The sequence below is a fragment of the Melospiza georgiana genome, chromosome 1, assembly GCF_028018845.1.
Source record: "Melospiza georgiana isolate bMelGeo1 chromosome 1, bMelGeo1.pri, whole genome shotgun sequence".
Lineage (NCBI taxonomy): Eukaryota > Metazoa > Chordata > Aves > Passeriformes > Passerellidae > Melospiza > Melospiza georgiana.
In genome coordinates, this window is record NC_080430.1 from 21604235 (window position 1) to 21854293 (window position 250059).

General features: G+C 38.0%; 2 protein-coding genes across 2 annotated transcripts; both read left to right on the plus strand.

Annotated features, from left to right (window-relative positions):
* The first annotated feature begins 69536 nt into the window (after positions 1-69536).
* On the plus strand, positions 69537-115706 carry MINDY3 (MINDY lysine 48 deubiquitinase 3). Its single transcript, XM_058028523.1, has 15 exons — positions 69537-69675; positions 76254-76333; positions 77429-77486; positions 77922-78095; positions 81670-81721; positions 83598-83712; positions 84127-84200; positions 84660-84739; positions 89737-89807; positions 90349-90429; positions 104239-104311; positions 105116-105188; positions 110124-110211; positions 113407-113478; positions 114694-115706. The coding sequence occupies exons 1-15, from the start codon at positions 69579-69581 to the stop codon at positions 114841-114843; spliced, it is 1338 nt and encodes a 445-aa protein (XP_057884506.1). The 5' UTR covers positions 69537-69578; the 3' UTR covers positions 114844-115706.
* Positions 115707-121488: 5782 nt separating this feature from the next.
* On the plus strand, positions 121489-231273 carry ITGA8 (integrin subunit alpha 8). The gene is made up of 30 exons (XM_058028536.1): positions 121489-121673; positions 121816-121940; positions 133031-133131; positions 135652-135775; positions 137213-137274; positions 138592-138637; positions 139598-139723; positions 140864-140908; positions 142310-142353; positions 143323-143379; positions 143505-143557; positions 149021-149226; positions 151270-151461; positions 163732-163777; positions 165646-165753; positions 172849-172904; positions 173508-173662; positions 174819-174956; positions 175411-175478; positions 176420-176567; positions 182839-182931; positions 188393-188472; positions 191452-191532; positions 196455-196560; positions 198347-198505; positions 204189-204314; positions 207117-207230; positions 219928-220029; positions 228918-229040; positions 230256-231273. The coding sequence occupies exons 1-30, from the start codon at positions 121489-121491 to the stop codon at positions 230340-230342; spliced, it is 3156 nt and encodes a 1051-aa protein (XP_057884519.1). The 3' UTR covers positions 230343-231273.
* Positions 231274-250059: the final 18786 nt, after the last annotated feature.

Consider the following 250059-nt stretch of genomic DNA (forward strand, 5'->3'; position numbering starts at 1 on the left):
CTGTGAAGAAAATGTATCTGTTCTGGTCCACTTTTTTAGCAGTGGGGAGGCGAAGCTGCAATTTCCTTGTCCTTTTTGGGTGGGATGAGCAGGATGACACTGGTAGGACCTCTCCAGCCTCATCCCACTGCAGCCTGCAGCCTAGAAAGTGGCTGCTGCAAGTTGGTGAACTGGTAATGGTAAAATTAATGGCAGACAGAGATTAAAAACCATCTGATGGCTCTAATTCTAGAAATGGGTTATGGAGTTTAAATATAAAAGGCTTTCATACAAACTCCTATGTATGATAGTCATATGCAATTAGATATTGTAGAAGACCTAGATGAATAGTAATGAAGGCCATTTTAGAAGGGCCAGCTAAAATTACCAAGAAAATGAATTGACAGAGGAAGAATAGAGGCATTGATGGGGAATTTATCAGGGAAAAAAAAAAGTCTTGTCTTTTATCTGAATAATACTGAGGGAGGGGAAGCAGGGAGCAAAATCAAAATGGTAACCTGCCAATATAAAGATAGTAAGTCCTGTAGATTTTAGGAAACAAAATGATCTCCAACTGGTAGCACACATAGTGAAAAAGAATTATTTATGCCACTATGTTCAACAAGGAGTTGCTCCTGCAACTTTATTTTGGCCTTCACTAAGCTGTGTTTTCTCATCAAAGCAGAAGATATCAAGACCTCAACTGTTGCATTTGCTAAAGTTAAATTTATTTCACTTACATACTTCCATGGCAAAGAGTCTGTATCTAGAGAAAGGATGAATGAGCAAATACAACAAAGAGCAGACCTTCCTAGATTTCCCAGTTTTGCCATGGGGTCATAGGTCTGGAAGGTTCCCTGGGGCTCATATAGTCTGTTTATCATTCTCAAGCCAAAATCAATGACAATCACAACTCTCCTGAGAAGAGCTATTTAAATCTATTTAATCTGTTTTTAAAGAACTCCAATAGCGGATGTGTTGCAGATTTCCTTGCCAATCAATTCTTACCCATTTTTTAGTATATATATATGAAAGATATATTTTAACATGTTTTAAAACTGTCTTGGAGCAATTCAAGTGCATTATTTCTTTACCTTTTTATTCCTGCATTTCTTTCCTGTTTATTCCTGTTTCTCCCATCTTCACTACAGTTGTGAAAAGGACTGTTACCATTAATTCTCTCATTGTCTGGTTTAGACAATCTTTGTTCATTTGTTCTTGCCTCATACATCACTTTTACTGGAGCTTGATCATGCTTGACACTCAGCTTGTGATCCATGTCTAACATTAGCTTGATCCTGTTGTTCTCAGGGATGCATTTATCTGAAGTGCAAGGCGTTATGGTGAGGCTGGTTCAGTCAGGGCTTTTGTCTCCAAAAACCTGAGGTATGTTTAACATCATGGTAAACCAAATCCCTTCTCTGCAGAAAATTGCTTCTCTTCTAAATTCCTCATTTCCTTAAAAATTCAGAACATTATTTGTCTTTGTTTCTACATGGTAAGCTAAGAAGAAAACCATTAATAAACACAAAATTTACCACTGTGGTGTTTTTTCTTGTTTGAGGGAAAAGGGGAATTCAGGGGTGGACAGTGGCAGACCTGAGTCAGGGCACTGCATCAGCTTTGCTTTCCCTCTCTTCCATGGGGTTTGCAGCTAATTAGTGTCACCTCCCAAACCAACATCATTTACTGCAATATTTCAAGTTCAGCACTCCACTTTAGAAGTGTCGATAGTGAAAACCTTCCGTATTTAAGATTTGCAATTTCAAAAGGGATTATTTTAACTGAGGGAACTAGCTAAAGATGACAGACTCTGTATCTCAGAGGCAGAAATGTTCAAAACTTATATACCAGCCAGAGGGAAAAACCTTGGAAAGATCAGCTGCAGGCCTGAAGGGAAATAGTAGGGCTAAGAAATAAGGCTATAGGCAAAGGAAGAAAGGGGTGATCAATACAGAAAACTAAAATGTTGCAAAGTATTGAAATAGAAGAAGACTCTCCAAAAAATGAGTGTTGCATAAAAGATATAGAAATTAGCAGAAAATAAACCACCTTTGGTTGCAGCTGGTCCTCAAAAATCAAAGGTGTGACTGGGTTTAACTTCTGATGGTAGTTAAGTCAGCATGCTATGTCTAGTTAAGTTCAATAAGAGCTTTCACAAGTACAGGTTCACAAAAAATGCAGTTTACCAGTTCAGGCCTGGTTGTGTTCAATAAGGACTTGCAGAAGCTGGGTTCATGAATAGTACAGCTCATTGAAGCAACAGGAAAGAAGGTTCAGCATTGCTGGTGACAAATGAACCAAAGACAAGAGTGTTAATACATGTCACAACAGAAAGTATGGCAAAAAACATCTATCAGTACATGTGTGTATACACACACACACACACACACACACAATTAATATTCCCAGCTCTGGTCCAACAAAGTTGGAGGTGCAAAGCTCACCTAAAGGCATCCTTGCAGGAGAGCAGGAGAGGCACAGCAGAGCTGGTTTCCCCCTGTGACCCTTTGTGCTCTGAAGCCACCCTTTTATACTACACATTTTTGTCCCTTCTCAGAGGGATGGAACAATGGTGTACTACAGGCAGCAGTGAAGACTGTCTGACCTTGGCCAGAGAGTCTTTGCACACTGACATCCCTTAATGGACACATTTTACATCAAGGCTCATTTTTCAGGATGAAGGAGTAGTACAGATCTGTGGGTGCTCTTCTGTGCCTCTTCTTGGCTGTGAGACTTCCACCTCACTCCAGTCATCCCTCTGTTGTTAAGCCTTGCTTGAGCCAGGGAATCAAGAGCCTAGCTCTTGCTTTCCCCAGCTAGTATCATCAATTCTTCAATGACTTAAAACAACACTGTACTGTTCTGACCATCTCCCACATTGAGTCAGATCTCTCAAAGAAAATAGGGGGAAAACAAAAAAAATAAGGATTCATATAACAAAAAAAAAAATTAAGGATTTGTATAACAAAAAATTAGAAGGAATTTGCTGCTATGCATTCAGAGTGGAGAAAATTATTAAAGACAGACTGGGTATGGCCTAAAGATTGATGAATACAAGTCCTTCATTCTCTATAATGACATACTAGAAGCCTTTCTAACATTTCAGAAAAATAAATTGTAGAAAAAGGCTTTTTGGAAGTTCATAAAATCAAAGGTTATATTAGAGGACTGCAGACCAGCAAATACAGTATCTATTTTTAAAAGGAGGACAGAAGAAATGTAATCCCAGCAACTATGCTATGTTGGTGGCCATCCCAGAACATGATGTCTGGGGGTTTTGAGAATAAGTGTGAAAACGGTGTTGTCAAAGACTCAGAGGTAAACAGATGAGGATTCATCAGGCCAGGAAAGAGAAATTCAGGGGTTCTGTGTCTCCCCACCCTGCAGCCCTGGCTGGTGTTCCATAGGTGGGCAGTGGTGGAAGGGCTCTCATGCAGCTGTGAAATGGCACCAGCCAGAGCACTGCTGTTTCCAGACCTGTAGGAAGAAGACAGGATAAATTCAGCATAAGAGTCCAATGTTTTTTCAAATATCCTAGAAGAAGATACCATTGGAATAAAGGTGGCTTCCCCTGACAACTTGTTTATCCACACAGCAGAATTTAGCTCTAAATTTAAGAAAACTTTTTTACAAAACCCAGACATGAAGACTAGATTACCTATGTAAGATCACTAAAGTTTACATTATTCTGACTCTGCCCAGGCTGATAACAACTCCGTGTTATCCTTCAGTTCTGCCAGAAGCATTTGACTAAAATGTTCTCAGAAAAGGAGTATCTCTCCAACTTTTTGTGGAGAAAATAAAAGCAGGTTCCAAAACTTTAGAAATTCAGTGTTAAGTCCTTGGAAGTTCCTTGTCCTTTCCTGTTGGTTTCACATGTTTATGAGCAGCTGCTGCAGTGTGAGCCTTGGTGGACTGGGAGCATTGGAAAGCTGCGGGGCATCACTGAAAATAGGTTTAGGCAGCTCTGTAGAGAGCCCTGGAGCTGGAGAGTGAGGGCTGATTGCTTTACTGGCATAGCCTCCCTAAATAAACAGGTTTTTTGCTCTCCATCTCCTGGTCCTCAATTTGCTCCCGGGAGTCCCCCAGGATGCTCAGTGGTGACAGACAGGCACGTCCACCCTGAACGTGCTGCCCCAGGGCACAGGCACAGCCCCGAGTCCTTGGGCAAACCCAGCTCTGCTGCTCACAGTTGTTTTCCTCTCCTGCAAAGGTTTCCTGTGAATCTTAATAACTAGCCGGAGACAGAGAAGGATTCTCAGTCTTTCTTCCCCAAGTTAATGTCAGCATGCCTGTTAATATAGGATAAGCTCAGCTACAAATCAAGTGTTTTTTCCAAGCTAAAACAAACCAAAAGATTTCAAAGGCATTTCATGCAGGTTTATAGGAGAAAATCCTTTCTCTACTTGCCTCTCAGTGTTTAAATCCTTCAACCGTTCCCTAACCCATCTTCTTATTTTATGATCTGAAACAAAAGGCACTAGAGCAGCTCTTTCCTCATCTCTCATTTCACCTCCCTTTTCTTCAACCCATAGCAAAACAACAAGGATAGTGCAAAAAAAGTATTTTTCATTCATTTTGTAATTTTGCTTTAAACACATAGCACACTTTCCTGAGAGCACAAGATATCTCTGACATGAATGGTTAAGATGAGGGAAAGAAAGAAATCAAATGCTGAGTTAGCATGAGGGAAAGAGAGACATGAAGTGTAACTGAAAGGAAAGCATGGCTGACAAAAGCATGTTACTTGTTAACCACCAGATTTGATAAAGATTTGTCTTTCTGGTAGTTGCAAAAATCAGGTTCTGCGTTTGTTAATCTGCCTCAGTGACTCAGTCACCATCAGCTCCATAGAGTACTGGTAGTGGCCTTATCAAGCTGTACTGACTTTTTCTGAGATTTTAAGTTTTCTTGTGCTGTTTCAGGAGGCAGATATTTCAGATGGGCCCACAAAGCCAAAAATGCAACAAACCCCTAAAATATTCATTTTTAAATGGTTAAAACAGCATTCTAGTAGTAGAGCACATTTAACACAGTTTTTAGGATTGATCTAAAATGCTTGGGCATGGGTTGCTAGCCATAGTGACTGCGTTGTGCTTCTACAAGAACTTCCTCATGGATCATTGCTTAGTTACTACTTAATGATTTCATCCATGATTACACACAAAACCATTGCTAAAAACACTGGAATTGACATAAATGCCTGTGGAATGGTAAATAGGAATGAAGCAGAACCGACAGATATTTTAATTAGTGAAAAAACATACAGAGCCTTGTGTGTGAAACAAAGCCAGCTGTTGAAGGAGACATGGGAACATGAGAATTCCCAGTAAGGCCATAACTTGCTGTGCTGCCCAGGCTCTCATCCAAGCACCTTTCTGCACCCTCCAGTCTCTGTTTCCTGCAAGCCAGGGGGACAGCTGCAGAGGACCACCAATAGTACTAGCACTGCTGTGAAATATTCATGCCTGTTCTTCTCTACAACACTTTTCTGAGCAACACTATTAATTTCTTGTTTACCATTTGGGTGGGTTTGAACGTGGTAGTTGAAGCTTTTCAACTTAGAATTGAGGAAGGACTTGTTGAAGAGGCTGGTGGTGCCCTATAACTTACTCTCAAGAACATTTCATGGTAATACGAGCTGATGTATATGTACTGCTTTCAGAGGTATTCCTGATGTGTGCCACAGAAGCACAGAGAACATTTTTTAGATGGCAAAGTGTGGCCACTTTGCCTTAGACCAGCACTCTGCTAGCCCTAAATAACCCTCATGAAACCTTTTGTCTTTTCTTCTGACACAAGCATGCTGTTGTTTTTATCCACATTTTCTGCCAAATTGCGTTCAGGAAATATGAGCATCTGTATCTTGTGACACCCTCTAGTTTCACACAAACTGAATCATACTGTACAGTTCAGCTGAGTAATAAAATATAATCTGATTGGCAGGAGGTATTAAGGAAGGCCACATCATTACAGATCCTCTTTTAACCCAGTTTAACAAGTTGCTCCTGAGAAGTTATTTATTCTAGCTGTCAACATCTTGTTGTTGAGATGACAGCGATCAAATCTCTGTTAGATCCTAATCTTGTTCTTCTTACTCCACCTTCAAGTATCTGAGAGCCTCATATAAGCAATATCACTTTTTGTCAGCAAAATGATTTGTTTGACTCTGATCATTTGCTGGAAGTTACAACAATGTATTTTTTTAATACTTACAACAATAATTAGTATTAAATGGAGATGGAATAAATAGCAGGCAATAGTGAATTGGGGAGCATTGGAAGTCTGAATAGTTGCTGTGTTGTGCATTCTGATCAATATACAAAACAAGAATTTCACAATTACAGAAACTTAGCAATGCATTCCCAGGTGCACAGATGTCACAGCAGCAAATTCTTAGTCAGAGACTGATGTTCTTCTAGTGTCCTGGGGACATCTCACTGGCTAGCCAGACCCATCTCTGTTATGAAGTTATAAAAGTTATTTTATTATGACTTTCATGATGCTAGGACTGAGAAGGAAAAGCTATATATTATGTGTCAGGCAGACTCTACCTCAACTTGAACAGTCCTTGGAGTTGGAAAATTCTACCCCCTAACGATGCATTCTATCCTAATTTTAACTTCTCTAGTCCCTCAGTCTTAAAAACTGCAACTCTATCATGCCATGCATTATACTGAAAAGTGAGATGTTTCAAAACTAGAATTTTCCTGAAAGTAAAGTTTAGAATGTTAATTGGAATATGGGAATATTTTTTTAATTGTTGGAAGCTTAGTATTTTAGGTTTATGACACTTTTAAAGTAAAACCACCTACTGAGTTCAAAACTATTCATTTAATATGTTACCTGTGTCTTGGGCCATTTGTGAATGCTAGAAGATCTTATTCCTTCAAAGGAATCTGAAAACAAGTTCACTTTCAAATGTGGAAATATTAAAGGTAATACTCCTGATTTTCATCTGAAATCATTAAGGAATGTTCTTCTAGTGGAAAATTTTTAAAATCAAATGCACAGTATATTTGTGCCAGAATGGATCCAGCTGATGTTGTTGGTCTTCACAAAAGTATGAAACTATTATACCTGATGGAAAGACAGCCTAACCAACCCTGCATCCACTTGGCCAGGCAGGAGTGTTGATCTGCTGGAGGCCAGGAAAACTCTGCAGAGGCATCTGGACAGGCTGGATCAATGGGCCAAGGCCAGTGGTATGAAATTCAACACAACCAAGTGCTAGGTCCTGCCCTTGGGTCACAACTAACCCAGGCAGCACTACAGGCTGGGGGAAATGTGAAAAGATGCCAGGTAGAAAAGGATCTGGAGGTGCTGGTCACCAGCAGCTGAACAGGAGCCAGCTCTGCCCACACAGCCGAGAAGGTCATTCATACCCTGGTCATACATTGGTCATACCAATCCTGGTCTCTATGAGAACTAGTGTGGCCAGCAGGACCAGAGAAGTGATCATCCCCCTGTACTGGGCACTGCTGAGGCCACACCTCGAGGGCTGTGTCCAGTTCTGGGTCCCTCAGAGAGACAAGAAAGACACTGAGGGTCTGCAGTGAGTCCAGAGAAGGGCAGTGGAGCTGGTGAAGGGTCTGGAGCACAAGTCTTGTGAGGAGCAGCTGAAGGAGGTGAGGGTGCTTAGTCTGGGAAAAATGAGTCTCAGGGGGAACCTTATGGCTCTCTACAGCTACAACCTACTACAGCCCTGAAAGGACCTTACAGCCAGCTGGGGGTTGGTCTCTTCTCATGGGTAACAAGAGACAGGCCCAGAGGAAATAACCTTAACTTGCACCAGGGGAGGTTCAGATTGGATATTTCTGGAAAATATTTTCACAGCAGGGGTTGCCAAGCCCTGGAACAGGCTTCCCAGAGGCACATTTGAGTTACCACCCCTGGAGGTATTTAAAGGACATGTACATGTGGCACTGAGGGACATGGTTTAGTGGAGGGCCTGGCAGTGCTGGGTTAACAGGTGGAGACAATGATTTTAAAGGTCTCTTCCAACCTAAACAATTCTGTAATTCTCTTCGTATTATGCTGATTCATTGCTCGTATTTTGGGATCTTATATTTTGGAGACCAGCATTTTTGTGCATAAAAGGAAGATATGTTATTTTCTGACTCCCTTTGCATGGGTTGGCTTTCTGCAGTGATTTTAATGAAGTATGCATTTCATATGTATGTATGGAAAAAAAGCTCTATAGCACCTCGTCATCCCTCATCTCCTCCTCAATACAGCAGAGAATCTTATGTTTTTAACATTATTTTTTTCCTTCACATCAATGAATCAGTTTGGCTTCATATTTTGACATAGTTATTTATGAAAGCAAATACCCTTGAAATTCCTACTAAAACATTGATCTCTACATTTAGTTTGCTGACTTTCTTTTCAATTTCACTGCATGTTTTACATAATTTAACAAAATAGTACTTCTACATTGGTTTATACACAAAATAAGAGGAAATCCTTCCTTTTTCTCCCATAGGAATATTTTTGAGAAATATATTGATTTCTCTCATTGTTGGAACTATGGATGTAAGTGTTGTGGAGGTTTTCATGACATGTATCTATTTCTGGCATTTCTGTGGGAATTTCTGCATTTCAGAGCAACATGTTTCTGCATATATGGGTGAAGGAGACATTAAGATAGAAAGCTGGTTGTAAAATGCTGTAGAAGGAAAAGAAAATTCTCTAGAAGCAAAATACTAATAGAGGTTATTTCCCATGGATTTGTCTTACATTTGAATTCTGCAGTATCCAGCAATGCTCAAATCTAGATACACTACTTTGCAGAAGTCTTCCCTGAAAGCAAGCTGGAATTATGCACAATGGGAACTGCCCAGTTGCTCCTACTGGGATGAGTCACTGTGCTCCAGAAATTTATGCCCCAGGGAGGAAACTGGAAATTCTGGACCCCTCAGTGAGATAATGGGCTGCTTTGAGACTGGTTTGAAATGGGTGTTCAACATTATCCCTCCACAGCAAAGTGTTTGACTGATTGTGACAGGAGCCCTCCAGATGGGAATTTCAGGCAGTGATGGAGATTCTCCCCAGGCAACGATTTGTATGCTCAAATGTGTTGATTAGTGTCCTGATTGGAATGTCCTGGAGATGCACAGTCTGCTTCTGCTGTAGAACTCATATGTGTGCACAGATAAGACACTTGTTAATAGTTGAAACTGTTACTGCAGCTACAGAGACGTTCACATAACCCATTTTTGATATGCTGTTAAGATATTTAAGAGTTGTTTTGTGTGTTGTTAATTACATGCTGGAGGTGGTCCTGTAGGACCATGAGCCAACCAGGTTAGAACTGAGCAGAGCAGCAGCTCTGGAATCTCAGCCCAGCCAAAGGCAAAGATCCTCTGCAAAGGATCTGCAAAGATTCCTCCAGCAGAGATTCCTGTCACCACCAGACAGCCACTGCCAGTCCTGTTTGAGGGATCTGATTCCCTGTGCAAGTGTCTTGTATGCCAACAAACTTGCTGTTCATGCCTGTGCAAAAGCCAGAAAGTCAAGGTGTCTAACTGACCTTGTGAATTTTCCTTCTTTTTTGTTTACTGTCATTTGACTTTAACACATTGCAAAATACTCTGCTAGGTTATATGGTAGTCATTCAAATACTTTTATGGTGAGCAGGGACTAGAGCTTTGAACCTGTCTTTCTTCCACACTCTGGATGAATGCTCTGGTGGATAGGTTCTTCTATAAGCTGAGTACTTTCTTTTTCTCTGATCATATTTCCAAGCAAAAGTAATCCTTTGTAAGTTGTGACCTCAGAAAATTTATTTTAACTCCCAAATATGATTAGATGGAAATAGGTGCCAAGTGCTTAGGCAGAGCAAACCCCCTTTTTGGATTAAGCATCATAAATTCAAAGGTATGATTTATTGGTTCAGTGTTTTATTTGGTGTTATACTTCTAATCTGAGAAATTTAAATTCCTTTCACTATAAATACCAAGACACAATTCAAGGGTATTACTTCCAATAAAGAATCCTATTTCTTTCCATTGATTACAAAGACATCTTTGGGTAGCTAGGTCAGATGCTAGTATTTGCTTTGCAGATATTGAAAGCTAGGCAAAATTTACTCACAGGGTCCCAGGCTGGTTCAGGAAAAGCAATGCAAGCAAGCAAAGGAAGATGCTCCTCCGTCCCTGCTCAGCCCTAGTGAGACAGCTCTGCAGGGCTGTGTCTAGTCCTGAGCTCCCCAGGGCAAAAAGGACAGGGACACACTGCAGGGAGACCAGAGAAGGGCCACAGAGATGTTGGAGAGGTTGAAGCATCTGACACATGAAGAGAGTCTGAGAGAGCTGGGGCATGCAGCTTGGAGAGGACAAGGGTCTGGAGGATTAATATTAAGAGTTTAAATAGCTGAAGAGAAGGAGTAAAGGAGTTAAGACTGAGTTACAGTCCTCCCAGCCTCCCTCAGTGACAAGACAAGAGGCAATTGGCAAAAGAGAAATACAAGAAATTCTGCTTAAACATCATAAAAAATTAATTTTTATTCTGCAGGTGGTCAAACACTGGAACAGGCTGCTCAGACTGATGTGTCATCTTCATCATCAGAGATACTCAAAATCTACCTGAACACAGATAGCACAGAGCTACCTGCTGTAACTGACCCTACTCTGAGCAGGAGGTTGGACTCATCTCCAGAGGTGCCTTCCCATAATTCTGTGATTCTGTGGGAATTATTCCAATTCATTCCACCTACGTTTAGTCTAGTCAACTTTCTTATACCGTATCTTGTTTCTTTTTAAAGTTTTTCCTTAATTTTAAGAAATGGGCCACATCTCTAGCATAACATTTCAAGAAAATTTTCAAATTTCAAAGATTTTGTGATATTCTTAAACTGATCTTCCCATAAAAATACTCATAAATAATGAATCTGAGAAAATTGCCTAATATTTAGGAAATTTACCATGCCACAGAAAAAAGGATATGTAAAAGAAGCTTGGACTTTTGTTCGCAAATATAAATGTATCTAAATATAAGCATCTCATATCTGAATATAAAAGTTAATCTTTTATGGTCTTTGTACAGGACTTTATCTTGAAACCCTTGCTCAGGTAACAGAAATTGTCTCTAACTAAAGATCAAGAGGAAATTACTTTGAAGATATATTGCTGCATTATGTAAATTTGAAAAATTTACTGTGCATTTGGAGCATGAATTTCATCCTGTGACCTAATTCTTGCCTACAACTATACCATGAACATACTGAAAAAAAGTAAAGATTATCTTTTGATCTCCAACTCTGTCTAATTAGGACAAAAAACTTGTTTTCAATAATACCAAAACATTTCATAGGAGAAAACTGAGGTTTGTTTTATTTTCATATGCAAAATTAAACCTCTAGAATACTCCTGCACGAAAGTTAAAATCATAGAAGCATAGAATGATTTGGGTTGGGAGGGACCATCTAGTTCCAGAACCCTGTTGTGGGCAGGGACACTAGACCACATTACTCAAATCCCCATCCAGCCGGGCCTACAGCACTTCCAGGGATGGGATAACCACTCTCTAGACAACCTATTCCAGTGTCTCACCACCCTCACAGTAAAGACTTTGTTCCTAATAATGGGGTGATTGAAGACCCCCATGAGGACCAAGACTTCTGAATGCAAGGCTGCTCCAATCTGTCTCATCTCCTCAGTCTCACCTGCTTGGCCTTCCTGGCCAGGTGGCCTGTAGGAGACTCCCACTATAATGTCACCAGTCCCTGCCCTCCCTTTAATCCTGGCCCACTTCCCTGCATCCCCAGGCAGAGCTCCATGCACCCCATGACACTCCCTCCTTTCTTCCTGCCTGTCCATCCTAAAGAGCGTGTGTCCACCTATTCCAACACTGTGGTCACAGGAGCCATCACACCACGTCTGCACAATGCCAGTAAGACTATAGCACCCATGTGCATGGCTCTAACTCCTCGTGGTTATGGTGTCTGCATTTGCACAGAGGCATTTAAGTTGCCCCTGCCCATGCTCTCCCCTTCCCCCCTCCCTTCTTCCTCAGATGAAGCTGACTGGAGTGGCTGCAATTCCTTGTGCTGCTTTTCAGGTGCTCTCCTGCTGATGTGTGATCCCTCTGCAGGCTCTGGGCTTCTTTTGAGGGCACTGGCACCCACACTTGTGGGAGTGGGATGGATGGACATTCCCTAGTGTAAAGCTCATGGCTGAAGATGCTCTTCACCTTCTCTGACAGATGGACCTGAGCAGCCCCCAGCTGAACACGTTTCTCAAGGACAGTCCCATGGTCTGAAGTACTTAAATCCTGTGGCATCAGTCCTGTAACCACTTGTTGATTTGCCACATTTAACTGGCTCTTTTAGACCCCTTCCCTTTGAACAGGAGGACTGATGAAAAATTACCTGTTCTCCAGAATCCCTTGGCACTCCTGCCAGTGCTTTGCAATCCTTAATATTTCAGGCTGCTCCTGGCTGTACCACTGGTGTCCACATGAAACAACAGGCAACAGTAGCAGGTAACAGTCAGTGGGCTCTGAGAGCCTTGCTAGTCCCTTGGTGGCATCCCTGATACAAACACCTGGTATTGAAAGTGAAGGGAGATGACCCATCCTTTGATCAGCATCGAACTCCAATTTATTGATCTTACTTACACACTTTTATAGTGGTGTTAATTAAGCTTATACATATTACAAAACCCGAGCTCATCATAGGCTACAGACCACACATTAACCCCTCCTTTTGTTTTCAATACCTGTGGTTTGTTATTGAAACCAAGATTTGTTTTCTCACCCTGTTATGAAAGTTCTCAAGGCCTCCATGTTAGTCAACTTTTGCTTTCCCATACTAGCCAAGGACAAGATATTTACTTGTTATGAAAAAACAGCCTGAGAACTTAGCTGTTTATAGAAACAGGCTTGGGAACTGCTGCTTACAGCTGCCTTTTATTTTTCCATCAGCTGTATATGATTATGGCATGTCTGAACAAAACTCTATAAGCTATTTCTGAGCAAAATTCTCCAACAACCTGGTAAGCATCACATCTCTCTGGAGCATGCATCAGGTCAGCATATTGGTGCTCCATAACCCTCAGAAGAGAGTCACCTCCTTCTACCGCTCTGCACCTCTTAAGAGTTGCTCTGGTTCTAATACAGGGAGCAAATTGGGCTGCCTTACTCAGCTCCAGCATCCCTCTGATGTGTGGTAAATTAAATTTAGATTTGCTATGTCAAAAGGCTCTCAGAACAGCATCTTTGTTATATTATACTAAACAGAAGATGAAAAAGCAATATTCCTAGTACTAGAAAAATAGGGCTTAGAACTTCTGTCTTTGAACCACAGCAAAGTATTTGGCTGAAATTCCAGTGAAGCAAATAATGCATCAATAATGTTTGCAATACTTAGGTTACATATGCAAAACAAACAAGAGGTTTACTTAACGTCGGCATAACTATTCCCCCTATTAGTTTTGATCAATTGCTCTGTGGTCATGTTCATTAGACAGCCTAATCTGAACTGCAATTAGATTTTATCCTTTTAAAAGACAAAGCAGAATCCCAAGTCATTAATTAAAGGGTCTGACTACAGTTGGTTACAAGATGGATGTTGCATACCCTTTAGTGATGACTCAACTCAGCAAAACAGAGCACTTTAGTTTTAAGTGGCAAATACACCAGCACTAATTGAATGCAAGCTTTTGCTCTAGTACAGCTGGAGAAAAGGAAATAATTTCATGTGCAGATTCTTGAAGACATGAAATGCTAATGAGAACCATGTGAATAAGCTAGATTTACATAGGGCAAACTGCAAGTATGAGGAAGACATTTGAAATAGAGAAGAGTGATTAATACACAACCCTGCACCACTTATAGGTTGTTTTATTTCCCCCAAAAACTGAAAAACATTTCATATTTAGTTTTCAGAACCTCTGTATCTAATGCTGCAGTATCTCATGGCAGAAACTGATTTATGGTAGCTAAGAAATAAAAAAGCTCATTGCTTTCTTACTGATTGCACTCCATGGATGTTCCCCAGTCCTGGCTTTGGGGTAGGCTGCTCCCTCATGCTATCCAAAGTGTAGGATACTCTCCTTCCAGACATGAATAAGTCCATACTCTTGGTCCCTCTCCTCCTAAAACCAGAAAAAGCCTCACAGGAGTTGCTGATCTTTAAGATCAGAAGTTTTCTGGCCAGACAATGAGCTGCACTCAGCCACTCACAAGACCATGTTACACCAAATGCTCCAGGTTTATGTCTCTGCTTCTCCAAAGATTTCATGTATAACCACGAATAAATCAGAGTAATTTATACCAATTTTGAAGGCAGGTAAAGCATGGTATTTTTAATGTATGAGACTCAGGCTTTTGTGGATAAAACGGCCATATTTCTCAAACTCCCAGGGGTTTTGCAAGGCTCTGAGTACCTGTGGTAACTGAGGAGAAGCACAAAATGTGAGGTTGGAGGTAAAAGTGAAATTTGGATGCAGTAACTAAAGTTTCAAAAGAATTTTAAATGGATTTTTTTAATTGAAGAGAAGAAAAAGTGGAATTTTTTAAAATGCAGGATTCACTGAGCTATCATCTGGTGTCTATTTGAATGTCTTTCCCTTTCCATGAGTTTGGAATAACAAGACTATTACCTGGAAGCTTTAAAAGGAGAAGGAAAAGCTGATCACTGCTATTGATGGAAAAAAATATAATGCAGAGCTTGGCAGTAAGGGCCTGCAGCTTTACCAGTCATCTCAGCATGTAGCCAGAGTTGCTAACTCAGCTAGAAGGGAGCCAAAGCACACAGAGAGGTGCTTTTTTTGTTTTAATTAGTTTATTGTCCATTATTAATAGAAAACCCACAGAAAACAAAAATACAAATTGTAGGCAAACACAAAAGGCTATTTTTAGTCTGTGAGATATGGGAAGAAGGTACATTGCAGCCACAGGGATGTTATCTTCCATTTCTCTGAAGTTTTCATCACAAGTTTACCTCCACAGCTGTCTGGTGCATGCTACTAGCCAGAACTGCTCTCAGATAATAGCAAGTGCCCTTGCACCAGGCTGGGGGATAGCAAAGGGAAACCTTGCAGTGAGCTTGAGGAAGGCTGTTTAGCATACACAGCCTCTAGGATGAGACTGAAAATGAAGAAAGAGCTGAGTTCTCCCACGATAACCAAAGCAAGCACAAAACCAGGAAAATATTGGAACACCATCAAGAAAAGCAACAAAACCAAGCACAAAATTGAAAGAAGAATTAGCCTTTACCTCAGAGCAGCATTGCTAGCACAGGGAGTCAGAATTTATTAAATAATATTTTTTCTGCTTTTAATGATTTTCATGCAGGTATTCATAGACCTTGGGAAAAACCCCTACATATCAAACCTCTGGTTTGACTCTTTCTGATAGTGAACAAAATGCTGAGCTGAAAGCACTGAGGTAAACCATCATCTTCCTCAAGTTGTCTTCAGCAGACAACCAGCAGAATAAATTATGCCCCAAATTGTATGTGATACATCATTCAATATTAGAGACACTTTGAGTAAATTCATCCATGGATAGGAAGAAAAAGGAGAAAATTCTGCTATTTTTCCTGGCTGTGGGGAAATTACTACAGAGTAAGTAGCTAATTTAATGATAAAGAGCTTAAATGTTTAAAGCAAAATATGAGAAAAGGTCTATATTTTAACATACTAAAAGAAAGGAATATTTACATAAACAGCACAAAACTTCCAATGTTACTATTCTATGAAAAGAACATGTTGGATTTTTAGTTCAAAATTACTTCTATACTGACATTTAAGTTACTTAAAACATAAAAGTTGGAAGCAAAATGAAATATTTGAAACTATAGAAATGACAATTTCACCCATGTTATTGCTTCATGAAAATTCTCAAAATTTTGATTTCTTACATATGTAAGGTTTAAATTTTCAACATTTCGGAACCTTTTTAGTACAAAAATATAATATCTCCTCTTTATTCATTGACTCTTTTTGAATGGAATAATGAAGACACTTAAATGTGTACTTTGCATGTGGTTAAATATATTCCTTAGAGCAATTGCATCCAACCTCAAAAGTAAGAAAATTATGCCGTTGATTGAATATTCACAGAATAAAATGAGCATTTCCCCATTGACCTAACTGACTTATATTTCTAGTTCAACATGAAGGGCTTCACTTTCAGAAACGCAGATGTATTGTTGCATGTTTAAACACTCATAGGCAAGTAACTGCAAACTCCTCCACTGATCCTGAGTGGAGATTGTCCTCCCAGCCTTGCAGACTTTTACACACATTGGAAAATGACATGCATATTTATGAGCCTTTCATGTATCTATATGGAAAATCATATAAAATATTTGTAAGTTTTTGGCTGCAGCTTCAGAATAAACATGTTTTTCCCTCCTAAAAGGAATACAAAAAAACCCCAGACATGGGTAGAAGCCTAGAATTGTTTGGGGTTTTTTGATATATTGCTGCCTACTTGCTCATTAGACAACCTCCCTCTTTCTAATTTATCACTTTAACATCAGATTCAGTACAAAGAAGCAGCCTCTCTGAAAGGTAAAAAAAATAATTATAAATTCTACTGACCAGTTCACATTAGTGTGAGTGCTGGCAACACTAAGGTGTTTCTATTTATCACCATTTGCTTTGATGGGGCACCATTCATTTCATTTATCATTTGATTCTTTTCAATTATTTCTTCTTGGGAAGAAGTAGGATCAGCATTATTTAGTTAGGATTGTGTTTGCCCAACAGGTTTTGTAAAGTCCACTAAAAGAAAACAATTGCTGGATACTTGTGCATTGGGTCTAGAGTTTTCATTCGGTATCTGCCTATTTTGCGATTTAAAAACCTATGTGTGTTTTTTAGTATTGCAAGAAGCCAACATAGACTTAGGCATTTAAGCTTGAAAGACTGTAGCAAAATTATGTAACTAATTTTTTTTCCAACTTCAGGGTAACACAGTTTTGTCTGGAATAACAGCCAATTTGAAAATATACCAAGGAACATTGCTGCATACCTTACTGTTTGGGTTGAGGTTATGGGGGGTTGAGGATTGTGTTGTTTACAGTGTTTTTCCTCAGTTTTGGAAGCATTGGAAATCTTCAGTAAATATATGGAACACATGATTCCAAAAATTAAATTAAAAAGCCAAAATTAGCTCTAGTGTAGCACAAGCTTCTTAGGTGCACTGAGTCATTACGGGTAATAAGTCTGGGCCACCTCTCACATCTCTTCTTCCCCTACCATCATCTTTCCCAAGAAAATACTGAAAGCTGCATATATCCAATGGGCAGCTTAGTTCAGGGAGGGCTCCTGGACTGTAAATCCCAAAGCAGTTCTCTCAGCATTTCTGCATAACTCCCTACCAACCAACTGGATATGACTTTAATCATAAAGTCATATGACTTTAATCATGACTTTAATCCTAAGCTCCAGTTTGCTCTGGGAATTGCAGATATGTTGGATCCCAATATCTTGGGCAATAACAACTGTCTCTTGTATCAGCATCCATCCCTCAGCCCCTTTGAATTTGCTCTTTAAGTACCAGAAGATGTCATATGGCGAATAAATACAGAAGTAGTGCCCAGGAGAGCAAGGTGACAGTCAAATGTCAGATGTGAATTTACAAGTGTGAGTTAATACATTGCAACCAACTACTCTTACTTTCAGTGAAAAATTTCTTTCCTACTTCTGGGGGTTTTTTTTTGTGACTCTGGGCTTCTCTTGCCACAATCCTGGACACTTGGATGTTTGAAAACATTGAAAAGGAGGAGATCCTCCCCTGAGAGTTGGTGCAGACACCAAGCAAACAGTACACATGAGGGTCCAGAAAAACTTTGGCTAAAGCAACAGGGACAAAATTGTCTCACAGTGTTTGAATTATTTCACTTGGAGGAAAAGGATTCTAACTTCTGTGAAATGTTAACTGTTCTTTCAAATTTTAATTTCTCCCTTTACAGGAAGTGGTCAAGGCCCTTCTGGGAGCCATCTTCAGATTGCCAGTTAATCTCTTGGCAATACCTACAATTAAAGACTTCCCTGTGTTTCACATACAAAAATGATTACAAGAACACTGAGAGGTCTAGTGGGGGCATTGGGAGCCACAGAAGAGGAGCACAGTATTTAACACTACCTTGTGGGACACATGCCAGGCCTTAAGCCCTTAAGAAAACCTCTGGTTTTCTATGGGTAGTAAAGGGAGATGGAAAAAGAAAATAATTTAATTGTCAGAAATAAAAGCAATCTTCAACAGCTTTTTAGAGCAGGAATTGCACAAAGATATCCCTATTGTAAGAAGCCCAAAAATATTTTGTGCATCATCACAACAGTCACAGAGTCCCATCAAAAACTTCTGTGTCAGAAATCCTCTGGAAGCTAAGGGTGGTCCTGTTGGACTCTAGGACTCTTGCCTTTGACAAAGCACCAACCAAACTCATGGACAATAGCATCACCTGCATCCTCAACCTCTCCAAATTGTAGAAAAGTGTTGTGATTAGAGGTCAGGAACGTATCTGCCTCTGTTTTGTTTGTTTGCAAAACAGGGACTCATGGGGGCACAGCAGGGCAACTGGCCCTCCATCTGTTGTGCAGAGCTATGGGTTTTTTCTGCAAGGTATACAAGAAACAACCAACACTTCATTAGGAGAGCACAATTTGACCTTCACTTTAAATATGCCTTAGTTTGCCTAAGAAGCTACAGCTTGAGATTCTCAACCTCACCAACCAGTAGTGGTGAAAAGACAAAATAGTCACAAAAAATCCCCTGATTTGTGCACCACCAGAAACTTCTTGAAAGATCACATGGAACCTACAGGCTCTGAGTTTTATCCCCATCTACTCCATAGTGTTTCTATAGGAGTGATGTCATAGCCAAAGTCGCTGACATATTCTGAGTTTTGCAGTGCATGAAGATCAGGGATGATTTATATAAAAAAATAGGATACAGTATCACGTTGCCCTTTGAATATTGGTTTGAAGGCTTGGAAAGGCAGATTCAAGTGCTTTTATGTTCAGAACATGTTCAGATGTTCAATGACTTTTACAGAAGTCTCTAATAATTTATAATCAAATTTAGGTGTTCCCCCCTTATACACTGCCCAGTCTTTATCTGCAAATTCCTATAAGAATTTGCAGACTTTTAGGACAGCTTCCTTCCCAGGGAGGCACCAGCTCTGCCCCAGTCTCACCCTTACACTGCCCCTGGACAGCCTCCAGGACAGCACTCAGCTCACTTCAGCACACCTTCTCTGCCTCAAACCTTCAATGTGATGTTTCCAACATAAAAGAATACAACCCAATTGTTTGGTCAAAACCCCCATGCTCTTGGCAGTGAGGAGGAGGTTAATGAAAGCTGGGAGGAAGAGGCAGATGGGTGTGGAGAAAAGGTATAGGGACTTTTGTTGATTGTGCCTGTTAGACTTTCTGAGGTACCTGGATAGAATTGTTGTACAAGCTATGATTGTGTTAGACAAACAGATTCTATACATTGAGTCTGTGAAAGGGCACAATCTGCCAGACATTCCCCATCACAAGAACTGAACATGGTTCTGACTAAACTTTTCTTCATAAATACTTTGCTTCTCAAAAGGGCAGCATCTGGACTTTAGAGTGCTATCATAAAGCCTATCTTTTGGGGTACAAGATGTACAGCATAGGAGTAGTTTAGACAGTAAACCTGGAAGGCTATTAGACATCAGGAAAAATACCAAAGGAAAGAACAAGTGCAATTAATAAAACATAAAACATTTGCTCCATAAAAATCTAGAATATCATCATTACTGCTTCAAATTAGTTGAAGAGTAATTATCCCCAAGATGCTCCAGTACCTTCTACATCTTGCTTTCAAAAGTTTAACAAAACAGGAAGGAACTGATAAAGCTAAGGATGTAAAACTCTGTTTGATTAATTAGGAGAAAAGAAAGAAAATAAATTATTTTAAGTAGAATGACAATATAAACAAAATTGGACAGCTCTAGTTATCTGTGTTGCGAGTGTGCACATGCAAGTATCTGAACTGCAGTGAAGGTGACCTTGCATAGTCTCATCTCATAGAAAAGCAGATTAAAATTCCTATTTATCTCAACTATTGTCATTACTACTTTCAATAAACAATACAAACCTAGTGGAAGAATGCAGCTGATTGTTTACGTGAGTAAATGCTTGATTTGCTGAAATTGAGCAGCCTTTTTGCTGAGGTGATTTAGAAAAAGAATTTATTGAACATTTTTAGGGGCATAGGAATGCTTTGTGAACAGTGTGGAAAAAGTCCTTATGAAGCTTTACTTTAAGGAAGGTCTTCTCACGAGACTTGTAACATGTGAATCAATATCATAAATATTTCCACTGTTTACCTGTGATGAGGAAAAAGGAACTTCTCTATATCCCAGTGGTGTAAAGGCAGCAGAAAATTCAAGGTTAAGATTGTCATTGAGGCATATTCCCCCCCTGGTGAGACCAGGTGAGACTCAGTGAGGACAGCAAGCGTGTGCCCTGCAGAGGGGCATAGGTGGTGAGCTCCACAAGCCTTGGGTGCACCAAGCGAGGGCAGGTCAGCCACAGCAGAGGAGCAGACATCTCTTCCTTGCAAGAAAAAAAGGAGTTGGGGGGGAAAATGTGCTGGGAGTGTATGGAGAAAGTGAAAGGAAAGAAAGATGGGCTGCTCAATGCCCTTCCTTCCCACCAGATCCTGAGAAGAACAATACTGTGCTCTATACTGTGCTAAAACATGACATTTAGACTTAAGCACTTTAAACAGTCCCCTGGGCTATGTTGAGGGTGCAGAACAGCTGTATGTATAATTAAGTAAAGCTAATTACAATAAATTAAGTTAACTAGAAAATCAGTCACAGCTTTCATTCCTAATAGTTCTGTTGTTGTCAGACTTGAAACTGCTGCAGGGCAAGATGCTGGGCCACTACAGATTGTCAGAGACCTAGTCACTCTGTTTTATTTTTAAGACTTAATTTGTAACTGGAAAATGTTGGAGTAATGGGAAGGTTGTTAATGTGTTCCAAATTTAGCATCCAGACAAGGCTGCTGAACTCTCTGGGATAATTGTAGCAGTGAGGTATATGCCTTCTCTTTCTCTTGGCTACAGAAGACTGCTGAATGTTCAAATTGGCACCAGAATAGGGTGTGAATGTTTCCTTTGCCCATCTACCCAGCCATGCCTGCACAGCTCTACTCTAAAACTGTCACAGGTGCAAAAGGTTTTGTTCTACCACAGCTTTTAAACATAACACAGAGTCCACTGAAAATGTTATCCAGCCCCAGGAAAGCCAGCAGAGTTGTATAAATATGCTGTTGGTGAGTCCTCTCAGAGAAAAGGGTTTGCCTACCCATTGAGATTCCTGCTTCAAGCTGTGCCAGGGAAAAAGAGGCAACCTGCCAGGAGCAAGCCTTATTCTGTTGCAACTGGTGGAGAATGTAATGCAACAGATGAATTTGTTTGGATTTACGATGGAATCACTGTCTTGAGGATCAACTGCAGGGAGAATTGTTTGCAAAAGTTTTCTGAAGAAAACATTGGGTAGAATTTGGCTCTAGCTGAGAAAATGTGTGAAGCAGAAAACCCTGAAATCAAGGTAAAGTCACCATGAAAGTGTCACTGCAGCTTGCTTTTATCTTATTGCTCCCAGAACATCTGCTGTCCACTCCCAGAAACAGGATAGTGGGCTGGACAGATCTTTAAACTCACCTGATATGAATATGATGATTGCATAGTTTGCTTTTTCAGTTGCAGGATGTATTCAGGAAGGAACAAATTGTGGTTCAGCTGGCACACAGCAAAGAGAAGCCAAAGGCTGTGAAAATTCCTCCTGTGCCTGCGTACTGGATGCTGGAGTTGCAGACCAGATTGTGAGAGGGAGAACGATCTTTCTTTGCAGAGTAATGACTTTACTTTGTGCAAGGAGAAAGGAATTACGTTGGCAGAAGCTTTGATTTTGCCTTCTCCCCACAACAAGGCAGCTCCCTGTGCTAGCAGATATAGACTGCTCCATGCATCACTGCCTCAAAGTGATCCCTTTTCTTCAAGCCTCTCCTGGAAAAGTGCAAAAAATTCCCTTCCATTGCCCCAAAATAGGGCAAAACCTGGAGTGAGCCTCCTAGCAGCAAAAGTGCCATTGAAAACTACATTTAATTCATCTGCATTTACCTTATTGGATAAGAAGGGATGTCACCACAGTAAAGATTTTTGGAATAAAAATGAGTCAGTAACTATCTTTAAAGGACTCAGTTTAAGAGTAGGCGTAATGCAATCCACACAGGCTGTGAAGTTATTCTCATCAGGAGGCTTAAAGGAATGTTTCTGGGAACCAAGGTGAATTAAAGTTTGACCTTCTTTATAAAATTGTCTTTCTCAACACTTTCTCTTATATATACACTTGTTTTTGGGTTTCAGGAATGAGCTGCATTGATCCTGTTTTTGGAGATCAGTCATAGTGGTAAACAGCAAGTCTCTGTGATTTATGACTGGGCCTGCTGATAGTACCTTAGAGATGTCTGAGCACCTGCAACTGGAGATGCAGCTTTAGGAAGCACCAATTGAAGCCTTTCAGGTATAGCTTTTCCAGCTGTGCTCATTTGTGAGATGCAAACAAATCAGATGAGACAACAGTGATTATCACCAGTGATACTGATCACTGTTCAGGCCAGGAAAAACAGATCATTCTGCTGTTATAATATTCTTCAACATCCCCTTCCCCCATGCCATCCTTGATCAGTCCTTCATTAAACACTACACATGCGGAATTTCTCATAACAGTAATAATAATGAAGAGACAGTATCAGGAACTATAGTGCATAGCATGGATTTGACAAAATTAGTAGAGAACTTTTTAGTTGGTAAAGTATTCAGGGCAGTCAAAAGTGTTTTTGATGTTGTATTGACTCACAACATGATTTCACACCAGCCAACCCAAGAACACAGCCACTGTGTGCAAGTCCTAGTTAGTCATCATAAATGTCAGCAATGCAAAATAAAACAGTATTTGTGAAGACTGAGATTAATTAACGTGTTTGCTTGCCATTGTACTTAATGAAAACAGGGGCAGCATAGAGCACACTCATGCATAGCCATGCTCACACCATTATCTTTTCTTTCTGTCTGACATTGATGGATATAAAGGCATCCTGCACTACAGATAAACCTGTCAGGGACAGGAAAGACTGGCTAGGGAAAGACCCTCCTTAAACTGCCAGCTTCAAATTCAGCCATTTTCACTGCAAACTAAACAATACAAGAATAAACTTGGCTGCATGGGACTGGATGTTGTCATGATATCGGCAGACAAGGCTGTGGTACACTTCTGGCTGCACAGCATGGAGCTTAGGGGGAAGTCTACCACTCTCTGAGCCACTGCTAAATCTGCCCCTTGGTGTTGATAGGAAAATGTCAGAATGCCTGAGATTAATCAGCTGGTTTGTAACATTACATCTTTTGACACCAACACAGCAGCAGCAGCAAACAATAGTGGGGAAAACCCTGCAGGTAAATGGCACATCTGTATTGATCCAGACCTACTTAGAAAGGAATTGAAAACATGCCACACTGTATTAGCAGTGATTGAAAGCACAGATTTTTAAGACTCATTATGATTTGATTGTCTGATCTTCTGTACAACACAGGTCAGAGGAGCTCTCTGGCACAAGGCCAAAAGTCAGATTTCCAGGCTGTATTTTCTAGGAAATTAAGTATAGCTTTATTTCTTAAAAAGTCTGTGAAAGAACCATCTCAGTCCTTCATAATGTATTCCAGTTGCTAATCACTGAGCACTACTATACTACTCTTCCTAATCTCCACCAATCAATTCACAGACATTAGGAATAAAACTTCACCAACTTTAAGCAACTTCAGTAGTGGTCTGCAGCTGTGGCAGTCACGCTAGGTGCCTTTCACAGACAGTAGAACAAATAGAAACTTTAAGGGAGTGATTCATCTAACCTGTTTTAGACATCTCCTTCAGACTGAGATGAATTGTGCTTTACAATCTACTGAGAGTATTGCTTAGATCTGTATTGACACACAGAGCTTCTAGATGGACTGGCTCGGGCACAGCCATCTATATTTAGCCAGATGAATCCTACCATCATGCATGACTTCTTTCTGTTGAAGAGTTTGGCCCTACTCAGTGAAATACTTTTGGACTACAAGTAAAATGTCCCTTAGCCCTGATCTTGTTAAAAGGAATAAAGAGGGTCCCTTAGTATTTTACTTGTTTCCTAATACTAAAAAAAGTATATTTACAGTCTTCAAATTTTCAGTTTCATTATTGAACTGTGAACATCAGAACTAGAGATGTGATCATATAGTAGATATATCAGTAATAGGAACAACAACACTAGCTGCACTAGGTCAGTCCCAAGGTCCATCTAGATAAATGTCCTGTCTTTGACAGAGGTGTGCAGTGGATAATTCAGGGAAAGTTTAAAAAAGAAAAGAAGTGAGTGATATTTTCTGAACTTTTCCACCAGCCTCCAGCTTTATGACAAATACAGGCACCTCTGTGCTCAAGAGTGCTCTGTGAAAGGTACTTAAAAGAATTTGTTTCATTAGCACAAGCTTTTGGTCTCCAAATCATGGAATCATAGAAAATTTGGGTTGGAAGGGACCCTAAAGATCACCTAGTTCCAACACTCCTGTCCTGGGCAGGGACACATCCACAAGACCAGGTTGCTCAGACCCCATGCAACTCAGCCTTGACCACTTGCACACATCCACAGCTTCTCTGGTCAACCTATTTCAGTGTCTCACCATCCCCACAGGTAAAGTATATATTCCTAACATCTCATCCTAACTTATCTTCTTTAAAGTCACTATCCCTTGTCCTACCACTACATACTCCTGTAAAACATAGTATTGTATGCCAATGAGTTTAGCAGTTTACATACAGAGCATTAAAAAAAATAATACTTGTTTTGGTTTGGTTTGAATTTGCTATTCTCTTTTCCCATCCTTACTTGAGATCATCCTGTTTATCTTCATTAGTGGTTATGTGCTTCAGCACTGAGCATCAGATCAGCTGTTTCAAACCCCAAGAATTTTTCAGAATTTCAGTTTCTGGAGGTGTGTTTTTTTAAAGCAGTAGTCTTTGTCCCTGACATCTGTGCTTGTACTAAGTTGTTTAGCATCACCTACCAAAGCTGCAGCCTCAAAAAGAAGCACCAAGTGACAGGAGGTGCTCTCTTCACATTTGCTTTGGGGGAGGAAGAAAACTCCTTAGTGCAGTTTACAGTTTTGTAAACAGAAGTATAGTGAAGTGCTCTGATAAAAACTGTTGTGAATGAGTAAAATCTTTCTAAGATATTATTGACCATTATTGTTTGCCATATTCTTCCTTCTCAACTGAGACCCTGAGTGCCCAAGAGGAAATTCAGAGGATATAAGTAATGAAGCACAGTCTACAGTTCACATCGCACTCAAACAAATCTGGTTTTACTGTTTGTGTGCCTAGGTTTTTTACCAGGAACAGAGGGTGGCATGGTACAAGCCAAGACATCAGTGCAGCAGTGCTACTCAGCAGGCAGGGCTTAACTGGAGAGAACATGCAGGAGCAATTGGAATCTGTGAGTGGAAAGCTTATTTTGAAACCAGAGGCACCAGCCAGGTGAGATACAGTTACTTAAAAACCCCACAAACACTGAAGTATCTGTAATTGGGAGTGTGCAAAGATAAGAACCATGAACAGCCATGGCCCAAAAATCACTGGTCTGTGACTTAGTGTATTTTGTGTTCTTTCCCTGACTTGCTTCAGTCAGATCACACAAAACAAATTTCTGAAGGAGAAAATAGGACTTTCAGCCTATGCAACATAGCCAAAAATAGTTAACTCCAAAATGTTATTTACAATTTTTATCTTCTTCCTCCTGGAGGTAGAGATGCTGCTGACATCCTCCATAGGAAAGATGCCTGCCAGAGGGTGGAATGCATGAAAAAGGATAATTTCCTGAATCATCCTACGAAGGCGGCCACACTATGGAGGAGGAACAGAGCGACCTCTTTGCTTCTTCCCAGTTTAACTCCATCTGCAGATGGATGTTGAACGTAGGGAGTAGGAGGTAGAGGGGAGGCACACAGGGAGTTTTGTACCTCCCACTCATCACATTTGAAGACACCAGCCCACTCACCCAGGCTTGCCCTCTCTGCTTTAGGCTGCTCTTTCATATATTAAAGAAGACCAGGGAGCCATACTGAAACAGACATTCTACATTCAAGTTAAAACAGTTATTTTATAGTTTTATATTTTCAAACACATTGTGGCTTGCTCTGTGTGCAAAACTTAAGCACAAACCCTGAATCCTGCTCAAAGCTTTGGACGTGAGGGGTCAGTCTTTATATAGATCCCTCATAAAAGGCAATTTTTGTTGCCTGTGAGGATGAAAAGAAGGAAAGGTAAAGGTTTCAGGACATTTGAGGTAGAAAGGGACATGCCTGGCTTTGCAGAAGCAGTAACTGCAAGAAAGATATATCAGTCCTTTTGCATCTACTGAAAAATTTTTAAATGTCCATTAAAAAAATTCCATACAAAAAATAATTGAGTCACTCATGCTCAGGCAGCAATTAGTATCTCTTACACTACCAGAAATAAGGGTTTATAGTGATGAAGAAGTCAGCACACAGTTAAAGAACAGAACCTGCCACCACCACCATGAATAAAAGGAGTTTCTAGGGGTAATCAGACAACCATGAATTCTCATTGTAATATCTTCTTTCATGCACTAAAAGGTTATATTAAAGTGCCCTCGGATTATACAATCTGCATGTATCAATTGACAAAAGAGTACCTGTGCTTGTATATATGTATAGGAATAAAAAGAAGAAAAGGAGGGGAAAAGGATAGAATGAATGCAAAGATTTGTCATTAAAAATTGGTTTAGGATGTAAACGGAACAGATAAATGAAATTAAATGTGAGGTATGTAATTTCAAGTTTAGTAAGGATTTTGCAATCTAATTGTGTCATTGATGTAAGAGATCTGTTTCTACTGACACCAATATCCCCTGGAGACTGTATGATTGTGGCCAAGGGTGACATTTTCCCTGGCTCCAGCTGTTCACAAGCAGAAATACAACTTAATCCACTGCATTTGAATTGCCATAGTCTTTTGAATCTATAAGATCTGTAGGATCTATACTTTTCTTAAAATATAGTAGCTCTGTGTCAGAGGAAAATTTTCTATTGGAACTGCAACATCAAAAACCAAGACAAAAAATGCTGTGGAAGAGTAGGTCCATGGTGTAATTACTGCCCCCAAATCAGCTGGCTGTAGTACAGTACAGAGTGAAATGTTTTGAGACAAAGAGCTCCTGAGCTGACCAATAACTCAACATCCACTTTGCTTGATCTTTGTATCACCACTGAGAAAGAATAAAGCTTCATGTCTGCCTATGCAGGGTAAATATAAATTATCACAGTATTTGCTATCGATACAGTATCACAAACCTCAAGACAAAGCTGAGCAGATCTGCATCTCTAAGGAATATGAGATCATACACATGACTGACACAACTGCTTCTGCAGGATTTGCAATAGCATAAATATAAAAATTGACTTTGAATCAGAACCATCTTATTAAATAAGCATTCATGTCAATGGCATGGACAACACAATGTTTATTTTATCAGACACATCCACTTACTCCCCTAGTTCAACAAAGCATTGTACATCGATTTGACAAAGATACTGTCAAATCATGTTGAGTGACTGCTTGTGGTACCAGTACAAATCTTAATTTATATTCTGGAACTGTGCCCTCTCTGCCATCTTGGATCTCCCTACAAAATCTTCTAAGATGCATGGAAAAAAATCTATTCCGCATTTTTCAGATTTATGACTCTCAAATGAAAGAAGGAACAGAAATAATCTTTCCATTTGTCAGCCTGTCACCTACATGGAACAGACAGAGCTGCTGCTGATGCAAGAAAATTCTATTACAGGTGCAAAATGGACATTTTCTTCACAATTTTTTTTATTAATTTAGCATAGAAATCTAGGAAATTTTAGGGCAGTAGAATACTCATTTCATTTTATGAACAAAAAGACAAATCATAATTCACTTCAGGTTTTGACTTTGTTATTTTGTGCAGCTGAAAAGCCAGCAAATTCTGTGTAGTGCTCAGAGGTGCATGTGCCTGGTTTGGGGAGATGCAATAGCGGAGCTGCACTTTCACTTCAGTCTTCCACCCAGGAGACAACAGTGGGAGTCCCTCCCAGCTCCCTTGAAATTATGAGGGAATGAAGATCACCCACTCCAGCAATCTTGCTCACTGATTTCCTCAGTCACTTATGGATTAAGACTCTCTCCAGACTGCACATAACTAAGAATGAGTTAACTTTTTTAAACACAGAACATGTTGCTTAGGAAATGCATGCAAGTGTGACATTTTATCAGTAAGCATTACTTTGATGGTAATATGGAAAACTATCTGAAACATGAAATAAGGAATAAAATTTAAACAAGAATGAAATCAATATCAACTAAAAATCTTAGAAAAAAGGGTAAAAGCCCTCACCTGACTCATCATATTGGCATGCAATATCCCTGTATTCCATCCCAAAAGCTTCCACAGGAGACAGACGGGAACCTGGAGAGTGGAATGTGACAGGGAATGTGCCAGGTGCAGAGTGCTTTGCTTTGTGCTTCCCTTTCAACCATTCACTTCCTGGGAGAAAGCAGCCATCTCATCCTCACACAGCAGCTCATCCTGAACCCCATCTCACAAAGGACTTGACCACTGCTTCCTGCCCTGACCTGGTGTATGTAGGCAGACCCTACTCTACTCTATGTTATTTTCCTGAGTCCACACAAGCCATTTATTTTCCTCAAATTCGCTTGGGTCCCTTTCTCCCCCTGCTTTCACCCTTTCCCCTCACATTCCATCTGTACCCTGAAGCCCCCTGGGACAGGGGGATGTGCTGCACCTTGCAGAGGGATGCCTTGCTGCCCCCACCTTTCTTCCTCCTCCCTCTCTTCTTCCTCTCCAAAGGATGGCAGGGGATAGAGAATTGGAAGCTGCTAAATACCAACAGGAAAGAGAATCAAAGTGCAAAATGTAACTAAGCTGGGAAAACAAGTTGTTTCCAATCCCAGACGTTAATGCCAAGTGTTTTTGCTAATTTGTTAATGCAGATGCAGCATCGTATGACTTGAAAAATAATGAAATTAATATTTGTGAGCTTCTTTCTCTTAAGAAAAGAATGAAGACTTGACATTACAGAATGAGCTTTATACCTGTGTGTCTGATCCATCTGTGTGCAAGACTTCAGTGAGAACTTCAAATGAAAGAAAAATCAGATTTAAGCTATAAATGGGTAGGGAGTTAAAATGCAAAGTGAGATTACTGAACCAGACTAACCATATATTTTGAGAAGATTAACTGATTTTTAAAGTGTAGAATAACTAGCCTGTCTGGGTTTCAGCAAGGAATTTAGCATGATGCTGCAATAATATTTCTGGGTAGCATGAAACTAAGTTCGGAGAGAGGATCTCTGGGAAAAAAGTTTCCATTTTAGTTCTTATAGCAGACTGTGTTTCAAAAACAGAGATCCATTAAAACAAACAGATTCCACCATGGAAACTTGATTTTTGCCTCATTTTGAAAAGTTCTAGATTTTTTTGCTTTTAATAGACTTTATATTTGCAATTACAGGATACTTAAAACTGCTGGGATAGTTTTAAAATCTGCTGCATCCAGAATATAGAAATGCTCTGCAGCTCACATATATAATGATGTATTATAGACTGGAAAGAAATTTTTTTCATATTCTATCCTTACAAATGGAATATCTATTATTTTCTTATATTCAAAAGGATTAAAGTAACAGAAAAAAAAGGGACAAAAAACCCCAGAGCCTGCACTTCTTTGCTTCTGCCATGATGACATAAGTAAACCTCTAATTTTCTGAAAAAGTTGTTTTAAAGTTCTGAGGCCAGAGCACTAGATAATTCACCATTTTTATTATAAGACTACTATGTTTATCCTTTGGTTTTAGTGGAGTTGGCATACTCATAAATCCCACCTTCCTCTGGCTGTTATTTCTGTCTGGTAAATTATTTTTTTATTCACAAGGCAATAAAAGGTCACTGGAAAGAGGAATATAATATTCACTCCCATAAAATAAAGTTAAAGAGTATTTAGCATTTATATCTTTCCAGGGCGGTAAACAAAATATGGTTTATTTGACTCAATGAAGACCTACGATACTGAAAGAGATAAATCTAATGACTTGTTTTAACAAAATAAAATAAATCTTTCAAGACAAACCTTCAACAATGCCATGGTGTTCCTGTGAAGGTCCACTGCACAATTATACATAGGTGCACATAGAAAGAGCAGCACTTTGGCTCTTACCTGCCAGAATTACTTATTAGATGCACAAGTAGATTTCTTAACCACTTCTGGAAGTAGAGCACACTTCTAAATTGTTACTGTATTAAATTATAAAAGCAAAACATTTCTTAATAAAGTTTAATAGTAAATTTGATCATAAAATTACAGGACTAAAAGAGGTTTTTCATTTTTCATGAAGCTCTGTTTTGACTGAAGCCTGGTTCCTGCAGTGTGTTTTCAAGAAGGGAAGTAAATTAATTCCTTTTGAAAGGAAAATTTAATCCTACTTAGTAGGAAAAATTAATTCTCTAGCTTGGTTTAAAAAAATATGTAACAGCTAACCAGTAAATGCACCTAAGTGTATACTACAGACAGGATAAGCCAGAATTTTTTAGAACACAATTGTATGTGAAAACACAGTGAAAGAATGCCTAATAAAATATACTTTTCATTTTGCAACTACAATATTCATTTAAATTTTCTTTTTTTCTGTGACTTCTTCATATTGTCATTCTTTAAATGCAGCCTGCATGAATGGGAACTCTGCCAGAGAATCATTCTGGCCCCAAATAGTTCTTTAGCAAAAAGTAGATTTTTATATTCACAGCCCAGATTTTTCCTGGTTGAACTCATGTATTAATTGTGATCTCTTACGTGGACATCCAACAGATTTAAAAAAATCAGGGGTTATTCTGCCAACAGAGAGTTGAAATTAGGTTTTCTCCTAAATGTGGACTCAGTTTTGGAGTTTAAAAGGGAACATTTCTGCATCTCCCCTATGGCTTCTGATCAGTCTCATCCTATCCAGCTCTTTGCAAACCAGAGCTCACTTCATTAATCTACATTTAGCACAAGTAACAGCAATGGAAGCCCTCATTTCTCAAGAGCTATTTATTCTTACACTTGCTGGCAAGCAGATGCCCCACCATGGGAGGGGACTGTTGTCGGGGAAGTCCTTTGTGGCAACAGCACCAGGCAGAGTGAGGCCAGTGACCCAGCGAGGAGAGGGGTGCTGTGGGTGTGAGTTCCTTGCCCAGCAAGCAGGATTTGGGCACCCACTCAGCATATTCCAGTAAGGCAGAATTTGATAGAAAATGCTGTTGATGGCCTAAAAAATTATCTTGCAAAGTTCAAATTTCTGTTATCTGGGAAGCTTAGATTGAAATAACTGGCCCATGCTAACACATGGTAGACTTTTCCATTTCAAGCTTTTACAGAAGGATTACAGTGAAGAAGCCCCATAAGTAGCTTTTTATATTTCTTTATTTCTATTATTGTTCTCTGAAGTAAGAGAAATATTTTTATTGAAAAGGAAAGAAAGAAGGAAAGAAAACAAATCTGCTGATGGGAGGAAGAAAAATATAGAAGGAAAGAAATGAAGGAAAGACAAAATGTTTTGAGGGAAATTATGGCACCTGCCATAGGTGCCATAGTTTGACTAAGAACTGGAGTTTTAGAGTAATTGAAACTGTAAGTTCTTACTGATGAGAAAGAACTTGAAATAGAGCTATTATCAATAGCTCTGCATAAATTATTCACATTTCCTGTCAAAGACTCTCAAAGTATTTCAGTCCTAGGAGGTGGGAAAATGGAAAAAGGAAAATAACAAGTCCTGTTTCCTAAAGCTAGGAATCTAAACAGAACTGACTGTGTTCTCCCTTACTGAGTTACTTACTCCCTTTCCAGCATTCCCCTCGGAGTTAAGGCACAAAATGTCTCCTACAACTCAGGTTCCTAAGTTCAAGCAGACTATCATGTTTTTTCTTCCTGGTAAATAAGCCTGAATCCTTACATAGTTTTCCTCTCAACCAGTGATACACCAGGCAAGTCTGTCTTGAAAAGAGACTGACAGATTCAGCAGAACCAAGCTGTACTTCCAGTACTCTTCTAACCACAGAAGACAATACTTTCAGAGACCCTCCACTCCATTCCCTGCCCTAAGGCATGAGCACCTACACCTAGACCATCTACAAGATGAAATTCTTGCTACTTCATGCTACTGGTATCTTAATAATGGGAAGAAAGTGGGAAAACAGTACCAAAAAACCAAAAGGGAAATAAGAAAAGTGCTCAGCTTTTGGACACTGTCATTTTGATAAGCAACTTACTTGCACTGACTATCATTTCCATTCTATTCCATTAAATAGATCCTAGAACTATTTTCAAGTGTAATACAAGCAGGATTTGGTCAAATCTGAAATAGTTCTCTAACAGTCCCATGTACCCACACTCAAAATCTTAAAAACGAATTCTTCCCTTGTTCAGCTGCCCAACTGTGCATTTGGAGAGTTTGCTCTTATATGAGGATCTAAACATTCCATTCTTGCAGAGGAAAAAATCTCCCCTAACTGCCTGCATGAAAATCCACATCCCCACTAAGCATTTGGTTTTTGGCTATTTCTCCTTTTTCAGTGAAGGACCACTCTGATGTGATACTGGAAGCTGCTCAAATGCTGTTGCATCTGGTAGAAAGATGTTTCCAGAACAAGATCTCAAAGAGTGATTGAGCCTTGATGGAACTTTTTCTCCCTTTCTACCTCAGTATTGAAAATCAAGTATAATCACTATTTATACTTCCACCTGAACAGCTCCCTGCCTTGGGCTTCTCAAGTGGCACCATGTAACTTCATAACTCCCATAAATCAGGTAATCCTGTGTACTCAGTCCTAGAGGTGCCAGGAACTCATTTTTTAACCCAACAAGATTTATTGGGTGGTGATTTTTCATGCCTTCTGGCACTTCAAGACAGTGGATATTTATATTTTTCTTCCCAACTTATTCTCTAACATTTCAAAGCAATGACTGTATATCACAGTTTGTGTTCTAAAAGTATCACCTCATGACGAACTCCCTACGCATTGATACGCACAAGATCTAAGAGTTCTGCCATTTTTTTTCCATGGCTGACTGTGCTGTGGGTTTTTACAACCAGAGAACAGATATATCTGGTACAGTGTGTTTTGCACTGCTGTTTTGAAAGACCTTGTGATGTACCAGCATAATGGATCTCCCCACTTTGATGTTTGTGAAAACTTGCAAGCTACAGATTATATATTATGCTCAGCATGACAATCTGTTACCAAATTTTGTCACCAATTTTTCAAAAGAATATTAAGAAGACAAATCACCTGTAAATAGGATACTGCAGGGAGTTTCTCTCGTAATACTGAAGTGCCCTGATACTCGAATGATTGAAGATGGAATGATTGTCATCTTTGTCAGAGAAACTGGATCTGTGGTAGGAATCAGTTATACTACAATTTCACAGATGTAGTACTGTCAGCTGAACTTTCCTATGCCCCTACTGAAACAGTGAGAGTTGAATGTTTCCAAACAGCTAAACATCCAATGCAAAAGAAACAGCAGGAAAACTGCACATTGAGTCAGGCTTAAAATACTTACCCTGGAAAAATGCTCATGCTATAAAGCCTGGCAAGAAAATCAAACACACTGGAGCAATGAAGCACAAAATGGTCTAGACCAATTTTTTTCTATATTACTCTCAATAATGTGATTTTTTTTCTTAAGATACATAATACAAGATTGCCTGTTCTGCCTTGTGCTGTATTTGTCTTTTCGGCTAGACTACTAAGGAGTGTAGAGATGACTGCAGCCACGCACATCCCACTGCAGTCACATATCCACTAATTGTCAGCTCAATGGTTCACAAAGACAGGTCTCTTCATTATAAACATGACACTGCAATACAAATATTACTGGGTGCCATCATTATGAATTTCACAGTACTAGAATGTTAATAATATTTTGTTTTTATTTATTTATGCTTTACCTGACAGTATTTTGTTTCTAGGAGTTTCTAACTGAGGCGTTTTACAGTTTAGACTTTCCTTGGCTACATTTATCTGTAATCTTACTCTTGCTGCTAGACAAGCTATTGCCCTACTATATGTAACATCACCTAAGATCACATATGTGTGCTCCTTAATAATGTGAAGCAATGCCCTATTAGAGTTTCTTATTATGCACTATTTGAGAACTAGTGCCTAGAATTGAATGAAACACAGAAAAAAAGCAACCTGAATTTTAAAAGGACTATGACTAAAGCATGACAGTTAGTGCCTGAGAGTTTATTAAAGTTGCAGAGACTGCTTTGATCTGCATTGTACTTTAACAGTAAAGGTAAAATTGCTACAATTAATCTTGAGTTTGGGGGTGTGATTACAAAAGAACAATCTGAATTGCTCCTTCAAGATTCACAGAACCAGGAGAAACGCTGACATTTGGAGGAAAACAAACAGTTTGTAGTGGAGGTGTCCCAGACTGTTTTTAAGTTAAGTGATTAGGGGTCATGGTCACAGAAAGATGCTAATTTATACAGCTTGATATTCAAATCAATTGCAGTTTGGGAACAATTTCTGCTCCCATTAACTGTGTCTAGATAATGGTTAATGCTAGTAAGTGTTCTGAATAGAATTACAAAATGTAGATAAACAATTACTTTTGCTACATGATCTTGGAAAAAAGAGGACACAGAAACAGGAGACTGGGCCAGAGCAAGAAGTATTTTTTTTATTCTTTGCTTCTATTGGCTCTAAAGATGAAGTCTGATTAGTGCCATAGACACCTGGAACTTACTTTTTTCTCATTGCTACTGTATGAAATTTAACACCTGAAAACCAGGCTGACAATTGGTGTGAAATGGGAAATCAGTTATGTTTGATTTTGGCAGGGGAAAGGTGTCTAAACTACTATTAAGGATTATTGTTAACAGTAGAACAAAGGCTGGCAAAAACATATTAGAGAGAGCAGTGCCTGAAGTGCTTGGTTTATTTCTCTACCTTGCCAAATCCCTGACCTAGTCAGTGTAGCTCTCCCAGCTTGCAGTTTTCCATCAGTCATTTTCATAGATGGAAAAAAATGTTTATCATCTACCACGAGGACCTTCAAGTACTGAGCAATAAAATCAACATGTGCTGGTCCTCTGCCAGCCTGTGATCTAACTCCACTTAGCCTCTGATACATATCTCAGAACAGAATAGAATAAAAACCATTTTGAAATTTTCTTGTAAGTCCTCAGCTAGGTCTGTGTGCAGTATCAGTATCACTAGCAGTATCAAGCCACTTATCTAACACATAAGAGTAAACTCAAGTGCTCTTTTGTGGATAGAATCCACACCATGCCTCAGTCAGACTGGCTTTCATGTGGCCCAACAGAGCCATGAGCCATTCACTGTCTTTTCAGCATTGTGCCTAAATTTGAGAAGCAATTCATGCCTGAGGCTCCTTTGCAGACCTTCCTGGAAGGACCCTTCAATGACATTGGTGGCATAGTCTCCTACTGGGCCTGGAGCACCGGCAGCTTGAACTGCAACCTGCTGACCCTTGGAACAGAATGAATTTGTGATGAATTGTAAAAAATCCACAAAAATAAGGAAGATTGTCAGACTTACATGAGTAGGTAATGATAGGACAAAAAGGAACAGTTTTAAGACAGATTTAGATTAGATATTAGGAAGAGATCCTTTACTCAGAGGGTGGTGAAACACTGGAAGAGGTTGCCCTGAGAAGCTGTGGGTGCCCCATCCCTAGAAGTGTTCAAGGGCAGGTCAGATGGGACTCTGAGCAATCTGATCTACTGTGTGGCATCCCTGCCCATGGCAGGGGTGCTGGAAATAGATGATCTTTAAGGTCCCTTCCATCTCAAACCATTCTATGATTCTGTGATTCTATGACTCTATGATTTGCATACTCTACATGCCCAAACTAACTCTAGTTCCAATGATTTTCCATAACTAACCCAAAACCAACCCCACCTTTAGCATTATGGCAAAACCCCACCCTCAACAGGCACATAAAGTGTAGGACCTGTGTGTCCCAGATCTCATTCTCACTGCAGAAGATAAATAGAATCCAAACATTAAGCAAATTTAACAAACTTAGAGCCCTATCCACAACCCTTAGATGCTGCTAAACCAGCAGCACTCACAAAGCTCTTAAACCAACATGGACAAGGTGTCAGAGGATTAAGGTGTAAAACTATCAACACAAGCCTCAGACCCACTCTCAACCCTAATTCAAACTATAACCTTGAGTCTAATCCTTTTTGCCCCTTGTTCATTCGAGTTTTGTCCTAAGCTTTTACAACGAAGAAATTTGAACATTTAGACCCTGACTTCAGCCTTTTCCCACACACAACAATGGATCAAGAAGAAATTACCCATTAATCTTTTGTCATAAATCAGTTTCAATTCAATTGTTGCAGAAAGCCCCAATACCTGGCTTGGTTAAACTAATATCAATAAATCAATGTATTTCATATTTTGAATTTTGAAGACTAAAATGAAAAGCAAACTTTCCTCCCTTGGGATTTTAATGAAGAGTAAGCCAAAACACTAACACACATAAAGCGATCTGTTTCAAAAGTTTAAGATATTCTATAAGCTACATTTATTCTTCTGAATGCCCAGTTGTTTTGGAAACTTATAGAAGAAATTTTTCCAAGAAATGCCTGATCTAAATAAAGAAGACCATTTTATTGCCTCTCAAAAACATGAACACACTAAAGTCAGGACCTGAAAAACAACAACACTGAAGCAACCTGTAAAACAGAAGCTATTGGAGAGAACATAAGGAGCACTTAGCAGGATTGCCTGAACCAGAGGACTGCAGAGAGAATTTATGAATTAAAAATTTACAATAGTTCAGTTTGAACAAGTTTTAAGCATGTAGCCTGCTCCCTCTGAAGGGAAGCCACAGCATCTCTCAACATCTCTCAAGTGAGGAACAGCCCATATTTTCAGCCTATCAGTTCAAAATTTCCTTCCTAAGGTTTTTCAAGTATACATGTAGAAAATGTAGGGAATAACGATTCTTGGGAAATATCTAAAGAAAAAGAGTTAAAATATGGGTGATTTGGATGCATACTAATTTCACATATCCTATGGATGTATAATTTAATGGATGATACCAGAAAATGTAATATAGATTATGTTAATAGGTTATGGATTATGCTAACAGAGTGAGTGCTTGTGGACTCTAAAGAACAGGAGAGAAAATTCCTTCCTTTAAAAAAAGTTTTGTCTATGGCAAACACAGAACTGTTTGCTCAATTAAAGAATTTAAAAAGAATTTAGAAGATCTTTCCCTATAGTTTCCAGTGTGAGCAATAATGACAAAATCTGAAAAGCATATTTAGGCTCAGCCCTGCCATCTTTCTTGATGAAGAAGTAAACCATGTCACCTTATTGCCCTCAACACCAAAAGAGGGGGTGACATGTCAGCAGTGGTGACACTCCAGCTTAGCCTGCAGGGCTGGGGGAAAGGACTCCACTTTGTCCAGGCAGAGGTGCTGGAGCTGCAGCCCACCCTGCCAGTGGGGTTGCCAGGGTTACCACAAGGATCTGAGTGTGGAGATTCAGGATTGTAATAGAGAAGCTCTGCTTCACTAAACAAAAAAACAAAAAAAAAAAAAAAAAAAAAAAAAAAAAAAAAAAAAAAAAAAAAAGAAAGAAAAAATAGAGAGAGATGATTAAATACTAGAGGATTGCTGCAGAAATAAATAAAACTGAAGAAAACATTAACAGCTATATACAGGCAAAATGCCAGAGCTGGCAAAATGATTGCTAAATCCTGAACTACATGTTAATTTTAAAGTGTTTGATAAACCTGGGGAAACTTTTTGCACGATTACATTAACATCTTCTACCACTCACACAGTATGCTCACATTTATCCCAGCTATATCACCAGGAGACAGATGTGCCTTGTACCTGGTGCAGGGTAAGATGAAGCCTCAGCTCCAGCCACCTATGCTGGTCCAGCACAGCTCCTCCTGCCTTTGGCTGCGATGAGTCTCATCCAGGGATGCTCTAACTGAGGTTAATTCAGTGTTCAGTTGTAAGGCAGCAATTGAACCAGGACAGCTGCTGTGCATTGTCCCTTTTTGGCACAGCAGGTCTGTGTGAGGCAGGGCTGCAGACCAGAGCAAGGCATGAAGCCATGCTGCTGAGTGTGCCAGGGGCAAATGGGCAGCCTGTATGAGCACAGCAAGAGTCTGGCTAATTTTATTACAAAACCCCTCATTATTACAAAATTACTCAGCTTGTATCTGACTACAGAATTGAGCTCCTGGTATAAACACGGCTTTAAAATATCAGTTCAGAAGATACCAGTGGTTGCTGTGAAATGCACTAATACTTCAAAAGCCTCCTAAATTTTTTGAGAAAATTCCATCAGAGACTTAAAACTGCTCATGCCTTTCATCATTTTGTTTTGGCTTGGTTTTTGGGGTTTTTTTTCTGCTTCTGTATTATACTCTGCATTGAGGAAATTGCTTTTCTTGCTTTCAAAGAATGAATTAAATAGAATTCATTCTTGACATGGAAACATATACATTTTCATGGTAACCATGCAAAATCTTAGGTTATCAGGATAAGATCAGGAAGAGGTGACATGTAATAGAAGAGTTTGAGAGAAACCTTAAGAGTAATGTCCCATCACTTGTATAATTATTTGCAATACAATATCATACTGAGAAAATACTTTGAACAACATTTACACTATGTTTGGAGGAATGGGATTTTGTATCTGAAGTTCAAACATCTACTAAAAAATAAAATTAAGAGGCAAATATAAGAATGAAAAATAAAAATTAGTAAGTCCAAAAGGGTACTTTACCCAGGGAAAAAAAATTTCTGACCTTGGCTTGTATTTAGCCTTGTATCTTTACATATTGTGCAGGTTGCCAAGCAGTATAATTTAATTAGAAAATAGTGGTTCATCATCTTTAAGTTAAGCCCACATGGTGAAGAATCCCACAAAGAAGCATGAACGCTCATTGTAGTTATTTCTGCTTTTGCCACTTTATACTGGTGAACATACTGTGATTTTAGGAGATGAGAGAAAGTGACACAGGCCGGAGGCCCAAGATATTTCTATTCATAGATCTTAAATCCATGTAAATGAATAATCTGTTCATTATCTGCAGTAGTGATTGGTTCAAACTACTCCAGATGAAGGAATCCCTTCATCTGGAGTGATGTGTCTTGTTTCCCCTGCACATTCACAGGGGTTTGGCCTTTATTGGTTATTTAGGCACCTCAGTGGCCATTTCTGTATTTCTTAATGCTTGGCTTTCTCATAGGAGGAACTGTGAAAGTCCAAGGCTTCTGGAGGTTGTACTCATATCAGAAAGCTTTGCATTTCTGTATTTCCTTTAGACACATTCTTTAAGCTGTTGTGTGCAGGGGAGTGCAGGACCTGACTCCTCCGTCACCCCAGGAAAGGTGTGATACCTCCACAGCCTCTGCTTGCCACACTCCAGGGGTCAGTGCCTTCTTCTGCTGCTTTTCGCAGGAGATTTTAAGCTTCTTTTTACTCTTTTCATATCTCCAACAGGAGGAGATTCAAACTGGAAGAGAATGTAGGCAGGACACAAAATACTGCATATGGTGCATCAAAATCCCATGGCAGTAGCCCTTTTATGTCACAAACAGATTTGGGGTTTCATTGTGGCATGAAGCTGAAGAAGAAGCTGACAAAGATAAGAAAAACAATCTCCTAGAAAGTATAGAAAATGTAGGAAAAAAATGTAGCCATATTAATTGTTTGTGCTAATGGTGTGAAAGCCTGTCTTCAAAATATTCAATGTATACATGGATTTATTCACAGTTTTTCTGTCTTTCTACCCATCACCACATTTCTGCAGCTTTGACTTGATGGATCAGATAACTGAATTAAAAAAAAAAATAAGTGTTTAGCAGTAACAAATGGATATAATATAATTTCAGTAATACAATTATCACATTCTTCTGGGGGTTTCACAAAATTAAAGGGATTAAATGCTTCTCTAAAGGTTTATAGTTTGATGTGAATCTATAACTCAAAAAGCCTGCCTGCAATTCAGCTGTCCAAGAAAGATATATTTAAGATACACACAGAGCTTTTGATCTAAATGAGAAACGTGAAGAAAGAAGTCACCATGTTAAAAATGTGAGGGTACATTGAGGCTGACTTTTTGGATTTTTTATTTTTCAGATAAGTTTAGAGGCAACTAAAAGGATTTTTCCACCATATCTAGAATAAATGAGAGGACAAAGGGAGGACTGTCCAGAGAACAAACGATGACCTACGAGATTAAAACGAAGTCTCTTTGTTGCAATTTTTTCATCACTTGTAAGTGACAAAGTGCCAAAAGACAGGTTTGTGGCAGCAGCAATATATTTTCTTCAGGGCAGGAAAATCATCAACAAGGTGTCTGTATATGTGTAGCACTGCTTGAATATGAAAGCAATTTTCTGAAGCCCTGTGGCCTAATTCTATTGTTTTCATCAAGAATGAATATTCTGGATCACAATCTTCAGCAACTGATAATACTGGACATATTGTGAAAAATGGATGAGTAAGTTCCTCAGATGACTGCTGGACAGGGCTCCAGTATCATTGTCAGCAATATTTGCATTTATCTAAAAAGAGATTAAATGCTAACAAGGTTTCAGTACATTTATCTGCCTGCCTTCTGTGTATGGTTCCCATTAAATTAAAGGGGGAAAGAAAATACGCAAAGGGAATAAAATATAGAGAAAAAAGAAACAAAAAGCATGCTGCATGTAGAGAATAATCTTCCATTTTCTAAAATACATTTATTCTAGAAAAATATTGCCTAGAGATGCAGAAATACCAGCAGCAATACAATTGTTCAGTCAAAGTATAGGTAATGTGGGATAATAGAAATTATTGAATATTCTACCTCTAATGTACTAATACACCTTCAAGAAAAGTAATTATGCATCTAATATTCATTCTTAATATCTTCTGAAAAATGCCTCAGACATATGAGAGCCAGCTCTTTTGCAGCAGGATCATATCCTCCAGCAATTGCTGGCAACATAATTTACAAGCTTCTTTAATTATTCATCTCCATCTAGCCTAGCTGGCACCTTCATTATCTTCCCATTCACAGCATCCTCCAACTTGGAGTAAAGGCTGTGCAAGGAACAAGTGCTATAGACAGCTTCAAGGGATTCTCTTTTCATTGCCAAGCCAAGATAGTTGTTGACTTGTCCATCCACTCAAAATCCACACAAAAACCCACTGCGGTTGTTGCAGTTATAAAATTGAATTAATGCTTTTTGTAAAAAGTTTCTACACTTTCTACATTTCTACACTGCCTTGAAAGTTATTTCAAAGCAGTGTCAAATATTTGCATTTGATTATACTCCTCCCAAAATCAAAGGTAAATCATATCTTAGGTAGGAACAACATCAGAGATGGAAAACATCTGACTTCATGTAAAACTTCTAGATTCTGATCCTGATGCAGGCATGAATATAATCTAGGTACCGGCTTTACCTTACCTGTGTAAGTAATCTCATTTCAGGCACAGCAAGATTAAAGCAGATGGAGGTAAACATAGGCAAAACTGTCTGTTCAGTTCTTTCCATGCTTAAACAAAGGCACATATTCCCAACATTTCAAAGCCCATTTGGACACCTTAATATCTCTGAGAAGCTGAGCAGTACTTGGGAGCTGTGAAACCATGTTTCTCCAGTAAACAAAGCTGCAATAAAATTGCATTTTAAAAAAAGATTACATGATTAATCTGATAAGAAAAATATTAATATTTTGTATTTAAACTTATTGAGTCTTGATTTTGATTATTTGTAATTCTTTTCCTTTAAAATACTTATATATGAATTTTAAACCAGACTGTCCCATTAGTGCAAAAATTAAGACAGTAAAATAACATTGGGAAAATAGTTTTTGGAAATATTGATTATTTGTTATTTACAAACAGAAACATTCCACCTCTAATCACACAGAAAGGTTCACTGGCTCTCTGCTGCAGGAGTAACACAGTTCTGCTGAAGACACATTAGTAATTTGTGTTAAAGTTCATAAAGATAGTTTCCTGGGGCCAAAGCACTGCACATCCACAAAATTCAATGGAAGCTAGCAGTGTTTAGTCAAGGACAGCCCCTGCCCATAGCTTTATTTATTTCTGCATTTCTGGGGCAACAAAATTGTACAGTCATTATGGGACATGACCTCCAAAGTGATAGAGCTGGGTATGCATATGCTGCTACCTGCCTCTCCAGCTGCCAGAGCACTTCCCAAGTTGCAATGAAGCACCAAGGGCTGTCTGCTCACAGGACCCATGCCTTACAAGGTGATGGCATCTCCTGTAGTGGGACTCTTTGTTACACTAGGAAGTATTTTTTGCTTAACTTCCAGGAAAAATGTAAAGACAGCAATCTGTCTTCAACTCCCACTCTGATAAGCTGTGAATAATAAATGTCTGAACAGAACTATGACAAGTGGGGCTGCTATTTAGGATAAATATAATAGCAGGCACTGACTACATGGAATGCCATAAGGACAAAGGGGAACTATCGGTGTTGGTAAACACTACCTGCCTAACTAGAGAAAAGAATGTTCTTTATACCTCCAGTATGAAAAGGGAATCATGGATGCATTTCTATCTAATTCTTTTCAATGACAGTATTTTTTGACACTTTTTCCTATAACACTGGATTTCAAAACACATTTAAATAGACATTTTGCATGTGTATTATTTCTGTACATATAAAACTGATGTAAAACCAGTATTGTGAATGTCTGTGGAGTCTGCTATTGTCTATTTGAAAACTGAATTGAATTCGCTATTGAATGAGTTTATCTTGCAGCTATAAAGATAACTTTCGTTTCTTAAAGGAAAATTGTAAAAGTATACACTAGTATAGTATAAGATAATATTAAAAGTGTTTTGCCATGAATGCAATATAACCAGCACCAGATCCTCCACTTTGATTCCTTAAATTTCTTCAAAATTAAAAATATAGCTAGTCACAACAAAATTCCATTACTGGACTGTGGAGACCAGTCTGATTAGAGCCTGGGACTCTGGGAGGGAGCTCCAGAAAGATCAGACTATCAGCAAGAAAAATAAGTCTATTATTTACCAAGATATTGACGTTCTGTCTCTTCATTCAACTACTTCTAACACCACACATGAGAACTACAGTACTGAAAATATACTGTATCAGGAATGGCACACAAGATCTATGAACAATTTGTCCCTCCTGTCATTGCCAGAACAAGCCTCACTGCAGATCAGAAATGAAGCAAAAGAAAAGAATAACCTTAAAAAACTGCAAGTAGCAGATACTGCATTCAAACAATCCACATATGAAGGCCTAAATTTTCAAAGTTCAAATTTGGGCAAAAAAAAAATGGTATAATTTGCAAAATTCAAATTGCGCGACACAGTATTTCTATGAAATCATGCAATGCATACATACAATAGTGAAGCATTTCTGAGTGTGTGCATCTAATTTCTCAGTTAAGGTACAGGTATCTCAAGTTTGTAATCTACTTGATGCAGCTAGACGTGGAAATCACATAGGTATTTTGCTCAATGTAAATATAAAAAATAATTTCAAGAATGAAAATTACTTCAATTCTTACATGTTAAAAGAGCAACTAAGGAACTATAATACTGGAAAGCTTTGTATGCACAATATTTCTACAGTATTTGGGATACATAAAATAAATAGTCATGCAGTGATCTCTGGACCATCAGTCACATAATTCCTTTCCTACATTCATTAGGCTCCATCTGAAAATCTAAGTGTCTTGTGTCCACAGCCCACTGTGCTGGTTTTGGCTGAGGTACTGTTAATTTTCTCCACAGTGGCTGGTATGGGCTGTGTTTTGGACTTGTGCTGAACACAGGGTTGATAATATAGAGATGCTTTTGTTGTTGAGCAGAGCTCACACAGGGCCAAGGCCTTTTCTGCTTTTCATACTGCCCCAAAGGCAATGGAGCTGGGAGTGCATGGGAGGCTGGGACGAGACACAGATGGGACAGGTGACCCAAAGTGACCAAAGGGGTGTTCCAGAGCATGTGGCGTCGTGCTCAGTATACAGAGGGCAGGAAGAAGGAGGAACGGGAGGACATTTGGAGTGATGGTGTTTGTCTTCCCTGCTTTCCTGGGGATGGCTGAACACTTGCCTGCCCTTGGGAAGCAGCAAATTAAATCCTTGTTTTGTTTTGTTTGCATGCAAAGCTGTTGCTTTCCCTATCAAACTGTCTTTACCCCAACCCACGAGTTTTCCTGCTTTTATTGTTCTGATTCTCTCCCCATCCTCACTGGTGGGCAAGAGACCCAGTGTTGGCGTGGGGCTTGGCTGCTGGCTAGGGTTCAACCACAATACACACACACACTACGTTTTCACAAGTTCTCTCTCTTAAAGGTTGTAATATTTCTTTATATTTTAGCCTAAATTTATTTATTCATGTTTACTCAGCTGTGCTCATTTGAGTCAACAATGCCCTTGAGTTTAAGCAATTCTCAATTCCTTTTGTCCCCCTTCCTGATGTGATTAAAGCAATCACATCCTCATCCAGCTTACTCTTTGCAAGACTAATAGAACCCTGCTGTAATCTCTATCTCCTTGATCATCCAGGAAACTTTTCTTTGTGATTGTTTCAACTTGATCTCAGCTTTATTGCATATAAGTGAGCAGAATTTCATCAGTACTCCTGATGAGATCTCACTAAGGCCTTATAAAATGGTATTCATATTTCCTTCTCTCTTAGAAATATTTCACCTGATAACATCCTGTTTACTTTTCACAGTCCTCTATCCAACCAGCTTCAGTCATCCTTTGGCCAGCTCAGACTGTGTCCACATTGCTTATATCACCTTCTACAGGCAACAGCAGAGGTCCCATCCACAAATGAAGCCAAATGCCTCCTACCCACACTGCTTGGGACATGCAGTCCTTTTCTAGTGAGCACCATCCATGTCCAAATTACACAGCACAGGATCTGGGTGCCCTGTGGTGTCTGCATGATACTCCTGTGGTCCTAAGATTTCATAGTGGTTCTCTTGTGGCTTTCCAGTTAGAACCACAAAAATGAAATGGAAATTGAGTATGGCAGAGAAATGCCAGACCAGGGACCCTTTTTGGATGTGGGCGATATATGAGAGGTACTGGGTTGGCTTGAACAGGTTTGGATGGCTACACACAGGAAGGAATTAATGGTGAGGTACAAGATACATGCAGAGCAGGAGAAGAGCAAGAAACGAGCTGAGAATTTCCATCATTTCACCAACACACTTGTGTGTATTCCTTTTTCCCTCTGTTATTTCCAAAAGATTGTGATCCCTCTCTTGACAGAAAATGTTCCTACTGCTCTCCATTGACCAGACAACTGCACATTATTTTCAAGTTTTCTTTATAGTTAATAAAAAAAATTACAATCTCCTTTTGATTATTTTGATTATTTTCTGCAGCCATTGCATCCTTAAAATCTCTGCTGTTCCCCAACACTGAGTATCAAACACTAATTTGTATTGATTCAACGATTGTTTACTGAAGAAATAAGACTGTTCCCTACAGACACACCATTAAACAAAACAGCAACAGTGAACAATAAAACTCCTCCATCATGCAATTATTAGAAAAGTCCATGGTGTAATTTTCCCCTATTTCAACTAGCTGTCTCAGGCCAAGCAGCACTCAGGATTTACCACAAGCTGGCAAAGAGTCTCAATCAGAAGCATGCATAGAGGCAATGTCTTTGAAGATTAAAGGCAATTAATAATATGGACATGGGTTATGCCATGCTGTTGGCTTCTTCATCAGAAAATAGTCCCAGGCCCTCTTAATTTTCTGGTGTAGACTTGGCTGAAAACATTATTAGCTTCACCTAAAAATACTCATCTGGTTTTACTGCAAACTCTTAAGTACATTTAAATCTGAATTTGAATGCATTTCTTCAATGTGTGCCATGGTTTGCCATTTTGTCAGATCTTTAGAAGTGAGACATTCAGGTAGAGTCATCTAAACTTTCAGAATACTCAAATTTCTGAATTTGAATATTCTGAAATCTAATTGTAAATATCTCAATTGACTTCATCTCTGTGATGAACAGAACCAGTCTCTGCATTCATACACCTCTAGCCTTGGCACCTTTTGCCCAGCTTCATTACTGGCATGGAAAACCTTGTATTTTAGTATTATGGAGCATTTTTCCTCTAACACTAAATTAATTCCTTATTTATTTATATTCCATTTAATTCCTTATTTATATACAGAAGATATTTTCTGTCCATAGAAAAGTGGGACTGTGAAAAGAACATAGACCTACAAAGGTGGTCAGAGATTGTGATCATACAGAGTTCGTGCAGATCACAGAGAGTTTCAGAGGAAAAACCTTATCAATACAGATACAGCAGCTCCAGCCATTATCCAGCAGAGACACACACATCTGTATCGCTCCCTTACATGCACCCCCAACTCCAGAGTGACACCACACACACCTGCAGAACTCAGCAAGATCAGGGACTGCACGTTTCAGACTTCTATGACCCTGACCGGCTCCTCTGGGTTCTCAGTAATTATTAAGTGGTCACCATAATGTATTATGCATGCAAAAATCTATTTTTTATATGGATATTTCTTCATTCTCCCAAGTAACATACATGTTGAATTCTTACTAAATGCATTGCTCTAGGTCACTGTTTCATACCTGGGCTGTGTCTGTGTGCCCTTGCTTTCTCAGCTGCTCTCACCAATGTTCAAGAAATGCCCAGGCTGATTTTGTTAGCATTTTTATAGTACTGGGAGCAAAGAGGGAGGGGATAATGAAAAGGAAAAGAATCATTTATCAAGACAGAATTAAAAGCAAAACTTTAACAAAAATATATTTGGGTTAAGATTTTAAATGGCATTTGCCTGAATTGTCTGGGAACCAATTTCCACTCGCTCTATCCTCCTGTGGCCAGAAGGCTTATACAATGCATTTTACACTGTGATTTTCCCCATATTATAAGAGGTGAGTTATTTCAGATTCTACTGTGCTTTCAGAGTTTCAAAGCTGAGTCTTAACCTTTAAATCTGCTTATTAATACTCATGTCATGGCTCCTATTGAGAAAGAGGTTTAGTGTCACTGTCCTCAATCAGTGTCCTTTCATTCACTTTCATTAAAGAACCATGTTTTCCTGACAAAGGATAACAAATGGACGCTGTGGGTCCCTAATGTGCTTTTTGACTACAGAGCCTGTACCATTTCTCTGAAGCAATTGCAATTATTTGTCATTTTAATATGACTTGGCAAGGAGATCCAAAAACATATGACCATTATTCATCAATATGTATATCTTGTGCTTGCATTAATATTAGAATATCATTATTATTACCCTGACATTGTATGAGCTAGACAAAATTACATCATGTAAAAAATGTATTAAACTATGTTCGGCAGTATCCATGCAGCAAGGCAAAAGTAATTTAAAGACCTGTAGCGGCTCTTTGTTGAATGCAGCAATTCATTCTGATTAGTGGTAAAGTCCTCTTACCTGTGTATTAATGAAATATATTTCAATACTGCTCCACTGTTAATTGAAATAGCATAGTTCTGTGTTACTCTTGTTACCAAACATACCCAATGATCACATTAATTTTCTTTGTTCTTAAAATCTCATGGTATTCCATACTCCTGACATTCCTGGTAAGTAGAAGGAAAAAAAAAAAAAAAAAAAAAAAAAAGTCAATTTCTGTTAATTTGGACACCGGCATAGCCATGTTTTCCCCATTTTTTCTAGTTGTTTTTTGCTGTCACTGTTTTTATTCAAGGTATTGCACATCTTGAGCTTATATACAATGTTTGAGTCCAGAACTAAGTTCATTAACAGAGTTTCCTGTAGAGGAATAAAAGCGCTATGCTTATGTCAGTGTCTGTTGTTTTAAATCCAAAACCACTGACTAAAGCCAGGGGGATACTCCTATTGTTTCTTGGGTTTGTTGAACATGAAACTAAAAGTGGATGAAGGAAACATCCTAATAAAATTTAATACTTTTCTTCTCATTCCCCTCCGCCTCATAAATAACACTGCTCTACAAAATATATATAAAAAAAATAAAAAAAAATAAAAAAAAAAGCAGGTAGAAAAATCTCAGAATAAAAGCTCTGTAATAAAATGCAGGGACTTCAGGTTCTATCCAAGAAGGCTATTCAGGATATTTCTCTCAGCTAAGTATGACTTGAGGGACAAAGACTCCACCATGAAATAACATTTGAGGACACTTTCCTGGCAAATTGTTGGAAAACACAATTCATAACTAAACAGCAATGGCAAAAATAAAAGAGGTGATGGCAGAGGCAAGTGGCTTCAAAACGCTCAAAAAAATTGTTTGCATTAGAAAGTCTGGAACTAGCGTGATATAGTAATTAATTTATTAGCTGAGTAATTGTATAAACTTGATTTTTAACCTATTTCCATCTCAGCTGAATGAAGATACAAGAAATTGATGCTCTGCTTACAAACTTAGGTCTGTGGGAGTTTTTCAGGTCACCTAACCCCAAGTGTCTCAGTCCCTCCATTTAGTAGGCCTGGACTAATATCCACTGTGATCTCCAAGGGGCATAGGACTCTTCTCTTCATTTATTCTACTTAACTTTCACTTAAAAACAAAAGCTACATTATTCTACTAATTTTACATATTTTGTCCATTATTTCCTATTTTCTCCAACTGTAGCACTCTCAATTTTGTATCAGAAATTTCAGTTAAAATTAGCTTACTCTAAAACATTCAAGCCCATTACACTAACCATGAACCTCACTGTGTGCTATGTACTTAGATCATTGTCCATTTTAGGAAGGACTGCTCTTTGGCCTTAGTAGGCAGAAAAAGTGAGTTGTAATATGCCATTGAACTCCTCCATGGAACAACATAATGGGAAGTAACAGCTGAATCAAGCATGTATGACAGCCAAACAAAGGCATTATGCAGGTGGAGGGATTTTTGCAGAACACCATTTTGTGCAATTCAAAGACATGAAGAGAAAGAATCAATAAATCAACAATATGCACAGAACAGAACTGGGATTATAGCCCTAAAAAAGCCCTGTAAGGGTTATGACAAGTGCTGCCTGAAAGAGGCTTATAATTCCTGTCATTTTGAGCACTCTTTGTAAATAAAGAGGATGATACCAAGATGCCTAACTCCTTCACAGAACTTTTCCTAGAAGAAATATCTCATTGACCAATTGCCCAAGTCAACAAAAAAGATATAGGAGTGTTGTTCCCAGTACTTTCACATCATCTTCACTTACATGCCAAATAAGCAGCCCAGGCAGAAGGAGATAAGTGGGTCTAGTCAGAGCAAAGCCAAAAACAGCAGCAGAATGGGGAGTAAAACGGGGAGTGAAGATGTCAGCTGCATAAAAATCACATAATGCAGTGAAGAACATGCAAAGAGACATCTGGACTGCTTTTAAATATAGGCATCTGTAAAGGTGATTGCAAAGAGATTCCTATGTGAAACTTCACGGTCATTTTCTATTCTTCATTAAGCATAAGAAAGTTTTAGATATGTCAAATTCGAAATATATTTTTTCAGAAGTCAAACTCACAAAGGGACTCAGCAGCTCTAAAACTGCTACAGACTTGACAAATACTGGAAAAGACTGGAAACAGGAAGAGTAGTGTTCCCATCTCAGAACTTGGGTGTATCAAGTTCTGCAAAACAGAAGGGCATCCTGCTCTGTAAAACATATGAATCAAGTGAACAAGTTGTGTTTAATATCTTTGTCAATGGCACAGACACTGGGATCAAGTGCACCCTCAAAAAATTTGCAGGTGACATCAAGCTGTGTGGTGCAGCTGACACACCTGAAGGACAGGATGCCATCCAGAGGGACCCAGACAAGCTCAGGAAGTGGGTCTCTGAACTTCATTAAGTTCACCACAATTAAATACAAGGTGCTGCACCTGGGTTAGGACAACTTCCAATCTCAATACAGGCTGGGAGATGAAAGAATTGAGAGCAGCCTTGACAAGAAGGATTTGGGGGTGCTGGTGGATGAGAGGCTGGACATAACCTGACAGTGTGCCCTTGCAGTCCAGAAAGCCAATTGTGCTTGGGTTGTGTCACAGGCACTGCAGATAGAAGGTTAAGGAAGGTGATTCAGCCTCTCTACTCCAGTCTGGTGAGGCCCACCCAGAGTGCTGCATCCAGCTCTGGGGTGCCCAGCACAGGAAGGACATGGATCTACTGAAGCAGGTCCAGAGAAGGGCCACAGGAATGATCAGAGGGCTGGAACAGGTCAGCTGTAAAGACAGACCAAGAAAGCTGGGATAATTCATCCTGGAGAAAAGACTCTAGGGGAGACCTTAGAGCAGTCTTCCAGTATCTAAAGGGGAACTTATAAAAAAATGGAGAAAAATATTTTAATAAGACCCTTGCAATTGGACATAAGGTAATGGTTTTAAACTAGAAGAGTTTAAACTTTTCACAATGACGGTGGAGAAACGCTGCAACATGATGACAAGAGGGGTGGTAAATGCTCTATCCCTGGAAACATCCAAGGTCAGGTTGGACTGAGTTCTGAGCAAAATTATTTAGTTGAAAATGTCCCTTCACAATGAAGGGAGGGTGGACTAGGTGCCACTTCCAACCCAAACTATCCTATGATTCTATGTACAACAAAATAATGAAACAAATTCAGAGCATGATCAAAGAGGAAGAATCTAAAGCTTAGCTACATAGGATGGCTCTCTGAGAAACAATGAGCTCTGGAGGGAGTGAACTCTGGTTAGGTGTTTAATATCTTCTCAGAGTTCACTCACCAGGGTGTGTTTTTAACTCCACTTTGCAATTGACTTCCTGTTTTCTACCTTTTGATGCAAAATCAATGAGCATGTGGGATGGCCAAAATAGTTGCATCAATGATCAGTTATTGCCTGGAGTGCTTAAAAGCATGCCTCTTTGGTGTTTTCTCAAGAGTATATATTATAGTAGGAGCAGCAATATTTCTTCAGTCTTCTGAGAGCATTACTAGGAACAAAGAAAAATGGAAAACACAGCACAATTAAGATCATCATCCTTAAAAAAGAATAGCTATAGTGCAAAGCACAGAAAGAAATCACAATTATTAAATATTTTTAATATGTAACTGTATTTGGCACTTTAGTTGTGGATCTTTAAGATTTGTGTTGTTTATCTTTCCAGGTTCTATTAAACAAAATAGAGTTGGAATGAGCTGAAAGAACCACTTTGTGCAAAATGGTTCAAGAAAGACCTGAACTGCATTTGAAATAGCAAATTACCAGATCCTAAAAATAACCTAAAAATTTTTAAAACTGCAGCCTTTATTAGTTTCCTGACCTGGCTTACCAGTGGGAAGCCACTACTGGACCCATTGGCATAGCAGTGGGGAGGCACATGTCAGAGCAAATGGCTTGAAGTGACCAGTGGCGACAGAGAAGCTGAGAGCGCTACTGAAAGAAATACACATTAAATATGGCACAGTAATATAAATCTCATGTAAGTTTTGTGTCTTTTCAGGACTGCACATTTGTGTAACTGCTCTGAACACAGCACCATCTTTTCCTTACACTTCATTGGAGAGGACCCACAGGAAAACACCGTGCATGTGCTTGGTGGCCACTAGTTGCGGTCTAAGAAATCAAACTTTGCTTGAAGTTACAAAGAATGGGCATAAAGAGTTTTCCAGGATGATCTAGAACAAAGCTGTTTAAAGTCTGGAAAAATATGGAACCAATACGAGAAATCCCTTCGTGATCTTAAGGATTTGAAATAAACACAAAAGGCAGTTATGGCTTTGATGACATGCAGCTCCTTTAGAAGGAGACCAGAGCACTGGAGAATAACAATGATGAAACAAGACCTCTAATTTCTATCATTTGGACATTTTCTTTCACCACTTGATCACATTCTATATTGTCTTTAGATGAAACAGAGATGTAAAAAGAAAAAAATACACAAGGCAGCACGGCTTATGCTAAAATGAAGATATAATGTAATAGATTTAAGTCTTTTAGCTTCAAGCAAAATTTTTTTCACCTTACTGGTTTTTGGGTCTATCACATTGGTTGTTTTTTGCCATATTTTGCATGATGTAGCAATTTTCTGATAAACTCTCTGGGACAAGGCTTGTCTTCTACAGTTATTAATAAAATGCACAGAATACCAAAACTTTTGTCCCTTTTTAGATTTCTGAGAAGTGACACTGAGAAAAAAAGCCAAAGAGGAAAGAAAATAAATAAGGATATTATCTTGCACATTTTAAAGCCACAGATGATATATATTATACATTTGTTGCTGTTCTTTTCTTTCTGTGAAGGCAAATATTTATCTTGAGAGGTTAACTAATGCAGACTGGCAGCAGGTATCCCAAACACTAAAGTGCTACACCAAGAATATCTTCAAACTTCCCATTTCCAGGTTATTTACTGTCCTTGACCTTGACTGTCCTTTGAGAAGGAAAGAAAATTTGATTTGGTCTTAGCTTTGATATGCAGTAGGAAAAACTAATTAAACTCACTTGCACTTCTGTTTCCAGCATCTGTGTTGCCTTTTGATGAGGAAGCTGCAAAGTGAGAGCTTAACCCAAACCAAAGACTCCTCTCTCAGGATCTCAGGCTATCCTGAAACAGTAAAGAAACTCTGTGTCAACTTCAACATGCTTTTAGCTAATGTGGCATCCTGCAGAATTTACTCTCAGCATCCCAGTTGTATTTTGATCTGGACAGCCTGTCATTTTACAGTAAACTTTTGATACTAAAGAGCAATCAAATTGCTTTAGACCAAAGGGAAATATTCCAACAGGAGAGTTTTATCCCATTCTAGCTTCCTTCTAAATAGAAACACTGTATGGCACTGCCTTTACTTCCACAGTGACATTCTTATGAATGGACAAAAATTTTTCTCATAATAGATAAGCCTTTCTTTTAGTGAATCAGTTCTATAAAGGTAAAGATGGTACAGCAACAACACATTGGCTTGACTGATATAACTGGGTTGAACACATTTCACATCTATGAGATAAAGATATTTAATGTATAAAAATCAGGACAGTGTTCTTAAATATGGAACATTACAGCCACATGATCTTATGAAGAAAAAACCTTTCAATAAAACATATTTACATCTAACTGACCAATACCCAAAAGTATTCTCATAAACATTTTGCAGTCAAGCAAGCTAAAGCTACTTTTAAAAGAAACTGTCAATAATTTCTAAAATAAAGCATAAAAATAACTAAAGTGTCCTTTTGATCCTTGTGAGTATACTCTATTTGTCCTTGAAAAAAATATATCCAATGTACCTTTCAAAATGATTTATTATGTGTTATTGTTACAGTGTTCAATATTGTTCAATACTGAACTACTGTACTGATTACCACTCTCCCAGTCTGCTTTAGTTCTATCATGTGCTTTTATTTACCACCTGAGGCAAGAACATTTTAATTGGTTTAGGGAAGCTTGAACTCTCTTTTATCAATGACACATTTCATCAAAATAGAACAAAGCCAGGAGCTGTACGTACTCTTGCAGTGTTGCAAAACAATGGATTTGTTTGAGGGCTTAAGTTTGGAAATGGATCTTTGCAGTGTAAATTACTTAATCACTTGAATAACAACATCAGAACATCTTGACTTTTTCTACCATTTTTTAAATAGTAACAAAATTTATCAACAAATTGCCATAACTTTCCATATTTTAACTTCATTCTAGACCAATATATTCTGCAAACTGACCCTAAATCTCTACTTTACAAAGATCTAGAATATAGTATAACATGGTTTATAGCACTGTGAGTGACAGAACTAAATAACGTACACATCGATTTTAAAAGTTTCTGTTAAAATAATCCTAACATGAAAGAGAGAGAGAGAATTGTAGTCATGTTTGAAGTAAGTTTCATTGTTTGCAGTGACTAGAAAAAAAAAATCAAATTTTTCCAGATCAGTACTGTCCCTTTAAGAAAGCATATGTGACTTAAGGAGGCTATCACATGACTTGTAAATAGCAAAACTAAACTTTCTATTTTATTAAAAGTGCTTAGCTGAAACAGACACAATCCCATTGTAAGCATTGCATTTTTAAAACTATTTTTACAAGAAAAATATATGTATCAATAAACTATATTCGTTAAAATTAATTAGAAAGCAAGGAATAAATTTATTAGTCTGTTTCTATCAATATTTTCAACTGTGATCATAAATATTTTACTTTGAAATACAGCAAGAATTAGACAAAATAAATATTTTTTCATGAACGACAGAGCTAATGAACCCTTTTCTCCTAACAGGTTACAGACTACATCCTTCACAGAAGTTGCTGCCATAGCTCCTGCTTTTATCCCAGCTTTCCATCTGGGCAAAGGTGAAATAGCTGGCTGGTATCACACACATGGTGACCCACCAGCTGTTTCAGTACATGCACTGGCTCCACATGTACTGACTCATATAAGTTGTTTTGTCTTTTCCTCAATGACATAGATATTAGCTATCCAAACACCAACTTTCACAAAACTTCTCAAAATTCATTACTTTTAAAATCTCAGATCCCTGTCCATCTTAGTTTTAGGATTCAAAAGTTTTGATGGATAGCTGGAAGGAAAGATGTACAGTATTGTATTTGCTGGGAATGCCTGACGAAGGCAGCAATGATGAATCTGACTCCATGTTCTCAGAAGGCTAATTTGTTACTTTATAATAGTGTTTATATTAAAGAATATGATACCTACTATACTATACTAAAGAATACAGAAAGGCTACTTGTTAAATGCTAAAAGATAATAATGAAAACTCATGACTCTTTCCAAAGTCTCGACACAGCTTGGCACCAATTGGCCAATGCATCAAAACAACTCACAGTGGAGACCAACGAAACAATCAGCTGTGGGTAAACAATCTCCACACACATTCCACATGTGAGCACAACACAGGAGAAGCAAATGAGATAGGGATTGTTTTCCTTTCTCTGAGGCTTCTCAGCTTCCCAGGAGAAAAATCCTGGGTGAAGGAATTGAATGCAATAGAATGTGAGAATGTGAATGCCATAGTACAGAGAGAATTGCTTCTTTAGGAATTCAAGCTTTAAAAATGCAATAGAAATACACAATGATTATGTTCTTTACCTTTTGGATTTCCACAGTATTACTTTATTGCATGTCAGAGACCCTTCAGTGTCACTGGAAAAGACTTCAGCTTCCCCCAGCATTTGTGGTGCTTGATTTCTGCCTCTTTGCTGCAGGAGGAACAAGTCTGCAAACTTCAGACTCTGCAGAGGATGTGCTAGGCCTCCATGGCACTTGTTAAGGTGTCCAATGGCCCTGCTTCACAGATTCTTTACAGACTGAGATGAGGAATGCCTTATCAACCCTAAATCACATGAGATAGGTTGAGAAAAAAAGGAAAAAAAGCATGATCTCCAGAACAAATCATACATCTTAAAACATTTACAGAATACATTGACATAACTATTTGTGTTGGGTTTGTGTGATGAGGTTTAGGGAGTGGGGGGCTTAAAATCACAGCAGTAACACCTCTGGGATAACAGATTTAAAAGGGGGGAAAACTGCTGTGAAACAACAGCAGCCAGAAGAGACAAGTGAAAATATGAGAGGACAGCAACTCTGCAGACACCAAGGTCAGTAAGTGGCAGGAGGAGGTGCTCCAGGTGCTGGAGCAGAGATTCCCCTGCAGCCCATGGTGCAGCCCATGGTGAGCCAGCTGTGCCCCTGTAGTCTGTGCTTGACCCTTTGGCAAAGCAGAGAGCCACCTGCAGCCCACGCTGCACCTCCCAGCAGAGCAGGTGGATGTTTGAAGGAATCACCCTTTGGGAAGACCACACTGGAGCAGGCTCCTGACAGGACCTGTGGCCCTGAGAAGGCAGGAGCACACACTGGAGCAGGTTTGCTGGCAGGACTTTTGACCCCATGAGGGACCAACACAGCAGCAGCCTGTTCCTGAAGGACTGCACCTTGTGGAAGGGACCCACACTGGAGCAGTTCTTCTGGGAACAACTCACATTTTAATATAGATTTTTTCATTTTACAGTTACGTAACTGCTTCTCTAACACCTAGGAAGGAACTTGGAAAAATGGGATTTAATGAGCATTGTATTTTACAGTGGACCTTATACTCTTTATCCACTTTTGCATTAGAAACATACATTATACAATTATGTAATAAGGTAACATAGTGTTGCTTATTGTTTTCTCCAGCTTGAAAACAGATATTGGCATTTATTAACCACTTTAGGGTGAGTATTGTTTTGGGGTCACTGACCTTTAAGCTTTTCCTTTTAGGCCTACCATAACAATATGCCTAGGGAAGTTTTTAAACATGCCAACTGGAGCTAAATATATTCATTATTTTGGCAAAGTTTCTCAGTTAGCTTTAGAAGAGAAATGAAACAGATCTCTCTCCCATTTTTCAACTGTTCATGATTCTGAACAAGCATTTTATTCAAAACCTCTGCAGATGAAAACAGCATTCAATACTGGGAATCCATACTGAGATACAGAGAATGGGATTTATATTTCAGAAGACCAAATAGACTTTCTATTCCCTTCAGTGTTCCAGGTGAATGGCTGGAAAAGCATCTGGCAAATCTCTGCCAGACTCTTAAGCTGACACAAGGTTGAAGGTCTGGCACCAGCATTTGTGCCAAGTTTCATACTAACAGAAATATGGCCAGGTATTAAAGATGACTTTTATGATGCATTTGGCAACCAACATCAAAATATTTCCAACGTTATCCTAACCAAGATTTTTATATCATTTATTCTGAAAAAGGAAAGAGACTGTCATCTAGAGAACTACTACCAGCATTTGTGGGATTGCTACAAAAAGTGGATATATAGGACCTAATTTTAAATAGCTTCCCCTATTCTGTTCTGCTTGTTTCTGGAAAGATGCTTTATAAGACAGCTTTGTTGATGAGCCATAGGTAAGCACAGAAAAATGGCAACACTTCCAAACAATTTGTTAAAAATCCATCCAAATTTGGACTTCCTTGGACTTAAGATTCTGACCACATAAGTTGGCATTACTGTATTTCTTTACCATATATAAGAGGATGCTCAGAATTATATATAAGAGGATGGTATATTTTTTGTCCTTATGAAAGCCTCACTGGCAAAAGTATTTATTGAAAATTTATTTTCAGTTTTACTTTAAAAATGCTTCAAAAGCATACTGCAGGAGACACCTGACCTATTTTACAACAAGTCAATAACAAATTTTTGCACTGAATCCTAATTCCATTCAGTAATCTAAAATATTAATGTTGACATACTAAAATTTAAGAGTCAAGAAGAGAAATCAAATACTGCAGACCATGCCTATTAAGAAGTTCAAAGGCAGCAAAAGACCCAGTTCTAGCAGGATCTCTAGGCAAAAAGAAAGGTTGCTATAACACTTGGTAACACAGGAAACATTTGGTACATTATTATTTCACAATCTTTACATACTCACACCCAGTATAAAGGAGTGTACTGTAAAATTATGCTCTACAGTTTCCTGTAAGGCCTGGTTGATATGACATAAAACAAAATGTGTGGAAACTAAACTAGGTTTATGATTTACAATGTTCTTTCCACTGAATTACTTTATATATTTACCATATATACATAATATTAATCTCTGGATTGTTTCAAGTTAACACATTATTCCTTAAATTCTATTCCATTTCTTTCCTTTTGTTTATGAGCTGCAATAAATTCTTATTGTTTCTCTTTCTTCATTTTACAAAGTAAAAACTATTCTTAATGCCTCATCTTATGGGTATAAAAATGGAAGTTGATGGAGCACACTGTTATGATTTATACAGCTTCACCCAGAAATGCCTGTGTATTTAATCCCATAGTGAGACTATAATGTCTGTATAGCTACCATTTATTTCTGAATAACATTATTTAATACTCAAAATACATAACTTGGTGGGGGGAGGGGGCAGGGGGGAAGCATTACAAGAGACAAAACCAAGAAAGGCTAGAAACAGATTCATTATCAATGTACAATAGCCAAGCTATCTGAAGTCTGACTTTAGATCTGAGCATACATTGCACAGTGGTTTTGTCTTGGTGCTTTTCCTCTCCAGAGAGCAAAGCCTTTAGAGAGAGCAAAAATTATCCGTAACTAGTTACTAGCTTGCACGCAAACATTTCTCTTGTAAGCTTTCAAGTACTGGACTTTCAGCAGGGGAAATCTCAATTTCCTGGTAAATTTTCTGGTTAGTAACATAGTGAGAAAGCACCAAGATACTTCAAGTAGGAAACTGCTAAACTGTTAATCAAAGCACTCAGTATACAATTTATAGTAACTATGTTGTTGCTTCAATAAAATGACTTCACCTCTCCATTGAAGATGAGACTTCAAAATTACTAATAAACTTCTGCCATCAGAAGGAATACACATTATCATCATCATCACAATTAGCCTGGGAATCAGAAATTACAGGAAAAAAGAAAACAGAACCACAGGAAAAGCAAAAAGTCTAGGTTTCAGCTGGATCACAATTGATGAATGCAATTACTATGATGTTCTTACGAGAGAAGTTATCAAATGAAATATCAAAATGACATAAAGAAAGTGAAATACATATAATATGGTTCATGCACTTCTAAGACTCAAGCAACACACTATACAAATGAAAATTCACTACTGATTTCTTCTTCTTTCATTTTAGTTGCCTTATTTTTTTATATTTCCCTGCAAAACAAAACTCCATTGACCTGTACCTGTCACTTCAAAAATATGAATGAAGAGAGAGAAATTTCTCTTACTAGCATCAGTTCATGTGCATTCAATGACTACCTTAGGCAGAAGCAGTTGAAAAGCACCACTGGAAAATACACCAACACCCTACCCAGTGTTAAGTCTATTCAGACCGAAATGCTGAAGGCAGTGGCTACTCCAAAGTGGCTTGTTTCCTTGGGTGAAGATACCACAACCTATACAGGCAATCTGTTGCAGCATTTCACCACTCAGGGCAAAGGTTTCCCCCTTGCACTGGGATGGGCTTCCAACATTCCAGTGCTCTAACTTCTGGTCACAGGCTCTTGTCCTCCCACTGTGCTGCTCTGAGAAGAGCCTAGATCTGTCTTCCCAACACTCTCCAGTTGAGGGAGTCATACAGAGCATTAGCCTTCTCCACTTAGGACAGAAAAAACACATCTCTCCTTGTACATCATATCCTATAGCCCCCTAAATATCAAAATGGCTCTCTGATGCACTTGCTCCACTATGTCAATATCTCTTCTGCGTTGGGGAGCCCAAAACTGGACACAGCTAGAAATGTGGTCCCACAAATGCTAGATAAAGGGAAAGAACCATCGTTTCTCTTCTTCTGCTGGCTACTTTCCTCCTAGCACAGCCCATGCATGATGCACCTGCCCTTCTTTGCCAGGAATGCAGCTCACTGGTGACTGAGTGCAACTCGCTGCCCACAGGGGCCTCGGGTGCTTTTCTACCAGTCTGCTTCCCGGCCAGCCCTGTGCTGTTCCATGGGTTTATTCCATACTGGCACTTGGTATTCTCCTTTGGTAATTTTCCTGAGGTTCCTGACAGCCCATTTCTGGAGCCTGACAGAGGTCCTTTAAACAGCAGCCCTGCACCCCAATGTACTGAACACCCTTCCCAATCATGTATCTGCAAACCAGCAAAGGATGCACTCAGTCCAGTCATCCAAGCTGTAACTGAGAACAAGCATGGTTGGAATCAATCCCTGAGGCAAGCAACTCATACCTCACTGCCAGGTGAGCTTTGTAACAGTAATTGCGACCTTAGAGTTCAGTGATTGAGCTAATTTTCTACCCATCATACTGTCTATTTATTCAGCTCACCAGTTTGGCTGTGGGAGCACTATGTGCATTCTTAAAAGCCTTGTAATACAACATCCATTCCTCTTAATGGCTTAGCTGGTAATCTTATCACAGACTAGAAGATAGATGGTCCTCCCAGACCACATGGCATAGAGGAAATATAGGCAAAGAAAGATTATCAGAGATGAGACATGGCCAGAGTACATAAGCAGCAGTTCCATGGCAACTGTTTCCAACTGGCACAAACTCAAAAATCCAGAAATCTGGGAAGCAAGAACCAGTTAGTTGCCTGCTAGCCCTGCATTTTCTTCTGAAATTTTGTTGGGTAACTTCTCTTTCCCCAAGGTTTCTGCTCATTGTAAAGATGATGCCCTCTACAATTCAAAAGAAGGAACTGGGATTTTTGTTTTCTCTATCAGTTGTAGCAAGTTCTCATGCAAATGCATCAACACTGGAAGCTCAGACATGCAAGACTTAGAGTATATGTCCTTCTCACTCATTGCCTGAAATTAACAGATTTCTCCAGTAAAATACACAAAGCTTGTTAAAAATTTTGCCATGCTAAGCCACACATGGATTTTTCTTTACAATGTCATATGAAAAATGTTCCAAGCCAAAAACGTTTCTCTGTCGTCATGTGAGTCATCATAGCACTGACTTACATTCATATCTCCTGATGAGCTCCTCAGTTTTGCTTTCAGTTGCACTGCTACACAATGAAGTATTCATAAAAAGAGGAGAGGAAAGCTGCACTAGGATTTCACTGTACATAGGTGATGCTGCTGAAAATATACTAATGCTGACTGCTTATGAAGATTTTTAAAGCAAAAATAAATTAGTGAGGCAATAGGAGAGGCAAATGGCTTTTGAAACTCATCCATATGCACTTCATGTAATGCTAAGTTTTGTAAAACACTATGCAAGGATGTACCATATGTCAAATTGCAGAACAGGCTCTGACACTACCAGTTTCATATATTTAATAACAAGTATTTAAACTTCAACCATTTCTAGTGACTGTGACAAGATGCTTGAATATCAGACCGTCTCCTCTGTTTTCCACAGACAGCCATCTTAAGATGAGAGTTGCCATAATACTTTAAATTTAACTGTTGATTATTTTTATAAAAGCAGTGTTAGCAGCAGCAGTCCCAATGTTGTGCTGAATAAGCAGTTTCCTTTTTAGCAATAATTTCCAGGTTTCTAAGAACACGTAATACCCAAAGCTACTTAGTATATTTCAAAGAGGCAGCAGGGAAGCAAAAAGAAAAGAAGAAAACACCTCTTAATAGGCTCAAGGCTTTCTGGAATTGTTAGTTTCACAAAACACAAAGAGAATTGAATTTTTACAAAACAAGGAAACTTGTTTATTTCCATGTAACAGCAAAATTAAAATAAAACAGAACATTTCTAATACTTGCACTTATGGTCTGTAGGGACTATGAATCATTCCAAAGAATCATTCCAAGTGTTTTATTTGAGGAAAAGATGGTTTTAAGTAACAATCAAATGTAGTGTTGACAAAATGCTCCTATTCATCTACACAGTTTTTAACTGAAAGAGGAATGTGGTATTGAGGATATGTTCCTAATTAATCTAGACAGTTCTAGATCACAATCTCCTCTTGAAATTTTGATGTCTATCAATTGCTGCTTAGAATGACAGGAGAGAGGTTATTAGATTTTACTAGTATTTATTCTGGTTTTTTTTTTAATAAAAGAATGGGAAGAAAACAAAAATATAAGCATAATTTTGTTTGGGGAGAAATTTAAAAGGAAAAAAACCCAACAACCCAAATCCTAATGCGGTTTATATGTTCAAGAATAAAAGTTGTCAGTAAAAATGACAACAATATGTAAAATGGAGACAAGTCATGGTTGTTGTGGGAAACTGTAAATTTGAATCCTTCACTTTGTGTATTCCAAAGCAGATGTTCAGCTGCTATAAATCAGCAAAACTCCCTGACCCTTAATTTCTTAACCACACGAATGCGCTGAGGATTTTTTTTCACTGAATTTAGTTAAGGTAAGTAGCAGTACTCTAGTTATTCTAAGAACTACAACACCCTCTATTGGGCAAAGAATTTTCATTCAAATATGGAAAACCAGTAATTTCAATGATCCAAAGCAACCACTGGTTGCATTCTTCCAAATGTCAAGCTTGAGCGCATGATGCACATACACAGTCTATACAAATAGGCTATATCTAAATATAATGATGTATAAAATCCTATGATTTATTTTGGTGTGATGATAACATTTTATAAAGAAAAAGTAAGAATTCATCTTTTGATGAAAAAAGATTTTAACTTAATAATGAGGTTACTCTTGAACCCCCCTTTCCATGAATTTTCTCATTTGATGGGTGCTTTTCTCAGTACTGTCCAACATCTCCTCTGGACAAATCAGTGTTCCCAATATGGGTGCTCCTTCTTAATTTGATCCTTGCATTCTCCCTTATGTATCCTTAAAATGTCCTAAGTATGTAATACTTTTTAACGTTGCATTGTCACAGGCCCAAAGAACTTACAGATTCTTGCAGAGAGAGTATCAGTATGAAAGCAGATGGGATTTTCAGCTGCCTCTGTGAAAAGACATGAAATAATGAATTTTCATCACAAATCAGAAGGATACAACAGGAAGAAATAGATTGTCACAAAAATAAAAGATCAGTAACATTTAGATTAATACTCAAGAGAGAAAACAATGGTTTGGGATGGAAAATGTATGAAAAAGGCAAGCATTATTAAAGAGAAGTATTGTAGATGAAATGGAGATGAGAACCAGTGTGTCAGGGTTTTAAAAAAGAGGAGTTTGAAACATAAAATCTGTAAAAGTAAGAAAAATAATTTAGAGAGCAAGACACTTAAATGGGCAAATGGTTTTGATTGCCACACTTGGAGAAGGAGGTGCCTATCCCTTTAGTAGAGACCACTTTCTGAGCATCTGTTTTCTCCTATCAGCCCTCTGAACGACCTCTTCTGCAGTCTCCCAACACATCACCTGCTTGGAAACAAAACCGCCCCAGTCAAACCACCTTTCCAAGATAAAAAGTAAAGTTATTCTAAACACATTAATGGCATCTTCTGCTGAAAACCAGTCCTTTTAGAAGACTTTAAGTTTAGAAGAACTGGAACTTTCCTGTTTAATTTTGACTAAATAAGGCATATTTAAATTTTTTAACATTTATTGCAATTAATATATTTCAATTCAGCTTTTTTTTTTTTTTAATCAAAAATTTAGTTCCTTGTATCCAAAAACTTTTTAGCTTGAAATGCAGTTCACATTACTAAATTTGATGAATCTACATGCCTTTTATCTTTCCTTTTGTGTATTGTCACTGCCAGGTAAACTCTGTAATTAACCAGAGGATACTGACTGCACAGCAAGTTATTAGCCCACTGAATAATTTGGCTTTAAGCTTGCCTGAGCCACTTCTAACTAATAATGCCAGAGGTATAGTATTAGTATTACTGTGTTGGAAGTTGTCATCCTTAATTTAATTATACTACTAATAGTCTTAATAATTACAGACTTTTTTCCTTGCCAATTACAATGTCATTTTTTTCTCTTTTTCTCATACAAAATTGAAGCCCATAATCCAAAGCATGTGCTGAGAGCTACACACTGAGTGACCATGTAAGGATAATGGATGTTTAAATTTACCTGTCTTTGTAAGATCATTTTACCTGGAAATAATAGAGAACATCAGGATGCTTTGGGAGGGAAAAGATGACTCTTGTCTTTATACAACATGAAAATGCCATGGTAACTTGCAAAAAATGAATAAATGACTGTTTCTTAAATAGTCCATTTTCCTCTTCCATACACTTATGAATCCTAAATGAAATGCAACAGTGAGTAGAATGGTTAAGTTCTGATGTAGATTGTACTAGGAGTACAGGGATATTCACCCACTGGTGTTTCTGCAAATGGAGTTTTAGCTCCAACAGTTTTAAACAGCTTACCTAAAACTAAGCTATTGTCTATAGCATTAAGACACTATTTATATATATGTTATATATATATAAGAAATAATATATGATATATACACAAGAAAAATCTCTTTTTTACCTTGCTATCAGAGAAAGTTGTGACTCTCCTGAAACTCCTTCTCATTCCACAAAGATTTCAGTCCCAAGCATTCACATGCACAGGACAATCACTGGCTTATTTAGTCTCATCAACAGATCCTGAGGGCAAATACCTAGTATGAAACTGCCCTTTTGCTCTCTTCTGTATCTTCAGTAGGAGCCAGTAAACTAAGAAATTTTTCCACCTAACACTAATTCATCATTTCAAAAGAGGAAATAAGAAATACAAGAGCTTTCTGTTTCTTAAACTTGGACTCATCTTCTCAGAATTGGTCCTGATACATTGCTCAAAATAAAAGTTTTACCCTCTTCTCAAAACAAGGAAGCCTAAGGAGAGACAAAAGGGGCCATGAAAGTGTTGGGGCCATGAAAGTGTCAGAGCCATAGGATGTCTCTTGACACCTGAAGAATTGAAATTTTGGGTCCCAATTTTCCTCCCAGTCTTTATCCTGGCAGAAAGCACCTTAATCTGCTCTAGATTGGAGGACCTTTTCCTTTGCCAGACAAAACCCCAATTAGGCCACCCCAATTCAGGATGGGTAATGGAGCAGATAAGCATGACCATGTTCTTGTCTCTTCCATATAGTGTCCCACTGTCTGACCTCAGCACAAAACAGAGATCGGCATCTCTTGCCACCACCACATTGCCATCACCGCTACTACAATGACCTTAACCTCTTCAGTGAGAAACAGCTGGAACAAGGAATGTCAGCCACAGTACAAACCTTGCCTCTGCTACAAGGGACGGAGTCATCAGCATTCTGTAAGCTGGTGACATTCATCATTCCTCAAACACAGATGTGTACACAATGGAATTTTGAGCATGACTTCTGATATTAAAATTTCCCCTCAGTGATCACCCTGAGAGTAAATACTCACTAGTACTTCATGTCGCACTTTAAACAAAGTTCACAACTAGGAAGTAGGCATCCAACCCAAGAGGTAGACAGCTGAACATTTTTGTGATTTGGTTCAACAACATTTTCTAGCCTACCACAATTTTCAACTTCCTAATAACATTTTTATACAGTTCTGATTGATAGACTGATTTTTGTTTTGCTGGATTGAGAGGGCAGAAGGACAGGGTGAGGTAACTAAAAGAGGGGAGTAAACAAAAAAGGGAACTGTAGAAAACTTAAATACACATTTTTACCTCTTCAGAACAATTTAGTAATACAACACCATTGCAATTCCCTATGGATCTATATGAACTAAGTAGCTTGCCATTAATTAATATATTTGTTTTTCCTATCACCCAAGCCAGCTTTTTTAAAGACAAGTAGAGCAAAAGTATCTCAGTGTAGATGAACTTTACTGAGATATGTCTGGCAAAAATCTACAATGTTTCTAACTTGTACTGCTGACTGTCAGCAATTCATAGCAGTTAATCCATAAAATCTCAATTAAAAGTTTCACTAAGAGATTTAATTCTTTAAAAATATATATTAAGTAAACCAAATAGGACTGCACACTTAGTGACTATATGCTTATGTTCTTTACCTACTCCTTCTGTCTAGCAGAGAACTGTTCTAAAATGTGACATACTGCAACCAACAGAATCAAGCAAATCTAAGTGAGTTTGGATTAGAGATTAGAAGGGAGAGAACAGTATCTGCTATGTTTTCCTAAAACCTCAAACCCACCACACTAGTCTGCAGAGAGAATCAGCTGTGCAAAGAAGAAAAAGCTGCACCTTAAGTCACCAAACCAACCACATGATGGCAGTCCAACATTAAAAAAAGAAAAAAAAAAACCTGCTTTAAGAGAAACTATTTGAAAAAGTAATACAAAATGTATACATATTATTTATAATATAATCAAAGAGTGTTGCAGAGCAGTAATTTTCTGTTTGCACACCTCTAAATTCTTGAAGGAACTAAAGACCCAAAATGCAGATAAATATGCTGTTTATCTTCCATGAAGCCTTCATAGACGAGTTTTTACATCCAGAGTCCACAGAAAAAGGATTTAAATAGCAGTTTCATAATTTTAGAAAATACTATTTTGAAGTAGTACTATGCAGATTTGCACTGTTTTTGTTAAGAGTTCTGACTTCAATTCACTTATATTTATTTCTGAAATCCAGCATAGCTGTCAATGTGCTATTGTACAACTGAGCTTGTAGTTTCTTCTAATCATGCTTTTTAGTTTCCTCCTCACTAACTGAAACTCAACTATCTATACAAATTCACACACAAAGCTTCCTGTCCAAATCTTTGATAGGCATATGCAACACATCATTATCTTATGAATGCCCAAACCTATAAGAAACTGATGACATCCAGAGTCTCACTTGCTTGGATTCAGTATTTGCTACAGTTGATATATAGTTTTATTTTTACCATTTTTATTAGTGAGGCTAATGATTTCAGTGATATTTCATGGTATTTCCAAAATAATTTCCCAATGCTTTTCCTAACCAGCATGACAGATTGTTCCAGTTGGCACATATCCCCAGAATTGCTCCCTTGTTCCTAGATGAATTAATTTTTATTTGTCTATATTGAATTGCATGTTCTGTATGCCAACCAAATCAAGATGGGTGAAATCATTTAACATCTTGTGTCTCTCATTACCATCTTTGCTTTTGCCAGTATTGTGAGTAACTCTGAAAATGTGTTTTCTCATACCAAATTATATGGATCAAATTAGCAATATCAGAGTTCAAATCAGAGAGTTGCTGGTGAGAGCATTTTTACACAACACAAGGCATTAGCTGCAAACCAGTCACTGCTACACAAAAATACTGCTACTGCCCCAAAATGTGGCAATTTGTCATTCTAACTCAGGTTGGAAATACAGATTTAAATTTATATTGTGATGTTACAGGAGATATGAGCTGCTAGGTCACCTGCAGGTCTGTAATCACAGATCTGAAGTTGATAAGCGTTCTTGGTACTCTATGGTAACAAAGTAAATTTGTTGAACTTTAATTTAGAACACATTACATTGTGGAATCTCTTCTGGCTCACAACTCTTGTGACTGAGCTTTTCCTTACATGTGGAAAAGTTTCACTGTGAATACCTCTTTGTACCTATGAAATCAAAGGGCATGCTCATGAACTTCATTTCCACATTCACCACAGAGTTATAGACTCATTTAGGCTGGAAAAGACCTACAAGATCAAACCCAACCTTTGATCACCACCCTGTGACCCAGACCATGGCCCTGAGTGACACATCCAGCCACTTCTTGAATACCCCCAGAGATGGTGACTCCACCACCTCTCTGGGCAGTCCACTCCAACGCTTGATGACCTTCTCCATAAAAAAATCTTTCTTATATCGAATCCTAACCTATCCAGGTGCAGCTTGAGACTGTGTCCTCTCATCCTGTCGCTGGTTGTCTGGGAGAAGAGCCCACTCCTCACCTGGCTACCATCTCCTTTCAGGTAGCTGTAGAGAGTGATAAGGCCCATCCTGAGCCTCCTCTTCTCCAGGCTAAACAACCTCAGCTCCCTCAGCCACTCTTCATTCCTCACTCTCAAAACCCTTCCCTGGCCTCATTGCCCTTCTGTGGAGACAATGTTTTTCTTGAAGTGATGATCCACGACACCAGAGATGGAAGAGGAGGAGAAGCTTTTCCAGCCTTTTGGTGCTTCTGGGTGGTGCCATACAACTCCTCTGCTGCACAGCAGTGGCCATCACCCCATGGCAGGTTCAGCATCATTGTTTTACAGCGCCTTCTGCCCTCTCTCTACTGAATTGTTTTTCAGGTTGCACCCTGAGCAACCATGACAATACAACTTTTTTTCCCAACGACAAGCCCAGGAATGTGAAAAGCTGGCCTAAAACTTGCACTTCTTTCCTCTGCCTTGCAAAGCCTTCCTATCAATGGATACAGTCTGAAATTTGTTGAGCTGACTTAGACTTGCACCATGGCACAGTTTTGATGATTCATTTTCTGAAAAACTTCACATGTATATACAACAACATACTTTAAAATAAATGTACTTGGGTATTTTCCTCCTGCTCATGGGATGTTTACAATTTCAAGTCTGGTATACCTTGTATTAAACTCAAAGTACTACAAAAAAATTTTGCTTTTTACTGCACTATTGATCTGAAAGACACAAAACCTAGCAACATAATGGCCTTTGTTAAAGTATGTACAGAACTCAATTTTGTTGTCATGATGCCTTTAATTCTAATTAGATTCTTTCTCATTGTTTGAAGTTCTTTCTTTATGCTAAAAATCAAGAAGTTTCAATTATAATTGCATTGTTTATTCACAGAATCCATTCTGATAATCAATATTGAAGGAAATTGATGAGTTGCCAGTAATTATTCAGAAAATGCTTAACTGTGCATATACTTGAAAACGTTTGAAAATCAGAAGTACAACCACCCCATCTTCTGATCAATTTGTGCTATGACATGTCAGAAAACTCAGAAACATGTTTGATATTGTGATTTTCATATTTAATTCAGAATGATTGCACATGTAAAAGCCTCAATATGCACTCAATATAAAAGCACCAAGTGTATGATGAAAGACAAGGAACTACTGGAGAGAGTCCAGTGTTGGGCCACACAAATGATAAATGGATTGAAGCATCTCTTGTACAAGGAGGGACTGCTGGAACTGGGCCTACTCAGTCTAGAGAAGAGTGAAAGGGAATTTAATCAATGCATATAAATGAGGTATAAATACCTCAAAAGTGGGTGCCAAGAGGGTGGTGCCAGGCTCTTTTCAGTGGTGCCCAGCGACAAGATGAGGAGCATTAGCCATAAACTAAAACACAAAAAGTTCCACCTTAACATGAATTAGAATTTTTTTACAATGGGGGTGGCAGAGCACTGGCACAGGCTGCCCAGGAAGGTCATGAATTCTTCCACTGAAGACATTCAAAACCCACATGGAAATGTTCCTATCACAGGCTCCAGGTGACTCTGCCTTAGAAAGGGCTTGGGGAAGTTGATGTGGAGATTGTCAAAGGGGATTTTCAGATTAGATTATTAGAAAAATCTTTTTCACCATTACGGTGCTCAGGCATTGGAATAGATTGCCCAGGGCGGTGGTGGAATCAGCATGCCCTTAGCGTTTAACAGGGGTGTGGGTCTGGCGCTTGGTGATGTGGTTTAGGGGTGACAGGGGCACTGCGGGTGATGGCTGGACTTGATCTCGTAAAGGTCTCTTCCAACGCCGACGATTCTATGATTCTCTAATTCTATCTCCAGAGCTCCCTTCCAACCCTACCGATACAGCAATTGTTTAAGAAAGTGGGCACAACACAGCAGCTCCATTTCGGCTGCACACCGCAGGAAGGATTCCAAGTGCGAACAACAACAGTTTCATCTCGGGAACGCTCCAGTCGCAAGGCTGCTGCCTGCAGCAGCAGTAGCTCCATCCCGGATTTGTCACAGCATTGCCCAGCCCCACACGCCCGCGGGCCCGCGGAAGCACCAGGGCCTGCTGGGGAAGCGGAAGGGCCGCCCCGCCCCGCCTCGCCTCGCCCCGCCCGGCCCGGCCCGGCCCGGCCCGGCCCGGCCCCGCCCCGCCCGCGCGGCCCCGCCCCCGCCTCGCCTGCGCAGGGGCCGCCGGAGCCGCCGGAGCCGCCGCGCCCTCCCGGCGCCGGGGCCGCCGTCGCCCCGCCATGTCCGAGGCGGGCCAGGAGCTCGTCCACCTGGTGTGGGGCAAGAAGGCCGGGCCCCGCGGGCTGGCCGACACCATCTTCTGCCGCTGGGCGCAAGGTACCTGCGTGCGCCGTGCCCCGCCGCCCTTCCCGCCCCGCTGCCCGCCGGGCTCACCGCAGCCCCGGCCGCCCCCCGCGCTGGGGCCCGGCTGCCTGAGGGGCGCCGTGCCCTGGGCGCTGCTCCTGTGCCTGTGCCCGCGCTGGCCCACGCGGGAAAATGATGCAGCAGCTTCCCTTGCTAAATCATTATTTTGGTTTTTTGCAGCATAATCGTCCTTATCCTCACATCTCCACAGGAACTTAGAATTGTGTAGGAAAGGATCTGAATTTATTAAATATAACAACAGCGTCTCCTGTCGTGATTTTGCATAGCTCGTGGAAACGAACATAAGTTGTGCTGTGGTTTTGGTTTTTTTGTGAATATATGAGTCACAAATAGCAGAAGCGGGGCCAAACTTGGGACAGAGACCCACAGATTTGTTTTTTGAATTGGTTATTTGGCCGTGGAAGCAGGTGCATGCCAGTACTAGGACATGCCAGAGATAAAGCACCGGTAACGCTGGAATATGTGGTATTTTTAAAGGTGTTTTTTTGGTGTTTAGGTTGTACAGCCAATGCAGGGTTTCTGCTTGATGGAAGCTTGTTGGTGATCCTTAAAAGTGCAATTGCAATGCTTACCTGTAAGAATTATATGCAAGGATTCAGTGTGTGTACCTGTCCTGGCTGAAAGAAGGGAATAGTAGCCTTCTCTATAACTTTCTGGGGACTTTGAGGAATTCTAGTAATGATTCATGTTCATGATAAAACTGTTGATTCCTGGACAAAATTCGTAAGCGATAGTGGAATTTATAGATTAAAAAATGTGTCCAGGTCTCAGGTTAAGGTTGCTTGAAACTTAGTTTCTTAGTGTTCTCTGTTTGTTTTTATTTTTTTAGCAAGGGTGTTGTCATTTACATAGTTTCAGTAGATTTGGGAGCTGCGTAGCTGCTCCCCACTGCTGGACACAGTGTATTACCAGGCTCATATTTTTTTCCCTATCTTTATCTGTCTTCAGATAAGTCAGTGATAAACATTAGGGAAAAAAGCCAAATTCTGATCTAGAATTTAAGCAGGCACAGCAAAGCCATTGCTTCTCCTAACAAAATTGCTTACTGAAATGTCATGACTTTCTGAAATATCTGTTAAGTTTTGGTAATGTTGCGGTTTCAGTACAAGGTGTGTACAAAGTCAGAAAAGAAGAATTGGTGTTAGAAAGTTTAATTATTTCTTTCACTGGTAATGTTGGATTGCCACAATTGAAGTTTTTAAGATAGTTTGTGTGACAAATTTCAGCAGTTTCAAAATTTACTGAAATGTGTGTTATAATGCATTGTGCCTGTGGTGGACCGAGAGTTTAATGGAAAAGGTCTCTGGAGTTCTTGGTGGCTTCTGCAATGGAGCTATTTCCAGTCTGTCTGTAGGGTAAGTCCTGTGACTGGAATGTGTAGTGCATCTGTCCCCTTCTCTATATCCCTCTCAGTATAATCAATTTTGTGTAGCAAAACCCCGTGACATTAAGTTAGACTGTTTGGAGGTCTTGTGCTGAGAATCAAAACAGCCAATTCCAGTTCACTTACCTTCTGTAGCTGCATAATACTTTCACCCAGCTTTCAGTTTCTGTTTTGTTGATAAAGTTCTGCAGCATTTACTTGCTGCAAAGGAGGCCCATCAACACTGACTCATCAAGATTTAAAAGAAAAAAAACTACAAACAAATATATGAAGCTTTATTGTTTCCAAAGACTTTAAAGTTTAAAAGATAGATCCTGTTCCACACAAAAAGTGCTGAAAGCATCAAACAACTAATTTGGTGTTGGATTTTTTGTTTTTATTTATTTTGATTGTAGTGCCAGCATGGCATTTATTTTGGATACTTGCTAAGCATCATCTGATCCTTTCTCAAACCCTTTGGAAGCTGAGAGCTATGATTTTCATTTGGAAAGAAAAGTAGGCAGCTGGGAGGGTGTTGAGGAACCTAAGACTGATAGCTGTCAGTTTTTGAGTGAAGGCAGCACATCCCAGGAATCCTGTTATGCACCAGACTCCTTGACCATCATACTCATTTGGAGATGGGCTGGTTTGCCAGCAGTGGAGAACTGACCCAGCTCATGTGGATGTGCTGCTGGAAGTTGGTGGCAGTAATTCCCTCAGGCTTCTGCATTGGCAACTTGAAGTGTATTGGTTTTATTCTGGACTTAAAGGCATGGCTGTAAAATTGTTGCGAGGGTTTTCATGTGGAGTTCTTTACAGAATTTTTGTCTTTATGATTGCAACAGAATTTGCAGTTTGAACCTTGTGGATTCCATTTACCAGAATCTTCAAAGCAGACACAGGAATGTAGTGCAAAGCTTCAGTCTGCTCTTTGGTGTTTCCTGGCATGGATGTGAGGACTTGGGAAGGAGCTGAGAAGATGACTGAACCCTAAAGGAGTATACCTATGTTATGAGTAAATTCCTCCATTGACCCAAGGGACAAATTTCATGCATAGAACTGTTCTTCAGATCATCCCCCAGGCATGAGACATCATGGCTATCCAGTATAAGTGTCTGGCAGGCTTGCACAGAGCATCCTTTCTGAATTACATAAGCTGTGTTCTCACTGGTCTTCAGAAAGAAAGATCTAGAATGGTCTTCTATACAAGAAGCATTTAACTGCAGAAGCATAGTGGGAAGTACAGTTTGTGTATTTGGCTAACATACAGTGTAGAAAGGTCAATTTTGTCTGAATTCTTTTCTAGCTTCCTGTGGCCCAGTTTAGTGGCAGCCTACCAGGTAGTTTGTATACATTCCTCAGTCCCTTACAGGACTTCCTATCTCTTTATTCACAACCCATTCAGTGGAGTTTTGTTGTGGTATTGCTGTAGTAAATTCTTCTTTGTTTATGTGGGCAGAAAAATGTTTTTTGTTTGTTGAGGGTTTTTCTCCCCACATAAAATTTCAGAAGTTTCATTTTACTGCAAAGATACACTTGCAAAACCCAAAGCCACAAACAAAATATGTATCATTCTATTCCCAGTGCTAAAGAAAGCGTGCAACATTAAGATGTGTTGTAAACCTCATGTTTGGGTGATAATGTGTTATTCCAGTGTTTCTGTCAGGCTGTTCTTGTATCCCTAAAGAGAAAAAGAAATGCACTTCCATGATGAGAGGTGGCTGAAGTCACTTGGTTTGTTCAGCTTGGAGGAGAGGAGACTGAGAGGAAACTTATTGTGGCCTTCAACATGCACACAAGGGGAACTGAAGGGACAGGTACTATCTCTTCACTGTTGTGACCAGTGACAGGACTTGAGAAAACAGTGTGCAGTTGATTCAGAGGAGGTTTAGGTTGGGTGTCAGGAAAAGGTTTCAATAACCAGAGGGTGGCTGAGCCCTGGAAGGGGCTCCGCAGGTCAGTGCTCACAGCAGCAAGCCTGACAGAGTTAAGGAGCCTTTGGGCAGCACTGCCAGGCACACGGTGTGACTCTTGGGGTGACATGTGCAGGAACAGGAGTTGGACTTGATGATCCTTGTGGTTCCCTTCCAACTCAACATATGCTGTGATTCTAGGACAAAAAGTGGATAGTGCAGTGTCTTTACAGGTAGATTGGATCAGCAAGGGTTTTTCTGACCTGGTTACTGTTGCATGCTCTTTGCTAATTCCCTTGTCTCTTTCATTTAGGTAAAACTGGGTTTTGTACAGAGTGAAAATACTGAAGAGACACAGCATCCTTTGTGAAATGATAGTTATATCTATGGTGTCTTGGGTGGAAAAAAAGATTTTTTAGAAATAGGCTGGTAATAAAAAGATACAGGAAAGTGGTGGAGTAGTCATGGTAGAAGAATGGATGGGTTTTGTAGTACTTTGGACCATGATGTGGCATATTAGATGAAGGTCAGGAGTGGTTAAGTAAGTCATAGACTAATTTTGGTAAACTGTACATAGAAGAGAATTAGATACAACAAAGAAATATGGACCTTCATAAATGCCAAATGGGGAAATAAGGAGAGTAAAACTTTGTGTTGTGTGATTGTGGTGGACAAAGGATATAAAGACAGATTTCTCAGTGTCATTACTCAAAATATTGGGCGATGCACTGGCTACCAACAGGAGTCTAGTTCCACTTCATCTCTCTGCCACACTGCCTCAAAAGGTTAAAGCAGCAGAGCAGTAGTAATGTTGAAAAAATTGGGTCAATGCAGCCTTTAATAGGGTTTTAAATGACATGGAAGATATATGGTAATGGCATTATTTTATGTTTCTTGCAGGGAAATGATGCTAATTATACTAATGGATGAAAGCAGACAGATAATTTTAAAAAATATTTTGGCTGCATTACATCTTTTTTCTTTTTGAAATTTTATCTTGAGTGAAAAGAGCTGTATGATAGATATGAAAATTTGAGAGAAAGCAGAAGTTACTCTGGATTGGAGATGCTCATCTTGGTACCTTAAAGGGTGGCCAGGCCATTCTTACAAATCATAAGGAAGAGTGTAGGGTTGATGAGTGCTTGCAGATTGCCCAAAATGTGACTGTTGTGGAGGGTTAAAAAGGTGAGTGGGTGTGGTTTCAGGCTGAGGTTGAACCCAGCTGGAGTTTGAAATTCTGATTTCTGAAATTTTACCTGAGCTGACTTCCAATTCTGTAGAACTTTTTTAAAAGAGCAAGACCATACTGACTGAAGCTCATTTTTTTGCTTAACAGCTTTTAGAATCTTAGTATTTATTAAGCATTAAGCAGCATTTAAGTAATAAGAAGTGTTTCCTTGGGTGTTTATGTGTTTTGCCTGTGGTTGTATTCTGTGAAATTCTGTGTGATACCGACTTTACATTGTCTGTCTCAGATTTGTATTCATTCTGGTGGGTCACTTGATGTTCTTTATTTTTAGGAGGCAGTTTTGAAAAACAGGGCAGGGTTAAGCTGAGACAGTTCATGCCTTCTATAAGAAGCCTGAAGAATGTGAAGCAAATTCAAGATTTCTTAAGTGTGGTTTAGTGGCACCACACCCAAGTATGTTGTTTTTCTGCAGAAATAAATCATTAAAACAACTAAAAAAGCTCTCTTGTTGAAGAGTGCTTAGATAGCATGCAGTAATGCTTCAAAGCAGAGGAGGACTCACCTTTTAATATTCTAAGCCTGCACAAACCAATTCAGAAAGTTGAAAGGACTGATGATATTTCTTGGTAGGGCATGTTAACAGGGCAGTCAAATGGCATCACTGCAAGCTTTGCTCCAAGTAGGAATTAATGGAGCTTCATTGCTACATCAGGTGATGCCAGATCTAAGTATGTAGGCTTGACATAGGCCCCTAGGTGTTGGAAATAAAATACATCTTTGTAATGCACATGTGATTAAAAATAACCTGGTCCCTTTGATCAGATGCAGCAGAATCCCCATGGCTACCCTGATCCTTTTTAAAACAAACAATTCACACTGTTGTGGAACATCTACTATTCTGTGATGAAGTATGGCATACAAAATATGCAGTTGTTCTCTCTCTTACTGCTTGACAGGATGTACTTGCCATGCTGTACTGTGGGGGGGATGCATTTCCTCAGTTCAAATTCACATCCAGAGCTTAGAATGCTTTGTAATGGCAGCATGTAATCCTGCAGAATTGGGAAGAGGAGAAGTTGTGGGGAAGTAGCATTGAACTTCCTTTCTGCTGAGACTGACACTGTCAGTCCATGACAAGATGCATGTGTGTCCCCTTTCTGCCTGCCCCCACTTGCTGACTGCAGTTGCATGGTTTCTAGATTGCAGTGAACTCGAATGACTTTGGCACAATCTTATCATTCCTTAAAAGGATAATGCAAAACACCTCTTGCTCTAAATTGCCGTGTGTCAGCTTCATCAAGGTAATTGCATGTGCATTTATCAATGAGTAATGAAAGATATGAATCACCTCTCTTAAAGACAAGTTTAAGGGCAAGGTGGTAGTGAAACAATTTTGCTCTAATTGCTCCAGTATTTGCTTTATTATCTGACTTTAAGATAATTCTGAAATACAAATTATTAATACAAAGCATTAAAGCTGGAGGAGGAAAATTGGTGATGTTGCATCTCAGTAAAGGGAGTGTATCTTCTGTAAAAGAACACCATTAAGAGGTCTGATTCAGGGGTTGCAAGTGAATATTTGAACTGCTCAGCATATTTCACTCTTAATAGGATGTGCTGATAGGTCAAAAATGAGATCAGTGGGAGGCATACTGTGCCATTCATCAGGAATAGAAGTGTATTATATATGTTCAGTGAAGGTTCCAAGATATAGTTTCATTACATATGTAGACAAAATAATACACAAATTTCAATTTATTGATAAGAAATAAACTATAATAAAATAAAAACCATGGTTTAAGTTAGAAATTCTTTTGTTTAAAACCTCAGCTGGCGGACCTTTGTGGTCATGATTTAATTGCAGATATAAATAATTAATGTCTCTCCTTTCAGCTGTACTTGTGACTTTTTTGCTTCAGATAGTTTAACCATATGCAGTTACATTATCAAGGAAACAAAAACCCAATTTTGAAAGGTGAATAAATCAGGTGTCATTTCTGTTAGGGAAGGAGTATACATACTTGTTTATATATTTCATTAAATAAAATCTTTTTTCATTTGACAGGATTTGTTTTTAGTGACTCTGAATCAACTGCATTAGAACAATTTGAAGGTGGCCCTTGTGCAGTGATAGCACCTGTACAGGTAAGATGCCTTTACTGGTTTAAAATCAGTGAGCCCAAAATTTGTTCTTTATATATTTGGAACTAAAATAAATATGAAAAATAAGTTGCAGATCAGTTGTATTTTGATTTCATAATTAAAGTATGAAGGAGGCAAAATTTCTGTAAAAAGGCAGGGATGAGCATGGGCTGATTTTGAACTATAATTTTGCAGAAGGACATTTGTTTGAGGAAATGTAGCAGGCTGATCCAAGCAGAAGTAACTTCAAAATCAGGAATGCATTGTAAAGGGGAGGAGAAAAAGATCAGATACAAATATAATCCTAATCCTGTCACATCTCTTGAATTCCCTGCCTTTAAGGGTAATGTCTGTGTCACAGTGTCTGCTTTTTTTGTAATTCTATATTAGAAATACTTGAAGTGGTTGATTTTCCCATCTAACAATGTTTGCTTAAAAAAAAAATCTGTTAAAAAATATCTGTAGTGGGAGAACAAGGTGAGCATGTCAGGAAAGCAGTGAAAGTTGAACCAGCTGTTTCTGAGGTGCTACAAATACCTGAAATGGCAAGACTCTGCTTCATGAAATTTCTTCTTTCATTGTTCCTTCTCTGTAACTCAGAGCTTTTTTTTTTTTTTTTTAATTGTATTACATTAGCATTGATGGTAAAACAAAGCAGGGATATGGAGGTGCACAGGATTGCTTTAACCTGATCTGGAGGTTATTATTTGCAATGGGTAAAAGAGGTGGGCTTGTTAACTACTAAAGGGATTTGTGTTAGTGACTAGAGATGTCTTGTACTACTGACCAGTTATACTGGAAAATATTTGTGCCTCCATTCCTGTGAGTCAGGAGGTGTCTGTGCCAATATGCACTTTGTCTATTTGAAGTGTACTTGAGGTTCAAACCCAGTGGTGTTGGATGTAGTTATGAGGCCACCTTTGTAGCTGGTTTGATGGGGAAAAGTCAGTAAATAGGGCAGGCTCAGAGTCTTGTTCTGAATGGTAAGCAGCTTGAAACTCTTTTAAAAACATGCAAAAATGCTTTGGTGCTTGTGACAAAATGCAAAAGGCAATGTTGTCTTGTATTTTAATAATATTTCATTCTTTGGTAACAAAGGCATTCCTTTTGAAGAGGCTTTTTACCAGTGAAAAGTCTACTTGGAGAGACTGTCCAGGTACTGAGACCCTTTTTTATCCCCCCTCATTATTCTTCATTTTATTTATTTGTAAAGCATGTATTAGTTAAAAACCTTAAAATATTTCACACTTTGTTGTTTGTTTGTGTTCCTCCATATTTTATGTATGCTACGTGCTTCAGAACTCCTATTTGTGAGGTCTATGCTGGTGCTTAATACTTCTGTGTTTTAAAAATATTTAATTGAAATTTGTTATTAAGAAAGGGAATGAGTTACAAATTCTATAAAACTACATTTTTCCAAAGACAGCCTTATAATCTTTGATCCAGTGTAGTCAAAGAGCAATTAACATTAGTAATTAATGAGATAAAAGTAATAATTATTTAGGTAGCATTAATGTATAAAAAATACTAGTAGGTTATATATGGCACTTGTTCTCAGCAATCAGACTCATGTAGGTTTCTGATCTTTCAGAAGAGGAGCAGAAGAACCTTCTCTGCCATACATTATGTGATATTTTGGAAATGGCTTGCTCTGATAATTCTGAGTCATACTGTCTGGCAACATGGATAAGAGGAAAAACAACTGAAGAAACTGCTAGTATTTCTGAAAGTCCTGCAGAATCTAGTCATCAAGAGGAGCAACCTTGTAAGATGTATTTCTATGCTAAATTACCCATCTTTTAGTGAAGTATTACATGGTTTTAAGGACCACTGCTATTTTATTAATTCACAGATTGTGGGTTTGCCTTTGTGATTCCATAAGCAAAAGACAAGATTTTTGTCTGTTGTAATTAGAGGCGTTCATCCTTTTTGTTGAAAGCAATGTGGTGTCTGATCACTGCAGTTCTAACATACATGTTTCTTTAGAATTTCAGCAATTTCCATAATCTTCAGTTTTATTTTGTAATTTACTGGGACCTGATACATCTTTAATTTTGAAACATCTACATGCTTCTTAACACTGGAAGAATACTTGTCACTTGTTGCTTTAGAAGAATTTTGTAGAAAATTCTCCAATGCTCTATTGATTCTAAATTATTCTGGATCCTCTGTTATGGAGAAGTAGCCTTTTTCCATTTGTCTGTGCAGTACCAAACAATTTAAATCACCTTCTGGTAAATTACCTAAATTTTTTTGTAGTTTGGAATTTTTCAGTTACCTGCTTTTTGCAAATGTCTTCACTCCTTCATGAGTTACTGACATCAAGGGTCCAGGAGACATCATCTGTTGCACTAGGATGAGGCATCCAGTCATATCTAACTACTGCAGAGTCAGTGACATGGAGAGTTTGTCTGTGCACATATGATCAGAGAGTTGTATTTATTAATCTTTAAACAGGAAAGATCTAATGTGTTAAAAGATAAGCTGCTTTTTCTTTGTTTTTGTTCACAATTTGTGCCTTAAGAAGTATGAAAATCCCTTCACATGAGAACATATTGCTTATAGAGGTGCTATCTTTTGATGGAAGAAATTGAGCTTTTTGTGTGTTACTCATCAGGATAAACTTGGATTTCAAGTTTTGGCATACTTTGTGGCATACCTACAAAGTAGGAATTGTACAAATAGATTTATTGTGCACAGCTAGTTATAGCAATTTGTGGTGCTGGAGCTCTTTATGAGTTGTCTTCATCTGCTTCTAGCAAGTGCTCCCTGTGCTTTAGAAGGCTCAAGCAATAATAATTAAAATGATATTTAATTGGAAAAACAGATGGTCAGTGCACAAGAGCTCCAAGGTGAGCATTTCTTAAAGTAATAAAAAATATTATACAGAAGGTTTTATCTGCAACTTTTCTATTTTATCCTTTGCAAGATAAGGCAGTTGCAAGTCTGAAATTCTGGGGGTTTTTTTCTTTTTTGTTAGCTGTCTCTGAAGCTCTTGCCAGTGATAGGAAGTTTGTTTTCTACATAAAGTGAAGCAGAGACTAGTTATCTATAGGATCTTACTGTCCTGGTTTTTAATGTATTGCTTGATTCCAAAGAACTTTTAACTGTAGTTGATGTTCAACAGTGTTTTTAAACACACACTCAAGTTAATAATTACTCTCAACACTGACACTTATGAACTAATCCATTCTATTACATAACTACATTTTTCATGTTTCTGTGCAAATCTTCAAGTTCTGCCTGACTTGTCCTTAATAACATGGAATGTGCTCAAGGAAGACCAGGATACATTTCCCATGTACAGCCTGCTTATGTCATGGGCCATGTTGGTCTCTTTCATTGTTTCTATTCTAAATTCTCTGCTACACACTGAATGCACCTCTCCTCTGTAGAGCATTTTGCCTTCTATGTGTGATGCTGTATTCCTACCAATTTAAGATATGTTAGGTTAGAGCTTTTTTCCCTTCCTCTGTCCTGCTATTTACCTGTAAACCATCTTCTTAACCTGGTTAAGGGTGGGACAAAGATGATGAGGAGAGGATATTATGAGTAATGCAAAGTTGTGTAACTCCTAGTGCAAAGGAATACATTTATTTCTTGCTTGGCTGGTGTACTCAATAAAAATAGAAATTGGCATTGTCATAGTTGATTGGAGTTAAGGGATGAGTTGGGTGAGCAGGGACTATTACAGACAGTTCCATATGGCAGGCTGTTTGAGAATTGGATATGGGATATGTTTATAATAAAGCCATGAAATATGCTTAGACACAGCATGATAGAGTATCATTTTAAAGAATTTCTAAACAATTGTATTTCTCATACATCTCATGTTCTCTTGCTGTTTGTTCTGTTTCGTTCCACTAAGCCTTGTCTTTATTTAGCATTGTTTGGGTTATGTATAGCTCTACTTCTCTTTAGAATTTCTACTTATTTCCCTTTATTTCAAATAGTAATTATCTTAGCATTTTACTCTGTTCTTTAGTAACAGAATGAAACTGCCTGTCATCCTGCTCTGTGAACAAAAGGTGGATTCGAGCACACTTACTGAATGCAATAGCATTTTTCATCTGCTTTTGTGGTGTATAGCAGTCACTTGTTGGCCATGTGTTGGCTTTAGTAGTGCAAGTTCCCAGGTTCAAAGATTGCTTTATATGAGTTAGTCCCTCTAACCTTGTGCTTACAAAAACATGTGTTCTTCAAGCAAGGTTAGTTTTCTGCAATTTAGCATTTTCTGCAGTTTAGATTCGTTGTTTCATATTTTATAAAAATGTCTTTAAAATACATTCTTTTAAGTCCAGTTTTACTCTTGGTAATCTAAGCAATTCCTTGTAGTTATTCAAATGACACAAACTAAAATTCTTAAGACTGCTGCTGTTCTATTTCTTAAGCAGAAAATGAAAGTATTCTGTTGCTTGAGAATCAGTTGTATTTGCATGTAGGGCAAATTAAGTACATCTTTCAAAATACAATCAGAATAGGCATAAAATGCCTTTTGGGGAATTCTGGTGTGGAAAATTGATCAGTGGTACTAGCCCTAATGGCTTCACATCTGAACTGAGTTGTATGCAGCCACATTCTGTAGCTCAGTGATCAGGCATTGTTTCAATACTCAGCATCAAGTGGTATCTATCAGAAAGCAGATCTGTTTTGTGTATTGCTCTACTAGCAGAAAGATAAAGAAAAGTAAAGGTATAAAGCCTGTGTTGAACTTGGGAAGACACTAATGCTGTATTTTTTTATGTCCTGGATGCACACTAATTTGAAAGGCTGTTTATCAATTATTGAAAGAAAACAACAAGAACTTACTTAAAAACAGATTATGTAACACTGTTTAGAATAATTCTACTTTTTTGTTTGTAATAAATAAGCATTAAAGGGAAAAAAATAACTAAATTTCAGTAACAGAAGTGTCTATTCAAAGAAAAAAATACAGCTACCTACACTGATAAAATGATCCAAATAATCATGCTTGCTTTTCTAGGAAATAGTACATCTTGTTGACCTGCAAAATTATATCTATAGTATGCATATGCCTGGTGACTTTGTAACAGCCACATTTTGTACAAAATCAACAGCTCAGTATATGACAAATATTTCCAGCATGCCAGTGGCTTTGTGCTTTTAATAAATTGATTAGTCCAAATAGAAATGTTCTCACTAATTTGTATGGTGGAATCTTAATGTTGCAGTAAATTAGTTTATACTAATCAGTTAAATTTAAAAGTCAGGAGAGGATTAAAAATTTAATTAGAGCTTGAAAGTATTCTAGCTTGCTGTGTGTATCTTGTGTCATTTTTTTGCCATGTGTAGTGCTGAAAAGTGTCTCTTGTGTATAGCTGCCTTGGCTGTCGAAGAGCTTGGCTTTGAGCGATTTCATGCATTAATTCAGTAAGTAATATGTTGGAACATTTAAAATGCAATATTTTGAAGTTACACTAATACTCACAGGCCTGAAAGGGGTATGCTGAGGAGCTTTTTGTGTGTTACTCATCAGGATAAACTTGGATTTCAAGTTTTGGTTTGGGGGGTTTTGTGTTTTTTCTTTCATTTTATGTGGTATATTTTAAATGGACATTTAAATGGAACATTTTAAGTGGAATATCATTTTGAGCATAAGTATTAGGCTTTAAAATAAAACTGGAGCAATGTAATGTGATAAATTGGCTAGATAGTTTATGCATTTCAAGTTTATAAACATAGGGTTCTGGGGATCTAATCAAGATTACTATTTAAGTTAAAGATGTTATTCCTCAATAATTATATAATGTCATCAGTACTTTTTCCTGATTTGAGATGTCATAAGAAGTATTTTTTTTTAAATGTTTCATACTTTAAACATAGTTCTTTTTTTGGGGTCTAAACCCAGAGCTCACAGTTCTAGTGAGTTTATATTTAAAGGTAACTGCCTTTTATTTTCATAGCGAACAGTTGGGTGAATATTATGCAAATCAATCCCCAAAGAGTAGATAAGGAGCAGCAGAATTCCAAAAAACACCTGAGATGGAAAATGTGGCTAATTAGAACTGAAATAACCACAGCTCATTTTACCAGTAGTAATTATAGTTTATTTTTTAAACCCATTGTCATATAAGGAAATAAGAAAAAGGAAAATATAAAATTTGTATAACCTTAGCTGATCAAAACACTAATTTCTTGCCCTTCCTCCTCCCCTCCTGCTCAGCCTTTCAGTCTTTGGACTTGTGGTACCAAATTAAATTTTTTCTGTCATTCTCCTTGGAATCAGTGCTCTGGCATTTGCCTTTAGACATCAGGTGGATTTCAGAACTGGCTTTACCTTGCATACCTTGTATGCCATGTGTACTCTACTGATGAAGAAAGGATGTTTAGAAATCAAGTATTAGCCAGAGTAAACCCATCTGTGGATGTATTTTTGTAGATCTTTGTTTCTTTTTTAAACAAAGCTTACTAAAAGTGTGCGAGAAATCAGAAAAAAAATAATGTACTGTTTGTGTAAGCTAAGCAAAGACTATGATCTAGTTTGAATTATTCAAACTAATGTTTGTGTTCTGAAATGTAATATTTAGCTCTAACTACCCAAGGAATTGCAAGTGTGTTGTTTCACTGGGATATTGGTGAATTTTTTCCTTTCCTCAGTTTTTATTTCAGTTTTTTTCCTTTTTAAACATATGATCACATGGTGTTACCTTATCATCCAGGCAGTCACCATATTATGCAATAAGATAATATCCCAAATGTCAGTGTACCACTGTTCAATGTTTTGAACTATTTACGTTTTCCAGAGCTAGTATCTAACAAAGTCAAATTCTTATGGGAAATGAAATAATTGCTTCAAAATCCTGGAAGATAGTCTCACCTGGTTAAGTAGAAGGTTTTTCTCCATTGTTTCTGGGCTGAATGTTGTTCAGAACCCTACATAGTGCCAGTGTTTTTTGGTGACATACAGTCTATTTTCAATTTCAGTAACATTGCTTTATAGAATTACAGTGGTGGTGCAAGCCACTCAGGCTTTTCACACATATTTGTAACTTCATGCTTAATGTTTGCATATAAAAATGGCTCATTTTTGCGTTTTGCTCCAGAATTATTTCTCATCTGCAGATGGCAGTTACTGTAACTCCAGAGGAGCTGCTGTGTCATTCTGTGTATAACACCAGATCTGCTCTACTTTGACATTTTCATGTTAGGTGTTAGTAATTCTTGGTAGTGCTTTGTGACACTATTCTAATGCTTCATCTCAATACATGCTTCTTTTCTGTTGTTTGTTATTGTTTTTTGTCTTTAGCAAACGAGCATTCAAAAGCTTCCCTGAACTGAAGGCTGCAGTTTGGGATCAATATTCAGCATGGACAAACAGATTTGGAGTATTGCTCTTTCTGTATTCTGTAATACTGACAAAGGTTTGTGGGTTGCTTGATGTATTTTTTGGGTGGGTTTTATTTCTTTCTTAAGAGAAAGTTTGATCATGTAACCCTTTTTCTGTAAAAGGTGAACAAGTAAACTGATGAACTAAGTCAAGTCCAGATAAATTGTTGCAGTACAGGTCCAGCCTAAAAATTTGAAAGGCTCAGTCCTTTGGGTTTTTTGGGTTTTGGTTTGTCTTTTTCTCTTTTGATCTGGGAGACTTGGACTTACAGATTTTGAAAACATCCTTCCTTGCAAGATGTTTGAAAATATCTTCCTTTGAAAAGAAAGCAGCCTTTATCAGTTCATGTAAAAACATCAGCCTCCCAGTGTTTCACTGTTGCATTCTGTTGTATAAATGTTGCAGCTCATTCCTTAAGATGGCAAAAATGTTTATAATTTTTCTACAGGGTATAGAAAACATAAAAAATGAAATTGAAGATGCAACTGAGCCATTGATAGATCCTGTTTATGGTCATGGAAGGTAAGCTGCAAAAAAAGTTTGCTACCACTTAAAATAGATTTTTGAGCTAATTTTTTTGTCTTATGTAACTGATCATTCTTTTAGGAAGTTACTGACATTGAAAGAGAGACTCAATTGTAACTTAAAAATAACTAAAAGCAACACTGAAAAGTGTGTTTATTTCCCTTCTAACTCCTTTTAGTACATCAGTTCTGAGGAAATGCTTCTGTTCTCGTTGAATTTTCAGATGGAAAATTTTCAAATTCAGGACTGCATTTCAAGTTCATGTTTGAAAGAGTGTAAATGATAACTAGGGTTCCTGAATTAAAATACATACTTGTTAGTGGAAAAGAGTTGCAAAATGTCTGCTTGGGTAATTCAATAATTTTTCAATTTGTTACAGATAACCACATTTTTTGAAATAAATTTCATGTCCCTTTTAATATCTTACATCTTACATAATTTCTTTCTGTTGTGTAGCCAAAGTTTGATTAATCTGCTGTTGACTGGACATGCTGTTTCTAACGTGTGGGATGGAGACAGAGAATGTTCAGGAATGAGTAAGTTGGTTCTAGTTTATGCTTGTTATTTTTTACATAATCTGAGATGCTGACCTATAGATTGGGAATACATTCCATTTCTGTTTTGATAGTCTCCTTGTTTACTGCCCTTTGAATTAAGTAGACTTCAGATGGAAGTAAAACATACTTGCACAAAATTGCTGATGTGAATATCAGTGAATACAGGATTGTCAGCTACAAGTTGAATGTAGATGTTACATGGATGATGGAAGGGAGTGCAGTCTCTGCAGTTTGGGAAGTTTGAAGACAAGGCCACTGTTCAAAACAGCCACACCAAACTGGAGAAATGGACTGACAGTAATGTCCTGAGGTGCAGCCAAGTCCTCCTTCCAGGATGGAATAAACCTGTGGAAGAGCACAGGGCAGCACTGGCTGGCAGAGAAGCAGCCTGGCAGGAAAGGACCTGAGTCCCTTGTGGGCAGTGAGCTGCACTCACTCCCTGGTGTGTCCTCCTGGCCAAGCAGGGCTGTGCAGGAGGGTGGCCAGCAGCTGAAGAGAAATGGTGGTTCTTTCCCTCTCTCTGGCACTTGTGGGACCAACTCTGGGGTGGGGTGTCCAGTTTTGGTCTCCCCAGTGCAGGAAAAACATTGACATAGTGGAGTGATTCAGTGGAGGCTCATGATTAGAGAGCTTTTGTGGTTTTTGGGTTTCATTTTGCAAATAGAGATTATATGAAAACAGGAACAGTTTGACTTGTTCACATCTCCTCTTTAACTGCTGCAAAGTCTGTCTCTGGTTCATAAGCATGTTTCTTACCATGATTTTCCATCATCTAAGTCGGCACAGAAAATACTTACTTGAAATGAGGTTCAGGACAGATCCATGCAAGACCTGAATCAAAATGTTCTGGTTTGATGATGAACAAGTAATATAATCTCCCTTGAGACATCTTAGACTTGCTCTTGGTTATGATTTCATGCAGCCTGTGCTTTCAGACTTACAGAAGGTCATTTGGATATTCTAACGTTTCTCTATTTGACATTGTTATTATTTATCCTCCCTATTTCTAATAGAAATTTGTTTCAATTAGCCTTCTGGCTTTTATCTGTATGTTTTCTTCAGTATTTTTAATTTTCCCTTTTTGATTATGATAGATCTTTCTGGATTTTTAGATTATGATCGATCAATCTGAATTTTCTAGGAGCTTTCCTTTACATTAGGCTAAGTTGCTGTTCTGCAATTTAATATATTAGTTTTGAAAATTGTGAGTTCATTCCCTCATTTGCCTTTCAGATTATCTTTCTGGTATGCTTTTTCTTAGTTATCCAGATTGGAATTTTTTTCTTTTCTGAAAATGCTGAACTTGCTTTGGACACAGTATAAGTCAGCATTTAGGTTCTCAGTCAGTTCTGCCCCAAAAACCTAGAGTGAGAGCTCCCATAGATCTGTCTTTTTGTGGAGAGCGGAGGAATAGAAAATGATCTTTAGTACTTCTGAAGATTCTGGTGTTATGTGTCCTGTTAGTTTTTCTGAGCAGTCCAGTAATTGGACTTTTTGTTGGGAGCCCTCCATTTTCTTGAAGCTATTGGATAATTACAGCCAGAACCTGCTTATGCACAGTCCTAAGTCTATAAACATATTTGTTACCAAGTGATTTGTTATAGTCTATCAAAAAGAAAGATAAAGAGCAGCTGGTACTGTTCACAGCTTCTTAGGCTAGGCTGAATTTTGGATACATTGTCACATTTCCTTTATTTAGAAATCCTTTTTGTCATCTTTTCTTCTTTGAGCATTTCTCTTGGATTTTGTTTCTCTTTGTGTGTAAAACCTTCAGCTTCTTTCACGTCGACGCTTATGAGCTTTTCACGTAGAAGGGCTGAAGGTATCAAAATAACAATGACTGAATACTGTTTTAATCAGAAGTTATCTGAAGTCACTTTACCTCTTTTTCAACTATTTAGATAAGCAGTTTTTAATTAATAAATAATTAAAATTATTTATAAGCCATTGTAAAGGTACTGCCAGTAATTTTAGCAGTGACAAAAGAACAGACTGGGTTGCAAACTTGAGGAATCACCATCTCTTTGCAGATTATTCTCAGAGCACTTGCATATTTTCCAAACAGGGTAGGAGTTATGAACTGGAATTGTTCTTGGCCAGTGGTGGTAAAAATGCCAGTGATATCTCTTCTTTGACTATCTACATGTTCTCCTTTAAACCTTTCTTCTTATCCTGATCTCTTCTGTTGCCACAGCTGTCCACGGTGGGAAGATACGGGGAGGTAGTTGGTATTTTTTATTGCTTTTTTAGGGCCGTTGTTCCTCCATGCACTGTAGCAGTTCCCTATGAATGCAGCCGGGGCTGGAACTGCTTTTCCCGGGAGGTGCCAGGGATTTGTGGGGTTGGTGTGGCCGCTGGGTGGCGCTGTGCTGATGCGGATGGAAACAAATGGGTTCAGAAATTTAGTCCTTTTCAAAAGTGCTTTTCCAAGCGAGAGAAACTAACTTTGTGACAAGAGGCATAAATATTCATTTTCTTAGTTGATCTTTGGTGTTATCAGATGTCTTCCAGTCATCTTCTCTCTTTGTGGGGTGAGGATATTCACAGAATAAACTTTGATTTAGTTCAGCTAATCTCCTTTTGTTTCTTTGTAAATCAACTGAGAGTAGTTTTTGCTTTTGTGTCTCTCCTCTCTGTTGGCTCATTCTGAAGGAGGCATAGGTAGGTCAGTGACTACAAGCTGAAGTTAACCTAGGAGCTTCCTGCACAGATACACAGTCTTTGGAGCTTGACTACTAAAAACTCAGAATATTCACAGTGTGGCTATTGTTCTATCCAGAATCACAGCACTCTCTAGTTATCAGTGAGAGTTCTCATATAGTTATCTTTCAGGGGAACAAACTACTTAAGCATTGAATTCTTTTTAATAAATAAATAATTATTTATTTAATAAATTTATTTTTTTAATACATTTATTTATTCAAAATAATAAATTATTTTGAATAAATAAATTTCCAAATAGTAAGTATTATTTACATGTGACTTAGTTGTTCTGTGCCCAGGTATTGGCACGTACATCTGAAGCCCCTGTTTAGCAGACTGGACTTCTCATTGATTTTTGTTACTGGTTTTTAAGAAATATATGTGATGCATAAAATTACTTCTCTAATGTACTGTTGCTTACTTCTGCCACTCATTTCCTTCATTGCATGTATAAATGTGCTATTTCTGTATTTTAGCTGTTCCCTGGTTTGCAGGATTCTTCACTAGTTTTTTTAATTGGGCTATAGCTCTCTTTCCCCCAGCTCAAAGAAAGGATGAATTGTCTCAGCATATGGCAATTTATAGCCACTCAGCTATTTGCCAGGAGATAATGAGGTTTTGCAAAGGATAATCTATGCACTCTGAATATTTTAATTCCAAGCAAGTTTGAAGGTAATCTGTAAAAGCGCAGCTTTCAGATCAAAGAATTCTACACTGCAAAGATCATTTTAATATGTATAGCTCACACTGTAAGGAAGGAGTTGTACTTCCAGACACAAAGGTAGTGAATCAGCTTATGTTTGTAAGTTTTTTGGGTTTTGATTTTCAGAGTTGTATATATGGAGAGTTTTGCTTAATAGTAGAGGGAAAAATGAAACCATTACTATAACAACTGTTCTGCACTGTTGCAAAATACAGTGAGGTAAACTTGAAGATGGTGAAGGGAATATAACAAGCCTGGTGCTGCTGCAGAGTTCACTTCTGCAAATCCAGGAATCTTTTAAATTCAGAATGGCTTCTTTCACTTGCTATGGTCCTGAGGCTTTGGCCCATTGGTAAAGATGTCAGTTTTGTGCTGTTGTACACAGATGACTTGTTTTATACAACAAGAGTCCTGTTATCATTATACTGCAAGGATTCCATATTGCAGAGTTTCATACCGCCTCGATGTTTCTTGTAGGCAGTTCCTCTAAGCATTGACTCTTCCTGGTCCTTGCAGTAACCATCTGAGTCCTGATGCCACCAATCCACTCTTTCATACCACTTGTTCTTATTTGCTACAGGTGTGGCCTGTTAACATTAGACCTGTTCCTAATCTTTAGTTATTGGTTCAGCTGCAACTCTTTCGGGGATAAGATTACATTCTATACCACCTTCTGTATCTGTATTTGGTTGAGGCTTAGTGTTTTAGAGGGAACTTTCAAATATGGAAATCAATGTTCAACAAAATAAAGGAAATCCAGATATTCTTAAATTGATCATAGTGTATGCTTCCAGTATGTGCTGCTCTAGTTAGACAGTGTTTGGGCATCCAGCAGAGCTGCTCTAAGCAGACAGTACTTGGAGCTCCTTAGAAGATGTATATGAAAGCCCAGAGCTTCTTCCAAATCTGTATAATTAGGTTTGAAGCTTGAATTTTGAAGTACTTTCTCTTTATTTATATTAGAGGACCTCAAGTAAGGCTCTGTAAGTGCTCTTCCAGTCAGTAGTACATAAATATTTCAGCTATTTCTGGCAGCTGTTTGTGTTTGAGAGCTTTAAATGGAAGTCAGTATTGAAAATTAAATTAGTTTTTCTACTTAAAAAATTGTTATTTCAAAAATTGTGTTTTATTATTCAGAATGTGAAATGCTTAAGATAAATATGACCAAGGAACTTTAAGAAAAAAGAGGGAGAGAGGAAAAGGCATTCATTTATGCATGTATATGGGATTTTCTTTTCTTGAAAATAGCTATTCTTCTTAGATTTTTCTAAGAATAATTGTGATGTAAATTGTAAATATTCCCCTCCTACAAAGTCCAACAAGTTTTTAAAAGAGACTATCAACAGGAACCTCTTAAAACCTTGAGTCTGGATCTTATTTTATAGAGAGATCTTATTTATAGAGATCTTGTTTTGTAGAGAGACAAATTACCATTTTTGACTATATTTTGATGATTTGCTGTTGTTTCTAAATTGTTATTATTTGACCAATTTTGAAAGTGAGGAAAAAATGGCTTAAAACAGAATTTGCAGATTTTTCTTGAATAGATTTTGTGTTTTCTTTTGAACAGAACTTCTTGGCATACACAAACAGGCAACAGTAGGCTTTTTGACATTGATGGAATCACTGAGATATTGTAAGGTAAGCTGTTTTCTACATAACTTAATTTTTCTTTCATTAAGGTGTTGTGGGCTTTTTTAACAGTATTACTGAAAGCTTTACTGTGTACTATTAGAAATCTTAAAGAACTTCCAAATAATGTTGAAATTCATATATTGAGACATATATTAAGACAAATATATGATAAAATGCTTTCTTCATAGTCTATATTAAATTCCTTTAGCTTTACGCAGAGTTAAAGAAAATAATGTAGTTGGCAGAATATTGGTGTATTGACTGCAACTGGCTGTCCTTTAATTTATTAAATAAATGTAGATTCTAAATTAATTAATCCAAAGCCAGTTAATAAATCAAGTGGACTTCTACCTTTCATTAGTATCCGATTATAGTATTGTTAAGTATAGTACTTGTCTGCAAGCTAAACACATCATTTTATTAAACATTTTGTATCAGTGGAGTACTAATGGTTCTGAAAACTAACTAAATTTTCATTAATTTAGTCACTAACTACATGACATTTCTGGGTTTGCTTTGTATTTCTGATTTTGCTGTACCTTTTTAGGTTGGCTCCTATTTGAAATCTCCAAAATTTCCCATTTGGATACTTGGCAGTGAAACACACCTCACAGTCTTCTTTGCCAAGGTATGTTAGATGTGGTTTTGGTAACCTCAGGCAGATAAACATCATTTAAATTCAAAGTACAGATCTTGCTACAAGGTGACTTTTATGTGGCTTTGATGTAAAAACATAGTGACTAAAACTGTTAATTAAGCCTTTCCTTGGAGGCAGAGTTGTTCCCATACTTAAGCAATATTTCATAACTTGCAGTGTGAAGTCTTCCGGTTTTAGTTTAATTTATTGGGCTGGGGGTAGTTTATGCTTTGGAACACCATGCTTGGGGTAAGTACTGTCTTAAATTTCTATAGTGTAAGAGAGATTTATGTAGCAGTTTCATTTCCCTGACAGTATTTCACAACTTTTAATCTGTAGTTGGTTGTTCTAGATTTAAAATAGATATCGGGACTGTTACAATAATTCTTTATATATATTCTGTTAGATATCTACTGTAGGCTGTAAAACATAAAATGCTTTCAGGAGGACTCTCAGTTTAGAATCTTAGACCAGATTTTCCAAGGAGACAGTTTCTGTTTCTTTAGTTGAAGACTGTAAGTTGCTTACCTTAAATTTTATTTTTATAGAACACCTGTTTCTGATTAAAAATTTTATTGAAATTTTGAATGGTACCTACTAGTATTATTGGTACTTATTAGAAGTTAACTTCCCTATACCTTATATCTTAAAAAGTTAATTAAAACTTTAACTATAAATCTTGAAAATAATTACTGGAACATACAACAAAGATAAAACTGTAAATTCTGAAACAGTTGAATTTCCGTAAGTAAAACTTTTGCCTAATCTTTAGGAAGACAACACAAATGCCTAGATTTTTCTTACTAAGAAACAAACCTCCACAATATATTGAAAGTTTGTGAAGTAGTAGTTTTTAATCTTCAAAGTTAAAATTTAAAAAATCCTTGAAATTAATTAGCCAGTTTTACACATTGAAATATTTTATTTGCAAACTTTTAATCCCTGATGTCAGATAAATATTCTTTCTTCCTTACTCCATGGAAAAGTCCTTCTTCACCTTTGGATATTTGTTTTCTGCTTTACTCTCTCCCCAGTTTTTCCTAGTAAAGCTTTTTTATTTCAATTTTGAAATTTTATTCCCAGTTTTTCTGAATGATATCATCAAAGTCAGTACCATGTAGACAGCAGTGTGATGCAAATAGGTATAATTGCTCTGTTAATGCCAGTCCAGTGTTCCTGTCACAGTTATCAGAGCTAATGCTCAGTGTCTGCAGAGGCCATTTCCTGACAAAAATCCACTTCTAATGCTCTTTCTTTTAGGATGCTGAAGGGTTTCCTGGGTTTAGACTAACTGGGTGTCAATTGGTCTCCAATTGGTTCTCCTTTCTTCACTGAACTCCACTTAGGCTGTGTAGAACTTCAGCTTGTGATTATTAAAAAACAGAACAAAGAATTGACATGGTCTTGGCAAAGAATTTCTTAGATTTTTTTTTTTTGTTATTATTATTAGGCAAAGCAGGAACTGAAGGTGTATAAAAGCTCTTCGTTTTTGAATTTAAGTGTCTAACCTCACCCTTTCTAAAGTAGCAGTTGTTGAGCTTTTCAGGTGGAGCAGAGATGTCAGCTACAATGGAAATACAAATTGTGTTGACAGTCATTTGAAGCTACATGTCAAAAACTGCAGGAAGAAACTTGAATTTGTTGCCGAGGGTTAATCAGCACGTTGTTAAAGTAGCATGTGTAGTTGTGTAAATGTGTTTGATACCGAGGATGTAGCTTCTAGTTTGGTGGTGAGTTTGATTACATGAGAAAGAAATGTTCAGAATGGAAAGAGAAAAATGAACTGTGGAGGCAAAACCAGTGCTGATTAAATTTAAAAAAAAACAATTGAGTTTTCATTCTTTCAAGCTGCATATATTTTACAGGAGCATAAGGCCTTATTTTTGAATAGAATAATGTTAGGCAATTAGTAATTATTCTTTAAAGCAGAACTGTAGTCAGTTTTGTCATTAGCTGAGTAATTTGGTCTAGAAATCTAGAAACAGCAATCTTCCTATAGACAACTAGCATGGGAAAATTAGGGAGCAGAATAGAATCTTCATTTCCTTCAGCTTGGAGGTTTAACAAGCAAAAGGTTTTACTCAAATTCTGCATACTGCTCTACTTAAAGAAAGAAAGCTGGCTGCTGTTCTTTAGTATTTAGATGTTGGATTCAGATTTTTATGCTAGATGAGTGATAAGCATTTTTCTTCTATCAGTGGAATGAACAATAAACCACCACACTCTTCTATCTCAGAACATTTTGATTTAAATTTTGTAGACTTCTATTGTTGTCTGCCAGAATACATTTGCACTACTATAAATGTGGACCATTCTTTTAGCTCTGACTGTAGAAATGTTTTATTTTGTAAAATAAATTATTTTGTTCATTGCTGCCATTCTAAAACTCTCTATATTTTCAATGTATTTTAATGTGCAAAATGCAGCACATTATCTTTGGCTGAAGGTCACATTTATAGCTTAAAGTGAAAATTAATTTACCAAAGTATGTAGTTTGGCTTGAGCTCTCTTGTAACTGCTGCTGCATGAAATAGCTATAAACAGAGACAGTTGAGTCAATTCCTAGTTTTAAGACAAGTCTACAATGGGTCAGCAGTTTGTCCTGTTACTAGAAGAGTAAGTTTTCTTCTACCTGCATGGTCTTCATCTCCGCATCTTGACTGTCATACCATTTCTGTATGTACTCAGTGAGTTACTATCCTTGTTTTAGTACAGAGATTTGGAGATAGAGAGAAATAACAAATAATTTCTTTATTGTTTTGATTGAAGCACATTTTATTAAAGACAGTATCAGTAGTTTTGTTGTCTGGGACATAACCAGCCTGTCACTGGCCAAATAATTATTTGTACTTAGATCTTTTGGAAAGAAAACAGAGTCTGGAAATATGTGAAATGGCACCTCACATCTTTATTTCTAGGGTAGACTGTCTTGAAAAATACTACAGCTTATTCTGCAGATGGGTAAATGTTGAAGTCAGGAAGCACATGCAAACATCTATATTATCTAAATAGTTCTTCAAAACTCTGATAGTTGTGTGTATCATAATAGAGCTGGAAAAACTTTGTGAATCATTGCAGGGGGTTCCCTAGCAAAAGCCATAAGTAGTACCATCATATTATTTTTCTTCACAACTGTTGTGTGATAAAGTCAGAAAGCTGCTTAATGCTCAACAGTCCAGATTTAATGTTTTCTGAAAAAATAACTTTGGCTATTACTCCTAGTGGTCATGGGCTGTGCATTTGCAGCAAGGTAGATTATCTATAGGCTACTAAATCCAAGCAGCCATCATTTCTGCCTCTCTCTGCCCACTCTTCCTTTCAGTAAATAGAAAAACTTTCAAATGGCTTCAGTCCAACAAAAGCAAACAAGGGATATTTCATCTGATACAATGAACTTCCCTGCATGCTCTGTCAGACAGTGTGAAGGCAAATATGTGATATTGCAAATGTTCCCTAAAAATCTGCTTTATTACTACAGTCTTTTTGTGTTGTTTTTTCTCTTTCATTGTAGGGATAAGAGAGAGTAGGAAGTGGGGCAGCTCTAAATGAGGTTGTGATGTTCTGGATGAAATGCTGTACAGGCATTTTTAAATTATTTTTATGATACTTATAGGAAGTTTTGACAGGCTGAGACAACTCAGAACTTCTAGGAATGCCAAAATGTGGTCAGACACTGTATAAAAGAGTACCAACAACTTGAAAGGTTATGCAAAATATAACAAGAAAATGTTCCAGTGCAAACAGTAGGAAGAACAGCAGGAGGTTAATAGGTGCTTTCTAAATTGTGTTGTGACATGCAGATCCACATTGTGCTGAAGTTTGAATTCAGACTCATTGAAAGTGAAAGACAGCATGGAATAAATGTATGTCTGCTGACTTCAGGTGATTGAAACTGTGGGGACACTTCAGCTGTGTAGGGCTTTAAGAAATTTCTTTTGTTTCTATGTCTTTGAGCACAGAGGCCATCACAGAATTGGCTATCTATTTTCAGTTACAGCAGTGTGGCATTTCTAGACTTGAAGAGTCAGATAAGCAGAGAAAACGCCTGTTTAAGAAATCTGAATAAGTTACAAATTACTGCTTTTGAAGGAAAATGTCCTGTCCTGGACTCATGGAACCACATTGGTTTTGGATTACATTTTTTTATTTCCCTGACTTTGATCACTGTTACCTGTTCTACACATTCTCAGGGCCTTTCTTCTGCATCCTTGATAGCATTGTCTCTCAGAAGAAAGAACATTGACTTCTCTTCCTAAACAATCTCTTTCATCAGAGTTCAGCTGAAGGGCACCTCAGCAAACACTGCCCCTGCTATAGGAGAGCTAAATGTGGGGCAGTGGTGTTTACCAGAGCAGGGCTGAGGGGAGTGTGAGTTGGTGCAGCATTAAGCTCAAAACACCAACAGAGATTGTCATTGCTGTGAAAGGAAACAAAATGCATGTGTAAAAAGTCAGTCATTATAACTATGTGTTAATAGTTCTAGTTTCTACAAAAATAACCTATGTGTATCCTTTAATTTAAGAACTTTTCTACTTAGGGAAGGGAGTGAAAAATGTCTTTGCACTTCCTTTTGTTTTTCACTTCCATGTCCAGCAGGTAACCAAATTTTGAAAAATATGTTTTCATCAAAGAAGAAATTAAGATCACATTTTGAAGATTCCACTTCAGAAAATGGTTACAGAGCACATGGCCATAGAGTTTTCTGTAGTTTTAAGTGTGAGAGGAATTGATTCTGTTGGAACAGTCTGGACATCTAAATGGAAAAGATATAGATGTGTGAGACAGCAGAAATCATTTCTAGACTACAGTAGGGTTCCCATTTTCTGTGTGCTGTTTCAGACCAGGGAGGCAAATGCTGTTCTGTTTTTGACAATAGTCCTCACCTGACTAAATCAGCATTGACTCTTCAAATATTCCTATTGTTAATTTAAGAGCTCCTTTCTGCAGGAGGAGAGCAACTTTTAAAATTAATGTTGATGGAGGGTGTGGGAACTGTGGGCTCCCAAAAAGTATTGAATATACTATACTGGTTGGTTTAAGATTTGTAGTGTAAATGCTATTGCTAAATGAACTTAAGTTTTTCTGCATAACATAGCATTTCATAAGTTCATAAGTAATCCTAAATGACTTTTATAGTAGAAAGGCCAGCCTGAGAGTTCTCTCTCTATTTAGTATTTTCTTGTGCAGAATTGTTCTGTACATTTGATTATCTGTGCTTTTATGTGCCTTCTCTAGTTCACCCAAGTGCTTAATTTTTGATGTTATATGTTAAGTTTAATGAGAACTATATCCTAACAGTTCATTCATTTCTAGGTTTACATTTTTTCCATCTTGAACTACCTTTTTTCTGATACACATGTCACATCATGGTATGGTTTGGGCTGGAAGGGACCTTAAAGATCCAGCCCCCATGCCATGGGCAGGGACACTTTCTACTAGACCAGGTTGCTCAGAGCCCCATCTAGCCTGCTCTTGAACACCTCCAGAGATGGAGCAGCCACAGCTTCTCTGGGCAACCTGTTCTGGTGCCTCACCACCCTCACAGTAAAGAATTTCTTTCTAATATCTAATCTAAACCTACTGTCTTTCAGTTTGAATCCATCTCTACTTGTCCTGTCACTACATGCTCTTGTTAAAAATCCCTCTCCACCTTTCTTATAGGTTCCCATCAGGTACTGGCAGGCCCCAGTTAGGTCATAGCAATTAGTATATTCCTTATCAGGGGTTATCTTTGTGGAATCAGTCCAGAAATTGAACTTTGAATGGGAAATTTGGAGTCATTTCCACACAGAATTTTTTGAGCCCTAAAAGTTAAACCCGTCTTCCAAAATATGGAATTTAATATGCCTATAGTAGTACACTGAAGAGAAGGCAAATAAAATGAACAACTTCTCCACATGCCCTATGTACCTTTAGATGAGGTAAGAGGTAGAAATCATAAACCTTGATAGTGCCAGGCTCACAGCATCCGTTCTTTGCTTTACAAAGCACCTTCCCTTTTATTTTATCTTTTAATTGTAGCCTAGTAACTGCATATTTTTTATACCAGATAGTGATACTGGGAATACTAAGAATTGGGAATGTAGTATGCACCATGTGACAGAGTGGTTGCTCAGCTTATGAACTGATTATCTGCCTGTTATGTGTTCTGTTTGAGGAAATGGATCTCTGTGAATGGCTGTTAATCCTTGCTCCCTTGTTATAAATTCATGTTCTGGATGGAATCCGAGGAATCATTCTTCCCCTTACAGTTTTTCTTCCCGAGAAAATGTCCTGAAGTCATTAATGTATTACAGAACTTAGGAAACAGAGTTTTAAATAGAGTTAGTGAATGCCTATTAAAGATATTTTTAAGTGAAGTGTTCTTGAGCAAAGCAACAGGGAAATTATTTTGTGGCCATTTGTCTCTTTGCATGTTTTTTCTCCAAAATGTCTGAAGACCAGATGTTCTTTTTGAGCAGGGCACCATGTATCCTTGGAAGTGGAAGCTTACATATTCTTTTATTCTCTGTTTAGCCTGCCTTATTCCCATGTTCCCAGACCCCATTGGGATAGATGCAGGAACTAGAAACAGAAAATGAGACTCCCAGCATGCCAACATATGCTTCAGTAATAAGAATAGGCTTTAAAATAGTAACTGTTGTAGTCCTGTTCTGAAACTTTGTGCCAAGTTCTGCTTTTTGCAAAACTTGCACACGGTCTAATAAACGGTGACATGACAGGCTGAACTTGTGTAGAGAATTTCTATCAGGAGACTTTGGGTCATTTTAAAAATGGCACGAACCTGATTGAAATCTGTGTTGTAGCTGTTGTTTGATCCACAAAACCTTAATACATGTGACAGCTGTGGAATCCTCAGGACCATAGGGTGAATCCATGTACAGCATCAGATTTAATCCAAGTACTGTCACAAAGATCTTTAGCAACCAATTTCTAACCACTTTTTAAAAAGCATTGAAAAATAAGGTTTTTATCCCTTTATTTACTCGTTTAATAGCCTCTTTTGATAAGGCAGCTTTACTTTCAGGTTAGGATATGTAAATGAATGAATTGAAAGTCTGAATGTGGAAGGATGCAGAGAAAAGGCAGAGACAGGGATTGTCTATGGAGGAGGAATCTTTGAGCTCCTAGCAAAGGTGAAGCACATTTAGGGATGCTTTAGCTAGTGCCTTCATTTTCTGTTTTTCTTCTCTTACATAGGAAGTTACATGTGATTAGCTGTGAGTATAACACATTCTCTTGTTTCTAAAACTCAACCTCATAGCTACCTCACCTAGCAACCTCATTTAGATATTTAAGTACATTTTTCCCAGTGTTGGTTTGTTTTACGTAAGAAGTTTATGAAATCTGTTTTCTTTGTATGTTACAGGGAGTCCAATCCTATTTTCTTCTACCAGTTGACAGTTTACGGTATCTTATATGTGTACTTTAAAAATAACTGTTACAGAGAGGTGCCAAAGTTGTCAGAGACTGTGGTATGAAAATATTGAAGCATTTCAGGTGTATTTAGGGAAGAAATTCAGTCACTGCCCATGTGCAGTTAAGAGAGCTCATGCAGTTGGAGTGAAGTGAGATGGGCTTTACTGTATAATACAGCTGTAATGAAAAAAAATAATGTGTTTTGAATTAATAAAAGAATAAAATAATTGATTTTATAGAAGCTAATATATTCTGCTACTGTTAGTGTAAGCTACCTGACTTAATATGCTTCAAATATGAACATAAATGGCAATACTGCTTTTATAATATATGAAACTGTGGTGTTTTTGAGTAACAGTGGATCATATGCCATTATTAATGTACTGTTTTTCTTCATTGCTTCACAAAGCTTGTACATTTCACTTGAAAAGATATAAAATGTTTCTGTTAGATTAATGAACCAGGCGAAGAATTGTCCTTTAGAAACACTTGGCATATTTGAGTTATAAAATAATTAATCCTGTCTGTTTTCAAAAAGCATTTCATCATTCTGGGTTGAAGCAAGTCAGAGGGTTTTCGTCATCCCAAGAGAGAATTATATGGTTTAAGTGGGAAACTGAATACTGTGGGCTGGTTTCCAACATTAAGTGCAGCTTTCAGTATTGTTAGAACTGTATTAGAAAGATTTAAATTTCTGCAGTCCATCTTCACTGTTTTAAAGTTTGCTATCAAGTGTTCCTGTCATACATGTTCATTTCCCACCTCCTTATTGTAATTCCCAAATTACATTACTACTAATTAGAATTAGTAGTATGTTAATACTCACCACTGTGTTGTGTAGCAATCAGCTCATGTCTATAGGCTGAAATAGTACTAGATGTAGAAATAGTTGTTGATACTAGATATTAAATTTTTTTAACGTAGAAAATGGTAGCATAGTAATAGAAGCTAAAGTTCATCTTGAATGAATTATATTATGGAGGTTTTGGAAGTCATAGAACATGGAATTTGTCCACTTACAGCTTGATTCCTCTTAAGAACAAAGTTTCATGTTTATATAGCATTGTATTCTGTCTTTCAACAAAAAAAAAAAGCTATGTGAATATAATTTGAAAAGCTGCCCTTGCAGATTAAGCTTTTGACTGGAGAGTAGTATGTAATTTAGTTATTAGAGAAGAATTCCAGTAAACTCAAATTTGCTGACTCTTGATCTATAATTCCAGTAATTTATTTTTACTTTCAAAACAAAGACATTTTGTGTTGATGAGCAAAACAAACTAGTAACTGAATAAGAAAAGAGCAAAACAAGCTAGTAACTGAATAAGAAAAATACTATATACCAAATCTTTATTGGTTTACAGTAATCTTTTATGATCTATCTGTAAAAGCAAGGAGCATGTTCAAGAAGCTCTTATGTTTTAACAAGTCACCATGTGAATTGTTACCTTCTTGTAATGGTTTAAACTAAACCACCAACATCTGTGGCAATGTAACTGTAAATAGGTATTTGCTGTACTTTTGAATTTCTCTTATTTTTAAAAACTGCAACACTGTGGCTTTTTTGTTGGCTGTCTTATTAAACCACCCTCTCTCAAAGGATTGGAGGATATATTGTGGTTTCTATAACTTACTTGAGTGTATGTTGGAAGCCGCACTTTCCAGACGAATAGACTGACAGGCTCCTCGGATTTCTGTCACTATTTCTTTTTCTTTGGTTTGTGTTCGCTTTTCTTCCACAGCCTCACCCCACCCTTGGATCAAGTAGGCTTTCTTTTCTGTCTGGTACTATGGGTGAAGATGAAAAAGAGTTTGAAGTAGTCCGTATGTAGCTTTTCTTTCTTCCCTGTTGAGAGCTCGTTTCTGTCCTCAGCAAGGCACTGCAGGTACTGTAGAGTAAATGCAGCTGTTTCACCTTTGCAAGGCAGTGTACAGCTAGAGCCAGTTTGCTTCCTTTTAACCGCCTTGTAGCAAATTGCTTGTCATGAATGTTCCTCCCCCAGGACCACCACTATCCCTAGATGAACACTTTCAGATTACCTGTTGTCCTTTCCTGGTCTAAACTACAAGGCCTGTATTTTATTTTCTGACCACTGATAAGAATTCTGCTACTTTGGGTGTGGCATTCTTCCTTTTGTGTCTTTTTCCTCTCTTCTTATTTAAGGAAAGTATTTTCTTTTAGCATTTTCTGCATCCCAGATAGACTCATAGCCCCTCTTCAAGGCCTAGGAGGATACAGTATATGATCTTTGACAACAGCCATTCTGAAGTAGAAATAGTTGTGGCCACAGAGCTCTTGTATAGTGACAGAAAAGTCTAGAACCTTTCCTTCAGTTTTTCCATGTACATCTCTAAAGTGGAAAAAACCTTGTACTCCTTCAAATATTGTTTGGGTATGTTCCAGTTGTTTGGCATTTTTTGATGCTTTCTCTTGTGGAAGATAGTGTGCTGCAGAGCAATGGCACATTCTATTGACCAGCACAAGAAAATCATGGTAAGCAGGCTGTGCAGGGCACTGCCATGGCTGCAACAGCTGAAGGCACTGCCCACTGCAAGCTGCTGGTGTGGGTGATGTCCCTGAACACAAATGGGAGTCTTGAACTAGTCTTCATTGGCCATCTCTCTGTAAAATAGTCTTTTAAATTAAATTCATGCCAAATAACATCAAATGGTTTAGGACTGACTTCACGGGTAAGTGTTCTAGGATTTGACTTGCATTGTTACCATGACATAATTCTCTTTACTGTCCCTTTCCAGACAGACCCTTCACAATAGTCTGCCTAGATTGGCAGTAGATGATATGTTGGCATTTTTAGAGCCAGGAACTTCGTACCTCAGTGGTCTCAATACTTCCTCAGTGATGCCTAAGAGGAGAAAACATCAATGACCTTTCCATAACTGTTCTGTTCTTTGTATGATGGTAATAAAAACCTCCCTTTTTAGATCTTAAGGACTCTCTTTTCCTTGGTTTGATAAATAGCTCCTAGGAAAACCTACAAAAAAAAGCTGCTATTTAATTCCAAGCAATGCCCAAATTCTATTGAGCCTTCATCTTAATGAGAGTCAGCAACTGGGTTTTTGTATCATTCTAAGTCTTTGAACCTTTTTTTGCTGCTGTAGTGATGATGCATTTCCTGCTTTTCAACTGATACCAGTCTGTGTTAAATTCTAATTTTTGGTCCACTTCCTAGCCAGTCCCTACAAGTAAAATTACCTGATAGCTTTCGGACACAAACTCATTTGTATGGATGGTGATACTTATGGCACTTCTGCTCCATGGCCCCACATAAAGCTGCATTCAATTAATTCTGTTCTCTCTTAGCTAAGTGAGTTGTTATATCTCAGGCTATAAAGAGCATTTCAGTTCTGGCTTTGGTAGCAGGATCCCTTCACCTTTTGAAGAAGAACATTCTCTGTGTGCTCCAGGGAGAGCACAGAGTGGATGTAGAGATTGATTGCAAATGAATGATTGCAGCCACAGGAGGATCTGAAGTTGGACATTGTCATTTCAGAGCACTATCCAATTTGAAATGCATTCCAGTTGTGTGTGAAAAGCCTCTGTATCCAGATTATAATGATACAGTTACATAGTACATCGGTAGGATTGTGTGAAGTGTCTTTTTTCTTTCAAAATACAATCTCCAAAGGAACCTTGCTGACACATAAAATCAAATTTCTTTTTGAACCAACTCCTCACTGAGTTGCTCTGCCTGGCATCCAGTTTCAACAATCAGTTGTGAGACTCCTGTAAAATTGAAACTGGGCAATGGATTCAGAAATCAGCTAGAGAGATGGGAATAACTTTCAGAGATCCCATCAACCTTGTTTTCTTAGGAAGCCATTTTGGAAAAGTTGATGCCTTGAAAGCCACTGATTATAGCATTGAAAAATACACAGTTCTCTCTGTAATACAAGACTGAATTGAGTAAACCAGTTTTCCAGATGTGATTACAAGTTACAACAAGTTAAAAAGTTGATAAATAATCAGTGTTTCTATATTGTTTTTAAGTAAATTTTAAAGAAGAAAGTTAGTATTACAATATATAATTCTTCTACATGTCACTCAGTAGTGATAGTGTATAACCATAAAGCACTTCATATGCAAGCAGATTTCATTTTTCAGGGCAAGGGATCTTTCAGGGTGTGATTTTTGTAAAAATTCATAGCCTGGATTTTGGTGTGGCTTAGCCTTTATGTTCTGCTTTGGATTTGCAGAATGAAAAGTTTGGGAATGTTTTCATTATAACTTATGAAGAATATTTTTTGCCTCTGAGGCTAAGCATGGGATCTTAAAATAACTGGTTCTGCTGATGAGAATAACTTTTCAAAGTAATATAAAATGACTTGTTTGTGTATCACAAGAGCCAATGAGTGAAACATGATTTTTGGGACATGTTGTTCTTAGTATTGAAAATAATTATTATAATTAACTATTTATGAGATTCCCTTATATGGAACTTTCACTGCATGGGTTACATCAAAATACAATTCATAAGGCTGGGGTGGGGAATCTATTTTGGCACATATGGTGAAATATCAGCTTGGGCAGCTGAAATATGTTTTTGTTAGATGTTTATCACATTTTCAGCTTTATTGCATGAGGGACCTATGGTATTTTTCCCTCAGTACAAATATATGGACTAATTGGAGTTTTTAAAGTTATCTGCATAGTGGAAATTAATGACATGATGAGAAGTTGTGTGGGATTTGTATAGAAAGGAGCTTGCATTTTAACTTTTTACACTACAGCAATCTCAGTGAAAAGTTTGAATTATTTTACAGGTAAGAGGTTGGGTTTTTGGTCATCTGACTCTGAGACAGACTTTTCTGTTTCCATCTTAAGTTACTTGCTTAGAGCATCAGTACATGACATTTAGTGAATAAAAAATATTAAGATGTAACAATATGGAGGTTTTACCATATTTGAAAGTTCCTTTAAAAGAGAGAGAAGTTTTCGTATGACTAATGCATTTAGTGACTTTGTCTCTTAGTTCTTCCCATGTATACATACATAAACTGAAAAACTAAGGACCTGGAAAATTAAAATGCTAACAGAAGTACACAATTTTTGCAAATTGGACTATGAAAAAACTTGTTGGCAGTTGTGGAAGACTTGCTTTAAAGAATCTGTTTTGTGTCACATGAAATTGTGGAAAGCACTGCATGAACAAGATAATTTGTGGGTAGGGAGGACAGTGCAAATGCTTGTCTTTATTCTTGGATTACATTAAGATTGTGTGGAAGGAACTGCATACTTGTAAAGCAAAGTGGAGCTATGTAGTTTACATTTGAAATTCTGTGTCTATGCCACTGGAAGTTACTTTGGGTTATATCCTTCCATACCATTGGGAATTCTAAGTGTTCTCCCTTGTTACATAGGTTTTGTGAGCTGTTGATTTTTTAAATAAGAAACTACCACTAAAATATCCCTTCTTCAGAGTTAAATCCTGAATATTGAAATCACTAATCATCTTGTTGTTAATAAGCTTTGTGTGCTATGGTATCATTGGTTTTAAACTGAGAAATATTTACATTAATTTATTGTAGTACACTGTGATAATGAAATCTATTCCTACTTAGTATGTTTTGTATTCCAGATTATTTAAGAATTGGTCAAATATTACAAAATTTCATAGTGTATGTATGTGCCTTATATAATAACATAAGTGACAGGGTATGTGCTGAACAACTGCACAACTTCATACTTTGTTTGGCATCCTGAAACCAGCTGTGTTGAGCTAATATAGTCTTTTTATCTGAAAGTACTTTAAAGGATTTTAGAACCTATGTAAACATGAAGATACATTGTTAAAATATTGGTTTTCTTTAAATGTTCTAGTTATCATTCATTTATAAAATCAATGGAAATTTTTTCATTAAACAGTGGATTTATTTTTATTAAGTCATATTTATGGATTTTTAAAAGTGCATTATTGTGATACTGAATTAATATAAAAATCTAGCATTTTTATTTCCAGTATGTAAAGCAAGCAAATTTCAAGTTGTTCTCATCAGGAGAGATGAGCAGGACAAAGGGACTCCTTCCAAATTATTTTCTCCTGAGCAGTTTCCCACTTAGAGCTCTTGAGTACAAATGATTGGAATTGTAGTTTCCAATTAGCTTTTGTGCCACAACATCTGCATTGATAAGACTTGCATAAAATTTGTGTAGAAGTTTGTGGAATAATCTTTAGCACACTTCTTGATTGTTTTATGTCACTATCAGCAAAATTGCCGAATAACTTTTCTTCTTTGGATTGAAATTTTCATTAATTTAGGTTCCAACTGGGTGTAGTATGGCTAAATATTTTCTCAGTAATCTATATCTGAAGTAAGAATGTTTTGTAAGTTTTCTTTGTGGGTTTTTTTTTTTCACCTCCATAGGACATGGCCCTTGTTGCTCCTGAGGCACCTTCAGAACAAGCAAGAAGAGTTTTCCAGACATATGACCCTGAGGGTAAGGGCTGTACTTTGTGCTGAAATAAGATTTTTTTAGTAGAAATGTACTCGTTAAGAGAGGAATGAAATGTCTGGTCCTTAAGAAATTTTCAGTGCAGGAGTCAATCTACAAGTGACATTGAGCACCCTGGTCTACTGGAAGGTCTCTGGGTCCACAACAGGCAGGTTGGAACTAGGTGATCTTTAAGGTCCCTTCTCACCCAAAACATTCCATAATTCTATGAAGAAATTACTGGAGAATTCTGCAGTAAGGGAATTTGTGCAATAGGAAGTAGAGTTTTTAAAAAAGACATTTTTAAACCTTGTTACGTTCTTTGCAGTTAACATAAAGGTTAAATAAAATTTATTTCACCTATATTAAATTTGCATTAAACAACTGATCTGATATGATTCATTCTTCATGAGATTTTGTTCTTGAGTGTATGCAGCATACATGGAAATTTTCTTATGTTTTGGAAAACAGAGGATGTCTAGCATTGAGGTACTATTTTAACTGATCAAAAGGGAAAAATGGTGCAGTTATTATCCCAAGGTATGTCGTGGAGAACTCTGTACAAAGATAGATGCTTAATACTTGCTAAGAATTCAAAGTTTATGAGTAATAAATCCAGTTTCTGTATTGCAATTTTATTTTTATTTTTTTTTAAGTGCCAGAAAAGCATTTGATAACTCCTTTCCTTCTAGAACACCAAAATTTGCTTGCAAATTTTACATGTAAAGATAAGTTTGTATTTTTAAGTGAGATTTGTGCTGGAAAGCATTTTGTTTCTTTTTCTCACAAGAAACTTTGCTACTTCTTCAGATAATGGGTTTATACCTGACACACTGTTAGAAGATGTAATGAAGGCTCTGGACCTTGTTTCAGATCCTGAATAGTAAGTATAATAAAATTTAAATACTACAGAAGTATCAGTTAATGACATTAATTATCATTTAAGGCTTTTTTTTCTTGATTCCGTTTACCACATATGTATAAAAATTTTGGATTGATTTTGGTTTTGGATTTTTTTTCCTAGTTTGGATTTTTTTCATTCTGGGCACAGAGTGTTATTTTCAAATGTTAAGCTTGAAGTTTAAGGGAAGGAATTAAAATTAAAATGGCTCTAACTTTGGTAGTAATAACTAGAAGAAAAAAAACCCTTCAAATCTACTGCATTACTATATATTCAGGAGACAGTCAGGATTGTATTTTTATATATTAATGTAGGTGAAATGGTGTGTCAGAAGAGCTAAACAGTCAAGATATTCAGAGGGAAGTCTGGATTACCGGGATCTTTCTGCTGAGTTGGAAGCTGAAACTGCTTCAGTTACAGTTTTGTTTCCACCAGCACTCAGGACCTAGTAGTGCTTATACTTGCCATTTATTTTCAGAAATAACACATTGATTCCCAGGGTTGGAGTTAAATGTTTTAGCTCTAATACGGACAGATAAAACTAATATTAAGTGACAGCAGTTAACCCTCAATGTCAAAACTCACCATGTTTTGTGACTAAATGCTTAACCCAGAAAGGAGAGCCAAGCACATGCACTTTTTTACTGCTGCAAAAGTTGCTTCTGCTCTCTTGTAAACATTTGGTCTAGTTCAGTTGGGTCAAAACTGGAATGACTGTGGAGACTGTGAGTTTACTTACCAGAGCCATCTGAAATGTGGTTGAGCCTATTTTGTGTCCTTTCAAATGTTTATAGTGTAATTTATGATGAAGTTTACTGAGTTGTTCTCTGGAGGAGAGGAGTAAAAATTGAAATAAAGAGATACCCAAACCAAAAGAAAGTGCAAGACAAAAGGCTCACATTCATATTATAACAATAAGTGGTGAAATTTGCAAAAGACATTTTTTTAAAAGGAGAGGAAAGAAACAAAGCCATTGTTTAATAGGTCTGAGAAGATGACTTGCACCTTTTTGTTCTACTTTCTCAATTTTTTGTTCTACTGTCTCTGCAGAAAAATTCTCTCTTCGTTCAGTGTTTTTTCCATTTGGTTGTTTTTCTCTCAGGGCATTTGGGGCATAGCCCTGTCGTATTTTATTTGCATAGAATATAAAATATAAATTGATGTACAAAGAGCCAGTCAAAAGACCTGCTGCATTGAAAAGCCATGATCAAAACATGGAATATGCAGTCTTAAATCATCTCCTCTTAAATAAATATATGCCTATTGCTATTATCTTGAGAACCTACTCTGTTTGGGCTCTAGATGTTCTGTCTTTTTGGTGTGGAACACAAGTATAAGTAATGTATTTCAAACTCCATACAGGCTTTTTTGCTTGTTTTTTGTTTGTTTGTTCTTAAGTAAAATTAAAGGCCTTGCCTCCAAATGTATTTTTTAATTTTTTGATTATCTAATCCAAGGCTTTAAGTTTCTCAGAATCTCAGAATGTATAAAGATCAGACCTGATTAGAATTGTAGAACTGTAGAGGGGAAAACTATAGAGCAAACATGAATTAGCAAGGTGACTTAGCCAGTACTGAAAGTCATTGCATGTGTTTTTAGTAAAATTTTTTAGTGTTTTAATAAATGTATCTGAGAACACACCTGTCTCATTTGTTTTGCCTGTTTCTAAAAACCATTTGATGCCCTTTAGGGCACTGATTAAAACACATCTGTCAATGTAGATTTAGCTTGCTTAAAACATTTTATGCTCTCTATTTGACCAGTAGTGGAGGCTTTTGTTCCCACACACTTCTCAGCAATACCAGTACAAAGGCCATTGCCCCAACACTGGGAATCTCTGGAGTTCAGGTGCCAAGCTTTGCACTGAGGAGACTGAAACACAATCACAATTTCAGTAGCTCTGCTGTGGTACCAGTAACAGTGAAAGGTGTTAATGATTTGCTGAAGGAAAAAGCCTCACTTGAAACACAACACAATCCAAGTTTATTAAATCTACCCTCCTGCATAACTGATTCAATTTTGTACAGTGGCTATATTTAAAAACTTACATGGTGCTGTATTTTTAAACAGTTCTTGTATTTCTTTACTGAGTACATACCTTGCTTTAATTTTATTACATAATTTTAAGTACATTTTTAAAATAATCTGTTATGGTTCTGTTTGCAAACACAATGTTTTTGCAACTCTGCTGCAGCATTTCAAGAATTTGGGCAAGTTTCAAGCAGCCACTGACATAGCCAAAATTTTGTACTTTGAGAGCAGTGAGAATGAGGAATAGAAGGATTGAAGTCCAATATCTTACAAGTTCTCAGTCGTGGTTTCACTTAAGTAGAGATTTTTTTAAAAAAATAATAAATTAGCATTGTTTGTAGGATACCACATTCAGTGTTATGAATTTTAAAATTCTTCTCCCAAGGACCTTAATGAAGCCACTCTCTTCAGATTTGCATAATACATCCTCTGTGTGTTAAGGGAGAAACAAAAAGAATTCAAATAACTTACTACTAGTTCTATGTTAGGACCAAGAAAGGAGTAAAGGTGAAGAATCATAAGTGGTAGCGAAAAAGACAAAATGCTTTTGTGCAACAACCAAAAAGACCTTGGAAACTACACCTTCTGCTCACAGCTCCCAACAAAAGAGACCTGGGTGTTGGTTAAAGGCCTAAGTAGTAAAAGAGACATCTATGAGAAACTGAGTGTGTTGTCTGAAAGGAAAATGTAGTGTGTACACTAAAAAAATTGGAAGAATCTGGATTTATGGAATGATAAATGCAAATACAATATAAAGCAGAGTTAAAATCTGTAGACTAATAAATAAAGTTATAAAACAAAAACTAGTAGTATTCTTCTGAGCCCATCAGTGCTAAGGGGCCTGCAAGAGGTTTGTAGTTCTGATAGATGATTCCCAATGTTTTAAAAGTATTCAAAGTCAAGTGGAAAAGTGCAGTGAGTTCTTCATATTCACCAGAGAAGGTGGTAGGGGGCAGTTCTCCTCATCACTGGAGAAGATCAAAGAGTGGTTCCACACTTAAGCCTTTGGATGGGTGGTCAGAGTAATTAACATTCTGAAGTGTCAAAATAAGTAAAACAATGCAAAGTCCTGAAGAAACATCAGACTGACATTGCTGAACTCTTTTAGGTTACCTGCCACTGTGAACTGTGCTGGTACCAAAGAGTACAGGAATGAGAAAGGTGACAAATGAGCAATAGGACTTAGAAAAGATTTGAAGGCCAGTCTAGAGAAAATTGACATGTAAATGTTTCATGTGTAAACATGGAATAGGAAGGAACATTTTTCATAGATAAAGAATTGATCAAGGAATAAAAATGTCACTTTTTCCTTATAGAGGTAGATAATTAAAGGGATTTTACAGGAATTTGTATTAACTATATGAATTTTGTTATTTTATCAGCAGGATTTGACAGTAGGGATTTGTATGACTGTTACTGATAAAAATGTGTTTGAGATGTTAAAAAAAAGTGTGTAAGAGCAGCAGAAGTTACTAGAGGGTATGGGAACAGAGAAGTGCCGATAAAGTAAATGTAGATTGGTTGCTCAGGAGATAAAGCAATGCTGATTTCACACTGTGGGTCTGTGAACTAGATATTACTGGTCAGGAAACAGATCTTGAAATTTAAACTCATAGTGATAGCCAGACACATGGAGCGGGATTCATAGGAGTTATGTCATTGTATAAATGCCTGATGTTTCACTCCTTCTTGGGAAAAGAATATTATAGAAAGCTACCAACAGGGCTAATTAAAGATCCAGAATGCCATTAGTGCAAGGAAAAGCTAGGTTGGAACTGTTTGACCTGAAAAAGATAGACAACCACTGACACAGTAAATAGGGAATGACTATTAATTGCTTCACACAATACAAAAATGAGGTGTCATCAAACTGAATTAGGTGACAGAGAAGACACTTATTCCCACAACCCATAGTCTAATTTGTATTTTTTGAGTGGAGTTTATTAAGAGCAGAAATGTAGATGGATTCAAAGCCATTTAGGCACATGCATGGAAAGAAAAATATATATCTTTGTGTTTTAGATACTGCCTGTCACTGAAGATGTCTTTGAGCAGCAGACTGCTGGAAAGGGGAGGGTAAACTCAGGATGTGTTTGTGCCCTGTTGTTCTCTGTTGTGAGCACCCACCACTGAGCAGTGTCAGGAGCAGGATTCTGGGCCAGGCGCTCTGTTGGTTTGACCCAATGAGGACGTTCCTGTGGACGGTACAGCTTGTAACTCGAGCGCAGGGCTAGGTAGATGCAATAGATCCAATCTGCTGCCTGTAGAAATATACTGCTTAAATAGATATGTAGTCTTACAACTGACCTTCGTTTGCAGTGACCTGAAATTAGACTGTAGTCATGCAGTAAGGCTTCCAGATTAGTATTGTTGGTATTTCCATTGTTTGTTGGTTCTGGCTTCTTTGATACCGAGTACGTGATGTAAATAAGAAATGGATCTGTTAAATTTAATTTTATTTCAGCGTACTTAGAAAATCTTGGAAGGTTTTCAAATCTCTGTTTAAAAACAGGTTGTTTGGCAGTGACAGAGCTATATTTCAAAGATGGCTGGGTTTTGTATCTTTAAAGAATGCTTACAAGACAGCAAAATGCCTTTTGGGCTGTAAACCTGGTTTTAGACTATACGGCTTTCAAATGATTTTACCAAATATGGTGGTCCTTCAGAATTATCACTTATTTAATTTAAAATAATAGATTACTTTTACTTAAAAATAACCATGTTTTGGCAACTTGCATGCCATTCTGGTGCAGTTGTCACTTAAGATTAAAAATAGAATAGTATTGCTATACTTGGCAGTCAGTACTGTGGTAGCACAGCATAACTTAGTCATGCAAGAAGAAAAGTGTCTTACTCATACTTTTATATTCAATGTTTTTATCTTAGTGTAAACCTCATGAAGACCAAATTAGACCCAGAAGGACTGGGCATCATACTACTGGGTCCCTTTCTGCAAGAATTTTTCCCTGAGCAGGTAATCAATATATATTCATTGCTGCACAGCTTTGTCTATTCTGTTTGGCTTTGAAATTCGTTGAAAACTTCCATGAATATCACAAGAGTAAATTTTAATAAATATTGCATTCATTCAACTCAGCTGATCAGCAGATAACTTCTGTATTCCACCACAAAAAGGTAGACTTCTGTTTTCTATAACATGTCTATGATTTTGTCACCTTTAGACTGGAAGGAAACTCCATTGTTCTAAATTTAACTTCAGGAAATATATAATCATTTTGAGTATGACATTGAATTGTTTCCTTACTCAGAAAGTTTTTCTGAGTTTGTTTTTTCTGAGAATAAATGACCATACTGGTTTTATCAGTATTAAAAAGGTTGCTTGCAAGTGCGAAAAGGTTGCAAACATTATTAAAACTATTTTTAATAGCTTAAAATAGTTTAATAATTTAAAACTGTTTTTATGTACATTTCTTGATAATGTGAAATTTTTGACAGTTTAACAAAAATTCATTATAAACTTAGATTTAACATATGTGGAAATTAGGGTTTTGGAAAATTATTTTCAAACTCTCGGTCTGTTGCATATATTCTTTAAGACTGCACCACTAGTGAGAGGCAGGTGTTAACTTAGCACTGCTTTGTTAACTTTCCCCTTTGCCTTGGATCACATTTTCCTGCTCTCACACTGCCTCCCTGCCACCAGGAGCCTCTATAAACAGATTTGTGGTAAACCAGAACAGGAAGCTGGTCTGGGTAAGAGCTCAATTTACATGTGTGTAGGGCTTGTTCCATGGCCATGCACATGCTTGTATTGGCAAAAATGAGCAGGTTTACCTGAGGCAGAAGAAAAGGCTGGTGGAAGAAGGAGAAGGGCTGAGAGGAGTACTTCTTTAAAAGCTTTTTAGCTTAATGTGTCACTGAAGCTATGTGGCTTACTTTTTACAATCAAGGAAAAGTGAAACTGATGGGTTTAAGTCCCTTTAACAAGATTCTTTTTGTTAGGATTGTGCAGCACTGGGTATAACATTCTGTACTGTGAAGCATTCTGGTCAGTCAGAAGACACTGGAAATGCACTGCCAAAGATGGTAGGGACTGAATATATCATATCATCCAGAGGCTTTCATCATTTGGAGGAAAGAGAAGGAGGAGTTAGTGCTCATTTTCTCTGGCCTTTTAGAATTACATCCACATTGTATTTTTGCCAACTGTTTCTTCTTCCTTTCATTTGTTTATACAGAAGTGGAAATATATGTACAATTGAATATAACTTATTTCTTACAATTATAATACATTTGCAAATCTAGAAGACTCCACTGCTTCATTTTAGGCCCCAGATGCTTAGAATGAAGTTCAGAATGCCAAAGAACATCCTCCATAATTGGCTGTGCCTAAGCTGTCAAGTACCGTGGGCCATAGGGAGGTGGAGGAGACAAGAGCCCCATTGTATGGGGCTGCTGCCTCTCATGCCTGTCATAAGGGCATCAGTGACTGAAGAAGGGAGGCTGGAGAACAAAGCACAGTGCAATCATGGGCAGAACCCTACCTTGGTCACCTTGGTGGAGGAACTCTGCCTCCTGTTAAAGTTGGAGCCCTTGAGTCAATGCCTGTCTGTCAAGTGCTAATTCCCTGCTGTATGTGATTCCCCACCACTCAGTTTTTCCTGTCCTGTTAAACCTTCACTGGCTCCAGTAAAAAACATGGGAATTGTTACTGCCTTATGGGTGCTGTTTGAGCAATCAGCATGTTATAGACTGGAACCTGCCAGTATCCATTTGATCAATCTGTCTGTACTCTGTGCATCAGGTAGCAGTAGCCCTTACCCATACTGACACCTTGCTCAGAATTCTTTCTGAAAGTGAAATTCTGCAGAAATGATGATGAATCTCTTTGAAAGTCTTTCTTTCAAATACTGTGAGGAAATAGCAGATACCAGTGGTGGTTGGAATTCCTGATTTTAGTATTTGAACATCTAGCTAGGGCTCAAGAGATTCAGATTAGATTCCTTTGCTGAGAATATTCAAACTCCTATTCTTACTCTCCTAAAAAGTACTCAACTCCCATCTCAAAAGCAGAGAGGTATCTCAGCTTTCCTTCTGAAAGCTGTTGGCTTAGAAAAAATTATTCAAAGCTATTCAGCTAATTATTCAAAGACTCCTTACTACTTAGGGCAGTCACCTGTAGAGGGGGATTCCTGAATTCCATGCTAGCTGGTTTTTTTTTTTGGAAACAATAACTGCACAAAATTCTTAACTTCCATGGCACAGGAACTGGGAAACAGCATTTTTTTCCCTTCTGGGTGAGCATTACTTCCTCAGGGAAATGAATGTGTCCTGTTTCCATCCCAGGAAGGCTTAATTTTATTTATCTCTGTAAAGCAACTTCTGTAAGCAGAGTTACCTCTTACCTTCCTTTTCACCAGCCTGGATGGCTATGAGAGACCCATAGAAAGACAGAGTTTGTGAATCATTCAAGAGCAGAAAAATGAATGAGGGTTTTCTATTCTGATGGATGTACTGTAACCTGAGCAGATTTATTCTCATTCCAGCCTTTACTTCCATGCTCAAAAAAGGGATAAGCTTTTGTTTGGAGCCTGGTCCAGTAGGCATGAAAGAACTGATACTACACGTATTTGTGTTTCCTGGTTCAGTGAATCCAAAGCTTTCAGTCCTCTTAGGACTACAGCATTTAAACACCTGGAATGGTAAAGATCACCAGAGCCAGTAGCTTTGCTGTTGGACCTTGGCAGAACCAGTGTCTTCAAAATTAGTGTGGTTAGGCAGGCATGGGAGTCTATGAGCTTTTTAGCTCTCACAGGGAGGGCTGGAGATTGGATCTGGTCCTTAGTAAAAAACTTTGTGCTGTCCAAACCATCATAAATACACATGCATGTGACTACTGCATAAGGTGTCTGACATTAAAAATCAGGATGGCTTCTCCATAGTCAGTGCTGAAGTTGTACTTCAGATTGTCCAGGTGAACACAGAAAATCATGGCTTGCTCTTGGGGGCATTACTCATTAATTTACTGAGAACTGTGCTTTTATTTCTGATAAGAAATGTGAAATGAAGGTTTTGTCACCTAAAAGAAATGGCACTTTTTAACAGTTTTCTCAAGTCTTATTGGTTGAATGCATCTGTCTAGTTGTAAAGAGAAGAGAATCAAGGCACAATGGATGCCACATGAAATTAACTGTCTTCTTTCTATTAGGACTCCAGGGTTTCAGAGTCATTCACTGTTTACCATTACAATGGACTGAAGCAATCTAATTATAATGAAAAGGTAAGATTTACAATTAAGCCCTAATAAAGTCACAAAGCAAAACTGAATATAGTTAAAGGCAAAATACTCTACCTTGAAGGAGACTTTTTATAAAACTATTATTTTGATTATTTTCTTGCAAAATTATACATTTGGAATTGGAAACTTCTTTGTGCTCCTAATCATATTTGAGCTATACTGGACTGCTTGGCCAGACCACATCTCTGAAACTCTGCATTTTGGAAAGAGCACTTCTCACACCTACATGTCATAAGGGGGGGGTCTGAACTGCAAGGGACACTGAAGATGTAACACACATAAAGTGCAACTTCTAGAAGTAACTCAACATCTAATTTAGGTTGTTTAGAATTTTTTGTGAATTTTTTTAGTAGTACACACTCATATCAAAAAATGAGTATTTTTTTTTCAGCCATTTACTGAGGAAACAAAGATGACCTGTTTCATTTTCAGCATTCTTGAAAAAGGGGTGTACCAGACATAATATGACTGCTTCTAAGTTCCTGAAGGAGAATTTAGAGTAAAAGATTGTAAGGCATTAAGAGACATAAGGAGCAAGGAAGACTTAAGTAAGATTTCTTCCAGAAAATTTACCTGCTCGGTCTTTGGAATAGCTTTTAATTAAGTCCTTAAAATTAGCCCTGTGAAATCTCCAGCGGTTCCATACCCCAAAATGTAAGCAGAAGCATTCAAAGATGAGGGTTTTTCAATTTCATACTTCCATTTCATTAAAAAAGGAAGTATGTAAAACTTCACAGATTTGATGTGTGTGGGATTCACATTCTCTGAACTTGAGAGAAGCAGAGAAAAGAATGCTTGAAACAATTCTTATCTCATTCGCTGCTCCTCTTGTTGTTCACAAGTGGAATGCATTGTGGAAGATTGTTTACCTGAAGGGAGTTGGTAATTGGATTCTGGTGAGAGTGTTTTGATCCATTGGCCAATTGGATCCCTGTGAGTGTGTTGGGACTGTTGGCTGACAGTCATGAGATTCTGTGCAGTTGGTGCTTGTGCAGATTAAGTTTAGCTGTAGTGTAATAAAGTAATTAATTAGCCTTCTGATATCCATGGAGTCCTCCTCGTCATTTCTCCTGGACATCAGGCAAAAATATCACCGATAGATGTGTATCATAACCAGTCCTCTCCTGGCCTGGTGAAAATGATCATCTCACCTCCCATTTCTTGAGCAGGCTGACAGAGTTGGGTTTGCTTTGCCAGGTGATGTATGTGGAGGGCACAGCAGTTGTGATGGGCTTTGAGGAGCCCATGCTGCAGACGGACGACACCCCGGTGAAGCGCTGCTTGCAGACCAAGTGGCCGTACATAGAGCTGCTGTGGAGCACGGACCGATCCCCTTCCCTGAACTGAGCTGGCCAGGAGCAACACCAAACTGCAGCTCACTGTGTGGAGTTATACACTGGTATCACTGAGGAATTGTAAATAATGATTACAAACACTTTTTCAGTGTTAATTGGAATATTTAATTTTTTAATCAGATTGATTTCTATTATAATAGTTTGTCTTTTTTGGCCACTGTAGTACTGTTAATGTGAGTTATCCTAAAACAAAAAGCCTACTTACAAAGTCTTACCATTATTTTGCCATCTCATGAAGATTTGAAAAATTCTGATATTGCAGAATCTGCATATTAGATGTCAGATCTTTAAACATAAAACATATTCAGCTTTCTCAAAATCATATAGGCATGTTTTATTATTTAAATTATATTGGCTTACATTACAGTACCATAATGTGTGGACTAGACTGGCCTTTGCACTGGATATGTTTTAATGAGTTTAAATTTTCTGCAGTTTTTCCTAAAATCTAATTTTACCTAAAGAGCTTGCACAATGTGACATAAAGAAGATACATTTTTAGGAATAAGTATAATTCTTAAATACTCTTTCTTGGCAGTTGTATATTACTGTGGCTTAGTTATTGGGCATGTTAAAAGTGAACAGAAAATCTGATGAAAACATAGATATATTAATATTTATTTGAATTTGTATAAAGGAAATGTAAAAACAGCAAAATTTCTTGTTCTATAACCTTTAAACTATTCAAAACTTACAATATTGCCAAATACCTCTTCTTAATTTGTCCAAACAGCAGTGTAAGCCAGCATTACTGTATGTGTTAAGTGCATGAGAACATCTGTTATTACATTATTATATTCCTTTATTTATTATCAACTTCTTAGCCCTAAAATAAAATCTTTTCCTTGAATCATATATTATTTAAAGTTTGATTTACTTGGACTTGTTTGCTGCTTCTCTGAGTTGATGAAAAGGAACCACAGGTTTAGAAATTTTATAAATAAAGGTCAACTTTAAAGTTGAATGCATCTTGGGGGAGAAAAAGGCAACACCAAAAGGTAATTTCCTAACTTCTGGAATTACCATGACTGTTCCTTATTGCAGACTGACAGGAGAGTATCTTAGTATTAAAAGAGTATTTTTGTTAGATTTCTTTTTCTGAAAAAAAAAATCCTTTTCAGATTACAATGATTTGAAAAGATTCCTTAATTGGACTCGCTTTATTTAGAATGCAAGTATTCTGTCGTGCAGTGTAGGCTTGACATTAAAAACTTTTGCAACAGTGGTATTACTGCTGAAAAATATAGATAAATAAGGAGAATGTCCTTGTCAAGTATGGAATTTTATTTTTCAAAAAATGCTCAAGCTTGATAGGTACTCGTTTCAGCTGGTTTTACACATTTAAGATAAATGTCTTTAGACTTCCACTGACACCTTGGAAGGGGAATATTCACTTTTCTTGCTTTTTCTCTTGAATTTTGGTGTCTGTCCTTGGCTTGTACTAGAGTGTCTCATACCAGATTTTGCACTGAATCATAGCTTGAATCTGTTAAAACGTGCATCTGTTTTTCTAGCCCACTCTCAAAAAATTGATGTTCTGTCTCACAGGAAAAAAAAAAACAACTGGAAGCCCTGCTGATGAGAGATCTGTCTTTAAGCATTAGTCTGGATTGGAAACTTCTGCTGTACTCTAGAGACATTTAGCTGATGATGGTGTGATAAAAGAACCCTCATTCCTGTATCCTCTTTTCTTCATACTGCCTAGCTGTTAAAGGCCTGGATTCTGGTTTATTTCACTTATTTTTGGATACAGAGGCTAACTAGCAGTGCTTTATGGCATTCAGGCAGCTCATCTGAGAGCCTCAGCCAAGTGAACCTCTCTGGCCTTCCTTCTGCCATGAGCACAATGGGAGAGATTCTGCCTGCATGGAAATTTGCTTTTTGTCCCCTAAAACAAAGTGGTTATTTAGATGGCCGACTTAAAATGCAGGACATTAATGTTTGCTACATTTGATTTGCTTTCACAGAAAAATATCTAGAAACCCATATAAAGGTTGTTCTGCTCTAAGTGCTGCCTATGTGTGTGTGTGTATATATATATTACAGTTTGCAAATTGAGACCTAGTCAGTGAAATCAGAGCACTCTATGGGATTAAATGCATGCTGTAAGTAACCAGAGCAAATTGATAATGCTAACTGTAAGAAAATGTGTAAGCTAAATGTGCAAGTAAATGACATTTTGATTAATACTCTAGGGGGTTTTATGTATTGCAGAATCGTTCAATTTTAATTGCAAAGGAAAGGTCAGTATCTTCTGGGAGACAGCTACTATCCTAGCTGGAAACATGGTGCAGTTAGCAGGATGTTGGACAGTTGGTCTGGAAAACTGGGCTTTCCTTCCCATGTCTCAAAACCCTTTGAGACAGAAGATACATGTTGGTGTCTTCTTGCTCTAAATTAACTTTCATAAAAAAGAGATGGGGGAGAGAAAGGGGTCTGCTGCTGGGTAAATGGTAAAAGAAATTATTCCCACGTCATTGTGTATACTGGGGTTCACAGTCAGGCAGCTCCAAATAAGTCATCTAAGTAAATAATGGAAAGACTACTTCCAGTGCTTCATGAGTTATATTTGAAGGCTGACAGCTACCAAATCCATATTTGCTTTGTTGAAGTCTGAACTGTTTAAAGGTAAGCAGCCAGTACAAACCCAAATCAAAATATCCTTGTTAGAATAGGATACTGTTTCAATAGGCAAAGGGCCCTTTGAGACAGTGAATCACTTAAGTACAGGCTGGGCATTTTGGGTTTTTGGATGCTTTTGTTAAGTTCTGTTCCTTCAGACAGTTACAATTTATGCTTATCTGGTTCATGTATATGCTTTCTCTTATCTCTTCAGTTCTGGTGTGGATGAGTTTAGGTTAAAGAAGCCCAAGATGGGTCTTGATGGAGCAGGAAAGTGTGGGAGTCAAAATCCATTGGGCGAGAGGAATGGCTGTGTCTATACATCAGTTCCCATGCAGAAACAAGAACCTCCCTTAGAGCAGCACACTCATTTGCTGTCCACCCCAGATGATGAGTATCTGCAGTCAGGCTGTGGACAGCTACTCTGGATTCTCCTGCTTTGCAAGCAAGGCTGCTCAGCACAAAACATCCAGCATGTTCTGGAGAGCACCTGCAGCTTCCCTGTGCTGCAGCTCTGCTGCTGGAGACAGCCAGAGGTGCAGTGGGAAGGAACACTGCATCCCCAGCTTCCTCTGCAGCATCCTGTCCTTTGGGATCTCACACAAAGTCTCTGCTTTCACCAGCATGGGAAATTGGCCCATTAGACTCCCTTTTACATTGATTTTGTGTGGTTAATACCTGTAAGTAATGAAAAATCGGTATTTCCACAGGATCTCTTGAAAATAAACTGATTTTTCTGTGGACTATATGTGATTGATAGACTGATTTAATCTACTCAATATAAAATTAGCTTTAACACTTTTCATGTAGGAATTACTTTTGCTAAGATTTTTAACTTGGACAATGTTCCCAAAGGTAAGGTTCGAAGAGGAATGCTGAACATCTTTTGTCAGCATGTCATCCTGGATTCAAACTCACTCTCTTTGTAATGCATGGTCACATCCTCATTTTATCCTCTTGCAACACAAAAATACTGTCTATGTAGTTACTCCAGCTACAGTTCAGGAGAAGGCTTCTGGCCTACAGAAACAAAACTAGGAAACAATTGAAAGGTAGGTTTTCTGTAGGAATTGGACATTTCAGCTTCTGTACCACCATATCTTGAAAAGATTTAACAGTAAAACTATCATTAATTTTGATAAGATTTATGTTCAAAGCCCATACGATTCTTTGAAATACTTGTTCCTCTAAATAATAGCATAAATAACATTAAAGCTGTGATAATGGACCCTCCTACAAAAATATTAATATTTAAGTTTTGCCTCAGCAAATCTTTCCATAGAAGATTAGTCATCTATTTTTAAGACTGGAAACACCATAATGACATACTAACATCACTAACTGCACATACTATTAGCTATAGAAATTCACACCATGAATCTTATATTTTTTTCATAAATTGCTTAATCCCACATCTGACCTTCCATTTATTCTGTAAGGTAGATAATGATTTTTAGACTCTTGGCTGGATGTTCTTATGAAAGCCCTCTGTCCTGTCTCCAGGTGTGGTTCTAGAGCCTATTAAGACTTTTTAGTTAGGTATTCAAAGGAATTAATGTATCAGACCACAGGTATGCTGAAGTGCAAGCTTCAGTCTACTAGCAACTGGGGGAGCTGCTTACCTCTTATGCAGTGCAGATCAGTGTGCAAACTCCAAATATTACTGAAGTCCAAGGAAAGCAAGATGTGAAATAAGCTTCTAGTGATCAGAACAGGTCCAGCTTGTTTAGGGAAACGCTGCAAATTCTTAGAAACATAAATTGTTTATCTCTTTGAATTGATTTGGAATATCCTGCATGCATATGTCTCTACTTTATAGAGAGAAAAAAAAAAGGGAAAAGAGTAATGAGGGGACTGCTGTAGGTTAACACTTTGGGGGTAAAAGGATCTTGAAAGAGAGTTCCTTCTTTTCATACTGCCCTGCCTTCCTACAGGTTTTAGCACTGATAGCCATTTGAAGCACTTTTTTACTTTTTAAAACTTACTCAAAACAACCAGGTTAGGTGGCATGTGTTTCTAACTGAAAGGCAGGTACGTGAGAACTGCCTGTGCCTTATGCCTCTTCAGCTTCATTTGTGTGAACACTCACCTATCAAACTGTGCTAATTACTGAATTTTAACTGTTTTGAATGGATCAGTAAAAGTGGCTACAGCACCAGAATGTGTTGCCTTCTCACTTCTGAGTGCCACTGCTCTGGGCTGCAGTCTGAGCAGTTCTCTGAGCCCCAGAAACTACATTTGTGACACTCAGCCTTGGAACTGACTGCTATGCTAAAAAGGAGCATTATTATCATCATCATCATCATCATCATTGTTTAGTATAAGGTAACACAAATTCTAAACGCATTCAATTGCCTTAAAACTGCATGACTTTAAGAGTAGGTGTTAATCCTAAAGTCATTCAGAAGTACCTCACTTCTAAATTTATTACTGGTGCTTAGAGCTGTAAGAGAAACTTGTACAATGCAAAATAATACAATATTGTCAATGGTGTTTCACTATTTACCAAATAAATTTGGCATAAATACAAGGCAGGCAGAATTAAGGGATATTACAAGCCTGTGGGGACAGCTAAAGGTCACACAGTTAATGCTGGAAATACACAGTTCCATTTTTGTGAAAAGGAATGTCAGTCTTATCTGAATAATCTTGCCATAAAGCACTTAAAATAAACACAAAAGTAAAGTAACTGGAACCTCACAACAAAACAAACTGCTCTCAACTGCTTTCATAGGTAGATCTAATGTAGCATGTTTATAAATGGATTTTTTATTATTTTCATCTTTCTCTGATTCTGTTTGGACACATCTGCCTTATAAATGCTGAAAAACAATTCTTTTTCCTTGTTGTCACTGAGCTCATTACATGGAAAATAAAATGTTTCTCCTTTTCTTCCTACCTTTGCGTTGGCCAGAAAAAAAATGTTGATAATGCTGTCCCCTCAAGATGTGAATGTGATGGCACACAGCTTTGTAGGTGAATGGAGCATTTCAGGCAGCATTTCATTCTATACGTTCTTAACAAAACCAAGTGAAACTCTGCTGTGGAGCTTGCAGGGGCAGAACAGCTCAAGACAGGAGTTACACAGCCCCATCCTTTTAAATTACTTTTGCGAAGACATTACCAGAGGAGCTTTCTAAAAGCACCGTTCCGTTCTGTGCCCCGTTCAACAGGTTATTTCTGTGGGCAGAGCGGCACGACCTGCGCCTGCACGGAGCTGTGCTGAAGGCTCTGCTCGGAGCCAGTGCGAGGTGCCCCCCTCAGCTCAGGAGGGCTCCGCGTAGCCAGGCACTCACGGGGAAACCTGGAGAGCAGCAGCGGAACCGCAGCTTCGAGCCCTGAAGCCTTCTGAACTCTGTGCCCGGCTCTGCGTCTTTCCCGTGGTTAGAAGTTTTTCTCGTTGCTGGGGTTTTTTGGTTTCTATTTAATAACGGCCATGCCGAGCAACCAAATAACAATCTGAGGGAGGTTTACATTTTTTCAATGCACTTCAGTTTCCTAAAAGAGATTTCCAAGTATCAGGCTCTTCAGTTCAAACCCTTGAAAATTATGGAAGCCGAGAGAAGTTCAACTCGAAACCACCAGCCCACACTCCGGCATCTCCCCCCGTGAACACGACCGCCCCACAGCCGCTGGGCAGTCGCGGGGTGTCCGGCTTAGCCGGCGTTTGCCGCAGATTCCCGGCGGAATTCCCGGCGCTCGCTTTCCGCAGCCCCGCGGGCACCGCGGTGAGGGCAGCGCTGCCCCGCCGCCGGCCGTGCGCCGCCAGGGGGCGCCCGAGAGCGCGTCCCCCGGGGGGCGAGCGGGACCGAGCGGGGCCGAGCCTCCCGCGCCGCCCCCCGCCCGCGCACGGCGGCAGCCGGACCGCGCCGCTCCGCTGCGCACCTCTCCACCCTGCTCTGCACCGCACAGCACCGCACGGCCGCCGCACCTCTCCGCCCCGCTCCGCTCCACACGGCCGCCGCACCACTGCGCTCCGCTGTGCCAGCGGGAGCCGGCCGTGGAGGCGGCGAGGATGCTGCCCCTCAGCCGCGGGCGGCCCCGCCGCTGGCAGCGCCCCCTGCTCCTCCTGTCAGCGCTGCTCTGGGCGCCGGCGCTGGTGGCTTTCAACCTGGACGAGGAGAAGCTGACGGTGTACAGCGGGCCCCCGGGCAGCTACTTCGGCTACTCGGTGGACTTCTACATCCCCGACCCCAGCACGTGAGTGCCGCGCCGGGGCGGCGGGGCCGGATCCCTGAGGGAAGGCGGCGGGCGAGCGGCGGCGTCGCGCACGGGGGTGACAGCGCCCATCGCCCGCCTGTCCCGATCGATGGCCCCGGTGACCTCCCGGTGTGTTTCGCAGGGTCAGTGTCCTGGTGGGAGCCCCCAAAGCCAACACCTCGCAGCCGGACATCGTGGAAGGAGGAGCGGTGTACTACTGCGCCTGGCCCGGCGCCCGGTGCCGGCAGATCCCCTTCGACAACACCAGTGAGTGCGCGGCTGTCCCGCGGGGCTCTGCCCGGGACCCCTCGGCTCCTCCGCCGTCCCTGTACTTGGGCTTTGATCCGAGTGTCTGCCCTCGGATAGAAACCGCGCTCCTGGGAGCCTGAATGCGTGTGCTCCTGCAGGGAAGGGTTTAATGGTCCCCAGAGAAATAACAGGATTGTGACCTCCAGGATCAGTAGTTCATCTTAATAACTGCCTTTTTTCCCCTTCTTCTCCCTCTCTGCTGAAAGATATTTGTGGCAGATTCCTGCTTTTGAAAATACTTTTGCATGTTCAGAAGGCAAAGCCCCAAAAGCCTTGTCTCACACTTCTCTGAACCACAGAAATAACAGGATTTCTAGTGTTTGCTGTTATTTTCAACGAGGGGATTTCTGGCTGTTCAGATGGATGAAGTGCCTCATGTAGCATGCTTATTTAATTCTATTCAGAAAGCAAGAATTTTGTTTCAGAATACTGAAGCTAGACCGATTTAGGCACAATGTGGATAGATTATATCCACTTCCAAAATCCCAAGACAGATGTTTCTTATTTAATTAGAGGGAACACAAGTTTTAAACAATTCAAGCTGTTTATGTTTTCTGTTGTCTCTTTATAGGTTTTGAAAATAATTTAAACCTAGTGTTTGCAGAGACTTTAAAACTGCTTCCTTTATTTAGGCAGACCTTGACAGTTTGACCATTAAGCGAAAGTTATTATTCTTAAGGTTATATTTAATCTTAATATTTGTGATTTATTGAAATGTGAACGCGATACAATTCTTTTTCTTTGTTTGTTTGTTTTCTGAAAGAAGTCAGATTAGAAGAGCTCACTTAACTGTAGCAAATAAGCAGTGCTGTTCTTTACTCCTCCCATCTCCAGCCACCAACATACTGTTACTGTGTTAGTGTCTAGGAATACTGATCAGGATGACTTTCCCATCATGCTGAGCATTCCTCAAAACTGAGTAAGTGGTAGTTCATGTGTGTGTATCTGGCTGCTGGGGCAGGTAAAACTACGTACAGCATCTGGTTATATATGTAAATGAAAATGTATATAGACAGTATGCATATATTATTTTAATTGTGATATGTTCTGAGTATACATATTTAAAATTAAAACAAGAAACAGAGGAAATATTAATGTATTTCCCATCTTATGGTTAGACAGTTCATGTAACAAAATTGGAATGTATTATCTATAAAAAATAATTTCAAATTTGAATAGAAAACTTACAGAACAAATGAAATTCCATCACATTTCTGAAAGTTTTGAAAAATTTATGAAAATCTAGTGAGGAAACCTAGAGGGACATCTGACTTTCCTGTGGGAAACTTGGGACAGCTCCATACTCTTCACAGTGATGTCCTTCTGCAGATACTAGGTTTTGAATAAAGACACAAACACACTGTGAGTAAGTATATCAGTAAGGCTTCGGACTGTATCACACACCTGTTCAGTTTGGAGTCTCCAAAGGGTGCTGCATTCAGTCTTCCTGAGCTGGTTGTGTCCTCTGGATAGAATTCTGACTTGCAGGCAGCTGAAGTTAAGCCAGAGAGCAGCTGTGGTGTGGTGTGGGCAGAGATGCACTGTCCTTGTGGCAGGGATGGCAGCACAGGCAGGTTTAGCAGTGCTGTCCCTGGCTCTTGAATTCCAGTCCCAAGGCAGTAAAGGTGTCATTTTGCACAATTCAGCAATGTCCTCTACACAAGGACCCCGGGAAGAAGGTTTGCATGGCTTGTACCACGCCCTGTTCTTCACTGCCAGCAACAGAAAGTCCATCTCCAATAGGCTTTAGATGACTCCTGCTGATTTCCAGATGTATATTACACATCTCTTTTTTCTCTCCCAAACCCATTATTTACAAGATCAAGTTTTCCTTCTTTTCCACTATTGCCCCCAGCAGAGTAGTCCACATGAGCTCTGTCCTAGGTGAAGCTATTTCAAATAGTCTGTCCCACAAAGTTTCTTTTGAAGCCTTTAGCTATGTTATACCTACTGGGGCTTAGATAGTCCTTGGTAAATATGTGGGGTGTTTTCAGTTCATGGCTCCTGTACAGACATCTTGTACTCATTAAGCCTTCTCCTACAACATCACTCAGAAATGTTGCTGTTCCCATTTTTAATATTTATTCTAAGAAACAGAGAGAAGTTAGTCTAGGTTGTCAAAGATCATACAAAAAGTTGATGATGACACTGGTAACTGACTAGGGAGCTTTTTCTTCTGCTTCCAGTGCCTTTACCACAAGATTATTCTTTCTTCCAAAACAGAAACACTCAAAAGTTGTTAGAAGACTAGAAGTTCAGTTGTAGCAGCTTTAAGATTGAAGATTAATGTTTCATGCCTTGTAGGAGATCTTTAAAAGTCTTGTAAATCTTTAGATCTTGTAGATCTTTAAAAGTCTTTGAGAATGTTTTCTGAAACAAAACAGAAGAACTATAGAGGCTGCTTCAGAGCTGAAAAATTTCATTTTGATGCATTTTTGTGCAATGCTTCAATTTTTCAATATTATCTTCTTGACTCTAACTAAATAATATCTCTTTCAGTTAGATTAGCTAAGCAAAGAACAATAAAAAAACAAAACTACTGAATAATTTGGAGCATTCTTAATTAAGTTCAGAAGTATAAACTGAGTGGAACCGGAAGGAACTGGAAAGAAAGGCAGTGTTGAACCAACATGTGGATAAAGAATTTGATAAATCCCTATTTTTCAGCCTCAAAAATTCAATGGGGAGGACTTCTAAATTCTAAAAAAATTGTCAAAGTCAGACAGACTCACATATACTATATCCTAAATTCAATATGTGAAATTGCTTCAGGTCACAGAAACTATAACTTTCACTATGACATAAAAATTCATGAGATGAACAAATCCAAGAGGTTGAAAGACAGTGGCTTAAATTCCATATGAGCATGAGGACTCATATCTTCTTCTTGAGGACTGGATACACAAATGGAGCTCAGCTGTGTTGCATTCAATGCAAGTCATGTTTCGCCCTTGAGGAGGAAACATGCAGTGTGTGCACTTGGATCATGTTTGGACTTTTACTGCCACAAACAAATATCTTAAGTGGACATCTAATTGGTAAGACTCATGTAACTGCACAGATTATTTCTGTTTCCACAAAAATAGAACAGCTAATTTCAAGTGAGATTCCTTTGTCTGCAAATGCTTTCATGTTGTTTGTATTTACATTGTTACTATCTCAGTCCTGATAAATGAAAACAGTGAGGACATTGACTAGTATTGTGTGATGGCTTTAAGTCAAGATTCTGGACATTTTCAGATATCATGGTGTGGAGTTACTTTGTACTGATTTATAGTTATCATGTATTTTACAGTTGAGGTGTTTAGTGAATGGCTTGTTAACTAAAAAGGAACAAAATACCTGTCCACCAACATTTAAGGCTTGTTAAGAGGCAATGACAGGCTCATGAGTCAGGAAAGGGAAAGAAGAAAAAACTAATCTGTTGAATTTCTAAACTATTTGTTGCCTTAGACAGAGGGGGCATTTGTTCAAGAGGTGATATGAGGGAACCAAGTAACTGACAGACACCTTAGTTAAAAACTTAGTCTTGCTTAGGTTAATTTTATGATGTTCAGTGTTTAAACAGGATGATTTTTGGTTCTGTGAAGGTTGTTTGGTTGAAGGGATTTGTTTATTTAGTTATGTGAGTAATATACTTTTATTTTTAAAATAACTGAAGTGTTATTTTAAAAAATGTCATTCTATATCCTGAGCCATAGAGCCCCAAAGAGAGAACATGAGTGCCAGACCTAAATCTGACATCCTGACGCTGGTGGGAGATAACTGCAGTGTTTCCCAGTGGATCAGGGATATGACACTGCAAGGGATGTACCCAGTCACTGGCAAGGTGCAGTAACCTCCCTCTTTACCACACAGACTGTGGCACTCTGTATTAAACTTTATTTTTTGCATCATGCAAGTTTTAAATGACAGAAGAAAAGTCTTTATGGTTTATGATGCCCCCTTACTCCTTCTTATTTTTCCTCAGAGGCAAAGATCAGCTGAGGGAGTACATACTGTATTCCCAGTGAAAGATGCAAAAAACCTTTAAAAATGAATGACTACTGTTGAGTGCCATGTTCAACATGTCAAACACAGACTGGGCTCCTTACTACTAGCAATGATACTCAAAATAAGAGTGCTGCTGAAACCATCTATGTGGCACTTGCATGTATTAGAATGGCCAGGATGGTCTGAGTGCTACGGCAGCTGCATAACCTGTGTAAATGTGGAAATGTATGGGGGCTAAACTACCCTGCTGAGAAGATGGCTTAATTGGGGTTTATTGAGGTGCAGGAGTATCTGCAGCCCATTCCAAAAAGCCACATCACCCAACTGAAATTGCTCTAGAGGAACTTGTCCCAGATGGTTACTAATTTCTCAGGTCACCTATCCCTGCTTTTCATGTGGCTAACCCAGAGATTTCCAAAGCAATGAGGTTATTTACTTGCAATAATTAATCCTATTGATGAAATAGCATTCCTGACAGGCAAGAGAGAGGAAAAGGAGGGAAGGAGGATGAAATTTTGTCATGTAGGATTTGAGCTGACCCATCCATAAGCAAATCATGTAACCAGACATTCCCATATGGGTTGGCCAGTGATATGGCCTGCAGCCAAGAAGGGGCTTTAGCAGGAGCTCTCTGTGTTTCCTGCTGTTGATACAGAACTGACTCTGCAGTCCTGTGTTTGCACTTCTTTAAAGCTCCCTAGATCTGTGTGCCAGGGTCAAGGCTCTGGGAAGAAGCTCAAAGCACTCTCCCTGAAAGCACAATGCGTGCTTTAACCTGCTCCATTGCAGCAGGAGCTGAGATAAAGTATAATGGAAGGGCTTTTAGTATCCCCTTACCCCAGGAAATATAGACTGAAGGGCAGTGACTCTTCTCCCTTGTTTCCCTACTTTGTGAAGTTGTCTGGTTGCATTGCAGTGTAAGGCTGTGAAACTCAATGAGGGGGCAGGGAAACAAGCGTTGGCATCATATTAAAGGCTTGTGGTCTGTCTTTCCTCTCTTGCCTACACAAAGCTAACTTCTTTTCAGTTTCTTCTGTATGAAATGGGTTTACAATGACTATTTTTGCCTTAACACTGAGGTAGAATTACCAATTCCTTGTTACAACTGTGTGCTCTTCCATTCAGCTGCCAGGAGAGGTAGCAGGAGAGCAATATCAAGAAAAATTTCTCCTCTCTTGATTAACTAGGCAACTTCTGAATCATTCAAAGCATCTTGCAGCCAGAAGCAGACTTAAATATCCCCTAAAGTGCACTATTGCATTTGAAATCTGGTAAAAAGCTAATAGTTCAGATTTTGGAAACGCATTATTGAGGTCACTTTTAATTATAATACCTTTGGCTGCATCAAGTTCTTGTATTTTAAATTAGGTCCTGAAGGCAGAATTTCAGATACCCCTTCCCTTAAGTTTCTGGAACACACTAGGGTGTTTTCTTTGCTGTCAGTTAACTCTGCCAGTTTTACTATAATAGGTTATATTTTTCTAATCTAGCTGGAAAAAATCTGAACAGCCTCTGAAGAGGAGCAGGGAAGGGGGATGTAAATCAGTTCTGACCCAGCACGCTCATGATAAAAAACATGAGCTAATCTGGCCAGCAGTTGAGCTGATTGTAACAGAACCCAGGTACTATATGAGGAGAAGATGTATTGTGGGACTTGAGAGCTTTAGTTACATGAAAAAATCATTAGCTGTGGAGATAGTAAGATTCTGGGGAAAATCTAGAATCCTGTTATAAAACAGAATTTGTATCTCAAGAGAAATTGCTGAGAGAGAACTTTGTTGTACTTTTAATTGTTGACACACTTAAGTCCACTCTGCCAGTAAGACCTTATCTGGAACGTCACGGTTCACTTGTAGCATTCTGATTTATAATAGACTCTCATAAGTTTCTTTTGTAAGTCTCAACCCTATCTAAAGAAAGGAAAAATACTCTTAGCTATGTTAGTTCAAGCACTGAGGTCTTAATTTGTTTTTGATCAGATTGTATTTAGGGAAAAAATCCTACTGGGTTTGCTGATTTCTTTTTGTTTTTTTGATTCGTGGAATGTCCAAGTAAAGCTCTCTAGATATGATCTATTAAATTAAAATGACTCATAAGAATAGCAGCTAAGCTGCAGTAAAAACCAGATATAAAATAGATTGTTGCAGAACCAGATAAATCTAAATATAGAAGCAACTCTTCTCATCATGGCACTGTTTTGCATACTCTCACTCTCCCTCAACTTTGGAGTCCCTTTTTTCCCCCCAGCATTAATTCAAAACAATGTTTGGTTTAGTGGCCTAGATCATACTGAGTATTTAGCTGTGATTTGAATTCAGTCTCTCTGGGGAGGGTCTAATATCAATGATGCTGTGAAAGTTACTGAGTTACCTTTGCTTTGTAACAGGTGGTATCATCTAATAGTATCATCACTACCATAAGAGTAGTGATATGGTGGTAGGATTGTCAAGATTCCCTTTTTTCCCTCACTTCTAGAAGATGGGAGGAAGTTTGCCAGGACCCTTCCTTCTCCCTCTTCCATTCTGTGAGCCAGAACACTAAAGATGCAGCAGAGCTGCTTTCAGAGTTCACTGAGGTTGCTCAGAGCCTTTTGTAGCAGCTTCTGAAACCACCCCAGAGGGAGAGAGCCACAGCCTCTCTGGGGAATCTCTTCTAGTGCTTAAGACTTATTCAGAAATTCCCCTGCTGCAACTTGTGTCCTGTTGCCCCTTTTCCTTTTGCTGCATACCTCACATGGGAGTTTGGCACTCTCTTCCCTCTACCTATTGAACACTGGATGGAACACAAGTAGAACATCCTTTGCTTTGTCTTCTTTTGGCCAAACACCTGCAAGCAGTGATATCTGAAAACTGTACATAACATTCCAAGTCTTATCTCCATGTCAGGGATATTCACATTCCTTTACCTGTATAAATTTCTAGAGGTATTTGTTTGTTTTATACATTTGTATTCACATTTTATACAAATATGGATAGATTTAGGTAATTGTTCACCTCTACTCTGTGTACATATAATCATGTACAAATATATTAAATCCATGTACTATATTTTAACTATATTTTTATATGATGGATGTATGGATGTGCATAGATACATACAGAGATATATCAAAACAGGTATTTGAAAGAGATTTTCCATCATGGATGTAGGCACATCTGAGGGCAGATTGTAGCTCAACCTGTTGCAGATGCCTGGTTAATGAACATCTGTGTTTTTCCAGGACATACAGACAAATAGACCCAGAGCATTTAGACATAATACTTTTCAAAATTCCAGAATGGTGAAAATTTATGTGAAAGAGATGCAGGTGTATTACATAGGTATTTTGCTTTGACTAGAAGCATTGTTTTCCTGTGTTGTTTGATTAAATATTTTCACAGAATCACAGAATCATTTAGGTTGGGAAACACCTCTGAGATCTGGGAAACACCTCTGAGATCATGGAGTCCAAGCTTTGAATGATCACCACCTTGATTTGCTTTTGTTCATTTGAGTATTTTTAAATTATGAAAGATGCTGCATTTTTTATTTAAAGTTTTCAAGAGCTGAATGAATCACACTAAGTAATTACCAGTATTTGCCCATGCATCTCTTATGCAGGTATTAATTAGTATAAAAATATATATTGGTAAGGGAAATGTTTGATTCATGCCTATTAAGCTGTTTATGATGTGCTTAGTGACTGAGAGGAGACCAATTCCGATAGAAAGCACCAAATTTACTCTAATGTGTGTAAATGTCTAACACCTGCTCTAGATTCAGGCTTTAATTCCTACAAGTGAATCTGTGCTATTGCTCTTAACATGGACTTGCTTTTTGCTGTCCAAACTCAATTTTTTCTATTTGTCCAATTACTATTTTGGCAAAGTAAGGGACTTGTTTATTTTTCCATTTGGTAGCCCCTAGGTACCTCAGCTAAAAAACTGGGTGGAGGAATGCTGGTTTTCATCATCATGTTTCTGTATCTCCAGAGCTGCTTCTGAAGCTGGATTGTAGAGCAGTACCATGTATAGGAGTCACGGCTCCTGCAGTAGAGAATTGAGGTGCTTTGGGTTTGCTGAAATGCAATTTAAGGATGTTCTCATACCTAAATTTATATTTATAGGCTCTGCTCTTTGCATACTCCTGGTTGTCTGGGCCTTAGTCTGCAGTGCAGTCTGAAGCAGTATCATTATATGAGTGACGCCAGAGCGGCATCTCAAGCCAAATTTGTGAGTCCTGCAAACTGAGACTGTCTGGAGCAGCTCCTGGGCTGGCTCTGAGGCAATCCAGCTGTACTCAGGCACTCCTTGGACCTCTCTGTGGGCAGCCCAGGCGCTGTGTGCCCAGCCCAGCTGCTGCCTTGTACTCCTGCTCTAGTGTCACATATCATGATACAAGATAGCCTGGACTCCTTCCTGAAAGGGGCCAGGCACTCTTCTCCAGAACAGAAGATGATATGGGAATGCGACCTGAATTCCCACCAAGTGTTTGCTCCTTAAAGAAATACAGCTGTGGGTAAGGTATGGTATAGACTTGGCCTGTGGGCCTCAGATGCCCATAAATAGCACAAGGAGAGATATTTCCCTGTCATATAATGGTTTGTCAGGATACAGACATGCTACTTTTTGAAATGCTTAGATGATGCTTATATTTCTCAATCTGTATATTGAGAAATACACAGATTTGGGGTTTTTTTTAAGCTGGATTGGGATTTATGTGGGTAAATGAATAGCATTTATCTGAGTCTAATCTAAAATGGTCATCCAGGGCTATTTACAATTGGTTTAAAAAAAAAAAGGTACTTTAGGTACTTTTAGGCCATGATTCTTCTGACATCAGAGTTTTGGTTTAGGAGGAAGAGAAGTGGCTTAGATCATGTCCTCACATGTAAGTGGGTGACTAGCTCAGGAATGGACAATTGCAGCGAGGCACAATAATGACAGAGGTTTTATAGCATTCTGAAATACTGATCAGTTGTTACATACAAAAGACTAAACTGTATTTTAAGGCACAACCTCAGAAACTGGGAATATGACTCCATAGCTCTAGCAAGGATGCTGAACAAAACTGATTAGAAAATTTCTATCAAAAAGATTTATCTAGAGGGAAAAACCCCTATTTGTTAATTTATGTTTCTGTGATATTTTCCAAATTATTTTATAATGAAAATCCCATGCCACATGATGAAGGATTCCTACTACACCACATGCTACTAAATGAGGTGGGATTGTGCATGTGTGTATGTACAGTTCTTGCAGATTTATTGGTAAATTCAGCTGTAGTTTGATAAATCCTGCAAATGGTTGTCCAAGTTTTAAAATTTAATTTCTTTTCAAATGTTGGTATACTTTGCCAATAGACAAATATATTGTTTTGATTGAAAATGCAAGCTCCTTTTAAGTTAGAATACAAGCTACGAGTATCCTCAGAGCCAGGCTTGCACTGGCAGCTGTAAGCTGGTCATGGCTGATTTTCAAGCTTCAAAAGTTCTGTTTGTATCAAGACCCCATCTGTGGACATTGATCATATTCAGATCTGCTGGAGCATTAAAAAAAGAAAAAAGAAATCTTTAAAGTCTGAAAGAGTCTGACTTCACTGGAAAAAATAATTGAAAGTAGTGTTGCCAACAACTAGGTAGGAGCTGGCAGCGCCTGCCGTGCCCTGTGTCAAATACGCTGTGTCACATCCACACATGTTCAGGCCTAACTTCAACAAAATATATTTTTAAAATTAGTATTTTTAGATTAATTTTAAATTATACTTCTTGAATTTTTAAGAGCTAAATATTCCTGAAATTTATCTCCCTAAGCATGAACTTCAACAGTAGCTGCTGTAATTGGTGCAGCATGGAAGCAAAAACTTGCATGAAGGAAGATGTTTACTTAGAGACTTTCAGACTTTAGAAGATTCATTCTCATTCAACTTTCCTTCATGTTTATTGGGAAAAAATACAGAGATGGAGTACCCTTGTTCTACAAGTATGATACATTTTTCTTTCTAATTCAGTTTATAACATTTATGAGGTTACCATAAGCTGAAGTCAGTGGTGAGCTAACATTCTAGAAAACATTCAGGTATCTCCTGTATTCCTACTGGGCAAATACCAAGGAGTGTTGACTTTTTAAAATGTTAGTTGTATTTTTTCTCAGTTATTTAAAAAGTATATAAATCCTTAGAATCTGATCTGACACTATTTTTTTTAACATTCCAAGGTATACAGTATGTGGTTTTATTTTCACTTAGACTTCAAGTGACCAAAAAGGATTGATTCTTCTGAAATCCCTCCTGACATGAACCAGAAACAAACATAAGGGAATGCAGATACAAGGGGGTAGGAGTAATGCCCTTCTTATGTATAAATTGAAAAGTTCATTAGGGATGACTGGTAAGGGAAGAGCATAGCTCATGAACATATGGGAAATCAGTTTACTTCAGAGAACTGAGGGTGAAGGGAAGGGATGTCTGCTTTTTATTAAAACCTGAAATGCATTATAATTGGCCTGAATCTTTGCCCAGATGGCTTCTCTTATGCTGACATCTGCAAGAGTGCATTTAAAGCAACATTAGGAAGCTGTCTCTTGTGACAGTGTGTACACATGTAATTCTGTTAAAAACTAAGTCCTTTGCTATCTGTAGTGTTGGTCTTTGAATAAGCATGCTGAGAAATGTCATTTGTTTGACAAAATCTAATTACGGAACATGCTTTTTACAAGGAAAGTTTCTACTACATCTGAGAAAACTTATTAGGGCTTTTCACCTATTTTTGTAGATTCTTGTTCATTCTTCATCACAAATTCCAAGTAAACTTTTTTTTTCCCCTCAAGGGGAAACACAGCATTTCTTACTCTAGTCCTCTGTATTCTTTTCTAAAGTTTAAGTGTTATTATTTTGAATTTTCATGTGTGAATTTAAGCTGGTTTTGGCTGACTAGTGAAAAGGTTAAGTGATACTAAAAAGTCAATTTCCTATTGAATGGGTTGGATGATGACAAGTGAATGCAATGTAATATATCTGTTAATCTCTTCACTTGTGTTAAAAATAAAGTGTCAACATAGTGCTTCTTTCTTTGTCAGACAACAGAAAAATTAAAGTCAATGGCACCAGGGAACCTATTGAATTTAAGACAAATCAGTGGTTTGGGGCAACAGTCAAAGCTCATAAAGAGAAAGTTGTGGTAAGTCTTATGCATTTGATATTAACTTGGAAATAGTGTTAAATTTTCTCAAATGTATATGTTTAATGGCTTTCTATGTGTACATTAAGGAAATAACTTTCTGACTATGCATGAATTATAAAACAGAGGATGTATATAATTCAAAAAACAAAAGCAACTTATAAAATCAGGTTGAACTGATCTAGTGAAGGTGATCCTGCTGCCATGTGAAAACAGCAGAATGTCATATTGTTGTGGAAGTGAATGATATTTTTTTAACAGATAAGAGACATATTTCAGAGATGCACAGGAATTGATAGCTGTCTGCTATAAAATATTTGGTATTATGAAGATATATCTGGAATGTTAAACACAATGTAGTGAATTGCATGTATTTGAATGTCATGAAATGTTTTGAAAGCCAAGAACCTCTGCTAATGTTCAGTTAGGAAAACACTTATCTCTTTTGTCACATTTACATTGTTTTGAAGATCTGTCTCATAGTGATGGTGACACAGCTGCAAAAAAAGCTGATAAAAACAGCTCCAAATCGAGATGGCTATCAAATTGATGCAGTATCTCCTCTCCAGTTTCACTAAATGTTTTACCTGTATTGATAGGTGCTTAGCAGTGGGCAGGTATTTTTATTGCCTAGTGAAGTGCTGGTGATGCTGCTTATACATAGGCATTTTATATTTACAGTTGCATTAAGGTTTACATTAAAAACAGCACTGAAGTAATTGTGACAAGAATAATTGGTTTGGTCATTAGTTTTACTTGTTTTTGCAATTACCAAACAAAAATTTACCTTGGGATTTGATTAAAACTTCCAATTACTACTTAAAAAGTAGTCATAAGGGAGTAAGTATTGAAAGGAAATGCTTTCCCTTATATTGAATGCCTTGTAGTTAACCTACAGAAGGATTTTGAAATGAAACCAGTAGTGAGTAAAACATCACCCTATTGTGTTACAGAGCTAAGTAAACATAAAAATTCTAAAAAATTCTAAAAATAGATGAACATTTTTCATTTTCTGTATTCTACTAAAAAATTCACAAATTGAAATAAAATAATTCTTTGCCACCATTTGTGAAATCTTAGTCAAGTGATAAGAAAAACTCATCTCCAACAGATGTGCTGTGTCTGTAGTGACCAAATTTCATTTATTTGGGGTAGCTCTTCTCAGAATCTGAAAGTGAGGTATAGTCAACACTTTCCAGGCAAAAAAAAAATTGGACAACAGAGCTGGAAAGCTTTGTCTGTTAAGCTTTGTAGGCTGAGAAAATGTCATCAAACTGTCAGGAGCTTGTTTTTTAAGCTACATTTTTAATAGTAAACTGCATTAACTCAGTTTATATTGTTCTTGTTTCAATCCATTTGGCTTGATGTCAGCTGTACCTAAAATCACCCCCACAGGACACAGACTGCTCTTTGCTGCACTCTGGTTGTGCTCTCTGTTTCAATATGCAAGGTTTCCTAGGCAGGGGTGTGTGAGGTGTCCCTGCTCCTTGGGCCATTGCTCCACAAGCTCTGGCTGGTGGTAAGCTCTGAGTAGCGCTGTGGTTCATGCAGCTAGTACTGATTGCTGAATGAAGGCTAATACAATATTGTAAACAGTGGCAATACCTTGCCAGAGGTAGACAGCTTTGTAATTGAAAGAGCAGGACAAGACAGGACATGAATGAAGGATTTATTTGCATCCTAGAGAGGCAAGGTTGCAGGTAGAGGTAGTGTCTTCATGCTCCCAGGCAATGAAAGGTTTCAGGGCACAGGAAACCGTGAGGAATTACTTGCAGTCCTGAGAGCTCATTGTTCTTATATTTCTAATTATCTGGATTACCTTCAAAAAAGATAACGCTTCTCTCTACACAAGTTGTATATTTTTTATCTTTGTCATGTTTGTAACACCATTGCTGTAACGTGGAAGATTAATATCTAGCCAAAGCTTCCTTAGCACAAAACTATTCTCTCAGCCTGTTGAATGCCTTGTAACTGTATGCTGTCTATGAAGAATTGAACCAGGTTATAAGGGGTTATTACCAGGCAGACACTCAGATGATTGTGATTAACCATATGACAACAACCTGACAAATCTCCTGCTGAGTGGAGTCAGTTCTGCTGCTACACCAATTATCTTAGAACATACGAGGACAGAACTGGGATTGCCTTCAGCCACATATATATGATATGCATCTTAAATTATGGGATCAGCTCCTGTGCAATGAGCAGTAATAGAGCAAAGGTATTACTTGTGAAGCAGACCTAGAGAGTATTTGTAACATGGCTTAAATGTGACTTGGAGTCCCTGAACGATTTCACCTGCCAAGGGCTATAAGTGAAACATCAGTGTGCTTTTCAATGAAAATTTATAATGAAATTATATGAAGCAGTTATCCTGCATTTTCTTCTGTCATCATTGCTATGTGAATGATCCAACACGAGAGAGAATCCTTGTACACAGACTATTAAAAATTACATTTGCCAAATGCAAGAGTGTGTGAAAGTATGTGTGTCTTCTGATTTGTGTTTCTGTTTTTATAGGCTTGTGCTCCTCTGTATCATTGGAGAACCCTTAAAGACAGCCCTGAGAAGGACCCTGTTGGCACCTGCTATGTAGCAATCCAGAACTTCAGTGCCTATGCTGAATATTCACCTTGTCGCAACAGTAGGTATTAATATGAGCAGTCCTGGATGAAGGAATTGATTTTGCACTGAGTGTGTTGATTCTTTCAGTCTTCACACCACTGAGTCTTGATTGAATGCAGATTATTGTATGATGTTATTGCATTGAATGAGGGTGTAAGTAAAAATTAACATTAAACTATATGCCTATAATTGGATGCTTTATTGTATAATTCCTTGAAAGAGGAGAAACTAAGTAAATGAAGTGTGTGCAGTTATAGTAATGAGCTATAATTGGTTCAATTTTTGTGGCTTTAAAACATAGCAAACAGATCTAGATAAGAACCAGACAGCATATTAAACCAATTATTCATACTTATGCTGAGTATAAATGTCTCATCACAAGGTCATGATTTGAAGATCAGACCCTGCATGGAAACACACAAGCCTGTGTCATTGCTCATGCCAATATCATCCACAAGAGCTCATTTGTGAAGAGCTTTCAGCATGGAAGAAAGCCATGCACATTAACACTGCTGTTCCACACTCTTTTCTGTGCTGTTCTGAGCATGTGGTAGCTGTCTCTGGGCCTTGCTTCTTGCGGAATAGAGATAAACCACATCCATATTTTGAAGCAGATTCAGCCACCTAGAAGTCTGCAGAAAATACCACATTAGGTTATTATCAGTCATTCATCTTGTTCAGCATTCTATGCCTATTGTAGTAGGGCTTTAAGCAGAGTTTTGTTGTATCTTCCTTTTAAAGGCTAATCCTTGTCTCTGCATGGACAGGCACAGAAAGAAGCTGAATCTGTAAGAAAAGGTGTCCTTTAGATCTGATTTATGGATGGACTGATGTCTCACTGGGCCTTTGGGAAAGGCTTATGTTGTTCGAAGAGAGAGTTCAAGCCCTTCCTACTCTCAGTTTTGCACTCCTGCAGTCTTCTGGCACACACAGAATTGCCATAAGATGCAGGGCAACACACTTTGCACAATTATATAAGGATTTGGAGAATAGAAATAGAAGTAGCCAGAAACAGGAAAGTTGTTTTTCCATGTACGCATCCTGACCCTTACACTGTATCAAGGTTTTTTGAGAACACCTTAGAGTAAACACTTATTTTTGTATTTATGACAGATCAGACTGTGATGAGCATTCTACAATCTTGTTGAGTTTTTTTACTTTTTTATCTCCAGCTAAATTAAAACTGAATCCTTGATGGTTGTTTCAAGGGTCCTTTCTTGGCAGTGGGAGGAGAAAGTCCCAAGTAGCAGATTCTGTTTTTCAAAATGTTCACAAGGGACTGCGTGACTGGAGTCTTGCAGAAGGTCTTGAGTTGCTCTGCCCCTTCTAAAAAATAATACACATTTTCACATATTTTGGCAGTGTTACATTTCATAGTGTTACAGCTCCAGGAGTATCTGTGTTATCTTCCACATGCACTAAAATCAATAAAATGCTTCTTCCTTCATAATTGCAGGCAATGCAGATCCTGAAGGACAAGGCTTTTGTCAAGCAGGTTTCAGCTTGGATTTTTACAAGGTGAGATTCTGCTTCTGAAGTATTTTGACCAAATGTCATTATGATATATCTGCAGGGCTCAAGTGCTATCTCAGTGATCATGAGTTTATCTCCATGCTGTTGGATATGGAAACTTTTGTGAAGTTGTTGCAAGTTCTTTTCAAGAATCAAACTTTCTTGTTTCATTAATAAAAAGAAATACTCAATCAGCACCTGCTTTTCTCTGCAGCATTCCACTTTGTCTCAGTCTAGCTTAACAGATAATTAGGCAAAAACTTCTATATGCTTCTATCTCAGTCTATCCCACTCAAAATGCTTTACTTGACTTTCAGGAAGGAGTGGGACAGGCACCAATTAGTTTTAAAAAGTTAAAATATGTCACTGTTTAGTGAGAAATGACACAAAGCATCAGAAGGCTGAGTAGGATATAGCACCCATTTATTTTGGACTGCTCCTTTTTAGACACTGTTCCAATGCAAGTGGGCTGATTGGTCATTTAGTTAATACATTTCACCTTATTGGCTAATTAACAAGATGCCCTTTCATAAACAATATTTGAAAATTGTAAGAAAACAGATAGTAGGAATACAACACCTGCAGGTTGTTTTTAATAATAAGCTGTCATTATTTATCTCCAGCTCCCTAAAGTCTCCCAGGCTGATTCTGAGAAAAGTTATCTAGTTTTCTGGCTGTCACATCCACAAAAATAACCAAAGGATGCTTTTGGTGGCAGACTAGTCATTGAGTAAAACCATGCTCATGTGGGGATGAAAGTACCTAAGGGAAAGGACTAGATTTTCTCAAATGCCAAGGGGGTCCAGTAACAATGTTGTGGAAGAAAGGATAAACTTTGTGTGATTGTTGTTATCTGGGCCATTATTTACAGCATCAGGGCTTCAGGTAACTTTGACCTGACCATTGCCACTCTTTTGAGCGTTCTGCAGCTGCCTTGTATAATTCTCTCTAAAACATTACTGTATTCATTGAATTGGAGCACCCTCTTTTCTGTTAACTTTGTTTTTTTACAATTAAGCAGCATTTTGTGAAATAAGTGGTAAAATAAATGGTTTTCATTCAAGTGCAGATGCATAGCGTGATTTTGACTTTTTTTTAACTGTGGATTGTCCTGCACATCTATGTACCTACATCCTTTCCTTGACCATGGCTATTCTCCTTTATCATGATTCTGATATTGTTTTGGTCATTTAAATTGCTTTTTTTCCCATGCATGCTTAATTTTGCTGTGTTTTTTTTTTTCTTTTGTTGTGTAATTTTGTTCTTTTGTTGTGTAATTTTGTTCTTTTGTTGTGTAATTTTATTTAATTCTGCTTTTTGTAGAATGGAGACCTGATAGTAGGCGGGCCCGGTAGTTTTTATTGGCAAGGTATGTTCATCTGGCTGGTTAACTGGAGCTAAGAAGTGAAGGAGAAATTATTGTTGTTCTAGATTTGCACTGGTTTTTTTGGTTTAAGATAACCAGTCTCTGATCTTATTTTCAACAAATGTAAATCAAAAGAATTGTTTAACAAGCAACTGAGCATAAAAATAAGCGATGAAAATCCAGGATGTGGGTGGTTGGAAAATCCAGGAAGTTAAACAAATGCAAATAACAATTTTTATGTTGGCATTTTAGTATATTTGTAATTTAATTACTAAGTTTAATTTTTCCCGAGAAATACTGCAGGTTTAAAAATTGCTAGTATTTGCAGAGCAAATATACTATTTTAAAAAATGTTTGTTACTGTTCATTTTTGAACACAAGCTTTATAACTATCTACAGGGATTTTAATTTCATTTGTGGCATCACTGCGGGTTCCGAGATGCAGTTTCTTGTGTAGATAAACCCTGAAGTTTTTTGGTAAAGAATTAAGGGGTTATTTTTGTTTTAACCTGTTCTTACATGTATGATGTAGCTGATTCCCAGCCTCTCTCTACCAGCTTGCCCACTGTCAGCCTCTTTGATGTGTGTTTTTACATTTTTTTTTTCAAGATCTAATTGATTGTGATAGTAGGGAATTCATAGCTTTGAATTCTCCATTGAGAAATTGCTTTCATTGGTCTACTCTATTTGTACAGTGCAGTGACTTTAGTTTGAGTTAGTAGATTGAAATGGATCTGAAGGTGTTTGAGTAATGGTTCAATAGAGTTTCAGTGCCTTGTTTTAATGATTTATGTATACTCTTGAGACTTCCAGGGTAATAATGGAGAAAGCTTGAGAGGAGTTATCTGCTCTTTGTGTGGTACTAGGCTCCTTTCTGCTCTGTTCAGGTGTTCTGCTAGCCCTGTTTTATAGAATCTGGCCCTCTTTTAGGTCCCTTTCATTTATGAAGCTGTTTGAATCCAGGTCAGGTAATCACAGCAAGTGTTGCAGACATCATTGCAAATTATTCCTTCAAGGATATTCTGAGGAAACTGGCACGAGAGAAGCAAACAGGAGTGGCACCACCCTCGTATGATGACAATTACATGGGTAAGCAGAGTTCTGTATGAGTTAGCAATATATTCTAAAAGGGTGAATCTTTACATAAGTATGAAAACAAGCCCTACATTACTATTGTCTCAGTTGTGAGAGGATTTGAACATGTTTTGCCTTAACCCAACCGCAAATCTGTAAGTTGCTGGTTGCTTCAGTGACATTACTAACATTCTTAAAATGATGCACAGCAACAGGATTTGAAGGTTGAGATCTTGAATGGCTTGTTAGGGTTCTTATTATTTGATCTTAAATAATTAGGCAGAAATACAAAATCTTTCCATTTATGTATTTTTTCATTACAAGATGATGGATTGAACTTAATGTAATTAAAGACAATTTCAATTTTTATTAGATAAATTTAAATCCAGTTCTGTGGTATTTTGTACAGTACTACACAAATACCCAATTTATTTGCAATGATATTTAAAAGATACAAATGAAGTAAGCAATAAAAGAAGTAAATTTGAAGATTTTATGTAATTAATAGAAAAAAGGCTCCTTATCTACTTATTAGTACAGATCTCTAAGAATTTATTGATGCTGACATGTCTCTGCATGTAAGGCAGGTTTTTCTTCACACAGTTATAGAAGAGATCCAGTGGAATTTGAAGGTGTGTCCTTGCACTGTTTCCCATGGATTTGAAATTAAAGTCCCTGATACAATCCAGAAGTCTTTCTTTACTGTGACAGTAGTTACTATCTCACAGGTTTACTAAAGCTCCAAGAGGTGTTTTACTCCATCTTTGGAAATCTGTTTTCCATATAAAGCTCAGCCAGGACATTCACACATTACAGTACAATAATGAAGACCTGAATTGTGTCAATAGCTATTAGGGCAAAACACTATAGTACCTAGTGGATTTTTTTTCAGATGAATTAGTAAATATTATTGATTTAGAAGCTCGTTTTTGGAGAAGAGGGATCAATTTCTTATACATTCGAACCTAACGTTAATTTAGTCATAGTAGTGTGATAAACAATTTTCCTTTTCTCCACACAGTTTTAGTATACTAATGTTAGAAAACTTGCATTCAGCAGATCCATTGAACAGACAAATCTGATGTTCCTTGCATATTTTTTGAAAGAAATTGGTTTATCAGGTTGGGTTGTTTTTTTAAATTTATCTTTAAACAGGATACTCAGTGGCTGCTGGGGAATTTACTGGGGATTCTGAACAAGGTAAGCACCTGTGTACTTGAATAAAAACCATATGGCCATGGACTTTAGACTAAATTCCTTGTTTTGGGTCTCTGAACAGGAACATACCTATTATGCATTTGAAATGCTGGTGAGACTTAAGCTGTCTGTACTCTGTATTCTCAGAGACAGCTCTTTCCTGAGACAGTATAGCATAACAGAATTAAAGTAACACAAAACTTTGAATTCCATAAGGGGAGACACTCTTGAGTGGCTGAACAGCTCTGTAGTCCAGACTCACAAAGCCAGTAGGGACATAGTACATTTCCACAAGTGAACCCAGTGCTCCAGAACTGCTGCTGCTTAACCCCCTCTGCAGTTAAAGTTGCCTGTCCTGCATTATGAAGGATTCAAAAACTAAATCCAAAACCACACACTTTTGAGCCAAGCATTATAACGTGTAAAAAGAGGTATCCCAGTAATGGCAGGCTACATCTTTGGCTGCTTTTTAAATGCATACTCAGAGTTCTATAATGGATGATTTTTGAATTTGATTTCATGTGAATGACTGGCACAGAAATATTGCATAGTTGGCTGACTCGAGATTCATCCTGTGCCATGTTCAGGCTTTCATTAGTACCTCCCCTTCCCCTTGAGCAAACACATTCAGTCAGAGGGGAGTGCATGAGTGAGGAACAGAGGAAGGCTTGGTCAGTACAAGCAGGTGGCTGAGGTGCTCTGTTATCTGAACTTCCTGCTGCTGTCTTCTGATATGGATATCCTAATGAGGCTGCATTACTGCAGGCTGAGACTTTGCTTCTTCCATCTTTTTTTTACTCATTTTTTCTACTAGTTGTTTAAGATTTTGTCATTGAGCAAAATTACTCCTAGAAGGCAGATAGGTCTAATGTTTAATGTTCTTATTCAGTGGATCCTTCCAGTGCCACTCACAAAAATTTCCTTGCAATGCTTTTAGATAGACTGGGCAGAATTTGTCAAGCACTTACATGGCATCAAGTGAAATAATGGATGAGACAAACTGTTGGTAGGCAAAAAGAAAAGAAGTATTTGTAAGGACAGTTCTGTTTAGCTTCTGTGCTCTAGTATGTGATGCCATAACTAATTCTTGTTCCATCAGTACACAACTGTCAGGTAGCAGGCTGAATTCTACCAAGAACTTTATTATACTGTGCTATGCTAAGCAATGCTAAACAGAAATGAATGGGTCAAAAGTCAGACTGAAATATTTTGTGCAAGTAAATGAACCGAATGAATGCTACAATCCTATGAAATTATGGCTTGAAGTGATTTACAAGTCTTTCAGATACAGATCCTAAGGGATTTGAAATATGTATCAAGGAAGTTTTAAGTGGTGTGGGATATATCTTGAATGTACAGCTCAGATTGCAAAACCAGTTCACTGTTGATCATTTATCCTTTCAGAGCTGGTTGCTGGAGTCCCAAGGGGTGCACAGAACTTTGGCTATGTATGTACTGGACCTTCATTTTATGTTTTTCATAGTAAGAAGTCAATTAAGCTATTTGTAAGGTTAAATGCTACATTACATTTTCTGTCTCCTTCATACAAATCTTTCAAATCAGGGAAAACTGCCACTGACTTTCACCCTCAGACTTATCTGGCTGGGTTGGAATGCCTTTACTGGTTTGGGTTTTGGATGGTAAGCACTTAGTCCCTTCTGAAGTCTGTTTTCACTAGGCAGCCACAATTACAATTACATGCTCTGAGTCTGACTAGAATCCCTATACCCACTGAGTGTTATCAGACCTAAGCTCAGCCACAGGTTAGCATATTTTTGTGCAGTGCTGTGTCCACAGTGCAGAGGAGTGCAAGTTCAGATTATTCATATCCATTGTTTACTGTCAGTGCTGTAAGTGTATACACTGAAATCCAGATGCAAAGAGTCATGATATGCAGTTAGAAGTGAAGGGAGAAAACAATATACATTTGTGAATACAGCTGTTTAACTTGTAGGCAAAAAGTTCCACAAGTAACCTGACTGGGAAAATAGATCACAGCCACAGACATATTCTCTAGTTTTGTGGACCCCAAATTCCTGGTGTCTCTGGGACTTGTTTGTAGAATTTTTAGGAAAAAGGTGTGTATATGTATGTATATACATTTATGTATCTGTGTATACTTCTTTATGTTTTAAGTTCATGTTTTCATGCCTAGTCACTGATTAGTTGATAGTCTGTGATTTGCTGTTGTTCAATGTCCAAGGAAGGGAAATACTTTTCCCTATTTTTTTCGTGGGGAACCTGAGGGTCATGAAATCTTAGCAATTTGTTCAGGACCATACAGGATAGCTGTGGTGAGACAGAAAAAAGCTGTTTTTTCTTGGACCATCTTTTAGTGTGTTAAATTCTTTTGCAGTGATGTCATGCTGTAGCATCTCCATGTGTGCCTGAAACTTTCTTTATTCTTCTGTTGCCAGGTCTCAATTATTAATTCCTCTGACCTGACCTTTATCCAGAACTTCACTGGTGAGCAGGTAATGTCAAGCAACTGTGTGATGAAATATTGTATATCTAGTGCATCAAAGAGGATTATCAGTAAAAAAAAACTTTACATTTTATATCAAATATGAAAACCTATCTGTTGTTTTTTTATTTTCAGATGGCGTCCTATTTTGGGTACACAGTTGCAGTATCTGATGTTAACAATGATGGGTAGGTTACAAAATATATTCAGCTCCACTGAACATTAATAGAAGCAATGACTGATATTTAGTAATAAATGTAGGTTTTCAGGTGCTTTATGCCTCAAAATGCTTCTCTTGGCTTCTCTGCTTCTCTAATTTTAATTTCCCACATAGACTTATCTTTGTGCAGCCATGGTGGCATGAGTATTTGCAGGCCTAGTTTGGGTGAGTTTATCTTCCTGAATGTTTATTCAAAGCAGTGTGTCAGAGGAGTGTCCAGAGTCCTAGGAAACAGATCCAGGTAAAAGAACAGTGAATAAATTGCACCACAGGGAAGAGATTGGGAGAATGAACTTCTGACTTTCATCTTTCTCACATACAGGAAAATTTTCTCATCCATAGCTTCACTTCACAATTTTAAAAGCCTTCTAATGTCACCAGCTCTTCTTTCTTCATTCTAGCACCTGCTGGTTGGCCATCCATGTTTATCATTCTGAGGACCAGCAATTGTCTGTGCCCCATAGTTGTTACAGCAGGCACTGTGTGTGTCAGAGGGATAACAATGCTCCAGTCTCAGGATCATGATACCTGGGGATCATTATTCCTAAGATACTTGGGGGTTTCAGGCTCTGTTGAACAAAACCTTTGTTAACTTTCAAGTCATGTAAAGTCTGATTAAATATTTTAGAAGAAGACGACTTTAGTAAGAGAATATTTATAGTAGCTATCTAGCAAGGAGATAAAGATCCCTGAAACTCAAAGGCTTGGAAGTCTGCACAAAGATGAGCCAGGATAATATTTAGAGATGAAGTGTACTATTGCTTATTGCAAAATGCCTCAGATGTGTCTACATCATATGTTTTTCTTGTGATCGTTTCTTATTAAGTGCTTAAACATAGTATATGAAATAATTTTTCTGGGTTAAGTGATTTCTTCTCATCAGTGACTAGTGACCCTTTAAAGATTGAGTTTTACAAGAGAAAAGAAAAGTAACAAAGTGGTAAATGTTATTGCAGTTACAAAAAAACCCCAACAACAGAACAGGAGCTTCAGCAGTTTCCATGGTGGCTTCATAGAACTCAAATCTTACCAAATTTCTGAGATTAAATTTTGTCATAGTATCACAGCTTTTGAGAATTTTGGTTTTTCTGATATACAGAATGAGAAATTATTTAGTCCTACTGATCTATTACAAATGTGAAAGGGTGAAGGAACATTCATCTAAGGTGCAATAGACACTCATTAGACTTTCAGGGTACTTATCTAACTTCTCACTGAACCAAACTGTTTCCTGTGCAGGTTATTTCCTGTTAACCCTAGGGTTACTTGGCAGGTCTCATATTTTCTGTGTACCTCTAAAACCACAGTTTATGTCAATAATATAATCAAACTGCTGTTGAGGCCTGTGTGGTCTCCCAGTCTATATCTTAAAAGAAATCTAAAGACTCTTCCTGAGATCCAAACATCCCACAGAAAACAAAACACAAAAAGCTCTGCTGGATAAACATGTCTGATTAGATATGTAGCCTGCCTTGGCTGGTTTGCACATATAATCAATAGAAATATTTATCTGAAAGGAAGAGTAAAGGAGGGGGAAAAAAGCAAAAGGAAATTAACACTTCAAATTCACTTAGGCATTTTGTTCAGCTAAGGATGAGGAGATAGTGGTGGCCCCATCAGTATGAGAAACCTGATTAAGTTATTTGCTGAAAAAAGAACACAAGATTATTAGGAATAGTGCTTTGCTGTCGTAAGGCTCATGATATGCCTCAAAGATTAGGCTCATCTTAGGAAAAAAAGTTCTGTAGATCTGGCCCAGCAGTTCTGTGGGTATAGCAAAGTGAATCATGCAGTTTTATCTGCACCATATCAGGATTGTAGACAGAACAGGGAAATTGAGGATACTGTTTGAACTACCCTTTAGTTGCCTGTTGCTGAGAATGCTGAGAAATCCACAATGAAACTTAATAAATCAAGTTTGCCATCAACTCACAAGCTACATTCCTAATAAAGAGAGAAGAAGAGAGCAATTTTAATTTAGGCTGAATCAGTTCAATAAAAATAGTGAAATAAACTGTTTACTGTTTTTTTTATTTAGCCTATATCAAAGCTTTCCGTAGTTATACTTTGACCTCTTGACATTTCCCATATTCCTGCTTTTTATTACTCTGCAGGATACAAAGGAATGGCACACAGTCTCAGCAGGTGGTCAGCTTTGTGCTTTTTAAAGATTTTTTTTTTTTAATCAGAAGGGAAGTAATTCTGGCTGGTTACTTTTCTGTGTTGGAGCAAAAATTAATATATAATTTATGTTAACTCTAGCATCTTAGTGCATTAATGAAATCTAATGAACCACTTCAAAATACCACTGCACACTGAACTGCATTTCATGGTTTAATATTACTGTCCAGGGGCTTTTGCTTTTATTTACTCATATGGCTTTTTAAAGGTAATCACATCAAACTGAATTTGACTCAGAACTCTCAATTTTGTAAATACAAACCCCTACATTTTAAAAAGCCAATTGAAATATCCTCTTTCACCAACAAAATGCATCATACTAACCACATAGGCACTTAGAACCCAACAAGTACACACACCCCCCATGCCCCCTTGACTGCTTGCTATCTAAATAATTAAGTTACAGAAGCTGGGAGGTAGAACTGAATATAAAGTAGGGTAAGCAGCAATTGTTTGCTTATTTTACTCACTTGAAGAGGAACCAGAAGAAAGTAAATAAGGATCAGAGAGAGCTGGGTAGCCGACAAACTCTTCCTTTCTAGCTATAGTACACTGCTGTGACAGCACAAAAAACCCAAACTCTAATCCCAAACCTCTAGAATTGCATAAGGGAGAGTTCCCTCTTGCAGAGGATTTGCTGAAGCAGTGTGGTTTGACCTGCAGTGCGCAGCTCTGAAGGAGAAAGGGGAAAATTTAAGAGGGTGAGGAAAGGAAGGCCTTAGTGGGGCAATACATCTGAGTACCTGGAGGGAAGACAAACCAAGTTTTGTGGGTGCTCCAAGTGGCTCTGCTGCCCATAACCAGTTGAAAAATAGATCAGTGTATTAAATGACTGCCCTCCTTCCACCTGTCCCTCAGTACATCAGAAGATGAGCCATTTTAACTACCAGATTCTGGTCCCTTCTCCCTGGACTGTTCATGCATTTTATACAGTCATTGTCATTTATTTTAACAAAGTTGAAATTTTACCAGAAAAATAATGCAGTACTGTGCACTTCTAACTGGGATGCTGTGCTCCCTGTTTAACAACCTCCAGCTCCTGTCTGCTTGCTTTCTCTATCACCTGCTGAATCTTGTGTTCTGGGTTAGGCTTCTGCTTAGAGAGTTTTAGTACACAATAGGTAGTCTGTTTAGAACACAATAGTTTCTCTTTTCACCATTTTAGGCACTCTAGATATTGCTCTATGAACCAGAGTTTTAAAGGTATCTGGGTATCTATTTATTTAACATCAGTATGCTGAGAGCTTTCTGACTCTCAGTCATTTGGTTCCTTGTCATCTCTAAAAAAATCTTCCTTTAGTCTTAAAATCGCTCATTTGTAAAATATTCAAGGGAGCCAAGCACATCTTTTATTTCATGGTTTCTACAGCACTGAACTCTGTGGGGTCCCAATGTACTGGCAATATCTGCACTGTGAGGTACTGAAATAGTAATTGATGATAGTGCTACTGTGTAATGCTTTTAGTACGTGGCATATGTAAAATTACTTATTTTGAAAAGAGCATTCATTATTTCTTTCTGTTGTTGCTGTTGTTTCATGGCAACCATTTCAGCAGATATTCTGTCCCAATCACAAACATCTTCCATTAGTAGAGGAAGACTTTTAATGTTTAGTGTGAAAGGAAAATCCCACCTTTGATGTCAAGTCAGCATCTGCTTCCTTCCTTTTTAGTTATTTATGCCATAGAGCAAAATCTAACATAAAAAATAGGACAGCTGTACCAAACTGACCTGACATTTGGAACTGCACTTTCCTTTATGGAAACATGCTATAAAAATTGGTAGAAAAATAACATTCCTAGAAGTATTTTGTCACAACTCACATAATCTGTAATTTCTACAGTGAAATTAATTTTTTTTTCTAGATGAAATATTCTATGCTAAATTCTATGGTGTCTATCTTAGAATTATAATGTACATCTGTGGTAAAATAGTAGCTGAGATACTGCTGAATCATACGGATTTTTTTTCTATCAGGATTAGGAAAAACAGTGTAGTACAATTTCAATATTTGGTTTGCTAATAGATAAAGCCTCATATTGGAAATACGATGAATTGTGAATAGAAAGTTTTCTGTGAGCTTTACAAGGTTTGAAAAAAACTTCGCATTAGAGCAAGAGAATATGTTTTCCAAATTAAATATTCTGTGATCAAGTATTCCTAGTTATTTGCAGTAACACATTTCCTTAATACAGATGATCAATGACCACTGAATGTAATGCAAATTATTTTATTATTTGGCCTTGAGCAACCTTCAGAAATTAATCTGATACTATCATTTCATATCTCAGAGTAGTCCATTAAGAATGCTTCTGCTTTTTATGAGTCTGTCAATCACACTTGTTTTTATTCTTCACAGTTCATGAAAGGATCTTTTTATTCCCTCTAAATAAATGTTGGTAATATGTTTTGAAACGTGACTGTTTAGAACAACAACATGCAAAAGATGCTTTGATTGATCTGTGTTCTTTTACTGATTCTTCTTGGAGTAGCATAATGGACCGACTTTTTCCTCTAAGCATCTTATTTTTATGATTTGATTATGTAATTTCTCTTTAATACTCTCTACAGAAAATTATATGAACACTGCAACTACTTGTGTACCTAATATTGAACAGAAGCATTTTCAGAAATAGGGCATTGGCTTTGTCTCCTAGTTTCTATATGAAGAAGTGATGAGGCATTCTCTATTAATTGATGCTCTACTTGTGTTTCATGCATGTTACTCAAAAATCTGTTGTAAAGTGAGAGGTTCTTTTTCTTTTGGTCACTTGCTGGTATATAATTTGCAAAAACTAGATTTAATACTAAAATTTGTCTCTTGCTGGCACTGTTGGTAAAACAGATCTACAGAATATTCACTCTTAGATTCCTGACTTCTGCATCATCAATTGCAAAGCGTAAGTTTTCAGTGTCTCTTGTGGGCATGAATTGAAGTACAGGTGGTTCTATTTAAACCTAGAAAGAAACATTTTGTCTGTGATGATGATCAGACACTGGAAGTAGTTGCCCAGAGAGGTTGTGGAGCCTCCATCCATGGAGATATTCAAAACTGAGCTGAGTATAGCTGTGGACAGCCTTCCCTAATTGACCATGCTTTGACCAAGTGTTTGAACTAGGACTCCAGAAGTGCCTTCTTACCTCATTTAGTCTGACTGTATGATAATTATCTGCTTCTTGTTTAGCAAATGTATAAACTGTGTTGTTTGCACTCAGTCTCTCAGTGACACTGGCTTTTTGTTTTTTCCAGTTTAGATGATATCCTAGTTGGTGCTCCTCTTTTTATGGAACGAGAATTTGAGAGCAAGCCTAAAGAAGTTGGGCAAGTTTATCTGTACCTGCAAGAAAGTGCATTCCTCTTCCAAGATGCACAAATTCTGACAGGCACTGAAGTGTTTGGTAGATTTGGCAGTGCAATCACTCACCTTGGGGATCTCAATCAGGATGGATATAATGGTAATTTGTCTGTAATGTAGTGTATTTCTAACACTGAAATTACAAATGCCCAAGCAGCAAATATTATGTCTGTGCTGTGCTGGAAAAGGCTTTGTAACATATTTGAAATAAATGAGAATTTATACTAATGCTAATGAAACTGATATTGAGACCCAAATCATGAAAAGTGACCGTAGGAGGGCAGTCATATTGACTACAGTGTTTTTTTTTTTTTGCCAAATGCTAGTGGTTTTTTTAATAAAAATACCTTTTGTTTTATAAATATAATAACTTTTAATTACTTGGTTAAGATGTTTCATCTCTTTGAAAGCAGAGTTCTTTTCTCCTCAAATACTTGGAAGAGTTTGATAATTCAGTGAGGCTCAGTACATGGAGCATTTTGTCAACAATTAAAGAATTGGGCAGAAGTACACAAGTACTATTTTGGACTTAGTCTTCCACTGGTACTTAAGTACTAAAAATCAGGTGCACGAGTTCTTTTAAATGCTTATAGCACACGCACACAACAAAATATTCATATAACTTAACTGGCAGCCTGTATTCAAGCAACCAGAACAACTAAACTTACTGCTTGATTACCTGAGAAAGCTGGGATACCTTGAGCACCTAGAGTCAGCCTCCCAGACATGATCAGTGGCATCTTGGTTTTCCCTGCATGCATTTCCTTACTTCTTATTTCCAGGATGTTAGGGATCTTCAAAGCAGGTACCTTTGCAACTAAAACACCAAGATTTTTTTCTGGAAGAGCTGTTTTGCACAGTAGCCTTTAGAATAGCTGTCCCACTAAGGAAAAATTAATGAACTAAGGAAAAATTAATTACCTCCTGGGGTGTTTTTCACAATTCTCTAGCCACTAGATTCTAGGGCAGTGTCCTCATTGTGTGGCTGCTGTGCAAGGGATCATTCATGTCAGGAGTCATAGAAGTGCACTGGGGTTCAGAGTGTACAAAGTATGAATGGCTGTGGGTAGGAGCCATTGGATTGTGACTGCTGAGAGCACCCTCACAGACTTATCCTGGAATCCCACCATGGAGTACAGCACAGCTGAACCTCATGGTGGAGAATTCCTGTTTTCTGCCTGTGAGCAATAGCAGATACCCTCAGCTACTCTGGGCAGGCAGTGTTGGTCTCCTGTCTCTCCAGAATTCAGATGATGTAGGCAGAAGACATTTCTGCTGTTCTCTGTCACTGTATAAAGACCAAGAAGACTCAGAGCCAGAGTCCAGATGCTCAATTCAAGTTTAATAAAGAAGTCCAGCATCATTTCCTAGATCAGAACCCAAAAATGAGAGCTGAAGATACATATCCTCTATTGTTTCCTATTATCTAGCTCAGCTAGAACAGCAGTTGGATTTCAGTCTAGACAATATTGTCTCCACATCCTGGTCACAGAAACTAAGAGCACTGTGAATTCTGCTTCTTGGATGTGACACCTCATTTTTAAGGATGGAACTGTTGAATTCTACAGTGTCTAAGAGCTCTTGTGAAATTCCTGACTCAGTACTAGTCCATCAATGAAATGATGATTTGGTATAGATGAAAACATTATATTCCACTGTTCTCTTTTGCATTCTAAAGCATTGGGTATTTGAGGGGGTAAAGTTCTTTGTCTGTGTAGGATATGTTATCTGGGAAAAGAAAATTGGTTTTATCTAAAAGCTTCTCCTTATTAACAGGTCAGAGAAGAAATCAAATAAAGTTTTTACCTGTTTAAAAATGGGAAAGTAGAAGCAGGCATTCATTAGATCTTGGTTTATTAAAGCTAATTAACTGCCCTGGAAATATGTAGAGGAATCCAATGTGGACTGGCTATTTAGTATAATTAAATAACATCTTCATAGGATTATTTTATAAGCTTTTGTCATGACACAGAAAAAAACACTGCTAACATTTTGTATATTTGCCTTTAAACTAGAATACATTCAGAAATATAGAATGTTGAAGTTCTTGCATGTTTGTAGCAGAAGCAATTTGAGTCTATTTTCCTGCAAGGAGTTAATTTTTAATTGTGTCCATTCATTTTTTTTTTTTTTTCCTCTGCAGACATTGCTATTGGTGCACCATTTGCAGGAGAAGACAGAAGAGGGAAAGTGCTCATTTACAATGGACACAGCAATGGGTTAAACCCTAACCCTTCCCAGGTTCTCAATGGAGCCTGGGCCTCTCAGTCCATGCCTTCGGGATTTGGCTTCACTCTGAGAGGAGACTCTGATGTAGACAAGAATGATTACCCAGGTAAGATTTTTGCATTAGAAAGGGAATTTCATACTTCCATTCTCTGGTAAATTCATCATGCCTAAACTGCTCCTTTTGGAAGGCAGAGGTCAGAATAAAGGATGGACATTTCTGGACAGTTCTAGTTTGCTTTCCTGAGAGTTAAAAACAGACAAAACAAATACTCCCCTTCCTGTCAAAAGACATGATCAGAAAGTCAAGAAAGGGCTGAAATAGTTGTATTAACATAAAACATGTGAAGTTTACAATGAAAACCTTAACCCTTTTCCCCCGCTTGCAAAAACTGAATGTCTCAGCTTATTGAACTTGTAAGGTCTCCTTCATCCTGGCATTCTTTCTTAATTAAAAACATGTTGCATTGTAGAAGAAGGCATTGGTTTGATTGTGTTTCTGGGTTGTTTTTTGCTGACCTAAGAGACACTGAGCTATATATAGTTAATGGCTTTGCATTACAAAAAAGCAGAGAGAATGGAAATTGCTTAAAGTAGCTATTTTATTTGGGCCTTTCCATCCCTTTTATGTTTTCATTTTGAGATATGGACTCTTCCTTTTTAGGCTAGCTTTGATTCTTCCTAATGAGTTTACCTGACATGCATTCACATTTACCAAATTTGTGACATTAATTAAGTTTTTCAGGGAAGCATTTGTTTTTTAAAGAAAATTTTCCCTACCATCTAAGTAGTCTGAATGTAAGTGTGCTTGTATTTACCCTCTCTCTCATCTGGAAACAAATCTGTTCTGTTTCTTCTCACCACAATTCAGAGGCCTTAGTAAGAGTGTGTAGTAAAACATGGTATTTCCTTACTGTGAAAGGTTCATCCACAGTAAAATCCTAACAGTCCATGCTTCCCTGACTTACTGTGAAATCACTCTTGTTATCCTGGGTTATTTCAAGGCTAGAGTTCTTAAAAGTTGTGCTATTTCAAAAGTGAAAACTGTAATTTTTGAAAGGGACAAAACCAGGATCTTTTACCTTTCTGAGATGGATTGTAAAAGCCTTGAAAGAGGTATCTTTCCAAAAGCAGAAGGCAATTTCTGGGAAGGGGTGTTTACAGTAGAAATTACAGTTTTACAAACAGAAAAGCTGACTGCGGAGTAATAAAGTGAGGCTATCATGAGACTAAAGTAAGAAGCTCTTTAGCATTTGAGAGAAGAAAGGGCTTTTAAACACTCTTCTGACTTTTTGTTTGCATATTGTTGATGTTGCTATTAATAGACTTTCATTGTCCATGACTAATGAGGTTCTCTTGGACAACAGAGCTCTTTATTAAAGTTTCAGCATTTAAACATTTCCTAAAGCACCCACAAGGCCCCCAGCAAAACCAAAGGAAACAGGATATTGCATTCCTGGCATTTCTAAGATTGAAAAGATAGAGGGAAGGGAGAGATTCTTTGACTCCCATAGAGAAGAGTAGAAGTCTTACTGCTGTATTAGCATACTCTATGTGGAGCATCTTTTAAGCTAATATGTGGAAAGTTTGTGTCATGAGTCTTGATCTTCCCAAATGTGCACTGAGGAATTGTAGTATAATTCTGTGTTCTCTGTCTGTCATTGTGGCCTCCACCATGCATCCTACTTGCAGAATTTCACATTGTGTTATCAGCTCACTATGTGTTAGAGCATTTGATTTTATTACAGGAATTACCTAATTAAAAAGTGGAAACAAACAACAGAAACACCACCCTGCATTTACTGTAACTAGCTTTTCCCCTGGGTGGGCAGTCCATAGCACTGGTGAAAATCTCTCACAAAATGAGAAGAAAAATCCCTTACTATGAGTCAACCACCTCTTCCCTAATTCATGAAGATTTAGAGCACCAAAACAGAGCTGTAAAAATAGTGCAAACATGGCACAATGTTAGCACAAAAATAGAGTGCCTTCCTATGGGAAAAGGGGGAAAAAAAGGAAATAATACAGGGAAATGCAAGCCTAGGACAAACACTCTAGGCAATGAATCAAGTAATCCTTCTCGTGTCAAAGAGCTTTCCTCCTTCACCTCCTGACGGAAACGCCTGAGGGCAACTCTTGTAAAAGGAGGAAACAAGGTACTGAAGTTGGAAGGATTAGGAAGGAAGTTTTATTTTAGAGAAATGGGATCTGGCTGACTATAGAAAATCTAGAAAATTAGTTTTTAATTCCATTCTTCCCAAACTACTGTTTGTGCCTGTGATTCAAGGAAGGTTGTGAAAGATACGGGAAAAAAATATCACAAACATTTTAATTTAAGCTTTCTAGTGTGTATATTCTAAAAGCAACCATTTTATAAAAAGATAAATGTAATAAAATCAGGTTATTCTGACTTAACACTCCTTCAGAAGTTCTGTTCTCAGAAGTTCTGGACAGAGATGAAAGACAGCTGTAATGTGTGGCTGCAGGGATGAATGGATATTGCCACTGTGTAAGGTGAGATTCTCCAAGCACGTAGCTCTTCCATGGCTAGAGTTCAATTGTTCAAGACTGACCTGTATAGCTGTAGCTGTCTTTGTATAATTTACTCAAGCACTTGTGCCTGACATTGTTCATGAGGCAGCATATCCATGCTAGGAATTTGGAGTCTGAGACTTGGGAGACTTACTCTGCCATTTCATTTCTAATGCACTGTATAGCATTTTCAGAGCTTTTAGAGGTTCAGTCTTTCTTTAAATCAGACCATAAGGTAATGTTTTTGGGAGCAGATCACTGACCTGGAGGGCAGAAGATACCACCTGTTCATATGGCTTCTTACCACAGACCACTGGGCTTTATCCTGGGATTGCTGTACAGATCCCAGCAACCCCAGTGCTCTTTGGTTACAAGCTGGGTAATGCAGTTACTAAAAAGAGAGGGTGAATCACAGTCAAATTTTTCTCCCATTGGAAAAAGGTTAAATCCTCTCTTGGCTGGGAGTTCAATTCAAACTGGGATCTATATATTAGCCTTCTGGAGAAGAGAGACCATTTGGTACAGGGAGTAATATCTTCTTCTCTTCATCCAAATGCCAGTATAAGCTCAGGAACAGAGAAGGAACAGGGAGCAGATGAAGACTCCCTAGTACAAAGAGCTCTTCAAATCCCTCAGCTTTCCTGTGGATGGAGTGGTTTCTCTTTTCTCCTCTTCCTGTGACTCCTGCCACCAAAGGGAGAGAGTCTCCTCCACCCCCCACTTTCTGGTCTTCTTTGGGAAAGGCAGAGAAAGAGTCTCTTGTCCCCCATGACCCCAGCTGTATAATCAATTTGGGAGAAAAACTGATCCCAGGCAGGCTTAATGGTGGAGCAGCACAGCAGACAAGGAAAAACATAATACAACCATACTGATAGAGATGAAAGATCTGTCTAGCACCATAGCATGTTTCAATCAGTAGCCAACAATAGATATCCTGGGAGTTGTACAGTTGTGATATTTCCCAGAATATTCACCCAGCATTAACCAACCAGAATATCAAGGTGGCCCAGAGTAAGAGATGGCACTTCCAAAATTAGTATCACTTGACAGACTTTTCTTCCATGAATTTGAACAGTCAGCTGTAGAACTCATGCAGACTTTTGGCACACGCAGCATTTGTCAAGGGACCCCACAGCCCAACTGAATTGTCTGTGAAGAAATAATTCTCACTGTGTCCCATTCAAATCTTGAACATTCCACTGGACATTTTCAACAGTTCTGCAGTCCAGTTATTTTACAGACTTGAGACATACTTCCTCTAGCAGCCACATGTTTTAGCAATCCTCTGGAATGAATTCTAATATATTTAATTGTTCCTTGTGGAATGGAGAATGGCACACCAGTTCTGTTGTACCAAATGATTTTTCAGTCTTGCCACCAGTGCTGCCTCTTCTCCTCTTCTTCATATATTTTTGTGTAAAGAGTCGTTAGTAGTTTATGACTTGTGTATAGGTAAAGAATGGTTTCTGATAAAGATTTTACCATTGACCTGGGTTTCATACTTAACCAACATTAAAAAAGAGCTGGATCTTCTCAACTGAGAAGAAAATCAGAATTAGTGCTTGAAAAAACAATAATCCCAAATATTTTTCATTGCTATCAGTAATCATGTTTGTACAAGAAAATAAAGTGGGCCAGGAACTGTGGTCTGGGCTTGAGGCTATATGGCACAGCACAGCTCACTCTTATCAGATGAAACCACTGGAACAGGATGGCAGTACCCATATTCCCTTTTGTGAAAGGTCTTTGGCCCAAACCTTTCCCAGCTGCTGTCTTGGGGAGTACTAACTTGCACACACTAAAATCACAGCTAATCTGTGCTAACAACACAAAAATATGGACAGTACACAGTGCTCAAACACTTGCCCTGCCTTTATTGCACAAGCACAAGGTACAGACAGCTGAATAACTAACTAGCAAAGACTTACCTAAAAATGGTAGGGCCAGCATGCAGACAGAGCTGCTTTTCCTTTTTGTTAGCAGTTCTGTCAATGTAGTGACCATCTGTCCAGCTGTCCTGGCCCAGGTGCTGTCACTGTAACAGTAACAGACCCCTCAGCATTGTGAAAATACTGAGATTTATTTTTACAGGGAAGACTGAGTTTTGTTACTAAGTACAACCTTTGGTTTACATCTCTGCAGCTTTCCAGGAGGGAGTTCTGTAAATTGTGTCATCTTTACAGACACTCCAGATGTTATGTACCCAGAACTGTTCCTTTATCAGCACAGACAGGGGTGATAATATGGAAGTCTCTGCTTTGCAGGCTTGGGGGCAGTGGGAAACTTTCAACCCTGGGAAGCAGCAGAGGCAGAAAACAGTGCTGATCATTCTAGCATCTGTGTTGCTCATGCTGCTGCCTTCTCTGTGCTTGTGTTCATCACCTCCTACCCCAAACAGAGGCCTCCTCCTCACCTAGCTGGAGTGCAGTGCCAGGCAGTGGTGATGGTGGTGATTAATGGATGATGCTCCTTTCTCTGTAGTCGTGTAAGAGGCAAAATCTAATTAAACTTTATAGTCAAATAAGACTAGTAAAAGGAAGCAGATTAAGGATATCAGTCAGATAGATTGTGCCAAGCCATGATGGGCAGCTTTCCCAGTCTTCTAAGCATGACACTGTCAAGCTTAATACTATACTCACCTGAAATACTCAATAACTCTCCAGTACACAACATGGACCCAGTGTTTGATGGAAAAGACCAGTTAATCCTCCTGAGGTACATCTACACTAGTAAATGAAATATGCTATCTTTGGTTCTGAGCACTCCTTGTGCACACTATTAAACTCACTTTTGCCAAAACAGGGTTACTGCGTGCTTGCTTTTGTAGTCTAATAATTGGCATGGGTGAAATGTGTTAGGGCTATTTTAATGATACCACTGCATGTAGTAAAGATGCAGCATACAGGCACATTCTTTACCATTGTTTTACTAGCAGTGACATAATTGTAACATCTTTCAGCAGGTGATCCACTTCACTGTTTTCTGACAACTCATGTTCTAAGGTCATATTCAAAAGAGAAGAGCTGATCTCACTTCTGCTACAATAGTAAATACTGGTTTAATGCCATTATTCTGGATTGACAGTCATGAAAAAAACACTAAATGGAATTAAAGAAATAAGGGAGGTGATGAGATTGAAAACCATAAAATATGGGCTTTTCCCATCAGTTTAAGTGCAAATACAGTGGTAGCTGGAATTCTGTGCCAAGGTGAGGACATGGCAAAGCAGCATTGTGCTGTGTCTGAGGTGATCCTAGTGAAGGCTGTAACACAATTTATATAATCATGGGATTCTCTGTAACAGCAGCTCGACAAAGTTTGCATGAAGATATTCTGAAATACCTTCCTCAGCACAATCTTCCTGCCTGTCTTCTGTACTGGGACATCTGGGATGCGTAATAACATCTTTCAAGGCAGCTTCCACTGTCCTGTAAATCTGGGGCTTTTAGGGCCCCTTTGCTCCATCCTGATCTTTATGTGTGTTATCAAGGCCTGAAGCAGGGAATGAAGCGAAGGCATGCATTTTGAATTAGAGTTTATTTTATTTATACATTTATTTGTCTTTTTCTATTAGCATAGTTCAATTTTCATAGGAACAAAAGAAATCCATTAATCTGTTTAATGGGAAATAAATTTGTTTCTTTTGGCTTCTGGGCATCTGTTCAAAGCTGGCCCCACTGAGTGCCTGTAGTCTGTGATTATCTAGGTGATGATGCTGCACTTCCAGCTGGTTCATCTATCTGTACAGGGCTCAGACATTTGTAGGCTGTAAGGTTTCCACCCTCACATTTCAGCATATGTTCAGTCATGGCTGATGACTGAGCAAATGGCTGATTATAGCTGAGCAAATAGTTTATAATATAACTTACTCAACTCATTAAACTCGCTTTCTTCTTGTGGCATATCCTCCCGAAGACTGGGGTTTCTTTGAATGTGTCTCTGAATCAGGATGATTTAACCAGTTCCTATTAACAGTGTGGGTAGATTCAGAACAGTGCTTTGGATGACTTCACTATTCAAAGACTGATGATTAGTTAATTGCTCAAATAAATTATATACTATTGTCTCTGCTCCCTGCCTGTTTATATGCTAGTGTAAGTCTTCCTTATTAACTTAAGAGAGTAATCAGTGCCACTGAAGCTTCAGTTCAAGGTATCCTACTTCAGCACAAACCCAGCTGTTAGCCTGTTCTTTTGGTTGTTCTTTAAAGTCAAGCCTTTATCAGCAATGGGGAATGCATAAAGGCATCTTCATGCCTTGTTATTTTGGACTCAGTTATTATCTTAAGAATATCATAGTAGTTAGTTAGAATATCATAGTACTTAATATCAAACTACTCTATAAACATTTTAAGAAGGAAAGAAGTGTAATAAGAAGACAAAATGTCCACAGAACTTCAGTAATCCAGTCTAATCTTAATAAAACAGGAATATTTAACAGCTCCTTCTGCTGAATACATTAACTCAAGCAGCAGGAAGAAAATCCTCAGATTTCTTTCTGAGAGGCGGGGGTTCTTCAGATTAATAAATTTTTTTGAGACCAGTAGGCATTGTGCCAACAATATTACAAATCGGAATCTAGCGATGATTAAATTATGAAGTTGGTCCAGGAGATTTGTGGAAGACAAACAAATTAAATCAATGAGAAGCTGCATCTGCTCTGGTAAGAGAGGACTGCTCTGTGTGGGAGCCAGAATAATGGCTTGGGTTCTGCCAGCAAATGCAGAAAAGCTGAAGTGCTTCTACCAGCTAATTATTTTTTCACATGAATAATCAGTCAAAAATGTAGTGACAAGCCAAGAATTGTGTACAAATATGTTGATTTTATGGCAAACTATTATTTCTGTAATTTTTAGATATGCTTTTCTAAAATTCTTTACAATATTTTATGAAATCACAGTATTGTGCCCAATAGAATGTAAGAGTAAAGCAATTGATCCCAGTAGTGTTTAACTTAAGTGATAAAGCATTAACTGTCCTCTTTAGGATTTTTTTTGTAATATAATGAATAATATTGTTGTGTTGTGAAAGGAATTAATTCAGACAAAAGAGAAGCATTGGTATGAATTAGCCTTTGGAATGGCCTGTAACAGACCTGCTACCAGAATGGTTTAAAAACAGTACCCGAGAATGATAGGATTGGAAGAAAGTGACTCTGCTTTGAATGATGGCTGTTTGTAGTATTTAACTAAAATTCTTGAGTAAAGGTGGCTATGGTGGACAGGCCTGTGTCTTTTACTATGGTCAAGCCTGAAGTGATAGCCATTTAAAGGCATTTTTATTCTAGACCTTTCCTACTGAGATGTGGGGTTTTAATGAACACTGAAGTCCTAGAAAACAAATAGAGATATGATCATGGGCCTTTTTGGCACCTGATCTGCTGAGGAAAATAAAATCAAAAAGGCTCACAGATTTTTTTAATAGAGTTTACAGTTAGGTGGTTTTCTCCCTTGTACAAAATTTCCATTAGCACCAGTACTCATGTAGAATGTAACTGTTTTCCAGTCCCTTTTTATACTATACAATGAAGCTGACAGACTGCATCAAGTTATGTTTAAATCTGTCAGGAAATCATTCTGAGTCCCCAAATGTATCCCTTTCCTGCCTGTGTCCTGGTAGAGCTGCAGCAGGGAGGTGACTCAGCTGTTGTTTCATTTTTGGGTTTCTGACAAGTGAGGTGTTTGCCAGTTATGCAGTTGTTCACTGGTTGTTTTTCTTGGCCGCTGTCCCCCGTGTACCGATATGAGACACCATGTCTTGGCAATTTCTTTTGGGATTGAGGTTCCAATCAAGTGCAGGGTGCTGAACATGATGCATGTTCTCCCTGCTCAGACTCCCTGAGGCTGCATCTCTCAGAGAGAATGGGGATGACCTTTAAAAATATGAGGGAATAAAGTAAATTTTCTTGAGTTAATAAAGGAGTATGTCTTGTTGAGACTGGAAGTAGAACTTTGTTGATCTTCCTACTTCCTTTATTTGGTTGAAGGTTTAGTGATCATCATGGCAAGTTTCTGCCCTTTATCACACAGTGTTTCAGATTTGTCACAGTCACTTGGCAGAAGGTGCAAGTGAACTCACAAGCTTACAAAATCCAGTGTCCCTTTCAGTGCCAGCACCTTAAATTTTATAATTTTATCTCAGAAAATAGATTTCTTGCATCAGACAGCATCTTGTAACCTTTCTCTTCAAAGAAAAGTAAATTTGAGGTATTTGAAAAAAGTATTAGGATTGTTTAACTTTGTGCAGTGCACTTGACTTCAGTTAAATATGTCCCAAAGACACTTGTTTCAACATTAAGCTCTGCAAACCCCACCAGCTGGGACTTTATTGCATACAACCCGCAAGCTGTGTTAAAAATGGAAGTTAAAAATTCCTGTGGAGTTGCTCCATGCTTGTTTTCTTATTTTTTGCAGTGTGTTTGTGACCCCACAGCTCATTTATTCCTCAAAAGCAATGAGGCAGAAGCACATGGGTGCTGATGCCAACCCTTCCTTACAGATCTTGGCTCTCTGCAGGTGAGCAGCTGATAGAAAATCTCAAACAGACAGTGTAGGCAAAGTGATTATTTAACTAAACCAGTGAGATCTCTCATCATCCCAGAAACATGAAATATAAGAAAAGAAGAACTGAGGGAGATTTTGTGATTCTTACACTTTTTTGTCTTTTTTTTTTTTATGTTTTAATCACACATTTTAATCTGACCTTGAAAAAAATCCCTCACTGATGCAAAGGAGTAGGCATAGGCTTTTCTTCAGGCTCTCTTTGGAAGGGTTATAAGGAGTTAAACTGTTTTTTTTTAAGTTGGTTTCTTTTGCTATGTAAGTGATTGTTAAAACTTTGTTTTTCAGCTAGTGATCTTTGCATCAGTGACATTGCATGTGCAGCATTAACAAGAATTAATAAAGAAAACTTCTATTTTTGAAGGAGAAAGTTGCCAAAATTCAGATAATCTAGAAATCTCATGCATTTTTTTTCACAGAAATTATTAGTAACTTTTCTTCTACAGAACAGTCAACAAATTCAAAACTTCTGCTTGTAAAAGTGCTCTGATTGGATGTGTATTCAAATCTCATGCATTTGTATCAACATCAATTTTTTTCCAATTATGGGTATAGGAGTTGCACCCCACAAAGCAATGAAAGAAGGAAGTGACATTACTGCTCTGTAACAGAAGAAGACAAAGCAAAGCAAAATCCCTAATTAATCTTCCAGCGAATGCTCTACTTGAATATATAATTATTTTGTCCTTACACTAGATTGTAGAAGTTACTACTGGCTATAAATATGGGGATTTTTTTTATTTTTCATTCTTAATTCCACTTTCTCTACTCAGTGGTTTCACGCATTCAAGTTCTTTAGATCAAGAATAAGCATGGCTCAGGCCAGAAAATAAATGACATGTCAGGGTAAAAGAGCCTCCCACAAGAGCAGGAGAGTACAGTCCTACAGCCCTTAAAGTCTCAAAGGTGGTGCCATGATTGGGGATCCTCATCCTATTTGCTGTGTCTCCAAACCTGGATGAAGTGGCAATGAAGAAAGATTGCTCATGGCAAACCAGTCTTTGGATGGCTGAGGCCTATATTTTCTCCTTTAGACCCATCACCCTCTGTCTTCAAATAAGCTGGGCTCTGTCCCAGACAAACCAGGATTTAACCATTAAGCAGATGTACAAAATCCTCTTTAATATTAAATGGGGATGCTGAGATTGATGGTACTTTTGCACAGCAGTGCATACTGAAATTACACTCACTCACACCAGTGAGGCCAGCTGTGTCTGACAAACTCATTCTTCTCACCTTCAGGTTCTAATGGGCTGCATTTTAGTAAGCTTACCCAAGTTGTGTGTTTAACCTTTATTTTTTAATGAAAGAATGTGTTATGAAGTCATCACTAGGCCAAGATCTGAATAAGTCTTGGATATCTTCCTGTTTTGTCTCTTACAATATAACCCTGAAACCTTTTGAGTTATCAGGTCTGGTAAGAGCCGGTACATATCTGAAGTCAAGTCTGTTATAGAATTCACAAGAAGTGCCAGGGAAGAGCTGGGAAGAGCAGAACAGAAACCCTTTCCATCTTGTCTTTCACTTTCTGTTCATAACATAATGTTTCTTTTTCCTTAAGAAATAGCAAACAGAAGAAAACCCCATCAAACACAAAACTCATAAAAATTCCTTCAGACGCAAGCAAAATAAAAATCAACAAAATATTAAATTTTTTGGGGGGGTTGCTATGGGTGCCACTATAAGTGAGGTGCCAGGAAAAGTTCTGTTTGTGTCTGGTGCAGCCTTCATGGTGATGGCTTTGTCTCAATTAGTTGTTTATTTAAGAGGAAAACATCTTTCGCTTTTGGTACTGTGGGCAAGTTGTCTGTAAAAGCTACCAAAGAATACGACATACAAATGTCCCAAAAAGGAGATAAAATCAGTTATTTTCTTCTGCTATTTAAAGTGTTCCTGACCCTGAAACATATTTCTCTAAGGCCAATGAAATTAGAAAAATGTAAATGTTGTACAAAAAGAGGATCAGATCCATAAACTGTCTGTGTCTGCTCCTATTAGGACATTATTAATGGAATTCAGTGAAGGACTGGCTGTTGCCCATGTGAAGTATTTGTTTATAGTTTTTTTGAAATCCTGACCATCTGAAAGATGGAGAAGCACTAGAAAATACACTGCCAGTCCGGGACCAAACCCATCCAGATAATTAACATCAAAGCTTGGTATTTCCATCATGCTTGATGACTTCAGGGCTTCTTAAGCAAACCAGTGCCCCAACTATAGAAGCAGCAAGTAAGAGTTTGTTTAAAAGCCCAAGTACTCATTTAATTAACTTATTTAGATCAATTTAGATTGCCAGTTTGTACCACTGCTGTTGTAAGGCTCAGTCTTCTGACTTGGATACATGTCAGTCATGTTGAATGATAGCAGTAGTGGAGTGAAAGCTGTGCCCAGATGGACTCTGGGGGCTTTGAAAATGAACCAAAGCTCTTTCCAAAGGCAGAGGCAGCAGGAAAGTTAATCCTTTTTCCTCATGGCTTGGCTCCAGTTTTTCTCCAGGAGGCCTGAATGGATTCAGCAAGCCAGTCTGGATCTTTCCAGAGATCTCTAGATAAGGGCTCCAGGCAGAAAGTGGAAATATTCTGGCCTGTAGATTCCCAAACCCAGGCCACTGACCACTGACAAAGACATGGCCAAGTCCCAGTGTAGCACCTGTGTTGTTGACTCCTTCTGTCAGGGAAAATGACAGCTTTAGATGGATAACTGTTGTAAGCCTTTTCTCATATTGCTACAGTGCTGGAAACATTAGAGGCTATGAAATCAGCCATCCTCTGACCTTGCGTTGTGTTTATTTGCACAGAGATGTAATGCCTAAATTAATGAACAAATCACTTAAAACACAAAGTAGAATGGAAGGATTGTCAGGAAAGAACACCATGAAGTTTCAACATTATTTATAGGAAACTGGCGAGAAATTGTTTTGCAGCTCTTCATTTAATGGAGAGTTAAGGATTTGGAATAAAATACATCGAGTTTAATGGCATTTTTCTCCCCTATAATACAAGCTGGGGAGAAGTGAGATTGTGGCGTGGGTGACATTGTGTTAAATAGTTTGGCAGTTACTGGTTTCAACTGAGACATTTATGACACCATCTCTGAAATATGAAATGTTTTCCTTCAGGTAAAACACACTTGTGTTCTTCACACTTTTGAAGAAAAGTGCTTAGAAAGTAATTATCATGTTTGTTTTATGTTACTGCAATATTAATGTAAATAAGCTAATTTATGATGGAAAAAAAATGTGTGAGAGATTACTGTATAGCTATTCTGAAACCATTTTGGTTCTTCCAGATTTAATTGTGGGTGCATTTGGAGCTGGAAAAGCAGTTGTTTACAGGTATGTGGTAAATACAATGGATTTGATATTTCATGGCTTTAGTGGGAGATAAGAAAATTTAAAAATGCCAAATTCCTATTTCCCTGTTGCAGTGTGTAAAAGGTGGTCATTAGAGATGTTAAATTAAACATATTTTGAAAAAGAAGTGTTTTTTTCCCATGCTCAAACCCTGTAATTTTCAATGAAAATTTCCATGCTTAGGCTTAGCTCCAGCAGCTTCTAGAATGTTTGACTCTTTAGTTAATTTTAAATAAGAAATTTAAAAGGCATGGGGTTGAAAATTAATTTCTTCCCTGGGGAATTGGTGCTACTAAGACACTTTAAAATGACCAATCTTCAGAGATTGTGTATGTTAAGACATGAACCATTTATTGAACATAAAGACTGCTACTTTTAGCCTCAGTTTAAAAAAATGCACTGGATCCCACTTTACAAAACAAAAAGTTGTTGCTGACTATGGAGTTTCACTAAATGCACTTTTTGATGAGATGTAAAATTTGAAGCTGCCAAACACATAGACATTTACATAAAATCTGCTAATGCTCTCTTAGTCCAGCCGTGCTGGCAGCTCATTTCATTTAAGCATTCACCATCCATTGCTACAAAATGTGGTCATGTTTCTGATTCCTGTCTGGCTTCTTCTTGTCTGTATTCCCAACAGCACCTGACTGAGAAAAGGCATGTTTTGCTTCCCAACTGAATGTTTGTAACAGCATAAGAATTTTATAGAACAGGAATGTTCACTCATCTCAGCTAACGCTGTAGGTGTAGTGAGAAGTCCTGATTTTCCTTCTGTGCTATGAAAGAATCATACAAATACTTTGCAATGCCATGAGTGACTGCACAGGATAAAGCATTGAAGAATTAGATCCACTGTGTATTTTCAATAACAATAAAATGTGTTCTATGTAATTTAATAAAGTGAATATCAGAAAGCCATTTCCTGGCCAGAATGTTTCAAATATGCAACTTGTCATACTGTTAAAATAGAGTTTTATTACTGAAATTTTCTAGGCAAAAAAAGGTTTTCCCTGTTGCACGAAAGTGAAGAGAGTCATTTTATTTTTAATGTCTTGCTGAAGTAATATAAAGAAGTAATCATAAAAGCTCACATGTGGATTAAAATATCAGGAAAGTTAGAAAATGGTGATTGTGTAAGTTACTGTAAATAGTATTGCTGTCTTAATCAGAATCTGGACACATACTTCTTATTATTTGTCTTCCAAACTGCTTCCAGTTATAGATTATCACTTAATAACAGCTTCAGAGGGATGGTTTCTGTCCCCAGAACTGTATATTCATGTATATTCAGCACAATTTACTGGTGATTATTCCTGATTTGCAAAGTCCAAGAAATGTCAGACAGTTTATTTCATTATTGGCCCAAGATAGTCTACACCAACTTCTACTTTAACCAAATCATGTTTATTTCTTTTAAGAGTCTTGAAACAGACATTGTAATTTGGAATATATCATTATTAATGGAGACAGTACAGAATAAATCTGCAAGATGGCCAGAGAACTGCTGTAAAACCCAAAAAGGCAAATTCTGGTCCTTTGAGAAAACTCAGTGTGATGAAATGTGTCTGATGTGCCTCAGTCCTGGGACACATCTATTGCTTAACCATAGGGTACATTTTCTGTGATGTGTTTACATGAGATTTTTTTTGTGAATCTCAATAGGATTCTGATGGGGAAAAAAAAAAAAGGTTCTTTTGGCTATGAGCAGCATCATAAAACTGTGTTCTCGCAAGTAACCCTACAACTCTGGCTTCTCTGCAGCCAACTCAGTTCAGTGTTTTCTCTGCTGCAACTTAGGTACTAATATGCTCCTTCTGAATGTGGTGAACCTTATTTCTATCTCCCAGAGCCAGACCTGTTGTGACAGTGAATGCTCATCTTATTCTGAACCCCATGATTGTGAATCCAGACAATAAAACCTGTCAGCTCCCCAACTCTCAGCTTTTGGTGGCCTGGTAAGTCCATGATTACTCAAAAAATATTCTTATCCTCTTTCTCAAATTACTTCCTGTTCCTTAATTTTATTGCAGCTCTTTGTTGAATGTTTTCAGAATTCAAAATGCTGAAACATGCTCTGAGCACAACAAAATCCCCCTACATAGAAATCTTTTTGGTATTTTCCAGTACTTAGCAGATTGTCTAACTCATTGTGGTAGGTAAATTTGAGTCCTTTGATACACTGAGTCTCCTTCTGTATAGGAGGATGCTCAGCTCCTGGGCAAGCTGCAAAGTCATATGCAATGTTTAGATGAATGAAACATGAAACAGCTAAAATGGAAAAAACAGAAAACACAGTCATCTGTTTGTTGACAAAATGTAACAGTGAAAGTGATGCAGAGCTGGTGGGCCCTCCATTTTCTCTTGGAGAAAGACAGATCTTAGTCCTTTGTGGAAGAGAGAAGGTATCTGGCTGGCCATGCAGAGAGAAGTTCACAGGATGTTGTTTCTGGCTGTCTTTGGTCAGAGGAAGGTTTTTTTTAGCACATCACACAGGACAATGTTTCAACCATCCTTAAAAGAGAAACTCTTATCCACAGTAGCATTTAACTTTAAAAAGAAAAAAAAAAAAAAAAAAACAAAACAAAAAAACAACAACCAAAAAACAAAACAACCCAACATAAAAGCTAATTAAAACAATTTAAGATCAGTTACAAGTACAGAATGCTTGCAGGACATTTGGAGGCCAACTAATAACACATAACACCACATAAAGGCACATTTACTGCACTAGAAAAAAGTCACTTTGAAAGGACCCCAGGAATAGTTGACAAAAGAGGCTATTACAAATACATAAGATACTGTTTAAAAGTGGAAATCATAACAAATGAGGAAGCTAAAATCAAAACAGAGCATAAACACGTGCAAGTTGAATATAAAATGGTAGTAAGTCTTGCCAGAGAGTCTGTGAGGAACAGATTTCTAAGATGTAAAAACATTAGAAGCAGGAAGCCTGCCAGGAAGTGGGCTGAACAAAAACAATATTAAGGTGTAAAGGAGGACTCCAGAAGATAACATGAATGAGAAATTTTGCACTGCTTTTAAACCAAAGATGGTCAGAGGATTTCCTCACATTGGAGACATTCTTTACAGGATATGAGTCCTAAAAATAATCTCAAATGCAAGATTCAGCAAGAGAATCTTAAAGAATCTTAAAATTAATTGATACATATGAACTGTAAAACATAATCATGAGAAGCATTTCATTTAAGAGCCATGGAGGCTTTTAAAGGAACTAAACTTTGATACACTTAAACCAATAAATAAGTGGGCTTCAAAAGCATATGGGTTAGGGGGGATCAAGAGATTTTCACTCTTGCAGTGTTCTTTTACACTTTATGGACTTCTCATATTTTTATCATGCTCCTCATTTCTACATCCAGTGTAGAAAATTGCCCATCTACAGAGCAATGTAGAAGGCACTTGATGGAACTATACAAACCCAGAACTTTACAAAGCTTTGGCCTTTCTGGAATTTTTTTGATTCAATTATCTTGTGTTATAACAGTTGATGCAAAAAAAAAAAAATAAATACAGACACTTGGCTGAAGCATGTTCATTGACCCAAATTATGTTGTTTCACAACTCCAGACTTTAAGACTTTAAAAAAATGCTAAATGTCATAATAGAAAAGATTTTGGAACCGTAACAGTTAACAACAGGTATTGAAAGAAAAAAGGTGGGTTTTTTGCACAAGAGGAAGAAAATCTCTCTTAAAAAACATTCTTGCTCTGAGATAGTGTTTAGAAAAGGAAGGAAGAAATCCATACTCCTTTAACACATTTTTTGGGGGTTTTTTATTTCTCTGCTACAATAAGCCAGGAGTTTGGTTCATATCTACAAAGCTTTAATAGGAGCATAATTTAATTTCTGTCTGCTTTATTCTAAAATAATGCTCCCTAAAGATTTAGTTCATGTTATGAAAAGACTGAAGAGCAGCTGCTATTTTCCACACTGTAATTTTTTTTCCTTAGTTGATATAAGCTTGTATTGTACATATGAAAACAATTAGTGGGGAAACTCCAACAGGCAAAGAATTCCTTAGTCCCATGGGATAGATTTCTGTATCTCTTAGCCAGCTGTGCAACTTGTATAAAACTCTACTGACTGACACTGCAGAATTAGAATGAAAGGAAACCTCCTACCAGAAAAGCTTCAGGAAGTGTGTGTGCATGAATAATGTGGATTATTGTACGTTTCCAAGTATTAGGAAAATATTATTTCTGCCATGATATAAATTGCAAAGCTGAAGCAGCAGAGGAAACATGCACAAAAAGTCATTTTTATTCACAGCTCAAGGAGAATTGTCCTGAACTTCTGGAATCATATAATTCATTCCCTGCTGCGTGTAAAATGTGGCTGTTTCTGAGTTCCCAATACTAGCAAATCTGTAACAAATTTTGCAACTTTGAAGGTATTAAAGAATATGGAAAAAGAGTTTATTTTTTCCCCTAAGTGTGAAAGATGCAAGTTAATATGTGTAAAAAGAGGTAAATAAATTAAATGTTTTCATTTTTCAAAACCTCTTTCAACATAATGTGATTTATTATGTTCAAGATTGGGCTCTAGCTGTCAGGAGGTCTAATTTATCTATGCATTGATATTTTTATTACCATTTGAGGTCTGATTATCCATTAGCTACTTCATATATTTGTTCTTAAATTGCATCTACAAAAGTTTTTTACTCACCTCTCACTGATGTAAGGTGAATATTGTTAATTCCATTTTGTAGAGGAGCAATAAGTAAGAGAAATTACCTGACTTACCAAAAGTTGCATAAAAGTGTCCAATCATGAGAAAAAGTTGATTTGTAGCATATATTGTAGAATATATTTTGTATATATATGTTTTTTGGGGTTTTTTTTATATTTGTAGAGTATATTTTTTATTTGTAAGTGCTTTTCATGTTTGGATGTCTGATTTGAAATATAGGCTATCTACCTTCTGTAAACCCAGTAAAACCAGAAGCAGAGAGCTTAAAATTTCTGATCTTCAAGTTCATACTAACAAAAAATACTTGGAAAACAATGCAGTTCCTTTATCTCCAAATTTCTTACTATTAAAGTAGTAATAAAATATTTATGATCTTGTGTCAGCTAGATTCCGTAAATGAGACATTTTTTTGCATACACTTTTAAAAAAGCTGAATACAAAATTCCTATCAAAGAGATAAACTCCCAAAATAATATTTCAGCAGTTCATAGCTGCATAGGTTAGATTTTCTCCTTTCTGCTGCTGGTATTTTCTTTTCTCATTGACCTAATTTGAAAGAGGATGTGGTTGGTGCCCCATGGATATGGACCTAGGGGCCATTGTTGAGATGAATTTGTGTGAGATTTTCCAAAGACTGTTGGCCAGCCTGACCCCATGAGTGGGACAGCAAAGGCATATGGCCAACAGTCAGGAGATGGAGAGCTCACTCCTCAGGGGTGGTCAGAGGGGGTAGGCAGGTGGTGTCACCAACACAGCTGAGGTGCTGTACAGGAGACCTCTGTGCCAGGTTTTAGCTTCAGCAGCCCTAGAGACACCCAAAGGGCAGTCACTTGTTCTATCCAGCAGCCCTAGTGCTCCTGCCCCTTGGCCATGCAATGTAACTTAGCCATGAGAAGCCTTCAGCACTAAAACTCTGTGTTGGCCACTGGATTAGACTTGGCCATAACAAAATCTAAAATCAGGGCAAGAATTAGAACATCACCATAGAAGTGTGTTGTTTGGCTTGTACTTCAAGAAGGAAACTGTTTAAACGTTCATCAGTGAACAATAACAGCTTCTTCTCTTCTGTGGAGGTTTGTGACCTTGCAGGTTGGGTATCAGCCTCGCACAGAATGGAAGCCCAGAACATTAAAGCTTACACTGCCTTTCTGCATTCATTTTCCATCCTTTCTCTCCATCTACAAACCTGGGTGCTAAAGAAATCACTAGCAATGACAAATGACACCTGGTAGGATCTGCTAATGTCTTGCTTTTCACTTCCTGAAGGAACTTTTCTGGTTTTTTTTCAGCTGCTAGAGTAGCCATACCAAAATAATTTCTTTCTGGTAGTAAGTGCAGTCTAGAAAATATTATACATGGGTAACTAACTTTTCACCACTTCTGGTGATATTAGGTAATTTTATTAGGGTTAACTTTTGAAGAGACTGCTCCCATCTGTGCCAAGATTATTTTTGAAGAAAGGAATACTTTCAAATTTCTTGTTCTTGTAAAAATAATTTTTGCCTACCTGAAAAACATAAAATTGTTTTAAACTAACAGCTTCGTTGCCCTGAGATTGTCAGGAAAAGCTTGTGTGTTCAGTTTTAAGACTTTCCCTCTGTTTTGTAACTACATTCAAATACTATTCAAAGCATAATCTCATAGTGATGACAGACACAGCAGAATAAATGTGATGTAGGGATCTCTTCAGAAAGATTCATAGCACATAAAAAGTTTGTATGCTTTAGGATGATGGACTACTTCCCATTTGTTTCTTACTTGCTGAAGTTTTCTTCCTTTGATTGTTAATTCTGTTGTTTGGTTGATTGCCCCTACAAGCAAGCTCCAAAGCTCAGCTATTTTATTTCTTACTGTGCCTAGGAGTCAGATCTCAAATCTCTATAAATTCTTTAGACTCTTTTGTAGTCTGTCTTTCCCTCTGCTTTTCTTTTTCTTGATACTAAAACATCCCTCAACATCTCCCCAGCATTTTCTTGTTGAAGTGATGAGCGAATCTAAATTCATCTCAGTTTGCAATTGAAATCTTTGATGTCTTTAGCACTGTTTCTGAGCTAAAAAACGAAATCACAAATGTGTGGCAGAATTCTGCTACAACCATAGTCCTTCCTCTTGTGTGGCCAGAGTGTGGGAGTTTATCCACTCCAGATTTTTGCTTTTTTGCTCTGCTATTCCCTTTTTGACATGCTCTGCCTGGAGTGGAAGGAGTAAATCTTGACTCTTACAGTAATTTTTGAGAACATTACTTCAGTTATCAAAAATGTATTATGAATTATTCTGTTCATTGCAGTAAATAAAGCATACACTGAAATTGTTCTGTTTGACAAGTAAAGCATTCCAAGCTACATTTTTGAACACAACCTTTTCCCAAACATGATAGGACAAAATTTCTGTGACTCCTCCAAAGCAAGACAACTGAGTTTAATACATTGGCAGCTCTTGAGTTTACATCTGAGGAAATGCCCTCTTACACTCTGACATGTGAGGCCTGTGAAGTCTGATGTCTAAATTGCATTCATGCAATTACACAAGATTTCCTCATTTTTTTATTTTGGCCTTGTGTATTTGGAAATAATTGGTTCTTCCTGTATTGACTCATAATTGTAAAAAAGAAGGAATATGAAAAATCTGCATTCTCTGCACGGACTGGAATGACTGTTTGAAGGCTACAGATTAATGGCATTATGCCATTCCTGTTTCTCAAGAAATATTGAAAGAATTTTCCATTAAGGTCATGAGAGTGACACATATGCCAGATGCGGCAGTTTCATTACATCTGCCAGAGGAAGCAAACATGCAATTAGAATGAGATTATGGGTTGGTTTAAAGGTTATGTTAGTGGTTTTTTATCCACTGCATTGGAACATTATTATACAGTATAACAGTAGTGAGGAGATCAAGATCAATGAATAAGGCAATTTTTTTTTATTTAATTTAAGCTGATTTTAATGCTGACCTACAATTTATTTTCCATATGCAAACCAAAATTTTTTATGAAGGCATGAAAATTTTCATTAAGAATGACTGGTAACCAGAAGCACTTGCAAGAATCTATCACCTGAGCAATTTTGTTACATTATACAGGATTTCATTAGGAATTATGGTATGCAGAACTAAGACTATGTGGCAGATGACAGCAGAAATCAAAAATCAAGAACATCTTTCCAGTGACAGATTTCTTGTTTTGCCACTTGTCAGGGAAGTACGCTCTGCTAATTGCATCAACGGGCATAATTAATACTGTTTCTCATACTATCTAGAGTAATTTGTGAAAACTTTTTCAAAATGCAATTCAGTTAAATATTTATAAAATTTGCACAGATTCCTTACAAAGTGAAACTTGTCTATAATCATAACTTTTTCTGGGTTTTTTTGAATTAATTTTTATATAAGTTTAAAGTTCAGATTAGAAGGTATCAGCCAACACAACTATAAAAGGCTTCTCCTGTCAGTTGTTGAGTATAACTGCAAATGTGTTGCCAGTCTTACACAGAAATATTTCTTATGGGAAAGGACTCTCCTATGGTTGAGGTGACATTTGTATAAGGGTTACAGTTGTGATATGAGTATTTCTAGGCTCAAAAGAGCTTGCTATACATTCAGAAAAGGCAAATTAAAAACAATTAACTTATGTTGTGTTCCTTTTTGTGGAATGCATTGCTTTAACATACTAGAAAAAGAATGTGAATCACCAATTTCTCTATGCTTTGATTTAGGTGATGTAAGTGCCCCTTTCTGCAAAACTTAGCTACTTAAATGCAATGCAGTTTGGTTAGTCTGATGTCAGAAAGATCGAAAAATTTAAGTTTTATGTTTGGAATTAATTGTAGCCTGTTGAAATAATGAAAATCTTATAGTAATGCCAGTGGAACACATTGGTATCCCAAGTGCTTTAATTTGCTGGAAAAGAGCTTGAGCGTTGACAATATGCTCCAAGATTTTTCTGATTTGACCATGATGAACCAGAAAGTATTTCTGCAGACAGCCTCTTATGAAGGTGGTTTCCTGAACTTCAGCATAAAAAATCCAGCTTTGGCAATAGTGTCAGAAGGGTCATCTCCATGGACTCTTTCAAGAACTGCTGGGACCAGAGAATCTTCTCTGTACCTTTGCCAGGAAATATTCAGAGACTGTCTTTTGAATATTCTTCTGTGATTATTAGTGAAGCCTAGGAGACTTCCTGACATAATTAGGGAATACCATAGGTAGCTAGATACAATCTCAGTTAACATCTTTTTAAGCAAATTAAAATAAAACTTAAAAGATATGATTTGGGAACTGCTGATTCCCAGGTCAGTCCATTTTCTGCTAATAATGAATTATTCTCCTTTTTTTATATGTAGCTTTACTGTAAGAGTCTGCGCAGATTTTGAAGGTCAAAGTATCTCAGATGAGATAGGTAAGAAATATTTTCTGTTGCTGTTATTTACTCTAGTCCTGCTCCATTTCAAATGCATTTTTTCCTACACTTGTAAAGACAATAGGAGTGAGATCCTCCTCAGGCAAGAAAATGAAGTTTAAAAAAAGTAGATAGACAGATGGATATATGGATATATGAATAGATAGATAGATAGATAGATAGATAGATAGATAGATAGATAGATAGATAGATAGACAGACAGATGTGTGTGTGTGTGTGTGTGTGTGTGTATGCAAACCTTTTATTACTCACTTAAAGGATTTTTTTTTTTTCAGTTTAAGTCGTTTTCTAAATAAAACCAAGAATGTACCTTGTTGGAGAAAGTTCTGTTTTGGAAAAATAATAAATTAAAGGGACAGAAGTCCTGTACACATATGATCTGTCAATGAAATAAGAAAGCTTAAATTATACATCCTGGATAATTTGGATCAAAACTTAGTGGGCTTTTAAACAGACAGGCACTTAAAACATGGATTAGTTTTTCTCGGAAGACTTGCCTAGGTTAATGAATTATAATACAGAATGAATTTCTGTTTTGTTTCTCTTATATCAATAAGTAATTTATTTATTTGTATCCCTTAGTGCTGAAAGGTGAATTGCAGTTAGATTCATTGAAACAGAAAGGAGCTGTTAAGAGAACCCTCTTCTTTGATTACCATCAGTCACATCACTACTTCTCCATTGTGATAGAAAGACAGAAACAACTCCATTGCCAGGACTTCCTTGTTTATCTCAGAGTAAGTTGTTTAAAATATTTTGGACTTTCATCATTATTTGAGTAGTACCAGGGATTTAAAGATAATAATAAAAAGGAGTCACTGGAAAAGGAAGAGTTATCTCCAAAGTTACAGAAATGGGATACAAGATAGACTTCATCTGTATGTTCAGTATGTCCAGAGCATTCTGCTACCTTGAAAAAATTCCCTATGTAAATCTTTGGCCTCATCTTTTGTCAATATAAGTAGAAAAGAAGGATTTTGAAGACTGTAGAATTTCTTTATGTAAAAATACCTTAATTTCATGCTCTTCTGGAAATTCTGATCAAATACTGCATCTTCTGATATAAAAATGCAAGATTGCTTTCCATTTTTGGTATTCTTTTTTTTTTTTTTTAATATTCACAGTGCAGTAATAAATGAATCATGTTAAATATCATGCCAATTTAGGTTCAAAAGATTATAAAGGAGTCTTACCAGAAATATTGGCCTAAAATTCATGCATTTTTTAAAATATTTTAAAGATATTTTAAAATAATTTTAGAAAAACTAAAACTATGAAATTCAAGTTGTAAAGGTGAAAGGATCAATACTTCCTCACTTGCAGGTGGGGTTACCTCATGCAATTGAAGTAGATTATTCCAAGTCTGATCCAAGAAATGCAGTGGGAGGTGAAATGGAGAAGTTTCAAGCACTATGTAAGGACATATCTAGATAGTAAAGGTGGTTTAATTTTACCATTGCTAAGTCTTATAAATTCTTAGGTATGGTACAAACCAGCAATATTACCTCCACAAATCCACACATGCCCTGCCTCCATTTCAAAAGGAAGGGGGGCAGTACCTGATAGGAGTTGGTTCTGTGTGTCTCTCTTAAACAGCTTCATTTTAGGCTAATGCTTTGAAAAATTTCTGAGTCTACTCAGCTCAGCCAGCTTCTTCCACATGTGGGGCTGTGGAGGCAATGTGTTCTGGGCATTCCCATTACTGGTGAGTCACTTTGCTTTCCTAATGACATCACATGCAGCCAGAATTTGGCCAGCATCGGTCAAAGAACCATGTCTTACCTTCAATAAAGACCACATCTTTACCATCAGAAGTCTGAATTTGTTGCTTTTTATACCAACTGAAATAATCATAGCAAACCATTGGTTTTATTATGTGATTATTACTCACAGGATGAAACAGAATTTAGAGATAAATTATCTCCTATCAATATAAACTTCAATTATAGTTTGGATGAGACCAGTTTTGAAGATAGTTTCACTGTGAAGCCAATCCTGAACTATTACCAGAAAAACTCACTAGCAGAGCAGGTATGAGTTTTGCATGTTATATTTTCCGTATATAAACATGAAAGCATTTACAAATATTATGTGTGTCATCTTCCTTAAAAGAGAAAGCCAGAAATTACATGACAGGGATTTAATTAATACAAAATATAGACTCAATATAAAACTAGAACAAACAGGCCTTTCAAGTATCTCCAAAACTTTCTTGTTTTGATTGCCTTCTAGAATATGTAAGCCAAGTTAGTGTGGGAAAGGGACTGAAGATTATATTGTTCTGCTAAGGATATATTTGACCATCTAAATAGTCTCCAACCTCTTACTACCACATGAAAAGGAACTTACAGAAAGCATAAAAAGATGTATTTCAGCAAAGCAGTGCTAGTGGTATTTAAGACAGGTTAGCAATATGTAGTGATGCAATTTGGTCTTTAAGGCATGTACTAACTGTATTATATTTTTTTATTTGGCAATGATACAGGCTTACATTCTGGTTGACTGTGGGGAGGACAACTTATGTATTCCTGACTTGCAACTTTCTGCAGTGCCGTAAGTGAAATAAGATACATTATGCTGTATATACACAGTCCAGACACTGCTAACTGTTGCAACAGAATGATGTAGAACACAGTTCTGTTGTTTACTGTAGCTAATCACTCTTACTTGATTTCCTGATTTTAATTTGTGCATCCATTTCAGCTATAAAACCAAGAAATGGATGCACAAATTAAAACAAACCATATTCATGCTGTTTAATGGTTATCATAGAAAATATAGTTTGCAGGTGTTTGTTAGAGTGGCTCTAGTTCTGTGAAAACCAAGAGATTATACAAATTGTTGTTCATAGGAGGTTTCAAGTTTTTTATTTCAGTGTGCCAGTGACTTTGCACTTGGACACAATTCTCACAGTATACAGTGAAGTAAATTAATCTCAAAATAAAATTTTCAAAATATGGCAACAGTTTCTTCTGTGGAGGGAGAAATATGCCAAGCAGGACAAGTGGGGAATGTCAGAGAGTTACCTGACTCTCATCAGAATCAGTCTGTAGCTGTGAAACAAGGGCACAGTGCCATTGCAGGTCTCAGGAGAATATCTGTCATTGTTTGTATTACAGTGGACATGAGGAGATAACTACCACCTTTGTGTCCTCCAGAAAACAATGCTCATGAGACCCTGTGGCAAGTGGTTCCTCCACTAAATACTTCCTGTTGTTTAGAAAGTAGTCAGGCTCTGAAATTTTTTACCAGTTGCTTTCAAGTTTTGTAATAGTCCATCTTGGCCACAGTGGTGTTTTCTCTTAACCTCTTTTCTACCCAGGTCCTGGTATACTTTTTGATGCTGTCATTTATATAGAAAATGGGGTTTTTTTGTGTTCACCGAGTGTTTTCCAGAACAAATGCTCTGAGAGCAAAATGTCCTTCTGCTTTATTCATATATAAATCCTAATTGTGCATGTTTTAACTCCTGACAAGTAGTATGTTCTATACAGGGATACAGATCAGCTAATAATTGGAGAAGAAAACTGTGTCATGCTCATAATAAATCCAAGGAATGATGGGGAAGGAGCCTATGAAGCTGAGCTACATATAAAGATTCCACCCGAAGCAGATTACACCGGGGTCGAACGCAACAACAAGGTAAAGTAAAATCAAGATATTAGTGATAATGACAACTGAGAGCAAGGATTACCTACATAGGCTGTACCAGCTGAAAGCAGCACATAAAGAGGTTCCTTTCAGGAAGGGAGATTCCATCAACTCTCAGCTATCCTTGCTTGCACAGCCCAGGGTAAAGATAAGCCATGCCTCCAAAAGGTGGGAAGGACAGGACCATTCTGTTCAGAGCCAGATCAGGTTCATTCCCATTAACCGAGCTCCTTCCCACTAACTTCTTTATAATACTACACAAATATTGTCACATTTCTTCTAGGAATAGAGGTGTTCACATACCTATACCTATTCACAATTCCTATGTTCAGATTTTGAACCAGTAAACAATACCAGTAGCAGAAAGTAATACTGCCAAATTCCTTTATGCTTCCTTTAGCCTGGGATCCCATGGTACCAACTCCCAGTCAGAGTTAATGAGCCCTGCTGACCCCCAGACACTTGGACACTGCTGTCTCCCCTCACAGCACACCAGTGTTTTACCACTATTAAAGGTGTCCCAGTTTCCAGTATCCTGAATAGTTGGGCATTACTGCAGTATAAAATTGACAAAGTTACTTTTCCTTGTTGTCAATTCTTTCATGTTATGAATGGACAAAAAATGCAATTAAAATGTAAAATGTGCCAGTGTTCACAGAAGGATTAATGTTGACTGAAGTCTTGCTGAGCTGTACTGAACATTCAGTGTTTTTCCTTTTTGGGTCTGTTTGTTTATTTAAGAGCAAAGATGAAACCCTATCCTGCAAACAAGCAGAGTGTTCATGTATTCTCTGTTGGACAGCAAGTCTGAATTGCCTCATCTGCACATATATCTCCCAGGGTGTTGCAACATGAGCCTGCTTTTTTCTGTTAGTGCCTGGAATGTTCAAAAGGGCCTCAAGGGTGAGAGTGGGAGAAAGCAAGTTTATTTCCTTTCTGAAGGCAAATGTTTTTAAGGAAGTTGAATTAACTTACAAGGTATTTCCTTATTCTCCTTCTGTCAGTGACTTTATTAATGGGCTTCTAACCTAGTTTGAAAAAAAAATCCAAGAAGAAGTAATGCTTTCATCAAAGATGATAGAAATTCTCTGCAACTTCACATCTCAGAAATATATCTTAAAGACACCAGCCTTTTCCTACTGCCTGTTCCTTTTGTTCTCTTAGCAAAGCCACTGGTTCTGTAATCTACAAAACTAAAGTTCTCTTTAACATGCTACAAATGGTTACTTTTTTCCTTCCTTCCTCTTTAGAAATCTTTTGCTGCTCTTTTGGATGTTACCAAGGTGTCAGAGGAGGCACTAATTCCAAAACCCAAACATGTATTAGCCCATATCTATTATTTGAAGGACCTGGGGGTGGGAGTAGACAAGAGGCTGGACATGAGTTATCAATGTGCATTTCCAGCCCAGAAAGTCAAACGTGTCCTGGGCTGCATCAGCCTTCCAGTACCTGAAGGGAGACTAAAACAAAGACAGAGAGAGACTTCTTACACTGCCATGTTGTGGCAGGACAAGGGAGAATAAATTCAAACTGAAAGAAAGGAGGTTTAGATTAGATACTAAGAAAATTTCTTGGCTGTGAGGGTGGTGAGGCACTGGAACAGGTTGTCCAGGGAAGCTACAGATGTCCCATCCTTTGAAATGTTTAAGGCCTGGTTGGATGGAGCAGCCTGGTGTAGTAGAAGGTGACTTGTCCACAGTGGCAGGGGTGGAACAAGATGATTGTTAAGGTCCCTTCCAATCCAAACCATTCTCTGGTCTGGACAGAGACAAATCATTCAGGGCTTTTTACCATTTTAGGAAAATCTTAGTTTTACAGTGACAACACCATAGACTCATGGAGAAAGGAAGGTAAGATCCTGGTGCTTTGGAAGAATAAAGAGAAGATAGAATGGGTTGAGAAGGAGTTTTATAGTTAGAATACTTTTTCTTTTGAGGACAAAATTTTAAAAACCCAGGAAACACAATACAATTACTTCATTCTTTTCAGATTTTGGGAAGGATAAAAATGCCTTTCTGACAAATCCAATTCTGAATCCTCGTAGATAAAAACGGCCCTCCTTTTCTCTACATTTACTTAGCTCATTCACACACATAATTTATTTCATATTTTTTGCTTTTTGTACTTCATTCAAAAAGATATCATCATGTTCTTTCTGAGAAGGATCAAAACATTAGTCCTTTTTAGTTCATTTCGTCATTTTTAGTTCTTTCTGCATTTCAAGGACCATTTTCACAAGGATTACAAATGGCAGTGAAAAGAAGTTTATTCTTCCTATTCTTTTGAATAGTAAATGTATATTTCTTTAAACTATGTTTTTTGAAATATTATGGTTCCATTATGTAAACTAAAATATTAACTTCTATGTTCATTTGGAAAAAATTGATACTGCAAATTTCTTCTAAAATTTTCTAAATGTAAATTCTTCTGTTACCAGGATCACCAAATTCTTAGTATCATAGTATCACTGAGTATAAGTGAGTATAAATGAGAGGGATTCAATTCATTCAACTTACAGGGCTTTGAGCAATTTGAACTGACAAGATAACAAGAAGTTATCACACTGGATGCCATAAACACTGAGGCATATGGAAAAAGGTCTGCAGGCACTTTTTGAGGCATGGACTAGAGGTGAAAATGACAGTTTTCATGTCAGTTGCAGTGGAGTCAGGATTCCAGTTCTTATTTTTATGTTTGTGTTGTATCCTGACAATGGGGTATCTGTGACTGCTCCAGAAATGTACCTAATTTAATATAAAGCAATTTCAGCAGACAGGTAGATTTATGGTAGAGCCTATTGCAATCATATTCTTAAAGCTCTGCCTCTAGGTTGCATTTCCTCTTGGTTGCATCCATGTTTACAGTCCTCTTGTAGCTGTTTTTCTCCGAACTGCAGAATTCCTGGTATTAAGGCAGAGATAAGGTTCTCCTCAAAGCCAACAAATCAGGCAGAGTAAGACAAGAATAAATGAAATGGAATTTGATACATTTCTGATGGAACTGAAATATCTGTAGAATCAAATAATTCAATTACACTGTCATAATTTCAAACTGACTGTATTCATAGAGGATATTTGTCTACTGTGGAGCTATTCTGCATGTAGTCTAGCTAATAAAGAAACACACATTAAGTGCTTTATAGAGAAACACCTTAAGTGCCTCCTGTCCAATCCTGCTTTTTTTTCTTTATTTCACGTTAACAATGTATTGTGTTATTCTATATCTTTTGAATTACACTTAGAAGCTGATGAAGTCAAAAACTTCACTGAAAATTCACTTGTCTTCTAGCTCCTCCCTTCAGCTTTGTGCAGTATAGTGTTTGACGTGCCTCAGTTGGCATTATCTTCTTATCTCAGACCTGATCCTGTAGAATATTGCACACAGACTGTGCAACTGCATAAAAGATTAGCAACATTTTGCAGAAATGGTATCGTAGGCAAGTGGAGAGGCAAATGAATATGTGTGATTTTAAAGTCTGAGGTCGGGGACATGATTTTGGAGCTTCGTTGATTCCTGCAGAGGCTGACACTTCCTTCAGTCAAAAGCTGAGGATTGAAATAGAATGACTTTAAATGAAATCAAGTGTGTTTTCTACCAGTTGTATTGTGGAAATACTTAGAAGGTCCAGATACCAGGTAAATGAGAAAATTACCACAGCTTCTCTAGTTCCTGCAAACCCACTGGCTTGCAGTAACTGTTCATATGCAGTAGTTGTGAATTTACTGAAATTAGCTGCAATGAAGAAAGTATAACCACTTTGTAGTATTATATACATATATTTCCAGCAGTAGATCCAGAGCCAATATGTACTGCTGTATGGTACATTCTTACACCACAACAGTCCCTAACAAGACTGTGTGTTTGAATCCCCAGCCATTGCCTGAACACTGTGCACCAGCCCTTTGCTCCATGGTAGAGCTGCCCCTATTGAACAGCTCAATCCTGCCTTAGTAGCAAAAGCTGGGACCCAAATTCTTATGGAATAATTAGTAAATCAGGCAAATACAAAGCACTAACAGATATTTGTTACACACCAAAAACATTATATATTTTGGCAGAACTGCCTCTACTCAGGCTGGAAACTGCAGACTGGTGAAGATCACATCCAGACTGGTATTGCAGTGGATAAGCTCTGAGCCATTTCCCCCATGCCCTTCTGAACTGAAGAGTTAAAATGAGAAAAAGACCTGGAACATTCTTGTCTTACATGGAAATTCTTAGACTAGGTACATTGTGGCTGGGTAGATGAGACATGATTTGAGCTTGGTGAAGGCAAAGACTACTCTTCATATGTCAGTTAGATACATAAATATACATCAACCAGAAGATCCCCTAATCAACTAATTAAATCAACTAATCCATCCCCTTTTCCTCATAAAATAAAATTGGAAGGTGATGGTAAAGGAAAGAGGAAGTTTTTTACTTGCCAGCTGGTTGTGTTTAACCATTGTGGCATCACTACAACCACAAAAGAGTTTCAAGCTTGTAGGCTGCCTGGATTACTTAAAGCATCCAATCACTTTCTAGTTAAAATGCACCCTGGGAGCACATGTGATAATTGTTGGGGTTTTACTTCTGCTCAAGACTGCGAAAAAAACCTGTGTGTTGCTACAGAAATGTGAATTGCTACCAATGTCAGGTAGAAGGGCTTTGTGGCAAACCCTTCCATCTGGCTGAGTTATATATGAATGTAATGATGCTGACCACAGTAGGTGTACTAGTCTCAGCTCTTGCTAGCTTCCTGCCTGGTTTTAATTTTCCTATTTTGTACTTAACCACCTCAAAAAGACGATCAGTGCAAAAACAGACAGTAAATCTCATTATGGAAGGAATTCTACCAAGATTGACCCTTTGTCACATCTTTAGACTGCACAAATTAGCTTTTGTGATGCCGGTCAGATAAATTCTGCAGCATTAATCATTTTTAGTCTAGGAACATAGCCTCCAGATTGCAGAAGAGCTCCTTGAAAAACTCCTATATTTTCTCAGCCTTTGAGGGCCAAAAAAAAATATGTGATAAGGGCTGATTTACTTTGTGTTGGTCTATAATACAGCATCTTTAAAGAAACTGCCCAGTATCTAATACAAATGAGTATATATATCTAACTTTTAGACTTCAATTTCAACTCCTCTCCCCCAACAAAAGCAAAGCTATAAACCCACACATCAAGATCAAATGGACAATTTTCCAGACACGTTTGATTCTGACTGTGTTAACACCCTCTTTTCTCCCATGCATTGCTTCCCGCCTCTAATTAACCAGCTGGAGAGAATATAAAAATGCTTCCCTCCCAACCCTAGAGAGGCTTGGGAAGGCTGTTAGTGCACTGGACATGCTGTGTAACAAACTTTTGTTTCCTCCTAGCAAACTGTAAAAATGTCAGCATACAATGAGGTGTCTGCTGAGGGCATGCTTCACATGGGCTCTATTTAGGACATGCCCTGTCTTTTCTTTTAATCTCAGGAAGTTACAAGGACAGCATGTCCATGCTGGCTTTTACAGATAGGGCAAATTGGTACAGAGATTTCCCAGGTCTTTTTATACAGAGGTCATGAGCTCATTCACACTGGTTCATCTGTGAGAATCACAAATGAGCAGAAAGGCAATGCAACTTGCTGCATCCTGCTTTTACAAAGCTGCTTTCTGCACATACATGGAAATGTCTTCATTTACTGAACATGTCAGAGAGGAAAACAGAAAAAAACCCCAACACATTTTATTGCAACCCCCCATATTTTATTGCTTTGCTTTATTCTGTATCTACTAGCTTGCACTGTTTTATAGCTGTATCTCTTTTGTAGTTTGTTTTGTTTACAGATGATATTACTAGTGATTAGGATTGCTATAAACAAAAACAACCTTTATATCTGATAATGTGAAAATCTATCTCCTTTGTTGCTAATTATGTTTTTACAGAATTACTGTGAGACCTATTCTTCTCACTTAGTTTTGTCTACTCTTTGTTTCTCTGTTGAGTCATTATGGCTATAGGAATGATTCATGGCAACAAAGCAGTATGGTAAAACTAGACATAGAGTGATCTCATCCTGGTTCTTAAGGTACTGGGAAACTATCCTGTTTGTTTTTCCCTGGCATCAGTTTCCCCCCGTTGTCTGACAATAACCAACTAAATGTTTTGATAGTGCTCTGAGCAGGTGTCTGAAATCAAAAGAAAGTTCACAGTCAAAAAGGCATCACTTTCCCAACTGGATCCATTTCACTGTGATCTCTGACCTCTGTATTGGTGTCCTTTTGTTGCAGGCCCTGCGTGTGTTGAGCTGTGATTACAAGATGGAAAATGAAACTAGAATGGTGGTTTGTGATCTTGGGAACCCCATGGTGGCTGGCGCAAACGTAAGGGAAAACCAGATGCATTTACTGATTTTTATCTAATTGAATTTTAAAGGGGAACAAATGGAAATTCATTCAATTACCAGAATGTGTCCCAATAAGCAGCACATGAACCAAATTATTTACCTGGACAATAAATTGTTGGTGTAATAAGAGGCAGGATTGTGCTTTTGGAAAAGTAGCAATTTGTTTTTCTAAAAGATTAATTATGCTAGAACTTGGAGTTCATGTCACTCAAAGAAAGTGAGAGTGACTCAATTTATCACTATCATTTCATTAGAAGTTGCACTAGTATAATGAGAATTCCAATCTATAATGTGATGAGTTTATTTCTCCCTTTTAGAATCCTCTCTACTTAAAACATGAAGATATATGTATAGTAAATGACAACATCAGCCTGATTCTCATCTTGAGTGCATAAGGGTTGTATTGCCAGTTTATATCACAATTTATATCAAGGAAAGTGTGTTTGGAATAAACTTATGCTTTAAAGTTATTATTTTATTTCTAAAGATTTCCCTGAAAAGTAAAAGTATCATCCTAAAAAGTAAAAGTAATTGAAAACATTTCTGAGGAATGGAATTTTCATAATGGGATGATGGGATGCAATGACAGCCTCTAATAAATCATACTACACATTAGACGGAATGATGGTAGCCTTGTTTTGGACAAAAGCATAACTATATAATAAGTGATGATGAACACTAGATAAGGATAAAATAGGTTTGGAGATAAAAAATTCCACAATTGTCATTCTTTGTCCCTATGTCATGACAAAACAACCCAGGAAACCCCAGAAATGTTAAATCCAGGAATGTTCAGCTATGGATGCTCTTACAGAGGAATTAAGTGTTTCTCATAAATTCTTAAGTTCTAGAAATATTTAACTAAAAGAAAATAAACCAAATATTGATACTTAAATAAAAAACTGTCCTAATAAGAGCAAAGCAATCAACAGCTTAAACATATATCAGGAATAAATAACAGCTTTTAGTTGAAAACTACTACTGTTTGAATTTCATATTGGACCTATGGCTTTGCAAAGAAACCAAAGCAAATTTCTTTTGTATTTTCAAAATACCTACTAAGTTAAGGTCTATCCTATGGAAGATCAGTATTTCAATCTTCAGCCTCTCTGTAGAGACAGCCTTTCCTGGCCTCTTTTAATCTTGAAATGGGTCATGTCTGATCCTTCAGTGAAGGCAGGTGTCTCATAGTGTCATCTGCTTGCATGGCCACAGGCAGTCCCAGAGATTCTTTGGGACTACAGGGAGGTGGAAACCATTGAAAATTAAGCTCCAGGTGATGGACCTCCTAGGAAGAAGAATCTCTACATTGAACTACTTTGAACTAGAATTCTGAAGAGATTACTATAAACATTTCTGAGAAGGACATAGACAAGAAGGCCAAAAGATTTTGTAGCTTTTGTTTTATTCTACTTAATGAAAATCCCAAAAAGTAAAAGTAATTGAAAACATTCTGAGGAATGGAACTTTAATAATGGGATGATGGGATGCAATGACAGGCCAAAGCATGAGAAAATTCCAATTCAAGGCAAATAATTTCTTGTACTGAGAAGACAGCAATTTTATTCATCTGCTTAGTAGTTTCCTAATTAGCATCAAGGCAGAAGCAAATTCTCAAAATACAGACGGAAGTGGACAAGAATATTGTGGGTGATTGGGATGCAGTGGAGTGGGGCAGGAGAGCATAAAGCCCCTTGGGCTGGAAGAGAAAAGGAAGACCAAACACAAGAGACACTAACTTGTATGCCAAGAAGGAAAGGAAATCTTTGCAATAAGCATAAGCAATGGAAAGTTCTGCGTGTAGAGGTGTTAGACTACAGACCCTAATACTCCTCCCTTTGAATCCAAAGCCCTGTTTCCACATCATCCTTCACCCAAAATGCTAGCAATAGCAGTGTGAAGACTTCAGGAATGCCATTTGGTGGCCACTAAAACATTACTACTCTTGCCTGTCTCTTTATGAATTTTCACAGAATAACTAATCCTTCTTCTCTTCAGAATCAATTCTAGGACTGCTCTAAGTTCCATTACCAGATACTATTAAGCACACTACTTCATAAAGAGACAAGTAGCAGAATAAAACAGCAGGGTTCATAATATATTCAAGGGTTTTCTACTTTACAACAAAATAATCCATCCCTTTAAAATTGAGGCATCAAAGGTGGCATTACAAAGCCAGATGGCAACATTGTTTGATTAGAGTAAGTGAAATCTTAAATCCTAAATTTATCTTTGAAGCCAGCTCTCCTGGAAGCTCAGTAAAGGTGAAAGGACTTGTGTTTTTTTCAGTCCAAACATATTTGTGATAGCAAATGTACTTCCAAAAGCAAAATACCAACCCTTTGTACAAATTGCATAAATCTCAAAAGGTTGCTCTGATCCATCTCCAGTTTTGCAAAACAATTCTGCTCTGGCAGGAGATCAGTTATTCTCAAAATACTCAGTCAGAAAGGGACTCTTTGTGGAAGCTGTGAGTGGGAAGGAAGGGTTAGGTCAAAATTGAACATTCCTAAAACTCTTTAACTATTGAGTCACCTTAATGACTTGCCAGCACCCTGAAATCCTAGAATTCTTGAGCTCTTGAAGATCAACTTCTGAGTATGAGGGTTATGTTGGGATTTTGTAATATAATCTATGGGATATTACTGCAGCAGACACCTCACATCTTCAAAATGCATTATGTCATCTGTGTCCTTAAAATTGTTTACTGGCCACAAAAAATATTTCATCTTTTCAGTAATATCTTTGAAGTTAAAAAAAAATAAAATCAAAGAGTAAAAATGAAGATAAAAAGAATTGTTAAAGAAAATCTCAATGCCAGAATGCAAGCTAAATGTCTGACAACATCTCACTGGCAAAGATTGCTCAATATACTTATTTATGACACTGAAATGGATCAGACAAGCTTCCTAATGCCTGTTCAGTGGCATCAGCAAGTGAGAAAATTCTACTAGAAGAATCTGGAAATTTATACAAATTAATAGAAATAAGGCTAGAAGACTGGAGGCTTGGAAGATCTTGCCTATTTCTTGGTATGTACCAAACTGATTCTTCAAGAGAGCCCAGTTTTATCTTTCTTTAGCACTGTAAGACACTTCATAAAAAGCTACACCTCTGTCTCTCAGCATACTCCTAAATCCTGTCAAACATAATAGGCTAAAACTTATCAGTAATAGCAGAAATGTCATGTATTTCAAAGACACATGATGTTACAAACATGGAAATAATGCAGTCTTAATTAAACTTACCTCACTTCAAAAATTTTAAGTAAAAATAAACTATTCTGATAAAATTTCTGTGCTACTAAAATAAGGATGTTGAATAATTGGTAAGTTATATGCTCAAGCAAGATAAACTCCTTTGGCCTCAGTGGCCAAGGGCATGTGAGCATCCTTGCCCTATTATTAGTGGCAATATCAAGGGTTACATGACATAAACAAAGTCATATGGCTCCACAAAGACAACATCTGCAACTTATTAGGGTTGTACAGTAGGAGTGTGTTTCACTATTAAAGATGAAGCCTCAGGGGTGTAATAGATCATCAGAACTGCAGTTCATGGCTGCTCAGTCTGATGAAAATTTTATCTTTGGTTCATCAAATGTTTTTTCTGCTATCATTGGAAACAAATTTATTTAGACTGGTTAGTAAAAACAGGAAGATAAATGGTGAGTTTAATATCTGGAAATTTTTGTCTAAAAGACAAAAGTCATTATATTTTTAAAGGTGAATGGAATATCAATAGAGTTGGTAATATCATCTCCAAAAAGTGAGCTTAAAATTAAACAGAGCTTACATCTTTATTCCAAGTTAGCTATTCAACTTTTGAGCAATTTAATGAGCACTGTCTTTTCATCTGAAAGATTTTGCTTCAAACAGGAGATCTACTGAAACTATGAAATTAAGATAGTCAGAATTCAGAGATTTGAACTCACCATTCAATTTATGATAACAGTATTGGTTCAGCTTGAGTCAGCTGAAAGTAGATGAAACATGTTAGGTAAGTTTTGTCTGGTGATGGATTGTGTTGCACCACTGCAAATGAAGAAATAGGAGAATTGAATGAAAAAAAATGATGGTAAAAAGGAATTGCTTAAACATATGAAATGATGTTCACAGAGGAAAATTCCTCATCTTCAATGATGTTGAATTTAGGTCCCTACATTTGTGTGTCCTATCCTGTTGTTAACAAGTTTCCTGAAGTATTCTGAGGAAATTATGCCAAGCAGACAACCTTTTTTTCTCCCCCCCCCATGCCCAGTCTAGTCAGACATTGGCAGAGATGAGGGAATAATGTCCTCATTTCCTGATGCTTTTTGATGAATTTCTCACAAAGATTGTTTGTCCACATGGAGAATATATCTATGCGTTACCATCCTTTTTAAAAACGTGCAAGTACAATGTGCATGTTATCCTGCTAGAAATTCTGCCATTAGGCCAGATGGAAGGTAGAGGAGGAGTGAGGAGTTGTAGGAATTGAAAAATTCACATTTTGAAAATTACCAGATTTAAACATGCAGTTGAAAGAATTAAAAACAATGATTTAAACATTGCAGTAGAATTTAATTAATTGAACATTGAGGACAGATGGCATCTCCTGCTACTCACCTGGCACTTACACAGTGGGGCTGTAAATGTGTCCAGTGAGAGGCTTACAGAGACCCCACCATGGGCTATTGTATATTCCTTCTCTAGTTAGCCCTTCTCTCTTCTGAATAAACTTGGTCTGCTTATCCCTGCTCTTCTTGCAAAGCAAATGGAAATTGTCAAAAGGAGGAAGCCAGGTCTGCTTAAACACAAAGCAGCACCAGTGGAAGCGCTTACCTCCTTCAGTTTTGGGACCTGTGTGTTTTACTCTCTCCTCTGGTCACTCACTCCCAAGTTGTAGCAAATTGAACTGAAAATATAACTTTGAAGCTGTATTCCTCTTAACAGATCCACAATGGAAAAAAAAATCAACTAGAAGTAAATTAAACTGGTGCTAGTTTAGCCTCAGGTGCTCAGTCAGCCCCACAGTGCCTGAAGCCGGCAGTGCAGAGCTGCCAGGTGCAGAGACAGTGCAGGGAGCCTGCAGACCTGGCCAGGGGCGTGCATGGATGGAGGCAGGGATCAGAGCTGCCAGACAACTGTTATTTGCTTTTGGCTTGGCTTGGCAAAGCAAAGACTGTCTGGATGAAGAAGGGCCCACTGCTGTGTTCTTGGGAGTGCTTCTCTATTCCTCTGATCTTTCCTCTTTCCAGCCAAGTTTTCCATCTGGTGACATACAGAGGCAGGAGGGTATTTTTTCCTGAGAACAACTAGATGATGTTATTTCATACTAATTTTGAAAAGCAACAGTATCCAGTATAAGTCTGTGAAATGCAATGTTGAACAGTGCTGCTTTATTGATCTGGAGAGATCAACTGTTTCTAGTAACCTGTTGTTTTGTTTCTTTCTCAGTTCTCTGCAGGCATTCGATTTTCTGTTCAGCATTTTGAAAATGCAGACTTCAGCATCAATTTTGAGCTGCAAATAAAAAGGTTAGATATTTTATCAAGAGCATGGTTATTTAAATTATTAATTCCTTTTGCCATATGAAGTTTATTATATAATAAGGTCCCTTTTGAGTATCAGTAATTATTTCAGGGGCTCTCCAATGGTAGTTTATGTCACAAGGATTTTTGAATTTGGAGCCTCATTAACTATTGGGAGAATCAGTCCTATTTCTTTAAAATTCAGGTTATTCAGGTATTTCTTTAAAATTCAGGTTAACTGAGTTTTTAAGCATCTTCTGCAGATTTGCCAAATCTGAACTTTATTTAAACTTCAGAATTAATACACAGTAATCACTTTGTAACAACAGTGAATATGCACAAACATATCGTGCTCTGAATTAAACCAGACATGCTTCTTCTTCAAAATTTAGAAAACAAAAGGAAAGCAGTTAAAATCTGCTCAGCAGATTTACTGGCACAGAGAGAACTGTTTCAGTTTGATGCAGGTGAACCTTTGTAATTTTTCCATTTGATTCCTCCCCATTTGTGGGCTTCACATAATAATATTGTAGAATCTTGTGTTTTATACTGAGCAGAACTTCTCCCACAGAGACAAAAAAGCACGGAGTGGGCTGGGTTAGGATAACAGCAAAAACAAACCTGGGACCTTTTCAGTAGGTGGAAGGGCTGCTGCTCCATCTGTCCTCATCAAATACTCGCTGGAGTTCTGCATGGGGCCCTCCCTGCCCCACATGCAGAGACTTAATTGCTAATGTCTGGCCTTTAATGAGGGCCTTGATCATGTTCATTATGGTAAATAACTGAGACATTTGAAATGTTTAAGTCATGTCTCCATAATGTAATCCTTGAAGGGAAAGGACATGCAGAAACTCAGGGAGTGCACACCAATGGCACAGAAGTGCATTGGGGATTTGGTCTCCCTGGAATCTGGGTGGGGACCGTGCAAACCTGGACATGAGCTCTCCTGGAGAGAGACACAGCATTTACCTTATAGGCCCCCTGTCCATGCCACTATTCATTTCTTAGTGCAAGCAGTAGTTTTAAATGGTTATCTGAGGCTCCCAGATAAAAGGTGTCACCATCCTTTTCGTGCTGTGAGTCTAGGGAGGTCCAGAGCTTTTTGGGTTGTTAAGTCTGTCTAGGTAATAAGAGTTGAATGTAGGTAACAGTTTTTAAAAAGTGACAAGAATTTCCTAAGGAATAAGTCTGAACTTCAGGAGACAACAACATCTCATGCTTCCTCCGTGGGTGTGACTCACTAAAATGTAAAGGAAGGAAATGTGTTGGGCTACAAACTGGTATGAAAATATTGAAGAGCACACAGCTATTTAAAAAACAGCAAAAAAGGAAAGAGTAAAGAGTAAAATTTCTTGCATTGGGAATGTACCCTACAGTTAAAACTCACTGCTTTGTACATTCATTCACAAGCAGCAGGACAGTTTGTGTATTTCTATGTTCTTAGTGAACAGATAAAACAATCCTAAAAGAAAAACAGAGCAGAACTCCATGAAGCAAATAGAGGAAATTGCCTAGATGGAGGCAAGAACACATCTGAATTTGCGTCCTACTTTAATTTATTCAAAAGAGAGGACTTTCATTTGCTTCAAAACATCAAGTGGAAAATGAGTATTTTGGTTTGCAAAACTTAAGTTCATTACATATAAGAAACAAGCAAGAGGCTGAGAAGTGTCTTGAAATCTGATTCCTTTTCTGATGTGGATGTTGCTATGCAATTATGTACCTCTTAGACAGAGAGAGATGTCTTGGCACTTCTTTTAAACTGTTTTCTTCTCCAAAAAATGCCATAAAGCATGAACAAGGTTTGAATAGCAGATATGTATGACCAAAATCTGTATTTTAACTCTATGGAAATTAAGACAAATAAGCAAGTTGGAGAGCAGCTTATTCTAACAAAATAGTGGTACAATAATTTTATAATAATAACACTTTAAACAATTTTTGTACATTTATACTCAAAAAAATGGCTATAGAGTATTACCTAAAATTTCAAATAATGTTTGATGGGAATTTGCATTAGTTTACAAACAAATTAGAGCTGCTCTTAATTTCAGCAATCTGTAACCAGAAAGCCTGGATCAAAGCTCTTTATTCCTCAGGAGTCAGTCACTGGAAATGCTGACCTCCTCTGAATGTTTCCAATTGACTGATGGTACCCAGATGTGATAGCAGCAAACTGGGACAGCAATAGAAACTTGGTGTTCATGGAGCAAGGAAACCACACTTGATTGAAAAAGAAATCCAAATTTAGTGTTGTTAATCTCATAGTTAAATAAATTCTAAGTCTGTAATTACTTCACTATCTTCATGAATTTGAACTTGCAAACCTTTTTTATAGGAATGGGCTATAATCACAGGAGTAGCCTTTTGAAGTAAGAGAAACTATGTTTATTACTAAGGATTTACAATCAGAAAAGACAATAAGATGAGTGAGAGCTCTAGATTTTAAACATGGAGATCTGTTTTCACTACTAAGTGGTTTTAAAAATGTAAACACTCTGGATAGGGGAGGGAAGAAAATAAGAAAATGAAAGAAACAGTTGATCTTGGTTCTTTTTCCCCAAAGACTAAGTCATGCTAAAGTCACAGGTTTGGAGAATCATAAAAATAAATTTTATTCTAACAAAGCTTGTATTGTTCATTAACACTGCCTTCCTCCAGTGTATGAAACAAAGTTCTATTCTATTAAGGTACTTTTATCTATACAGATAGCCAAGTTGTACAAGGTATTCTGATCCAAATAAATTTGTAACATCTTATTCATCATCACAGGATTCTTTAAAGGAAGCTTCAGTTGATGATATTATTAAATATGTGATGAGCTCAAATAATATCCATCTTAAATACCCGTGTCCTACAAGACTGAAGAGTGCCAGTAGGAATCTCATTTTGTGATATGCCCAGTGGGCCTTGTGTGTTGAGTGATATGATAATCTAGAGTTCTGATATAAAACCTTTGTTAATATTTGTACATATATTTTCCAGTTCTAACAAGATAAATCCCACCAGCAACTTAGTGAACCTCCATATCAACATCAGTGCTGCAGCTCAAGTACAGATCAGAGGGTAAGTATTCAACTATTTAAACTCATTTTGATAACTACTTTTTTAACAGAATCTTTCTGCATATGATAATCCCGTGCTTATTATAAACCCAAATGCCTAATCCATCTAGGACACCTGGGTCTCACCCCTGCAAGCCTTGCAGGATGGAACTACTACAAACTTATTGACTGACTGTGCAAAGACAGCAACTTAAAGAATCTCACATTGTAGTAACACTAGTCAGAGCCAGCATTTCATTTGTGCATTCAAATTGTGCATGGATGTTACTAATATAAAATGCCTGCTCATATGTGTAGGTCTTCTTGTGCAACCACTTGGATGCTTAATGCTGAATACCAAACAGAATCTACAGCTTTTATGGCTGGAAATGCGAAACACATTATGGCAAGGCATGTAGTAATAGAGAGCAGAGTGAGGCCTTTGAAGAAAGGATGAGTAAGAAATGAGTAATGATAAACTGTTCACTGACACAAAGTATACCAAAATTAAACAAGTACAGGATATAATCAAAGATGATAATTTCTATCTCTCTTGTTGTATACAGCTTAGTTTTAGAAATTATAAAATGCAATTAGGTGATAATTGCCAGCTGAACACGAGCCAGCACTGTGCCTGTGTGGCCAAGGAGGCCAATGGCACCCTGGCTTGTATCAGACATGGTGTGGCCAGCAGGCATTGATCAGCCCTCTGTGCTTGGCACTGGTGAGGCCAAACCTCAAACACTGGCATCATTTTTGCACCCCTCTCTACCAGAAGGGCATTGAGGTACTGAAGGAAAGAGAAACAAAGCTGATGGAGGGCCTGGAGCAGCTGAGGCAGCTGGGGGCGTTCAGCCTGGAGAAAAGGAGGCTCAGGAAGACCTTACTGCTCTCTACAAATAACTGAAAGGAAGTAGAAGTATGGTGGGAATCAGTCTCCTCTCCCAGATAACAAGTGAGAGGACAAGATGAAATGGCCTCTAGTGGCAGCAGGGGAGGTTCAGTTTAGATATTAGGAAAATCTTCTTCACAGAAGGAGTTGTCAAGGACTGGAAGAGGCTCCTCAGGGAAGTGGTACAATCACTATCCTGGAAGATATTGAAAAGAGGTGTAGATCTGGCACTGAGGGACATGCTTTAATAGTGAACTTGGCAGCACTAGTTTTATGGTTGGACTCCATGATCTTTAAGGTTTTTTCCAACCTAAATGATTCTAAGATTTTATAATATTAGAGTGCCCTGTAAAATCTTGGAGCTAGACTCCTATTCTGGCATCCTGGAGGAAGTCAGGAGGATGTCTGGGATATTAGATTTCCTACATCTCCTCTTATGAAACTACAGCTCAAAAAAAAACAAACCTTAACCATTATCAGCTCTGCAGAGGTTGAACAGGAGCTACAAGATCCAGATTCACTTCCACAGTCAGGCCATGAGGCTTGGCTGATGCAAGGAGGGTAGATGTCTCTTATGTGGGGTAGATGTCTCTAATTTGATGCACCTCAAGAGGCTGCCTTAGATGTAAAAAAATTAAAATTTATTTATTTATGGGGCTTTAATTTATAAAAATGTATTTATTGTTGTCACTTCCGAGACAATATGACTATCTAGTACTAGCAATAAGTAAAATAATTTTGCAGATCACAGACAACATGTTTTATGTTTTAATATTCAATCTATCTGCTCTAATCTCGTCTAATATTCAGTCTAAATCTGAGGGATTTTAAAAGGATTTTTTCATCATATTTTGTAAATGTATTCCAGATTAAGAAGACCCTAAAACTAGTCAGGTGGAACAAAAAAAGCTGTCAGTCAAAGACTGTGTGGATATATGTTAATTATTTTATTTCTGAAAAGGAGCACTTGAAATACAACTTGTTGAATAAGAACATAAGTGAGAATATTATTTCATTCTCTGTAGGTAGTGGTGATCTAAGGAAATGAGCTGGATAGAAAGAGAGGTGAAGAATACAAAAGGTGTAATACAGAAGTAGAGGCTGAGGAGAAAAGAATCAAAGGTGTTATTTAATGGGCTACAGATGCATGAGGAAGTGTTGGGAGCCAGCAGCTGCTGGGTGTTGCCATGGGTGAGCACCCCAGGCTAAGGACAGGCTGGAGTTTTGGACTGGAACAGTTGTGGTTACATACACAGGACTTCCCAGTAAGGGTTGCTTCCAGTGCTGTGGATTTTTTTGGGTTTTTTTTTGGTTGGGTTTTTTTTTTTTTTTTTTGTTTTTTTTTTTTGGTGAAGTCTGTCATCACTTTAATAAAAAAGTCTTACAAACTTTTTAATTTTTGCAGACTCTTTGGAAACTTTGTCTCAATCATGCTTTTACTGTTCCATAGAGTGTTCCTTTTAATGAAACCTTCTGTAACATGTAAATTGATAGACCAAAAAATGACCACAAAATGCTCAGTTCTTACAAGCTTGATGATAAGTGGAAAAAGTTGCTTGAACTGCTGCCTGCAGTTCTAGGAAACAGGTTATTAAATAAAGAGGAATTACTTAATTGAATGACTTCCAGTTTCTTTCTTCTTAAGTATTTTAGTTTCCTTATTAGCTATAGCATTTCCAAATGCTTTGTTGACAGATTTTGCTAATTACTCAGAGATGCTAAAGCATGCAGTTCCAAGGGAATTGCTCACTATTTCCTAGATAAAAGTAAAAGAGAGACTATGTCCACATTTGGACTGGAAAATATCTTGCATTAGTTTCTTTACTTCTCTTCTGAGAATTGCACAGAGTGGAACTGAGTGCATCATACATTGTACTGAGGAAAAACAAGTATTTATGAAACTGTGCATATGCATATATGCAGATATACTTGCACAGTGGAATGCAAGTCCTAATGCTTCTTCTGTGAGAAAGGAAGAAATCTTCTTCAATAGCCTCTTTAAAAGAAAATTAACCTAACTCCTTAGATAATTCAATAAGCAGTTGCTTTGATAACAAAGATTTAATTATTTTGCTTACCTTTCTTCCTCTATAAAAATGTAGGAGTTTTAGTATTGGCATTGTTATCTCCCGCTGCTGAAAAAGCACTAGAGGAATGAGAGATTTAAGAAGGAAGTAATTTGGGTTTAGAGAATTTGTAGCTGGCAGAATTTTTTTTTGTATATCCCCATATAAGTCTTTTCTGTGCACTATACTTTATTTATCATATTTTTCAGTACTTTTGTTTCATGATAATTGTCACCTAAAAGTCTAGGAAAAATTCTTGTCTAATAAATCATTCAAATGTTAAAAACATTCTCAATTAAATGCAAAATAAAATAGTAAAAAGTGTGAATTTGTTTTTCTTTGACCCCATTTTGTTAGTTTTGTGTCAATAGTGGAAGTCCTCAAAATAACTGTAAATTCTGTTTAAGTTCTTATATACACTACAATAATTTTAATTTAATGTCTAAATTTATACTTTACATTTTGTAATCCCATGGATAAGAATACTTCCCTGGCAGTGCAAGAGAAAACACTGAGTTTTGAAACCTCATGTCTTCTTCTTTTTGTCTCTGTACAGTTTCTGCTTTGCAGTTTTTTATGGTAGATTAAGAGTCTATGTTTCTTGGCTTTCGTAACACTCTGAAGTTCCTATTCTCCAACACCAATCATAATTAAAATTCCTATTGGAAACAAGATGATTTGGGAAACTTAGGCCAAGTACCTAATGAGAAATTACTTTTTAATTAATATGTTTTATATTAGGATTGGCTTGTGAATTTAACCTCTGGCATTCTTGTTAGTCCAAACTGCTGGCATTTTGAAGTCTGAGGAAGTTTTAAGAGTTAGGATACTCCTGAACACACCAAATTTCACCAGGAGTTGTACTTCAGCTGGATGGCATTAAGCTGTTCTTCTCTGGGATTTCCTGCTGCTTTGAGAAGCTGTATACTGTAGAAAATTTTCATTCATTGTATATAACAGAAGAGCTGTAATCAAGAACAGTTTGTTCCTTCCAATAGTATTTTTTAGCATTTGCAACAAGACTATCCATTCTTTTCTTCAAGGGGCAATCTGCAGCAGGGCCACTGCAAAGTGATTAACAGCAGTGCCTAGAAGTCCATTATGGTATTCAAATTTTACACTCTAAAAAAATTAATTATTGTTTTTTAACAGTTTTCTGTTAGAAAAACTCCAGTTTTGGCAGAACCAACATTGAAATTCTATGGATTTTCTTTCAGCTAAAGACTCAGCAAAACTGAGTGAGAGTTGACCCTGGCAAAGAAAGGGTAACACCATTTCCTTGTAGCACCAAGGACTACATGCAGTACTTGTAGGTGACAGATGTCTGTGCCAGAACTGACCTATCATGCTAAAAGAAATTCTTGGGATCTGATTTCTCAACTTCTGAACACCTGAGTGAGGTTTAGTTGGCATCTGAATGGAATTGGTACAAGGAAATACCAATTTTTATGAGAAATAAAATGTTTGTGATTCAAATTAAAATGTTAACAGAAAACTACTTTCTCAAGGTCAAATAAAGAAGAAAAGGAAAAATAAAAAAGCAGCTGGAAAGATATCGAATACTAAGTCACAGTTTTCTTTCTTTGTTTTATTTATGTGTTGCAACTTGCAGCAATATTCCAGAGAATGCTTTAACTGCCACTTTGTTTGCAAAGCAGTTGGAAAGCCTTTTTTAGAGTCTAGACCTGAATTCTGTTTCTCAATACATCAATTTCCATTATGACTTTATGGAAGTCATAATATCTCCGTTTCCCATCTACTATGTTATGGTGTTATGGAGGCATTGGAGCATTCACCTCGCCTAATTCTAATTAATGTGTCCAAATAACAAGCCTTTGAGGGCTCAGGTTTTTATAGTGGTCATTATTTTGTTCTAAAACTAATGCAGTCATTAACTGGTAACAGTTACTGTTTTAACCCGTTTTATGCAGTTTTATACTGTTTTATACTGTTTTATACTGTTTTATACTGTTTTGCATATTACAGAGTGTCTCACCCCCCAACAATTATTTTGCCACTTCACAACTGGGAACCCAAAGATGAACCTACAAAAGAAGAAGAAGTTGGTCCTTTAGTAGAACACATCTATGAGGTAAAAATTATGTATGTTTCCACAGGACCTCATGCTGCCCCCACTGAATTCCTGATGAATTTGGTTTATTGTCTTTATCTGTGGCTAGATAAAGCCACAAATGTAAATACTCTGACTTTAGCACATGACCCAAATTTAATCTGGGAATTCACAACCCCATTATCTGTTCATATGAGTGGAGGGGATATTAGTTTATGCTAGGAGTCTGTCTTAGATATTTAAGGGATTTATAAACATTTTGGGTGTTTGACAAGAATTAAAAACAGTGCTTAAAAGTTCCTTATAATCAATGTCAAGTATCTTCTCATTAGAAGCTGTACATGCTGTGCACTGGAAAAAATGTTTTCTTTGACATTTAACTAACTGAAAAATATAATGTAGACATACATGTAAAATATTCTGATGAAAACAACTCTTAATGTTTGAAGTACACATATTTTTACCTTGTAGTTTTGTTGGTTTTTTTCCTATGGATGATTTGTCAATTAAAAGAGTTCAGCTTAGAAAAAGGGCCAATGCCCTTTTCAACTTCAGGGAATAGAAGGCATCCTTAGAATCTGATGAATGGCCTTTATTCCAGAGGGTAAAACAGGGGGCTTCACATATGGTTATAATTCACAAACTAGCACTCAAGGAAATATAAGGAACTGGGCTTAATCAGCAGTGTAAGATTACAATTTGCAGGACATACTAAAGTATAGTGAATACAACTGTAAAATACAAATTATCATTTATGAATTCCCCATCTAACACATTTCTCTAAACTGAAAAATACTTCAAATCATCCTGTCTCAAGCATCTGAGTTGTTTGTGAAACTGTATTTGTGACTTCAAATATATTCAAATAATTACAGTGATTAGTTACAGTTACTAAGGAAACCACTTACATGGTTTATATCAGCAAAGCATCCAAAAGACTGAGCAGTCTCCCAGAAGATGTAAGATTGAAAGGGCTTTTTATTTTGTTGTAACTAAAGGTCATCAGTCACAAAAATTCTGCAGATTTAAAAAGGAGGTTCTCACATCTCTAGGAACTTTGCATAAAGGTCCATGGTGTTCAGCTTCTATAATTCTTCAAGTCCAGTGACAACATATGTCCAGACTCCTGATGTCATCAGTAATTTTCAAACTGTAAACTAATATAAGGAAACTATTTTAATAGCCTAGATTTCTAAACTTTTATTATTTCTGTCTTTGCTCATTTTCCCTAGAAAAAATAATGTCTTGGGATATTAATTTAGGAAAACTAGTTCCTTTACTTCTTTTGAGAAAATCTAGATTGAGAATGTTGAAAATATAGTTCTTAACCAAAGAAGCTAGTTTAAGTTCTGCTCTATCTTCTATTCTTGTGCCCTGAAATGTGATTCTTTTGTATTCTGAACTTTTGGCTACTATTTTCAAGCATGATCTGTTACAGTTTATTGTTCATATTTCTATGGGGTTCATTTGCTAGTGTGCTTTGGGTTGGAATTTTTTTGATACTTTTTTAGAATTCAGTTCTTCATATGCAGGAAAAAATGGGAAAGTGATAGATTTCTTGAATACACACTCAGACAGAAAAGACTGTTCTCTCAGATTTGCCATTGGTTTTGTGACTAAAACAAAGAGGTTCCTCTCTCCTACCACAGATTTTCCATCAATAAAGTGAAATTTATAATCTGTAATAATCTTCCCTAAATACTCTAAGGCTATGTCCACTAAGAATTTGAAAATATCTGAGTGGTGGTTTCAATTTGTTTTGTTGTTTTTACTGCCTTGGAAAGTACTGATCATATTTCTTCAACAGCTGCACAATATAGGACCAAGTGCCATCAACCATACAGTTCTCCATGTTGGTTGGCCTGTGTCCAGTAGAGAAGAATTTCTTCTTTATATTCTCCACATTCAGACACATGGACCATTGCACTGTCAAACAAGCTATCCTATTAATCCAATGCAAATAAAGGTGAGTACTTTATTTCCATCACTTTCTGCATTTTGATTGGGATTTTTTGCCTATGTTGGAATGGAATGGAAGCTTCACATATTGGAACTTTCTTGGGAATTTTTAACAGTCCAAGATCATTTTCCTGGGTAAGAAGCAAGAAATAGATAGCCTGCAGCATTTCTAAAGTTAGTGCTTGGTGCATGTTTGGTTTCTGTACTCTTTATATGAGGAGAAGGGTGTGCTCAGTCCCGCTGTCAATGCTACCAACAGAGATGTTACAGAGGGCCCTGTTCCAGTACCAGCACTGAGGAACACCACACATCACTGGTCTCCAACTGGACATTAAGCCATTGACCACAGTTCCTTAAGTGTGATCCCACAACCCTTTCATTATTCCCTGAGTGCTCTGTCAGATCCATGTGTTTCCAGCACAGAGAACAGGATGTCATTTGGGACGGTGGCAGATGCTTTGTCCAGGTGCAAGTAGATGATGTCAGTTGTTCTTCCCTTGTTCACCAACACTGTGACTCCACCATAGAAGGCCACCAAATCTGTCAGGCACAATTTGCCTTTAGTGAAGTCATTTTGGCTGTCACCAATCACCTCCTCATTCTCCATGTGCCTTAGCATAGTTTCCAGGAAGATCTGCCCCATGATTGGGCTAGACACAAAAGTGAGACTGAGTGGTCTGTAGTTCTGCAGGTTTTCCTTTTTCACCCTCTTCAGAAATGGAGGTTATGTTTCCCCTTTTCCAGTCAGTGAGAACTTCACCAGACTGCCACAACTTTTCAGATACGGATAGTGGCTTTACCAGTTGATCTGCCAGTTCCCTCAGGTCCCATGGATGCATCTCATCAGGTCTCATGGACAAGTGCACCTTCAGATTCAGTGCAGGCAGTTCTTCATTCTCCCTTCTGTGATTTGGGCACTGTGCCTGGAGCATTCCCCAGTGAAGACTGAGGCAGGAAACTCATTGACTACCTCAGCCTTCTCAACATCCTGGGTAACCAGGTCTCCTATTTCCTTCTGGAGAGAAGTTACATTTTCCCTCACCTACCTTTTAGTATCCATAGAAGCTTTTCATATTGTTTTTAACATCCCTGGCTGCATTTAATTCTCTTAGGGCTTTAGCTTTCCTAACCCGATCCCTCGCTGCTTGGACAATTTCCTGTTTTAAGATCTATGTTTGTGATGGCAGATCCCCTCAAAAGAGCTTGGTTTGGCTCAAAGTCAGAAGATCAGGCAAAACACAGCTCTACATGTTATCCCATCAAAAACAAGGTATCCAATTTATTAAGCATGACTGATTCCAGACATTTCTGGAGTAAACAACAACACTGGCAGTAGCCTGTTAAACATCTTTCAGGGAGAGCTGCATTCCAAGTGCTAAAAATGCTCTACATCTTTTGCATACCAAAATAGGTGTGAGTTTGGTATATTGGATGAAAGGGGAGACAACTTTCTAGTGATGAGGAGTGGTCACAGCCTAAGTAGTTACAAGTCAAGTCTTTAGCCTGAACAGACAGAACTACAGTACATACTTACAAAGAGTAAATAAAATTTATGTCTACTAAATACAATATTGCTAAAGTTTTGTATTTCACCCGGGGAACCAAAGAGATGCTGGAATTCCACCCTTTTATTTAGTTTCTTTAGAGGAAAAAAAAAGCAAATGAGTGATAGGAAACAGAAGGTAGAAAATGTCTGTCCAGTTTATACCCAAAGCACATCAAAATTGGAGGCAGGGATCTTTTTCTGCATATCTTTTCTACCTAATTTTTCACCTCTTTTTCAGAAGTGGTGAGGAGGAAGAAACTAAGGTGCTGCATTTGTACTTGCAAGCCTAGCTTCTCAAACTCACTGATCAGATCAGGTTGCAAGTACATGAAAAGCAGTTCAGCCTCCTCCCACCCTAGGCACTGTGTTCTGTTTAAGATTGAATTAAGAATCTGTGTAGAATACTGCCACAGTTCTTACTGACATTTTCAGGCAATGTATATTTTTTTTATTTAATTTATTTTATTTATTGAGAAGTTCGCTCCTCCTACTTGACAATGATTGCATCTGTTACATAAAAAAGACTGAATTCTTGTGAAGCTTTTGAGAAATTTTCCTGTAATAATGGTCACTGTTGTGGCAGAATATGGCTTTAGAATATGGCTGTAGATGCGCAGTTTTTATGGCAAGAAATTAAATATCCTTTCCTTATTTCAGTTTTTCAAAGCATTGAACAGTATGAATACACAAGTCAAGTTTCAAATATGTAATGCTTATCTATTGCTTCAGATGGCAAGAGGACACAGAGACAGGCTTCTTCAAGTTTCATACAAACATCAGGATGCTTAGATCAAATTTCCAAATAAGGCTAAGGACATTAAATGCCTGACTTCTCTTGGATATCTGAACTTACCTCTCTTAGGCATTTCCCCTTTGAAATTACTCAGATTGTTCTGTTTCAATCAAAGCAGTACATTCCTCCCCACTGCTGAATTTCTTGTCTTGTAAAAAGGTTTTGTTTGAGCTTTGTTGTCTAGTCCACAAAGATAAGTCACACCTATGCACACATGGGAAGACTTTTGTTTGGGAACTTTTCTGTAGCTTATCTTCTATGAAGACAGTGAGGGATGAGAAAGGATAATAAAATTATGAATCTTAAAAAAGGTGTAAAAAGGAGCCGAAGTACTTATCAAAGATATGGAATGAATTCCAAGCTGAAGAACTCAGAACTCAGTACACTAGAACACTTGTATCTAGAAAAGAGATGACTGTGCACAAATATGATCCTCAGAATGAGTAGTGGCAGGAAGAGTGTGGGTGTGGATTGACTGTTCTCTGCCTCTTCCTGCAGAGGAACTGGAACATCTAATGAAGTCTGGGAAGCCAGATTCAAAACAAGCAAAAGGAAGTGATGGCTCATGGTGGCAGGTCTCAGGTGTCTGGAATTTGTGCCAAAGGGAAGTAGTCAAGGTTAAAAGTTCACGTGATTCTAAGAGGAAAGTAAACAAATTCCCAAAAGAGAAGTTCAGTGAAGATTAGTAAATGAACACAAACTTCATATAGATAAGGAAGTCCCTGTACTGAAAACATTTGGAAGCTGAAAGTTATTAGGAGTGTTGTGTATGCATGCCCCATTCTTACTTCCTTCTTACTCTTCCTAAAGGCAGCTGTGATGAGAAGAGGGCTCATTTAGATTGCCTTCTGGCTTGAGACAGTATTTCTGATAAGTTGGTTTTTTTCTCTCAGACTGATGGCAAAAAGCATTTTTATAAAACCTGTGCCTATAAACACCACTGTGGTAGAATATACAGACATTTGGTGCATTCTCAGTGGCTGAGCACTGCAGCACCACGAGTGAGGCATCTGTCAGGGCAGCAGTGAAATAACAACAAAAATCCACCACATGTATGAGGCACGTCCACCAACATGAGGGCAGGAGCTAACCCCTTCCAGAGGCAATCTGCTCATGCTGCAAAACTGTTAGCACTGTCTTTAGGGTTTGATATTGGGACAAAGCAATACCATCCAATGCATTGCTCTTGAATGGTCACCAACCGCTCTTGTGTAATTTTGTGTATAATCTAGTAATATAATATATGTATATTGTATATTATAAAATATATATTGTATTTAAATATATATATGAAATATTTAAATATCTATAATGCAGTATAATATAATATAATATAATATAATATAATATAATATAATATAATATAATATAATATAATATAATATAATATAATATAATGTATGTAATATAAAATAATGTGTGTCATTATTTTATGTTACATACATTATATTATAACTTTGTGTAAAAAAGTCCTCTTCCAGAACATTTCTGATGGAGTTACACAATGCAGCAAAGGCTGTAACCTGGCTAGAAAACCAGAAAAGTGGAACAGGGTATTGGAATGAGAAGTGGGGGACTGGAGAGGTCTGGAAACCTGCTCAAAGTAATAATGCTCAGGAGAAGAATGCAATACAGTCTTCCATGGTGGGGAAACTGAGACAGTCTGCTGTAGTTAAAGGGAGGGAGTGATCCTCTAAGATAGCGTGCCAGATACATGGCATATAAAATAGCAACAGAGACAGATTATTCAGTTGAGCATTTCCATATACCCAGATCAAGAAGGATAAAATAATATCTTTAACCTGGACATCTAGGCCACTGGACAAATTCTGCTTTTAGATGCAGGAGACACACATGTTTCTCTTAACTGCAGAGGGCTCTTTTTGAACCTTTTCTGTAACAATTCACAAGGATGCTAACACTCTAGGATCTATGAAAAAAGAAAAATGTAAAGATGAAAATCCTTTGGTATTTAGATGGATCTACATATATACCCATTGTGATCATCTATTGAGGGCTTCTTTGCAGGCACATTTCTATATTGTGGGGGTTTTTTTGATTTGTCATCATTATAGAAGTCTATATGCTGGTGGAAGAATTCTGGAAGGAGAGTTTGCACGTTACCACATTGAGAGGGAGAGATTTACTAGCTACTTATGTGTTCCCTTATTGCAAATAGACAATGCTAACCTCATGAAGCAACAGGAAAAATGAAAAAAAGGGGATTCTTTTTTTTTTTCCATGGGTTTTCATCTGTTAATGAGTTATAATATCTTTCACTTTGTAGGATGCTTTTGACTGAAGATCTCAGACAATGTTAAATGTTTATATTGTATTTATAGCATTTTAATTTTACTCAGATAAATTACACCAATTTTCCAAATCTAGTACTACACAGCATTAGTGTGTGGGAGGTTTTGTGTGTTTATAGCTATTCTCTTTCCTTTAATGCTACAACATTTATTTCAATTACAAACATTTTCTTTAGGAATTTGTTTAACATATTTTGTCTTCAGAGGTTAAAGGAACTGATGAGAAGGATCTGATGTAGCACTTTATAATCAGATGTTCTTAAGGAATAGGTTTGGATATATTTAGTTGAGTTCCTGTTGAGATCTTACTATAAACCTCTATGTATATTTTATTGTGATTTTACATGAGTGGATTGTCATGAATTAACATTTATCTGTACTTCTGTAGCAGTTGGTTCCAGGAGTTATTTAAGGCTTCATAAAAGAAGCCATAAATGCACCGTATAGAAATTAAAGAAAAACTGCCAACAAAAAAGTAATTTTTAATTGGAGAACAAAAATCTATAAATATAAAGCTGAAGAGAATGCATTTTAATGTGAGATTAAAAATGAAGAAGCTGTTGCTTTATACAAATTTGAGCTGTTACCAAAACAAATCTGTAACATATGTGATATATGATCAAAATTGTGTTAAGTCAGACTTCCATTTTTTTTTCTAAAACTGGTAAAATCGTTATACTTTATTAGGCAGATTCTGATCTGAACTAATAAATAAACTACTGTGCAACAACTCTGAACTTATCCTGTTATATATATCAGAATTTGCCCCTGAGAGGCTAAAAAAATTAAGTAAAGCAACGAAACTGACACCAGTAAAAAGTAGAGAAGAATGTTGTCTGCTGTAATTCCTATAACTGGGCAATATCTTGCTGTGCTATTACTCATCATGCTCCTAGTTGAAGACAAAGTACTCTCATGATTATGCTGTTCAATTGAAAAACCAGTGTTAATCCAAAATTCAAGACCTCTGAGACAGGAACAAATCTGTTAGAATCGTTGTGTGTGTATGTCATTGCCATTCCCATTTCTCTCTTTGCAGTTTGCTGTTCCAGAAGACACTCCTGAACTTGCTGCTTTTTTATATAATTCCACAATTTCTCATTACATCAGGAGAAGGGATGTTGCCGTGGCAGAACCTCACAGGAAAAACTCTGCAAGAATATTGGTGAGCTGTCTAAAATCTATGTACTGGGAGTGTGCAGGGAAAGGTGAGACTCTACAGTCTCACCAATATTGCCAGGCAAGGCAAATGGGACACATCACTGTGTTTTTAACAGTCCAGACAATGCTGGAGCAATAGCAATGCTGTCTGTCCTAGGAAAATAGTTCTGATTAGACAGTCTGGTACCTATTTGGACTTGGCTGTATTTTCAGAAGTTTTTTTCCACTCCTGTATTCAAAGTGCCATCCTTAGCATACTTCAGCCTTGTAGGTGTCAGCTGACTTTGCCTAAAGGCAATGTGTGAACCCAGTGAACTTCAGATCAGGCAAGGGATTCACAGTCAGTGCTTTTCATCTATTTTTATGAACCGTGGGCAGAGTTTCTTTCATGCTGTCCAGTCTCTTATTAAGCTGTTTACTGCAAACTCGTGCTTGAATTCCTTGACCTCACTAGAATTTGGAAGCAAACAACCTCACCAACTTAAGTGTTCTGGACTAAGAGAATGATTATTGCTTCTGAAAGTTAATTTGGCAATTTTTATAATGGGAAGAAGATAGACTCTGAAAGTAATGAAAACTGTAATGTTATTAGGAACAAAATCACAGTTTAATCCACTTTAAGCAATAATCACTGTTGACTCCTGTGCCATTCTTTCATCAACCCAATACCCTAAGAAGAATCTGATTCCACTGTGTCTGAAGGAAAAATGCCAGGACTTTCAAAGACATGCCAGTCAATATCACAGAACACTTAATCCATTCTTCAGTGATATCTTAATTTTCAGGCATCTTTCTGAGTGACCAGGCTCATAGGCTGCCAACATAAAAATGACTGCAGCAACTAGAAGTGGTTAACAAAGTTCTGAAGTATGCACTGTGTTTGCACCTTAAAATATGAAGCAGAGAATTTTCACCTGCTTGATGTAGATGGAGCAAATATATTTGGTGGGGTACTCAGTAATATGAAATTGACACTTTGTTGAGCAGTCTTCTAGTAAAATATGCTTTTGGTCAGCACAAATTAGGATAGGATTGGGTGCAGTGCTTACCACATATAGCAAGACTTTCCCAGGGTAAGCATAGAAAAGCAATATCATTGGTTCAGTTAGAAGGTGTCCCAATACTAATGCCTTCAGCATTAGTTACTGCTGATGTATAATTTTTTTTATTTGACATATTGGAAGTATACATGGAAAAATGAATGTTGCTCTTGAAAAGACTGATTGGCCAAAGATAATTCTATGTTTTAAATTGTAATTTTTAAAATAAATTTTAAGTTATTTTCATTTTCATCAAAGCATTTTCACAAAGAGACAAAATGTTCTGAGAACCTCTTATTCTATTTATACTGTTGATTAAATATTTGGTTTCTTTTCCATTAGTTCCAATGTTATATTGTTCTGAAAATCACTACAGGCTAAATGCATTACTCAGAAAAACAGAAATATGTGTTCAGGTCCTAAAACGTCAGCCAAAAGTAGACTTTTTTGCATACTAATGATTTGTTTTGCTAATGTGTGTTTTTGACCACTATGATTAATGAAAACAAGTCTTCTCCTTTCTGCAAAATAAATAAATCTGTTTGGAGGATGTTTAAAGCCAAATAAACAGATGCTTTAAAATATTCATTTTTTTAAAAAAAAGTTTATAGCTGCAAGTTCCAGGGTTTACAGTTTCATTTTCAGTCAGATATAGAAAGCAGCAATTAAGCATACAGCTTCTGCTTATCCTCCAATAAGACATAGATTTGTGAGGAAAGCTGTCTGTAAAGATACAAGATTCCTTAAGAGTGTTTTCAGATCTGTTCCATGCATCATCATCTCATTTCCTGAAGATTGGGTATTGGTAGTGCATTCTCACTCTCACTAGGGAATAAACTTACTTTTGAAAACTTAGCTTTGCTTTTGAGGTCACAAGGCCTTCTGTCATGGGAGGGATTCTCTGCTTTGTTATAAAAATAGGAATCAATTAAAACCTCAGCCTTCCCCTGAGTCAAACAAAACTTTTCAGATAAAACCCATTTGTATATACAACATTTTTTATTTTTTCCACAAACATTTAATCATTTTTTATGGGGTCATTTTTCCTTTTTATGCCCTAAACAACCAAATAATTCCTCTGGTTACCCCATGAGACTCTGCTCATTCCCTTCAGTGGCTTCCAGTCAGCTTTTAACCTTTAGTGTGACATTCTTTTGGCAGACTTCAGGAGTATATAGTTTTGAGTTGCAATGTTTGGCTTTTGCTTTCAGCCTTGTGTATGGGCCAGAATCACTGCTCATCAGGAATGGTTCATGGACAGTAAGCTTCAAGTAAAGCAACTAATGAATCTCAGCAAATGTTCTGGCTGCTATGATGTAAATATCGGTGGGAAAGCCAGGAGAGTTAGAAAAGGGAAAAGATATAGCAATATAAATAAACACTTATGCATACAGAACATAAAAAAACCTAAAAATTAAATCATAAAATGATTGATAGGTGAGAAAAAAGCACGTGCTTCAAAGGATTGGTAAGTGCCTGGACATTTTAAGGGTTCTTCAGAGCAGACACTGTTGAAAAGTATTACTTTTATTTTCTTTACTGTAGGTAGGTGTTTGTATTCACTGGTGATTCAAAAAGAATCTGCTCCTTGGTTTAGAATTATCTCAATGACTCAATGGGGTATCTCATATATATTAGATAAAATTACTGATTTCAAACTATTTAGCTCTTTAAGTAAAAGTTTATTTGTTTTTGCTTATTTACAGCATTTGAAAATTATTTTGTTTTCTAAACATAAGTATGACTTCCCTTTATTTTTTGCTCAGAACTGTACAAATGTGAAGTGTGTCCTAATTTCATGCACTGTGGGACTGCTGGAAAGAGGAAAGAGTGCTGCACTAAAAATCAGGTCCCGGCTCTGGGCACAAACATTCCTGGAGGTAATACACACAAACATCTCTTTCTATACACATAAAATAATAATTTATTTGAGCAGATATTTTAAAATAAAAATTCATAAATTAAATGGGGCAAATGTAAATTCTTCTTGTTACCATTTTCTTTGAAAATAACATCTCACTGGTTCCTGTCCAGGTTTTTTGGACGCTGCTTACTTTTTTTTTCTTGCTATCACTCCTTCTCAGATTTATGTCCTGAATCCTACTTGAAGATTCCAAGATTATTTTTAAGTACCTCTCCTAGTTTTGTTTCTGCTTTCCTGGACTGACCCAAATGTTCTGCATTTATAACCTCTTTTCCAATGGAAGGTTTTTCTTGGAGCCAAAGAGTGTATCATGTACACTATGTCCAGCTTAAACATTCATTGTTATTCATTCTCTATTAATCTAGGGAAGAGTAGTATGCATCAAGCTCATATGATACATGACACTCATGTAGTGACAATCTGTCTTACTACTAAAAGGGGCAGTGTAGATGATGGAAAAAAATAAAACTTCTCTTTGCAAATTCTTGTATGCCAACTTCTGCTCTCAGATTTATATTCACAGTGCATAAAGGGACCTGTTGGAGTGAGGGCAGAGGAGGGCCACCAAGATGACTGGAAGAATAAAACACTTCTCCTGTGAGGAAAGGCTGAGAGAGCTGGGGTTGTGGAGCCTGGAGAAGGGAAGGCTGCAGAAGAGCTTATAGCACCTTCCAGTACTTCAAGGGGTCTTCTGAGAAAGATGGGAACAAATCTTTTAGCAGGGCGTGTTGAAAAAAACAAGGGGTTATGGTTTTCAACTACAAGTGCATCTATTTAGATGCAAGAAAGAAGTGTTTCAAAATGGGGGTGGTGAAATGCTGCAACAGGTTGCCCAGAGAGGTGGCAGATGTCCCATGCCTGGAAACATTCAAGGTCAGATTGGACTCTGAGCAGCTTGGACCAATTGAAGATGTCCAGGCTTATGGCAGCCTGGACATCTTCAATTAAAGTTTCTTTCCAACCCAAATTATTCTATGATTTTCTAAGGCAGAGGGATTTTACTGTAAGCTGTTACCTCATAGCTGGCATTGTGTCTGTATTTACTATGCAATTGTCATACTTTTAACAATGGAAAATACACTGAGAAATTTATAATTCCATTTGCTGTTATTAAGAAATACCTGCATCCCCTGTCTTGATCAAGCTGATTTATTATTGGCTTGTTTCTCAAGGAATTCAGGATTTTCCAGTCTTTCTATCTGGAATGTAAGAAGCTTTCCTGTGTTCCCTACAGCTGTGGGAGAGGAATTCTTTATATGTAGGGTACCTCTTACCCTAGCAAGAGAAGAATTGAGGATCTTCAGTTTACAGCTTTAAATTAAGCTCCTCATGCCTTTGAAGTTTATTTCTCCCTTCCCTCAAATATGAAAGTAGACCAAAGAAATTCATCCTCACTTGCTTTCCTGGAGAAATGAGAGCAGATAGGATAATATTTCCAGAAAGTTGAATGCCAGCTCAGTAGCTAACCAAATCCATAATGGGTGCAAACTTTTGGGAGGTCATTGGTCTCTCTTGGTGTACAGGACTATGGCAGTGGTTACTTGAAAGGATGACTTAAAAGGTTTTTCTACCTATCTGTCAGGAGGCCAGGTCACATTCTGTCTTTCTTCTCCAAAAGCTGTTGTAGGACCACTGTGACTGAGGAGCACTTAAGTTCTGCACTTAAGTCTCTCATTCTTTCAGAGACTAAGTGAACAAATTCCTGATTTGTCAGTACATTTTATTTCTATGAACAATCAATCCCAAGAAACTTTCATATCCTTTCTTCAGTTCCATTAACACAAATAAAATGCTTTTAATAGAAAGCATATTTTAAAAATGTTAGATATGTCTAGATACTCTAGAATGGATGTACCTCATTTAGGTTTGCTGAGTGAGTCATCTGCTAGTGCAAAAAAAGGCAAGGTCTGGTGCCAATTTAAGCCCAAAAACATGACAGTTTGGATGTGTCTTTGTCCTTTCAAATATGGGAATTGGGATGGACATCATTAGGTGCAAGCTTTTGCAAAGGGCAGAAAGTACCAGTCTGTAACCATCCCTGCAGCTATAGAAGAAACATATCTATTGGGAAATAGAATGGGCATTTGATTCCATTTTTTTCCAATTTCATTAAGAGGCTGCTGGACAAGCTCACACAGGCTAGTCCCTCTTAAGCTCAGGTAAAAACTTCACTGCACTGATTCTCTGTTGTCTGTTCCTAACACACAGAGAGAGGCAGAGATATTATCCTTTACTGGAACAATATATGACAATATTGAGCACTGCAGTGGGCAAGCAATAACACAGAGGATCTTTATCATTTTCTTCACCAAGCAAAAGATAAAACTCCCTTAGCTACCTTCCTTACTGGGAACTGAGCCTGATGTATTCCAGATCCAGTCAAGTCTTTCTCCTCATCATTCTGCTGGTGAAATACAATTAACTCTGAAAGGGCCAAAAAGTAAGTCTTGTGAAAAAATCCTGTGCACAGATCTTTAGATGAAGTTTCTAGTCTATTTACAGCTATTTCAATGGAAATTAGCCTCATTAGGATTTTCCTAAGTCTAGTTTAGGATATGTCAATAAATATCTGTAAGAGATTAAACAAAATTAATGAGAAACAGTTTCTCTGAGTTTTTGGCTGTGACAGGAGATGGGTAACAATTGAAATAAACTAGCCACAGAGGACACAAAATCTCCCTTTTTTGGATAACTCTTAGTAAAAACAATCTTTTTCTGGGGTTGAAATTTAGTTGGACTGACTTAGGTTCAGAACAAGTGTAACTGCATGAAATTCAGTGGCATGTTTAATGCAAGAGCAGTGGAACTCATTTTATGAAATTTTAGTAATCTAAAGTTAGATGCAAAAGCTGGTTGCTAACTCTGTAGACAGTGACAAGACAGAGAAGTATCTTCAGAGGATGCATTATCCAGCTGATTTGAAACCTCTCTCTGTCTGATCTGGATGGGGAGAAGAGTCAAAGCTGGGCCTTGGGACCTGGGCGTGTGCAAATACACCAGGCAATGCCAATGCTGCAGTCCCTTTAGCTCCTCCTTGCTCTTCAGTAAATCCTGCTTGCTCTGCCTGCACCTCCCTTCACTCAGGGAGCTCCAGGCAGAGATGGAATGTTACACCAGCTCGTGGGCAAGGATAAGGGTGAGCCATCCTGTAGATTCACTGGGTGGAAAGACCTTGTGGGAAACACTCCTACCAGATTACTCCACTGGCCTTACATACCCTTGCTATCAAACAAGACTTTTTATGAGCTGTGATTTTACCTTTTCCCTGTAAACATTCTGTGTCCTTTCAATAGTAATTTGCGATTCTTGTTAAGAATCAGAAAAACTCCACTCAAAGCAACAGAATTTTTTTCCTAAGTAGAAAAAGGTAATTCCCAGAGAACTGTTGCATCCCCCCATTTATGTCTAATTATATGCCAGAATAACATGATCTTTATTTCACATGCAAATTTGGAGACAGTAAATAGTGTCCTAGGGTCTGGTTGTCTTCCTTCCACTCATCTCAAAACAGTTCCCTTTTTCACAGCCCCTTTTAAAATTAACAGTTACACAACCATCACCATAAAAGACCGTAGAACATAATTAGTTTCCTAAAAAGGGCACAGTCTGCTCTTAGTAAGTCTGCAACTGTTGTTAACTAGGCTGAAATCTGCAGATTCAAATTGAGGATTAAAATGCAGTTAAAATAATCAGGATGAGATTATTGTGACTCAGGAAGGGCCAGACTGAACCCTACTGTCATGCTCTTGTAAAGAAACTTAGGGTAAAAGTCTCTAGAGAAGCATTGCAGTTCATGTAAAAGTTAATGTAAAAGTTTTCATATGCCAAAGAAATCAGAATAATGGTGACATGCAACATTACTCAACTGTGTTATAATTTAAATGAAGACATGATGATTTGCAGAAGAATTTTTTTGTGCTCATTAAAGCCGAGAACACAGTGTCAGGATGTTTTTTCTTCTTATAGATATGCTAATGCAAACCTGAGAAGGATTTTATTGGAAGTGATTAATTTATGCTAGGATGAAATAATTAATGTTTTTCACTGAAGCTGTATGGGCAAACATGTGTATGTTGTTGCCACAAAAGACCTGTCATGTATTGAGTGACTCCTTCCTCTTCCACTTAGTTTAACTGACAACAGCTGACCCTTTTGTCTCCTGACAGTTGTAACCTGTAACCTTAAAACCCAAACTCCCATAACAAATAACAGCTAAATGATGTGCAGTGATTAGACACATTTGAATAAATAAAGCAGCACAAATTTCCCAACCAGCCAGCAAAGATAGAGACAGACATTGTGCAAAGGCCAAGAAGAATCACATACGTTTTTGGAGTAACTTCAAAGTCTGGCTGTAAATATGAACTCTCTAGTAAAGCTGACTTTTGGATTCAGACTTGCTGATCAGGCAAATAATAGCCTGATTTGTTCAAAACAGAAACAACCTTACATGGTTATGTTATGTTGTGTTCCATTATGTCCCTGTTTCTCTGATCATATTTCTGAGTCATCTGAGGGAGACCCAAGGGGATCTGGTCCAGTATTTGCATGGATGGGTATTTTTTAGTATAAGACTCAGAGTTGGCTAGTGAAACATCTGTTTTGAAAATGCATTTCTCAGTGATGAAGCTGTATAATCTGTCTGATTTGTAACAACCTTGAGGCTCCGAGCTCTTTGGAACTTAAAACATTGTGGGATCTGGAACTCAGTGCATTCTTAGCTACTGTTTCATCCTGTACTGAAAATTTCTCATAATGATACAAATCTCTTTCTGGGAGAGGTAGGGGAGGCAGTAATCTACAAAACCACAGAGGATATGTAAGGTTCCCAGGAAGTTTGAAATTTATTGTATTTTCTTTTAATATTACTGAATATAATTGTATTGTTTCTGTCTTGACGTTTTGGCAATTCCAGATATGTGAATTTGGCACTCCTGATCACACAAATTTTAATAGTTAGAAGGGAGGAAAATCTAGTTTTAATCAGAAAAAGTTGAAAAGCAAGAGAAGCACCACTGTATTTTGGTGCTCTCTTGGTACTCGAAGTCATATTTTGGCTTCTCTGTTAAATACTCATTATTTCAATGTTTCCAAATGCACACTGATCCTTTTTCTTTTTACATGCATAAAAATGGAAATATATGCTTGGCATATTAATGGTGATGTGTGCTGCAACACTCTTAACTGCCTGACTGGTATCCAAAACCTGAAACTAAATACCTAAGCTCTATGTTCAACACATGGAGAAAAGGAGATACCTCAGACAAAGTGACCTGCATTAACCATCAGGTTGGTGCATGAGGGCTGTTTCTTATCAGGAGGATAGGCACCCAAATCAGGATTTAGGAGGAATATGTTCACCCTTTTTGAACACAAAATCCAAAAATTATTTAGAAGGCACCTATAAAATTAGATTAAAGACTTGAAGAGGACTTGGTTTATTCCATAGTAATTGCCAGAAGCAAGAGCTGACAGTCCAATGATTAGGGAATTCAGGACTGGAAGACGCAAATTCAATTCACACTCAGCTTGAGAGGCCCCACATCCCTGCTTTATAAAATGGTGGTGTTCCCTTCTGCTGAAGCTGCACCAAGGATATAAAAAGAAATTGAGAGGTCTGGAAGGGTGTAGAAAATGAGGAAGACCATGATGTAACACCTTTGTTTGTACCATCAACTACAATTTCTCCTAGTCCTGGCATCCACCTTTGCCTTCATTGCCTGGAACCCGAGCTGTCACCACTGTTGGAGTGCACGTTCTAATGAGAGATTTTGTTGAGAATTTCCATATTTTATTACTGGTGAACTCAGAGCCTCTTTAGCGTGGTAGAAGTTCTCTAGGCCAGGTAATGCTTTTGTGGTAAGGATTCAGTTCAGCTGCACAAAGGCCATTAGAGGAAGAATGCAGATAGTTGTGCAGTGGGGCCACACAGGCTGCAGGACATGTGTGCTGGCAGAGGCTTGGAGCTCAGAGCAGAACTGGTGGAGGTGATGTGAGACAGGTGAGAGATCCTCTTGTACAAGGTCCTTTATTTGTTCACTTTTCTTCCTCTCATCTTTACTTATGGGAGCAATTATTCGATCTGTAAGTGGAATATGACCCCAAGGAACAATAATTTCTATCCTTAGCATCCTCCAGCCCAGAACCTCTTTCTGTGTCTGTTCTGTGTCCGTTAGAAAACATCTAAGTCAAGGGAAGATTGCTTAGTATTTTCAAAGAATAATTCTGCAGCTAACCTAAATTCCCTGTGTGTGGAAGGAAGTGGTGAAACAGAAAGATTAGTGAGAGAGACATCTTGTGCCCTCATTCGTTTCCATATATAAGCTATATATGGAAGTTTAAGTAGATTATTTTAATCCAGACTGAGAATTAAAAGCCAGAAATTTTATGTGCTGCCCTTCAAGGCACATATAATAACAAAAGGAGGAAGTCATCAACAAAATTTTCAGTTGCATCAAAACACTATTGCTATTTGAAAAAACAAAATAAGTAAAACCAAAAACTTTGGTTGTGGCCAAAAATATTATATTATATTCTATTTGATTGTTTATATGGAATGAAGGCTAGAAAAAAAAGAGACCTTTGCATGGGGCTGAACTACCTAGAGGTCTTTTGGGTATTGGCTAGTTTTGTTTTAATTCATTTTTATTTAAAATATTTTCAGTGTTAGCAAAAGCAGAACATGAGACTATTCCTAGATGTGCTACAGTATAGGTAATGTTAGGTATATGAAGAAATAAACATCTTAGATTGATAACCATTATAATCTTTATATAGAAATATTTTGGAATCACAACAAAACAGCTGCCTCCATTATAACCTAAAATAGGCTGTCAAAATGAATGTAAAAAATACAATATGTGAAGTGTAAGAATATAATGATAAAGAGAAGGATGTGTTGATTTTTCCGAGTATTTTCTTTGGTCACAGCTATGTTTGGGTGGAGATATCCTCTTGCCGCAAATGGCACAAATACCATTTACCATGTGTACAGAGTCACATGCACATTTTTAAACAAATTATTAAGAAGTAGTTGTATGAGCTCTACTCTCTATTGGCAACACTTCAGGTTTTGGGAGGTATTGGTCAAAGAAAGCAAGCTAATGAATTCCCAAAGCATGCATTTAAAAGGCATTGCTTATCCTCCTGTCTTTAAAGTGTGCCAGGCTCCAGCAGATACAAAGGGAAACAAATATTAATCAAGCAGTGCCAAAATTGTTGTAATAGCACTGAACTCCATGTGCAAAAGTTGTAAGTTCTTGGGATAAAAATACCACCACAGTGTGCAGCTTGCCATAGGGGAACCATGTGCATTTCAGCTAGGGAGACTTCACTGGGCTACATCTAAGCAGAAAAAAAAAAAGGAAAAAAAGATTTCCAAGAGCCTGAACAATTTTTCATAGAGGCAATGGAGCAGAGTCATTCTGGGGACTCTCTCCAGTAGCTCAATCTTCAAACCTGCAGAACAGCAATGATCTGCCAGTCTTTAAGCTAAAGATTTTGTTCCTCCTGCCCTCAGTCCAGCTCCCTGGGATCCAGAATTGTTCCTGCATTTCAGTGTGCTCTCTGACCAGGATGCCCACATGCCTTAGAGATGCTTTGGGGGGTCAGTAGGTCTGTGCTTGAGCTTTCTGCAGAAAGCAGCAGCATCCCACTGGAGCCTGGTGAACTGTCTTTCAAATTGTAGATTTGAAAGATTTTCAAATCACTTCTCACATTATTTTGGTCTCAATTGTATGTAGGAAAACACTGAACTCAATATTTATTGGGAACACTTTCCTTCATTTCTGGCTTTTTTTTTTTTTTTTTGTCTTGCAACTTTTAAAGAAAACAAAGGCTTCAATTCAAAAATCTATTTGTGAAACAAAAGCATGTAGAGAGAGAAGCTTTAATAAGTATATCATCAGGATCTGCTACCCAGGCAACACAGGGGATGGCCATGTTTTGCCTGCTTCCCAGAATATTGCAAACTACTGTTTCAGCAACAAGCACAAGATCAGTTTCTGCTTGTTCTAACACAAGGGGAACCACAAAAGACCAGTGTAGTTAAGGCTGGGCTCTCTACTGTTGATCATTAAGCACTGACACAAATACCAGATTCTTTCTTCTCCTTCCTCTGAGCCATGACTAAATCCTCAGCTTGAATTTCAAACCACAAGTCCTGCAGTTTCCAGTAAATACTGAATATTTAAACATACGCTATTTAAAAATGATATGGTAAAGAAATGCTCTTTCTTGCAATTGGCTTGAGAATTATAGAAAAAGCTGCAGGAAAGACAGCTGCTTGTATCTCAAAGGTGTTAGGACAAGTAAAAATCCTGTTTACAGCCAATGTTGACCACAGTCATTGTTTTCAAGTCCTTTGCCACAAACACATCATTCTGTAAATGCAGGAAAATAACTCTCTAGTCTTTTATAGTCTCCATTCCTGTTTTCCAGCATTTCCAGGAGCTAATCAAGGGTTGAGACGAGCTGATAGCTGTGGTCACAACCCAAGCTTATTAACCCAAGCCAAGCATTCATCCACAGGAAGTACCCTCCTCTGATGTTCTTGTTGCTGATACAAGCTGAAAATGAAATAAGCCATGTATAGTAGGTGAAAGGCTTTATATTTCCATTACTGCTGTTTCCTTTATAGGAGGTTTCAACAGAGTTAATGCCTTTACTGTACCTTAGCCAATCCAGCTCAATGTCTGATGTCTACTTCTTCAATAATATAACATATTCTGCTCTCTCCATTACAGATTATGTTTATAAATCATATAATCATATCCAGAATCCTGCTTGATAATAATTGCTTAGGATTGAAAGTATAAAGCTTTTTTCAGGCCTTTTTTTCTGAATGCACAGTCACAGAAACATGCTGAGATTTCGTGGGAGGAGGAATCTAGTGCTGAAGAATAAAATACCAAGATTGTCTTGAGTCTGGAAATGAAAAATAATTAATGTGATAATGAGAAGTTATTTTTCTGAATATCACCTCATAGATGATCAGCACCATGAATGTGTATAAAACTACTTAATTAGCAAGCCAAATTTTTCATTTCAAACACAATTGATAGAAATATATAGATACTGATAGTTCCCTTTCATTTGATGCTATCTGTGTTATGTAGCTGATTTGACTATGGCTGTGTAGTTGTTTGAGACAGATTTTTTAGTATTGCTCTTTCCTAGTATAGGCCCCAAGGAGAGGTTGAATTTTCTGATAATAACCATTCAGCTGCTCTCAATATTTTAAAAGAACAAAATTATGGCATAGCCAAATTAGTTCCAGAAGGCAATAAATGTGCTGGCTTTTTATCACCCTCACATATTCGGAGAGAAAATTACTTTTTTCAAAGGAGACTGAATGGACAAGGCAAATACCAGGACTACAACCCTGGAGCTCAGGAGAACACCCTCCTTTACAGGGATCTGTTTGGAAGAAGTCCATGGGAGATTATCCTGAAAGAAAAAGAAGTCCAGTAGAACTACTGATTCTCCAGGATCATCATCCTTTAAGCTCAAGAACTGTCCATCTTGACAAGTGATTTTGCCATCTTGGTACAACTCAGACATACAAAGATGGTGATAGGTGAAAGGTTGGACTCAATCATCTTGGAGGTCTTTTCCAATCTATATGATTCTGTGAAACATAAAAGAGGTGGAAGCAGAGTCAGTTGACCCTGTGCAGGGGTTGGATAAGGAATGTAGAGAGTGTCTGAGAATGCAGGGACAGAGATGGGAAATCAGAAGCCCACCTAAGCCTAGCAAGGGATTTAAAGGCATTAAAGAGACTTCTATAAGTATATCAGCAGCCAAAAGAAGACAAAGGAAAATATGGGTCTTCTGCTGAATGGGACATAGAAAAGGCCGACTTACCCAAGGCCTCCCTCCATCGCTTTTGTCTTTATGGAGAAAATCTGCATACACTAAACCAAGGTCTCTGGAACCAGAGAGGAAATTTGCAGCTATCAACATTTATCTTCAGCAGAGGGTTATAAGGATAGGGGAATATTTAAACAAATCAGATGTACAAAAGTCAAAAAAACCTGATGGAATACACATAGAAGTCCTGAGGGAGGGGCAATGAGAATGTCAGACGTTTCTCAATTATCTTTGAAAGTTCATGGTCCTTAAAAACTGCAAGAAAGCTAATGGTAACACCTGTCTTCAGAGGATTCAGAGAAGTATAGGTCAGTCAGCATTATTTCAATCCTTGAGAAGAGAAGGTGATGGAGAAAAAAATGCAGAAGACCTTTGCAACCATCTCAAGGACAGGAAGATGACTGGAAGCTGTCAGGATGGATTTACAAAAGGGATATCATGCTTACCAACTTGATAGCCTGGTAATTTGCAGATGGTAGTGAAGTGGAAGGAGTGGTTGATACACCAGTTGTTTGTACTGCCCTTCAGAGGAACCTCAACAGGCTGGAGAAGTGAGTTGGCAGGAATTTCATAAAGGGTGACAAAGGGAAATGCAGAGTTCTGTACCACAAGAGGAATAGTCCTATGTACTGATGCAACCAACCAGCTGGAAAGCAGTGCTCTGGCAAAAGATCTTGGAGTCCTGTGGGATGCAGAGTTGAACATGAGCCACTGTGTGTGCCCTTGCAGGAAAGAAAGTCAACAACCTCCTGGGCTGCATTAGGAAGAGCGTTGCCAGCAGGCCAAGGGAATTAATTCTCCCTCTGTACTCAGCACTGATAAAACAGACCTGGAGTTCAGTCCTGGGCTCCCTGAGACGATTGGATAGTGGATATACTGGAACAAGTCCAGCTAAAAGCCACAGTGATGATTAAGGGTTTGGAGTATTCGATATACCAGGAGAGGCTGAGAGAGATGGGAGTGTTCAGTCTAGAGAAGAGAAACCTCAGGAGGGATCTCATCAGCAGTTGTAAACACATGATTGGTGGGGGTAAAGAACACACTTCTCAATATCAAGGAACAGGGAGGAAGCACAAATTGAAATACAGGAAACTCCATTTAAACATTAACAAACCCCTTTTTTACTTGGAGGGTAGTAAAAAACTGGAATACGTTGCTTCTTGAGATTGTGGAGTTTCCTTTCTTGGAGATACTCAAACCCTAACTGGACATGGTCATGAGCATACTGCTCTAGTTGATTCTACTGTGCCTGTGCTTGGAGGAAACAAATTCCAAATATGCTCTCCAACCACAGCAGTTCTGTAAAAACTTTGATTTGGGCCATGGTCATTCAAATGCATCCACGTTGGCTGCCAGGCTTATTATGATTATTTCAGGTCATTTTCACAAATAAACCTTTCTCCATCAGCAAAGGAAAGAAATAGTAGCCCAGATTATCAAGGGGTCTTTTTACCTCAATCTTGGCTCAAAAAAACAGCTGAAAGAGGAAAAGCAGTTCTTTGAGACGGTTTATGTTTTTAATGCAACAGGAAACTACAGGGAAAAACTGAGGAAAAGATGTTGAACAATCACAAGGAACCAAATCTTTTCAATGGAGAAGAACTCCTAAATGTGTGAGAAATAGAAGGAATGAGAAGGTTTTGCAGAAGGAGATTCAGGAAGTGACAACATTGTTCCAAATATGCTGGATTTAAAAAGCTGTTGACAAAATAAAAGACTGCTTTACTTACAAGGCTCTGTCTTCCTGTAAATCATCAGTCAAATATTGTGTTGAAATCTGATCATCATATTTCATAAAGGATTAAGAATGGTAGAAAAACTAGGAGGATAATAATAATATAGAAAAAAGATGTAACAGTCATCACTCCTAGCCCTCTGAATTCCATTGACCATATTAGCACTTAACAATCTAAAGCTTCTCAGAGAATATTGAAGCACTTTCAAAGATCCAAATCACTACCCCAGATTTGCATGGGAAGGGATATACAAGATGAGTTGCCATGTAGTGTCACCCAGAAAATCAATTGCACATTTTGTCTGCACGTCTTTGGGTTTGTTGAAATTCTTAATGACAGCTAAATAAATATTTTACTAGGTGGCCAGTTAAACAATGGCTGCTGTACATTCCTCTCACATTGATACAACTTAGTAGACAAGCAAGGTGAGTAGGATTTTTGCACTGCAATAGGAAATCAATCCCATTCTAAGTGTAGCTTGGTCTAGGAGACTGCCTTGGCAGAGGAGCTGGACTAGCTGATCTCCAGAGGGCCCTTCCAACCCAAACTGTTCTGTGATTCTGTGTAAATGAAGCTCAGAGATGGTTGTTCCTTCTATTGTTTGGTGGGAAGGCACAGCCATTTCTTTGATGTCATCAGGAAGCTCTACCAGCCTGGTCTCAACATAGGCCTGTGAATGTCCTCAGTACACCCATGCTGGTTGTTGAGCTTGTTCAGCAGATGAGGGTTTTAAACACAGACACCCCATAAACTTCACCCATGCTTTTAACTCATCAATTTCAGAGAGAAATATGAGAAACAACTGTATGTATCTTTCTGCATATCTAACCCTTCTTCCCCATTTTGAACATGTGGCCTTTGTATTGTAGCTTTATGCTGTATTTATCTCATGGGCACACACAGGTCTCAATTCCTGCACTCTTCACCAAAAGAAACCATCTTTCACTTATGAAATCAGTGCTCTGGAGTTTTTTGTCTGCTAATCTTTCATAATGCTTTTAAATATAAACATGGGGTTTAATAATTTCTTTTTTTGTATCATTTCAGAGAAAAAATTATCTCTACAGTCTTTCTTCCAATGTTTCCTTTGAAGTTAAGAGCATGCCATATAAAGTGCAACCAGCAAAGCTCCCTGAGGGAAGCATAGCAGTAAGTAACTGAAAATTACATCTTTGTGTGAAGCACATGTATTTGGTCACTCTGATCACAGCTGTGAAAGTTCTTATAGATGAAAATATTGAGATTGGTCTTTCCTGTGTTTCTAGTGTAAATTCCTGAAATAATATCTAAAGGAAATAACTTCATTGCTTTCTGTGGAAGTTGATGATACATGATTCTTATTACATTTTAAAATAATTTCTTCCTGAACTAATGTGCAGACTGCTTTATTGCAATTCAGATGGATTTTGCACCCAAAAGAAAACAGAACTGTGAAAGCAAGTATCTTGTTACTTTGTTTGGGGTAAAAAAATCTAGAGGAAATTTTTATGCAAAATCCAGAATCATGTTTCCGTCAGGTTTAGAGAGGTCACTCTTCTCCCAGTCAGCAGTTCTCTCACACAAGCTTGTGTATTGTCTACAGCAACTTCTCTCTATCTGTTTTAAGCTTCTTTGATGCTCTGATTTTCAGGAAGGTCTGTATGCATTTCTAGGATTGCCGCTTCACAGCACATCAAGTGCAAACATACAAATTTACTTGGTAATCCTTACAGAAATGATGACAGATGATGATAGATAGATAGATAGATAGATAGATAGATAGATAGATAGATAGATAGATAAATAGATAGATAGATGATTATAGATAGATAGATAGATAGATAGATAGATAGATAGATAGATAGATGATATATGCTAAAGCACTTGTCTTATTTGCAGACCAAGATTTGTATGGCTCTGTAGTACTATATGAAAAATTAATTTTGGAGACATAAATTTGATTTAATTGTTTTCTAGTGCCAAAGGATTGAGTTTGGGGAGCACTTTAAAGTAATTTGTTTCGTATGGTTAAAAGTCACATGGTTTAACATGGTTAAAATTTACTCTATTTTGTCATTGATAAAGATATTTTGTCTGTATTGTCAATGATAAAGGTAAGTAAAATATGAAGGCAAAAATTGATTCTAGTATAAGAGTAATCTGAAATTTTAAGGCTCAATGTTCTCATCTTTATAAATATTCCTCAGTTACAGTCCTTCTTTGGAAAGGTAAGCTCAGTTCAAACTTTGCCAAGTTGAATTATCGTGGAAATACATCATACCAGTCGGTCGAGATGCAGTAGTAGGGACAAAATACTGTCTTACTTAGAAAACCAACAGAATAATACACTTCAGAGCTTACTTTGAGTATATTTTAAAGGATATAGGCTCTCAAGTTTTGTTTTGTACATGCACAGATGGAATGGTTGATTGATACTTGCTCTGGGAAGACACAAGGTGAAATCTTGGTTCTATGTGCACAGTGACTCTAACCTCCACCATCAGTAGAACCCTGATTTCACTAGAGAGGATTGGTGCTTAATGCAGTATTCATCCAGAAAGGTTCAAAGGCACCAAGCTGACAGATATACTCAGGCTCTTTTTATTTTCCTGCAGCATGTGTTCCATACCAGAAACACATGTGCAGAGTTCTGTTGATAGTGGGGCCTTCATCTGGGCTGGAGTGCTTTACCCCAGGTGATAGCCTGCTGTTCTCAACAAGTGTCAGATGATCTACCAAATGATCAGATAAGCATTTCATTCTCTTACTCCAGCCAGTATAAAGCTTGTTATTTGCAGCATATGATTTACAGCAAAATGCCTGTAACGGCAACTGTAAAATGTTGAAAAATGATAACGCTTTTATGTCCTTTCATATCTGGACATGGCAGTGGATGCTTGCCAGCTCTGCAGCTTGATGTGTTATATGCACCAGTTCTTTGATGTTCCACTTGCAAGAAGAAATATTTCCTTGAAGTTGGGCAAAGCTTAATATTTTTGCTCCTTCTGAAAATGATCACTAGTTGTGTTTTAAAAGCTTCCAAAGATTTATTTAAAGGTTTATGCTTTTCCTTCAGACAATGAAATGGTGGTAGTGGAAGAAATATTTAAATATTTTTAAAATCAATTTTCAAAAGTATATATCTAATAATCAGCTAGCACTTCAAAGTTTATGTAAAGAAGATAATACATTTTAAAGAATAGAGCATGTGTCCTTCATTTAATTCATATAGGGCTGGATTCCAATTAGGCAGGCTGATATTTACTTTAAGTTTTAATGGCATGAGTAATCCCATACCCATCAATAACCTACAGAGCCACAGAGTCCTATTTGTAGTTCTAAGGACTTTATCATCATGGAATATAGGTCTTGGACACATAGATCTTGAAGACAGGGTCTGATACAAAGGTGTGTGAAACATTAGGTAAATGTAAGAAAATCTGGATCTTTTATAGTAAAACATTAGAATGAAAATGCATCAAACAGAAAATTAGCATGGAGCTTAAACCAGAATCCACTGACATCTATAGTATATATAGTATATATAGTATTTCCATTATTTTGATAGTCTTAGAGTTGCAACCATATATTATGCAACTGGTTGGATTTCCTTGCTAATAGCTATTTCATTCAAGAGAAAATTTTCATTTTTTTTTGCTACAAGTATTATTGTGGTAAATAATACTGTCTTGGTGAATTTCATGTGCAACATGAAAGTACTTTCTATTGTAAAAAGTACAAAGTTAGAATAAGCAGAAATTTGCTTTTTTAAAATGTATGATTCTTGAGCCAGTTTGGGAGTTTAATAAAATATGGTTTACTTTTCTTAAACATTTGATAGGACTTTCACTGTGGATGCCTTTAGTCTAAACTGTTTGACCAGTGTCCTCCAGTGAGCACCATTGGTTTCAGACTAAGGCCTATAACTTTTTTAGTTATTACATGTTAATAGCACCTTAAACAAGCTTATATTCCTTATAAAATATATTTGCATAAACATTTGTAATGTGTAATTATAAATGTGACTTCAAGCTTGCAGGAGCTTTTACATTCCATATTGAGCATTTTTTGAGAACATATAAGAACATCATGCTGTAATGGTTGGATGGGGACATGTAGGAGGACAAAAGAATTCCTGTTTCTCAGCCTCTGTAAAGAAAATTTCTGAAGACTAAAGGAAGGTTATCATGGTCAGCAAAAGCAGTAGCACTAGAATAATAATTAATTTACTGCTGTTTAAAGTAGCAGAATAAATTATGGAGAAGTTATTTTTATTTTTTGAAATGTGTCTTTTAAAGAACCAGGGAGAAAAAAAATAACTTTGTGAGAATCCCACTGGCCTGCACTGAATTTTGACTACAGGTGCTGGAAGTTTGCACCAGTCAAACCTAACTCCCATCTATACATAAGGAAGTACCAGTGAAGCAGCAGATTACTTCATGTGCTTCTCTCTGCTTTGCACCAGAGGAATCAAAGACTATTTTGAAGACATACTAACACCAAAATCAGAAGCAATTCCAAATTAAATTAAATACAGTGGCAAAAGCCCTAATAATTATTTTATATACTTACAGTGAGCTTAACTATGGCACATTTTTTAAAAGGCACATTTTTAAAAGCCTCCCCAGAAGAACACTTTCATAAGCAACAAATGACTTTCATGGAACTGCAAGAGGGGCGATGAAGTTAAGACTGTATGACATCATCTGTGCTAAGTGTGGATGTTATTTCCAATAGCAAACAAAGGCTCTGTGCATAACTCTTGGGTTGACTTCACCCTCATCTCAGTGCCTGAGGCAGATGGCATTCTCTGGCACCCTTTGGATAACAAAGGTGTGAGATGTTCAGCAGTGTCAGAAGTCAGATGGCTCCTCTCAAGTCTGTGAGATGTGCTCTTCACCCAGTTGACAGGGAAGCAAGCATTGTTTTCAGTGTTCAGCATAAAGAGTTATCCTGAACAGAGAGGAAAGCTAACACACATCCAAAGTACAGTGTCAACATGCAACACTTGTGTAAAAAATCCATTTCATTTTGGCCACCTTAGATGGAAACATTCCCTGGCTCTGATCCTACAGTACTAAACCTACCACATGGAGAAGAACAGAAATCCAAGCTGAAAACACAAACTTGTTTTAAATCAAAATCACATGTAAAACTGTTGGTGGACAGCATGGGGTGAAGAAGTGACAGTCCTCTGTAAAAATGGTGAAACAAGGGCAGACAAAACTGAAGGAATGTTTTGTTTGTGTCTTCCCCTCCAGCTTCTGCCTCAACTCTGTGGGTGTTCAGGACGTGCAGTGTCAAACTATTCCCAAGAATTGCATTTGTAGCCTTGCAAGGCTTTGTGTAGAGTATAAAGGGGGCAGCCCAGGGCATTATATCCTACTGGTAATGCACACAGGCAGGAGTGAGACTGATGCCTACATGTAATACCCTGCTCAGGAAATAAATCTCAAGTACTTAGCACAACCATCCCCTTTTAAAACCTAAGACAAAGAAAAATCATGGGAAAAGGGTGTGGGTTCAACAGCATGGTTTAAAGATTTTAGCAGGCAAATATTTCATTGGCATTGGCTACACTCAGAGAAGAGAAATGTGCCAGCTTTGCAGCAGTCTGCTTGATACAAGATAGACCTAATTTCTGCTGTTTTGCTCATTGCTGATAATCTAAGGACTATGAACATGATGCCCTGCTCTTTTATAAGATTACAGTTTCTTGTTTATGTTTCAACATTTGTCAAGCTCCAGCTGAGCTACTGAAATTAAACCACAAGTTGCATTTGGTGGTCTGTAAAGGCAGAATGACAGAAGGAGGAAGGGAGAAATGATTCTGAACACAGGCAGGACAAGAAAGGCTGAGTGCTGCTACACCACTCATAATTGTTTAACATCCTCAGGAACATCCACATGTCCTGGTCTGGATCCACACTGATAGGTGCTCTGTAGATTTCAGAATAAGAGCTAGCTTGTGTTACTGTTTTCATAGCCTAAGAGGAAAGAAAACACAGCACGCAAACACAGGAACTATGTAGAAATGGCACATAAAAGAAGACATGAAAAGGCAACACGTGTACTTGTAGTTGCATACACTACTGTCAGCTTTATACAAAATGTAATGAAATCTACCATCTTTAATAAAATAATCTGTTTCCACTGATTTCAGGAGGATCTCAAACATGCTTTGGAGTCTGGATTGACCCTACATAATTTTGAACAGTGAATTGGCACACATTAAGAGTCAAGTTGTTGCTCTGCTCCTGTGCAATCATATGCTGCCCTATGAGCTATTCAGACCTAACACCACACAGCATCTTACTTCACCCCTGTCTCAGCACCTGTGGTGCTGAAGTAGTTACCTTAGATTGGGTTAAACTGGATTTGGTGCCCAAGGAACCAGATATGGTTCAGTCAAATACTATCTGAAGAAACCTGTAAACCAAAATTCCTTCCTACTCCAAGAAGAATTTGCCCACTCAGATAATTTCCATATTCAGGATGTAAAATTTCAGTAGACTGCTGTCATGCTTTAGGAGTGGTACTCCCTGGTTTAGTTTTCCCACTGTGACTCTAAACCATGCACTGCTTGCTTACTTCCCTGCTTTCCCATCCCTCTCAACCTGCAACAGGATGGAAATAAGAATTGAAGGTAGAAAATGTGAAGATCACGAGTTGAGATAAGAACAATTTACAGGAAACAGCAATGAGATAAGAAAATTAACAGTAACAGCAACAATACTAATGGCAGAGGGTACCAAAAAGGAAAGATGGACAGGGAAGCTCCCTAATATCAGCTCCCTCTGCCAGACTTACTCAGCTGGGAGGAACTTCCTTTTCCCTGCCTCAGGTAATGTGAGCTGTTGTAGAGTAACCTCCAGGTCCTGGTCATGCCTCCTCCAGGCTACTCCCAAAACTTAACCCTTTCCTGGCCAGACCCTGGATGACTGTCCATCTATCAAGCCATCCATACCTAGCCAGCAGCTTGTCAGAATCTTTTTGTGCTGTTTTACTGATGTTCAACAATCCACTCTGAAGCAGCAGTGTTGGCTCCCGTTTCCTCTTGTATTTATCTCAGTCACATTATGCTACCTAGGAATTTGGCTGAAGCTATCATTAGCAGAAACGGCAAAATAAAGTCTTTGCATGTAAATGGGTCTTCCCTGTGGTTTGGTCTTGCTGTAAAATGGAGTCACTAATTTCATTAAACTTGAGGCAACAGAAAGCACTGCTTGCCTTTTTTTTTTTTTTTTTCTGCTGTTTTACAAATATTTTTTAAGATGGTTTTGGTAAGTAGTCTTTGACATTAGTGCTCCAGATTCACAGCAACATGCTCAAGCAAGTGATAGTGTTATTGGTGTTATGAACAGAAACTGTAGTGAAGCTCAAATTTTAGATGATTAAGATATGCAATCTGTATGTTGACAGTGTCAGGTCCTTTCCAAACAATAATTAAAATTTGTAACTTCATGTGTGTAGTACCTCAGAGTTTGCCAACAGAGGAAGTGCACATTGTGAATGAGTTGGGGTTATTTGAATCAGTCTATTTTTGCTGTCTTGGGGCCCATGAATTTTCATCAGCACTTCCCAACTCTTGTGCTGTATGTGATCAGGCTTGCTTCAGGGCAGTGTTCATGATTTTCTAGCTGCAGAATGGAGATGCTTCTTCCTTGGACAGCTGAGCCCATTGTTTTCTACAGGCTTCAAGCATCCCCTTATAACTGCATCCTTTCTGTTTTCCCTGGTCAATTAACCTTTTACTTGAATTCATCTTTTTCCTTAACTGGCTTTTCTTGGGAAGAATCTCCGCAGACAGTTCAGAATGACCCTTCTCTCATTTTCTCTGCCCTTGCATTTTAATGCCACTCTGAGACACAAGCAGAGCCATTCAAGAACATTTTATCCTTACTAAATGAACTGTTCTCTAGCTGAATCTAATGATGCAGAGAGCCTATGAAATTTTGCAGTGGTTAAGAAGCAACCTAAAGAATGGTTGATCACAGGATGAGACCATCAGGATAGCTGTTGGCACATAAGGGGGACATTTCATTGGTTGTTTTATTAATTCCTTAAAGTAATTCTTTCTTGTTTGAATTTGCTGTCATATTATTTATTCTTTTAGATGTTATCTTTTTGAAATATTGTAGACATATGACCATTTAGAGCTGCTCCAAAGATGCATATTATCTGTGTTTGTTAGATCAACGATGGTACAGCCAGCACTGCAAGTACTTCATCTTCAGAGCCAATGTTAAAGTGCAAACACCAGAACTGGGCAGTGTCCTGGAATTTTCTGTGTAACCCTCAGTGCAAGCTTTGGTAGAAAGCAAGTGGTTTCCTACATAGAAAGTTTGTCCCTACATTTGAGGGATACAATAAAAAATACCTGCATCAGTAGAGCTCACCAGACTGCCACCTCTTTAAGTGCTGTGTCACAGTAGGGAGCAGTTGGCTGCAGAGATGAAGTAAGTGAAAATGACTATTCAAAAGTGTCTTCCTGTTAAGCCTGACAGTAGCTGAAAGACAGATCTGGTGCTTTCAGAAGGAAAAGTCTATCAAAGAATGCTGATAACAAGAAAAAGTGAGAGAAGAAAGGACTGGATGTTGCAGAAAGGATTAAACGATTAAATTTGCCATCTTCAAGGAGAGAAATGAGAGGCACAGGAATGGAAACAGTTTTGAGCTGAACAGAGTTGTGCCCATTCTTAAAAGTTAGGCTGATGTTCCTTCAATGAACAAATTAGAAATTCGTATTTTGTTAAATTTCTAGTGCATCAATCAGTAAGGTAATAGAGGAAGAAAAAAACATAGAAAGAAAATTTACAATGAGTGCAGCTTAGAGACTGGACCATAGCCAAGAAACTTATTAAAATGAGTAGATTTCCTAGAGGTATCTTGAGTATAGAAGAGGAATTTCATTTAAGAGTTTGTGTCTTCAGTTTCTTTGCAAACTGATTTCATCATGTCATAAAGCAAATAACTTCCATACTTGTCCTAAGGGAGACTAGGAGTAGACGAGAGAGGTCTAAGAGAAAACCCCAGAGAGAAATCACTTCCTAGGCTAACAACAAAGAAAAAAGCTCGAGAAAATAAACTAAGACTGAAGGGATAATATTGTGTTGAAAGAGCTAAGGAAAGCCCAGACTCATTGCTTCCCGCTTGGGAGTAGCAGGGACTGAGCAAATATTTAGTGAGACTGAGGAGCCTTCCAAGCAGAGCCTGAGAGCATATGATGTATTTTGTACAAGGTATGGAAAGGAGAGTATGGACGAGAGTGTGGGTATCCCCAGAAGGAGAAATACAAAAAGGTTATTACTACTCTTTGTCCACATGAAGATCTACAGAGAGAAGTTTGCCAAGTCAATTAAAACCTTTGATAACTGATGTTAGCCTCTTCTGCTCTGTAGAGCCTCAGACAATGAGAGAGCACGTTTCACACTTGCTTCCCATTTAGGTAATGGTCTGTGTGCTTGGCTTCTTTTCAAGAAGATAGCATCAGAGTGTGTGTTAGGCTTTATCACAAGGACAATACACTCTGCTTGAGTTTCATTTTTGGACTGCTTAGCTGAAATGCAAACCATAGGAAAAAATGTATACTGCCATGTCAGCAAAAATTAAAATAAGAAAAATGTTGCTGGTATCTACTGTGGTTTGAATTAAGAGTTTGGGCTAAAGTCAACCATTGTTTGTGAGTAATTCAGTGCATTTCAGTGTACTGGCCTAAACTGTACCAGCATGTGCACAGAACTTTGCTCCTGGAATATTTGTGAAGCATCAGCACAGAGGGAATTTTTTTGCCACTCTCTATTATGGGAAAACTATTTCTTTGTCTGGTATGACAAGACTTTTATATATGTGTGAATTCCATTTCTAGTAATTATCATGAACAAGTGGAAAAGAAATTACAATAAATCAAGTCAACATGGGAAAATTTCAGTCAATGTGTATTTCTAATCTGCAAAATGCTCTTGAAATCAATGCTCCTAACCTCTGTTTAGGATCTACTGTTGAACTTGCTTTACTTGTTTCATTTTTGTTCATTAAATGTATTCCTTTCATTGCAGATCAGAACATCTGTCATTTGGTCCACCCCAAATGTGTCCTTTGAGATCCCTTTATGGGTTATAATACTAGCCATTCTTCTTGGACTGCTAGTACTAGCTCTACTGACCCTAGCTTTATGGAAGGTATGTTCCATTATTCCTGTTACTGTTGCCTTAAAAAAATCACCAAAAGTACTGAAAGATTCTAAGAGATAAAAAGAGAGGTTAGAATTTTGTGATCTTTAACAGTTCAGAGCAAAAGAAACAGTACACGTGTCTTTTTTGTTTTGGCATTTCTGACATGCTAGTGTCATTGACCTTTATGCAGGGAACTTGTTTTCAAAGTCCTCCTTTATTATGGAAACCTGGTTACAAATGGGCATACAGAGTTTGGCTCTGTTTCCCAAGACCTCTGATCCTCTATTTCAGGATGTTTAGGTTCAAAAAGAAGTTGCTCTAACTTTGTTTTCTCTGAATAATTCAGGAATTTCCAGTTTTTGTCAGCATGGAACAATACTCGCACTTGTGAGAATTAATTTTTAGAGGATTTCCTTTTATATTAACATATCATATATTTTGTTTGTTTAAAATTTTCTATTTTTGTATTGGTTGTTACACTCCTTTCACAAGTTTTAAGACAAATTACTGGAAACTGCTATATTACAAGGAGCCAGTGTAGCTTTTGTACATCCTCTCAGTTCACATTAAAAATGAGATTGAAATAATTCCTTACATTAGGATATGGTTCATCTGTCTTCAGCTGCCTAAAGGTTATGGTTAGGTCTACAGCCTATGCTAACTTCCCAACTTCATCTGGCCAGGTAGCAGCAGCAAAAAGTTATATCTAAACATGCAAGGAGGAGAGAAATTACCTTTTGGTGGTACTTTCCTTTAACCACTTTTGAACTTTCAACCTTTCAATTAAAAGAATGAATGTTGGACAGTTTAAGTAAGGTGGGAAGAATCTCACCTTCAGTGATCTTTAGACTAGGTCACAACACTGTCCTGTGGACATTTCCCAACACATTCTCTTTTGATTACTGCTTGTCAGTCTAAACCTCCTTTCTGAATGAGCACATTGCTGAACTGAGAGTCCATACCAGCATTCAGGCCAGCTTTACATCTCCTGCAAAGACATCTTTCATATAATTTGGATTTTTAGAGATGTGCTTTGGAACTCAATGCCTTGCATCTAAAACTTTCATAGGGAATGATTTGGATAGAAATAAAATGTCTTCACAGTCTCTCAGCCTGCTATACATTGTGCCCAGCATTTCAGGTTGAACAAACAAACTGCAGCTAAGTCTTCCTGTGGTTGTCTTACCATGACATCTTTGTTTCTGTTGATTTATTCTGCAGTGCGGCTTCTTTGACAGAGCTAGACCTCCTCAAGATGACATGGCTGACAGGCAGCAGCTGACAAATAACAAGACTACTGATGCATAAAGGAAGAGAGTGACAGTTCAAGTCAGAATCCTGCCTGAGAGACTAGAAACATGACGAGGATTAAATGAAAGATTCCTTCCTACCAGTCTTCCTTTGTACCTGCAAGTGACATGTTGTCGATCTGATCTATGCAATGTTCTGAGAACATGCCACATGATGGCCATCCTTGCCAAAGAAAGTAACTTATCACTGCCTTACAAACATATTTTCCACTGAACAGAATGTTTATCCCATATTCCAGTCAGTGTACGTTTCAGCAGATGCTTCTGAGCACATGTGGTATGCTGAGATGCTTCCAGAACAAGCCCAGATCTCTCAAGGAGAGAATGCCTTCATTGCTGGATTGGCTAGAAGATGAAGCAGGACAAACCTTCTGAATGCTACTGTATCATGCAGAGTATCTTTGAAACCTCCCTAAGAACTTCTATGAAATTATGGCTCAGGGAGACAGGCAATATATCAGTACTGTGAAAGTACTTCTGAAACACAAAGGTAATCTATAAATACCTTTATAGATGGGGCACAATTATTTATTTTTCCACCTTTTTGTAATAAGTATCTGATATAATCATCAACATAGATTTTGAGAGAAGGAAAAATAATAGAAATCATGTACTTACTTTGCATGTAAATAGAAGAGTAAATGCATTGTACACCCAGAACACAACCTCCTTGGCTATGAGGTGTTTTGCAAAGCAGAAAATTTATGGAACACTTTACAAGATGAGACATATGATAAGCAAGTACATGTTGTATCTCTTTCAGCCCAGAGCTGGCAGTATCACATCAAGATAACTAAATCCATGCACAATATAGAGCAGGGATGAGTTGCCCTGTTCTTGCTTTGCTGATGGCTGGCAGCTGTACACTGACACAGGTTACAGACATTTCTGAAACACTGCTTTAAATTATCACAGCCACACTGGTGATATTGAAAAGGCTTGGGGGGGGTTGGGGCTGGGGCAAAATTTCTTGGTCTTTGCCCTGTTACTTTGTTGAAATCCCCTCTTAAAAAAGAACACTTACTGCCATAATTTTTCACCTAAAGAAATCTTTGCCTTTTTCATTTTTCAATCTACAAGCTGGCAGCATCTTAAAAGTAATGCTTTTGGCAAAGTTTAGGGCTTGATAAAATTATTTTTAAAGTCTCACCGGAAAGGGTGACAGGATTTGTATTTATGCAGAAAAATAGGATGCCAGCCAGCCAAGCATGAACAAAAAGAAAGAAGGAGATTTTGAGGTAAAGAGTAAAAATACACAGTTAGTTGCTTTTGGTTTGTTTTTTTTTTTTTTTTTCTGGCTTTAGTATTCCAAAGAAGGGATGTTTCTATCCTTTCCCTTCTATCAGCAAATGGTGTTTATCTCAGCAGGGGCTCTAAGCCCTGATCTGTGCAAATTTTTATGTGAAAGCTTGAGTCTTTCAGTGCTGCCTGTGAGTGTGAAATTAGCAATATAGTGTAAACTTCACGAGGAATTGTTCATTTTATGAAACATACACACCACTTGCCTTCTCCTTTTTGTTCCAATCCATCTCAGCTTCTCAGCTGGTAAATGGCCTCATCCATTCTGCCACTTTTTGGCTCCTTTTATACAACTGGCCTTCTGCTTCCTAATACTTCAAGATAGGAGTAGTTATGAGACATTGTCACTTCTGCCAGTCTGACATGAGATTTTACAGTTTTATCATTTCTTGTATGCAGACTAACCTGGGAAATCCAAGCAGGAGCTGTGTTATATCTTCATAGCAAAGGCAAATTTGCAAGAAGACCTTTATGGAGTCTTTAGCTTATCAGATGCAGTGTGCCCACAAGACTTACAGGGAAAAGGAGACATGGGCCTCTGAACACAGAGGTGAAGCACCTGTGTGCTTCACACAAGCAAGCAGCTGTGTTTCCTAGGGATGGGGAGGCCTGACAACTTCCCAGTCCTCCAGAAAACCATTAACAGACCCTTTCCCCCAGATGGTTTTGAGCTGATCCCTTGTAGATTAGAGACATCAGCTGATAAATTCCATCACAAAGCAAGCCTGTCCCGTATTTGCACACCTCTGTATCCCATACATTCCAGGCAAAATTATCCTTCCATGAAGTGAGCTTCCAGCTTTTGTAAATATTTAATTGTTGTGTGTAGCAGCTTCAGAAATAGTATCAGCAGCTCATTGTAATCACATCATCTGCACAACTCTGATGAAATAGCACCATAAGGAGATACTGAACATAGGACTTCTGTATGTGCAATACTTTATATTACTTATATACCTGAAGCATGTTTACACTGGTATTTGTGGTTGTTTTTTAAACTTTTGAATATACTGATAACGATTACAATAAAGGAAAAATGGAATGGGGGGGGGAAAAGTAAAACAAACACTGTGAAGTTCAGTATTTCTTGCAATGTGTTTTCAATCCTACATTGCTCTGAGGATGGGGCTAGGTGACCTAATAAGTTCTTTGCAGTTATAACTTCTACAGTTCACTTTTGAGAAATTACTCTCCATTTTAATGATGGGCAAAACATGTTCAGATACTAAATTTAAACAAAAAAAGAACTTCAGTGACTGTTGGGCCTGGCTGGAATCCATTGGCTGCAGCTGTGTAATGTCACTGGAAACCAAATTAGAGGCACATGATCTGACAAACAGTTACTTTGAGCAATACTTTGTTTTATATTTCTACATCCTTGTAGATTAAACTTCCCCCCTGGAAATGTCTGGAGTTGTGTGTTGTCAAGGACTGTAGTCTATTCCCAGCATTTGTGGATAGTTTTGGCTGCAAATTGCAAACAGCTTTGTGAAGATTTCTGTGTTTCAGTGCTTGCCAAGAGTGTTTATTCCCTGGGGAGATTGCATCCTGGATGTGGACACTTAGCAGGCAGTTGACATAATCTTTCCCCCCAGTATATTAGTGCTGTGCTACATGATAACCTCTGCCACATCCCTACACGACTGACCTTTTGTTGCAGTGATGTCAGCTTTGTAATGAGTTACTAAATCCAGCTTTCTGTAAATGTAATTCAGCCTTATTCTTCCCAATGTTTGTGGTGAGCTGCTAATTGCAGAGAACATGGGAGAAGTTCAGAGAGCAGGAGAAACAGAAGATTACTTAAAAAATTAGCCTATTAAAACTCTTTATTGCTATGACCACCACAGCAGTCTAGTAAACAGAGAGACATTCTTCTTTTATTTCCCATGCTTCTTGCTGAATTTGAGAAAGGCTGTCCAGTTATTTTATCCATACAGCAGACTGTATCATATTTTCTGTTTCATGAAAATTTCAGAATTTTCATACCAGGGATCAGTATATTTTAATATATTTTCCCTTACAGATTTAAAGATATTTAGCAAATACAATTTGAATTTTACCACAGGTTAATTTTTTTATTGCCACCATTCTGTAACTCATTTTGAGTTTTTCTGTTTCTCACAGCTTTTACAGGTTTTCCAAATTAGACAGCTCTTGAAAACAACACTGATTTTCTCTGTGTTTTAGCTGAGAACTTTCCCTCCATTAGCATGAAAGATCTTCTGGTAGGCATAGTTTTCATTAACTAAAAAGCCTTTTGGAAACCCACAAAACACCTAGAAATACACAGGAGAACGAAAGCCCCAGCCAGCCATGGCCTATGGTACTCCACTGCTGCAAGCCTTTTTTTAATGAAATACCATCTGACACACTGCCTTTAGGAATTGTTTATGAGTGAGTGTTTTATTTATGATTGTTGGCAAAGATCCATATTAAAGTGTAGCGTAATGGCAGTGCCTCTTAACAGTAAAAAGTCTTGAATTCAACTCGTGCAGGCACCATGATGTGACACAGCAGGAATGCTTTTAATATTGAAGGACTGTTCTTGTTTTGCCTGTGTATTGTACTGGAGAGGCACTTAGCTATTCAAGATGCTACCCTACTGTACACAGTGACTTTTAGAAAAGAATGGAAGTAATTGTTCAAGTCGCTTTTCACATGGTTTTGTTTGTTTTCAACATGTTATTCTACTTCACCAATGCACTACATTTCATTTGGTTGTATATTGTTCTTTGTTTCAGCGAGGGTTTGTAAAGCAGACTTCAGGAACTCTTTCCAAAATTGGACTGTATCAGACAGTATTACTTTTCCAGAAGCCACTCAGGATAACAGCAGCAGAGCAGAATTCTGGATGCTGTGTGAAATGGTCAGTGCATTACAGGGGCTAGCTTGCTTTTCAGGAGTTTACCCAAGTTAATATTTAGAACTGTAATAACAAAATATCAGCGTTAGATTCTCCATTTCTCCTGTCAAGGAGGGCCATGGTGTGCCCTGTTTGTCATTGCTGTAAAAGCCAAACACCAAGCAATTCTCACAGCAAAGCTGGGGAGAGAAGGACATGTTTTAAACTTGCACAAGTCAAATGTATAACAACCAAACCAAGTGTATGGCAAGAGCCCAACCATCATCTCTCTTGTGATGTTCTCCTGGTCATGAAGGTTAACATTTGCCCTGCTAAAGCACTCTGCCCATTTATCGCAGACCTGCAGCACCAGAAAATAACCTCTGAAGCTGCAAAAAGTTTCAAAAAGTTTCCACAGATTTCATAGTCTTTGTAGAAATTTTACATTATGAATTTATAAGGTAGTTCTTGGCTCTTCAGATAACATAAGCTTCTCTTCAGAGCCAAGAACTACCTTATACTATCTGCTATCTGTTAGCAGGCACCAGCTGACAAACCCCTCAAATGCTGGTGCTCTAAGGAGAAATGAAGCATTTTTCCACATGATCTGCTGTCTTAACTGTTTTGCTCAACTGTTCAGTGCTTCCTCCAAGACCTGTGGGGGAAGTGCAGGATTTGGGTGTTGGCATGCCTTTACTGTGTGCTAGGCACAGAGTAAATTTGTGGCACAGAAGGCTTGCAGTTCAGATATAAAACAAAAAAAAACCTGATTTTTTTGTTTTGATCTTTAATATTTTAATAGCATTTGAGAAAAGATAGGTCAGCATATTATGACCTGATAAAGAAAATAGATTTAAACTAACAGGGAAGTCTCCCAGGAGACCCAGGCTTATATTTGGGTTAATTTTTTTCCATTTTAGGCTTGGAAGAGGCATTAGGAGATAGCTCGGGTAGAGAGCATTCTGGGTTTGTTGTAAAACCAAAACATTTTGTTTTAAAGAACCAGGTCTGTAATGTTCTCCTCTGTGCCCTGTATATGAGAACAGCCACACCATTAAACTAGGGGTAGGAGACATTCACAATTTGACTCAGTACACCAAGAAGAAACTTTCTTGTGGAGAAAGACAAAGACTAAATTTTCTCATGACCTAAAATTAGGAAAGATTTGTTTTTCTTGGGGAGAACAGGACCCCAAGGAAGCCCTGCCCTTCAAGCACCATGGGTACAAGAATAAACACAAGGTAGCTGCACACAAGGGACTTTCTATCAAGCAGTTCAGGAGGCTGCAGGATACTACATTAAACAACTTAGGGAGGAGGAGAAGGCTCTAGAGGAGAAATCAAACCTTTAAACACATAGATGTTATCACAGATCAGAAGCAACAAAAAGGATGATTAGTAAAATAGATGGATTGGAAATAAGGTTCAGCTACAGGAGATGAGAAGTTGTAAACCCAGAGTATAATGAGAATAATAATCTAATACTGTGATGTGATTTTTTTTCCACAATGGCCAACTGATTCATTGCTCATGCAAAGTTTGAGGAAGACTATTTCCCTTGTAATTAGATAAGGAAAGGAAAAATATCTGCAGCTGTGAAAGGCTTCTTGCAGTAACTGTGAATCTCTCCCATTCCTGAATGAAGGGCTGCATTCATTGACTTTGAGAGAAGGAAGGAGGAGATAAAGACATGACACTTGAAGTTTTTCCAGCTTTTGGCTTCACTGCTGTTTCAGAGTGACTTCAGTATTTGCTGAGGCACTGTGACACATTTCACTGTAGTGGTACAGACTGTGCAATCCAAAGGTAATAGAAAGGCTTTTCTTTCAAACCAGTAAAAACTAAATATTTTGTGGAAATTTTCTGTCTATGCCTGGCTTGCCCAGGATACCTAAGGAGTAAAGTGGTGTTTAACTGGGATGGTTTTATTTATCAAGTGTTGCTGCATGCACTAAGAAGCTTCTCTATACATGTAAAAAGCTTTGGTCTTTAAATCCAGTTTGAAGCAGTTAAACTGAAGCAATTCTTTGCAAACAGATGAAAGAGGCACAACTAATTCAGCAATAGAATTGAAAAATTAATTTAAGTGGTGAAGATGACACCTGTTTAATTTTGACTGTAATGAATGCTTGATATTTTCAAGGTTTACTAGTTCTTTAAGTCCACATTTAATATATTTTTGTTCTAATGAAGCACTTAGACATTATTAAGAGTGATATTTGTGTTTAGTGTAAGATACTCACTAACAGATCAGACAAACAAAGCAGTTACTCTCCCAAGAGGAGAAAATGCTAATACCATAACAGTTTTCAGTCCTTTTGACATATTTGCTTTGCCTCAAAGATTTCTGAAGCATGTTGCTCTGCTCTGTTGAGTTCTGCTTCATTAATATTATTTGATCATTGGCCCCTCCATCAACTGGTTTGGATGGTGAAGAATCAATGCCATCTCCTCTGCATCTGCTTCTTGTTTAAAATGCTGAGGATATCTCCTGTCTCATGAACATGTCTGCAGCTTTTCAGTAATTCCCATGTGATTGATGAGAATATATTCTATTTAATTTTGGGGGAAAGGGGTGTTTAGTCTCCACCCCACTTTTCTAATGCCCATATATACACAAAAAGTCAGCCCTGCAGTATCTATTACAGATTATTTCACTAAGCAACCAGGCAAGTCTTTGTTCTGTAATTTAGCAGAACAAAGAAACCCTGAACTTGGCCCCCCAGCCATTTTAAGCAAACATCTGTGTGAAACCATTGACTCACTGCAATGTCTTTAAGAGGAAATCTCATAAAACATATTGTGGACTCCTCACTGTCATCACTACAGTTGTTATGTTGTGTCAAGTGTATACTGATCTTATGTAGATCATGGTTTGGGGATTTTATTATCTAAAAATGCTTTCTCTGGAGAGTGGGAATGAACTGAAAGAAAAAATCTGGATTGTCTTTTGCAAGTACACTCAGAACTGATGAACTTTTAACTACCAGCCCCTCCTGAGCAGGTCTGCAGGAGAAGGGGAAGTGGCAGCATGGGGTGTGAGCACCACCAAGGAGAAGCAGTGCCTGGAAAGATGTGGATTGTCTCCAGCATACAGCATTGTCCAGACCTGGCATGGAGAGGTGCTTCTGCAGCTGCCACAGGACTGAGAGGCTCTGTGCTTGCTGTCCCTTTGTCCTGAAGCACTCTCTTCCTTTGTCTGTGCCCCTTTGCTCCCTCCCCTCACTCCCTCCTGCAGTTGGTGCCTTGCCTACCCCCAGCCCCCTCCCAGCTCCTCCTTGTGCTTCCAGCCTTGATTCCCCTCAGCCCCCCCACAGCACGGTGGCAGCAGCTCCCAGCTCTGTCTCCTCTCTTGGGACGTCACCAGCTGCTTCCCAGCCCTGTGATGGGGCCCTGGACCTGAAGGCAGATCCATGGCTACCCCCTAACTCCTTCTGAGGGAGGCTTGGGCAGAGCTCAGTGCAGCCAGAGTGAATACAGCAACCATGTACTTCTCACACAGCTGCTGAATGGGATGGCACCTACGAATCATTCATACCCTGCTGTTTCACACAAAGGGAGGCAAAAATGCCTCCCCAAAGATAAAGCATCTCTCTGGTCTGCTCATATTGCTCCATCTCTTCCCCAGTTTTGTTTCTGGAGTGATCCCCCGTGTCCCAGAACAATGTCCTTGCCCATTCTTTGCAGACCACCTCTCAAAACAACCTTTTACCAGTTGAGCTCAGCCTGTTCCCCTTGGCTGCTAAGGCAGGCCCAATCCCCAGAGCTGCCCATGTATTATGTACCCTGGATCTTTATAATATCTCCTTCATGAGCACCCCAAGCCCTTCAGTTTGTTCCCAGTATCCACTGGGAACATGGGAGGGAAGGGATGGCCTTGTGCTTGGCTGCTGGGCTGAGTTTGGGCAGTGGGATTGCCCACAAACTTCATGTAATTTTGGGAAAGCACTTCATCCCTTAATTCCTCATCTGCAGCAGGGCCACCAAATAACAGTGCTGGATGTGTGTTGCAAATAAACTCCTCAGGTGGAATCCAGGACTCTCCTATTTCTCTAAGGCCAAAGCAAGCTTAAAAAGCCATATCAGTGCTAAGTAACATCACCCTCCATGGACCAGATGCTGCAAGTTCAAGTGCCTCTACTGGAGAAGTATGTGACTGTTCTCTTTCTTCCCCCACAGACCCATAAAACCACATAGGATTATTTTTTAGCTGCTTATGCTTGCATTATTTGACCCATCATTTATAAGTGATAAAATAAAGTAAAACCAAGCTGATGAAAAAGTAGTAATGGATACTGTGATTTGAGCTATTTATTCATCTCAGGCTTGCAGAAAAAAAAAAGTCTGCTTATTCCATTCTCATCAATCCAATATATATGAAGCTATTGAACTGTCATACAAATAATAGTTTTCCAAGCTGCTGTGTAGAACCATTTAGGTGGGAAGAACTAGTTATATTAAGTACTTATCTTTTCAGATTTGGAACCATGAACACTAAAAGTATCAAGGTTGTATTTCTTTTGAACATAGAATTTTATAGGAATTACATGTCAAATCTAGAGCTTCTCTAGAATTACTCTGGAGATTTTCATCAATGAGATAGAAATGTAGTGTCTTGTCTTTGCTCTACTGCACACCAGGTTATTGCATTTTTTGTTTCTGTAACAGAAGAGATGCACAGCCCTGAATGGGAGTACAGACACACAAGTAACCATGAACCAGATCACTGAAGAGGATTTAAAGGAATTGAAAATGTGTGTCTCTGAGCAACAGCCAAGCTGGTGTGTTGACTCAAATAAGGAGTGGCTACAGATGAAGTGACTGGGGCATTGAATGCCTGTGTGCCCTCCAAAAAATCAGGAGCTGCCTGAAGGTGAGCAGTCAGAAACATTAGAACACTTGACAGTCTTGGCCTAGGCATGGCATTTTGTCAAACAGAACAAGATCACTTCATATCAGCATCCAAAGCTGCCACAGTGGAGCCTGTGTGTTAACAATGCAATTCTTGTTTTGGCCAGCTTGTGTCACAGATGTAAAGATGGCATGTAAAGCTTTTGTAAAAGCTGTCTCTTCTTCTCCCTGTACTCCAACGATGTCAACAGCTTAAAAGCTGAATAGAGACAATCTCTTGCTATGCCCTCCAGGTCCTGTATTTTTGCCACACTAGATAGCAGGCACCAGCTGACAAACCCCTCAAATGCTGGTGCTCTAAGGAGAAATGAAGCATTTTTCCACATGATCTGCTGTCTTAACGGTTTTGCTCAACTCTTCAGTGCTTCCACCAAGACCTGTGGGGGAAGTGCAGGATTTGGGTGTTGGCATGCCTTTACTGTGTGCTAGGCACAGAGTAAATTTGTGGCACAGAAGGCTTGCAGTTCAGATATAAAATATGGAGCAGCAGATGGATGTAATAAAAAACAACCATACAGAAACAATGACACAATTATGAGCAGCATAATAAGCAATGGTCATAGCATGCCAGGGCCAAAAGCAGACTTCCTATTCTGGATTCCTAAATTTGGCATCCTAATACCTAAATAGAAGTCAACTGGCCCATCAAGGCAACCCAGGGCATCTCTCCTAGTTACTCCAGTGCCTTGTACAGCCAGTGGAAATGACAACTGTGGGTTTACTCTCCAGCAACTCCCTTGAGCCCACCTGGTAACATTCAAGCCTGGTGCCAAGGAGGAAACAGCAGGCATCAACTTGGGCTATTTTCCCTGCCTTGCTGGGGGCTGAGGAACTGGGTGCCACTGGGATGTACTGCCCCAAGACCACTTTTCAGAAGAGCACTGGTGTGCAAGGGAGGGGAGACAAGCAGGCAGAGGTTGTGCCCAGGAGCTCATCTCAGCCCTGTGTTACATACTCTGCTCTGGCTGTGCTGTGGTTCATGGCAGGCCACAATGCAGAGGGACTACAGAGAGAATAGAAGGGTCTGACTGCAGTCAACTGAGTAAAGCAATCTGCTGGGACTGGAAAGTTGTGGTCTGTGTTCAAAGGAGTGAGTAGGTTGCATCTTCTAAATTACAAAATGCTCAGAGCGTGGGTATTTAGAACCCCAAGAAGATATCTTCTCTCTGAGTGCCAGTGATTGCTGTCCTGTGGTTCCCAGGTGTCCCATGTCCTTTCCTACACCTGTGGCACTAATGCTGTGGCAAAGATGATGCATATGTGTCTCTCCCCAGACATGTCCATCACCCAGTTATGGTCCTCTCCTGAGAAGTAAATTGTTGTTCACATCCTGACAGGTTGAACTATTTCTAGCATTCACTTGCTTTGCTTTTTTGGCTGAGTACAGTGGCCAAGAAGCTGTTATACATGTAGTGTCCCTTTCTCCTCTGATCCTTTCTTGAGCCTGTCAGTGTGTGGCACCATCTAAACAGGCTCAGCGGCTTGTGCCTCCCACAGACTTTGAGTTACTCTGCACCAGTTGCAAAATCTCTGGCAATGAAGTGCTCCTGCTGATACTCCTTCTGTACACTTCTGCAATAGCCCGTGAGCACCTACAGCCAGCAGCAGTAGAAGCAGCAGTGTTAAGGCTGGATACCTCCGTGAGCTGGCTGCCCCAAATAGTACGTGATCCAAGTTACTCTGTTGAACTAAGGCTCCTACATTTCTCTTAAATCAGCCCTAGGTTTCCTAACAATCAATCCAAACGTAATCCCTTGCCAATAAATTAACTTCAAGAAGCCTGGAATTCCAGCTATGCTGTTTGAGATCCCCAATGAATGTCTCAGAAAGTTTACAGCCTTGCCATGTTCTGCTAATTATTTAAACATTTAACTTGCCAAATGCTCAAAGGTTCACCATTTTCATGTTCAATGTCCTGAATATCCTGGGAAAATTTTTCTAACTTGACCATTCAAAACAAGCAACTGCATTTTTATGTAGGCACCTAAATCAATGCTTTGCTCTGCCATGCTTTGAACTCTGATCTCTGAAAGTCAGCCACTCTAGATACCTACATATGGCTTTAGGGACCTAAGTCTTGGCAGCCAAATAATTGTTTGTGATACTCTCACATGTTTTCAATAAGAATCTAAACATAAACCAGACCAAAAAATATAGAAGTGGGGGGAAGGAAAGAAAAACAAGGCTCTGTAGGATATCTATGTGTTGACATAAAATATGGTATAATCCTGGCCTACTGCATCTGTGTGTGCAGAGTTTTCTGTCAAATGCGAATTATTGAATCAGTAGTTCAGCCTGTCCTTGGAAGGGAGCTACTGGATCTCACACATACCAAGAGAGCAGCTCCACACTGAGATGTTCTGAAGTGGCATTCAGGTGCCCACCATACCTCAGCAGAAGGTCTTCATTTGCTCCCTGGTAACTTCCTGGGCCTTCTCAAAACTGAGTTTTGGTGTCACTGATGAGTAAAGGTTTTTGTGTTTTCTGCTCTTATGCTATTGTCATAGCTGACCTCTGCCCTAAGGCTGCAGCTCTGCACCAGCCCGCTCTGCAAAGCCTCTGGAGGGCTTCTGGGGGAAGAAAAAGTTAATGGTATGAGGCCACATTTGGCAGTATCTAGGAGATGCCCAGGGTTGCTGGCATCAGAAATTAATTTATCTGTTTTTAAATTTACAATTTGTCAATGGGGCTTGTTTTTAAAGGTACATATATGACCATCCTACCTGCAACCTCAGGAAAAGCTAAATATCTGCTTCAAGGGCCCTTGACAAGCAGTGCTTTGTATTTTTTCAGGGAAAATAAACCCACATTTTTCCATTCATTAATGTGGCCAGCAGAACAACAATACAGCAGCAGAGTCAATACAATGACTATTTTGAGACTGTTATTATGATTTCTCCATCCAGTAGACTGAAGTCCAAAACAACCCCAAATTTCTCCTGGGGTCTACACTTTGTTCTTGCAACTCTTTTCTCTGCTCAGCTGGTTCTCTGGAGGACAGCACAGCTGTGAACAGGCTGGGGCATCCACAGCTCCTCTGGGAGGAGAGCGGAGTTTGGGGATTTCTGGTAAAAGGCAGCAAAGCTCAATCAGCACTTCAGCTTTTACCACAATGCTGTTACTGACCAAAAGGTCAAAATAGCACACATGATTGTGTTCCCTTTAGCTCTGCCCTTAAGTCATATTTTGAGATAGAGTTCCCAGGTGAGGGAGCTAGAGGTGTGTTACTTTCTTATCATACCTGGACATAGGTTTAGCTGCAGGAACCCTCCATCCTTGAAAACTAGGAAGTATTCTTCATACAAAAACTGGAAAGGTACATGCCTATGCCCAAAACTTAAACTAAAATCCAGAATTATCACCATACCCTTATCAGGAGAACACTTCAAAAACATGAAAATTGAGTGCTTTCACTGTGTACCTCCTTCCTGCTCTAGAGAACATCTACAGAGAAGCATAAGAGCTATAGGTCTGCCATAGCCTTGTAGATACATGTTTGCTATGATTGAACCCTCCCAGGCAAAATGTGTACAGAACCTCCAGATTTCATTCTGGCCCAAAATTTGTAGCAGGAGCTACAGAGACCAGAGTTCCTTGGTCAAGCCATAAATTTAGGCAAAGATTTCCCTTCCTGTGCTTGCACCAGCACACACATACTCCTCTCCCATGCAATGTTAGGCAAGAAGATGAATTTCACCTAGACAGAAGCATCTCATGGGGTTTAGCCCTTCCATGGCTTTGTGTCTGTGACTCAGCTCAACTGTCTGGCTGTTGCCAAATGTTGTATAAAGCCCTCTTCATTCTTTACATTCAGTACTTCTTAGTTTGGTTTACACCCACCAAAAATCTTTTCCATGTTTTTCTTCCTTACAAGGAAAATAAACTTGTAAAGAGGGAGAAGTGAAGGGTTACATCTGGAGAGAGTTATGGCTGTGGCTCAAAGGAACAACTGGAATGTCTGAAATGCGGAAGTTTCTTCCACAAAGCCATTTCTTTCTTCTACTTGAGAAGAACAGATACAGGCTGCTGCTCACAGAGCACAGCCCCAGTGCACATTCCAGTAAGGAGCAACAACAGCATCCCTGCTGAGAGCAGGGTTGATGATTTACATTGGTGCTGCCCACTCAGCCTCATGCACACTGTCAGGAGCAACTCAGCATCAGAAACTCTGCCTGTTCTGAAACTAATTACAAAAGCCACAGCCATAATAGTAGCAACCAGTTTTATAACTGGCCAATTCTGATACTTTTTGGTATGGACTTCCAGCAAGCCAAGTGCTTGTAGCCACTGCTGAAGTCACTGGCATTGGGGACGTTTGGAGAGGAAAAACTCTTTGTGTAGGTGGTGACTCTGAGGTCAGCAGCACCGAGTCCACCACAGCCTCACAGCTTCATTCACCTGTGACCAATATTATGTTGGAGGGTGACATCTTCCACCTTCAGGCTCAACTGTGAATTTTGAGGAGCATGTGGAATGAAGAGAGAGGAAAGGAAAATACTTTTTTTGTGTGTAAATTAGTGATGGGGAAATACACATACAGAGAATCCAACTGACTTCTCTTGCATGTCCAGAATTTCCCTCAGACTTACAGTTCTCAAAGACTGGGGTTGACTTTTTTTTGTTCCATGCAGGTGAGTGGTATGCAGTTCAAAACCACTCCCTGTTCAAGAAAATGCAAACATTTGTCATTAAAAATTTTTAAACAAGAACCTAATTTCAGATTCTAAAATTCAAGTTATATCTGCATCAGATTCTTTAAAAGATTTTCAACTTAACTGCTTAAAAAAAACCCCCATTTCTGAAAAGAAGGGTCAATGTTTGAAACACTTAATATTTATTTAAGCAAAACTTACAAATTTATTTTAAATTAATGTGTTATCTGTAAAATTATTATCTCCTTTAAAAAGCTATTATCTCCTAAATTTACATGTTTTATAAGTTTGTTTGTTCATAAACAAAGTAATTTTGGAATAATGACATTCAGGAAAGAGAAAAAAAACAAATTAAGAGACAATGACAATAACATCTACAGTGATAGGGGGTTTCTTCCATTTGTAAGGCATAGAGTATTTGCAGTGTACAATTTCGTGCATACTGTTCTTGTTTTGCTTTTCTCATAAGCATGCCAGACTAAGGACAAGGTTCTGTGAGAAATACTGAATTCTATTTGTTTTTAAAAATGTGGAAAACAAAAGCCAGCCTACCCCATTGTGGATCTTCCTCTTTTTTTTCCTAGATATTCTAGCTTCTCTTTGCAGTCACTTCTTCTTTTCTTTCCAAAATGTCTAATATAGAACAAAACTATGGCAAAGTGAAAGTATTGATTGAAAAAAAATATGCTGTTCACATCAGTGTTTAGTGTATTTTTTGAAATAATTGTGAGGAGAACAGCTACCAGTGTTCCAAACAAGCAACATCTGCAGTGCATCTAGCAACTGGCTTTTCAAACATTCCCATGTGTGCTTGACTTGTTCCTGCACCATCTGCAGCAACTATTCCTGGTAGCTGTATGTGTCACCAGAATGGATGTGGAGGAGAAGTTATGTCGGAAAACGGTGAAAAACACTTTGGAAAAACTTGGACAGAGACCTCTCCTTGGAGGACATCTCCTTGCTCACTCTTGAAACAAATCCAGCGGTCCCAACAAGACAGTTATGGAAGCACTGGACTGACAGTCCACCCAAAGATTACACTGTCCTTGGATTTTGCCATTCTTCATGCTTGAGTGCTTATTTACCTCTCCTGAGCATCCAGTTAGGCAGGAATTAATTAGACACTATGTTAAATTCATCTGAGAGATACTTTTATTTGCCAGCTATTTAGCGATTGTCACTCTCAAAAATTTGTGTCTCAATTGCAGCAGTTGCTTCATCTTCCTGAACTTGGCTTGTGAACAGGGAGTTTTCTATCACTGTTATATCGATATTTATTGTATCTCAATATTACAGGAATGTTGGGGGGTTTATGGAATTATTGATAAAAAATATGAGATAATATGGGAGCAGAACTGCGTACCTTGAGAAACACCTGCTCAGTGATGAGACTCCATTGCCAATGTTCTCCTGTTTCCAAGGAAAAATTTGTCACTTGTCTGTTTAGTTGGTAATTCACTCAATGTGACCCATATTGATTCTGATTCATGCTGAAAGTACTTTGCAATAAAAGAACCCCACAAAACTAAATGTTTTCAAGAACCTAGCCTTCTATTGGTGCTGCATCCAATACATTTATAATCTCATTTTTAAGATAAAGATAGACAAGAACATTAGCCATAAAGAACACAGGGTTACCCACAAAAATACAGGACTTACTCCAGATTGAACAGTTTCTGATTTTAATGATAATGGTCATCTATAAAAGACTCAAGAGCACTGGAGACCATCCCATTGCCATCACAAAGTGACAGCTGCTACCAAAACCTCCCTTCTTTCCATACGAAGAGTGATGGGAGGGTGATTGTGTCTGTGGATATCTTGGCTCTGGCATGAGAGGACAGCAGCCATGAGCTCTTCAGCTCTTCTCAAAGTCTTCCACATCTTTCTTAGCTGAAAAGGGAAATTGGAAGCTGGAAGCTGATAAGCATTCTACCTTAGCTCATTTCTGGCTTCCTCACATTAGAAACAAAATTTAGTGGGAGATATGATGACTCCGTGTGACATTTCTGTTGTAAATGTCTTGTTTACAATTATGTGTGCAGATATACTGAAACTTAAAATGGGTGCAACTGTACTTAAGGTTTGGTGTTCTCTCCTAATATGGAAAGCAGCCATGGATTTATTTACCACGACAAGAATAAAATAAATCTTGCACACAGCATAGTTTTAAGGGGAAAAGGAGAAGGATTTGATATATAACCATGCACCAAGGATCCTGATTTGGCAGGATTTCCATTGGTTTTTCTTTGGGAAATGTTTCCTATCAAGATGGCTATCTGGGATCTTTCTCATCTTTTCTGTTCCCTGGAGTTTTTTCTTAGAGAAAATGTTTTAAAAGTCTAGATATAATCACAATTCTTTTCTTTGCCTTTTTGGACTCAGATGTGCCCTATGTTCTGTGCCCCCCAACACAGACTGCCAGGCAGCTGGGGGAAAAATAGTTCTTTATAAATTGAAGCTCTTGTTTCTTCCTTTCTTTACTCCCTTGTCCTGTCATCCAGATTAATTCTTGATTGAGAACATAACTTAGAGCATTTATTGCTTTCCCTCAGGCCAGAGGACATCTATTTTTTAAAGGAAAATCTGCATAAATAATACTTTGCTTAAATAAATGTGCTTCAGAAGCTGAATTGTTACGAGCCTTTTCCACGCAGGCAGCTAGCAAATGAACAGCCTCAAGGAAAGAGCCTCATTGCTGGGTCATGAAGCCAGGACAGCAGCTGAGATGTTTTTCTCAGGTAACTGTGGTGGGATGGTTTTCTCAGGTGTGACACATAAACACAGCCACTCACCTGCGTATCCATGGCAGGGCTGCTAATCCTTGTGTGCTCCCAACCATCCTGACCCACAGTTCCTGCATGCTGGTGTGCCACAGCCAGACACAGCAGAGGACACAGGTGGCTTCACAGTGCACATGCTGCAAGAGCTGCTCCTGCCCCTCAGCTGCCACTAACAAACATCTCACCCTTGTAAACGACAAATGTGTTGAGGGGAATGAGATTCGATAAGGAATAAGAAAGAAGGAGGAGGTAAAAAGAAACACACTCCCTTCTGCTGACCTGTCATCACTGGAACATCTGCTTTATGTCTGAGTGTGCTAATGATCTCTCTGAAACCCCACTGCAAGACAATTAGGGTTGATAAATCACAAGGGTTTTTTTAGGTTTTAAGATCCCTGATGCTATAGTGGAAAAAGGGAGGCAAAAAGAAAAGAATGGACACTTTATCTCACCTAAAATCTGCTGAGCACTAACACAAAAACCCATAACTTTAAAAAGATAGTAGAATGCCATAAAACACAAAAAGGGCAAGTTTTTTCCACTTTTGTCTGGATTCCAACTCATACACAAGACATTCTTCATGATTCTCTATTTTTTTTGTAGGGGAAAAAAATTAAAAAGGAGCCCTGTCTTCCTAGCCTTTAGGAGTTGTGTGTATATACATGTTTTTGACTGGTGAACTTTTATGCACACATGAGCTTTTTCATCCAATAAAAAGTCATTGAAAAGAATCAAACCATAAATTATAGGATGATTTCATTGCAAAGGTTAGGGGAAAGTCAGAATTGTTTGCTAATGTTTATTCTTTCCCTCTCTAGGACATAGTCGATTACAAGGCAGTATGTATCAGGGGCTTTTCCAGTTGTGTTTGTACACACTGTCTCCCACACCCTCACACAGTGGTAGAAGGCAGATTACATACTGTTTATAAAGCTAAAGCTGGACAAATTATCTGCAACAGATAGTCTGATTAGCCTGAGCCTCCACCTTGCTCAAAAATTTTCTGGGAGGGGATCCTGGTGTTTCAGATTAGTTTGCTACTGAGATTTGTCCAAGCAAGGGACAGACTGGAGGAGCTGGGTGTCAGCTGCTCCACTGGGGAGCTGTGGCAGCTCCACGCTTTTCAGAGACCCTGGAAGAACTGACTGAGAAGTTAACAAACACTGAGCAGCAAGCTGATGCACCACAAAGAAGCCACCTCATATTAATGAAAGGTCACTTTTCTCAAGACTAGTAAACCTTGCCTGGAGTTCTTGTCTGGAGTTTGTTACTACAGAACCTCCTCCACCTCCAATGAATTCTGAAAAAACAGCTTCCAGATCATTAAGGTCTGTTGTTTAAACCAAAACAGAGGGCAGGATCCTTCAGGAAACTGGCACTACAGATGTGCTGTCCTTCAGTGGTCAACCATTTACTGTATCTCCTTCATTAAAGGACATGCATATACTTATTTATTGTGAGGGTGATGATGATGATGAGAGTAGAGCTAGAGAAAATTGCAGTGAATGGTTTCAGTAATCACCAATGCCGGAAAAACTAATAAAAGACTAAGTGAACCAAACTGCAACCTGAAAAAAAGACTTTTCTAAATTTTTAATCTCTTTTAAAGCAACAAAAAGTTTTATTGTTTAATATTGTTTAAGTTTTATTGTTTAATAAACAATTTTTCCACTTTTCTCCAAAAAAAATTTTCTCCTGAACCAGTTAAGAAAAAGAACCAATTAAATATACTTTTCTAAAAAAACCTCCTAAAGAGTTCTCTCCCAAATTTGCCCTAAACCAGAACAAATACAGTGATGCAGTTGGTAACCTGACTGGAAGCAATGATGTCCAGACAGACCTTGACATGCTTTAGATTTGGGCCTGTGTGAGCCTCCTAAAGATCAACAAGGTCAGGTTGGGGCAATCCTAAACACGGACACAGGCTGGGCAATGACTGCACTGATAGCAGCCCTGCAGAGGAGATCTTAGGGATATCTGTGGATGAAAAACTGAATAGGAGCTGGCAATATACTCAGGCAGACTAGAAAGCCAATTATGCCCTGAGCTGCATCAATAGAAGCATGTCCAGCAAGTTGAAAAAGCTGATTCTTCCCCTCTTCTCTGCTCTGGGTCCCCCAGCATAGGAAAGACATGGATTTGCTGGAATGGGTCCAGAGAAGGACCACAAATATGATTAGGGTGCTGGAGCACCTCTGTTATGAAGACAGACTGAGAGAGTTGGGGCTTTTAGCCAAGCTCTAGGGAGACCTTACAGTGGCCTTCCAGTATTTAAAGAGGACCCTGAGGAAAAATGGGACTGACTCTGAATCAAGGAGGGCAGTGATAGGCGGAGGCAGTAATGGTTTTACACTGAAAGAGAGTAGATTTTGTTTATCTATTAGGAGGAAATTCTTTACTGTGAGGGTGGTGGGACACTGGAAGTGGTTGCCCAGAGAAGTTGTGGATGCCCCAGCCCTGGAGGTGTTCAAGGCTATGTTGGATAGAGCTTTAAGCAACCTGATCTAGCAGAAGGAGTCCCTGTTTATGGCACAGAAGTTAGAACTAAATGATCTTTAAGATTCCTTCCAACCAAACTGTTCTAGGATTCCATGAAGTGGTGGGCTGAGGTATCTCCAAGTGTAAAGCTGTAGCAAACTACTGGAGTGTGACCCACAAATACAAACCGAGTGCAAGCCCCTCCATGGACAGGCTGGCTTTTGTGCAAAGTGACTGCAGATCAGCCCAAACAATTATCCTGGCTATTCTCAGCAGAGTACAAAGCAGCTGGAAAAAAACACCAAAATAATTCTCAACTCAGATACCACTACACTTAGATAGTAAGGGGAGAAAACTTGCACCTCTGCTCATTGCCAGTATTTTAAAGAGTTTATTTGCTTGAACTCTGAGCTGCATTTTAGTATCTTCATTATTCTAAAGAGATTGCAGAGAAGGAGACTATTTCTTTCCAGCAGGACAAGTCTGCTGCAGTTTGCCATTAACGTGACATCCTAAATATCTGTTACCAAGACCCTGCTCTCTTCATAAAGAGGAAGCATGTGATAGAGAAGACCTGCAAGGTCACCTAGTCCATCTGCTTGACAGTGTTTGTTGTTTTGTTCTTCCTTGGTTTCCCATGTCTTAATTTAAACTTGTCCTTACTTCCTTCCTCTCTATCAGCCATATGAATCTCCTTTAAAATAACTGCCTTCCTCCTCGGTATCAGACCAGATAATAGAGTAGATATTTC

Coding starts and splice junctions, on each gene's coding strand:
- MINDY3 (XM_058028523.1), top strand. CDS start 69,579: ATGTCCGAGGCGGGCCAGGAGCTCGTCCACCTGGTGTGGGGCAAGAAG. Junction 84,740..89,736: donor CAGAGAATGTTCAGGAATGA/GTAAGTTGGTTC, acceptor TCTTTTGAACAG/AACTTCTTGGCATACACAAA. Junction 89,808..90,348: donor AATCACTGAGATATTGTAAG/GTAAGCTGTTTT, acceptor GTACCTTTTTAG/GTTGGCTCCTATTTGAAATC.
- ITGA8 (XM_058028536.1), top strand. CDS start 121,489: ATGCTGCCCCTCAGCCGCGGGCGGCCCCGCCGCTGGCAGCGCCCCCTG. Junction 139,724..140,863: donor GTATGATGACAATTACATGG/GTAAGCAGAGTT, acceptor ATCTTTAAACAG/GATACTCAGTGGCTGCTGGG. Junction 176,568..182,838: donor GGGTCGAACGCAACAACAAG/GTAAAGTAAAAT, acceptor CTTTTGTTGCAG/GCCCTGCGTGTGTTGAGCTG.